This window comes from Bombyx mori, chromosome 26 (genome assembly GCF_030269925.1).
Source record: "Bombyx mori chromosome 26, ASM3026992v2".
In the NCBI taxonomy this organism is placed as follows: Eukaryota; Metazoa; Arthropoda; class Insecta; order Lepidoptera; family Bombycidae; genus Bombyx; species Bombyx mori.
This window is the reverse complement of record NC_085132.1, coordinates 5,277,524-5,565,881: the sequence shown is the minus strand read 5'-3', so window position 1 is coordinate 5,565,881 and position 288,358 is coordinate 5,277,524. Positions and strand designations below refer to the sequence as shown.

The 288,358-nt window shown below is 37.6% G+C and overlaps 16 protein-coding genes, 3 long non-coding RNA genes and 1 other non-coding gene across 35 annotated transcripts; 10 read left to right on the top strand and 10 right to left on the bottom strand.

The window, feature by feature from the left end:
- Window positions 1-21,049: 21,049 nt before the first annotated feature.
- LOC134201483 (uncharacterized) lies at window positions 21,050-22,135 on the top strand. The gene is made up of 2 exons (XR_009976805.1): window positions 21,050-21,275; window positions 21,487-22,135. It is a non-coding gene; the product is annotated as an uncharacterized LOC134201483 (long non-coding RNA).
- Window positions 22,136-32,426: 10,291 nt separating this feature from the next.
- Window positions 32,427-33,162, bottom strand: LOC134201459 (uncharacterized). Its single transcript, XR_009976769.1, has 2 exons — window positions 33,023-33,162; window positions 32,427-32,719 (listed from the first exon to the last, which is right to left on the bottom strand). It is a non-coding gene; the product is annotated as an uncharacterized LOC134201459 (long non-coding RNA).
- An 18,266-nt stretch (window positions 33,163-51,428) lies between these two features.
- Window positions 51,429-54,027, bottom strand: LOC101737668 (cell growth-regulating nucleolar protein). 2 transcript variants are annotated; one of them, XM_004921814.5, is made up of 3 exons: window positions 53,879-54,027; window positions 53,555-53,738; window positions 51,429-52,712 (listed from the first exon to the last, which is right to left on the bottom strand). In XM_004921814.5, exons 2-3 carry the CDS (start codon window positions 53,680-53,682, stop codon window positions 51,596-51,598), a joined length of 1,245 nt encoding a protein of 414 aa, XP_004921871.1. In that variant the 5' UTR covers window positions 53,683-53,738; window positions 53,879-54,027; the 3' UTR covers window positions 51,429-51,595. The 2 variants fall into 2 exon arrangements, with proteins under 2 accessions (XP_004921871.1, XP_004921870.1); XM_004921813.5 differs by having other exon boundaries at window positions 53,819-53,974.
- Window positions 54,028-56,166: 2,139 nt separating this feature from the next.
- On the top strand, window positions 56,167-73,669 carry LOC101741531 (transferrin 2). The gene is made up of 15 exons (XM_004927569.3): window positions 56,167-57,000; window positions 57,160-57,356; window positions 58,642-58,764; window positions 59,385-59,546; window positions 59,951-60,084; window positions 60,807-61,118; window positions 61,625-61,831; window positions 62,835-62,943; window positions 63,625-63,807; window positions 67,150-67,320; window positions 67,917-68,086; window positions 68,526-68,669; window positions 69,284-69,471; window positions 71,774-71,933; window positions 73,031-73,669. Exons 1-15 carry the CDS (start codon window positions 56,958-56,960, stop codon window positions 73,296-73,298), a joined length of 2,571 nt encoding a protein of 856 aa, XP_004927626.1. The 5' UTR covers window positions 56,167-56,957; the 3' UTR covers window positions 73,299-73,669.
- Window positions 73,400-75,906, bottom strand: Tert (telomerase reverse transcriptase). Its single transcript, NM_001044201.1, is given in 1 exon segment — window positions 73,400-75,906. A coding segment is annotated over 1 exon segment (2,112 nt). The 5' UTR covers window positions 75,776-75,906; the 3' UTR covers window positions 73,400-73,663.
- Window positions 75,907-91,103: 15,197 nt separating this feature from the next.
- Window positions 91,104-95,581, top strand: LOC101741390 (glycerate kinase). The gene is made up of 2 exons (XM_038020651.2): window positions 91,104-93,436; window positions 94,466-95,581. Exon 1 carries the CDS (start codon window positions 91,546-91,548, stop codon window positions 93,001-93,003), a length of 1,458 nt encoding a protein of 485 aa, XP_037876579.1. The 5' UTR covers window positions 91,104-91,545; the 3' UTR covers window positions 93,004-93,436; window positions 94,466-95,581.
- On the bottom strand, window positions 95,432-98,167 carry LOC101741249 (uncharacterized). Its single transcript, XM_021348940.3, has 4 exons — window positions 97,324-98,167; window positions 97,131-97,242; window positions 96,660-96,773; window positions 95,432-95,958 (listed from the first exon to the last, which is right to left on the bottom strand). The coding sequence occupies exons 1-4, from the start codon at window positions 97,419-97,421 to the stop codon at window positions 95,542-95,544; spliced, it is 741 nt and encodes a 246-aa protein (XP_021204615.2). The 5' UTR covers window positions 97,422-98,167; the 3' UTR covers window positions 95,432-95,541.
- Window positions 98,168-98,355: 188 nt separating this feature from the next.
- LOC101741108 (DNA replication licensing factor Mcm6) lies at window positions 98,356-111,543 on the top strand. Of its 5 annotated transcripts, none has more exons than XM_062676316.1 (15): window positions 98,356-98,497; window positions 99,835-99,936; window positions 100,110-100,533; window positions 100,656-100,847; window positions 100,977-101,149; window positions 101,628-101,751; window positions 101,986-102,124; window positions 102,511-102,668; window positions 103,201-103,353; window positions 103,843-104,148; window positions 105,166-105,347; window positions 106,560-106,675; window positions 107,864-107,989; window positions 108,945-109,090; window positions 111,387-111,543. In XM_062676316.1, exons 2-15 carry the CDS (start codon window positions 99,845-99,847, stop codon window positions 111,504-111,506), a joined length of 2,451 nt encoding a protein of 816 aa, XP_062532300.1. In that variant the 5' UTR covers window positions 98,356-98,497; window positions 99,835-99,844; the 3' UTR covers window positions 111,507-111,543. The 5 variants fall into 5 exon arrangements, with proteins under 5 accessions (XP_062532300.1, XP_037876574.1, XP_037876572.1 ...); XM_038020646.2 differs by lacking the exon at window positions 98,356-98,497 and adding an exon at window positions 99,497-99,563; XM_038020644.2 differs by lacking the exon at window positions 98,356-98,497 and adding an exon at window positions 99,529-99,700.
- An 842-nt stretch (window positions 111,544-112,385) lies between these two features.
- Window positions 112,386-127,808, bottom strand: LOC101740968 (DNA mismatch repair protein Mlh1). 4 transcript variants are annotated; one of them, XM_038020640.2, is made up of 11 exons: window positions 127,587-127,808; window positions 119,100-119,268; window positions 118,656-118,719; window positions 118,111-118,310; window positions 116,996-117,266; window positions 116,569-116,725; window positions 116,359-116,442; window positions 114,600-115,281; window positions 113,399-113,541; window positions 113,158-113,283; window positions 112,386-112,728 (listed from the first exon to the last, which is right to left on the bottom strand). In XM_038020640.2, the coding sequence occupies exons 2-11, from the start codon at window positions 119,210-119,212 to the stop codon at window positions 112,427-112,429; spliced, it is 2,142 nt and encodes a 713-aa protein (XP_037876568.1). In that variant the 5' UTR covers window positions 119,213-119,268; window positions 127,587-127,808; the 3' UTR covers window positions 112,386-112,426. The 4 variants fall into 4 exon arrangements, with proteins under 4 accessions (XP_037876568.1, XP_062532301.1, XP_062532302.1 ...); XM_062676317.1 differs by lacking the exon at window positions 127,587-127,808 and adding an exon at window positions 119,420-119,441; XM_062676318.1 differs by lacking the exon at window positions 127,587-127,808 and having other exon boundaries at window positions 119,100-119,435.
- On the top strand, window positions 119,832-123,525 carry LOC105841785 (snRNA-activating protein complex subunit 4). Its single transcript, XM_038020639.2, has one exon. The coding sequence runs from the start codon at window positions 119,969-119,971 to the stop codon at window positions 122,312-122,314; it is 2,346 nt and encodes a 781-aa protein (XP_037876567.1). The 5' UTR covers window positions 119,832-119,968; the 3' UTR covers window positions 122,315-123,525.
- LOC105841786 (zinc finger protein 616) lies at window positions 123,777-142,209 on the top strand. Its single transcript, XM_038020638.2, has 13 exons — window positions 123,777-126,343; window positions 126,516-126,650; window positions 126,814-127,404; window positions 127,915-128,048; window positions 128,876-129,218; window positions 130,517-130,650; window positions 131,920-131,994; window positions 132,691-132,820; window positions 133,652-133,788; window positions 135,196-135,322; window positions 136,427-136,540; window positions 137,592-137,705; window positions 138,009-142,209. Exons 1-13 carry the CDS (start codon window positions 126,236-126,238, stop codon window positions 138,267-138,269), a joined length of 2,403 nt encoding a protein of 800 aa, XP_037876566.1. The 5' UTR covers window positions 123,777-126,235; the 3' UTR covers window positions 138,270-142,209.
- A 1,286-nt stretch (window positions 142,210-143,495) lies between these two features.
- Window positions 143,496-162,651, bottom strand: LOC101736404 (sideroflexin-1-3). Its single transcript, XM_004927197.4, has 9 exons — window positions 162,415-162,651; window positions 157,123-157,290; window positions 155,515-155,669; window positions 154,449-154,566; window positions 152,512-152,587; window positions 148,145-148,230; window positions 146,992-147,119; window positions 146,319-146,503; window positions 143,496-145,743 (listed from the first exon to the last, which is right to left on the bottom strand). The coding sequence occupies exons 2-9, from the start codon at window positions 157,275-157,277 to the stop codon at window positions 145,684-145,686; spliced, it is 963 nt and encodes a 320-aa protein (XP_004927254.1). The 5' UTR covers window positions 157,278-157,290; window positions 162,415-162,651; the 3' UTR covers window positions 143,496-145,683.
- Window positions 162,652-165,200: 2,549 nt separating this feature from the next.
- Window positions 165,201-175,077, top strand: LOC101736806 (isocitrate dehydrogenase [NAD] subunit beta, mitochondrial). 2 transcript variants are annotated; one of them, XM_038020577.2, is made up of 9 exons: window positions 165,201-165,539; window positions 166,018-166,074; window positions 168,332-168,430; window positions 168,749-168,865; window positions 169,314-169,521; window positions 170,744-170,907; window positions 171,953-172,162; window positions 173,181-173,317; window positions 174,098-175,077. In XM_038020577.2, exons 1-9 carry the CDS (start codon window positions 165,498-165,500, stop codon window positions 174,189-174,191), a joined length of 1,128 nt encoding a protein of 375 aa, XP_037876505.1. In that variant the 5' UTR covers window positions 165,201-165,497; the 3' UTR covers window positions 174,192-175,077. The 2 variants fall into 2 exon arrangements, with proteins under 2 accessions (XP_037876505.1, XP_037876504.1); XM_038020576.2 differs by having other exon boundaries at window positions 165,240-165,539; window positions 166,018-166,101.
- LOC101736273 (uncharacterized) lies at window positions 175,070-179,406 on the bottom strand. The gene is made up of 5 exons (XM_004927196.4): window positions 179,048-179,406; window positions 177,610-177,757; window positions 176,617-176,724; window positions 175,820-175,939; window positions 175,070-175,317 (listed from the first exon to the last, which is right to left on the bottom strand). Exons 1-5 carry the CDS (start codon window positions 179,248-179,250, stop codon window positions 175,225-175,227), a joined length of 672 nt encoding a protein of 223 aa, XP_004927253.1. The 5' UTR covers window positions 179,251-179,406; the 3' UTR covers window positions 175,070-175,224.
- Window positions 179,407-180,052: 646 nt separating this feature from the next.
- LOC101736665 (ileal sodium/bile acid cotransporter) lies at window positions 180,053-220,836 on the bottom strand. Of its 3 annotated transcripts, none has more exons than XM_062676320.1 (10): window positions 220,501-220,836; window positions 198,720-198,898; window positions 195,041-195,184; window positions 193,593-193,726; window positions 191,165-191,284; window positions 190,242-190,416; window positions 189,087-189,349; window positions 187,019-187,205; window positions 186,508-186,583; window positions 180,053-182,281 (listed from the first exon to the last, which is right to left on the bottom strand). In XM_062676320.1, exons 2-10 carry the CDS (start codon window positions 198,880-198,882, stop codon window positions 182,164-182,166), a joined length of 1,380 nt encoding a protein of 459 aa, XP_062532304.1. In that variant the 5' UTR covers window positions 198,883-198,898; window positions 220,501-220,836; the 3' UTR covers window positions 180,053-182,163. The 3 variants fall into 3 exon arrangements, with proteins under 3 accessions (XP_062532304.1, XP_062532305.1, XP_062532303.1); XM_062676321.1 differs by lacking the exon at window positions 220,501-220,836 and adding an exon at window positions 218,000-218,088; XM_062676319.1 differs by lacking the exon at window positions 220,501-220,836 and adding an exon at window positions 201,476-201,631.
- Window positions 220,837-229,560: 8,724 nt separating this feature from the next.
- Window positions 229,561-258,634, top strand: LOC101736006 (E3 ubiquitin-protein ligase MARCHF5). The gene is made up of 4 exons (XM_004927194.5): window positions 229,561-229,970; window positions 237,659-237,904; window positions 254,467-254,657; window positions 255,659-258,634. The coding sequence occupies exons 1-4, from the start codon at window positions 229,800-229,802 to the stop codon at window positions 256,017-256,019; spliced, it is 969 nt and encodes a 322-aa protein (XP_004927251.1). The 5' UTR covers window positions 229,561-229,799; the 3' UTR covers window positions 256,020-258,634.
- Window positions 258,635-260,337: 1,703 nt separating this feature from the next.
- Window positions 260,338-266,960, top strand: LOC101735880 (uncharacterized). Of its 2 annotated transcripts, none has more exons than XM_012691278.4 (3): window positions 260,338-260,654; window positions 263,484-263,743; window positions 264,847-266,960. In XM_012691278.4, exons 2-3 carry the CDS (start codon window positions 263,549-263,551, stop codon window positions 265,087-265,089), a joined length of 438 nt encoding a protein of 145 aa, XP_012546732.1. In that variant the 5' UTR covers window positions 260,338-260,654; window positions 263,484-263,548; the 3' UTR covers window positions 265,090-266,960. The 2 variants fall into 2 exon arrangements, with proteins under 2 accessions (XP_012546732.1, XP_037876608.1); XM_038020680.2 differs by having other exon boundaries at window positions 260,375-260,654; window positions 263,474-263,743.
- Window positions 266,961-268,591: 1,631 nt separating this feature from the next.
- On the bottom strand, window positions 268,592-278,284 carry LOC101735747 (general transcription factor IIH subunit 3). 4 transcript variants are annotated; one of them, XM_004927192.5, is made up of 9 exons: window positions 277,793-278,284; window positions 277,160-277,340; window positions 276,477-276,575; window positions 275,448-275,544; window positions 274,271-274,387; window positions 272,716-272,844; window positions 271,048-271,183; window positions 269,719-269,755; window positions 268,592-269,159 (listed from the first exon to the last, which is right to left on the bottom strand). In XM_004927192.5, the coding sequence occupies exons 1-9, from the start codon at window positions 277,806-277,808 to the stop codon at window positions 269,099-269,101; spliced, it is 873 nt and encodes a 290-aa protein (XP_004927249.1). In that variant the 5' UTR covers window positions 277,809-278,284; the 3' UTR covers window positions 268,592-269,098. The 4 variants fall into 4 exon arrangements, with proteins under 4 accessions (XP_004927249.1, XP_062532309.1, XP_062532307.1 ...); XM_062676325.1 differs by lacking the exon at window positions 272,716-272,844 and having other exon boundaries at window positions 277,793-277,973; XM_062676323.1 differs by lacking the exons at window positions 268,592-269,159; window positions 269,719-269,755 and having other exon boundaries at window positions 270,726-271,183; window positions 277,793-277,973.
- Window positions 276,277-276,395, top strand: LOC119630650 (5S ribosomal RNA). The gene has a single exon (XR_005246374.1). It is a non-coding gene; the product is annotated as a 5S ribosomal RNA (ribosomal RNA).
- A 4,859-nt stretch (window positions 278,285-283,143) lies between the features above and the next one.
- On the bottom strand, window positions 283,144-284,083 carry LOC134201496 (uncharacterized). Its single transcript, XR_009976836.1, has 2 exons — window positions 283,768-284,083; window positions 283,144-283,452 (listed from the first exon to the last, which is right to left on the bottom strand). It is a non-coding gene; the product is annotated as an uncharacterized LOC134201496 (long non-coding RNA).
- Window positions 284,084-288,358: the final 4,275 nt, after the last annotated feature.

Sequence of the window (288,358 nt, the reverse complement as noted above, 5' to 3'; positions counted from 1 at the left end):
ACATCCTTATCCGAACACCTTAAATAAATCTACGAGAACCGCCGAGAACTCTACGAGAACCGCCAAAAATTCTACGAGAACCCTACGATACCCTCCGAGAACCCTACGATACCCTCCGAGAACCCTACGATACCCTCCGAGAACCCTACGATACCCTCCGAGAACCCTACGATCAAAGTGCATTAATAGTCTCAAACTTACATAGTTACAAGTAACGCAAGTTTGACAGATGCGCTACTCAGAGAAACTTTTTATTCCTGCAGGTCAATGAGAATCAAAGAAAAACCTACGAGAATCAACGAGGCCGGTGCAGAGCGCGCACCGCCTGTCAGTATGGCCGTGTCGGCGCAAATATGACTATTTACCTACTGATCATCAACTAATTACTCTGTGATAAGAAATTGATGTTAAACAGTCCCTTTTATTGTGATTTCAATACTTTAAAATCTTGTAAACACGCCCACGTGTTTAATACTTGTAAACACGCTGACGTGTACGAAGTCCTATAAATACGGCCGTGCTGTCTAGCGTTTAGTCCCATTACCACTTCCGAGGTCAAGGAGGCGATCGATAGCCTACAACCACGGAAAGCTCCCGGCTCCGACGGCATCCGCAACCGCGCGCTTAAATTGTTACCAGCCCAACTGATAACGATGTTGGCCACCATATTAAATGCTGCTATGACGAACTGCATCTTTCCCGCGGCGTGGAAAGAAGCGGACGTTATCGGCATACACAAGCCGGGCAAACCGAAGAACGAAACCGCGAGTTACCGCCCCATCAGTCTCCTCCCGGCGATAGGCAAACTATACGAACGGCTCCTTCGTAAACGCCTCTGGGACTTCGTATCCGCGAACAAAATTCTGATAGACGAGCAGTTTGGATTCCGCGCCAGACACTCGTGCGTCCATCAAGTGCACCGCCTCACGGAGCACATCTTACTAGGGCTGAACAGGCGGAAACCCATTCCGACAGGAGCCCTCTTCTTCGATATAGCGAAGGCGTTCGACAAAGTCTGGCACAACGGTTTGATATACAAACTGTATAACATGGGAGTGCCAGACAGACTCGTGCTCATCATACGAGACTACTTGTCGAACCGTTCGTTCCGATATCGAGTCGAGGGAACGCGTTCCCGGCCCCGTCACGTCACAGCCGGAGTCCCGCAAGGCTCCGCCCTCTCCCCGTTACTATTCAGTTTGTATATCAACGATATACCCCGGTCTCCGGAGACCCATCTGGCGCTCTTCGCCGATGACACCGCCATCTACTACTCGTGTAGGAAGAAGGCGTTGCTTCATCGACGACTTCAGACCGCAGCTACCACCATGGGACAGTGGTTCCGGAAGTGGCGCATCGACATTAACCCCACGAAAAGCACAGCGGTGCTCTTCAAAAGGGGTCGCCCTCCGAACACCACGCTGAGCATCCCTCTCCCGACTAGGCGCGTCAACACCCCCGCCCCCGCCGTTCGCCCAATCACGATGTACGACCAGCCCATACCGTGGGCCCCGAAGGTCAAATATTTAGGCGTCACCCTCGACAGTAGGATGACATTCCGCCCCCACATCAAGACGGTACGCGATCGTGCCGCCTTCATCCTAGGACGTCTCTACCCGATGATATGTAGGCGAAGTAAAATGTCCCTTAGAAATAAGGTGACACTCTACAAAACTTGCATACGCCCCGTCATGACCTATGCAAGTGTAGTGTTCGCTCACGCGGCCCGCATACACTTAAAATCCTTTCAAATTATTCAATCCCGTTTTTGCAGGATAGCCGTCGGAGCCCCGTGGTTCGTCAGGAACGTCGACCTCCATGACGACCTGGACTTAGAGTCCATCAGTAAGTATCTGCAGTCGGCGTCCATGCGCCACTTCGATAAAGCGGCACGACACGAGAACCCTCTCATCGTGGCCGCCGGTAACTACATTCCCGATCCTGCGGACAGAATGGAAAGCAGTCGACGTCGCCCTAAACACGTCATCTCGGATCCTCCTGATCCACTAACGGTGCTTTTAGGTACTTCAAGCACCGGTCACCGTTCTCGTCGAACCCGTCGCTTGCGACGAAGGGCTCGACGAGTAAATTAACTCTCAGACACAGCCCACTGAGTTTCTCGCCGGATCTTCTCAGTGGGTCGCGTTTCCGATCCGGTGGTAGATTCTGCGAAGCACGACTCTTGCTAGGGTTCGTGTTAGCAACATCGTCAGGTTTGAGCCCCGTGAGCTCACCTACTAAAGTTAAGGCTACGCTGAAATAGCCGCTAGGGCTATCAGCTTAGGTAGGAAAAAAAAAAAAAAAAAAAAAAAGCGTTTAGTCATTCGTGTCCGAGCCGTAGCACAGTACGGATCTCTCTGTAACGTTGTTATGCTTCTCGTGCAATATACGCAGTTCTCGTGAAGTTTTGTTTTGGAAGCCCAAACATGAGTCATCGTCGAGAACTTAATGACCGTGACGTCAGCAATGGTGACGTCACACTGTTTAAAAACATTCCTTCAGCGTTTCTCCTCCGTCATATCTATTATAATGGTGGCAGCGGCTTGGGTATTCCCCTGGCATTGCTCACGTCCATCAGCGACGGTAACCACTCACGATCAGGTGGGCAGTGTGCTCGTATGCCTTCTTTTCTTCTTTCTGGTCGTTCCTTCAATGCTGAGGATCGTGACTGTATGTCAATCTTCTTCACTCGGTCCGGTTCTGCGCCATATGTACCGCTCCCTGTATCTGGCCTCCAGTCACCTCCTTGAGTTGGTTCACCCATCTAGCTCTAGCGCTCTTTGCCTACAAGGGCAAAAACATTCGTTCACACAAAACAAGTTAATTGAGAAGAAAGACTCAACGGTCAATTCCAGTTCTATAAATTAAATACTATATGAGGGCTTATCTAAATGGGGAAATTTAAAAAAAGGTCTCTATTTCAATATAATTAGAAGCCTTCCAACAGCGAACACAAACAGAAGTTCGTTTCCCACAAATTTAATGCGGCGGTCGACATCATATTTTTGAAATTAATAAACCCAGGTAACCGCCTAAAATACTTTCAATTTACCTAAAATCGGTTTAAGCTCGACCCTTCGTCCCAAAAAAATGTAATACCTTCCACAAAAGGATATGCAAAACATTTCAGCCCTCGTATTTAGGGATACTTTTTATGGAGGTAGGTAATAATGGTTCACAGTAAATAAGGGCGTTCGATTTACGATAGCGGGCAAATTACAAGCAGTCGATCGCGGGGCACGGAAAACGGTAATCAAACCGGCACTCCGTCCTATTGGAGTGGATTAAGAAATGAGTGGCAGCGATTTATCAAGTAAGACTAAAACAGTGAATTTCAATTACGAATTAATACTTATTAATTATATTAAGCACTATTCGAGACCCCAAGTTCCAGTAGTATCACCCAAAACGGACTACAAAATGGGTAGACAAATTTGCCTGCCTCTAACAAGCTCCCGTGATAATGGCGCTGCAAACTATGCCGCAATATCGGCGTCTCATTAAAATTAGGAATGTATCCGACCTGGCAGGCTGGTTTTGACCCGGCGGAATATCCCGGAATACCAGCGACATCGCTCGGGCGACCTGACAGGCCACTGTACCATTGAGACCGGTGTCGTTGGTCATCGACGATCGTCTTGACAACCCATCAGGCATCCTCGGGGTGTCGTCGCGAGACTGGTTTGGTGTTAATCGCGGGAGCCCCCTACTCTGACCGGGCTCTGATCTCGGTCGGAGATCAGACGGCGGGTGAGAGAGTGTAAGAGGAGTCGTTTGTTGCGATAGGGCCTTAAATATCCTTGGGCCCGCGGTCTACTCCCAACATCTGCAGACCGTCAAGCCCCACATGTCCCGTGTGCCCCCTAGCCGCGGATAATAGTAAAAAAGGTATTGTAGCTAGAAGCGTTCAACAGCACTGAGAGTGGATCCGTCAGGGCATTCTTAAGCCTATGAAGGTAACTAACTACCCCTTGGTCATCATCGACACCGTTCAAGACCGTTACGATAATTGGGCATTACTTGCCGATGTTACTGTGTAGAATTGCTGTTCCGAAGTATCATTACAAAGCTGGCTTCTAATACTTGCTAATCAGTGGACACTAGACCATAGAGAACCATTTCTACTATATCTTAATGAATAAACAGAGATTTCCACGCTGTTAGCTACAACCTGAACCATACTATATATCTGAATGCAGTTCGCTGTCTGCAATGCGGGGAATTATGGCCTTCGGTCATAGTAAAATGCTAACAGCATGCCAACCCGTACCGTATCCACGATGCAATCTAAATACATAAACATAAACTTCCTACCAAAATAACTAGTGAGCTCTTTAGCAATTTCGAACCTAAAACGGAAGTTATATCCGTTTACTGCACACAATTTACTGAATTGAAATTTTTGACCTCATACTTTAAGCTAGATACGTTGTGAAGTCTATAGGGTCTGGTAGCTAGCTACTTAATATTCTGACTGATGTAATTGGTCCACAAAAAAAACGATAAAAAAAATATCGAATTATATTATTATTAGTGAATTTGACAGAAAATGTGAAAACCATTTACGTCGCAATAAATAAAAATATGACGATTATTATTTGATGAGGAAAGAGAGGTTAATTTAAAAAAAATTAACAATTAAACATAATATATCTACTACTGTTGACAGTTTATTATACCCCTAAGTTCTACTGTTCCATCTATCTATATTACAATTACAATAAATAATAACAATGCTTTTTAAATAGCATACAAAATTACGGATAGCTTTGACCCCGCTACGTACCTATCAACTTATGCAATCACAATTAGACAATGAAAATTTAATATTAAAACAACAATAAAACAAGACCACGCTATATTAAACAAAACATTAATAAAATCAAAACCTTAACTGTCCCCTTCACACTCATAAGCTAGTCCGCGTGAGAGAGAGATGGGCAGACCTTTCATGATGCGCATGCAGTGTGACGTCACGCCACGCGCTTATTCACAAACACTACACAAGCGCAACGTGTGAATGTGTGAATGTGTGCATAACGTGCGAATGTAGGCGGAGTGAGAGGTAGAAGGTTTTTTTCGTTACGGAATTTCATGATTTCGGGCTCAAGGCCCGCAATAAAATCTATACAATAGCTTAAAAACAATTTAACTGTTTTTTAATTGTTAATTAATAAACTACTACTAATTGAATAAGAACTGTCTGATGAACTCATCTTTGTTTAATACTTCACTATTAAATTTTATTGTCTTTTGTTTATTTCACTTTTACACTAAACACAATATTGCAAATTACCCGAGCACAACAATGGCGGAGAATTTTAGGTGCGTGAGAGCAGACGTAGACACTAACGCGCATGCGCACTTGTGCCCAGGGAGAAAAAGTTACACTTTCTTCCCTGTACAGCGGGACGAAAACCGAACTTTCGGCGTGGGTAGGAGAAAAAAAATTTTAAAGGGTTTTGAGAGTAGTAATGAAACTAAGCTAACTTATTCGTAAGAATTTGATAATAATATTATATTATATCTAATAATGGTGTAATTATGGGCTTCACTATTTATTTAAATACCGGATAAGTCTTCTGTCGATCTACCGCCTCACAGTAATAATAATCCAAATGTAGTTACTAAATATATTCAGTAATAAAAATATGTATATGTGTAATGAAATGACGCAACTCTGCGAAATGACTCAGCAATCGGTTGAAAGCCACAGAAACAATTATTGACGTAATGGAAAAAAATTAAATCACATCTCAATAGCGCACCGTCTGTCTGTATATAACTCCGTTACGTTCTTTATCTCGTTACCAATCTCAACTCGAGGGGTGAATTCTACGACTCCCAAAATCGACGGATGTAATTGAGAGATCGAGTCAGAAGCTGCGCGAACACAAATTTAATTTATTAAATACAAATTGCCTCGTATTAGATTCTGTTATTTATTTTTTTGGGTTAAAATATGTATTCAAGTTTATTTTTGTTCGTTCCGCGTTTTTTTTTTTTGTTTTTTTTTTATAGAACGAGCTAACGATCACACAACTTTGGGGTCAGTTCAGCAGAGACCATAGACAACAATGTGAAAGCAGCCATCTACCTTGAGATATGAGGTCTAAGCATCAACTGCATTGTATAAGTGCTCTGCTGCTTTTCAAATGAAAATTGTACGAAACCAATCTGTGGGCATTTGAGTTTTTACCACGGCAACACCTGTCGCGATTTCACGGTACCTTCGCGACTTGACATCTGTCACTTTTGTTTGCTTCTCGAACGGGACGGTACCCTCATTTGTGACGGTCTACGCTACGGCTTGCATTATCACTAATCCCTATCCATTCCTGCTCTAAGCCCTTCTCCCTAAGTGATACGGCGTGAGTCGACGAGGTCATCAATTCCGGTGAGTTGTTAGACAACATTTTGTTAAAATAGTACATACAGCGCCGGATCGCGGCACATGTTCGATGGGCACCTCGTGCTGGTTTCCGGAGCCCTAGGCTGCACGAGGGGGCTGGGTTCGGATCGACCAGAAATGAATGGCAGCTACAACGAGCAGAAAACGAAAATTTGTAAAAACCTAACTGCGAACGACCCAAAAATTGAATCAAGGTCCGAAATCGCCAAGAACTCGAGAGATAAATAGAAAGTTTCATAGCGGGTAGGTACGTTTTAATACGCACTCAAACAACCACCAAAGTCTAATGGAAGCCACTGAATTTTAATCCTGCGCCCACCGACACTCTTATTGCGAAAAGTTTCGATCGTCCGCCTATTTCTCGTGAACGGATCCTGAATTTAAGCCAGACGCATTTAAAAACTTTTGTATTTTAATCTTTACATTAATTCCATTCGTTTCTAAAGATGGAATGAACGGGGCTTTGAACAGTGTTTAGGTTTTTTTTTATTGCCTAGATGGGTGGACGGGCTCACAGTCCACCTAGTGTTAAGTGGTTACTGGAGCCCATAGACATCTACAACATAAATGCGCCACCCACCGTGAGATATAAGTTCTAAGGTCTCAGTATAGTTACAACAGCTAACCCGTCCTTCAAACTGAAACGCATTACCGCTTCACGGAAGAAATAGGCAGGATGGTGGTACCTACCCGTTGTGAGTCCAACACGTCTTACCACCAGTGAACTTAAACCAACATCCAACACCAACCACTGAAACATTCTTGACCACGGTATATATACAGTATGAAGGAAACTTCTAAATAAAAATAGTAAAAGCATAAAACAAGTAACGGAGAGCAAGAAGCTGGAGTTATCAAAAATATTGCTCAGTGAGAATTAATCTACAATATTGTGTATATGCAGGTACTACGATACCGTCTTGAATAATATAAATAGTTGTGTCGAACACAAAATATCAATAATAACCTAACATTACAAAAAAATAAACCAACTTCAACAAAATTAAATGAGAATTCCATCAATGTATCCAAAGTATTTAATAAATATTCATTATTGAGAATAACTCAGAAACTACTATTCCGATATTAATAAATAGGACCACATGAAAAGCACCCGTTTAAAATTGAAGAAAAAAGTTATCAAAATCGGTTCGCCTAGAAAAAAGTTCTGAGGTAACATAACACATAACAAAAATGCAATCGAAGGTTCTCAAAGTTTTTTTTTAAGTTAAAAAAAAACAGGTAAGCAAAACCTATGCATCTACACATTTTATACATAACTAGAGGTCCCGCAGTAGTCGAAATTCGGCTATAATTAATTGAAATTGTAATTTTGTACACTATTATGATTGTATTTTATACTTCTATAATCACAAATTTCGCCAAGACTACACTATAAAAAATATTAACAAAGACAAACAATATTTAATCTATTCTCAATTTGACAACAGACGTCAAGAACAAAAGTTTGACAATAAATAGTATTAAATAGTATGCATGCGTGTGTGCGTCAAATACATGATATGTAGTGTGTGTAATGTTTTCTTTATTGATTTAATGTATATTTTATGCATTATTTTAAAAAAATATTATTGTGCATTGCATTAGCATTGTGCACTTCTTCTCTATATTCTCTATAAGTGTGGAAAATTTCATACTCCTCGTTCCACGCAATTTTCGTAAAAAGGGATACAAAGTTTTTGCTTCACGTATTAATATATAGATATAGTAAAACCCTTTTTACTATATTATGTATAGGTGTCCGATCCGACGCCCGTCATTAGCATCCCTAATTTGAATCGTAATCTTTAACGTCTGCATCTTGTACGAATACAAATTATTTCAAGTACACTTTCAACATTTTACTTCAACGTGTACATTTACAATTTAAGAACAAAACCACTTAAGGGCTTACACGTCAGTATTCTAGGTAAAATAAATATTTTGTCAGCGCGGTAAAATCTGTTAACGATTCATATTCTCATCACTAAGAGCATGTGGTCAAAAATTGTACTGTCCTGTCCCTAGGAGCAATTTCAGAGAGGCCACACACTTTCGCTTACTATCGATAATCTGATCACTGAAGAAGCTCTCCTCGATTTGAGAACGAGGTGCCACCCCTGAAACAATTCCTCGTAATAATCCCGAAATACAAATGACACTCCAACCCTACTATGTCAATACCCTCGTACCGAGTCTTAGAGAGTACACTCGTGGAATATGCCATTCGCATCTAATTTGAACAGCAATTATAATAATTGTTATAACTGTTCACGAGGTTTCAAAATAATGCACAGATACCCTTCGGAACAACCCTGTATAATATACAATATCTATGTATGTATTGTAGTAAGAAGACGAGCGAAACTTCAGTATCCCAAGTATTTATAAAGCATAATAGCAATAGTTACAAAATTTATACATATATATTTTATTGCTTAGATTTAGATGGTTAGATGCGTAGAGCGTAAATGCCGCCACCCACCTTGAGATATGAGCTCTAAGGTCTCACCGTAATTACAACGGCTGCCCCACCCTTCAAAAAAAAACTTTCATTGTCATTAAATTAATTCTAAAATTTGGAATATTTTACAGTTTTCGTGATCACTGGCGACACGGACGAGATTAATCGGTAAAAATAGTTTTAATTATGCCTAGAACTCGCAAAACTAGTTATAAGCCTACTCAGGCCTTTTCGATATAAATAAATGAATCTGTATTGTTGTTTTACTTACTAATTACTAACTTAATAAATAAATAAATAATAACTTAAATTTAAGCCAAGTTTCAATTAAGTATGTATTCCGTTCGGCGTTCGGTGTGGTTTTCAAAACAGCTTGTCTCTCGACAAAGGCCTCCTCTAAAGATTGCCAATATTCTCTATTTTTGTGCCTTTTCAACATAAATACAAATATACTATTAACATTTCAATATTTTTAGTATACTAGTGTTAACAATGTTACGCGCTGGGGTTCGGGATAAATAAACGTTCCACCAAAATACAGCTTAAAACTGTATTAGAACACTTAAAACACTTCACAAATACTTTAAAATTCTCAATTTGCTTCTTCCGCTTCGCTTCAGGTGATCCATCCGCTGTTTCGCTTCGAGTAGTTCTGATTACTAACTGACTGCGTGCCAACTCTGCAACGCTTTTATGATCGAGACGAAATCCCTAAAATCGTCGAAAATATTCCATAAAAGTCTAGTATTGTGTGTTTCCGCTATCTGACAATAGATGGCGTTTTACTTCTCGAGCGTTCTAGATGCTACTAAATCCTTCGATATTCGTTCGACTATGGAGCGATAGATGGCGTCACTGTTACTGGCGTAACATCAATATTAACATTAAAAGACGTATTTATTTATAAAAGAGGTAGTCTTCCATAAATAAACACCCCAAAGCACTAGATAATATTTTCGGGAAGAGAGTAAGTAAACAAAATTAAGTTTCGCAAGTTCGATGCCAAATTGACGGGATCAAGTCACAATATCAATTTGGCGGGAATCTCTCGAGGGTTAGTTACTCTGGTTTGGCATCACTCAATTTCCACCGTAGCAATCCGATCTGCCTTCGCTCTACGGATAAGTAAGGCTTATCTAACTGACTTTATTAAATTGGTTTGTGCTTTTTAAATTCAATTTCCGAACAAAGGATCGGGTCACTTGGCCCTAACCGGCTACTTTTCCTATAGAAATACCAATTGGGAAGATGCAACTGCAAACCCATTTAATTTTTGTTAGGCAAGTACTACTAGTCGGTATTATTATTACTATACTATGGCACTAGCTATTACTGCTACATAGATACTACTATGGTAAGTATACAAACCGATCAGAATTTCCATCGTGCCATGGTTTATAAATACATGAATATATTTAAATCATAATAAAAACCGCTAGAAAAAATGCCTTCTATCTGTCACAGCACGTTGTAATACTACTTACCAATCCTATAAATCATAATATAATCACCTAATTGCTTCACGGCAGAAATAGGCCGGATACGTACAAACTAGCTCACAGTATTACCACCAACAAGCTGTATTTTAGATCGAAACTAGGTAGTTAGGAATAATAATTAGGCGGTGGCTTATTATCACGGCTTATTCACGGCTTATTATTTCTAATTTATGTGTATTATCTATGGCATTACTGTAACCGCGAAAGTACCGAAATCATTAAACACATAAACGAAACTTTAATTTATTCAACCAGATAAACAAACACGGAAAAGACTATAAAGATTTTTAACGAAAAAAAATACAGAAAATGGCGGATGTATTTCAACGTAAATGCGACCGTAATTATATCTACAATTTGCGTATTGAAAAATAAATCATAATTTTACAATTACTTTTTATTGTTTAGATGGGAGGACGAGCTTATAACCTACCTAGTGTTAAGTGGTAACTGGAGCCCATAGACATCTACAACGTAAATGCGCCACCCACCTTGAAATATAAGTTCTAAGGTCTCAGTATAGTTACAACGGCTGCCCCACCCTTCAAACCGAAACGCATTACTGCTTCACGGCACAAATAGGCAGGGTGGTGGTACCTACCCGTGCGGACTCACAAGATGTCATACCACCAGTAAAAATTAAGACGAAAGTCGAATTTTAAAACGATAGGTACCGAAATTGGTTGGTTTAAAAACTTTTTTATGAAGATATCAACACGAACGGCTCTGTTGAATAGCGTAGCGTCTCTAATCGATTAATCTGAAGTTTCATCGGTAACGACCGCATTGAAGAAAGTGAACGAAAACAAAGACTTTCCTTTTTATCTCTTCAGTCGAGAATAAACAGATTCAGCGGAACTCATTAAAAGTTTTTTACCATAGTTACCTACCTCTACTTTACGAAGAAAACGCTTGCTTGTTTGGCGATCGGAATAATATTCCGATGGTACTTAAATAATAAAATCTCTTTTTAGTTATTTTAAAAACGTACATATTTATGTTGAAATGAACTCGATAGAATTAAATGGAAATATAAAATGATTGTGTATGTCGAAGAAGCCACAATTATTAACACCATCGTCAGACATCGTAGGGGCGAATAGGGTGATCGAGCTAAGAGAAATATTGAGTGCACTGATCACGTTTGCTCTCTTAAAACAATTTAGAAATCTTCTGTTGACGTTAGCAAACGAAAACGAATGACAGTTCTTAGGACGGAGGCACCGCTCTTCAAGAAGGCTGGTTGGTAAGTGTGATGGCGTCTACGCACCTCCATCGGCTAGGCTCTATCGTAGCACGAAGTTAGCCGAGTTCCGACGATACGCAATCGTGCTGCCATCTCTCGAAAATCGTGCTGCGTTTCGTTTAGCTACCAAACTAATGACCGTCTCCGACATATATGTAAATTCATGTTTTTTGCCCGCACAGAGCGATTCGGCGATAAAGATAATAAATAATAACGATGATCCTTCGTAATTGATTGAGATTGATATTATGTGGCAACAGTAACAAACATACAGCCCACTCCGTCTGGAACTAGCTGAAATAGTTAGGTTACCAGCAAATAGGTAAGAAAAAAAAAGATATAGCTCACCTGATCATACAAATTGTCGTTAATGTACCTCAACTACGGCTCGAGCAAAACCAGTTTTTTAGGACTCACAGCTTACAAACCAAATCCCTTATCAAAATTTAACACTAATATATGTACGCAAAATATTTAGATACGTCAAAGTTATAAAGGCTAAACCTCCTAAGAGCCTAACTTAATTAAGCTCTCGACAGGTCCATGAATAATTTGCTGATCCCAACCGCGCGTGATCTATCTACCGATAGATAAGTAACAGAGATCGAAACACACAACTCAATATATTATTATAAGTACATATAATTTTGTATGTATTATCGTTAAGCTTAAATCTTCTAGATCGGGGTATGTGTTTATAACTCGCCTAATATCCAGTGATTATGGAAAGCTTTTTCATTGTCATTGTCTATAGATGATCCTCATGGTGAGTAGTTATTTTCGCATATAGACATCAGCAATGCTAAGTGCATAGCAAAACCAGTGCTTTCTGCTGACGATTCTCCTCACAAATCTCTTTATAGATTATCAAAGCGTACTCCTTCTTGTCGTGGCCGCCGGTAATTACGTACCCGATCCTGTGGACCGAATGGTAAACAGTCGACGTCGCCCTAAACACGTCATTACGGAACCTCCCGATCCGTCAACGGTGCTTTTAGGTACCTCAAGCACCGATCACCGTCCTCGCCGAACCTGTCGCTTGCGACGAAGGGCTCGACGACTAAATTAATCCATAGACAAAGTCCATTGAGTTTCTCGCCGGATCTTCTTAGTGGGTCGCGTTTCCGATCCGGTGGTAGATTCTGCGAAGCACTGCTCTTGCTAGGACCTGTGTTAGCAACACTCCCGGTTTAAGCCCCGTGAGCCCACCTACACGTCAAGGAGAAGCTGAAATAGCCTCTCAAGGCTATCAGAATAAGTAGGAAAAAAAAGTAGACAGGTTAAGTATAAATTTTTAATGTCTTGTGTGGTGACTGACACATTTTCCAAGTGATAGAGCTCTATCTACGGGGATTTATATCACTTATTAAATTATTATTATTTTGCCTTCGAAGACGCACGTACATCTTGTCCTTTTACTAGTGAGCAATCAGCGTCGATCATGGATGGCAACAATGCAAGGTTAGCCAAGCCGCTGCCTACCATGATAATATCTCTTTAAATTTTATTAGTAGAAAGACAAGTTATTCGCTCAAGAAACACCGTGGAAGAAAGTTCATTCCTGACGTGACAATAAAAAATCCGACAGCGAACTGCGAATGAGTGCCTTAATTTTGGGTTAAAAGGATGTACTTACACTGCTTTGGAGACGGTGGTAAAAAATGGTGACAGGATTATCTCAATCAATTCTTCAAACTAGAAATACATAAGACTATCGTCTTTTATACCGTTATCGTAACCGTATCTGTTATCGCATATGGATTTTGAAAAAATTGTTCAAATTGTTTTAAAGACTCGATCTAAATTATTCAAAAACCCATTTAACAATTCTCCACATAAACACGATTCTCAATTACAGGTACTTTATTCCAAAAAAAATTTATGAAAAGAAAACTTTATTGGATGTATTTAAGAAGTGTATATTAAAGTAATAATCTAATCGATGAAAAAACAACATATTTAAAGCATAGATATTTAGTTATTCATTTTAGAAAAAGCTAAATGAATTTTATATTTTGTAGCAGCACCGAATGATGATATAAAGTATTAAAAATTCACATGTTTTAAGCGATGAGGGTGTCAGAATAACTTACGATCAAAAACAAGAGCTTAAGCCTCGGTGGCTTCACGCAAAGTTCCCAATTTACAATGTAAATTTTCCACGTCTTGTTTGTTAAGATTGAAAATTTCCTCATAAATTCCTCTTACAACAGAAATTTCCAAGAGCTGCCCTTAGGTACCTTTTGTTATTGATAATTATTTTAAATTAAAATTATTAAAAGTAACATTAGTAATAGAAATAGCATTAAAAATAACATTTTACAAATTATAAGACATACTTATGTAGGTATACTAATTGCGATTATTTTAATCTTAATAGAACAAATCACAGTGTGAAGTTTTTTACGAATTCATTAAAAGGGGTTTGAGAAAAAATAGGTTTGATCAGAACATTGAAACGGTTTTAGATTTTTTATTTTTATTTATTGCCCTTGTAGATATAGAGACACCAGACAAAACTGTTGAACTGGGATGTGCAAGCTCATAATACACTAGTAAGTCATACTATGAACCAGTATCAACTAGTATATTTCCGCCGCGAAAGAATCATGCGTTACTGTTTTATGAGTTGCACAGCCGTGAAACAATCTAAGTGAAAATTTACGTCTGTACGATAATGATTAGCTTAATATCGCGTCAATTGGTATTCAACGGCTTGGCCCTGCCCTTGGCATTGCTGAAATCTATGGGCGACGGTAACCACTCACCGTCAGGTGGGCCGTATGCTCATCTGCCTATAAGGGCAATAAAAATAAAAATAAATTAAATCCGTGAGTTCAACAGATTCTTTTTAAGAAGGCTGAAAAGCGTACAATCCGAATCTGGCATATGAGACGGTAGTATTCGCGCGTGTCAATTCTTCATACATTACGTGCTGGGTTCAAATAAAATTGTTCTATCGCGATGTTTAATGGCATAGCAAAATGAATCACCAGCTCTTACCCGTAGCCATTATTAGGAACAGCTTCGGAATCACGTGAACATTGCCACGAACTTCAAAACATCAGAAAGCATCCTAACTTCTATTGTAAAAACGGCTACGATATTTCACATACTGGGATGCTGTATAACATTGTTGCAGCGAACCGGTATCATCTTGCAACACGCCCGATACACAACATATCATATATTTTACTACCTGATTCGCAAGTAGCAAAGGAGTTTCCAATCTTGAACAATTGAATTTTCTCATTTGAAAGATCCGAAGAAAAACTCACTCGTTATATAGTAATGGATTCCAATTTGTTATATGGATCGTCTACGACTGGTGCGCTTCATAGATTATTTTGCGTGTAGACTTGACGATCGATCTACGTTCACACCAGTGAATGTCAGTTTGATATTTTGTTCAGTTTCCGTGAATCGTGGATACAATTCAAACTGGCTAGCTAGCGGTAGGCAGCGGCTTAGCTAGCGGTAGGCAGCGACTTGGCCAGCGGTAGGCAGTGGCTTGGCTAGCGGTAGGCAGCGGCTTGAGTAGCGGTAGGCAGCGGCTTGGCTAGCGGTAGGCAGCGGCTTGAGTAGCGGTAGGCAGCGGCTTGGCTAGCGGTAGGCAGCGGCTTGGCTGAGCGGTAGGCAGCGGCTTGGCTGAGCGGTAGGCAGCGGCTACTCACCATCAGGTGGGCCGTATGCTCGTCTGCCTACAAGGGCAATAAAAAAACATATAGCTCCACGGCTTAATCTTGCAATTAGCTATTTCATATACTTTACAGTTTTATTTATTTATTTATTTATTTATTTATTACACTTCATGTAAAATTTACATTGGCGGACTTAATGCCTAAGGCATTCTCTACCAGTCAACCAAAGGTAGTGCAGAGTAAATAGTGGTAGGTGCAATGAAATTTATATTAGGTAACGAATACATACAAAAAAAGTATATCTACATATATACAAAATCACATATACATACATACATACATACATACATATATACACACATACATACATATAATAGTTTATACAGTATTAAAAGGAATATATTAATAAATTTCCTTAACAAATAACTTCATCAAGTTCATGACGATTCCGCTAACTTTTCCAACAGCATTCGCCGAACCCTTAACTTGAACGTGCAGCGGTTAGTAATAGTCCTGATCTCGAGAGGAAGCGCATTCCATAGCAGAACAGATTGCACGACGAAAGAGTTACGAACATAACTAGAACTATGTGTGGGACAACGAATTAATAGGCTATTGAGAGAACGTAGGGCCCGCTCATGGCTGGAGTGAAGATATTGAAAATAGGAAGTAAGATAGGAAGGAGGTTCGGGAGACATAAGTAAGGAATGAAGAGTCGTCAATGCACGTAAATTACGACGCTGGCGAATCGGTAGAAGTTTGAGCTGAGCACGATAGGAAGATATATGATCATATTTACGAAGATTAAAAATAAATCGAATGCAGTTATTAAGAAGACGATCAAGTTTATTAAGAAGGTCTGCATTCAGGTCAAAATAACACACATCACCATAATCAATTATAGGGAAGATCAAGGCTTGTACTAGCATAGTCTTGGTCGCTGATGGTAGGAAATTCTTGAGGCGATACAGAGCACGAAGAATTCCAGAGGTTCTTTGTCCAACGTAAGATACTTGAGCTTTCCAGTCGAGTGTGGAGTCTATATAAAGGCCTAGGTTCTTAACCACGGTACTTAGGGGAATTGCTGTACCATTATAGAATATAGGTGGGAGTGACATAGTAGTTAAGCGTTGGATCATACGAGGACTGCCCACAATAATGGCTTGGCATTTCGTTGGATTCACAGTTAAGCCAAACTTAGTTGACCAACTGCATATGTAGTCTAGATCCTTATTTAGCTGGTTTATTGCCTGAGAAATAGACTCCACAGTCGTCTGTCTATAAAGCTGCAAGTCATCAGCATACAGATGATACGCACACTGAAGATTATGTGTTAAGAAATTTATAAAAATAGAAAATAATAATGGAGACAAAATACCGCCCTGGGGCACGCCAGAGTTGACACTACACCAACTTGAAGAGGTGTCATCAATACGAGTACACTGCTGGCGTCCCCGAAGATATGATGAAAACCATTCCAGTGCTGTAGGAGAGATCATAATATAGGACAAAATAGATAGGAGGATATCGTGATTGACGGCATTGAACGCATTTGAAAAATCAATTAGTACCAGTACTGTGACTTTAGTGTCTTGCATACCTGTCCTAATGTCGCCAACCACTTTAAGGAGAGCGGAAACGGTGGAGTGACCTGGTCGGAAGCCAGACTGGTAAGGGCTCAATAGGTTGTTCCGGAAAATAAACTGCGACAATTGTTTGTGTACGCAGGCCTCGATCACCTTGGATAGAAAGGGAAGAATAGATATGGGCCTGAAGTGATTTGGAAGGGAAGGGTTAGGAATTTTAGGTAAAGGAAGAACATAAGCCTTACGCCACAATGAAGGAAAAGAGCCTGATGATAGAGAAAAATTTGTGATGTGCCATATAGCTGGCATAAGATGATCCAGGATTGTGACGATCATACGGCGACTTATATTGTCACAACCCACGGCGTTCGATTTTATGGACAGGATAATATTTTTGATCTCATCCACAGTAACCGAAGAAAATTCAAAGGAGTCAACATTAAGTCGAGACAAACCATTCAGGTAGTTCAAGGTGCGACATTTCGTTTGATTATTTAGTGGTGTAGCAGAGGAGAAATGAAAGTTGATGTCATTCAAACTTGTCGTCGCCTGAAAATCAAAGTGACGCCGTCTGCCAATACCCAGAGTTCCAAGGAATTTCCAAATATCGGCAGGCGAAGCGGAATTTATGTTTTCTAGAATGTGGCGTCGTTTAGCGTTACGTATCATCTGATTGCACCGGTTCCTCGACACTTTAAATTTAGTCCAGTTATCATTACACCGATTCCTCCTAAATTTTCGAAAAGCCCGATCCCGGCGCCTCATAGCCATCCGAATACCTTCAGTCATCCAAGGAGCTGGTGGGCGTTTCAGTTTAATTTTTCTGATAGGCGCATGAGTGTTGTAAAGCCCAAGGACAACCTCATTGAATATGTGAACCTTTTCATCTACCGAGGGTGAAGATATTAGTTGGTCCCAGTCCACTTTAGAAGCGTCTTTGCATAGATTTTCCTTATTCATACGACCAAAACTACGCATGGACAAAACCCTGGGCTGTGGTTTAGGAGGTTTAATCGTATAGGATAAAAATATGAGGTCGTGATGGGAAAAACCAGGAGCAGGATATTGACCGTGAGTGGGCACAGAGGTAGGAGTGGAGGTCAGCATTAGGTCTAGCCAAGTATCATCGCCATTAATGTTGTGGTGAGTAGCCTGTAGAGGCAAGACATGAAGACCAGTAGACCTAATGATTTCCTGAAGTTTACGGGAACGAGAGGATAAAGGAGCTATGAAGTTGGTGTTGAAATCACCCATGATAATGTGATGTGAATAATCTGACCCTAAAGATTCCAGAATCGGCTCGAGACTGGAGAAGTAGTCGACGTTGGGGGGACAGTATACGACACCGAGAACAATTTTTGCTCCCTTCATAGAAATTTCAAGAAAGAGATATTCCACAAGTGTAGAAGAATCAGCAGACGAGCAAGCTATTGTTTTATAAGAAATGTTACTGCGGAGATATATAGCAACGCCGCCCCCTCGGGCGTCGATACGATCATTCCGTATTAAAGTAAAGCCATCGAGAGGGTAGATAGCAGAAGGTAAATGAGGCTTAAGCCAACTCTCAGAAATCAAGACAGCATGAACGTTAGTGTTAGTGAAAGTAATGAATAAGTCATTGTAGTGACTTGGTATACTTTGAGCATTAATGTGACATACATTTAAAAGGCAGTCAGATGATTTATCAAACGTCTGCCGTATATAGTCTCCAAGGGAATCGGGAAGTGAACAATAACTATCGTTATCAGATGACAGCATAGAATCATTAGCAGAAAGAAACGAATCATCAATACATTCCATTGTATACAAATTAAATATAACAGAATAATATAACTATAACTATACTATTACAATAAAATAAATAAATAAATATATAAAATAAGCTAAAATAAATATAACTATACTACCATAAAATAAAAATAAGGATTAAGTTTAAAAGTAATGCACGCGCAATGTCTCTGCACCACCCGCCAGCTGATATACACAGGATGATGATACAAAACAAAACAAAAAAATTACAATACCTTATAAAACAGAAACAGAAAATAAAGAATATTAATAACGAAAAACATAATACAGGCCATAATTTACAATAAAAAAAAAAACCAATTAATTAGAATAATGAAGAACAAATCTCCACAACAATATTCTGATTAAAACTTCAAAAAAGTAAACTACAAGGCAAATTTTATCTGTGAACGCAGTCAATTAAAACAGTCTGTCAAGTGTCAAATTTACAGAATTAATTATTTTAACAAGACTACCCACAAACACATTAACATTTGCCAATGACAATATTATACTCCGTGATGCCACTAATCTACCCACGAAACATATCAACATCAACAATACGTGAATAAAAGTGAAAGTGAAAAATAATAAATCCAATGATAAACATTTAAATCATCAAATCATAAATTGTGAAATGAAAATAATGATATACATACGTTGTGAAGTCATAAGACTAAATATATTAGTGAAAGTCGAATAATCTTAAGTAATTAAAGTGAAAAAAAAAAAACAAAAACACAAACACAGGCCACTAGGTCTTCCGCAATTTCGAGTTCACAGTGATAGCCGGTGCCGCCTTAGAGACGCTGCCCTTAGCTGATGTTGGCTTACCATCCACAATAGGATATTTAACTGCGAGGTCGCTAAACTCATCCATAGTGGTCAATCTGTGACGATTTCCATCCGCAGCCTTGATAATAATGACCCCGTCTTGCGTCCAACATTGACGCACACCAAAATACTGACGGCTCTTGCCGAACACCGCCTGTCGAGATTTTGTAAGGAATTCCTTGATGGACACAGGAGAACCTTTAAGTTTGGACTTCGTCCTCCAAATCGACATCCGTGTATCTAAGCATTTCAATCTGACCAGGATTGGGCGGTGATGATCCTTATTAGTAGCTCCTATACGGTGACACACATTGAAGTCAGCAGCAGAGGTATTCAGAAGCATTTTTTTATGCAAAATATCCAAGATGGCAGCGGTGCAGTCTTCGTTTTGAACTTCAGGGACTCCCAGAAAGATGAGGTTTTTTCGACGATGTCTGGTCTCGATCGCATCAACCAGTCGAGTGCACTCACCAATCTGCTGTCGAAGAAGTTTCAACATAGAGAATATAAGTTCCCGGAATGTTCGGAATTCCTCCGCAACCTTGGAGACTGTATCCTTCGCAGGCCCTCCAGCATGAAGCTGTGCCTCAAGATCGGCCATTCTTTTCGTGAAGCACTCTTCCAAGTTTCTTTGAGCAACCTCAATCGCAGATAATTGCGACATAGTTATGTTTCTGTTTCAAGGGGTGCTGGCAGGTGGTATTTTTATTGGCTTAAATCATGTAAATATTGCCAAAATGCATATATATACTTAATGACACACAAAAGGATCACAAAATCTTTATAATGTAAATAAAATGAATTAATTTTAATTTTCAAACTTAAAGCACTAGTTTCACTTTTGACACCTACCCCCAAAGTTTTCGTGGTCACAAACGAAAAAGATTCGAATATTGTGGTATTTAGTGAAATACTCAGTTGTTGCCGATTACGTTTCTTTACACAAAGAAAACGCGATGCACTGTAAATGGATCCGAAGACTTTCTGACGTTAGCGTGCGGAGCAGCCTCTATTCCCTTAGATCGCCCTGTAACTATCACCGGGAGGAGACTGCCTCCTCACAGGGGCCGGAGCTGGACAAACGCCCACTTCCGATCCCCGGCTCTTCGGCGGCGGCACGTTGTCGAGAGGGAAGAAGAGCTCTCCTTCTCCCGTTACGCCGCCTCCTTCTGCAAGATGGTGGATTCGCAGAAGTCTAGCATCGCCTGCCAGGACTCGTCGCTGCCGAGCATCGTAGCCACGACGGTCGGAAGCGACAACTTTCACGGAGCAGTACACGAGAGTGTGCTCCGCCGTGTCCTGCATGACCTGTCCTAACTTAATAACTTATTATAAATAAATTAAATAGAGCGGTAAGCTGTCTACCGAATTTTGTAATATGTCGACTACTTAGTTAATCTGTGACCGTGTTAAATGGTAACAACTAAAGTACTATATTGTATCAGTAAGCTAGTAAGCCCTCGGTTATTGACAACGCAAATTCAGATATAATTCAAATACTCTATGGTTTGACTCCGATTGCTCATCTTTATGGTCTAAATAGCTCTGACAACCAATATTTGACGGTCTAGATATAATTTTAAATAAATTATTCCCTGAGTACCTATCTATTTCCAAAGTGATATTCCAGCTTTATTAAATTTAATTGAAACTATTTTAAGACTGTATGGAATGCACTTAGGCAGTTAAGAAGCGGAAATAATCCGATATTCATATTCGAATAATTAATCGTTCGTTCTGCCGATAACTTATCTACAAAACGTACTGAATTACTGACGATTCACGCAGTTCGGTTCGGATAAAAGGTAATTCGTTTACTTCTTTGTTCATTTAAACACGTTTTTCACGGTTTGCGAGACAATTCCATTTTAGATTGATTGCTTTAACACCGAACGCGATAAAGACGCTTTAATTAAAAAACTTAAAATGTAATTGGATTAACGAGAACTCATTGTACTTTCCTTTGAGTTATTTAGAAATTTAATGTAATAGTTTTTTTTTTAATTGTCCTTGTAGACAGACACGACCCACTTGATGCTGAGTGGCTACCAGTGGCCAAGAACGTCAGCCACTCTAGAAAGAAGCTCGGCCAAACCTGCTGCTCATCGCTAACGAGAATTTAATTAAAAATAAATTCATAGCGCGTACATTGATAACTTTAGACTAAAACGACGTGCAACTGAAAATTCCTCTTACTAGAGAAACTAAATTACCGTGCAAAATTATAAATATTGTGGAGCTTATAAATTCACTGGTGGTAGGACCTCTTCTGAGTCCGCACGGGTAGGTACCACCACCCCGCCTATTTCTGTCGTGAAGCAGTAATGCGTTTCGTTTTGAAGGGTGGGGTAGCCTTTGTAACTATACGGAGACCTTAGAACTTATATCTCAAGGTGGGTGGCGCATTTACATTGTAGATGTCTATGGGCTCCAGTAACCTCTTAACACCAGGTGGGCTGTGAGCTCGTCCACCCATCCAAGCAATAAAAAAATAAAAAAATAAAATTATCTACTTTAAAAAAAAAACGATTTGGATTCGTATCTAGTTGTTGTCTTTGTGTATTAGGAATTTTAAATCTCGTCTGCAAGTTGTTGATACAAAAATATATTATTCAAAAAATGTTTAATAGAAAACCAAATATAATTCAGGATGCTTAGTTTGAAATGCTATCATGGATATCCGATCTCTTAATGCGAATATAATGGAGCGCAGACTTCTCTTTAATCAATACCATGTTTAATGTTAATTATCACTGCAATTCAATTATAGAAACAGCTTCAAATCGATTCACCATAAAGCGAATACGTCCTACCATTAGATATAATCTTCTTACGCCAACTCCAATTTTTCTGAAATATCTGACATATATATTTTTCGCACGTAAGCTTTGGGTTCCACGCGCCGCTGTGAATTGAATTTATCGGCAATTCTATTTCGATTGTTAACATACGAATTGTTATGAATGATTGAGGGACAGATTTAATTTAGCCGTTTTAATCTTTCGAAATTTTCAATGTTTTAAATCATAAAAAATCCTTTCGTTTTTTAAGTTTAACGATCCAGCCATAGCTTTAAAGGCTACGCCTCGCTTGTGCGAGGGTTATGAGGGATAAACTATGACTCTCAAGAACTCCATTAGCCAATAAAAGCAAATACGTAAATCATGTTTCTACAGCACTATATCAAGACTGTGCAGGCAACATGACGCGCGTTACGCAGATCGTGAAGGAACAACAAAAAAGAATAAAAAAAGTATAGTAATAAACAAAGTATAGTATTACAGTTACTCTATAATTATTAAAGAACTATCAGTTCTAGTTAGAAGTCAAAAAGTATAATTTAATTTGCGCCTTTACATTAAGACAGTTCCGACACCAAAGTTACCGAGTTTCGAAGTAATAACTACAAGCCTATTCGAGTAACATTTGTTCGTAGACAGTCGAGGAGTTTGCGTTATTGTCTCAACACGCTAACTCATGTAAGAATGCGTGCTGACAATTCTTGTCATTTAGATATTATGATCATTTCATATAAAATGAAATATTTTCCATTCTGAGAATTTACCGGTAGGTTCTAAGGTTCGAGATTCGTAAATATATGACAACAATTTTATCGTTGACTCTAGTATATATATTACATAATAAAACGATCGTTAATGATCATTTTTTTCCTATCTACTCTGGTAGCCTTGAGAGGCTATGCCAGCGTAACCTAACGTGTAGGTGAGCTCTCGGGTCTCTAACCTGGGAGCGCTGCTAACACTAGCCCTAGTAAGAGCAGTGCTTCGCAGAATCTACCACCGGATCGGAAACGCGACCCACTGAGAAGAGAGCGAGAAACTTGGTGGTCTGTGTTAGTTTACTCGCCGAACCCTTTGTCGTAAGCGACGAATTCGACGAGAACTGTGACCGGTGCTTGAGGTAAAAAACAACAAAAAACACCTCGGTACTCATATCAAAATCACAACAAAATGTACTATATACTGTATTTAACTTCTACTTAAACAGATCTCTGAAAATGTAAGAAACAATAAATGGGACGTGAGTTCAGCTGTGGATGATTTTACTGAATTAAACAAACCGCAAACCTTTGAAACGTGCTTCACTGTGACTGTCATATATGTGAAGAACCAAACTGCTGTCAGAACCATAGATCTACGGCTATCCGACTATCTAACTGAATGGTTAATACGCAATACAGACCACACGAACGCACTAAACACATCCACATAGAGCGCTAGATAATCACTTATGTAATGTTTTGTTAATAGACTGAAAAATAAACAATAAAATTCTCAACTTCTAATACAAAAGTTACAAATGAAAGAATCCATTATGATCTTGCCATAAGAAAAGTCAAAGATGAAGTGATCCATAGAGCTAAAGCCTACTGTGTAAGATTGGAAGCCCATGCGAATAACCTTGCTACGCATTTTATGGACAACCAAATGACTACAAGAAGAAGAAGAGTGCCTCAAGATCTATTAGATCTACTGTAGATTAATTGATATGGACATGTCAATGGATATTGTACATGGACCGCCTAAGACATTATTTTTCCTAAAACTACGGTAGAATGTCTTGAGACATCTTAGGCACAGTATAAAATTAATAAACTTAAAATAAAAAAAATCTAATACAATTTAAGCTTCTACTAAAAGGAACCAGGTCAATTATTTGTCGTTAAAATGACACATGTGGAAGGTCGGTCACAATACATCTATGTCGAGCCAAAAGAGGAGTAACTTGAAACTTTTTAAATGTTCTGACGTTCAATTTCGTTGGTTGAGTAGGACCGAAATGTGTTTACAGAGGGCCCTTACGCATTGTGGTCGTCACTTAGGATCCTTTGATAAAGTAAAACGATATTCTGCTCCAAGACTTTTATATGTTTATTTTAAGAAGGTATTTATTGGTTATAAATACCTCGTTTGTGGTGATTTATATAAACGATTTTTTTTATTGCTTAGATGGGTGGACGAGGTCACAGCCCACCTGGTGTTAAGTGGTCACTGGAGCGTACAGACATCTACAACGTAAACATATTTAATAAACCCACCTTGACATTTATTTATTTATTTTATTTATTTATTTAATCAACAATGTTTTAACAGCATTTAACTAGACACAGGGTACAGAGGATGTTTTCACAAACATGAGCCAATTAAAGAAACACATTATGTTTCCAAAAAATGTTAACATGATTAATGAACACAGGTAGTCCAACTAAGGTAAAGGTAAGGCAGTTAAATAGGTAGATAAATTTTGTCGAATGATAACTTGACATATAAGTTCTAAAGTCTCAATTATAGTTACAACGGCCGCCCCATCCTTCAAACAGAAACGCATTACTGCTTCACAGCAGAAATAGGCAAGGTGGTGGTACCTACCCGTGCGGACTCACAAGAGGTCCTACCACCAGTAATTATGCAAATTATAATTGTTATTACGTGGTTATAACTGAAATCCTATACTGCAAACTGGATTATACGACTCGAATAATAATTAATTATTGTGGGTATGGTTTTTATTACGCAATAATTTCTGTTTTTTTTTTCATAAAATAAGTGCCTGTCTGCGGATTTCGAACATTGTTTCATCTCTTTGTACTTCGGGTGTCTCATCCTACTAACTAAAAGGACTGAAACTGCAATTTTTTTATGTCTCTCCATACAGTATTGACTTTTCGTCGATAAACTGAAAAAGGTCGCTCTTTTTTGGTAAAAAATTGCCTGATTTCCGTCCACGCGTTGAGGGTGGGGCATATCGGAGTTGAACTGACTAAACCCCTTCAGTAGGTCAACTATTGGCATCCGAGCTAGGCTGCGACAGTCTGAGGGGAAAGTTACACGCTTAGCACGGCTGCCGTGTCTCCCCGCCGGGGCAACCCAGCTGGAGTAAGGGCGGTTATCAACTCTACGATCACCGTGCTTCTCGGCTGGCAGCGAGTAATGCATGCTACGACTGAATTCAGAAACTTAACTGTTGCATGAAAATACGTACCAACTGATGCGATACGGTAATACGACTTTTTACTGGTGGTAGGACCTCTTGTGAGTCCGGACGGGTAGGTAGACCACCGCCTTGCCTATTTCTACCGTGAAGCAGTAATGCGTTTCGGTTTGAAGGGCGGGGCAGCCGTTGTAACTATACTGAGACCTTAGAACTTATATCTCAAGGTGGGTGACGCATTTACATTGTAGATGCCAATGGGCTCCAGTAACCACTTAACATCAGGTGGGCTGTGAGCTCGTTCACCCATTTAAGCAATAAAAAAAAAATTTTAAAAAAATACGAATAAAGTTTTCCTAGTGGACCGAAACGCCACAATGAAAAATGTATTCTATGTATTTTCATGAAAACATTCGTACAAATTCTGATTAATTCAAACTTTGACGTACACTAATTCAGAGACTGAACAAAAATACGTAAAAGTTTCAAACTTTGATGGATGAGTTCGGAAAAATCGCTTACGCTGTATATTTTAGTCGTAAGCCTTTTCGGAAAAGTACCATAAGTTGTTCTATATAGTTCACATTTTCTTTTTATACTTCACTTGAGTAAAGATTTATTATCATTCGCATATGGTCATTTTTTCTAATACTTTTGAGGGGCAGCTCATGGTTCGTGTATATTAAACGCTTACTGTAGCCCATAGACATCATGTAATCATTATCATCACGTGAAAGTCACCTTAAGAGATGGGGTCAAATGGTATTTTCTTCGATTTTCGCGAAACGATGACTTTTTTTTTCCACAGGAGAAAATCCCAGGATCCCATCCGCGCGGCGGGTGGGGTATGTGGGAGTTGAACCTCACTAAAAACTCCTGTCGCTCACAACCTGCGCCCTACCCTGGACCGGGCCGGAGCCCAGTCAGGGTTATTGAGACGACGGGACAGGGCTTACGCAGAGCATATTACATCCATCCCGCCGTCCCCCACCCGCCGCTGGCGCCACGACCACCGGTTCTCTCGGTCGACGGGCTGGGATCCCGCCTTGGTGACGCCGCGCTGCACCTTCCCTCGCAGTCGGGGGCCCGGCTGCCTATTACGAGCAGGGTGTAAAGCACGCCGCCCCACGCCTGGGTCCCTCCTCCCATAAAGCGGGTGGAGCCCGAAGCTCTTAGGGGGCCGGGTCACAGATGGTATCAGTCCCGACCCCCGAGACTTAGACATAAAACTAATTCTACAGCTTGATGGTGTATACGATGACAGTGCTTACGCTCGGGCCTGTGTCTGCACTGCATTCCAATAGCAGAAATTATTAAATCACTGATTCTGAACATAGGTTTCTTTTATAAATTTACAGTGTGTGATTGGAAGCAATTTCCTTTTCGTCCATAGCTAAAACCCAAATTTTGCTTTAAAAAACGTATAACTAAAATTTATTTATGTACTACCACTTGTCTAAAATATTTTCGAATTCGGAATTGAGAATTCTTAAGTTGTTTGAGACAAAAAGCATTTGTGGTGTCGTGGGACACCGGATAGGAACGAAGTTCCTTATTATAAAAATATTAATTTTATGTTCTATTCGAGCTATAAAGAAAATAATTATTCGAGTATACATTTTTTATTATGATTTTTTTATTGTTAAAAATAAAATAAAACTACTTTACAAAATTATTAACTTTATTTTATTCACAATGATTTATAAAAAATATATAATAATAATATACAGGCCAGGGGCAGAGCCAAGCCGCTGCCTACTGCTTAATACTCTCCACAAGCCTCGTTTGAAGAAGGACATGTCATAGCGCTCGGGAAACACCGTGGAGGGGAGCTCATTCCATAGCCGGATGGTACGTGGCAAAAAAGATCTCTGGAAACGCACTGTGGATGACCGCAGTGGCTCCAGGTAGTATGGATGAACTCTACTCCGGTATCGGGCGGTGCGATGGTAAAAACGAGATGCCGGTATCATCTCGAACAATTCCTCAGAGCACCATTATTACATAAATAATAAAAATCTTACGTTACGGACGTTTTTTCCCGGTTAGGGTACCCCTCCGCATCGTCCCATAAGGAACTTCGTTCCAATAAGCAAGGCATTTCATAAACTATACGTACATAACAAACGTTTGTAGTTCACGTAAAAACATTGTAATAAAAGTAAATTAGAACCAGGAAATGAGCGCGTACGAACGTTTGACAGTGCAATAAAATTCAAAGAAACCGAATTGGATTACCGAGGCTGAGTTTACGAGTGCCGCGGAATCCGTTCCCTCATTAACGTTTATTGACGGCAAACTACATTAATCTTTGTGAATATTGAGCAACGCACGCTTCGTCGAAGCCTATAGATAAAGAGATGATCGTTCCACATTCAACGAACTCGAGCTAGGATTATTTCCTCGTATCCAATGTACTGAAAAGGCATAATCAGAAACAAACACGTATGCCTACTGGTGGTAGGACCTCTTGTGAGACCGCGCGGGTAGGCACCACCGCCCTACCTATTTCTGTCGTGAAGCAGTAATGCGTTTCGGTTTGAAGGGTGGGGCAGCCGTTGTAACTGTACTTGAGACCTTAGAACTTATATCCCAAGGTAGGTGGCGCATTTACAGTGTTGATGTCTATGGACTCCAGTAAACACTTAACACCAGGTGGGCTGTGAGCTCGTCTACCCATCTAAGCAATAAAAATAAATAAATAAAAGCCTAGATTCCAAATGACAATTATCAAAAATACTCTGGCTGGAACCGTGAATTCTGCCTTCAAACATAAAAAGCTTGTAAGGGTTGTTTTTTGTTGCTTATGAATCGCTTGAACGAGCTCATCGCGGTCTACTAGGCGTTTAGGGTTTACCGGAACTCATAAACATCAACAAATGTCAGCCATCACCCATTTCAGAGGAGATTGTGGCGCCTTCCCATGCGGGCAATGTACCCTACTACCAATAATTACGTAATCTATGATTTTGGCGATTAATTCATTATTGATTTTGATTACAACATCGTTATCAAAAAAAAATGTGTGCAATTCACACGTGGTAGAAGTGAAACCTTCCAAAATTAAAATACAATTATCCTAAACGTCTTAAGTATATGTAAAATTTTGTCATTAGTAAATAATTGTAAGGTAGCGCCCTCTGTGAATTGATATTTTAATTTCACGTATAATCCGAAATTAAAATTCACTACAAGAGCTTTCATACACACGTTAGTATTAAAAAATCTCACAGATGGCGCTGTATTAAATAGTATGTATATTTCTGTCTCATTCTTTGCTGGCTTCATCCTACACATTTTTGTATTTGTGTCTCTTACCTGTCGTTTTTTCCGTTGCATCCGGTTTGAAATCACAACGATTCTAAAGAAGTTTTCACTTCAAAAATCGGTTGTCTATAAAGTCGGCTTACTGATGATATTTGAACGTCACAACGTCATAAGAAAATACTGGTGGAATGGTTTCATTTTTCAAAAGAAAATTTTAATTTTATTTGTTTGATAGATATTTTGTATGGACAATTGACACCACATTCACTTTTCACTGAACTTCATACTTGACGAAAACATGTAAATGTATTATTGTATAGCAGCTGTCCACGCGGAAGCATCGCTCACTCAAGTAGGAGAGAGACAGATGTCGAACGCTGCCGAACGCGGAGGCCGATTGTGCCTCTTTGTCGCTCGTTGCGCGCTCTCGCTTGCACTTCTAGCCTTAAATGGAACGCCTCCGAGCGAGGTAACGCCGCATGAGTCATGTTTTTTCGTGCGTGCAGCCGGCTCCATCGAATTATAAGACGTTGTCACGTCAAAAAAGCAATGAGTTTTATGGCTCATGAATATCGCCAATTTCAGGATTACGGTTAAGCCCATAATCTATATCGCAGCGCGTCGCAAATACATCATAAGATTAAGTCGTTACATGCTCTTCGATATCGATTTATGAATACATTATTCCCGCAGTTCAAATAAGCACGTGATTTCCCAAGCGACGGCGTATTAATATACAAATTTCAACACATGGTAAATTGTTAGTGTTATTGTGAAAGATTCATAGGAAATATGAAAATAAATTGCACATTTTTAAGTAATAAGTGTATTTATCTATGGTGCACGTCAATCTCGATGTATCTTGATGTGATATATACTTGTAAAAATAATAGTTTAAAAAACTAACAAAATACGCTTTTATACAACTAAAAAATAGAAAAGAAATTTTAATAAATTTGAATTAAAAATAATGTAGAAAAGAGTTATTTATTTAAAAAAAAGCTTGGGTTTACATTATTATATCTTACTATTACTTATTTTTCATTTTTTAGTTGAATTTCCATTTTTTCTATTATTTTTTTCAATTTTTTTGATTAATGTTGAATTGTCATCGGTCCTTAAAAGGTATACCAAATTTCGAGTTAATCCCACGTTTTCAAGGGGGTCAAAATCATGTTCAAAGATTCCGTTACATACTAACATACATACATATAAAGCTAATAAAAGCGTATTAAAAACATTATGAAGAAGATATTTTAAGGTAGACATCGCATTGATTGTGAGCAGTTAAATATATGGAGATCCTTAACCATAGCTTTTCGTCGTGATTGCCTAAAAGATAAGACGTCTCGTGCATTCGTATCTAGCGATGGAACGGTGTTCGAATCCCGCCGGCATGTACAAATTTTTCTAATAAAATAGGTACTTAACTAATGTTCACGATCGACTTCCACGGTGAAGGAATAACATTCGTATAATAAAAATAAAACCCGCAAAAAATAGAATTTGCTTATTTACTGGTGGTATGACGTCTTGTGAGTCCGCAGGGGTAGGTACCACCACCCTGCCTATTTCTGCCGTGAAGCAGTAATGCGTGAAGAGTGGGGCAGCCGTTGTATTGTAAAAACTAAGACCTTAGAACTCATATCTCAAGATGGATGGCGGCATTTACGTTGTAGATGTTTATGGGCTCCGGTAACCACTTAACACCAGGTGGGCTATGAGCTCATCCACCCATTTGAGCTATAAAAATATTAAAAAACTGCTAGAGCCAAAAAACACAGTTTAAACATTTCAATATTTTTCAACAGTCGCTTTAGGTATTTTTAAAATATTATCACAGTGTTATCGGACCTACTGTAAATGGAATTTCAATGGAATACCCCCGGGATCACAAAACGAAGCCTAAAAACTGTTATCCGACATCCAAGCGCGCCGTTCGCAGGGTGACCAAAATTCACAATGCTGTTTTAATTATTGAGGTTTAAAAGATAACTTTTAAAAAACTTTGAATGAAACTCTGAAAAGTATATAAATAAGTAATTTGTTATTATAAAACTAGCTAATTTTAAAAGATTCAGAAAACCTTTCACTTCTGCAGGATCAACTTCCTCGAATATACAGTCGCACGAAGTTAAATATAATCTTGACGTTTATCTACTAAATACGAAAAACTACGACCTTCATAATTGTTTCCATTTTTCTTGAAACGTTCATTATGATGATAAAAATGATTTTTACTGTAAAAACAGACGACGCACGGGTCACTAGAACGGATAGCCCACACCGATGCCTACATACACTACAAATTAGATGCCTTTGCCCATCTTGAGTTATTTGTTGAGAAGTACTCTAGGCTTCTGCCTTTTCAACGAAATCAAAATGACGGAGGCTCCCAATCTGACAGTATTTTATTTATTTGTATTATCTCAGAACTATTTTCTAAGTGAACTGATTGTGATAAGTAGTTTTTTTATTTGAAAACTCATGTTTCTGATGCTTTTATCAGGATCTAACTAATACTTTTGAGTTATCCTTGGTAATGCATATTTAGTTAACCTCGATTTCATTATGAACATCCTTGTTTTATTTGGTTGAAATTGGTTTTATTTTTTATGTATTAGTATGAATTTTAACGTTTAGTTGTATTTGTGCTAACCTTTAAAAGAGAAAATAAATAAAATATTATTATTATTAGCATTTCTTTTTGTTAAATTTTTATATTATTGTCGGTAGTATCCATATCATACCATGAGGGCTCACAATATGCCCTAATACCAATAATATGCATAAATAGTCTAAGACACCGATCCAGAAGGATTACAAAATTGTAAGCATACATCTATACCTTACAACAATACCTTACAACTTTTTAAGCTATTGCATAGTTTTTATCGGGGGCCTTGAGCGCGGCGACCGAATCATGAAATTTCGTAACGAAAAATTGTGCTTGTGTAGTGTTTGTGAATAAGCGCGTGGCGTGACATCACACTGCATGCGCATCATGAAAAGTCTGCCCATCTCTCTCTCGCGCGGTCTAGCTTATGAGTGTGAAGGGGACAGTTAAGGTTTTGCTTTTATTAATGTTTAATATAGCATGGTCTTGTTTTATTATTGTTTTAATATTAAATTATCATTTTTTAATTATTATTATAATTGCATAAGTTGATAAAAAATGCTATGCAATAGCTTTACGGCGGCAGTTCCCGAGTGCCACACTTTTTTTTTATTACTTAGATGGGTGGAAGAGCTCACAGCCCACCTGGTGTTAAGTGGTTACTGGAACCCATAGACATACACTGTAAATGCGCCACTCACCTTGAGACATAAGTTCTAAGGTCTCAAGTATAGTTACAACGGCTAGCCCACCCTTCAAACCGAAACGCATTATTGCTTCATGGCAGAAATAGGCAGAGTGGTGGCACCTACTCGTGCGGACACACAAGAGGTCCTACCACCAGTAAAAAATACATATACATCACATTAACTATATCTTCTATACAAAAACCTTCTTATACTTTTGGTAAATTAAAATATATTTTTCGACGATTATCGTGTTCGATAAATACGTGACGTGTCCATCGACTTTGTACCTCGTGGTCACCCTACATGAAGCCTGTGGTACAAAGCATGTCAAACGCCAGCGTTCGTTTGACGTCGTGAAAACACAATGCAGTCAAGCGTTTCATTTGTACTAGGTGTTTAAGGATAAAAACATTTAAATAATTATAGAAAAATTCAATTATGTTATTTTAATAAAATTTCCGGTCGAATAAACAAAGCTAATGATTTTTCCAATTGGCTTTGGATCGAACCACGGCGTTTTCAGATAAAGCGTTTCCTTTTTCAATAACGTTTGAAAAGAGTCTTCAGCGGTCAGTTACTTGACTGTACTCTTGAGATTGTTGATTCACCGCCTAAGAAGATAAGCATATCGTCATCTCAAATTTAATGTCCAAAATAGAGTTAAGAAAGTCTGTATTTCTGAATATATTTTTTTCTTTTTCAGCTCTGAACAAAATGTGTCCCCCTGAAACAAGATGGTCTTAAGACAATTGTGATACGTATGAATATCTTATAACAGTTATAAAAGTTTGAATTTCAAAATCACAGTACGCATTTTAAGGGAAAATAAGATTACACAAAAATACAACAATTTAATACATATACTAGTAGACATAGTTTTTATAAAGCTGCGTTCATTATAGACTTGTTTTTCATTGCATTATCTAGGTTTAAGGACGAAATGAGTGTTTAAAAGATTAATGGGACTTTATGTATTGTTAAAATATAAAACATCTCCTCCACTAAATGTTAAGCTCGTTATACTCACGCATGGAACTCGGACACTTGAATAGCAAAATTTTGTCACTCAAAAAATAAATAATAGTTTAAAAAAACTAACAAAATCCCCTTTTATAGAAAATCCAACTAAATAATAGAAAATAAATTTTAATAAATTTGAATTAAAAATAGTGTAAGAAATAATGATTTTATTGTAAAAAAAGCGTGGGGTGCATGGTATAAGTAGTTATAAATATTTTATGAACAGATATGAGTAGAAGGGTTATTTTGATAATATCCTGAAAAGCACCCCGCGCTTTTTTACAATAAAATCATTTTTTCTTACACTATGTTTAATTCAAATTTATTAAAATTTATTTTCTATTTTTTAGTTGGATTTTCTATAAAAGCGTATTTTGTTAGTTTTTTAAACTATTACTTATTTTTAATTTTCTAGTTCAATTGCATTTTTTTTAATTTTTTTTTGTATTGAATTGTCATCGGTCCTTAATAAGTATACCAAATTTCGAGTTAATCCGACATTTTGAAGGGGGTCAAAATCATTTTCAAAGATTCCGTTACAAACATACATACGTCTGAAGCGAATAAAAGCGTATTAAAAAGAAATGTAGCCGATCCATATCAGGATTTACGTACTAAAATCACGCATGCTTTTAGATATACCGCGGGTGCTAGTTAATGGGAATGTGGAATCCACAAATGCCAGGCCCGAATTAAAACTATAACCTTTTTGCCAAGCTAAATTTGACTTTAAGCTTTATTCCTCAGGCTCAATTTACATTAACCTCTTCAAGGACATTGGCACATATGTGTACGTGTTTTTAAAGTTTCTAAATAGTTAATTCTGCACTAAATAGCCACATATTATGTGTAATTAACTTTTTTTTAAATGTAGATAATAATATTTGTTGTTTTTTTACTTATTGAATTGTTTTCGTTATAAAAAGAAAAAATCGCAATAAAGAATTCAAAAAAATTGGTGTTGTTTTGCACTTTAAAAAAATCATGCCTAAAGAGGTTAAAGAAGTGCGCATCATAAATGACGAAGCATATTATGATATTATGCTTTCGGGTTGGTCTATTAAATTATTGTTGGAAACGATGTACCTACGAAAAAAATTAAGTTGCTTAGTATCGATGTGAGCCATCTAAAATCTAAATCCTTTATTTTGGTTTTACGTTAAGCGATCCACAGAATCTATTGGTAACTAAGCCAAATACAATTCAAACAAAACATTCGAATAGTAGGCAACTAATAAATGTGTGACCATATAAAAAAGAAAACTGTTAACTTTTAGCGCCAATTCATTTTGAATCACTACTTCGAATTTCGAATTTAACATGGCATATTTTTTTTTCTTCTTCCTCTTTTGGCAATGTCGTTTACTTTTTGCCAATGACGTAACATCGCATCTTGTATATTCATCCAAATTCAAACGTATAAAATACCGACCAAATTTCCTGATATTATGCCATCTGTGTAATTTATTAGCTACATTAATATTCTTGACATTATCTACCTTTACGAATTGAGGTTCCTTTTAAAATCTCAATTGTTTTTAGCCTTGATAACATTTATTTTCTTGAATTTCGTTTACCTGGTGAGAAGTAGGTCGATGCTGACAGGCCGATCAAATATTAAACGCTGAGGAGGAAAATGTGAAGAACAAAATAATGTATCTTTCACACAAGTGCGTATGAAATAAGCAAGCCGAGTGTGACTGTTGTTTTTTTTTATTCTATGTAACTTTGGAATGAAATAAGCTCTAAGCATTATTCTTTCAAACACAAAGAACGCTTAGCGTGTGTTCAGGCATGACCCTTACGGCTAAAATGCGTGACTTAATCCTATAAAACAATTCCTAAAAATAAATACATGATAACCTCAAATCGCGCCATCACGTAACCTGGAACTGAAAATAAAATACGCAATGTTTGCAATACCGAAATGATAAACCTAAAAACGCATTTGAGAAATCATAATTGTAATTTATGTTTTTTTTAAATAAAATACTAAATGCGAGAAAGCAAACTTGTTTTTTTAGAATGCTTTAATTAATTAATTCTTTATCAAACTTTGAGATAAGAAATAGGTGCATTGATTCAAATGTTATTAATAACAAACAAAACAAAAATTCAACCTTTTCACCGTGTGTTTGATGTTTGAAGAAAGAACATCTCTGTCACTAGGCTTATATCTTCTAAATTCCACCTCTACGCAGACGATCTCCAGCTATATCGCCACTTCTCGGAGCCTGAAGTTGAATCGGCTATTGCTGCGATGAACAGTGATCTGAAGTCTATCAGTGAATGGGCAAAAGCCTACGGTCTGCACATTAATCCGGGAAAATCACAGGCTATCATTATAGGGGGTAAACAATTGCGCAGTAGACTCAGCGATCCTATACTCCCCCCAATTTATTTGGATGGGGCTCAAATAACTCTAACCGATTCAGTTAAAAACCTGGGTGTTATTGTAGATCGACATCTTTCGTGGAGTTCTCACGTTGCTGAGATTAGTAGGAAGGTGCACTTTGCCTTGCACTCGTTGAGATGTCTGCAGGGCTTCTTACCTCAGCATACAAAAATATCTCTCGTCCAAGCTCTCATTCTACCCATAATTGATTACGCCGATGCCTGCTACTTGGATGCCACTGAGGAGCTCTCAAACAAGCTTGAGAGGATGCAAAATCTATGTATCCGTTTTATATACAATCTCAGAAAATTCGATCATGTTTCTCATTTTCGCAAAGAACTTAAATGGCTCCCTATACGCCTTCGTAGGAATACTCGAATATTATGTCTCCTATTCAATATCCTACATAAGCCCACTTCTCCCTTATATTTACGTGAGCGATTCTCTTTCATTCGTTCTCCTGATGCTCCCTGCAGGTCCAACCAACGTTCTGTTTTGTTATTCCCTTCCCACAAAACCAATTTCTATTCTCACTCCTTTACTGTGCACGCGGTCAGACTGTGGAATTCGTTGCCGGCTGACATCCGAGTTTGCAAGTCTGTTTCCGTTTTTAAATACAAGGTCAAACAATTTTATCTATCATCAACCGAATGATCATGGTTATATACTCTTCGCATATACGAGTGTTACTGTGTTACTTATAATATTTGCTATGTGTATGTGCTATAATTCTCATGTTGTATTTGTTATTTTAGTTATGTGTTCTACACACACTTATCACTTTTTATTATTATTCTCATTATCCTCTCGCAGGTCTGCTGGAAGAGATTTCTCAAAGAAATAAGCAGTGCCTTTGTACATAATTTTCCTATTACTCTGTACTGTGTCTTGTTTTCTGTGTGTACATAAATAAATAAATAAATAAATAAAATAACATCAGATTTAATCACATAATGATTTAATACGTACTAGAGGTCCCGCAGTAGTCGGAATTCGACTATAACTAATTGGAATTGTAAGTTTGTACAATATTATGATTGTATTTTATACTTCTATAATCACAAATTTCGCCAAGACTACACTATAAAAAATATTAACAAAGACAAACAATATTTAATCTAAGTATTCTCAATTTGACAACAGACGTTAAGAACAAAAGTTTGACAATAATAGTAATTAATAGTATGCATGCGTGTGTGCGTCAAATACATGGTATGTAATGTGTGTAATGTTTTCTTTATTGAAATAATTTATCTTTTATTCATTATTTAAAAAAAATATTAGCATTGTGCACTTCTTCTCTATATTCTCTAGAAGTGTGGAAAATTTCATACTCCACCGTCCGCGCAATTTTCGTAAAAAGGGATACAAAGTTTTTGCTTTACGTATTAATTTAATACGTATGACACTGACTTGATTCTAAACCTATAAAATCCAGCACTTCTTATAAATTCAATATTATTATTCCTGTTTTATTAAATTACCGCACGAACACCCGCTGAAAGCAAAACATTTTATTTTTTAAAACCGTCAAAAGATTCCAAAGCTGCGGACAGTTGATAACTGGCTAACGCGCGAACAATACACGTCGTTCGAACAAAGAATTTTCGCAAATGAAATGAGTTTCGTAATAAAAAGGATTAAACTTTACTTTTCCGCTTCGTTTGCGACACGTTTTGTTTCGACCGCATTATAATCGAATTTTTATCTAATTTTCAGGCTGTGAATGTGCAGAAATGAGCTTCCGTATTCTTTTACTATTAACCTAACAAATATTTTATTATATAAGTCACAAAAAAACATATTTAAGTTATATTTGTTACTAGCGACCCGCCCTCGCTTCACTTCGGAAACATTAAATTTTATTATTGATGGCTGAGTACCGCAATGTTACCCGCGATTATTGTAGTACCGCGGGTGATGCCGCGGGGCGAAACTAGTCTTAAAAAAAGTAGCCTAAGCTACTCCTTATATCATCAGCTACCTACCAGCGAAAGTCTCGTCAAAATCCGATTTTACCGATTTTGCCGGCTAATCTCTGGATTAGCCGGAACAAACAGACAGACAGACAAAAATTTTAAAAAATGTTATTTTAGTGTATGTACCGTATATCATATTCATATGCATGTAATAAAAAGCGGTTATTTCAATATTACAAACAGAAACTCCAATTTTATTTATATGTATAGATTGGGATGCTGAAGTTCATTTGTAAGAATTTCACGTGAAAACAACCCAAAACTTAACAAAAACAGTTTGTTTACAATATGATAGGAAAACAACGTATGATATAGAAGAATTTGGAAAGTGCTATAAAATAAATTTTCCTGGTTACGCTACCTTCGTCTCGTAAAAACACTTCAGTCATTCAAGAATCTCCCCACTCAACTTATAATATCTTATTCCTATACTAAATAAAGTCTGTAAAAAGTGAACGACCTACTAGATCGTTTTATATAGGAGGAACATACTAGAAGTTTTCGCATTTCGAATAGACTAGTGGTGAAGCTAGCATAGCCCTCGAGATTTTTGGCTATAATTGGAAAAAAAAAGATTAAAGCGCGTTATTGATTTTCAATGTTATTGAAAAAAAAATTAATAGATGAAGAATCGTTAACAATGTGTCTTAAAGTTTAAGGGAATAAAAAAATTCGGCTTTCTTGTCGTATACATACACCTACTTCTTGTTGTATACATACCTACACCAACCAAATCTTTTAAAGTGCATGTGGATAAGATCGTGAGTTTCCCATTTCAAAATGCGTATAAGTCGGTTAAAAAGCTACAGCATTTTTGGAATCCATATCATAACAGTTTGGAAGAAGCCCTAGACACGTCCTTACGGATCCATCAGATCCAATAACCTTTGCATTAGATGCCTTCAGCTCTAATACTAGGGGCAGGCTTAGGGACCCCGGTAACCGTACTCGTCGAACTCGACAAAGAGGTCGACGTGCAACCTAACCCATGCATCAGCCCGCTGAGTTTCTCGCCGGATCTTCTCAGCGGGTCGCGATTCCGATCCGGTAGTAGATTCATTCGCGAAACAATTGCTCTTGAGTTGTTAGGTCTCCTTCGGAGGCGCTCGGGCAGTTGTTAGCAAATCCCGCCCCTCTTGGCTGAGCCTTTGCTCGCCCACCTGTCCTGGTGAAACTGGAAAGGCCTTCGGGCCACCAGTAAATTCTCAACATTAAAAAAAAAAAAAAAAAAAAAAATGTTTGGAAGAAACATCGTAAATTCATACATACTACTATACATTTTTACGACGCGATAACTTAAGTTCGAGTGCAGATTCCAATATCTGTAGAAGACAACTTTATTCTTATAAAGGTTCTACTCGTATGTGTTATTAAATTTAACAAAATATATGTAGGTATATTCGATTCTGAACTTAACCTAAATTAGTTTAGAAATATTTTTCAAACGAGACGTTTCTAATTTAGTAAATAAAAAAGTAAGTGCTATTAAATTAGTGCTTAATTTATTAATATTATTATTCCAACTAGAAAACATAAGTCTTCCGTAAAAGTGAAGGATTTTCTCAGTTTTTACAAACTCGCATGTCGTAAAATATTATGATATCGTTGCGCTTGATTCTTATGTTAAATTACAATTTAAGTCTACAATTTGTCCAAATTATTAAAGCTCACCTGCGTATTGTTTGTGATTTGTGTTAGTAAACACAAAAATATACAATTAAATCTTTTTTAAATAACGTTATCAGTAAATAGTCGATCATAAATGGTTAATTTTCCAGTCCCGCTAATTAGATCAGGAAAAATAGGTCTCAGAAAATCAAAATTTCCTCATTTATTTTCAATTATAGCAAAACGAGGGGCTTACATTTGGTCAAATTCCACTTAAATACCTACTTTTTAACCCACCTAAAATGAGGCATTCTCAAACAGCCAAGTACGGTACCAAAAATTGGCTCATTTAGTTAATACCCTCTAAGTGAAGTAATCCAAAATTCGTAATACAAGCCGTTAAAACATCCAAGATGGCGTACGCATTTGAACATGGCAACATTCTGTCGTTGAGGTTGTTAGCATTAAAAACTAACAAAGTAGATAACGGAACGGGAATATCTGAGCTTAGCGATCTCCAACGTTTACTGCCTGAGTGCTGGCTCGACAGAGTAAGCCTGTGTTCACATTACTGGGAATTAACTTCAATTCACACTTTTATTATGAGGGTTCAATCACTATTTGTTAAGGGATATTTACTGTAGTCGTTAAACTTAGCGTATTCAGCGATATTTCTAAACAATATACCAACTAAAAAAGGAAATAAAACAAATTTTTATCCTAATTAAACATTGCTTGATTGAGACAGTCTGATAATCGAATCGTCTATTCCATCGACCAAGCGGATGATCGATTCTAAATCTGGAACGACTTGTATTATATAATACATATTATATGTAGTGAGTACTAATTGTCACTGTTAGCTTAATTACGAATTTGAAAGTAAATCTGATGCTCGTATTTTTACGTACATTTTTACGTAACATGTTATGATCCTCTGAAACACAATAAAAGAATCTTGGGAGATTCATTACAGTGCCGAATCGTAAGTGACAAGAATTATATATGGAAATTTACTGAAAAACGCAGCGTATCCGGAAGGCGCAATCTTTGGCCGGAACGCCTGTTTAAAGCACGCACGATTAAGGAACACTAATTTATTAAATAAAGCATAATACAAAAAAATCTGATCAATGTGTCCACATCTTAGCGGCACACCATAAACTCGATTTACATCAAGCTGCCTACAAAATATTTCAAGGAATATTAGCTATTACTCGTATAATTTGACGTCGGGTGAAGTTTCATTACAGCGCAGCGCTTCCGGCTGCTTGTCCATAGATACTTTACAAGATCTCAACAAGTTGCGTCTGTTCATTGTAATATATTTACAAATTAATACGTGAATCAAAAACTTTGTACCCCTTTTTACGAAAATTGCGCGGACGGAGAAGTATGAAATTTCCCACACTTATAGAGAATATAGAGAAGGAGTGCACAGTGCTAATATTTTTTGAAAATAATGCATAAAAGATACATTAAATCAATAAAGAAAACATTAGACACACTACATACCATGTATTTGACGCACACACGCATTCATACTATTTATTGTCAAGCTTTTGTTCTTGACGTCTGTTGTCAAATTGAGAATAGATTAAATATTATTTGTCTTTATTAATATTTTTTATAGTGTAGTCTTGGCGAAATTTGCGATTATAGAAGTATAAAATACAATCATAATAGTGTAAAAACTTACAATTCCAATTAATTATAGTCGAATTTCGACTACTGCGGGACCACTAGTATTTACAAATACGTAAATGACGATAACGCTGCGAAGTTACCTACGTAAGCCCACAGTAACGTCTTTTAATTTTATATTTCTCCCGTTTTTTTGCTGACCTAATAATTTTACTGTCGATTCCCACCTATGAATTAATAAAACGTGGATGCATCAATGACACGGCAGAGCAAATACTAGAGGTCTGCTTTTTTTTTTCCTACCTAAGCTGGTAGCCTAGAGAGGCTATTCCAGCGCAACCGTAACTAGTAGGTGAGCTCACGGGGCTCAAACCTGACGACGATGCTAACACGAACCCTAGCAAGAGTCGTGATTCGCAGAATCTGCCACCGGATCGGAAACGCGACCCACTGAGAAGATCCGGCGAGAAACTCAATGGGCTGTGTCTGAGGGTTGGCGGTCTGCCACGTCGTGACAAACAACTGGACATTTATGAGTATAGTAGGTTCAGATGGAGGCAGGAGAAGAGATTATTAGGTCTCTCCTCAGTCCCCGCTAAGTTTTTTTTTTATTGTCTTTGTAGGCAGACGAGCATACGGCCTGCCTGATGGTGAGTGGTTACCGTCGCCCATGGACTTCAGCAATGCCAGGGGCAGAGCCAAGCCGCTGCCTACCGCTTAATACTCTCCACAAGCCTCGTTTGAAGAAGGACATGTCATAGCGCTCGGGAAACACCGTGGAGGGGATCTCATTCCATAGCCGGATGGTACGAGGTAAGTATTTCAAGTCTAATCTGATTCTGACCTAACGGGGTATCTCGAAGATCTGAGTTTACGACGCTAGACAGAATATGAGGTGACTTATTTGACATTTAGAAAAGGAGCTTATGTCAATTCCGTAGCAGATTACACGTCATCTCGGATCCTCCCGATCCACTAACGATGCTTTTAGGGACCCCAAGCACCGGTCATCATTCTCGTCAAACCCGTCACTTGCGCTGAAGGGCTCGGCGAGTAAATTAACCCACAGGACACAGCCCACTGAGTTTCTCGTCGGATTTTATCAGTGGGTCGCGTTTCCAATCCGGTGATAGATTCTGCGAAGCACGGCTCTTGCTAGAGTTCGTGCTAGCAACATCGTGAGGTTTGAACCCCGTAAGCTCATCTACTAGTCCGGAACGCTGACATGGTCTCTCTAGACCATCAACTTAAGTAGGGAAAAAAAAGCATAATTACACAGGATGGCAGGATACTGCATACTCAAAATTGCACCGCGATTAAAGTGATATAAAAATTATACACGCGACCTTGACTAACAAGTTTTTTGTACTACTTGTCTATCATTTATTCGTAATAGTTGATTCTTTACCTTATTTACTGACTCTACTCGTTATTGTTGAATATCGATACTCTTTGGTTCCTTCGATCGTCGAAGCATGTTCAAAAGGTTATTGGAAATTTATAATGTCGCTCACAATGTCACAATCGTAATATTAATACAATTCAAAGTAGACGGCGACCCAGACAGAATAATTGAGCGCCCATTTGCTATACCTACATCAGAATAGGTACCTTAATGACAAAATATATTCACTAAGCTCCTTAAGAATCTTACAATTCCAAACAAATACAAGTATTAAAAGGCTTTGGGCTGAAGAATTGAAATTAATTCTAAAACAAAGATCTCGCTCAGAATCTAATTCATTTCGATTGGTAGAAATTAATCTCCGAATTTGTCTTTCACAAATGCGTAAATTGTGGTGAACGAATCCCTAAAACAAATTAGAGATTTCGACTTGCCTCACTTGATTTGTTTATTGTTTTAATAAAGCAACTTAATAAAATAGCGTAGTAATTGCGTAGTAATTTCTATTATTATAAACTGAATAGTAACTTTAAGTAGTTACCGGAGCCATTAGACAACATGACAATTAAACTAACCTTCTTGACACGTGGGATCGTTGTGTCGATTGTAGTAGGTACTTAACCCCTCAAACCAGAATGTATAGTTATTTCGCGGTAAAATTAGGCAGCAATCAACCTGACAAGCTCATATGCCCTATCAATAAATTCCCGTTCCTGTGCTATACTTTGAGAAAAAGCAGCAGACCTTTTCTATCATTAAATCGCTTTTTACAATGCCCAGGACAAGACATGTTATAATGCTAATTTAGGCCAAAACTCTAAGTGAATATAGAAATTTTAAAGAACATACATGGATGCGGCTTTCTTGTGCTAATAATAAATTAGGCGAACGAACAATGATTTCGAAAAATACTAACCAACAATTCAGCAATAAATTTAAATTTGCCAATAAGAAAGATCAAAGAAATTAAACATACCACTTGTTGAGAAAATCATTCAATGACTTCAATCAATATTAAGTATTTCACTTTTATTTAGTCAAGTTTTGATACCAGGAGAATACATCATACTATTAGATTAAGATTTCAGTGAAAAATATGATTTTATTTCCATTTTCGTTTTCACGATGAATAATAAACATTCAGCTTAATTTATTTATAAGTCGGCGTAATGTACAGTTCATTTACATTTTAGAAGTGTTATTAAATTTAGCCCATTAAATCCCCAATAACATTATGAGTAAAAAATCTTGAAAGGCCAAAAAAAGGACTACATATAATCTTTTATTGCTTAGAATCATATCTATGGGTTGGTCGTCAATTCCAGGATTTGAAAGTCCCCGAAAAGGCATTATTTTTAAGCCGAACTGCGGTTCGTTGATTAATTGTAAACGATATGTCTCTCCCATCGTTAAAGGAGATATTGAAAACTGATTTTTTCGTATTTACATCAGAGTGTAAGAATCAGAGTATTTCTAGCACCCTCGGTAGGAAAATAAAAAGAACACAGCATTCATATTTTATCGCAAATTTTACTTACCTTACATCAGGGCTGTCCAAACTACATACCTTTGCAGGCTAAGAACCCTTACAAACAAATTAAATAAATAATTAACCGGTCACCGTCCTCGTCGAACCCGTCGCTTGCGACGAAGGGCTAGACGAGCAAACTAACCCATAGACACAGCCCACTAAATTTCTCACCGGATCTTCTCAGTGGGTCGCGTTTCCGATCCGGTGGTAGATTCTGCGAAGCACTGCTCTTGCTAGGGTCAGTGTTAGCAACTCTCCAGTTGAGCCCCGTGAGCTCACCTACAAACGTTAGGGTGAAGCTGAAATAGCCTCTCAAGGCTATCAGCATAGGTAGGAAAAAAAAAAAAAGTTAAAACTACAGCCCCCTCCAATACTAGATGACGATCGTGACCACTCTGTCATGAGTGACACGATTGAGAAGAAAACTACTACAAATACAACTAAGCACTATTTCAATGTAAATACATACTTTTATTGCAGTTTTATAATAAAAACACACAGTAAGTAGACTGAAAACTTTGCGTAAGATACTTTGTTGCCTTTGAAATAATCCAAACCACTTATAAGAATTCGTATGTTTAATATCTATATTAAGTCAAATACTTAAAACAAGCAGTTGGCAGCGGCTGGCTCTGCTCCTGGCATTGCTGAAGTCCATGGGCGACGGTAACCACTTACCACTAGACAAAGGCCTTCTCTAAAGTTCATCAGAATGACAGAACTTGCGTTACGAATTTTATGATTTTTCTCAGGACGTTTCTTTTTTGACTTCACCCGCACGGTCCTTCAACACGGAGATCTCGTAGGAATTTCGGCTCAACAAAAAAAAAACATCCACATTAAGCCTTCTAGTGTGCGATTACCCCTCAAGATTTGGCCCTAGTGGATATTTGTTTTTTTTTTATTGCCTTTGTAGGCAGACGAGCGTACGGCCCACCTGGTGTTAAGCGGTTACCGGAGCCCATAGGCATCTACAGCGTAAACGCCGCCACCCACCTCGAGAAATGGGTTTTAAGGTCTCAGTTATTACACATTATTACATTAATAATTTATACTGGATAGTTTAATAATATAAATTAATAAAATGCAAAATTTTACTAACTAACTTAAACCTTTTAACTCAAAACTTAGCGCACATATGTAGATATTTCTAAATCAAAACATAGGTTTTGTTGTCTCTTAAAGCATTATCATAAATTACTTTTCTGTCGTTTCCCAGTTATACTGCACACGTAGTATTTATTGGATTCCAACTCGTTCTCATCGAGTAATCCGATTTATATGGTAACTCCAGGATTTTTCATGACGACGTAAGAAGATTACGTACAAATCCTAAGCGAGTTGAGTTCATATTTTTTCTTGAAGTTAAATATGTACTTGATTATAGAAAATATTAATTAATCGAATTCCATATAATTATGTAACTATCATTAATCAACGAGTCAACGTGCTAATAAAATCATCAATAGCGAACACGTATACCGAATTTATCTATTAATATCTATACTAATACTAATCTATATATATAAAAATGAATTGCTGCTCGTTAGTCTCGCTAAAACTCGAGAACGGCTGGACCGATTTTGCTAATTTTGGTCTTGAATTATTTGTGGAAGTCCAGAGAAGGTTTAAAAGGTAGATAAATATGAAAATGCTTGGAATTAAATAAATATAACAATTTTGTTTTTCCTTTGATGTGTCCCCCGTCGGTCTTTTATTTATCGATTGAGGCACTACGAAGTCTGCCGGGTCAGCTAGTTACTAACAATATTATATAGCTGAAGAGTTTGTTTGTTTGAATGCAATAATCTCAGGAGCTGCTGGTCCGTTTTGAAAATTCTTTCATTGTTAGATAGCTCATTTATTGAGGAAGGCTATAGGCTATATAACATTACGGTAAGACCAATACAAGTGAAGCACCGATAACGGCCGTCTGGTGTAGTGGTAAGTGACATGGTCACTACACAAGGGGGTCGCGGGGGTCGAATCCCGCCAAGGGAAGATATTTGTATGATAAATATAAATGTCTTTCCAGGGTTATGGGTGTATATTAAATATATGTATGTGTATAATAAAAATATTATATTTATTTCCGTTATCTGGTACTTGTAACACAAGTTCTTTACGAACTTAGCACGGGACTAGTTAACGTGGCGTTATTGTTAGTAAAAAAAAAAAAAGAATGTTTTAAAATAGGTGTTTAAATACCTCCTTAAAATTCTATAATTCAAAAATATTTTCTTCTTCTTCTTTTTTTATCACTGGGATCCCCTCCACTTTCTACGTAAATGAAGAGGGGGTAAAATTTAGCGTTATGCCAAAGTAACTATTCCACGCGAACGGAGTCGCGGGCAAAAGCTAGTAATGTAATATTTTGCAATCGATTAAAACAAATTTGTTTGATATTTCCTTCGTATTTTGCGAGTAGTGGACATAATTAAATGTACTTTGACGGTATAATCTCTAGTTTTTATTCTCATTATCGTTTCGTAGTTTACAATTTTCGTGGTCATGGACAATAGTGTTTTTACTACCGTCTATCTTTTTATATATAGTAATTCTTAGAAATTATTAGATACACTAAAAAAGCGAGATTGATATTTCAATAATAATTTATTAATTTTATATAATAATAATATTTATTGCTTTTCACACAGATTTGGATCAAAACAGGTAAATAAATAAAAGAAAAAAATATGTAAAAGGCAAAAGGTATGTATTTATGCGGCTCAGCTGATAATATTCAAAGTGGATGCATCGAAAAGCGTCGATTTTCTGTCAACCCCGCGCCCCTTTGGTCTATGACAGGATTTAAGGCTAGATACGTATGCACAGATTTACAACGTGGTAATATAATCTACAATAAAAATTAAGAAGAAATTTTTAAATTTACTTCATGTACGTCATGATTATTAAAACTTAAATATATCTTTAAAAAGCATTCAAAACTAAATGTTATCGAGAAGTCTGTACAAAACTTTGCTTATCCTTCTGCTCTGGAAAATGGAAGTATCTATTTGTTTTATCTTTAAACAGCGAAAGAAGTTCTTATTTTGCCCAGAAATATTACACGAGACAGCAAAATATTACGTTTTCTAAAAGCGTTTGGGTTGGTTAAAACCTCATAAAGGGTGAATCGCGTTGGCGGGCCCATGTGCACAAAAGGCGATACGAGCCCTCAAAATCCTCAAAGGGATTCGGCTATACTTGATATATTTTAACTGGCCCAGTTGTAAACTTATTTCATTCGCTGATAATTTTTTACTTAATCGATTTCTAGGCTTCATTTTGACGTTTAGTTATACCGCCTATAAAAGTACCTAGTGATGTCTGTGGTTAGCTGTTTTTTTTTAATTCTTGTATATCGAAAAATTTATGAAATCGTCGTTCTCGTCCTATCTATTTGTAAATCTGAGTCGCAAACGTATTCTTAGGTAGGTTTTTAGGTTAGGTTAAATGCTTTAAAGCGTTAACGCATAACAATTTAATATTTAAATGATGGCCACCAAAGGGTTCAGTAATGCGAACTGAGTTAGCTAATTTTCCCTGATTTCTTGACTTGTACACGTTGTTGAAATCCTAGGCAAAACCAGGATGATTTCCGTGTGCGATTGTGTTCGTTATATGAGTTATATCACTTATGTAAGACCAAATAGGGAAAAATGTTTTTTTTTTTATAAAAACATGAACAAAAATGTTTTTTTTTTATAAAAACATTATTGACATTCATTTTAAAGCGATTAATAATTCCCCTGGGCTATTGCGAGTGGTAAACATAATTAAAACTTTTTTTATAGTTTAATCACGGTCGTCTGTGACCACGAAAATCGTATTATTCGAAACGCCGCAAATAATATAAAGAGAATAAAAAACGCAAGACTAAACCGTAAAAAGTAGTTTTATCTCTATAAGTGTGTACCTATTGTAATATCTCGTTCACACCCCAAAGCATCTCGCGAAGCCTCAGAAACCGAATTTTTTTTTTTATGTTTGACAAATATCCCACACCAGATTAAGAGATTAGATTCTATTTAGTAATTTCCGTAGGGATAATATGAAATTTGCAATTTATCACACTGAATAACACAACATTATTAAAAGAGACCACAATTTCAGTTTGTTTAGATGTATACCCATATCGTAATTCCTAATGAGCACTCATTCATGGTTGTACGAGGTTTAGGCACGTTCATAATATGAACGTCATGTTGCGCGTTTTATAGGACATTGCTAGTGACAGCGTAATACCTACATACTCGTTTGCGTCACGCTAGAAAGCGTTGCCAACATTGTGATGTACCGCCGTTAACAAGCCCGTATAGCGACTAACAACCTTAATATTATTCTGAGAACTACTAACGCTATATTGCGACGAAAATTTAATAGTAACATTCTACAGATAATGCAATACATAACGACAATTCATTTTGTATTTCCACTTGAAAACTTTTTAACGCTTTCAACGGTTCTTGAATATGATTTGTTTTTGTTTTGGATATTAAGCATACATCGTATGCAATACCGTCTTTACCATAAGGGCACATGGGGCCCGTGCCCAGGGCCCCCATTCTCAGGGGGCCCCGAAAGACCGTCAATTTCTCTCACACGTTTATTCTCAAAACATTTTTGTCGGGCACATTGCACTTTTTTCAGAAATCAGTAATCAGAAGGTATTTACAAGGAATATACCATGCCTATAATAGAAGATTTTACTCAACAGAAATCCCGAAAAAAACCATTATCGAAATCGTAACCAAAAAACATGAATATCATTAATGACATATTATATCATACTGTATTTGATTACCTATAATAAATGGTCATACTCAGTAAAAAAATGTTATTATATTTCGCTTTTTTTACTTTCCAAAAGGGCCTCAAATTCTTGTGTGCCCAAGGGCCCCATCCTAGTTTAAGACGTCCCTGATCGTATGTGTAAGAACCAAGAGCGAACCTGTACGCCAAATTTCAACATCAAAAGCAAGTCTGATTCTGGTTTTAACTCTAGAGTGTAATTTTAGATAGGTAAGTCATGTATATAAATATTGTCCCAAAAATTATCGCGATAGCTATCTATGGGCATAACACTTAAAGTTCGATTACAATTTAAAAAGATCAAATCCTGCCTGCCTATATTTTATCGGGAACCGAATCCACACTCCGCGACACATTAGTAAATTACTAACTAGACCAACTGAATAAAAACAATTTAATCAGAGACTTTAACAATCCCTACTAATGTATTCTGTCAAGCTTAGGCAAGGGCTTACAGAACTAAATATTTTGTTGGTCCGCTTTTAAAGGGTTTATTATTCCAGGTTGATGTTCAACCAAAGTATGAAAAAAATCTGAAATTAGACCTTTCTCCATAAAGAATTGAACCTTCTTGAAAAATTCGCAAAACTACATTATTTAAAGGACGTATTTTCAGTCCGTGTATGTCATTTTCACTAACACACTATATGTTTTCCATCTCTCAGTATCATGAATAAATTTTTTGTAGCGTGTTTGACACACGAATAGACAAGCAAACGGCCTGAGCGACCCCTATTCGGCTTCCATTTTTTGTCATTTTGCTTAGGAACCACATTAGTGGCTTTCAATAATTCTGAACTTTAACAGTGAATTGACAAAATTAGCAGAGCATAGGTACAACCTTAAAAAAACGTTGTGAGCCATAGAAATGGTTCCATTAGATATGAAGACTTGTGAATGGTTGATTGATGATGTTTCCGACGTAAATGGTTGACTTTCAATAGGCTTTTGTGTTGGGTCACTGAACTCGATTTTACGAAAAGGCATTCAAGCATTCAGATTGATTTTTCTACCGGTACCAAAGCGGTCAAATCAAGAATAACTTTAATTGTTTAAAATTTAACATGACACTGGCTTTTTATTTAGTTACCGACCTAAAGGTTGTCTTTTTAGAAGATACCTTAATGTCTAGTTTTTAAGTAATTTTATGCGTATTTTCAGTGTATAATAAGTCATATTCGTTGGTAGCCTAAGAGGCAATTCCAGCTACGCCCGGAGGGTTGAGCCCTGAGAGAAATTGCTAACACTAGCCCTAGCAGTGATTCGCAGAATCTACCACCGAATCGAATTCGCGACCCACTGAAAACAACCGGCGAGAAACTCAGTGAGCTGTGTCAATGAAATAAGTCATCGTGGCCTAACAGTTACGACGCCTGGTTTAGTAGTCATATCGAGCGATGCAACTACGCCGGGGCTCAAATCCCACGGGAAAGTACTATATTTTCTAAGAAAATGCCGCATGTTCACAAACTTCTTCCACGATATAAAAATAATAGTGTAATTAAAAAAAAAAACCGTAAATTATTATATTGCATTTTTTTATTGCTTAGATCACAGCCCACCTGGTGTTAAGTGGTTACCGGAGCTCATAGACAACTACAACGTAAATGCGCCACTCACCTTGAGATATAAGTTCTAAGGTCTCAAGTATACTTACAACGGCTGCCACACCCTTCAAACCGAAACGCATTACTGCTTCACGGCAGAATTATGCAGGGTGGTGGTACCTTCCCGCGCGGACTCACAAGTGGTCCTACCACCAGTAATTACGCAAATTACAATTTTGCGTTTTGATTTTTATTACACGATGTTTTCCTTTGCCGTGGAAATCAATCGTGAACATTTGCTGAGTAGGTACGTATTTCATTAGAAAAACTGGTACCTGCCTGAGATTCGAACACCGGTGCATCGCTCAACACGTCTTATCTTCTAGGCCACGACGACTTCAAATGTGGTAAAATTAACTGTCCAATTGTCCAGTCTAATCGCTGGTAGCCTAAGGGACTATTTCAATTGCTTTCGGCCTCGGTTTTCTACCACAGCCGAGACCGCATGGGATTGAAATTACGCTCTATATAGCAACTATAGTTGGACACGGGAACGGTCGGTACTCATTGATTCCGACATTGATATTTCTCAATCGGTGATAGTGGTCTAAAAGTGGCAATATCAAATCCCAGGGGAGAATCAATTTTCATGTTATTAGATTGTAGGTACAACGACGAAAGGAACATCTTCCACCGAGCGGGTGATATTGCTCGGTAGACCGACGATCCGAACGTTGTTGTTCGGAACTAGTACATATGCAAACTTATCTTGAAAATGTCGTAAGCGAGATTCAGGCATTTGTCAAATATCTTGTGTTGTGCGATGGCTACCGCCACAAGACAATTAGTACATGTTTACGAATGAATTATTTAATTTAATATTTAAAAAAAAAAAACATATTTAAATAAAAAAAAAAGACTTGTCCGCTGAGTTTCTTGCCAATTCTTCTCAGGACGGAGGCTAGTTTTTGTGAATTGGCGGTAGTTCTTTTGACGTTCAACAAGTATTTACTTTCATTTATGTTGAATAAAAAAAATTTGATTTGATTTGATTGATTCGAATTCCAAAATAAAGGAGTAACATCGAGAAAGAGCAAATCGTGGTAAAATATAATTTGAGTACCTAATTACTCGTTAGAGTAGGGTAGGTAGGTACTGCCACCCTGCCTATAATCAGTAATGGATTCCAGTTGAAGGGTAGGTAAGAATATTGTATAGTGAACAATTGACTCTAGATCTTAGTGGGTGCGGCATTCGCGTTGTGATGTCTGCTGACTCCGGAAACCACTTAACGTCAAATGAGCCGTAGGTTTGTATAGGTACCAGTCTATAATAAAATTACAAATGTTACGACGCCGCGAGACGGGCTTGGATCAATGTCGAATTGTGCGATTGACCTACTAAGATATGGTTCTTCGTGTGCCTATGGATTATGGCAAACACCTTCACCGTTTAAATAAATATAATGAAGTTGGTGGGTGTAAATGACTTTTAAATAAATATCCACAATTTTATTACATTTTTAGGTTATATAATGTTTTTACTTTATGTCTTAGGATTAAGAGGAAAGTTATAAATACACAAAAAAGAACACATGGGAAACAGGTCTTTAGAAATTGTAAAATTTTCTTTCATGTTTCAAATCCATATAAAAATTCATTCAATGAGCAATACCCTATTTTTGTCAACCCTCACATTAGGAGCACTCTTCAGTTTTTTTATAAATTTATCAGCAATTCTATCATCAATCTCTTGGCCAGTAGCTTCACTATATTCAGCTAATACTTTCTTCTGAAGCCTTTTAAATGGGACTTCATTATCTTTCTTCTGCAAAACTGACATAATAACTGCGTGCCAGTTAAATTTGCCATTGTTCTCAGCATTAACCTCTTCGATTCTGGCAACATTCTGATCGTGGAGACACAAACTTGCATCTTCTTTTGCTTCCTCATCCTTCTTCTTCTTCTTTTTGGTTTTTTCTGCTGGCACTTTAGTTTCAATGTTATCAGCGACAACTTCAACAGCCGGCACTCCGTTCAAACTATTAACTGTATCTTGACGTTTACGTTTCTTCTGCTTTTTAGTCTCCGTTGCCTCTACTGTGTCACCATTCTGTGATTCAGTCCTGTTCTTCTTTTTCTTACCTTTTTTTCCTTCATTTTCAATCTCATCCTCAACTGGGGGAGCTTCAGCACTATGCAATTCTGCTTCATACTTCTGACGTTTCTTCTCTTCTTTGCGTTGTTTTTTGGACAGCTTTTTTAGATCACCAACATCATTACCATTAGGATTTTCAACATTTTTTACATCAGCATCATCATTCTGAGAGTTATTTTCTTTATTCTGCTCATCATTTTCTTTATTCTGTTCACCATTTTCTTTATTCTGTTCCCCATTTTCTTTATTAACTTCACCATTGGTAATATTGCCTTTATTTAGATTCTGAGTTACGTTTGATAAATCTGTAAGCTTTACAGAAATAAATTCCCAAGCTTGGTCAATGTCTTTTGGATTAGTTTTATGTCCACAGACATTTTTGACAAAATTAATAAACTTAGGCTTCTTTCGTGGTGTATTGTTATGCTTGCTTATTGTCTCAATAATCCTACGTACATTTTGAGGTGCACTTTTTTGCTCATCTAAAACTGACTGCAACATCTCCACCCAAGCATTTTGTTTTTTCTCACCCTTTTTCTCCTTAGCTGTGAAACCTTTTCCAGAGTATCTTTCTTCTTCAGTAATGCACTTGATATGCGATTCATAATCTTTTCCTCTGTAATAATGTAATGAAATAAAAACACAATTTAAAAATTCACACAGTTTAAAAAATAGAATATTATTAATGCCTTTTCATAAATAAACTAATCACTTCAATCAAAATGGTTTTTCATTAGCATAGCACCAGTAATTAAAACATTTCATTACCATGACACTACAAATTATAAGTCTGCAAGGGTTACTAGCATTCTGCCAAGTTCTGTCTATTTTGGACATCCATTACACAGTACAAATGGGACTTTGACCTCATGTCTGACATTTGTGGCAGTTATGTTCTATACGGACTCCAGTAATTGTTTAGAACAATGTAGCCTCACCCTAAAGTTAATTTTGGTATTGCCTTTTATTATAATCTCTTTTTGGCTGTGGGGACCGAATTGATGCGCCAAGAATGCTAAACAGCTCATAGCAGTTTGCCACAAGAATGCCTAGTTGTCAACAGTCATTGGCAAACAATAACTCTCGTCTGTCATCTCAGTAGGTCATGCGGACCTACTGAGTTTCCCTAGCTAGACTAAAACCAGTCGCACTTCATTATGCTCTCGGTCCAAAAACTGAGGATTGATGCACTAGGCTCACAATGATTGCACTGCATGCCTTTTATTTTTCTTTCAGGCCGGGTGTCGAAACTCATACGATGTCTCCGCGCCTACGGGGACGCTGGGTATGTGGGACTTGACGATCTGCAGATGCTGGAAGCAGATCACAGGCCCAAGGATATTTGCATGCCTGGCCTGGCCCAACCTAAACTAACTAGAAAGTATCATATTATTGCTAGCTTATTATTTCGGAGCTATAATTAAAGTATTGATATCCAATCAAGACCGAAATACTCACAGAAAATCTTTGAAACAGTCCATACATGACAAATTTGGATTTTTATTCCTACATTTAGTGAGATAATGCTTTTCCACTTTGGGCTTCTGAACAGACTCCCCACAATGACTGCATGTAAAAACAACCATTTCTTGTAAAACACGTGTGAATTGGGGCTATTTGTTTTGAATGCAAAATGTATAACCTGAAAATCGATATTGATATATTTGAAACTGTCGTCTTTTACTTTTATTGTAAATTGAAATGTACAAAGATTTGAAGAACCTTAAATTTAAAAATGATCAGTATTTTATTTTCACTCGTGTATGTAGTTTTATGGATTACCGTTTTATATTTTTGTAAACTTTTATGTGTCAAACTATTTTTTGTGTAGCAAATAGCAATTGGCAACAAAATACATTTTCTATTTTTTCAGTATGGCAATAGTGTCGAATTTTTGCCAATCCCTTCATTCCATTACTTCAAACATGATAGTGAATATTAGTGAAAGATGAGGCGGAATGAAACTGATGTAATAGAAATTGTAATCTATTGTAATCCAATTTAGTGAAATAACATCACAGTAAATTGGCGAGAATTCAATGAAACTTTAGAGGGCTTTTTAGATGATGAACACGACAAGCGACGTCCCCGACTTGCTTCATTTTCCCACACTTGTGCACTTTCACAAATAAAGGATTCTAAACGGTTAACAAGCCTTCAATATAACATGTTCAAAGCTGAAGAAATACTAAACAAATTTCAATTTCCACATCTTCATTTTTTCACGTTCCCACAAAGCCATAATACATACTATGTATGTGCATGCACAGTGCACTTAGTCGGCAATCGACATTATTATTGAATCCCTTGGACTGGCTTAAGGACTGATGCCCATACAAAACAATGGAACAAAGACAGACACCACACGGCAGCATACTGTGATATGAAAAATAAAGTGAAATTGGTTTTGGAGTGAAATTTAATAAAAAATGTAATGATAAAAGAGGAGAAAAGACAGTACCAGCAGGTGTTGGATGAGATGAAATGAAATAACATCTCAGCGAAATGGTGGGGATTTCACAAATGCTACAATTATAATAAACGGAGCGAATCCCCTTCTACCATATGAAAAATGAATGACAAGAAGTAGATCAGAGAAGATTAAGACAACAGACAACTTCCGACCACACGATACATGTCACAATAATTGAATACAGTATTAATTATTGTGGCATTAGCATGAAGCCCATTAGCAGAAATATTAACCCACTTAAATGAGTAAATTTGACAATTAAAAAATATCAGTACAATTTACTGTACCCTTTGAAGTAAAGTAATACCTATTAAACGAGTTAAATAATGTTTGATTAACTTCTGAAGATAGCAATGTTTGATAAAAAAAATTAAGAATGAAATACTAAGATGGATGATGAACGAAAACTGTTGATTTAAGCTGTTGTACAGAGTACATTGAAGAACAATTAAAAGGCCTCTAAGCTTATTTATCAAATGTTTTATCTGTGCTCTAATGCCGGCCACTGACATGCGCGCAAATATTCGTACATTGTACGAATGCATGCGCGCAAATATTCGTACATTGTACGAATGTTTGCGCGCATGTGAAGGGCCGTCAAACATTCATTCGCAAACCTAGCGGCTGTGCAAATGGGTTCGTATACTCAATTTGCGAACCCGTTTGCGCTTCCTCCTACACTTGTTTACGAATGTCTCACGAATTTCTCCTCCTTTTTAATTCGTCAATAGAACATTGAAAAGAAAAAGAGTTTTGAATTCTTTCCCAAACATCATTAACAGCCATGCTGTTTTATGGGATTTCTTTTGATGAAGATACGCTACACAGTAGACGTCACGAACTATGAAAATGGCGATACGTCCGTTACCTTCGCAATCGTCGGCGCAACTGGGCAAGCGAATGTGTGGGAGACTACGCGAAGGTTCGAGGTTCGCGCGCTTTGATGTCTGTTAAAAAATCGACACAGCTTGAAAAACCACGAATGCAGCGAAAACTTTGCATAATGATTCGCAAATGTCGTCCTACACTTGCGGGTTTGCGTATTCGTGCGCATGTGAGTGACCGGTGTAAGCGATCTGACTGAGATTATATTAAACTACCCACGGAAATAAACAACATTCTCAAGTTTTGGTATGGGAACCAGATCAACAATGTGCGATGGGCTGGGGCTTTGTCTCTTCCGTATAGGTTGGAGTGCGGGGTGAGACAAGGGGGATTGAGCTCGCCTACGCTCTTCAACCTGTATATGAACGAGCTGATCGGCGAACTCAGTAGGACCAGGATTGGTTGTTTCATAGACGGGGTGTGCGTAAACAACATCAGCTACGCAGACGATATGGTGCTGCTGAGCGCGTCTATCTGTGGCCTAAGGCAACTTGTTTCTTTGTGTGAGGGATACGCCAAATCACACGGTTTGGTGTACAACTGTAAAAAGTCGGAGATCATGGTCTTTGAGACCAGGGGTGGGATGCATGATAAAATACCTCACGTAGTACTCAACGGAACGCCATTGACAAGAGTTTATAAATTTAAATATCTCTGCCATGTGTTGACCCCTGATCTCAAAGATGATGAAGATATTGAACGAGAGCGGAGAGCGTTGTCGGTTAGAGCAAACATGATAGCTCGCAGGTTTGCACGGTGTTCACTTAAAGTCAAGGTCACCCTCTTTAAGGCCTACTGTACTAACTTTTACACGTGTAGCTTGTGGGCTGGATATACTCAAAGATCGTACAACGCTCTCCGTGTTCAATATAATAACGCGTTTAGGGTGCTGGTGGTGCTGCCCCGCTTTTGTAGCGCATCAGGGATGTTTGCAGACGCGCACATAGATTGTTTTTACGCTACCATGCGTAAGAGGTGTGCATCTCTGGTAAGCAGAGTGAGGGCCAGCTCCAACAGTATCCTGAGCATGATCGCAAGCAGGCTGGGCTGTGTATACATGGGTCGCTGTGGTGTCATCTCCCATGGGATGTTACGACAGTAATTCATTGTGATGTAAATATAACTACTAACATAGGTCTAAGTCTTATTAACAATTTATATGAATCATGGTTACTTGCAATAAAAACATTATTATTATTATTATTATATTTTATCTCACATTAACTCATTTCATTTCGTGCCATCCCATGTTTCATAATAATAAACTTTATTTCATTTCACTTCATATTACCATTTTTTATAAAAATAAGAATATAAATTAAAATAAGACTTGACCTAAAGGTTACCAGGGCAAAAAATAGTTTAAAAAAAGTTTAATGTTTGGGTGTGTCTAAATATTTGCAAACACATTTAATAACCGAAATTAAATTCGGAAATAAATATGTTTAGAGTGAAACTTGAACTTGATATTATGTAAAGTAACAATCTGGTACAGAGAATACAATGGCAGCTATTTTTTCATTTACAATTTTATGTTTTATTACCGGTAAGTTTGTACTGCAACCGCACCTTTACGCTTATTTATGATTTAGTGTAATCAACTAGATATAAACTGTTGGAAAAAAAAAAGATTCTTCATAATAAAAGAAATCGAAAATTTTATTCAATCGAATTCAATTCAATTCATTAGTTTATAACGTTTCAGCTCAAACTTCAGCTAACTACTTTGGCAGCGAAAATGTTAACAAAATAGGAAGCATCCAAAGGAAAGAAGGTCAAGATCTAATAACATGGTGCACTATATCAGCATTGGAACAAAAAAAATGTGAAAAACTTATGAAGAGTTCTTTGCAGGATAAAGGACTTTTTGGGAATGATTATATTGAGTTGCAGTGTAAAAAGGTATGAAATTAATTCAATTTTATTTCACGATTGATTAAGTGATAGTGAAGCAAGCTAGAATTTTTTTATACAATAATATAGTTCTTCTATACTGTTATTGCTACTCTTATCTCTAGTAGAAGTTGTAGTGGGAAAAAACTTTTTTAACTCCTAGTTGTAATTTAAAATTGACTCTGTAGTTTGTGCAGCTTCTTACAATTACTTATATGGTGACATAAACAAATGTAAATTTATACTGTTCTTGTTATAAAAATCAGTTATTCTTTATTTAGTACAATCTTCTTATGAATCAACAGTTAAACTAAATATTGGTAGGGAATTAATGGTTGCTCAAGAAGAATAAGTACTTGTACACTTGTAAATTGCTGAAAAACATCATAGAATATATCTGAGTTGTAAGCATAGGCTAGTGAGGCCTTCAGTAGCATTATGGCATGTTCTAGAGAATTGGCAGTATGCTGAGTATGCATGTATAATGATTCTAGGTTAAATTCCACCTCACACGCACTGTATGACAATAATTCACCATGGCCACACTATTTTAGTGTAATAGAATCCTACTTGAAGCAAATAATTATAAAATTAATCTAATCATAAAACTACACATTTTCTAAGTTATGATAGATATTTACAAAAAATTGAAAAAATGACACGGAACCTTACATATCAGAGTACACTACTGCATAGCTATGGCTGCAACTCAGTTTAAAGAAGTCGTCGTGGCCTAAAGGATAAGACGTCCGGTGCATTCGAATGTAGTGATGCACCGGTGTTCGAATCCCGCAGGCGGTACCGATTTTTCTAATGAAATACGTACTCAACAAATGTTCACGATTGACTTCCACGGTGAAGGAATAACATAGTGTAATAAAAACCAAACCCGCAAAATTAAAATGTGCGTAATCACTGGTGGTAGGACTTCTTGTGAGTTCGCACGGGTAGGTACCACCACCCCGCCTATTTCCGCCGTGAAGCAGTAATGCGTTTCGGTTCGAAGGGTGGGGTAGCCTTTGTAACTATACTGAGACCTTAGAACTTATATCTCGAGGTGGGTGGCGCATTTACGTTGTAGATATCTATGGGCTCCAGTAACCACTTAACACCAGGTGGGCTGTGAGCTCGTCCATCCATCTAAGCAATAAAAAAAAAAAAGTTTTTATGCTTTGCACTCAACAAATGATGTTTGTTTGTTAGCACTTTATTTGATGAGCAAAAGTAACCTGTATAGTTCAAAGGGTAATTTTCAAGTTATAACAAAGTTTCTCTTACTTTAAAAATGCAACAGGCATTCGACATTGAAGAGTGTATGAAATGGCTAGAACAAGAAGAGGCTACACTGCTTGGCTTAGATGCAGGAGAAGTGTATGTTGCTGGCAGATATCATTCTCTTGTGCCCATATTACAAGAGGTAAGTTGGAGAGTTAAATCTTTCTTAATATTAAAACCAAAATATTTAAATATCATCTGCAATATTCTTCATATGAGTAAATGGAATAGAATATTTTTGAAAACTTGATAAACAATCTCATGGCCTACCTGTTAGTGCAGAGGTCATAGACAAATAATATCGAATATTATCAGTTTCATTACTTCGAATTATATAGTTCTATACAGTTTGTCCCACAAAGGGTCATACCAAAAATGATATAGTGTTCTATTAGAATAGGTGTGTAGATGGAAAAAAAGTTTCCAAAAAGTAAGTAATATGTACAAAACAAAAAAAATATTCTTCTACCAACCCTTTTCTGATGTTGTATGCATCTCGTTCTGATGCTTAATACCAAATGAACAGAACAACTATTTTTTTATGTAATAATTATTATTTTTGTTGTATGAATTCAAGACTATTATAGAACATTTCAAACAATTCGTAAATTAGTTTTTGTATGAATTTACTAATTACAACTAAGATTTTTTTTACATTTTAACGTAATCTACATTGTTCAAACAGAACACGTTAAAAATAGCCATGTTTCGCTTTTTAGCACACCTTGTACATTAATTAACTTACTTATTTTTTTACTGCAGTTAGATGGGCGTGGAGAACCGTACCAATATTCTGTTGCTGTAGTTCGTAAAGGAGGACTACCAAATATTCAGCCGGGGTATGGTCTTCAGGCCATGCGAGGAGCAAAAGCCTGCTTTCCCAGTGTCGGTTCATTGGCAGGATGGGTAATGCCGATACATGTAGTAAGTAGCGTTTTTTTTACTGAAAGATTTAACTAGCCTTTTTTTTACCTACCTATTCGCTGCTAGCCTAACTGGCAACGCGCTGACAGGCAGGTCAGCTCAGGGGCTCAACCTGAGAGAATTTTTCAACACTAGCCCTAGCAAGAGCAGTGATTCGCAGCATCTACCATCAGATCGGAGTCGCGACCCACTGAGAAGATCCGGTGAGAAACCCAGTGGGTTTTGCTTATGGGTCAATTCGCTCGTTGTTATGGACGAGTTCGAAATATATTTTATAAGCATAGATGACAGAAGACCTCTATACATTGAGCTGTATCTTAATGAGTTTAATTTGAATCAACCTAAACTAAATTGCCAAAATTAATATTGTACTTAAAATATTATACATCTAATAAACTTCACAGTTAATGCAAGAAGGTGGACTGAAGGTCACTGATTGCAACAATCACGTCAAATCAGCAACCGAATACTTTGGAGAATCTTGCGCGCCAAACTCATTAAAGGACCTCTATAACCCGATTGGGGATAATTCCGATAAGTAAGTGGTTTATTTTTATAAGCGGTACATTAAAAGCAGAAGCATAAGTCTGATCTACATTTTAGTTAGTTTTTTTTTTCTTTTACAAATCTCCCCCCCATTGATTTAGACTTAAAATTTTACATTGGTTAATTTATTTATTATTTTAAAATTTGTGTGTTTAAAATGGATAGATATCACAGTGGAAATAATTTATCTATATAAAAGTGGTGCTGGTGACAGTAATTTTTATCTTTTGAACCATTGGTCGAATTAAACTGACAACTTTATTATATTGTACTAGCGACCCGCCCTCGCTTCGCTTCGGAAACATTAAAACACACATGAAACCAAAAAAAAATTATTTAAAAAAAATTAAAAAAAGTAGCCTATGTTCATCAGGGACAATGTCAGCTTCTAATGGAAAAAGAATTTTTCAAATCGGTCCAGTACTTTCTATTCCTATTCGAAACAAACAAACAAACAAATCTTTCCTCTTTATAATATTAGTATAGATACCTAAATGCTTTACAAACTTTGAATGCTGTAGGGGCTGCCAGGAGATTGTTGGGATCATCATTTTTTAGTCCATGTCACTGCTCATAACACACCACTCTGTCCCTATCTAAAGCTCGCCCAAACTTATCTCTCTACGGAAGGAAACGTAAAAAAAAAACGTTTGCGTATCGCTTTTCTAGACCAATAAAAGTGTATTTCTGATCATTATAATTTTATTTTCGCAGGCTATGCAAACTATGCTATGGCGGTGCCGGTATTCGATGCACACTAGCCGACCCGTTCGCCGGATATGAGGGAGCCTTGAAATGTCTCGTAGCTAACAACTCTGGGGATATTGCCTTCGTACGTGACACCACTATACAGCACGCCCTGCTCTCTCATAAGATACTTGGCGGCATAACCGAGGATCAGTTCGAGTTGATATGCCGAGACGGATCCCGGAGGCCGGTCACGGAGTGGGAACATTGTAACTGGGGCAAAGTTCCCGCTGATGCTATCGTTACAACGAGCGCTGCCACTCCTGAACAGAAGAGAAGGTGCTTTAACTCATTTAATAGTTACATAATATTAGGAATGCTATTTCTATGTTTAGGAGATCAGGACCTGGAGTATGAAATACAGAAAAAGGCTAGAAATGCCTTCTAATAAGCTTGCCACGCAACTAACCACACTGGACCTAATAAATAGGCTTAAAAGGCGACAAATCCTAAGTCGATAGACACGATTGACCAAGTGGAGCAGTCTCGATGGAGATTTTGCTCTGACCGCCTAACAGCTTTCAACACATCTGCTCATAGTCTAGCTGACTGATTGCAAGAAAAAGAAGAAAAAAAATCCTAGTAATGTATTTATTGTAAAAAATATATGTTTAGGTACAATTTGTCGGTTCTCTGATAATATGTTAGTGATATTCATGACTAAAAACAGTTAATATGTTTGAATTTCTATATAATTTTATTCGATGCATACGGAAGTTTTGATTTGTGTGCGACCCGCAGTGACCTTTAAAAGTGTTAATCTGTTATGAAAACTTTTTTCCCAGGTATCAAAACTTCCTACAGCGCATCGTCCAACTGTACGGGGAGCCGAACCGATTCAACAAAATGTACAACGCCACGGTGTACCAGCCGAAGGACAAATTCGGGAATATTCTATCGTCATCTACGGAACCAAACAGATTTTCATACGATAATTATAATTTTAACAAGGATCGATATTACGATAACAGAGAAACCGAGAGCGATATTCGGTAAATAAATTACTTTTTAATATATCATTCAGATCGAGAGGTTATGTGAGTCGACTATTATCAAAGCCGGCAATGTGACTTTTGAACAATTATTGGTAAATCAGAAAAACGAATTATTGACTTTGTATTCCATTGGCAGTCACAAAACTCTTCTGAACGACATCTTAGATAAATAACAGGTTAAGTTAACCTTTATTTAATGCAGGTTTTGAACCGTATTCTTTGAAGGAGACGATTAACTTCAAATCAATCTGTATTGACATATCAATAATTTTTTTTTGTCCAAATGCACAGATTGCCACCTTTGATAATAGACGACTCATGTTATAGGCGAATTTTAAATGTAAGTTCGATCGGGCACAACTTCCATAAATGCCTTTAGATTTCGAATACGCTGTCAGAGAATAACACAATACATGGCAATAATTTTTTTTTAGTTTTAGTTGGAATTTGGTATTTTTTTTTATTGCTTAGATGAGTGGACGAGCTCACAGCCCACCTGGTGTTAAGTGGTTACTGGAGCCCATAGACATCTACAACCTTGAGATATAAGTTCTAAGGTCTCATGTTTTAGTTACAACGGCTACCCCACCCTTCAAACCGAAACGCATTACTGCTTCACGGCAGAAATAGGCAGGGCGGTGGTACCCACCCGCGCGGACTCACCAGAGGTCCTACCACCAGTATAATCTATCCTGTTTACTTAAGTTGTAAATCATTATTATGTTCCTGACAGACTCTATACAGTACAATTGACACTTAGACGTCATGTGTCAAGGTGCACAATAACCACCGAACACCAACTGCACCATTCATCTAACACCATCTGATCAGACCAAAATTAGTCCTTAAAGTACCTATCACCTTTGTAACACATAACAATAATACATACCGGCTTAATGATAGGACCACAGTTATTCCAGTCCGAGTTGGATAGTCCACTTCGTGCCTCAATGGGTAGCATTCATTGCCCAAGTAGTAAAGCTAAATTATTAATTAACAGGGTCAGCACATTGCCTCCATACCAACAGCGGACCGATGACACAGGAAGACCTATTGAATTACCATTTCAATTGTTCTCGTCGAATGAGACAACCGACTTACTACTACAGGTATTAATCGATACTAGCATAGTCTCTCTGGCAAGAAACGCAAGAAGCAAAGTTATATGAACGGATTTTACATAAATCCTATCCAGAATAGTCTTTTCAAACAAAATAACAGCGGCTTGGCGCTGCTCGTGGCCTTGCTGACGTCGATGAGCGACGGTAACCATTAGCCATCAGGTGAGCTGTATGCTCGCCTGCCTACAAAAGCTATAAAATACTTCAAAGCGACACTAAAAAGTGACAAAACACGTATAGGATTCATTATCTGATAGAATAAGATTAGAATACTTCTTAAGGTTTCACTTTTACAGGAACTACATATATATATTTATTTTGTATTACTTAGATGGGTGGACGAGCTCACGGCCCACCTGTTGTTAAGTGGTTTCCGGAGCCCAGAGACTTGAGTTCTAGAATCAAAAAATTTTTAGTACAATGGCTGCCCCACCCTTCAAACCGAAAACTGCTTCACGGCAGAAATGGGCAGAGCGGTGGTACTTACCCGAGTGGGTACAAGACGTCCTACTACCGATTCAAATTCAATGGAATGCATGAAAAGAGACAAACATATACACTTATAGGATTTAGCTTGCGATAGAATGAGATACTTATAATAATAAATCGCGTAGACCTGCGCTGCAGACATATTTTCTTTCTTCTTCCTAAAAAAGCCTTTCCTTGCAGGACTCAACGATAAACTTCATAATATTGTCGGAGAGCGAACAGGCAGCTAAACACATATTGAACAACAAGTATGTTGGCGACCAGGCCGAGAAGGCGGTTATGGGCATTAGAGATTGCCCGGTGAAACGCGCAGCCCTATGTGTGACTAGTGACCCAGAAATGGACAAATGCGTAAAGATGAGGGTAAGAAGTTTTTTTTTTATTCCTCCGTTTGTCCACGGTATCTTTTCGTAGTGCCTGACCCAATTAAATAAGTGGTCCATGCCACCCATGATCGAACACATGTGGTCGTGATCCTCAGCAGCGAGGGGACGATGAAGAAAAAAAAAGGGAAGATCTATACAAAACACAACTGGGTATGGTATTAGCGTGTATAGAAATACGACCGCGCTATACTCAACACAAAAACCAATCAACCCATCACTAAAAGCGTAGACGACTTACGATTAAACTTGTAGAAATAAAGTACCGTACAATGGGGTAAATAGGGACAAAATCGACCTTCAGATTGAATTTTAAAATAGTTCCAATTAAATAGTCACTGCTCAACCAAAGAAATAAGTTGAGTCTTGAACGTACCTAGGTGATAAAAACCGTTACATTATTTTAATTATTCATTTTAAAGAAATGATCGGTAAAATAATGGCCGTCCCAATTTACCTAGCGTCCGGGGTAAATTGACACGGTTAAGGGTTAAATTGGGATATTTGTAAGGGTTGTCAACTCGCAGTACTGCGATATATAGGTAGGTGCCATATAATTATTTATATGGACCGAAATGATGAATACAATCCATAATTTAAGCACAATACACAACATAGTGTAAATTAAGTTGGTTTCTATTCCGAAGCGATGTGACGTGAATGATAATCAACAATACAATGATCAAAAAAAGTATGTGCATGTTATATTTTAGAAAATTATTATTTAATTTCCTTAAAAATCACAACTCTGAAACAAAATCATAAAATAGAATAAAAAATAGAAAACAAAAGGACTGGAAATGCATTAATACAATTTTATTTAATCAACATTTTCAAAATGATCTTTGGGCAAGAGTAAGATATCAGGTGAATAAGATAAAAAAACAGCTTTATCTGATTACTGCCAATAATAACAAAAATAAAAGAAATTCTTTCTAAGCTAAATAACTAAACTCAATTAATTCACTCACTCATAATTGGATATCTCGGATTTTTAATTAATGTTACATTTAAAATCTGAGGCCTGATTTTATTTGTGTGTGTTCGTTGTGAATGTTAACAAAATCATGATTCGACGCGTGAATAGATTCTGAAATAACAAAAGTTTTGATTCGTTTGAGTTCTTTTAACTTTTAATTTTTTTATTGCTATAAAGAACATACGACCGTGCAGATATTACAAGGTAAATGTCGCGAAAAAAGTAATTATATATATACTTTTCTTTTACCTATAATACTTACATAAACTAACTGATAAACACATTAATCTTCTTTACATCACGCAATTAAGTGATAGTATAGGCTAAAAAATCTATTATAAGATATCAGTGACAACCCTAACAAGCCATCCCTATTTTGTCTTTTGGCGTTCCAATTTTGTGTTTTCTCGTCCCTAATTTTTCCAGTCTTGTTCCAAATTACCCTACATACGTCCCAATTTTCCCCAAAAAGAAAGGAAAAAATATACATTTTTTATTTTGTCGAAATATTGTATTTAAAATAAGAATATTGCAACTTACCGTTTGTTGTGGTATTTCCAGGTGTATTAAAAACTTATATAAACTGTGATCTTATTGAAAAAACAACGATAATATTACTTTTTTTAAAAGTTATTTAAGCTGTTTTAAAACGCACTTTTCAACCACTATTTTAAATTTAATTTGACGAATTTTTGGGACCAACTAAACTCATGTTTAGTACTTCCATAGTTAACTTGGTTTTTCTTCTATACATTGATAAACATTACCTTAAAGAAAATTAGGTAGATTCCGTGCTACAAGTACTTTGAGAATCTTCCGCAGGTTTGTCCCAATTTACCCCAGAATCCCAATTTACCCCATGTCATGGTACAACTAATCTGGAAACACTTCAGTCATCACTAGTCCCCAACTTTTTGGCGGGAACGCGAGGAGTGAAGTGGTGTGATTTGTTTTATTTTGTCTATTTAGTGTTTCTTCAGGTTTAAATGTGTAATAACGGTGGTTTATTAACTGTTAATTATCCGTGAAAGTGCAGAAATGTGGAAAAATGAAACAAAGTCGCTGGACGTAACTTCTCGGATTACGAGTCTACTCCAAAAAGTCCACTGAAAAATCTCAATAAATGACCACCATTTGACTTTTTGTTAATAAACGAAAATTATAATATATTTTAGAAAATAAAGAACAGTTTAAAAAAAAAATAAAAAATTACTGAGCTTATATTATTTCATCCCATATCATCTCATCTCACTTCATTTAATTTCATCTCAGCTGATTAATTTGGGTATCGTTCGTTTTATATTATTCATAAACTGTAAATAATTAAAACCAGCTAATTATAAAAATCTTATTACTCGAAGCTGGCTAACGCACAAACCGTGCCGGAGCCGTAAATGACCACCATTTTACTGAGATTATATTTCATCCCATATCATCTCATCTCATTTCATTGAATTTCATCTCACTTGTTTAATTAATCATCTTCATTTCGTTTCACTCCATATTCTCTTTTTTTCATAAAAATAACATTAAAAATTAAAATAAGACATCATTTAAAGGTCTTAGTTACCAGGTCATGTGGCGGTAGCCATCATACAACGCAAGATATTTGACAGATGCCTGAAACTCGCTTACGACCTTTTCAAGAAAAGCTTGCACATATACAATTTCCGAACAACATTCGGAGTAGCCCACTGAGTTTCGCGCCGGATCTTCTCAGTGGGTCGCGTTTCCGATCAGGTGGTAGATTCTGCGAAGCACGGCTCTTGCTAGGAATCGTGTTAGCAACGTCATCAGGTTTGAGCCCCGTGAGCTCACCTACTATTTAAAGCGACGCTGATATAGCCTCTTAAGGCTATCAGCTTAGGTAGGAAAAAAAAGGGTGCGTGTACTTACGTACGCGCGTAAGAAGTTATACTTTTTTTTTTTTTTTTTAATAATTGAATAATTAACAATAAATATTTAACGTTAATAATTTAATAATATTTAGTATGAATTATATTAAGTAATAATTTTGTCATTTATATTACTAAAAAATGAATGCTAATAACACTTTTTTTTACGAGTGTACATGTGCGAAAGTTCACCTGCGGCTATGTTCAGACTCGCCAAGTTACGTCGGTCGTATTGTAATGAGCGATTTAGTGGGCAACTTCATTTCTGTCAATTTTGAGACACGGTGCGTGCGCATCGTAAAATTTCACTCTCATCAATTTTTCATAACGGGCCTAAAGAAGTATAAATTAAAAAAAAAAAAAAACATCGTTCGGACCCTCGGTCTAATCTAAGATCCTCCCTTTGTCGTTTAAGCATCCCCAAAGTCATAAAATCACTTGTCGGCAGAGAGCGCTGAAGGCGGCGTCGCTGTCCCCCGAGCTGAGCTGCTGGCGCGCACACAGCTCGCGGCACTGCGCGCGCGCCATCGCCGCCGGCTCCTGCGACTTCGCGCTGTTCGACGCCGGCGACATGCTGCACGCCGCGCAGCACGACCGCCTCGTGCCCTTCATGCAAGAGGTAACCGCCGCCGACTACTCGGAACGGAGCAGATTCGTGACGTCATGCTCCCTATGTCGCGAACCAGGCCTTTCATAAGTTGCTGAAGTCCATGGGCGACGGTAATCACTCACCATCAGGTGGGCCGTATGATCGTCTGCCTACATGGGCAATAAAAAAAAATAAAAAAACGAGACTTAACCGACCTCTATGTCTCAATGTGAATGGCGGAGTACCGATACCTACCATACAGCAGAAGGATCGAGATATGTCGTGTAATCGCGCTGACGACATAATAAGACGCTCAAAATAAGATTGCGTATGTATACAAGTTCCGAACAATAACATTCGGATTTTCGTTCTACCGAAAAAATTCACCCTCGCGGTGAAAGCACTTTAACGTTTCCTCACCGACCATCATTCTCCTGTCTTTCTCCCAGTCACCTGGGGTCGGCGCAACATGCTTTCTCCTTCCATACTCCTCTATCATATACCATTTCTTCGCTCACTCCCCTCTTACACATATCGTCTTTCACGTAGTACATTCGTTCTTAGGTCTACCTCTGTCTCTACCGTATCCTCATCGATGTATTCAATAAATAAAGGAATGATAACAGGTATACTCAAGCGGCGATAGCTGGTACTACGCGGTGGCCGTCGCCAAAGAACAGGACCCGGATACGGATCTGACGTATCTGCGCGCCAAGAACACGTGCCACACCGGCATAGGCATGGCCGCCGGCTGGCTATATCCGCTGGCTTATCTGCTGTCTAACGGATGGATCAGGTAAAAAGAAAAAAATATTTTTCACGTCACGTAACATATTATAGTTAGGTATTGAATTACAAGGTCTACACTACTAACGTTTCCCAAATAAAACCTGGTTTAAGCTGAACCAGCAAAATAATATACCAGGTTTTCTTTTTTAATAATAATAATCTTACATAGTATTTTGAAAAAATTGTATATTTAATATCTTTTTTTATATAAATATAGATTATAATAATAACAATTGGGGAAGATCACACACTGTCATCTGTCCCCAAACTAAAATTCCCCCTGCCATGAGAACTAGAGAAAGTAATATCTTTATTAGCTTCACTTGGATGATTTCCTATATAAGGTTTTATACCTAATTTATTTATTTTGTATTTGTGATAGCCTATTAAAACTCGGCATTTCTAATTTTCTAAACTGTACTTATTAAAATAAAATTCGCGATCAGGCCGTACGGTTGCAACGGGGCCCACGCAGCAGCCGAGTACTGGACCAAGTCCTGCGCACCCGGAGCGTTGAGCTCTGAATACGTGGACTCGGGCAGCTTGCCTTACGACAACCTCTGTCACTTATGTCATGGTGCCTCTTTCAGGTAAGCAAAAAGTTAAGTTATATCTGGGTTCTTCGCTAGGAAAACCCAGGGCCTACCTCTGAGTACTTCGCTGAAACCTCGTCTAGAGGACTTGTCATAGAGCACACGACGTGTCTGTAGTCAGTTAAATGGTTATAGAGTAATTATATAACTATAATGTCTCTAATTCTGGCAAAAGTGTTACAAAAATGCATAATCCTGCTGGAACTATGCAGTGTTTGATTCAAAAATGCGCAAAGTATTATTCGACAATATGCGATGTTCGACAAAATAGGCTTCTTTTTTAATTAAGACTAGCTGACCCGGCAGACTTCGTAGTGCCTCAAACGATAAATAAAAGACCTAAACTTTTGTATAAAATAAACATAAAACAAACAAAAGGAATCCGTCAGAATATTTTTATTTAATTCCGAGCATTTTCATATTTATCTACCTTTTAAACATTCTCTGAAATTCCACAAATAATTCAAGACCAAAATCATCCAAATCGGTCCAGCCGTTCTCGAGTTTTAGCGAAACTAACGAACAGCAATTCATTTTTATATATATATAGATAGAAGATAGATAATCTATTGATGAGTTATAAATGAGCTATGGGCTTTATTTTGGTTCAGACGTTGTCGGCGCGACGCGAGCGAGCAGTACTTCGGTCACGTGGGCGCGGTGCGGTGCATGGTGGAGGGGGGCGGGGACGTGGCCTTCGTCCGCCACACCGCGCCCGCAGAGGTGTCCGCCGGACGACGCCGCGAGTTCTGGGCGCGCGACCTCTTGCCCGACGACCTGCAGCTTCTATGTCCAGACGGTACGGCAGATATACTACTGACAATAGCATGCGAGGACCCCGGGGCGTTACAATTGAGACTTTTTTTTTATTGCTTAGATGGGTCAACGAGCTCACAGCCCACCTGGTGTTAACGTAAATGCGCCACCCACCCTAGTTCTAAGGTCTCAAGTATAGTTACAACGGCTGCCCCACCCTTCGGACCGAAACGCATTACTGCTTCACGGCAGAAAGAGGCGGGGTGGTGGTACCTACCCGCGCGGACTCACAAGAGGTCCTATCAGCAGTAAAATGACTTGAAGCCCATTGCCCACTTTGCATTGTATTTGTTTATCAGAGTCCATAGACATCAACCGTAACTGAGTTGAAACGATTATGGGCGGTATCGTGTCCTCATCATACAATTTGGTACCGGATAGTTGCTATCGAGGGTCGCGGCTGTAGTGCTGAAAGGTTTCGGTTACCCTCCTTATAATGAGTGGGGGGGGGGGTGGAGCAACTGGATGACGGATGACTGCACTCCCTGACCTAGGCAATTTCTGACCCAGCGAAGCACGGAATAGATAAATAAGGTTGGAAAGGCCTTTGCTCTAATTTTGTATTAGAACCAGTGTCGCCGCTTCATCCCCACTATTTTAATTTCTACACATACACACACTGTGATTACAAGTATTTCGCACACAACAAAAACACCCACACATAAATCTCAGGACAGATATTCGTTCGCAAACTAGCACAAAACACCCGTAGGCCTACACACTCACACACGCAAAAAGGCAATAAAAATGTTCATACACGCTAGTGCTTGATAAAATCGATATTCTTTATCGATAAATTATCTGATGAATGAATGGAGAAAATGAAACATGAAATAAATATTGAAAAAAAAAACTATTTTACTTTTATTAATTACAAATAGTCACTGTCGCTGGAATAAAACGTATTTGTTAAGCAGTTGGCGCTTGCTATTAATTGCGAATGAATTTTTCAAAACTAAGTGTATTCTGATTTTTTTTATGATAAAATCATTTTCAGTAAAATGTTTAGAGTAAATAGTACTCGTCTTTGTCTCCAGTTTCCTCTACCTGTCACGTCAATCCATTGTTCCCTGGCGTTAGGTTCTTTAGGAAACCTAAAATTTTTAATTTACTGCATAAGTCAAATAGCATTTTACTTAGATTTTAATACATCTTAGACAATATAGTAAATACCCGTAAATTAGAGGTCTTCATGTCACATGTCCCTTTATATTATACCTTCACTTTAATTCAATGATAATAATTCAATAATAATAATACATATTTATTTTACTCAAAATACGTCTCACTAAGAATATACTAGGTATCATTAATTAAATATAAAATAATGCAAAAATTATCCATGTCAAATGTAAATATAGTCGAGAATTCTGTCGATGATTTTACCACATGGTCACCTCACTATCGACAAACTGCACGGCCAATCAGGGCAAAGGCCGAAATTTCAAAGATTGAAGTGTAGAGAACGCAATGCATGTAGTACATTGGAAGCTGACTTGGTCATTGCGTTCATTGGGCGAGTACACATCGCGCAATGTATGCTATTTATAACTTGCTGCAATAATATTGTTAATGTTTGGAATTTCATAATGCTCAGTATATTTTTATGTTTTAGACAAATAATATTGTAATTAAATGGTAATTTCGACTTACCGATCGAAAGATATACCTCCTCGCTCTATACTTGAGGTCTGATTTTTTGTTTTACAAGTTATAATTGCACAACACGGCACTATAAAGCGGAGATCTGTTCGCCAAGTAGTCCGAAGCGCACTAAACGCGGTGAATGAAAGAATCGGTCGAGTTATGTTTGTTCTATCATAACTGTGGCACGCTTGCCCCGCCTACATTACCATTCCAACCTTATTTATCTATTCCGTGCAGCGAAGTATTCAACTGTCTCGAACGCATGTTGTTAATCGGCCTACCGCCAACGCGTAGGCGAAGTCAGGCGATTTCCTCTCGACCAAAAAAAAACTTCAAAATCCCAACGCATACATAAAAAGGGCGATGAAACATTCCATCCTATACAAGCTAACAAAACGCTCTCCCGTCAGTTATTACGCTGACTTATGACATGTACTAAACTGGATTTTTTTATATTGATATTGCTTAAAAAGAAGTTGGAGTTTGTTTAAAAAAAATTGTGTCAAATGAAATAACCGGCATAATCGCAAAATTGCATAACTAAATATGATTCAGTATCAATGGGACGATTAATAAAACAAAAATATAATAAGCTTTATTCTTTAAAATTACAAACATGAAATTATAATCTTACTCAGGCACCCGCGCCAAAATGCACGAGTACAGACACTGTAACCTCGGCAAGGTCCCAGGATCGGTCCTGATGGGGCGGGCGAATCATACAGAACTCGACGCTTTTTCGAATTTAATGGTATACGCTCTACAATTCTACGGGGCTGTCACTTCTGATGAATTCAGGTAAACATTAAATAGTGTGTTCAGTTTGTACATAACTTGTAAATGCATAGTGTAAACAGCAATATTTTTCTTGAAAATATCTCGATGCCTCCAATGAACACTACTCTATAGTCGGATTTTTTATTAGACGAAGTAAACTGACGTTTACTGTGTTGTCAGTTTTTAATGAAATAAAAATAGTGTTGTGACAAAGTGAACGATTGAAAAAACTCCTGAATTAATGAAATTGCCTCGATTGTCTAGTGAATAGTCAGTGTGCCAAACTGCCGATATCGGGCACGGGGTTCGAATTTTAGCCGTGCTTTGTACATACCAACGAGTTTTCGACGAAACATTATGTTCCTATGGTATCTACCTGTACTGAATACCGAGTGTTTTAAACATTAAGAAAAACATTGCGAGGAAGCTTGTAAGACTGTCCTATTTCCAATGCATCATATAGTTGAAACTATAGATGTATAAAATATAACAATTATAGGTACATAGGTAATGAAAATAAAAAAAACTGATTGTAGTTACATACTACTAGTAACATATTATTATATTGGATCACTTTAATACAATTTTATTGTAAAATATAAATAATATTCTTTTATAGTTTGAAATTAATGATTAACTCTTCACACTCATTGTTCATTTATGTGATTGAACGAGAACTGAACGCATCACTATTACTTTAAATATAGCAACATTATTTCACAAAGTGACATTAGCTACTGTCAGCTGGCTTCGTCTAATTAAAAATCCGACTATAACTCAAAATTTTGAAATTTTCGATTTTACGCAAAGCGCTTCACTATTTTAAAAGTATTACAAATCATTATTGATGGGGTTCGAAGCAAGAGTAAATCAGCTAGTTACACAAAAAAAAACCATAAATATATCTGCAATAATAAAGATTTTATCAACTTTTTTCGTTTAAACGCTCCTCCTGTAAACCTAAGAATTTGGAGTTAGTGTCGTGTTCATTGGAGGCATCAATCGGCTTTCATCAAAATCTATATGTAGTTATGAATTACGAAAATAATTTATCGACTCATTTACACTAAATCCTTTTTTGTTTTTGTTTTTGTAAGTCCTTGTTTTTTCCTCCACAGTTTCAGCATGTTCTACTCTCAGCCTCCTTATTCCGATCTGATATTCAGTGATGTCGCAGTACGTCTGAAGCCACTGCCACATAATACACGCTCAGCAGAGATAATTGCTGGCCCGGCTCTGTTACGTGCGGCACGCATTGTGTCATGCGACGCACCTCAAGCCTCATACTACGTGGCTCCAGACCCCGAGTTCTTATCGCACGCTAATAAGAATCATATGGGGCATTTTCTAGCTATAGTTATATTTATTGTTGCACTTTTAAGATAATATTAGGTTCAAAGTTGCTTTGCTGGTAAATTATTTGCCTTGTAATAATGTGTAGGTTTTTGTACTAGTAAAACTCAGACATAATATTAAGTGAAAGTGCATTTAAAAAGCTGCTAGTGATTTTTATTTTGTACCATTCCATATATTCCAGTGAAAAACATCACAAATAAAACTGAAGGATTTCTTCAAAATTCAATATTCAGAAATAATAGAATATCCAATTTACTTTGTAAAACGTAATATTAATTAGTTTAAGACAAATGTGATTTTTAAACTTTATTCCGTCCAAATATGTGTACTGTACTTTGTGTTTATGCAATTAACTTTATTTTTTATGGGTATTACAAAATAATGTTTCTTAAACACTAGAACTTTTTTTTATTATAAACTTCAAATCCATATGGTAATCTATCCATTTTCTTCACAATAGCTCGTAAGTCTGAACGCCTACATATTTCTTTGATAGCATGATTTTGAACATCTCCATTGCTGCTTATAAAACGAGCATGTTCCCGCCATTTCCCAAACAAACAGTTTGATTTAGCTAATTCAATTTTTATTAATGGTATTAAATTGGAACATTTCCATGTTTTTTGGGCATTGTAATATAAAGCAAGCCATGACAAATACCGAAAATGATTTATACAATACACAAATTCAATCAGTTTTGGTTTAGCCATCATTAAATTTTCTAAGATTGCATTAGTGATTCTGACGGTGACCCTCTTTTTGTACAAAGGCAAGTAATTTTTCATATCTTTTTCACAGCATGCTATAGCCAATATTGTACAAAATTTATTACCAGAAAAACAAAAGGTAGTGAATACATGTTTCCAAATTAATTCTTCACTGTTGTATTGCAAATTAAATAAGTGACTACTTATTTGAATGCCTGACTGACCAATTCTGTTCTCAATGAATTTACTAATGTTCTCAACAGCACTTGTGAAGTTTATTTTGTAACATATCTGTCCATAGAAAATACTATTAACTCTACTGACCTCTAAAGTAACTGTGTTATAACTGTAACCTATGAAAGTAATATCTTCTGAATACCGTATGCTTGGATGCTGAAAGTTAACAGCAGTTTTACTATAGTTTACATTTCTGTAATTTGAAATTTTTGACAAAAATGCTATGGCATCATCAAAACAGTCTGTTATATATAAATAGTCATCCACAACCCTAAAAAACATTTTTATTTTCCGGTTATCAACTTTCAGATGTTCAGTCAAATACTTTTTGTCCATATATGAATAATACAGTTCTGATAAAGCTGGTGAGTATTTATACCCCTGTACTAAGCCTTCTTTCCATCTAAATATTGTAGAACCAAATCGCACAAGCAACGGTTTTCTTAATTCAGCTACTAAATTTCTAAATTGCTCTGACACTCTTTTCTTTAAAACCATATTGCTTTCTGTTTTATGATAATTCAAATAGTTTTCATGCAGAATTTTCATCATTTTATCGGTATTTATAGAGCCAAAAGCATCACTCAAATCAGTCTTAATAAAATATAGCTTAGGTTTATTTAACTCTAACCACTTTGAGTGCAATTTTGGATATGCAGTTTCAATTTTGTGTTGTTGGTTTCCAGTGAGTAGTTTTAGAAGTTGAAGCTTCTCTTTTATTCTATATTTTTGTCTCTTGTTTAACTCATCATTTCTGTATTTTACAATGGGTCTACAATCATAATTTGGTTTCAAAACTAGATGTAATTTGGGAACTTCTTTTATCAATTTCTTTAAATCCAGTCTTTTCGCAATGGGAAGGTTTCGTTTTATTTTTTTTCCTAAACAATAAGGTTCAAATTTTTCCATTACATTACTGAACAACATCTTTGAAATTTTCTTATCACAGAAACTTTGCCACTGACTTTTCCAGAAGTAAATAAGTTTGTTTTCATCTGAATCTAATTTACATGTTGTTACATAAAAAGTTAAACATATTATGGAAGGTAAAATTGCTGTTAATAACCATAACAAAATTTTATGCAGAATAGTATATGATATGTTTCTCCAAGGCAAAATGTCGAAATCCCATGTTTTCAAATATTTTTCGGGTAGTAAATGTTGCATTTTCATACTAAAAATTATGTCGTGTACCATACATCGAAATAACTTTTTATTTTCATAATTTCCAAAGAAATTAAATGGTACGATATCACAAAGAGCTTGATAAGAACATTTAAAAATAAATTCTTTATCGACTTCTTCTAAACCGACTTTTTGAGTCAGCTGATTAAAATACTGTGTAAAATCTTCTTTGCATTTGCTTTTTAGATTAGATTTCATTAGTGAAAAGATTTGAATGAGTTCCTTTGTTAAGCTAGAAATCGACGTTTCACTTTTCAACAAATATAAACAAAAAGTGGAATCGTCATAACTGAAAACTTTTGATTTCAAAACATTGTCAAACGACCGCAGATTGTATTTGTCCACAAAGTATTTTGAAAAACAAATGGGGGTATTCATATTTCGATAAATTCACTATTGTTCGAGGAAAGAACTATCTATAGATAGACTAAAAACCATAGATTACATATTACACTTATTAAATTGTTAATTTTTTATACGATTGCAGTTAAACATACACCATATTTACCTATGGCAGTTTCCCCATCACTGGCCAGCCTTTTATATTATATTTAAATTTTTTTTTATGACAAATCTATACTAATATTATAAAGAGGAAAGATTTGTTTGTTTGTTTGTTTCGAATAGGCTCCGAAACTACTGGACCGATTTGAAAAATTCTTTTTCCATTAGAAGCCGACATTGTCCCTGATGAACATAGGCTACTTTTTTTATTCTTTTTTTTATTTTTATTCTTTGGTTTCATGTGTGTTTTAATGTTTCCGAAGCAAAGCGAGGGCGGGTCGCTAGTGATAATATAAAGTGAAATGAAATGAAGTTGATTTAATATGAAACATGGTATGAAATAAAATGAGATGAGATGAGATGATATGGGATGAATATAATCTCAGTAAAATGGTAGTTATTTACTGAGACTTTTTCAGTGGAGTTCTAGGAGGATCCCGAAAAGCTACGTTCAACGGCTTTGTTTCATTTTCCCACATTTGTGCACTTTCAGAGATACTAAACAGTTAATAAACCACCGTTATTACACATTTAATTCTGCTCGAAATACCCAAATCAAACAGTATCTTCTCGTCTGCTATTAACTGGTTTGATAGTTACCTTCGGGGGCGCTCGCAATGTGTCCGTCTTGACGAGACTTACTCGGACTGGCAGAACGTCAGTGCGGGCGCTCCCCAAGGTGGTGTTCTTTTTCCTCTTCTGTTTTCAGTGTTTATAAACTGTCACTAGGCTTATCTTATATCTTCGAAATTCCACTTCTACGCAGACGATCTCCAGCTATATCGCGTCTTCTCGGAGCCTGACGTTGAATCGGCTATTCCTGCGATGAACAGTGACCTGAAGTCTATCAGTGAATGGGCAAAAACCTATGGTCTGCACATTAATCCGGGAAAATCACAGGCTGTCATTATAGGGGGTAAATAATCGCGCAGTAGACTCAGCGATCCTATACTCCCCCCAATTTATTTGGATGGGACTCAAATAACTCTAACCGATTCAGTTAAAACCTGGGTGTTATTGTAGATCGACATCTTTCGTGAAGTTCTCACGTTGCTGAGATTAGTAGGAATGTGCACTTCGCCTTGCACTCGTTGAGATGTCTGCAGGGCTTCTTACCCCAGCATACAAAAATATCTCTCGTCCAAGCTCTCATTCTACCCATAATTGATTACGCCGGTGTCTGCTACTTGGATGCCACTGAGGAGCTCTCAAATAAACTTGAGAAGTTACAAATTCTGTGTATCCGTTTTATATACAATCTCAGAAAATTCGATCATGTTTCTCATTTTCGCAAAGAACTTAAATGGCTCCCTATACGCCTTCGTAGGAATACTCGAATATTATGTATCCTATTCAATATCCTGCATAAGCTCACTTCTCCCTTATATTTACGTGAGCGATTCTCTTTCATTCGCCCTCCTGATGCTCCCTACAGATCCAACCAACATTCTGTCTTGTTATTCCCATCCCACAAAATCAATTTCAATTCTCACTCCTTTACTGTACACGCGGTCAGACTGTGGAATTCATTGCCGGCTGACATTTGAGTTTGCAAGTCTGTTTCTGTTTTTAAATACGAGGTCAAACAATTCTATCTCTCATCATCCGAATGATCATTGTTCTATACTCTTTGTATATACTGTGTTACTTATAATATTTTGTATTCAAGTTTAACAATATTTGATATGTGTATGTACATTACTATAATTCTCATATTGTATTTGTTATTTTAGCTGTTCTACACACACTCATCACTTTTAATTATTATTCTCATAATCCTCTCGCAGGTCTGCTGGAAGAGATTTCTTAAAGAAATAAGCAGTGCCTTTGTACACTCCTATTACTCTATACTATGTCTTCTTTTTTGTGTGTACATAAATAAATAAATAAATAAATTTAAACCTGAAGAAACACTAAATAGGCAAAATAAAACAAATCACACAACTTCACTCCTCGCGTTCCCGCCAAAAATTGAAATTATATACATACTAGCTTTTGCTCGCGACTTTGTCCGCGTGGAATAGTTCACAAATAATGCTTTATTTTAGAAAAAAATTGGTTAGCATAAAAAACGTTATAGTGAGCCAACCTTAACATATAGACATATGCTGGCGCGAACTTTTTTTTAGATCTTTTAAAGAGGAACAATTCTGTCATACATTATTTTAGCGAAACTTTAACCGTTTTTACAGCGCACGCAGCGGAAGCTCTCAAAAGGGAAAAAAACCCGATTTTGAAACATTCTTTATTGGTACATTTATTTTTTATTGCCCTTGTAGGCAGACGAGCATACGGCCCACCTGATGGTGAGTGGTTACCGTCGCCCATGGACTTCAGCAATGCCAGGGCAGAGCCAAGCCGCTGCCTACCGCTGTATTAGTTTTAGCGTGATGTTATATAGTCTATAGCCTTCCTCAACAAATGGGCTATCCAACACTGAAATATTTTTTCAAACCGGACCAGTAGTTCCTGTGATTAGCGCGTTCAAAAAAACAAACTCTTCACCTTTATAATATTAGTATAGACTAGCGACTCGCCCTCGCTTCGCTTCGGAAACATTAAGTTTTATTAGTGAATTGATAGCTGAGACCCGCGATCTTACCCGCGGTTATTGTTGTACCGCGGGTGAAGCCGCGGGGCGAAGCTAGTCTAAAAAAAGTAACCTAAGTTACTCCTTATATCATCAGCTACCTATCAGTGAAAGTCCCGTCAAAATCGGTCGGATGTTCCAGAGATTAGCCGGAACAAACAGACAGACAGGCTGACAGGCAAAAATTGTAAAAAATGTTATTTTGGTGTATGTACCGTATATATATTCATATGCTTGTAGTAAAAAGCGGTTATTTCAGACACTCCAATTTTATTTATATGCATAGAGTATTGAATAAACACCAAAGTTTAATATAAATAAACACCATAGTCACCACAGATTAGTAACATAAAAAGAGTAAAGTAATATGGCTAGATAACGATTTACTTAGAAACCAGACAGAGGCCGTTTTCCAATTACAGCACTAGAGCGCATTAACCATTACTTAATGGTAGTTTTCCAATTACAGAGCATAATGCGACTCAGTGACGCACAATGCCGAATTATGCTGAAGGTTAGTTGAGCATTATGCCGCATAATGCGCTCTTGTGCTGTAATTGGAAAACGGCCAGAGATACTGAATCTATAAAAAAAAAAAACCATCCATGTAATGGTCTTGACGTGTAAATTTAATTCGTTATGTTATGTTATGCTGCGATTAGTTTTCTTCGTTTTTTATTATTCATAAATTGTAAATAATTAAAACGGCAAATTATAAAAATCTTATTACTTGACGCTGGCTAATGCACAAACCGTGCCGTAGCCAAAAAATAAAGAAGAGGTAGAAGAGGACATATCTTATCATTAGAGAAGAAAAGTTGCCTGTTGTATAGATTAAACACGTTTGAAGAGAGAGGCGGGAACCTTCAAAAAATTTGGGACGGAACTTGAGAAGAGGGCCAATTAAAAAATTCATATCCTTTTTAATTAATTTAATTTGATATTCTGTAGATATTGTAGCATATTTTAGTTTATAACTGTATATATGTTTAGTTTATAATTGTATATTTTAGTACTTTAGCGTAGATAGTATGGAGTTGGAGGCGGGAACGGATCCCCCGGATCCGAATATTACTGAGGAGACAACTGATACGACTAACTCAAGGTTTAGCCAACCAATATTTTTCTGTGATGAGTTCGACCTTTCCAACGTATCTGAATTTGTCAACGTTAAATCGAAGAAATCCCAAAAAAAGAAACAACTTGTTAATTCTTTTAAACCAAAGATCTCGGACAAACAACTTTCGTTGCGCCCGCTGCAGCAGGCTTTGGCGGGAAATCTTGCAAATAACGTAAATAAGCTTATAGTGCCTCCTCGCCAAATTGTACAGACCTCACCAGAGCCTACTTCAGCGAGTCCTTCTATGACACCATCTGAGACCCCAATGGCTGACTCTGTTTACAGAAAAAAATACACTGAACAGGATCCTGGTCCATATATGGTCCATGTTACTTTAATCTCAGATTCTAATAGTACTACATCACTGCACCCACTTAAATTTGGAAATTTTCTAAAGAAAAGCAATCTTGGTAATATCTTACAGGATGGAATTAAACGAGTAGGTCGTAATCGCCTGGCAATAACTTTTAAAACACATAGTGATGCCAATATTTTCATATCCAACATGTCTATGAATCCATTGTATAATGTAGTGATTCCTACATATAATATATGTAAAATGGGTTTGATAAAGGGTATCCCTCAGGAGTGGACTCATGAGGACATTGTAGACAATCTGCAAATCCCAGAAGGCTATGGACAAATTATCAAATCCCGTAGATTAAACAGGAAGTCTGTCAACTCAGATGGAACTTCATGGATTCCTACTCAAACTGTGGTCTTGACTTTTGACGGACAGTCTCTTCCCTCTAGAGTGTATTCCTTTTTTTCAAGTATTCCAGTTGAACAGTATATTTATCCAACGGTACAATGTTTCAATTGTTGTCGCTTTGGACACACTCGTGTTCAATGCAGGAGCAAACCTAGATGTAATAAATGTGCTGGAGAGCACAGCGGACTGGCTTGTAATACTGAGACTTTTTCTTGTGTTAACTGTAGAGGTGAACATATGGCTACAAACAAATCTTGCCCTGAGTTTAGTAGACAAACAAATATTAAAAAACATATGTCTCAAAACCCCATTTCATACCAAGAAGCCTCTAAATTGTTTCCTATTGTAAAGAAATCATATTCGCAAATAACATCATCTATTCCACTATCTGCCCAAAGTTTAAATGATGTAGATAGTTCAAATTCTGTCTCTTACAAAAAAACTGTTATAAAGAAGCCTAAACAGGCATCTATTTTAAATAAGGGTTATGACAAATCAGAATATAAATCATTGATCCGCAGCATTTCATTTGATGAGTCTCAAGGTAAAGTAGGTTCCGCTTTGCAATCCAACAAAGAAAAGGATACACAGTTGCCATCTTCTGACACACTAAATAAATTGTTATCCACACTTATAAATATTATTGCTAATTCAGAACTACCAGAACACGTTGCTCTTTCACTTATAAATAATATTTCACTATCAATTTTCAATATTTTTAAATATGGACAGAGTCCTCCAGTGGAACTGTAAAAGCATAGTTCCTAAAAAACATGAAATTATATCTTTAATTAATTCACATAATATTTTTTTACTAGCCATATCAGAAACTTGGTTAGTTCCAGGTTCCACTTTCCGTATGGCCGGTTTTAATATTCTCAGACATGATAGACATGATGGGTATGGTGGCACAGCCCTTTTAATTCGTAATAATCACAGATTTTCTTCTTTGCCAATCCCAGCTTTTAACTCGGATATTTTACAAGCAGTGGCTGCCCGAGTAGGTGAGGTAACATATCTATCTATGTACATTTCAGAAAAGGATTTATCTGTTCTGCCTATACTAGACAAAATCATTCAATCATTACCCAAACCAATAGTAGTTCTAGGGGATTTCAACGCTCACCACTTCTTATGGGGAGCACCCAACGATGATGGCATGGGAAATGGCTTAATGGAGATAATAAATGATCATAATCTTTGTGTTCTGAATGATGGGTCCCCCACTCGTCGCCCAGTTCCGGGTCAAGCCCCAAGTTATGTTGATATAACACTTAGTTCAGCCAGTTTGTCTTCACTGTTAAACTGGGAATGTTTAACGCTGTCCTGTGGCAGTGATCATTATCCCTTATTAATTTCCTTGCCCTCTGGTAAAACAGGCACTTTTAATCCACTACCGCCGTTATTTAAGTTCAGATTAAATAACTATGATTGGGAACTGTTTAGTCAAGAAGTCGAATCGAAAATTATGTCTTTTCCAAGTTTATCTACTCTTGATGATTTTAACAACATAAACAAGGCGTATGATAACCTTATTACGGCATACTTCTTCTTCTGTTTGATTTTGGCTCGCGCGGCTTGCGCATTTGCCACAAAGCAAAATAAAAGCTTGGGAACTACGTAATAAAAAATAAAAATAATTTTTTTTTTTTTTTTGAACGGATTCGCAAGGGAGAGATTAGGACAGTTAGAGATATGAAGATACATATATAAATAAGATTAAATTAAATATGTACATCATTAGATAATATAAATAAAGACAATAAACTGTATACATTAGGAGAATTCATAGATAAAAGACACATAATGGAAGTAGGAAATGGAATACGTAATGAAATCAAATTTAAATAGAAAGAAGAGCAATCATTTAGAGAGCAAGAAAAGAAAATGTGATTAACGTCACAAACTTCAGCACCGCAATCACAGGCTGGATTATCAACAATTTTGAATTTAAAAAGATGGGCTGGAGTGGAAACATGTCCCAATCGCATGCGAATGAGACATGTTGTTACACGTTTAGCGAAATGAATTTTGAAAAACCACGGCTTTGAAGGTATTGTGGGTTGAATAGTACTATAAGATTTCCCTTTTGACTGGCTTGATTCAGTCCAGCTACTCTGCCAACTAGAATGAAGGAAATCTTGAGACAAGTTCACCAAATCACATGTATAATTTTTAAAAGGGAAAACATCCCCACAAGTTATAGCTTCCTTGGCCAAGGTATCAGCTATTTCATTACCTTTAATTCCACAATGACTTGGAATCCAAGCAAAGCTGATCTTTAAATTGAGATTCATGCACTGAAAAATTATATTTCTTATTTCTAGAATTACGGGATTCGAATTACGAGATTTAAATGGGAATCTCATTAAAGCCTGCAGAGCGCTCTTAGAATCAGAAAAAACTATTGTTTGGTTCAATTTAGCTAGTAAAATGTATTCTACAGCTTTTAATAAACCCACACATTCACCCGTAAATACAGATGTTTCTTTAGGGAACTTCACTTTTTGAACAATCTTGTATTGGGGATGATATACACCGATACCAACACAACTGTTTTTTATTTTAGATGCATCGGTGAAAATAGAATGATATCCTTGCCAGTTTTCGTTCACAAGGGATTTGAATTCAGAATTAGATTGATGACGATTTGAACTAAGAAAATTTAAATTAACATTCGGATTCAAAATTAAAGAGTCATAACTAAAACAAAATAGAGGAAGATAATTAGAACAGTGGGTAGGAGACTCTAATGATAAGAATTTTCTATAGCTTACTACAAGACGGGGAGGCTGCTTATGTTTCCAATATGGAGATGTGTTTATATGTTCACAAAGATAATTCAACTTTGATCTCAATGGGTGATTAGAAAATTGAAACGAACGGAATAGATATCTATCCGATAAATATTGTCTGCGTAAATACAGAGGCGGGTCATTACATTCTACTTGTAAAGCATTTATGGGGCTTGACTTCATAGCACCGCATACAATTCTTAAAGATTTTGACTGCATTAAATCAAGTTTTTTAAAGGCAGAAATATTGCCAGGCTCTAAAATAAAAGTACCGTAATCAAGAACACTCCTAATCAATGCATTGTAAAGTAGCTTTAGACAAAATGGGTGAGCACCCCACCAAACGCCCGAAAGACAACGCAAAATATTCAAGCTGCGTTCACATTTCGAAACTACGTAATTACAATGAGGAATGCCTGTGAGTTTTGAGTCCAAAACAACACCAAGAAATTTTACTTCTTTTTTTACAGGGATTTTAAGGTTCTCATAAAAAACATTAGGTTCTGCTGGACGTCGCATTCGACTAAAAAGAACAACACTACTTTTGGACGCAGACAAATCCAAACCATTACTATCCAGCCATTTTTTTAAAAGGCACAAATTAGATGTTATAGCTACACTAGCTTCTTGTACTGACTGACTGGCATTATATAAAAGTAAATCATCAGCATATTGCAAAACACTTATACTACCATTAAAAGAAGATTCCAAGTCATGGGTATAAATATTGTAGAGAATAGGACTCAATACTGAGCCTTGAGGAAGGCCCTTAGTCAAGACCCTAGAAACTACAGAGTTATCATCGACCGTTAAAGATAAAGATCTATCAAGGAGTAAATTAATGATAATATTAATAAGTAACGGAGGTGTTTTAATGGTAAGCAACTTATGTTTAAGTACAGAAATTACAACATTGTCATATGCTGACTGTATATCTAAAAAAGCAGAAAGTATTGATTTATTTTCGCTAAAAGCAAGTCTAATATCCGTAGTAAATATACTGATACCATCAAGCGCACTCTTCCCTCGCCTAAAGCCATATTGACTTTCAGCCAATAAGCAATTACTTTCGACAAAAAATTCAAGTCGATTTTTTACTAAATGTTCAATTATTTTCAATAAAACTGATGAAAGAGCAATTGGGCGATAGGATAGTGCGTTATCAGACGGTTTATTCGATTTTAAAATTGGAATAATTATTTGTTCTTTCCAAAACATTGGAACAGAACCAGAAACCATAATATGATTAATAATGTCTAAAAAATAAGTTTTCGCATTATCAGTCAAATTTGAGAGAAAAGAATAAGGAATACCGTCCGGCCCCGGAGCTGAGTCCCGAACAACCGAGAGAACACCCTGCAGCTCGTTAAAGGAGAAAAGAGAATTCAATTCTGAGTAATCTGATATTGGAAGAGGAATGTTGTGAAATTGTACTGAAGGAGGAGATAACTTACTTAAAAACTCATTTGCTATAGTGTAAGGAAGTACAGTAGATTTAGATTCTTTGTAAAGCGATCTAAACCTATGGATTTTCTGCCAAACAGCACTAGGCTGGATATCAGGCGAAATTTCAGAACAAAACTTTCTCCAGCTGTCAAACTTTTTTTTCTTAAAAAGTTTACGGGTCTCAGTGATAGATTTTGAGAGTAAATCGAAATTTTCAGAACTAGTATATGCTAAATAATTCATTTCAGCTTCCTTTCTACTTTTAATGGCCTCAGAACATTCATTGTCCCACCAAGGTGGGGAGGGGATTTTACCCTTAGAGACCCTCTTAACTGGAAATGATTCATCCGCTGCTTCAATCAATATTTTAGTGAAGCTGTCAGCAGAACAGTAATCAGACTGCACCTGATTAATTTTCATATCTACATTTTGTTTAAATACATCCCAGTCGTTGTTTCTGATACTATATTTCATTCGAGGTTTTTGAGTATTCGTATTAATATTTTTAAAAGGCAAATTTATTATAATAGGGTAATGATCACTACCAAGCGTCGACGAGAAGGTAGACCAGTTAAGAGAGGAAGCTAAATTAGCCGAACAAATAGACAGATCTAGAACATTTGAACTCGCTCTAGAACGTGTGGTGGGAGACCCAGAATTCAAAACACATAAATTATGGTAATCAATAATTTCCAGTAATTCACTGCCATAGTAATTATTAGATGGGCTGCCCCAAGACATGTGACTGCAGTTGAAGTCACCCATTAGGAGGAAAGGTTGAGGTAGATGAGAGAGAATAGAAGAAACTTCATGAAGAGTAGCTAAGGAAGGGTGAGGGATGTATATAGAAGCATAACAGATATTATTAACTTTAACTGCAGTAATAGAAAAAGAATCACTATGTAAAGGGATAGAAATTATTGAAAAAGGAAGATGAGACTTAATGAGTATGCCAACACCAGCATACCCATCTGACCTGTCTTCTCTTACAATAGAGAAGCCAGGAATTTTAAATGGAAAACCTGGCTTAAGCCAGGTTTCTTGAAGACAAACAATGATGGGATCTAATTTATTTATCAAATAAATTAGATCAGGTTTTTTGCTGACAACGCTCCGGCAATTCCAATGAACCACCTTGGCCATGGTTGTTAATAATACTATTTAGAATATCAAAAATAGGGGCAACGTTGGACGGTGAAGAAGACGAAGAAGATGTAAAATTGTTAAACTGTGATAGTAATTTTATCAGTAAAGTAATAATATCTGCTATAGATTGAGTATTCTTTTCGGGATCCAAAGCACATCCATTAGAGGGCTCTGGTGGATTGTAATCTCTTATTAAGGATTCATGTGACTTTCTATCGTATCCTTTTGTGACTCTATTAGAAGGAGATTTTGGCTTTATGAAGACAGTTTTTTTATATGATGTTAGTGGTGACGATTGATTGGGAAGGTTGTAAGAAGAATCAATCAGATTCTTTTTCAAAGTAGAAGGAGACGATACTACAGAAGAATAAGATCGATTGATAGGTGGATGTAATTTTGCAGATTCAGCATATGAAATCGAACTTTTGGCCATGGATTCTTTAATAGAGCGTTGTCTTGCATGTTCGGGGCAGCTCTTACTTATAGCTGTATGTGAGATTGATGAACAGTGTAAGCACTGAATCAAATCATCATCAACAGTACATGAATCTCCAGAGTGTTCCTGTCCACACTTAAAGCAGCGTGGCTTAGATCTACACTGGCTCTTAATATGACCATACCGGCAACAATTGTAACATTGTATGGTTGGGTAAATATATAAATCTACAGGCAATGCTGTATAGCACATATATATTCTAGTTGGTAAAATTTGTCCATCAAATGTAATGACCACCGTCTCTGTATCATTAAACACGGTATTACCATCTATAGTTTTTTTAACTTTTAATCTTCTAGTTTTTAAAATTCTACCACACCCTATTGGAACAGAAACATTTTCGATAATTTGCTCTGGGCTTAAATCAATAGGAATCCCTCTTACAATTCCCATTCGAGTGATGTTAAAAGTAGGTATAAGAGCTTTATATTTGTTAGCTGGTAATATAGAATTTTGGATAAAATTGTTGGCATCTGAATGGTTATTAAAAGCTAGAGAAAGTCTGTTTCTGCCAATTTTTTTTAAACTACCGTTGACTATATTTTGGAAGCTATTGTGTTTTAAAAATCTACCAAAAATTACAGGATGTAAACTTACATTGTCATTTGGAGAACTTATGATCTTACTAATGTGGACAACAAAGGGAGCTGCGTCAGAAGGTAAGTATAAACGATTAACATTATCTGAATTAGGTGTAACTGCGGCGTTGGAGTCAGATACAGTATGTGAAGATGGGGAAGAAGGAATATTATGTGGAACCGACTCAGTAACATTAGATTCACAAGAACAATCTGTGCCATGATCTAAATTTTTGTTGTTCCTCTTCCTTTTTTTATTGCAGTGTCTGCAAGTCTTAGGCGTATTTCTTTTACGTCTCAAAATCGACGTGCTATTTGACCCATCAGTATCCATACTGGAGTCATATGAAATAGTTACATGATGTGCGACCGCAGGGGGAGAACCCCCCGGGTCTTCAGGTTCATTCATGTACAGTAAAAGTAAAAAAAAAACTTACCCTATAAAAATATATATATAAACAAAAACTAAAATCTAAATATAAATAAAAGTATTTACAGCTTAAACAAACTTTCCTAATCTATTTACACAAAAATTATCAAATTATATTAAAACAAGAAAAAAAAGACACCCGCCACGATCGAAGTTCCCTCGCCAAAAAAACTACGGCATACTTAGCAGCTGCAGATAAACATATCCCCAAAAAGAATGTTGCCCATAAGAAAATATCTTCTCCCCCATGGTGGGACAAAGAATGTACAGAAGCTGTCAATAAAAGAAATGATGCAGAAAAACTTAATAAGCAATGTTTGACCATGCATAGTTATTTATTTTATAAAAATGTTGAAGCGGCCACTAAAAGGCTTCTTCGGAAAAAGAAAAAAGAGGGATGGAAAAGATTTTGTTCCAAGCTTTCGCCTGATTCGCCATCCTCCCTAATCTGGAAAAATATAAGAATGTTTAGATCTTCTTTTATAGCCCCATCTAGAAATTATACATCGCAAGAATGGATTAATCCTTTTTTGGACAATATCGCACCCACTATGGTTCCTAAGTTTGACCAATTGCCTTATACATACTCTTATATATCAGATAACTCTAATATTAAGAACTTAGCGTGTTCATTTTCTTTGCCGGAACTTCAATTAGTTTTGAACCGGTTATCAGACTCCACTCCAGGATGTGATGGTATTCCTTACTCTTTCTTAATTAATTCAAAACCTATAACCCTATCATATTTACTGAATTTAATTAATTCTATAATAGACACTGGTATAATACCTTCTTCCTGGAAACATCAAATTATAATACCTATATTAAAGCCTAACAAAGATTCAAATAATCCTTTATCTTATAGACCTGTAGCGTTATCATCTGTTTTGGTAAAATTAGCAGAACATTTAATTAAACAAAGATTTGAGTGGTACGTAGAACATAACAATCTTTTGCCTTGCTCTCAATATGGGTTCAGAAGAGGTAAAGGTGTGTCCGATAGCCATGCCATTTTTGCAACAGACATTTTTTTGTCTTTTTCGAAATCTGAATCGGTTGTAGGAGCCTTTTTAGATATTCAAAGCGCGTATGATAATGTAAACTTAATTAAATTAAAAGAAAAAATGTCGGATTTAAAATTACCATTAAAATTTATTGATTTCATTTTTAATTTATATACTGGAAGGACTATTTCTTTACATATACCTGGTTTTGAGGATAAAATAAGAAAAGTTTGGAAAGGTATCCCTCAGGGTTCTGTTCTAAGTCCTCTATTATATGACATTTATACTTTCGATCTCCATTTAAGTGTTGATCCTTCCTGTTCCATCTTACAATATGCAGATGATGTCTTAGTTTACTCTGCTAACCGTGATATTAAAATAGCAGCGGAAACTCTTAACGATTCATTAAACAAGTTATCATCCTGGCTCTCTGCCCAAAATCTTTCGTTATCTAAATCTAAAAGTCTCATAGTTGTTTTTACGCGGAAAAGAAAAGTTCCCACCGTAAATATTTTTGTTGATGGAGAACGAATACCAGTGGTTAAAGAGGCGAAATTTCTTGGTCGCATTTTTGATTCTAGTATGAACGGTAACGCTCATATCAACGACATTGTAAGAAAATGTGAGAAAAACATAAATATTATGAGAGCTGTAAGTGGCGTTTGGTGGGGGTCTCATCCTGGTGTACTTAGGTTAATGTATAATGCTTTGGTACGTAGTATATTAGACTTTGGCTCCATAACTTTTTGTCTTGAAAACAAACAACCTCTACATAAATTAGATTTATTACAACATAAAAGTCTCAGGATCGTTATTGGAGCCATGAATAGTACTCCAATAAATGCTTTACAAATAGAATGCTCTGAACCGCCGCTATCTTTGCGTAGACAATACCTTTCTGATAGATTTATATTTAAAATTCAACAATATCATGGACACCCCTTAATTTTGAAACTACAAAATCTTTGTGAAGTTATTAATGGACGAAATGCTTTCTGGCGTAACCGGAAAATCCCTTACTTAGTTTCTAGCTATAGAAGATTTTTAGAACTATGTTGTTCAATTCATAAATTTCAATGCCACTCAACTTTTTCATATGATTACGAGACTTTAATGTTTGTACCCGATATCAAGTTATCAATAGATATCCAAAAAGGATCAAGCTCGGCAAACTCAAAATTAGCCTCCTTTATTAAAAACTTAGAACCTAAATCGGAGGATTTCTATACTGACGCGTCTAAATCCGTTTCCTCGGATGAAAAAAGCGTAGGAGCTGCTTTCTTAAGACTCTCGTCAGGTCATTTTCGTCTTTATAAATATCCACATCTTTCTTCAAACTTTGTTGGAGAAGGCATGGCTGTCCTTGAATGTGTCAAATATATAATTTGCAATAAAATAGAGAATTCATATATATTTTCTGATTCATTGAGCTTTCTTCAGTCTCTTTTATCAAATCCATTTAAAAAGAAACCTCCTTGTCCGCTTTCTCTTGAGGTAAAACTTAAATTAAAAGAATGTCATGATTCAAATTTACGAGTCACATTAGCATGGATTCCTGGCCATTCGGGCATCCAAGGAAATGAATTGGTAGATTATTTAGCTGCTATGGCCGCAAGGCAGGGTAATACATATATTGACAAAGTGTATACTCAAGACCTACTAGAAAAGCCTCGGGAGTATCTTTTAAAAGATTGGAACTCCGAGTGGGAAAAGTCTTGTTTATCAAAAGGTGGACGATATCGTCGTCTTCATATCAAAATTAATTTAAAACCTTGGTTTTCTAAGTTTAATTTCCCAAAAAAAGTAACATCTACCATATCGAGATTAAGATTTGGCCATTGTAGTTTACCCAGTCATTTATCGAGAATTGGTGTCGTTGACTCAGATGCTTGTGAACATTGCAATACCAATGGAAACATCGAACATACATTATTTGAATGTGTCAAATACAAATCCAAACCACTTTATGAATTCCTTATAAAATTTCGTGCTCCTCTCCCTTGTGACTCCTACACTATACTTTCCTTTGTTGATTTCAAATATACTAAAGCTCTTATTTCTTTTCTAACCTTCCATAATATTTTATTATAATATCTTTTCTTCTTTACATTACTATATTTTACTATATGTATATATTGCCCTAGTTCCTCCTATACCGCCTATTTCTAAAGTCCCTGCTCCTATCCCTCTACACTGGAATATCATGGCAACTTGACATTTCAAGATGAAGTTACTATGTCGCCTTTGGCTGACTCGACTCTGGCTAAAATAAGCTTCCGAATGAAGTTTGATCGCCATATTGAAGAAAAAAAAAAAAAAAAAAATCTTATCATTAATTATCTATGTTAATTATTGATAAGATAATTGCTGTCTTGACGTACAAACTAGTGATGCGCAAAATGTATCACTGAGCTGAAAAGATAGATACATATAATTTCGCTATAAAGATATATCACTCATTTAGCTCACTAGCTCAGTAATCCAATTCAATTGATTAGTCCCTCAATCAATTCATTTCTTCGTCTAGACCATTTAGGTCAGTATACAAATATCACTCACTTTGTATTGGAATATCTACAATGGTCAGTTCAGTTTGTAACTGTCAGGGCCTATATATGCACTTACTAATACACAACATTGTTTATTTACACTGTAATAATTACAACATTCAGCTTACCATAAAACTAAACACATTAAGAAACTTGTTTAAATGTATATTTTTTTATATAGCATCGCATTATTCGTAATATTAACTTCGGAAATTAATGGCTACCTTTTGATGTAAGAATAAAGCAAATATAAATTTAGTTTTAAAAATTCGTGAGTTATGTTAAGCTTTGCTCCTATAAAAATAATGTACATTTTTCCTTGAATAACCCAAACGTCGAAACGAAATTAGCGTGAAGTGAACGGTCGTTCTCGTCAGCCGGCCACACAATGCATTTATCTCACTCATTCATTTTTCTTTCATTCGCTCATCAATTCACGATACATGTCATGAGAAAAATGAGCTAGTGATCTAGTGAGCTAGAACCATCGAATTAATAAGTACAACAATACAGTAGTTAAAATACTAACTATGGCTAGAACTGAGTTACTGATACATTCGGAGCTAGTGTGAGCTAGTGACACATTCTGTCAGTGTTAGTGATATATATTTTTTATGTCACTCACTCAGGAACTACACATCTTTAGTACATACCTACCCTAGTATAAACTTTAGTTTGTCAGTTTAAAAAGTTTGTTTATGTACTTAGACCGTCTTTAATGGGCGATAACTGATAAGAAGGTTTAGTACTGATAGTGTTTTATATCTATAGTCTAAAAATGTGCAAATTATTCATAAACGATTTAATACAAATTTTCAAAAGCAGTGTATCAGCTGTTTTACCTGAAAATTTAATTAGAAGTTCATTGAAATATAATCCAACCAATGAGCATCTAAATATTTTAGGAAAAACTTATAATTTATTGGGAAAAAATGTTTATCTTGTTGGAACAGGCAAAGCCGTACAGAACATGTCCAGAGAAGTAGAAAATATTTTACAATCTAAAATTAAATATGGTATCATAAGCATTCCTATGGGAAGTTTGGACGTATTTAACAAATCAAGAAACGTTGAGTATTTTGAAGGAGCTAAAGATAATTTACCTGACAATAGTGCACAAAACACTGCATTGAAAATAAAGAATCTCATTACACAATTAAACAAAGATGATCTATTACTAGTACTTATTTCAGGAGGTGGTTCAGCATTACTGCCTTTGCCAAAATCACCAATAACTTTAGAAGAAAAAATTGGACTTGTAAAGAAGTTGGCTAATTCTGGTGCTGATATTAAAGAATTAAATACTGTTAGGAAAGTAATATCAGATTTAAAAGGAGGCCAACTGGCAGTAAAGGCACAACCTGCTCAAGTTGTCTCACTAATCCTTTCTGATATTGTTGGTGACCCTTTAGATCTTATAGCAAGTGGTCCTACTGTACAGAATACTGATGGAGCTAATAAAGCAGTTGATGTTTTAAAAAAATACAATTTAATAGATGCACTACCTAAATCAGTGCAAACATTACTTGAAAATAATGGAGATAATTTAGTATTTCCAACAAATAATACATCAAATTACATAATTGGTTCAAACAAAATAAGCACTAAAGCTGCAGTTGTACAGTGTATAGAACTTAATTACCTACCATTAGTACTATCAAATAAAGTTACTGGAAATGTACAAGATGTAGCAAACAAATATAGTAAACTAGTGACCGTAATTTGTAAATATTTGAGGCAAAATTTGGAAATTGATGAATTAAAATCAAACATAAAAAAACTGGAAATATCTGGAACAGATTTAAAAGTTTTGAATGAAATAAAAATAAGTAACAAGAAACCGTTATGTCTTATACTTGGAGGAGAGATAACTGTAGCAGTAAAAGGAACGGGTAAGGGTGGTAGAAATCAACAACTGGCTTTGGAATTTTCTAAATATCTACACAAAGTCAAAGATCAATTGAATGACTTTGATATATTTATACTGAGTGCTGGAACTGATGGAATAGATGGCCCAACTGATGCAGCAGGGGCGATAGGATATTTGAATCTCATTTCAGAATCTACAGCTGATGGTTTAGATGTGGATAAATATTTGGCCAATAATGATACCTACAATTTCTTTAAATTATTTAAAAATGACCATTTACATGTATTTACTGGTCACACCAATACTAATGTTATGGACATACATCTAATTATTATTAAGAGGAAATTGTTGAAAGTTAACGTTTAAAGTCATATCTTCCAATCTGTTCATAGGTGGTTATCATTCTCCTTTAAAATCAGAACAGTTTATCAAAGTCTTTTATGGTTTTACAACTCTTTCATCAGGGGATTTTGTTTGTGAACAGGGTTGTGACAGGCTATGCATTAGTTAGAATACAGGTTATACCTGCACCCAAAATAAATTTTATAACAAATAACATGTTTATTTAAACAAGATGTCTCATTGCAAATTATAGTTTGACCCCATCGATATATTACCACTAGATCCCGCGTAAAGGCGTCAAAAGTAACCAAACAAAACAGTGCTTAGATTCATATTAAGCACTGTTTTGCCGTCAGTGTCACGCCGACCGTCGAGTGGAACGATCCTAAAATGCGCTGTAAAAAGATGTAAAAAACACGCTTATAAAGAGAAGACAACATGAAATTTAGTATTTTTGGTAAGTTTTATAATTTTTGAAGTGAAACTTCCTTATCGGCGTTGGAAAAAAATTTACCGTCACATTTTTCGGTTACGCGTCACTTTTTTCCGTTACGCGCCATCTGTTTTGTATTCATGTCTATGATAATAAAATCCTTTTGTTTAAACTTTATCTAATTTAACTTTTTTGTATTCATGTCTATGATAATAAAATCCTTTTGTTTAAACTTTATCTAATTTAACTTTATTTAACCAATTTCTAGAAAGTTGCATGTAGATCATTTTTCGAAAAATAAGGCCATAAACAAGTTTCACTTCTTACGTGTGTACACTAGTACACGCACACATTTTTTTTATTAACAGATAGTGATAAATATTTGAAATAAATCAGTTATTCTTACCAAATCAGTACTTCAAGAAATTAAATCCTATTATTTTGCTTCGCAGTTATTTCTTTCACACACATAATAACGGTTACATGCAAGACAAGGATGAAATAGGGCTATTTCAGAACAAGTGTAGTGGAGTCACATAATTTTTTATTTTTTTATTATTTTTTATTGCTTAGATGGGTGGACGAGCTCACAGCCCACCTGGAGCTAAGTGGTTATACTGGAGCCCATAGACATCTACAGCGTATTTACGCTGCCATTTGCGCATTTGCGCCACCCACCTTGTGACATAAGTTCTAAGGTCTCAGGTATAGTTACAACGGCTGCCCCAGCCTTCAAACCGAAATGCATTACTGCTTCACGGCAGAAATAGGTGGGGTGGTGATACCTACTCGTGCGGACCCACAAGAGGTCCTACAACCAGTAATTACGCAAATTATTTTGCGGGTTTGATTTTTATTACACGATGTTATTCGTTCACCGTGGAAGTCAATTGTGAACATTTGTTAAGTACGTATTTCATTAGAAAAATTGGTACTCGCCTGGGATTCGAACACCCCGTGTATCGCTAGATCAGATACGAATGCAACAGACGTCTGTACAATGGACGGCGAAGTGAAATCTGTAAACTGGAATTTGTTTTTACATTTTTACAGATTTAATAACAGAGTAATAAAAGAAAAAAGAAGCAACAATTATTTCAAACCTAATTGCTCCAGTGTGGTTTGTGCAGACCATTTTACCGAATCTGACATGTATTTAATAAATAAAACAATTTCATGGGGATTATGTTGTTGTGATTTAAAAAGCTCTTATCTATTTTCCCCACCGATGTGCAAGGTACAATATAGCTAACTCAGGTATAATTATCTATAGTTATACAATATTTGTTGTTAATCATATGGAATTAAATTGAAAAAATTGAATGAATATGAATTAAAAAAACATAATAAAAAATAAATTACTCAAAATATTCTTACAAAAAAAGTATAAAGTGCGACTCCGTAATACTCTGTTCGGAGCAGTAAAGTCTTAATATCGTAAGTTTAAAAGGGCGTAAGTAAAATGCTATGCGTGTAAATTTTTGCTTTATTTTTAAGGGGATAAGTTTAAATTTGGAATAAAAGTTATTGTAAAAACTATCTTTTTCTGTCATTCATGGCGTAAAGTCGTAAGTGAATGTTAAAATAATCTAAACTGCACTTTATTACTTGGGGAAAAGGCATAGTTTAGGTTACAATTATTATATTATACATCGTTTTTCTCCACTTGATGGTGTAGTCAGATCAGTTAGTCGATGCCATTTTTGTGTTTGGTTTTTGTATGTGATGCGTTATCTAGTGGTAATATATCGATGTTTGACCCAATCAAAATAATAATATATGTACATATATTTATGGGTAAAATTATATGACGGAAAACTTAAAAATTGAAAAGGTAAATGTATGTAAGGGGTAATGTAATAATGGTAAAAATACAAGAGCAAATACATATTAAACATATTAAAAGGAAAAAATAATTTGCCTCATGTATTTCCATAACTGACAACAACTGATGGACCTCCATACTTCTGTGAGACCACTTCGTTGTATGTCAGGTGCTTTTTTTTAGTAACATATCAGTTTTCAATCATTGTCCTTTTATTGTCAAGAATTATTGACACTTAATTTTCCAGCGCTTATCTTCCAACAATATTAATTTAAATTTTTATAAGTATTGTTTATATATTACACTATAAAGATGGTTTTAGAAATAGATTTAATTTACTATTATGTTGTTTTTGTTTTTCCTCCTTCAGTTTAGCAGCAGCCAGAACAGCCATTTTACACAGACCTGCATACTTGTCCTTCCTCTTTTTATTATTGTTTATTATTTTTGGTGGTTCTTTCACTTGACTTGCGAGTGTATTATTTTTATTGTTTAATTTAAAAACTTCTATTGTGTTTGAGTAAATATTGATATTTTGAGATATTCTATCGTTTACTTGTTTAGTGGGTTTTGCTTTATTTGATCCTATTTCTTTTTTCTCTATACTACGATTGTTGATACTATTTTTCATGTTGTTCTCCATGATAGCCTTTGGTTTAATTCTATCAGGTTTAAGGATTTGTGTTTTAACACTTTTCTTGCAAAACATGCATATCTTTTCCTGAAAAAACAAAAGCAAATATTTGTACCAGAATTTATCCTTTAAATAAAAACATAGTGTGTTTTATTGTTTATATTAGCAAAATGAAATGTTATTATTTATTTTCTCTTTTATCTTGATTAGCAAAATTCATTGTAGTATCTCACTGTTTTTTTATTTCACAACTTAATATGATACACTTGCCTTCAAATAATATTAGGTGAAAATAAAGTAAAAGTCACTTGATCCTATGTAGAACTACACAAAAATATTAGAACCCTTATTGCATATAGTTCCATATATTAACAAGTATCAATTATTTTAGAATCAAAAGTCTATAGAGTCTATACACTAATAATATAAACCCAATTTAAACCCAACAACTGGCTTGCTATATGAAAATTAGATCATTATCATTATATATAGTGTACACTACCAACATACTTATACCATATACTACAAGAAATGAAGCTGCATTTCTGCATGATCGTAATAAAGTGGATTTGATAAACTAATACAATTAATCAGGCACTTATGCAAGCCTAGCATATATAATTATATCAAATTCTAGCTTTTTACAAAGTTCAGAAAATTCTGAAAATTAATGTACTTTTTATGATGTACAGAACATAAGACTCACTTTGATCTCTAAAACGAAGAATGTAATGTTTGAAGAATAAACGTGAACTTACTTACAAATATTATATTTTTGTTAAACTTACCATTTCATTCATTTGCAGCAAAGAGTTTTGTGCTTGTGTTTTCCCCTTTTTAGTTCTATCCTTTAAATGTTTTCTTCGTTTCCTCTGCCTTTTACTCAGTTTTATTGGATTAAGCTGTAATAAAATCACATGGTAGTTTAGTTTACACATGTGCTGTGAAGCAGTAATGCGTTTCGGTTTGAAGGGTGGGTCAGCTGTTGTAACTATACTGAGACCTTAAAACTTATATCTGAAGGTGGATAGTGCATTTACGTTGTAGATGTCTACGGGCTCCAGTATCCACTTAACACCAGGTGGGCTGTGAGCTCGTCCACCCATCTAAGCAATAAAAAAAAATGTTTTCTTGTCTTTTCTTCATATCTATTTTTGGGAATTACAAACAAACACAAAGACAAAAAAGGTAGTCATAGTGGTCATTGGCATGGAAAAAACTACTTTGTTAAATGTACTGCAAATTATTGAAATATCTACTTTGATATTAGTTCCTTTTTTCCATTCTAGGCAGCAGTGCGGGCATCTTGCAGCTGTTGAGAAATGTTTATCTGGTAGTCCATAACCTTTAGTTACTTCTTTACATTTCATTCTGAAATAGATAGTTTTTTTTTTTTAATATCCAGATAACTCGATACAATATATAAATGTGACAAACATTTTTGTTACATACAAATAATAACTTTTCAACACATTTTGAAGATTGTTGGATATATTTGATGGTAAGGAAGACGCTATTTTATATAGAAAGGCTATTTTTGTTTCTGTCATTTTCAATGATTAGTGCACTTAAAAACAACTTTATTGGGAAGTTGTCTTACTAATTACTACATATTATGAAACTTCATAACTTTCTCAAACGCTAATCAGTGGAGCGATTTTTTTTAATGGATTTTATGACCTGGTAAAAAAGACCTTTAAGTCATGTCTTATTTTAATTTATATTCTTATTTCTATGAAAAATGATAAAATGGAGTGAAATGAAATGAAGATGATTAATTTGAGACATTAATCAACTGGGATGAAATTAAATGAAATGAGATGATATGGAATGAAATATAATCGCAGTAAAATGGTGGTCATTTACTGAGATTTCTCAGTGGACTTTTTGGAGGGTATTGTCCATGGTTATAACCACTCTCACTCGTTTCCGCCAAACTTTTATAATCTAGATGTTTCAAATATTCATAAAGGTAGCTTTCCAATTACAGCGCATAATGCGACTCAATAGCACACAATGCTGAATTATGCTGAATCTTAATTGGAACGTAAAATAGTTTTCAAATGCATCAGCAGAGTGCGATAAGTTCAATGTTGAAAAAAAATATTCATGGAGTTGGCAACCTCATTAATATATAAATAATGTAGTAAACAATAATAATTGGTTGAAAACTATTTACGGTTATTTTAAGTAATTTGGATTTTTATTATTTCATTAACATTTTTTTACATTTTGAGTATTTTTTTTAAATGAGTTCTATGAAAATTATATACTTTTTAAGTGAATCATCCATACTTATATTTTTTTTAGCACAGTTTCAATTAACTTTGATTATTTCCAAGAAACTACGACGAAACGAAAGCCTTACAAAATTTTTCAACAATAAATAATATTACTAACGATAATATAAACAAAATTTCGATCAATTCCAACTTAAAGAAAAAACACTTGTCAATTTTCTGTCACTGAGTCGGTATCGATTGCGAGTATCACGCGAGAGCAGTACTTTTGAGAGTGCTCGATTGTGCGAAGCGTTGCTGTAGTAGGAACATTCGACGTTGAGCATTATGCCGCATAATGCGCTCTAGTGCTGTAATTGGAAAACAGGGAAAATAAACAACTTTAGGTTCGTTACATAATTCTAACGGATTCGTTAAATAATTCTTTCCGCTTTCAGTTTTCACTGACAGATCAAGTGCTACATTATAATTTTTAACATGCATTTCATATTTTATTGAAGCATGTACATATCTTACTTATTAGTTTTTACGACTGAATAAGAGTTTTGGGGTTTTACCTGTCCAACTGGATCGGCAAGTTTTGATAAAATCTACAGAACAGTAGGGTGAGCACGAACAGCTCTCGAAAAACTAATCGTATAGTTATTGAAAAAAATGCCAAGGAGTCAAACAGTGCCCCAAGCGTATCTATAAGTGTTGGAGTTTGAATATATAAGATTATCTCCATGTATGTAAGCGATGGTAGGCAACACTTGACACATGTAAGGTCACAGATTTCAAATATTGGAATGCTTATTTAAATGTTTAAAACAAATAATTTGTCTTCTCGTCAGTGAAGACAATGACTTCTCATCTAGACACGGACAGAGTAACATCTTAGAGTTGTATCAAAATAAAATATTATAATGGTGTAATAGTGTACAAAGTATTTGCAATATAATTAAATTAACCATGAAGCAGAGTGTTTTTAAATAGCCTCTCTCCTCCAGAACCTAGTCCCCTTAAATTTAACCGTCCAACAATAAAAACTAATTGTGCTAGTCCGAAAGATTTTAGACACTTCATATGGTCATGTTATTTAATAATGAAACTTATGCACATAATCGAGAGTACCGTACCAGCTTTATTTTGACGTAAGGAAAATTCTTCCGATATTTAAAATTGCATTTGGAACATTCTTGTCTTGAACTACTTACTTAATTATGTAAGCATTTCTTCATATTTAGTGTATTATTATTGTTCCACCGCAGTCACTGTTTTTCTTTTCAATGTAAATACTTTATAATATCTGACAAAGAGAAGAAAATAATGTAGTGTAGTACTGCTTTGTCTTTGCCTATTCTTTATGAATAGATAAATTTTTATTGTTTTTGAAGGGACAATTTTACAACGTTTTCCCGCCCTCGGGACCCTCTTGTCAGTCTGACGTTCAATCTGTCATAGTTCAAATTGGTACGCTTGTACACATGTTTGAATTTTTATCGGTTCTCGTTTTCAAAATATTTTCTTTTTAAAGTTTTATTAAACAAAATCAACTAATAATATTGAAGTAATTGAGCTCTGTCCATAGAAACGATTAGCCCATCTAAGTGAGAATCATTACAGAACACGTGTAACCGGTTACTTGTTTATTGTCATTGTTTTAAAGTTGCAGATTGCAGAATCGTTTAACAAACTTTGCAAATTAACTCACCCTTAAGCTCTGGTGTTACATATTATTCAGGTCGTGAACCATGGATGTAGCTGACACATATGCCACACAGAGTCAAGTAAAAGATGAAGTGGGAATTCGATGCCAAAAGCTTTTTCAAGACTTCTTAGAAGAGTATGTTTGATTTTAAAAATCAAGTTTGTTATAATACTAAGTTATTTGTTTTTTTATTTACCATATTATGAATAAATGCTTTTCTTCCATATTTTCATTAGTTGGCAAACAGACTTCTTGATATAAATTTAAAACCGCTTCAGCAAATAATTAACAAAAAAAAATATTTACAGATTTAAGGAAGATAACGAAATCAAATATGAGAAACATGCTAAGGAACTATTGAAACCAGAGCTCAGTACCCTTGAAGTTAGTTTTGATGATGTTGAAAAGTACAACCAGAATCTTGCTACCACAATAATTGAAGAGTATTATAGGATATATCCATTTCTAAACAGAGCCATTTTGAATTACATACTCAGTCTTGCGGAAACTGGAATGAAAAAAGATCTACAAGATAAAGAATGCTATGTTTCATTTGTTGATGTACCAACAAGACACAAAGTAAGGGAGTTAACCACAGCAAAGATTGGTACTCTCATAAGGATCTCTGGGCAGATTGTAAGGACACATCCAGTTCACCCTGAATTAGTTCAGGGCACATTTGTGTGCTTAGATTGTCAAACAGTTATTAAAAATGTAGAGCAACAGTTTAAGGTAAGATTTTTTAATTAATTGATTTTATTAATTCTTTAGAGAAATACAGTAACTTAATAAAATTAAATGGAATTAATTAAAATAAATAATAAATTAATTAACAAATATTATTTTATCCTCAGTACACAATTCCAACAATCTGCCGTAATCCTGTATGTGCTAATAGAAGGCGTTTTATGCTGGACGCAGACAAGAGCGTTTTTGTTGACTTCCAAAAGATACGAATCCAGGAAACCCAAGCTGAATTGCCCCGTGGTTGCATACCCAGATCTCTTGAAGTGATATTGAGGGCTGAAGCTGTTGAATCTGTGCAGGTGAATTTAAAAGAAACATGATATGGACAAGACCTGAACTTCCCAATTTCTCGATATTTGTAAAGCCAAAAATATCAAACTAAGATTAATCAATCTAAATTGAAACTAAAAGTATAATTTGTTTTTTAGGCTGGTGACCGTTATGATTTTACAGGAACACTGATTGTAGTGCCTGATGTGGGAGCCTTGTCAATGCCAGGCTCCAGGGCTGAGATTACAACCAGGACTAAATTAGCAAATGAAGGTCAAATGGAAGGCATAAAGGGACTCAAGGCTCTTGGAGTGCGAGAACTGCATTATAAGTGAGGATCTGTTTGCTTCTTTTTATGTGAGGGATTTTATTATAATAAGCCAAATATAGGTAGGCTGCTGGTAGCAGAGCAAATATTCAATATGTACAGGTATGTACAAGGACTATGTTATTGTCTAATTCTACAGTGAGTAGTGTAATTTTTAGCTTGAAAAGTGGAGCAACTTCAACTGAAAGTTTGAAATTTTTACAAAGACATGTGGCATTTTTAAAAGACATATTTTCAAAGCTTGACAGCTGCTTGGCTCTGCCAGGGCTTTTCTGAAGTCCATGGGTAATGGACTTCAGAAATCACTCACCATCAGGCTGTATGCCTAGAAGGGCAATAAAAAATAAATAATTAAATAAACTAAATTATGGCTTTAACATTCTGTAAATATAGTGAATCAGTTTCTGAAAATATACAATATGTACAATTACAGTTATTCAAGAAATGGTATATTTACCTTAGTTATAAACTTACTTCACAGAACAGCATTTTTAGCATGCAGTGTACAAGCTGTTTCTAGAAGGTTTGGTACTGCAGAGTTGCCTACACATGACCTAACAACTGAAGACATGAGGAAACAAATGACTGACAAAGAATGGGACAAGGTAAGGGATTTTTATAGATGAATTGTATGATTTCCAGTATTTTATTCATTTTTTATTGCTTTGCATTGACAGATAGTAAGCTTAACGCACACTTGATATTATCTGGTTACTTCAACCTACAGACATCACAACATAAAATGTACGTTCTTGTTTAATCTATGCTTTTAAATTTTAAAAAGTTTCAAATTTTATCTTATTACTGTATTTGTTAAATATTGATTTATTTATTTATAGGTTTATGAAATGTCTCGAGATCGCAATTTATATAATAATTTAATCACGAGCTTGTTTCCAAGCATTCATGGAAATAATGAGGTGAAGCGAGGCGTCCTATTGATGTTGTTTGGAGGGGTCGCCAAAACTACTATTGAAGGTACAAATACCTTCATCTATACTACCTATAAACCTCTATATCAGTATATCAGTAATTACACCACGAATTATTAAAGTGCATGTGGATAGTGAAGTCTAAAGTTGCTCAAAAGAATCTTAGAACTATATAAAAGTTTTGAGAGATATAAACCTCATTTTATGCATTACTCAACAATGAGTAAGTAGTAACAGCTACCTTTAAGAAGAATATAATGTTAACTTCTATAATTTTTCTTACAGTATTAGCACTATTTAAATTAATCATATTTGGTATCACACTATTTTAATTATAATATAAACTGACAAGGTAATTAAAAAATATACAACTATTGTGAGTAGTATAGCTTAAGCCTATATTCTAAGCAGTATAGATGTTCTTATTTCTAGGAACAACACTTCGAGGCGACATAAACGTGTGCATCGTAGGAGACCCGAGTACAGCCAAGTCCCAGTTACTGAAGCAAGTCAGTGAGATCACACCCCGAGCCGTGTACACTAGCGGAAAGGCTTCCTCTGCTGCTGGTCTCACTGCAGCTGTTGTTAGGGTATGTTAAATAATTCTTAAATCTCCACCTTTAAATCATAATGTGCAATAGATTTTATTTCTCAAATACTAAATGAAATGAATACCATCATATTCTTTCAGTCACTATGTAGTGATTAAACCAATGACAATTTTTGTAAAATCTAAACTGTATACATATAAAATAAGGAAGAAGTAAATGTAATGTAGTATAGTATTTAATAGAAACTGAACATACAGTTACGTCAGAATGAGTAATGTATGTATTGTGATACATACCTTAATATTGTCTTAATTAAAGAATTAAAATTTTATTTAGTATATGGATAAAAAAATATTATTTATCCTGAGCCTCTGCTCGTAAAATTATTAAAGTGTAATTTTTTAACTGCTTGGGGTTACGTTTGGCGCCAAAACTTCAATGATCAATTTAAATATTTTATACATAACTTCAACATTTAAAAAAACATTTTCTCCACTAATCTTGGACTTTTATAATATCTCCAGAATGGAAAAAAAGGATTGGTATTTATATTTAAATTTATTGTTACAAGGACGAAGAATCCTTCGATTTCGTGATCGAAGCAGGCGCTTTAATGTTAGCTGACAACGGTGTGTGCTGTATTGACGAGTTCGACAAGATGGATCCTGGTGATCAAGTTGCAATACACGAGGCCATGGAACAACAAACAATTTCCTTGGCTAAGGTTTCTATTATTATTTATTATTTTAATTTAAAGATATAAATTAGACATGTAACACTTACCAGGGACCATAATCATAAATCGAGTGCCATTGTCCAAATTTAGACATGGTTTTGAAGTCAAAACTGCATTTTAGTTCTACCCTTCAGTCTGGGACTCTTGATTTCGTACAGAAATAATCAGTTGTGGTTAGAATATAAACGGAATAATTTTTAAAGTATGTAGTTTTATGTACCCAGTGTAGCTTGTGAGGTAATCTCATCCTATCCTATCATCATCAGTCTATAGCAATCGACTGCTGGACATAGGACTCTCCAATTGCACGCCATTGAGCGCTATCTTCAGCTCCAGCTTTTGCCAGCTACCCTGCATAGATCGTCACTCCAACGAGCCTGAGTAAAAATAAAATAAATACCTAAAAGGTGATATACGTGGTCGTACACCCTAGTGTTGTTCAAATGAGAAAATTAAAAAGTTTAATTATATTTTCAGGCCGGAGTGAGGGCTACCCTAAATGCACGTACGTCGATACTTGCTGCCGCAAATCCTATTGGCGGACGATACGATCGAGCTAAATCCTTACAACAAAACGTCGCACTGAGCCCCCCCATTATGTCACGTTTCGATTTGTTCTTCATATTGATAGACGAGAGCAGTGAAATGGTTGATTACGCAATAGCAAGGAAAATTGTCGATCTGCACTGCAATAAAGAGGAGAGCTATGATTGTGTTTACTCAAGGGACGACCTGCTCAGGTACATTGCGTTCGCGAGGTCATTCAAGCCCGTCATTACCGAGGTGAGTTATACAACTTCATTTTTTTTTTATTGTTTAGGTGGGTGGACGAGCTCACAGCCCACCTGGTGTTAAGAAGTGGTTACTGGAGCCCATAGACATCCACAACGTAAATGCGCCACCCATCTTGAGATATAAGTTTTAAAGTCTCAAGTATAGTTAAGTTAGATATTGATTAGTCTATTCATGTCGGGTGCTTCAACAGTGTGGCCTTGCCCATCGTTTCTGCACCCTCCTCCTCCTCCTCCTCCTCCTCCTTCTCCTCCTCCTCCTCCTTCTCCTCCTCCTCCTCCTCCTCCTTCTCCTCCTCCTCCTCCTCCTTTTCCTCCTCCTTACGTCGGTTTCCTCATTACTGAGAGTCGTGGTCATGGCCTTGAAACAGTTTAAATGTTTCTCTGTCCATTATCTGCACCCAGTTAATTTAAATGTTGGCTTAATATTTTTGTTATATCATAAAAAACCTAACCATTAAATGAGTTAATCAACATAAATTATAATATAATATGCTAAAGTATAGTTTTTAAAATAGGTAACTAGATTTTGTGTGAAAACAACAGAATGTTGTTCATTTATAAAGTCTGGCCTTGGTATAGAAATTTTACACTTTGTCTTTTTTTTTTCTACCTATGCTGATTCTCCTTGATGTGTAGGTGAGCTCACGGGGCTCAGACCGGAAGTAATGCGAACACTGACCCTAGCAAAAGCAGTGCTTCGTAGAATCTACCACCGGATCGGAAACGCGACCCACTGAGAAAATCCGGCGAGAAACTCAGTGGGCTGTGTCTGAGGGTAGTAGATTCTGCGAATTACGGCTCTTGCTAGGGTTCGTGTTAGCAACGACGTCAGGTTTGAGCTCCGTGAGCTCACCTACTAGTTAAGGTTACGCTGATATAGCCTCTCAAGGCTCTCAGCCAAGGTAGAAAAAAAAACTGTGAAGATCCGGCGAGAAACTCAGTTATGGCTTTGTGTCATGTGTAATGTAGTGGCAGTTTTTGTTAAAACGAAACATGTATTGTTTAGGAGGCAGGCAAGTTACTGGTGGAGTACTACGCGTTGCTGCGGGGCCGTGAGGGGGGCGCGGGGGGCGGCGCGTGGCGCATCACGGTGCGCCAGCTCGAGTCCATGGTGCGGCTCGCCGAGGGCGTCGCCAAGATGCACTGCAGCGGACACGTCACGCCCGCGCACGTGCACGAGGCCTACCGGTACGGTCTGCAGGGGACACTGCCTTTTCTTTTGTTTTTTGTTTTTGCTGAGTTGGGTGGACGTGCTCACAGCCCACCTGGTGTTAAGGTGTTACTGGAGCCCATAGACATCTACAACGTAAATGCGCCACCCACCTTGAGATATAAGTTCTAAGGTCTCAAGTATAGTTACAACGGCTGCCCCACCCTTCAAACCGAAACGCATTACTGCTTCACTGCTGCGAAGATGTTTGACAAATGCCTGAATCTCGCTTACATTTTCAAGATCAGCTTGTACAAGTTACGAACAACATTGGGACCGTCGGTCTACCGAGCAATATCATCCGCTTGGTTCAAGATCTTCCCTCTGTGGTATCACCCTACACTAGCATCAACTATTCGATGTTTTTAATTGAACTTCAATTAAGTTTACTCTATACAAATGGCTGAAGAAAATTTTTTGTAATGATATTTTTTCCAAATTTTAAACATTAAATGGCTCTCCTGTGAAGTCGCAAAAATGCCGCTTAAACCATATAAACTTTCCCGTCGATATATAAGATACTACTAAGAACTATTATATAATGCATCTGTGCTTAATTATTTTTTCTTTGTCCTTATCGCACCACACGGATTCGGCGCAACGTGTCCTCTTTTTTCATCCCTGCACGCACACATTTCCCTCGCATTTCCTCTTTACACGATCCATCTAAGTGTTTTTAGAACGCCCGCTCTGTGCCTAAATTTTGTGACTTATATACTATTTTTTAAAAGATTTTATGACCCGGTAATTAAGGCCTTTAGGTCAAGTCTTATTTTAATTTATATTCTTATTTTTACGAAAAAGATAATGGAGTGAAATGAAATGAAATGAAGTGAAATGAAGATGATTAATTTGAGACATTAATGAACTGGGATTAAATTAAATGAAATGAGATGAGATGATATGGGATGAAATAAATGATATGGGATCTCAGTAAAATGGTGGTCATTTACTGAGATTTTTTCAGTGAACTTTTTGGAGGATCTTGAGAAGTTACGTCCAGCAGCTCTGTTTCATTTTCCTACATTTGTACACTTTAACAGATATTAAACAGTTAATAAACCACCGTTATTACACACTTAAACCTGAAGAAACACCAAATATACAAAATAAAACAAATCACACCACTTTACTCCTCGCGTTCCCGCCAAAAAGTCTCACTTATATACTATAAAATATTTTTCACACAGATTACTAAATAAATCCATTATTCGCGTGGAGCAGCCCGATATACATTTGGACGAGGATGAACCTCAATGCGAGCCGAGCATGGATGTGGATCAAGACGAACCTAATGGCACTGCAGGTAATTAAATATTTCAATTAAACATATATACTAATTTGTTGATAGACCACATCATTCTTGGAACCAAGACTTTGACCTAACATGGTGGACAAAAGCATTCCAATTTAGATATTTAAGCGATAAGTCTGGAATCAATTCAAAAAAACTGTTTACCTAAACACAGTCTAAAATCTAGGTCTACAATACGAAAATTAAGTATATAGGTACAAGATTTTTATTTAATATTTTATTGCTTAGTTGGGTGAATGAGTTCACGGCCCACCTGATGTCAAGTGGTCAGCGGAGCCCATAGACATCTACAACGTAAATGCGCCACCCACCTTGAGATATAAGTTCTAAGGTCTCAGTATAGTTACAACGGCTGCCCGACCCTTCAAATTGAAACGCATTACTGTTTCACCGTAGAAATAGGCAGGGCGGTGGCACCTACCCGCGCGGACTCACGAGAGGTCCTACCAACAGTAATTACGCAAATTATAATTTTACGGGTTTGATTTTTATTACACGATGTTATTCCTTCACCGTGGAAGTAAATCGTGAACATTCGTTAAGTACGTATTTCATTAAACAAATCGGTACCCACCTGCGGGATTCGAATGTACCGGACATCTTATCCTTTAGGCCACGACGACGTTCTGTTGCATCCATGCGAATGATATTCAAGGGTAATGAAGACATCTGTAATGATGCAAACGATATAGTATAACTATATTTTCTCAGAAAAACAATAGCAGTTGCGTTAAGAAAAAATAATATTGCCATCCCAAATATAACTGTCGAAAGGTACTCATTCCGAAAAATTGTAATGTCCATTAAAAATAAAACTGTAATAAACTAGTGTCAAGAATTGTTCATTGAACATAATATTTGTTAAATAAAATTGAATATGCAATTTCGAAAAGGGCACATCTCTGGAAATGTAAAATGTTCAGGAAATGAAAAAGACTGATTATTTTCTAAAGCAGTGTAAATTTAAAATATTAACTTTTGAGATATATTTTAGTGTTAATTAGCAATTAAAAATTACTGGAATTATTATAAAATGGGTGTAGGTAAGCCTCAAAACTACATGTATATGAAAAAACGTATTTGACAAAATAACCGAAATTGCATATTCAATTAATCGATTCTTGTGTTTTTCTTCTAACCGATTCATATTACACACATTTCATTAACATTCGATTTCAGAAACTCCCAGCAATGGTGATTCGGCGCCTAAAAAGAAACTGGCGCTTTCATTCGAAGAATACAAAAGCCTCAGTAATATGCTGGTCGTGTACATGAGGAAGGAAGAGGCTGAAGCGGAGACGAGAGGTCCAAATTATATAATATTAATAATATATAATATAGTAATATAATATTATATTCATATATAATATATAACTAACACGACTCTGGAATACACACACAGAAACCATCGCCATAGTAATAGGCGCAACAGGCGTAGTGGCAAAAAGTATACATAGATACATAAACAAACTGGAAGCAAATATAAACATACAAATAATGCAAAAACAAGCAGCCATACACGCATGCACAATAATAAGTAAAGTTTTGGGTAATACAGTTTTCATAAATTCAAGGGAGTCTGAACCTCCTCTTCCCTGAAGGTTTCAGGGCGGGAGCTAGGAACTAAACCGAGTCCAGAACTCGAAAGAAAACTCATTAATAATATAATATTAATAATAGTTAATAGTAATACACAAAGGTTTAGTTCGATCGAGTCCCATCTAATTTGTACATGCAAGATGTTTGTATTGGGTTTGGGTATACTCGTTTTCGTTTCTTATTTTTGTTTTCACAACACAGAAAAAGATCTTTGCTTCTTGTAGAGTCATGTAATGTAATTATTCTTAAAAATAATTTGAACACAACGCATACATTTTATACAGTGCAGAACAGCACTGTATTTGTCGAGTTCAAGTCTAAGGATTGAGGCCGGACACTCTGTTTTTTTTTTATTGCTTAGATGGGTGGACGAGCTCACAGCCCACCTGGTGTTAAGTGGTTACTGGAGCCCATAGACATCCACAACGTAAATGCGCCACCCACCTTGAGATATAAGTTCTAAGGTCTCTTGTATAGTTACAAGGGCTGCCCCACCCTTCAAACTGAAACGCATTACTGCTTCACGGCAGAAATAGGCAGGGTGGTGGTACCCACCCGCGCGGACTCACAAGAGGTCCGACCACCAATAAACCAGTGAAATATCTTGGTCTTGATACATTTTATTACCATTTAACTAATCTCAGTGTAACTTATATTTCAGACGAGGAGAGCTCCGGTATGCACAAGTCTGCCGTAGTGAGCTGGTACCTAGAACAGCTGGTGGCACAAGGACAAATCGAAAGCGAAGACGAGTTACTTGAACGAAAGACACTAGTTGAGAAAGTCATTGATAGACTTATGTACCATGTAAGTGTCTTTTGTGTTTGTGTGTGTGTTTTTAAGCTATTGCATAGCTTTTACCGTGGCAGTTCCCGAGTGCCACACGTTCTTTTTTTATATTATACTATGTTAATTTAAAAATGTACCCTTAATTATCCATTGATTATATTTATACCTAGTCAGGTCATAAATTCTGTCACATGTTTAATGTAAAATAATTGAAACAAGTTTATTCATTATGTAACCATTCATATACCAAAATGAACTTAACAAAACATAGATTCTTATGACACTAAGGTTTATTCAAAATGACCTCCGTGATTTTGAATACAGGCCTTCAATCTGCGCGGCCAGTCGTCTATCGCAGCACGAACGAGGTCCATGTCAATATCGGCGGCTGCCTTAATCAAGGATGTCTTGAGTGACTCCAAATTGGGATGAGGCTTTGAGCACGCCTTTTCCTCCAAGTGTTGCCATATCTTGTAATCTAACGGATTCAAATCTGTACTGGAGGAGGGCCAGTCTTCGTGCCGGATGAAGTCGATTTCACGCGCCGCCAGCCAGTCTTGTGTGCTCTTCGCTCTATGAGCTGGCGCTGAATCTTGTTGGAATATCCAGTGCCTGTTTATTGAACATGGTATGAGAAACAGGTTCCACAAGGTTCGTCAGGACTGTATTTTGATACACAACTGCATTCGTTTTTACAACTTTCTCACAAAAATGTACCTCTGTTAAGCCCCAATAAGAAACTCCCAACCATACCATGAGCGAGGATGGAAAATGACCTCGTTGGACACGCGGAATACGGTTGCTCGCTTCTTCACTACTGTGTGCGTACACCTTATCATTTTGTTTGTTGTAGCTCTCTTCTACGGTAAACATTTTTTCATCCGAAAAAAGAATTTCCCGATATTTTTTTCCCGCGTACCGCTTCAACAAAGAGCGGCATCTCTTCAGTCTCAGGTCCATTAGACGAGCATTCAAATGATGTCCTGTTTTTCTTCGATATGCCCGAAGCCCTAAGTCTTCATTTAACACCCTTTTCACCGTGGTTCTGCTTAACCCCATCTGAAGGGCCAACAGTTTCTGCTTACGTTTGGGATTTCTTTGAATTCGCGGTTTCACAGCTTTTATCACTGCTGGAGTCCTAACAGACCGAGGGCGACTTCTTGACCTGTCATCTACACTAGAGTCTTCATTGTATCGTTTGATGGTACGATAAATGAATCTTTTGGTTATATTAAAATTTTTCAGTATGTTAAAAATTTGAATTGGCGCGTAACCGCAACGATGCAACGCAATAACTGCAACACGGTCTTCTTTAAGCGTCCACTCCATATTTAAAAATGAGTAAAATTCTACAAGTATACATTTTTATTTTCATGAACAATTCGAAATTCGAATTCAATAAACTTTTTTGTGGCCAGCATTCTAAAAGAAAAGTTTTTACTGTGTGACAATACTTATGACCTGACTAGTTATATACGTATTTTTTTTTTGTATAAAATAGTAATGTTGTCAGTATATAAATTTTTTTTATTGCCTTTGTAGGCAGACGAGCATACGGCCCACCTGATGGTAAGTGGTCACCTTTGCTCATGGTCGTCAGCAATGACAGGGGCAGAGCCAAGTCGCTGCCTACAGGTCTACGCTGTCTATAGAATCGTATACTTAGTCTACTACTGCATTAAAATATGTTGTTACATAATAGATAGGTACTATTGTTACACGGTCATAATCCATGGGTGATACGGTCCTAGCTATTATTTTGACCTTAAAGCAATTGGAAGCTTAAGCAATTAGTTTCAATGTATTATACATAACTGTGATAGTTAAAAGAGATTTCCTTAAATAATTAATATAAATGTAGTTGTTATAAATAGACACAAGTAAAAATACAAAAAACGACAAATAAATATCTGTAGCTTAAAAAAGTAAAAGTAAAAAGTAAAGTTTAGAAAAAAAACTAGTCTCGTTCTTATGATCTAGAATTATGTAAACGATCTTGATGGATAGAAGGAATGTATTTCCAATGTAATTGAGATATTGACCTCGTGTCAATGTGATCAGCGGTCGTAAGCTAATCTGCCCGGCGACGTCACAACACCTAAGGGGTGACCATTTATATATAGGCTTGTGAAAAGTATTAAACGGTAGGCAGTGGCTTGGCTCTGCCCCTGGCGTTGCTGAAGTCCATGGGCGACGGTATCCACCCGCCATCAGGTGGGCCGTATGCTCGTCTGCCTACAAGGGCAATAACAGATAAAATAAATAAATAAAACACTCAAGTATTTACACTATTGTTTTCTTTTATTTATTTCAGGATCAAGTAATAATACCTTTATCAACGACCGGACTCAGAGGAACTCAGAAGTCGTCGGAACAAGACATAGAAGACGATCCGTTATTAGTCGTGCATCCAAATTATGTTGTCGACGCGTAATTCCTAAGCTCAATATAGTTTAAAAAAAAAAACGAAATCCACCTTTTTTTTCTCCTACCTAAGCTGTGAGCCTTGAGAGGCTATATCAGCGTAACCTTAACTAGTAGGTGAGCTCACGGGGCTCAAACCTGACGACGTTGCTAACACGAACTCTAGCAAGAGCCGTGCTTCGCAGAATCTACCACCGGATCGGAAACGCGACCCAATGAGAAGATCCGGCGAGAAATTCAGTGGGCTGTGTCTGAGGGTTAATCCACCCTTTTTCTTTCGTCACAGCAAATGATATCAAAGTCAGAAATGTTTTGTATATTGAGTGCCTAAAAGGGGAACGCGCGTCTGATTCAACGCAGCCAGGTAGAGCGGTGGAACTCTTAAGAAACCCTACCGTCAGTTCGTGAGTTCTTAATGCTCATAAACTAAGTGATAATTTATTGACATGATCATGAGTTTCTTTGTCAGTTAGAAAAATTTAATTAAATAGATATGATTGCGAATATAGTCCGCCTCGGTGTTTTTTTTATTAGCCGTGTAGGCAGACGAGCATACGGGCCACCTTGAAGGGTGGGGCAGCTGTTGTAACTATACTGAGACCTTAGAACTGATATCTCAACGTGGGTGGCGCATTTACGTTGTAGATGTCTATAGGCTCCAGTAACCACTTAACACCAGGTGGGCTGTGAGCTCGTCCAACCATCTAAGCAATAAATAAAAAACTTGATGGTAAGTGGTTACCGTCGCTCATATACCAATGGCAGGGACAGAGCCAAGCGGCTGTCTACCGATGAAAATACAAATAATATTTCACTTCTAAACTATGATCTTGGTGACTCGATATCTCGTTCTGATAATATATTGATTTTTAAAAATAAAACACAAACCTCACCAAAAACACAAACGCATTCTTCATTCGACATAATACATCAACAACGTTCAAAAACCTTATACAAATCATTTAAACTAGCTATTTGCAGTATAGCTCCATTACTTATAAAGCTACTTGGCGGTAGGAAATATTTTCTTATAGCAGGGAATATCACGTGCTCTTGTCTCCTGTGCTCCGACGACACGCTCTCGACATTAGGGTCCGGATTAGGTTGAGCATAAAACTTGGCCGTCTGTCTGCAGAAAGTCTCAAAGCACTCCTTTTCAGAATCCCAATTGACTTCGGTAACGAGACGGACTAAATACGTCGGTAAAGCACCCACGAACGGAGCGTGACCATCTGGAATATCAATCTTTACTAATCATATTATTGTTGACAAAAATACTGGTTTTTACTGGTGGTAGGACCTCTTGTGAGTCCGCGCGGGTGGGTACCACCACCCTGCCTATTTCTGCCGTGAAGCAGTAATGCGTTTCGGTTTGAAGGGTGGGGCAGCCGTTGTAACTATACTTGAGACCTTAGTACTTATATCTCAAGGTGGGTGGCGCATTTACGTTGTGGATGTCTATGGGCTCTAGCGACTACTTAACACCAGGTGGGCTATGAGCTCGTCCACCCATCTAAGCAATACAAAAAATGGTCCATACCGGACTCTTCAGGTTATGCATATTTATAAGAGCCACGCAATTGAAAATAAATATCTAGAATGGTGGGATGTTATGTTGAACACTGACGCTCCCTAATTATATTATTAAAAAAAATATATACCCAAAAGTAATGGTAGGGCCAATAATTCTCCTTCTCCATTTACTTCCAGAGAAAAGTATTCGTAGAGCATTGCGCGTTTGCTCAACAATAGTTGGGTCATATGTTGAGCCATTTCTCCTGTATCTCCTGAGAAAATAAAAAAAATGTTTATTTATTACATATTACTCTGGTACAACCTTACTCTGTATATTTCGTTAATAATTACGAGAGAAACTTTAAAATATCTTCAGGGTTTTTTTACCGAGCTCAGAATCCTGTTCGGAGTTTTGAGTGCTCCCGTTCAGACCAAGAACAAATAATTCTTCCAATGGCAATGGATTCGACAGTTTGATGAAACCGAAGTTTTGAAAATCGTATAGTAATGTCTCGTAAAACAATTCCTCCCTGAAAAAAACACATTTTAAGCTATTGCATAGCTTTTATCGCGGGCTTTGAATCAAGAAATTCCGTAACGAAAATAAAACCTAGCACCCCCCACTCCGCCTACCATGTAGCTGTGTAGTGTTTGTGAATAAGCGCGCGGCGTGACGTCGCGCTGCATGCGCATCATGAAAAGTCTGCCCATCTCTCTCTCGCGCGGTCTAGCTTATGAGTGTGAAGGAGACAGTTCATGTTTTGCTTTTGTTAATGTTTATAAAATTAAATATAGCATGGTCTAATTTTATTATTGTTTTAACATTAAATTATTATTAAGTAATTATAATTGCATAAGTTGATAAAAAATGCAATACAATAGCTTTACCGCGGCAGTCACCGAGTGCCACACGTGTTTTTTTATTTTATGTTATACATAACATTAAAAGTAGCACAGACCCTTTTTGGAAGCGGCTAAATATCTGCGCTCGCAACGCTCTTTATATACTGAGATTTTTGATTATTTTTCCTAAATCATCTATTGTATTTGCGGTGTACCTGATTTTTCTAACTTTCTCTACACCTATATTAATGATGTCAGTATATCATGAGACTGCAACAGGTTGGTCTGAGGGGCGGGACCGTTTTCCAAATGTAACTAAAACTTCAACGTATTGTCTCAAGGTGAAAGGCATTCACTTTAATGTTTGTGAGTACAGATGAACAATCAAAAGATCCGTAAGTTGACTAAAAGCAATGTCCGTTCTCGTTAAATATGACCGTTGTACCTGTGTAAATTTTATATGCAATTTTCTTTAACACCGTTCTGATTTGAAACTCAAAGAAAGAAAAAAAGATAGTAAAAAGGGATAAATACATACAGTTAGACGATTTGTCTATGAGAAGAATGAGATAGAATATTTCTGAATGGTTCACTTTTACCATGTGTGAGCGGCAAACGTTTTTATTTTATCATTCTTAAAAACGGAAGGAACTACACTATTTTGTGGACCTTTAAAATTATATCTTAATTTAATCGTGTATTGTAAATACAGTTTTCATTTTGATAGAACAAATAAATAACTCACGTCAATCTTGTCGTATCACAAAGATACAGTTTCGTAGAGTGCTGTATTAATGACTTGTGACAATCTATACAGGCTATGAATATTAAATTAGCCAAGATTTCCCTTAGATTTGAGTTACAATTGTTCTCCACTTCTAATCTGAGCTGTTTTACGCTGGTCAGTTTCGTTTCTATCCTCTGGTATTGAAACGTTCTAGTCTTGAAGGAATCTTTAGGGTCTACGTACGTAATGTTGGCTTGGCCCGCCTCAGTATACTGTTTCCATTTCTCTTGTACTTTATTATCTTCTGCTGGCTCTTTTACTATAGAATTGTTCAAGTCTTGTTCACTAGGTATTTTCTGTTGTTGATCTACATCATTTACTACGTCACTCGCATTATCTCCAGTCGGTTGATTCGTTTTATTTGGTTCAAGTTCAAAGAACTTGTCGATCTTCTGGACGTTAGGGTTGACGCGTACCATGTGTGCGGCGGAAGTTTTTGCCGCGTCCGTGGGCTTGTCCGCGACGTCCCTGGGCTGGGCGGCGCCGGGGAGGCGGGCCTGCGTGTACAGCACGCGCGTGGAGCTACAGCCCAAGAGTTTCGTTTCGATGCACGTCTTGATCTTCTCGACGATTTGCTCCTCGTAAAGAAACTGAACTTCGTGTTTCGTTGGATGAACGTTGACGTCCACGTTTTTCGGATCTGAAACGAACGGTGGTTCATCACATCAACGGAAGTTCCTTATGGGACGATGCGGATAGCCGGGAAAAAACGTCCGTAACGTAAGATTTTTATTAGTATTGCACACAACGTACGACTTAACTTTGTAATTCTTCTATTTTCTAATATTAAAAAAAAAAGGCATACCCGCTGAGTTTCTTGCCAGTTCTTCTCAGGACAGAGTCTAGTTTTTGTGATTTGGCGATAGTTTCTTTTTGACGTTCAACAAGTATGTACTTTCATTTATGTTGAATAAAATGTTTGATTTGATTTAATAACGTACAAAAAATAACATATATTTTTATCATTCATTGACCACGATCTCAGAGCGTTCGTTTGCGCAATACACTAACTCTTATGCAAACAGCCGTGAATGAAGTGTACCACAATAAGTTCGCACGTTACCGAATGACCGTGGGTTGTTGCGAAATCTCCAGTTTTATTTTCTTTATACCTCGAATAGAACTTAAAATTAATATTTCTATAATAAGACTTCGTTACTATCCGGTGTCCCACGACACCACACATCTTTTTTTTTCCTTTTTTCCCTGCCTATGCTGATAGCCTGGAGAGGCTATTTCAGCTTCTCCCTAACGTGTGTAGGTGAGCTCACGGGGCTCAAACATGGAGTGTTATTAACACTGGCCCTAGCAAGAGCCGTGCTTCGCAGAATCTACCAGCGGATCGGGAACGCGACTCACTGAGAAAATCCGGCGCGAAACTCAGTGGGCTGTGTCTGTGGGTTAATTTACTCGTCGAGCCCTTCGTCGTAAGCGACGGGTTCACCGAGGACGGTAACCGATGCTTGAGGTATCTAAGAGCACCGTTAATGGATTCGCAATGACGTGTTTAGGACGACGTCGACTATTTACCTTTCGGTCCACAGGATTGGGTATGGGTGGTTTATAATCAAACTGTTACTTGAATATACTTTAAGTACATTATTTTTAGAACTCATTTATATTCTATATATAGGATATGTATTGAATTTGATATATAGCATATTAATAAATATGTATAGTGAACTACACAACATATCAATTCCGTAATTCGACTTACCTAATTCAATGCTCAAGTATACAAATGCGTGTGAGTTTTTTGGTAAATATGTTGAGTAAACAGAATCCACGGCTTTTCTTATTGCTAAAAGAAAATTTAAATATTATTTTAATACATAGACTCTAATCTTGAGTCAGTCTGAGAACTAGGGTACAGTGAATGTCACTACACCAACAAGTCAAGAATCTATTTGATAGTGTACCCACTCACCCTGTGAATCCACAAGCCTATGATTGATGAACAGGAGCAGTATCCCTTTCTTATTGGAATAATTAACGTTTGTAATGTATCCATGTATCGACAGCTTCAAGTTTGCATCCAAAATTTCAACCTCTATCAGCTCTCTTGCTATTGTGTTACCATAAATCTAAACAAACAAAAACACTCATCAAAGTGGCCCATTTTTATAGTATTATCTTCATGATATAATAAACTGTGTTCACTTGTATGATATATGTAAAATAAAATAGTAAGAATATAGCAGATTTAACTTCGAATCACGTTACATTTACTGAAATTTTTATCGTTAATTATCATTTTACATTCATATTGTTCTTTCATACTATTACTTAATACTGTTCCATAAGCAAATCAGATTTGAGAAGAAACTTTCAAACTCCTGGATTAGTGTACTTACAATTCTAACATTTTCTATGACAGATGATTTCATCGCTGTTTTCAAGTCAGTATTCTCACTGAATTTTTTCAAAGTAAATCCAACTTGACTATTATGTATAGCATATCCTCCGACCACTTCCATTAAACGCGTGTATTCTTCTGTAGGACTACGCAATGCCCCTTTACGTGCCACAACGTTATAAAATAAATCTTCAACGGTTATCTGAGTGCCGTTGTTGCCAGCACAAGCTTTTATGGGGCCTTTCAGTTTTCCATTTTCATATGAGGCTCTGGAAACAGTTTTAACTTATTCATTTTTTAAGTTAGTCTTTGTGTCAATGACGTTTCATTGAATAATTTGTGTATAGAACATCATGTTTTATAATGCATTGGAACAGTAGTGATTTATAGTCTGTATGTTTTTAAGTAATTACCAGAGCATGCAGCCAACACAATGTGAATGCCATCTCCCACCTTGGCATGAGGTTGAAGTCTCAATCATATTTTAAAACAGCGGCCATGACCTTCAGTTAGAAAGAGAAAGGTAGGATGGTTGTAGTTATCAGTGTAGGGTAACATGCTCTAAGACTGTCTTTCAACACAATGTGGATGCCATCTTCCACCTTGGCATGAGGTTGAAGTCTCAATCACATTGTATAACAACAGCCATGACCTTCAGTCAGAAAGAGAAAGGTAGGATGGTTGTAGTTATCAGTGTAGGGTAACATGCTCTAAGGCTGTCTTTCTTCAAATTTCGAGAAGTTAGCAGAAGGTATATACCCTTCAATAGATAATGGCTTAGCTGTGACTTTGGCATTGCTGACTTCTATGAAGTAACTACCGCCATTAGGAATGCTATATGCGTCGTTTGACAACAATGTAAATAAAATAGTAAAAAGAAGTAACAGCTAGTGGGGCATGTAATATAATAATATATTCTGGGGTATTATTGGGGTACAAATTCATTTACATTTCAATTATAAGAAAAATAAAGTTATTTAAGATTTTTTGTTTATTTGCTTTTTGTATTATTTTATGTTTATTTATGGCCTTTTTTTAATGTTTGTCTTCGGGACCAACTTCAGAAACCTTTAGAGAAATTACTACTAATTATAAAGTTCATAAATTTCATACTTGTAAGCACATTTGTCTTGTGCAGTTTTTGTCAATATTGTAAGGTGTGCAATATGACTGATACTCGCGAGAGCCTCTCCACGAAATCCGTAGGTACTGATTTCTTGTAAGTCCTCATATTTTCTGAGTTTAGATGTTGTGAATCTCTCACATACGATATCTAAGTCTTCATTTCTTATACCTGTCCCATTGTCCTGTATCTGGATTTTTTTTAATTATTAAAAATAACTCTCCTGCTTACGACCTTATAATTTACTTTATTTAATGCAACTACAACAACTACATGAAATGCATACAAAGTTACCATTGAGTATCAAGGCTAAGTATAAAAAAATAAATGTCATCAAACTCATACAAAAGTTTTGAGCTATCACTGCTAATGAGGATTCGGTAAACAAGAATGAGAGTTCTCATTGTGTTTGAAACATTATTTTATGTTTCTTTTGTAGACTTTTAAATTAAAAGTGTATTTTAATAGTGTTATGCATAAAGTAACAAACACAACAGGTCTTGAATTTGAAAATAAGCTTGGCACAACTACTGACCTGTAAGAACTTCAAACCACCAGACTTCACTGTAATAATGATGTTAGTTGATTTGGCATCCAAGCTGAAACCATATTTCATGTAATATCAGTTTAATGGGTAATTTGAAGTTGTTTCAAAAATTTTCCAGATTGTGCACGGTAGGCAGTGGCTTGTTTACGGTAGGCAGCGGCTTGGCTCTGTCTCTTGCTGAAGTCCATGGGCGACGGTAACCACTCACCATCAGGTGGGCTGTATACTCGTCTGCCTATACTGGCAATAAAAATATAAAAAAATAATGATTGATGATGAAAAAAATATTGATTAAAGAGGCCTATGTTCAGCAGTGAACAGCTTTACTCTGAGGTGATGATGATGATATGCGCTTTTACTAATTTAATATATAACAAACTTAATATGATTAAATAACAAAGTTTTTGATAAAATAATTTCTAATCTATCTACCTGTTTTCTATAAGTTCTTTTAATGCATTAGCTGGTCTTTGCACTATTTCACCAGCAGCAATACGGTTCACAACTTCTTCACTCAGTTTTCGAATTATTCCTGGCTCATTCATTTATAAGGCTGAAATTTATTAAATTTAGGCTAAACTTTCCTTTTTGGTCCGTCGATCTGGAAGTTCACAATATTTTTGTAGTTATTACTCATAAATAAAAAGCTTTTTGCAAAATTTCAAATTTTTACATTCGAACAAATAATTAAAAAATAAAAAAAAACCGAAAATAAAAAAAGGGGGCCAAATTCAGTGAGCCATGTACAGTACTGTCATTGAAGTTTTTAGCGGGAACGCGAGGAGTGAAGTTGTGTGATTTGTTTTATTGTGTCTATTTAGTGTTTCTTCAGGTTTAAATGTGTAATAACGGTAGTTTTTTAACTGTTTAATATCTGTGAAAGTGCATAAATATGGAAAAATCAAACAAAGCCACTGGACGTAACTTCTCGGGATCCTCCAAAAAGTCAACTGAAAAAATCTCAGTAAATCACCACCATTGTACTAAGATTATAATATTTCATCCCATATCATCTCATCTCTTTTCATTTAATTTCATCCCAGTTGATAAATGTCTCATTTAGTCATCCTCATTTCATGTCTTTTCACTCCATATTATCATTTTTTATAAAAATAAGAATTAAATAAAAATAAGACATGACTTAAAGATCTAGTTACCAGGACATAAAAAAATATACTGTCAAGTGTCAATAATTGTACGTACCCTACATATTTGGTTTTTGGTGTTGTTTTTATATTTTAATAAGCTAGTTGCAATCGTCTAATTATCAAGCCAAACAAGTGCTAATAGTGTAAGCCAAAATGTTACAAGATAGCGATGAAGACGATTTGAATGACTTAAATCAACTCAATGCAGTTTTAGAAGCTGACAAGCAAATAATCAATGAAGAAACGGTATCAGATTCCTGCTCAACAACCACCAATGCAGCATTGCACAGTAAAGTATCTGAAGAATTATCTTTGATAGATACAGCACTGACTCTCAATAAACTCACTGATGAAAAGTTAAGAAAACTTGAGAACCTACTGATTGAACGATTGCAAGATTGTAAAAAAAAAAAACTTGCAGATTTAAGAGATGTCAGACCTACCAATTACCGGCAGGCTTGTTTTCGCTATCACTACTGTGCAAAGCCTTATTTTAAAGATAAATATAACTTTGCGGCACCTAGCAATGAGGATACAATCCTTATGCTGCAATCAAACATGTTTGACTTTTCACAAATCGTCGCAGTAACCGGCTGGACCCTCCGAGACAAAAGTCAATTTCTTGCTGAACTTCATAAAATGTCTCAGACGATCAGAAAAAATGAACTTCATGAAAAAATTAGTGTTCTACGTAGAGCAAGAAAAACAAAAGATAAGAAGGAAATTGATAAAGAAATTGCAAAACTCAGCAAGGAGCTATATGATGTTAAGAAGAAACCACTTTCAGAATTGGCTCTAGACATAGATGAGGATTATGATTGGGATGTTCTAGCCAACAAGTTGAACCGTAGACATACAGCACAAGAATACCAGGCACTGTGGAAGCTATTCTTTCATCCCAGCATTAACAAGAAGACATGGACTAAAGCTGAACATTTATCTCTACAGAGTATCTCCAGTGCTCATAAGTTCCAGGATTGGGATACAATTGCCAAAGAACTCAATACTGGGAGAACAGGCTACCAGTGTTTTGTTTATTTTAGAACAAATATGGTAAATTCATTCAATGGAAGAAAATGGACTGAGGAAGAAGAAGAGTACTTAAGAAGATTGATTGACTATTACAGAGAAGACACTTATATTCCATGGGGCAGAGTTGCAGCAGCAATGGAAAATAGAACCAAAATACAAATATATAACAAATATACAAGGCTTGTTGGTAATAGAAAAGGTAGATTTTTGCCTGAAGAAGATGCAGTCATTTTAAATTATGCAAACAAGTTTGGAACAAATTTTCGGAAAATGTTGACATACTTGCCGGGACGTTCCATGGTTCAAATTAGAAACCGCTATCGTGTACTAAGTAAAAGATGTACCTCCACAGTGTGGACAGAAGAAGAAGATAAAATGCTCATACAGCTCATGGCAAACCAAGATGGAAATGTAAATTTTTCAAGTGTATCTACTCATTTTCCGGGAAAAGACAGGGAAAATCTTAGAAGTAGATACATTACATTATTAAAATGGATGAGAAAGCACCCTAATGTTGATATTAAACATGCTCCACGTAGAGGAGCAAGACGTCTCACTCATGGTGAAGCATCAGCTGATTTAAACAAAGCACTTGAGGATTTAAAAAATCGCATGGAAAATGAAGTTAAAACAAAAAAAAGCAAAAGGATGACAAGAGAATCATCAGAAAGAGATATAGAAAAAGCTATAATTGCAAGTCTTGTCAATGAATTACTAGTGGAAAGAGACATGAAACTTACCGAACAATATGAGAAAGATTTGGACATAATTGATGTTGATGAAAGACCACCATCTCTGAATGTAACAAATTTAAACAAAATTTTGACTCTTCTAAATGCAAGTATAAATAAAACCAGTTTTCAACACAGCAGCTATGCCACGACTTATCCAGAATTACTTTCAAACACACAAGTAAATTTGACACAGGTTAAGTCATATTCTAGAAAGAATATATCCCCAAATAATCTTGATTGTACAACAGAAATTTGGGGAAATAATGCTCTTGGCCCAGTAAAACATGTCTTGCCTCCACATTATGCAACAATAACTGGGTGCAGATCCCTAATAGCCTACGCTTGTACTAAAACTTCACAAACAGAAATAGATGTAAACATTAATCATGTAATGAAACGTAATACATTTTTGAGAGATCAATTTAATCTACTTATAGATCGTTTCAATACATTATTTCTTTGGCCAATGTTATTGTCTAATGAAAGTCCATATATACCTAATCTCACAGTACCTGGTACCTCCAAAGAAACACAAAAGCGGACTTATATGAAAAATCAGACACCATCAGATATACCAGCATATCATGTTCCATACAAAATCAGATCCAAAAATCGTGACAATGAGATTAATAAAATAAATGAAATAGATTTGAAAGATAAATTCTTAAAAGATGATGTGACAATCAAAGAACAGTTTACAGAATGCGGACTGATGGAAATTGATGATGAGTGATTTAGTAGTAGATTTTAATTTAATAATGTAAAATCAGATAATATGTATGTAATTTAATACACAACAATGTGTATTTAATTCAAGTAACTAGTTTACAACACAATACAAGTGACTGAACAGACAAGTGAAAAACTATTAAATTAAAAAGGCGATTAGCGACATAATGCCGCTCTGAACTGTGTACTTCAGTTTCACCTGCATTCAAATTAGAATTTGGGCCTAAGAGTAAAAGCTGTCTTGATCTGAATTATTCTAAGTAAATAAGTTATTTAATGCAGAATTCATAATTAGCAGAGTTAGCTCATAAATAATAATGAAATACATATTATACAAAGCCATATTTGAAATTTTACCGATTGTGTGCTGAAAATAACGTTGCTGGTTAAATTAAGTATGGAAATTATAGGGTTACGTAATATATGTCGAAATTCACAAGAGGCTCAGTGGTGTAAATAAACATATTAGTAGAAAACATTGTGCTCTAACACACAACTATTTTCATTTTTAACAACTTCTACATTCTTTCAATGTAGCAATTGGCTTCATATGGTGGTCTTACATATTTATAATACATATATTAAAAATGTAATTCAGCACAAGGAATGAAAGAATGAAGTGAATTGATTTAATCAAGTTATTTACAATAATATTTCATAAGTTTATTAACCTACTACAAGGAATTGATTGCATTCATTGAGATTCATGTTATTAAGCATTGGTTTTTTCGTAATCCTTGATTACTAATGCTGTCAACTTTTAGCCAGGTGTGTAAATGACATATTATGAACATTCCCGTCGTTAATACCGACTACTAATACGTCGTTAATACTTAGTACTACAATCTAATCTAGTGTTCGGGTAACTCCGCACGTTGGATTGGCACAATTTGAATTGTATTTCAATTGAATAATTTCTGTGTTTAATTCACTTTCTGTAGAGAGTCCGAAAATCTGCAAGTGAAATGTTTACGCATTGTCACTTTATCCATTTTTATCAATTAAGAATGGTTTATGTGTATAATTAGGTCAATTATAAGATATTCTTAAAACCGTTGTCAAATATATCATTGTATTAATCCCTATACCTATTTCTAAATCCGCCTCTGTGACAGAATCTAATACGGAAAAATTGTCTTTGTACGCCCCTGCACTGTTATTTTTAACTATAACTGTTATATATAGTTATTTAATGTACTGTTCAGTTATTTTGTTCTCGTTGTATTTTTTTTCTATTCTATCAGCCCACAGACGTCCACTGCTGGACATAGGCCTCTCCCAAGCCTCGCTACAAAGATCGGTCCTGCGCTGCTTGCATCCAGCGGATCGTCATGAACCTCAATAGGTCGTCGGTCCATCTTATGGGAGGTCTAAACACACTACGCCTTCCGGCACGCGATCTCCACTCAAGAACCTATGGCACATAATGTCAAATAATATAATAGCCGCGAAGGGTATTGATTTTGCAACTAAATAGTCACCGTTTGCTCAAGATCGAGGAACAACGTTTAAGCGTTTATGACAGTGACTGTGTTTGTGAATGGATAAATTGTTTCTGTAATAAAATTGTCATATTTCTCAATTTACAATTTCGTACATTCACATTTTTTTTTTTATTGCTTAGATGGGTGGATGAGCTCACAGTCCACCTGATGTTAAGTGTTTACTGAGCCCATAGACATCTACAACGTAAATGCGCCACCCACCTTGAGATATAAGTTCTAAGATATCAGTATAGTTACAACGGCTGCCCCACCCTTCAAACCGAAACGCATTACTGTTTCACAGCAGAAAATAGGCGGGGCGGTGGTACCTACCCGCGCGGACTCCCTCCGAGAGGTCCTACCACCAGTAATTACGCTAATTATAATTTTGCGGGTTTGATTTTTATTACACGTTGTTATTCCTTCACCATGGAAGTCAATCGTGAACATTTGTTAAGTACGTATTTCATTAGAAAAATTGGTACCCGCCTGCAGGATTCGAACACCGGTGCATCGCTAGATCCGAATCTGCACCAGACGTCTTATCCTTTAGGCCACGACGTTGGCCATATTGTGTGACCCAAGGGTACAATAATAATGAATATGGCAATTTTGCATATTGTCGACCCCGATTAATGGAATAGTGGAATATTCATGATTTTTTTCCGTCCTTTACTTGTTTTATCCCTACCTATACTGATAGCCTTGAGAGGCTATTTCAGTTAAGCCCTAACTAGTTGCTAACACTGGCCCTAGCAAGAGCAGTGCTTCGCAGAATCTACCACCGGATCGGAAACGCGACCCAATGAGAAGATCCGGCGAGAAACTCAGTGAGCTGTGTCTGCGGGTTAATTCGCTCGTCGAGCCCTTCGAGCGGCGGGTTCGACGAGGACGGTGATCGGTGCTTGTGGTACCTAAAACACCGTTAATGGATCGGGAGGATCCATAATGACGTGAGTCCTTTACAATTGACAGTTCCTACAATAGAACACTTAGAACGTTTTACACAAACGTTTTTGATTTCTGTACAATACAATTTTTTAAGTATTATTTGCCACCTTCAAAACTGCCGCTAGTGCTTCGCAGAATCTACCACCGGATCGGAAACGCGACCCACTGAGAACATCCGGCGAGAAACTCAGTGGGCTGTCTGTGGGTTAATTGACTCGTCGAGCCCTTCGTCGCAAGCGACGGATTCGACGAGAACCATAAAGGGGGCTTGAGATACCTAAAAGCACCGTTAGTGGATCGGGAGGATCCGAAATGACGTATTTTGGACAACGTCTACTGTTTACCATTCGGTCCGCAGGATCGGAAATGTAGTTACCGGCGGCCACGATGAGAGGGTTCTCGTGTCGTGCCGCTTTCGCGAAATAGCGCACTGATGCTGACTGTAGATTCTGATACTTACTGATGGACTCTAGGTCCATGTCATCGTGGAGGTCCACGTTTCGGATGTACCATGGGGTGTGTCGTGTCTGTTGTGCGACAATAGTCACTCGTATTTATACCTAGTAAAAAGTGGCGGTCGCTTAGTTACTTATGAATACCGTCTTAAACAATTGTTTACACGGGTTGGGCTTATCATAGTCAACCAACTATGTGAATATTAAGGAGACAGTTAACTTTAATTAATCTTAGTTAACTAAATGCAATGTTGCGCCGATATATATATTGAAGTAATCTTCTAATTTTATTTTGAAGTAATCTTTATAAACAATTTTATTATATTTTTGTAAAGCAAGCAACATGCTATAGGCATCGCTGTATAAGTTCTTTGGCTTTTTTAATGGAGAGATCAAATAAAAATTGCAAAAAAAAACCGTGACTCCAAAATCATGAATGTCATAGGCACTGACCTAATACCTACTGTCACTTGCACTATCTACACTTACTTATACTTCAGTGATCTCCAGGACTTTTTGGCGGAAACGCGAGGAGTGAAGTTGTGTGATTTGTTTTATTTTGTCTATTTAGTGTTTCTTCGGGTTTAAATGTGTAATAATGGTGGTTTATTAACTGTTTAATATCTGTGAAAGTGCACAAATGTGGGAAAATGAAACAAAGCCGCTGGACTAACTTCTCGGGATCCTCCAAAAAGTCCACTGAAAAAATCTTAGTAAATGACCACCATTTTACTGAGATTATATTTCATCTCATATCATCTCATTTAATTTCATCCCAGTTGATTAATGTCTCAAATTAATCATCTTCATTTCATTTCACTCCATAATATCATTTATCATAAAAATATAATTATACATTAAAATAAGACATGACTTAAAGGTCTCAGTTACCAGGTCATAAAATCCCTTAAAAAAAAAAGTGATCTCCATACAATGTTTTGTCTATGCTGTCAATAGCAAAAAAAGTACAATGTAAATACGGATAAATTGTTTGGCATTACTAAATAAATTAAAAATTAAAGATAACATGCTAAAATGTTGGATTTAAAGGCCTGTTTTGTATGCTTTAGTGTTGAAACAAAGTTAATTAATTTGGATCGAGAGAAAGTGAGAAAAGATTTTAACTTGATTTCCGGTCTTCAGGTAAGTTTAAATGATTAATTAAACAAATTATTAAATAGTAAATATAGGATTAAAATATATTGGTGTAATGGATTTTTTGTTCTTATTAATTTACATAAACGTAACACAACTTATTATTATTATTATCCCTTAAAATAAACTGTTCTCAGCACAGTGTATTATAACGTTTCAGACTAAGCCTGGTGAAGGCCTTCCAGAATACTTGTGTGTGTATTGTTTGGCCTTTGTAAAACGCTCAATTAAGTTCCGAGAAAAATGTAAGAGAGCTCATTTTGCTTTACAAGAAATTCTGCAAAACTGTAAAGAGGTAATAGTTTTTTTGTTATTTTAAATTTTTTTCTATGTATTTTCTTGTAATTAATTTAGGAAATAGCACAGACCACTGCCTAGTGTTTAGTAGTTGTTGGATAGTATATTTGAAAAAAATATGGCTGTTTTTGTTATTTCATCTCACAATCCTAACTTTACAGATAAAAACATATCACTTAACATCATTTGATGGAAAACGTCTGGGCATTGGACCCCAGCTATCCTATGTGGACCTAGACAAAACTCACTATGAACAAACAAAATTTCAATGGGTGAAACATAATCGGATCATTACAACTACAGGTGACATAATCCCAGTAGCTCACTGCAGTACACTGGCAAACCAAGACATATTTTTTGAAATAGAAGTAAAGAATAATGAATTATCTGAGAAAGTCAAAACAGAAGTTGTAGAAGAGCAATTTGTGAAAAGTTTTACAAAAAATGAAACATATGAAGACACAAATCTAGATGCCGGAGCTGATGATGATTATTATGACACAGAAGTTCAGAATGACAGTGATGGCCAGGAGACATTATTTCCTGTTATGTCTTGTGACATTAATAAGGATGAAAATGACAAGGCCGATGAGGAATACGCAAATGTATATCCTATATCAGTGAAAGAAGCAAAAGCAGCATTAGAGGTTCATAGGTTGTATAGCAGTAATGGGAAGCATATGTGTTCAATTTGTAGTAAAAGACATAACAGTGCCGAACGTCACAAAATACATTTGAGGATGCATGATAAGGTATAATGAATAAATAATAATTCTACTAGCTATCTACATTACACACACTATTATTTAATTTAAAAGGTTCATATTATGATTTCCCCATGAGGCAACATTGATGGGGCGAGTCATTAAATTCCATTGGTAAAACAAAAAACGCACCAGAAATGTAGACAGATTTTTCTGTTCCAAAATCATACCTTCAGTCTTCAGTGGTGATTGTCATGCATGCAACAGCTGCTAAACGTCAGGCACTCATTAAATTTGAAAATCTTTGAAAGAATCCGTTATATAATGGCATGAGCAATAATATTGTTTAAAATAATTTAAGCATAGTTATTCTGTTCCTGAGTAATATTAAACTATTGAAAATATTAAAGAATTGGACACATATGAACATAAAATTATTCCAACTCATAGTAAAGATGACTGCTTGGATGGAAATTTTCTTAAATTTGAATTATGTTAATGTCTCTATAATTTATTTGCTTTTAAATATTTTTTTAAAGTGTAATAATATATTTACAGCACATTAGCGGCAAATATCATTGCAAAATATGTAATTATTATTACAAAACGGAATTTCTTCTACAGTCACACATGACTGAGAAACACATGTACAAATATGTTTGTACTAAATGTAAGGAGGTCAATTTTGATAGGTATGTGATAAAATTATGATTATTTTATACATTTCCTTTTTCTAACAATAAACTTACTAGAAATGTATGTCTGTCTATGTGATAAAAAGAAAAGCATCGGGTTTAATTTTACTATTAAATGAGGAATGCCATTTCTAAATTTTGTTTCTCCAAGCAGATCTTTGGGAAGGCTAAAAAGATCCTGATGAGAGTTTCTTTGAGAATAATATAGAGTATTTGTATCATAATAAAAAGCTTCAAAAAGAGAAAAATATGCATGTTGAATGAATTGATTACAAGCACACAAAAATTAAAATTTTCTCCTACCTCGATACTTCGGTTTTCGTCCCGCTGTAGAGGGAAGAAAGTGTAACTTTTCCTCCCGCTGTGCAGGGAAGAAAGTGTAACTCTTTCTCCCTGGGTACAAGTGCGCATGTGCGTTAGTGTCTACGTCTGCTCTCACGCACCTAAAATTCTTGGCCATTGTTGTGCTCGGGTAATTTGCAATATTGTATTTAGTGTAAAAGTGAATTAAACAAAAGGCAATAAAATTTAATAGTGAAGTATTAAACAAAGATGAGTTCATCAGACAGTTCTTATTCAATTAGTAGTAGTTTATTTAACAATTAAAAAACAGTTAAATAGTTTTTTTTATGAGTACGGAGGAACTTTCGGCCTGGTAGGAGAAAAAATAGTATGTGCACCGCTGCAATGTACTATAATTTATAGCTATAACAATTTGTTCTCTTTTTGAAATTGTCTACAGTAACATGCTGATATTTTCCAAAATGTATATATTTATTACCCCAACACTTCTATCAACTGATTACATTTCTCTGAAATTTTAGAGCTTCAGCAAAACAGCATTTCATATGGACTCACATGCAGAAAGGACACAAAAAAGATGATACTTGGTACAAAAACAGACCGACGTGGCTTAGTTCCAGAGGAGGCAAACGGATTAAAGGCTCAAAACACAGCAAAACTCCTGTGACTACCAGTAGAAAATTCTCAAAGCTTCCGGAAGACTTCCTAGTTTATTCTCCCATAAGTCATTTAGAACAATACCAGCTAGTACAGGACAGAAAAAAGACAAATAACTATTTGGATTCACTTTTCAAATGCGAACTGTGTTATAGAGGCTTTAGGGAATCCACTACATATGAAAAGCATATGAAGAAACATGATCCGGTATGTCTTTATTCTTTTTATATACTTAATTTAAAGATGAAAATAATAATTTCTTAAATTTTCATAAATCAAGTTCATAATTTCATTCTTTAATTAAGATGAAATTTCATGTAAATTATGTTATCTCTGAAGGTATGCACATAAGTACCTTTTACGTACTTGTATAATGATGGAACTAATGTCTAAAATAAACAAACTATTTGCATGAAATTGAGTTTACTATATTAGTTTAAGAACATTTAAATATCAGGGTCTCAAGCAAACATGGAATAACAAACTCACATTTATGTGTTATTTACATATGGCACGGGACATATTAAATGGAACCCATACTCATGAAGTCGTCGTGGCCTAAATGATAAGACGTCCGGTGCATTCGTATGTAGCGATGCACCGGTGTTCGAATCCCGCAGGCGGGTATCAATTTTTCTAATGAAATACGTACTTAACAAATGTTCACGATTGACTTCCACGGTGAAGGAATAACATCGTTCAATAAAAATCAAACCCGCAAAATTATAATTGGCGTAATTACTGGTGGTAGGACCTCTTGTGAGTCCGCACGGGTAGGTACCACCGCCCCGCCTATTTCTGCCGTGAAGCAGTAATGCGTTTCGGTTTGAAGGGTGGGACAGCTGTTGTGACTATACTGAGACCTTAGAACTATATCTGGCGTATTTACGTTGTAGATGTCTATGGGCTCCAGTAACCACTTAACACCAGGTGGGCTGTGAGCTCGTCCACACATCTAAGCAATAAAATATATATATATTGTTTAAGACTCCATTAAATTTTTGGACTCTTCGATAATTCAGTCGAAACCGCTTTCGATTGTAGAATTTACCTAGTACAAGCTCTATTAAACCTTACCGTAGTTAATATATACTGTAATTTTCATCTAAGTGCACTATCACAACCCTATGTTATTTGAACTCATAGGGATGAAAGTTATACATTTCATTGAATTTAAAAATTCATTAAAAACCAACTAACAGTTAACTAATATGACAACAATGATCAAGTTTTGGAGAGTATTAAGCGGTAGGCAGCGGCTTGGCTCTGCCCTTGGCATTGCTGAAGTCCATGGGCGACGGTAACCACTCACCATCAGGTGGGCCGTATGCTCGTCTGCCTAAGGCAAAGGCAATAAAAAAAAAGTTTTTAGAGGAAATGCAATATTTAATTATAGTGTTTATATATATTATACCGATGTATATAGCTGTTTATTTAGATATTTGTACTTTTTTGGTTTGAAATTTTTTAAATGTGCATAAAATAATATGACTGTTTCTTTACAGACCGTATCTGGTAATGTTCAATGTGATATGTGCAAACTGTATTTCTTGAATCAAAGGAAACTCTACAAGCATATGAGTTGTACGCATCTATTCAAGTATTCATGTCGTTTGTGCAGTTTCGTATGCGTCAATAGGTAAATATTTTCTTCATTCGGATGTATTTAAATATCCTTCATTTAATAACGCATTACAGAAATGTCATTGTCGTAATTTACCTTAATATGGTCTCGAATGAAATTTAGGGCGCAAAAAAAATATATGCGAGCTGTTTTCTGTACATTGCCTGGTTGAATATTATCATCGTGTCATGGATATAATTAAAATAATTTAAGAAATCATCCCAATCTAGAGAATTTCATCCTCGTGTAATTCTAAAGAAGGGATTGTGTGTACATAATTAAATCTAATTTGAAGATGTAAGTAATCTCACGTTTTTGTTGTCATTATAATATTTAAGACGGTTCGAATAATTTAAAGTTTTCGTGGTCACGGACGTCTCAGTGTGCTTAGTGTGAGTTTTTTAACGTTCTCGATAGCGTAAAAGTTAGCTCATATTTGTATCGAATGGGATTGTTTGCGTACGTTCGCCGCTAGGGGCGCTGTTCCAACTCCATACAAAATTGGGTTAACTTTTACGCTATCGAGAACGTTATAAAACTCGCACTAAGCACGTAAGCGTCGTTCATTGACATTTGAATATTGGGCCAGTTAGAAACGTTAACACTAGATTAAATCGTAAAAGGAGTTTTGATTTGACATACAATGCTGGCTGCAAAATACGAACGAACTTCGCACGGCGAACATATCGACACGAATGTTACAGTGTCTGTTACCGAGCAAAAGTAGATACAAGTTTTTGGGTTAATTTTGCTCATAGAACATACTATGAGCGTAATATATCGCACCTTTAGATGTGGAGTGGCTTAACTAAAATTTTTAAGACAATTAGTTTTATACTTTGAACGATTTATAAACATGTATTTTATCAGTTTATAAAATAATATTTTTGTCTAGTAAAGGACAAAGTACACTTACCGTATCTTTTAAATCAAGCGCATATTTTAAACTTTAAGGTATGCGCCTTAAGGCTTGAAAGATTAAAATCGAAATTGAAAAACTATAATTCTTCAATTACATTTTGGGCGTTTAAAAAAAAAAAAATTTTTTTTATATTAAGTCACTTCAATTCTAAAAGTGCGATTTATGGTCTTTGAAAATTAATTTGAAAGATAGATACATTTAAAAGACATTTGCAAAATGCTAATAACTTCCATAGTAAACAGCAAACACGTGGCCAGTGTACCTACACAATAATTGAACTACTAGGTATTGCTAACGTTATAAGAACATCGTCTACAACAATCCGTAGCCTGTAAATAATTAACTAAAAAATACTTTTCCAGGGGTCAAGCGCATGCGCATTACAGATGGCACAAAAATGTAACGTACCCCTGTCCGCACTGTGATAAAGTATTCAAGTAAGTATATATTTTTTTAAATATTCCGTTGGAGTTAATTAGAGGAAGAGGTAGACCTCAAAAAAAATCAATGGATCGCTTGAAAGACGATAATATGTGTAAGAGGGGAGTGAGCCAAGAAATTGTATATGATAGGGGAGTATGAAAGGAGAACACACCAATTGACTGGGAGAAGGGCAGGAGAATGACGATGCCGTTAGAGTCAATAGTATAGAAAAATTGTAAATAAAATTTCTATTTTTTATTGATTACATTATACATTGGCGAACTTAATATCTCTTATATTCTGTACCAGTCAAGCGCGTCAGGGCGACGCAGAGAAAGTTATGGTCGTTGCATATTCTAAGTAAATTGAACAACTGTACACATATAAATGTGAAAAGATCGGTACTTTTTGGTTAATTCACACTGACACGTTAGTTTTAGTTATAATAAGAAAAATGAAAATGATGATTGACATGACACGATATTAAGTGTTTTTTTATGATTTTGATGTTAAACTAAATATTCACTAGATTTCGCCCTACCATCCCACACAAATATAGACAGCTTTCAATATAGAAATAGGCTGGCGCACGTATTGTGGTAATTTTCTTTTTTGGTTCATCGATTAGGAATTTCTACAAATACACCTTTGCCATTTATGTAGATCTGTCCTCGAAGCCACTGAAGCGCTTTATTTGAATTTGTTCACAGAAAAATATCAACGCAGCTAACACACATACGACTGAAACACCCTTCGAACAACATCTGCAATCTGTGCGGGCACAGCTTCGTCGGTGAGAACGGACTGTACTGTCACAAGCAGATCGCGCACTCAGTAGAGGTAACTGTAATATCGAAGTGTAAACTTCTCTACGAGTAATGCCATTTGTAACTCGACTAAATGGAAATGACAAATAAAAAATGACACGTTTGGGGTTGTCCACATAACGGGCCTTGGGGAAAACCCCTCTATCGGGGCTGAAGATCCCTACCACTCAGGACAGGAGTGAACCGATGCTGGGAGGACTGGAGAGTAGGTTTGTATGCGTGTCCGGTCGCAATTTACATATATAGATACATAGATATAATACGATGGCTTGGTCTTATGACGCCCGAGGACGGAGCACCCCGGCGCCGACTGTTGTTCTCGTGCCGGGCCAATTTGTGGATCTAAACCATTCAGGGCGCCACCCAAATGCATACAAAAAAATTCATTCAAATCGGTCCAGCCACTTAGGAGTTCAGTGACATACAGAAGACATATATATTATACTGTATGTCGGGGACTTCACGCCAGAAATAGGCGGGGTGGGTGGTACCTACCCGTGTGAGATCGTGAGATGCCTTACCACTAGTAATCATATTCAGAGATCTTCGCCAAGTACTTTCTGGTTTCTATTTTTATTTTTTTTTATTGCCCTTGTAGGCAGACGAGCATATGGCCCACCTGATGGTGAGTGGTTACCGTCGCCCATGGACTTCAGCAATACCAGGAGCAGAGCCAAGCCGCTGCCTACCGGATTAAATTTCCTTAGATGGGATTTCCCGAGGTCAGAGGAGAACACTTCGTGGACTGCGAAGGGTATTGGTAAAGCCGTGAAGGAGGTCCGAGAGGTCGCGTCAAACAATTTCCAACAACTGATTGTAGGTGGATAATGTGGTGTCATTCCAGGAGAGGGAACTGAGTCAGTCTGTGTCTGTGAACCCTTCGGACTCCATGTACTGTGCCGCCTGCGGGATACAGTTCCTCAACGAGGAAGCGTTCAACACGCATCTGGGCAGCTCCAATAAACACGCCACCGTCAATGAGTAACTACATTTATCGTATAATAAGCTTTATCATTACTACTTAAGGTAGAAATTTGTGTGTCAATTTCATTGTTAATGAACAGTACATTTATCGTATAATAAGCTTTTTATCATTAGTGCTTAAGATAGAAATTTGAGTGTCAACTTAATTGTTGATAAACCGATTGGTATGGCTCACTACCATCATATTTATTTCTGCTGCAAGTCATTAATCTGTTTTGCCGTCTATTAATTGAGAATACTACCTTATGTCTCAAGATGGCGTGTTAAAATAAAAACAAAGCACCGTGGTGCACGTGAATGAAGTGAAACTTCTTTTTCGTTATGTAGTATTGTGGTTTTCTTCATTTTTCATCCTTAAATCAGATTGCTCTTGTAATATGGAACGCTGTGTATTAAGAGATGCGATGTCTTGAACATTTAGATATATTTTAAATTATAGATAAACACACATTTTTTTAAATACTTCATTAAAATATTGGACGCTACTCGTTGCTAACGCTCGCGCTGGCCTCTACCTAACAGGTATACTACGCGCATGCGCTCGAGTGCCTCGCATTCACTCTCGCTCTGTCTCTTTCTTTCTATTCCAAGTAGGCATGGTCGTTGCGCAACGTAAATGGTTATTGAAACTATCTATAGACAAAATAGCGGTTAGCTAGTTTCGCCGTACTACAATAACCTGCTAACATCTACTACTCAATCACGTCACCGATCACGAACACAAATCACACAACGTTCGGCAATATTCGTTTTACTTCGTACCGCTCGGTCGGCAGCTATCGCGACACGCAGCGCAAACATCGGTTCGATCGAAATAGACAATCATCATTTTGTCTCTTTCACGCACACGACTGAGATGCATTTGACCTTTGACTTTAGCCCTTAAAGCCCTTAAAATAAGATTTATAAAATTAAATTATGAGTGCAAGTTGAAGTCGAATTTTGTGGCCTTGAACCAGTTATTCACGAATCGCGTGCTTAGCGACAAAATGTATTAAAGACTCGGCGCTAAGTTTTAAGTTTAATTGCCAAATTGAATAGTTAAAAATATAAAGTGTATAGTTGTTTAATATAGATTATCCTTAAAGATAAATTACAAATAAAGTCGTAATTACTGAAATATTAATCGCGACGCTAGCTCATTCGTGTGCACATTAGTTTACTGCTAAACAAAACCCGCTATTGCTCGCTAATGAAATAGCGCGTTTCAAAAGCCGCTATTGACATTCGATAGCTAGTTTCGTTTCGCTAACCGAAAATGCCGCTACAACCCACCGCTAATTCCAAGGCAGCGTTGACGCAACCTTGTCGGAAGTCACATTAGAAGTTTCACTTCAACAATTTTACAGATGATTAAACTGTAGTGATGTTGTGTTGCGGTATGTAGTGGATTTGTACTTCCAGGTCGATACTGATGAAGCGCAAGCCGGGCGCGGCGCGGGGCGGGGGGCGCGGGCGGCCGGCGCGCACGCACGCGCTCGCCTCGCACATCGTCAACAACGGGCTCACCACCTCCACCAACTGTGAAGTCGTACGTACCGGGACGCAGGATCCAACCCACCTTTATATCAAATAGACGCTGTACGAATGACATAAGACCGAAACTATAGATAATCCAAAGCCATTTTTTTTATATTGCTTAGATAGGTGGACGAGCTCACAGCCCACCTGGTGTTAAGTGGTTACTGGAGGCCATACACATCTACAATGTTGTGAGTCCGCACGGGAAGGTACCACCACCCCGCCTATTTCTGCCGTGAAGCAGTAATGCGTTTCGGTTTGAAGGGTGGGGTAGCCGTTGTATATACTATACTGAGACCTTAAAACTTATATCTCAAGGTGGGTGGCGCATTTACGTTTTAGATGTCTATGGGCTCCAGTAACCACTTAACACCAGGTGAGCTCGTCCACCCATCTAAGCAATAGAAAAAAAAAGCTTATCTTGAAAATGTCGTAAGCGACATTCAGTCATCTGTCAAATATCTTGCGTAATTAAAACTACTTTCACGTTTCGATGTCTCGTTTCGAATACATTGGAGGGTCCGTGGTCACGCAACGGCGGGGTTAATGAAATAATAATAATAATAATAGCGAAAAATACGACAGTAAATCGAATAGTTTTTTAGGACGCTTAAATAAAAGCGGCTCTAAATAAAATAATAAAATGTTTATTTTATGTAAAAATGTACAATCTATTTTCTTAGGGCTGGGATCATGGCCTCCTGGATTTTTTAGCTGCGCATGCGCGTGACGGAACCAAAGATTTCGCCACACCTTCAATTATGAATACTAGTCATTAAAACCGAAGGGTTATAAGTGAGTCGACTATTATCAAAGCCGGCAATGTGATTTTTGGACAATTATTGGTAAATCAGAAAAACGAATTATTGACTTTGTATTCCATTGGCAGTCACAAAACTCTTCTGAACGACATCTTAGATAAATAACAGGTTAACTATTAACCTTTATTTAATGCAGGTTTTGAACCGTATTCTTTGAAGGAGACGATTATATTCAAATCAATCTGTATTGACATATCAATAATTTTTTTTTGTCCAATTGCACAGATTGCCACCTTTGATAATAGACGACTCAAGTAACGTAAATATGTTAATGACAAAACGTATCGTTTCAGTGCGGCAAGTTCCTGTCGAACGACGTGCAGGCGCGCAAGCATTACGAGACCGAGCACCCCGGCACCGAGTACCTCAAGCGGTACATGTGCGACGTGTGCGGACACACCACGCGGGTGAGTGGCGGGATGGGGGGGGGAACGAGAGGGGAGGGTTTAGAGGGGAAGAGAGAGGGGGAGGTGATAGAGAGTTTTTAGTTGTTAAATTTTAAAAGAATAATAAAAATAGCTAACCTGGAATAGAATTTGATATTTACAAAACTGAATTTGATGTTTGTAAACTGAAGTTGAAGTTAAAAACCATAATAATATTGTGCGTTTTTTTTTCCTACTGCTGGATAGCCTTGAGAGGCTATTTCAGCTTCACCCTAACGTGTGTAGGTGAGCTCACGGTGCTCAAACCGGAGTGATGCTAACATTGGCCCTAGCAAGGGCAGTGCTTCGCGGAATCTACCACCGGATCGGAAACGCGACCCACTGAGAAGATCCGGCGAGAAACTCAGTGGGCTGTGTTTGTGGGTTAATTCGCTCGTCGTGCCCTTCGTCGCAAGCGACGGGCTCGATGAGGACGGTGTGGTATAGTGCACGCGGAAGCGCTAGTCACCTCCTGAGGTATGTGAGCGGCAGGGCGGGCGAGGTAGACAAATGTCAAGCTAACTCAGTCTGCCGTCGACCACCGCGGCGGTTACATGATTCAGTTGTTCTTGCCAGTTTGTTCTCGTTTTTACCATCGCACCGCCCGCCACCGGAGTAGAGTTCATCCATACTACCTGGAGCCACTGCGGTCATCCACAGTGCGTTTCCAGAGATCTTTTTTGCCACGTACCATCCGGCTATGGAATGAGCTCCCCTCCACGGTGTTTCCCGAGCGCTATGACATGTCCTTCTTCAAACGAGGCTTGTGAAGAGTATTAAGCGGTAGGCAGCGGCTTGGCTCTGCCCCTGGCATTGCTGAAGTCCATGGGCGACGGTAACCACTCACCATCAGGTGGGCCGTATGCCCGTCTGCCTACAAAGGCAATAAAAAAAAAAAGAACATACACGAGATAAAATATCCTAAGATGGGTCCACCAATGTAAAATGTAATAAAATAATGTAATAAATAAATATAATGCACCGTTAATGGATCGAGAGTTGTGCGTTAATGAATGTTGTGCGAATGTTCCAGCAATACGCGAACCTGATGGTCCACATGCGGACGCACACGAATGAGAAGCCGTACGAGTGTCCGCAGTGCGACCGGAGGTTCAGCATGCCCAGCAACCGAGACAGGCACATAGCGGTTAGTATCATTTGTAACCTTATACACAAGTATATAATGCTTATTTTAACAAAAGAGCCAAAAGGTCTCATTTAAAAAAAAAATCTTAGATGGGTGGACGAGCTCACAGCCCACCTGGTGTTAAAGTGGTTACCGCCATCTATTCCTATCTGCAGCTGAGTGCAGAGCATCGTACACTGTGGTATCAAGGGCTGCACGAATCTAGTCCGTCCAAGGGGTCGGGTTCCTGCCTCTTGGTCGCTTGCCCTCGACCTTTCCAGTGACCACCAATACCTCCAAGTTGTCAAATATTATTATGGTCAGGTCCACACCGGCGAGAAGCGTTACCAGTGTCACCACTGCAACAGACGGTTCACGCAGAGCAACGCGGTGAAGCTTCACATCCAGACCGTTCACCTGAAGATCCCCTACGCGCCCTGGGACAAGAAGAACCGGAAGCGGCGCAAAGACGTGGAGCCTGCCCCCGCGCCCCCCGCGCTGCCCTGCCCCCCGCCGCAACACAAGGTGCTGCTGGAGGCGCAGGGAGACTACCTCAACGCCTACATCACGTACAACGATGTGTGATGTTATCTATCTATATATGTATGAAGTCGTCGTGGCCTAAAAGATAAGACATCCGGTGCATTCGTATCTAGCGATGCACCGGTGTTCGAATCCCGCAGGCGGGTACCAATTTTTCTAATGAAATACATACTCGACAAATGCTCACGATTGATTTCCACGTTGAAGGAGTAACATCGTGTAATAAAAATCAAACCTGCAAAATTATAATTTGCGTAATTCCTGGTGGTAGGACCTCTTGTGAGTCCGCGCGGGTAGGTACCACCACCCGCCTATTTCTGCCGTGAAGCAGTAATGCGTTTTGGTTTAAAGGGCGGGGCAACCGTTGTAACTATACTTAAAACTGATACCTCAAGGTTGGTGGCGCATTTACGTCGTAGATGTCTATGGGCTCCAGTAACCGCTTAACACCAGGTGAGCTGTGAGCTCGTCCACCCATCTGAGCAAAAAAAAAATTGCTTTCCACCATCCGATCACAGACCCCAAAGGATAACTCGGTGGCCCAATCTGAAGATCTGAAAATTTCATGGTAATCGATGAAGCTGCTTCTATAGGAAACATACATACACAGATCGACTTTTATATGTACTTATAGATAAATATATATCGTCTGGTAAAATGATATTTGGTTTAAGCGATATTTCGCTTAATACGCGATTTTTACTAAAGTAAGGCCAACGAGACGAGATAAAAAATGTAAACAAAGTTTCAGGAGTAAAAAACATTTTTATTTAAATAAATTATTACAAAGTTCGAATTTTAATCGCTGTCATCTGTACTAGACAAAGATGATTCGTCGGAAGAGTCCGAGTCAGCTGTGTTTATGATAAAACTATCTATTGTATTATCAATCATGTTGTCAATATTGCTATAAAAATTGTCCTCGACTTTTATAACATGATCCACGCATGATAACGCAATCCAAACAGGAATGAACTTGTTCACAAAATGGCGGACCAAATGTTGACAACTGCGGTAGTCAGTGCTTTCCTGTACCACGAAACACACAACGACAGCTGTTGTCGACCAACTGACGCCATAACTGCGCGTACGAGTGATAAGGACAGAGATAATAATCCCTCGCTATCGCAATGTAACTCAGTAACGGTCCGCTTGTTTACGTTTATTATCTCGTCTGGTTGGCCTAAGTTTAGGTGCATTTTATTTGGTATTAACGGTTTGCGCTTAGAACTTCAATGAAGTATACTCCTTTCAAATAGCTAAAGAAGTTTTTTTATCGAAATTTTAAACTTTAAATGACTCTCCTGTAAAGTTGCAAAATATGTCGCTTAAACTAAATAACTTTTCACCCCCTCAAATTATGTTTGTCGTCTATGCGTTTGTCAACTGTTCGATTGTAAAGAAACTTGTATAGTTTTAGTTCGCGCTCCGAGTTTCCGTCATAGTACCAACAACGTGCGACAGGTGGCGCGATTAGTTTAAGGAAAAAGAAATTGTGTTATTCATACAATTTGCTGCATCTTATCAGTTGAGTGTGATCGATCTACTCTAGTGAACATAAAATATTAGGCTGTATGGTATATGCACCTTCGCCTTTTCAGTTGGAAAAATAAAAACTACTACTACTACTCTACTCTAGTGTGTTATATTGTAAAATGCGGCGCTTCGATTGAAGAGGCAGTCGCTAGTGAATTGTGTACTAGTTTGAACCATTTCGAAACTAGATGCTTTTCATTGAGATATATGATCCAAAAGTCATGTTCGTAGTGAGGTCTGAAAGTTAACTGATGGTTAGCTGCGCATTTAATACTCAATGCAACCCCCTCAATGCAGCTCCCTCTCCGGTCAGTCCTAAGATGGGTGGATGAGCTCACGGCCCACCTGTTGTAAAGTGGTAACCGGAGCCACAGACATCGACAACGTATATGCCGCAACCCACTTTCAGACATGAGCTGTAAGTGTCCGTTTTTTAGTACAATGGCTGCCCAACCCTTCAAACCAAAAGGCATTACTGCTTCACGGCAGAAATATAGCAAAGGCATAAAGCATTCTAAATGAAAATCAGTTTAATGTCTTTTTTAAGAAATAATCTTTATTCGTGTTTTAATCCTTATAACAAAAGCGAAGAATATATTAAGTAAAAACTCTCGCGCTCTGATCAGGATGTAAAGTGATTGTTCCTGAGACTAAGGAATAAAGTGAACAATATTCATAACTCATATAAAATGAACAATATTCATGTAAATAATTTATGCATTACCTACTTTTTTTTTTAAAGTTCAATAGTAGCAGGGTGTAGTGTGAGCCCACACGGGCGAGTACCCCTGTCTAGCCCGTTTCTGCTGCAAAGCAATGCGGTGTAAGGACTGACCTTGACTCAAGATCGATGGTGGCACTCACGTTGTGCCCCGGTAACCATTTGACATCGCTTGTCCATGGCTTTGACTACTCATATATATACTCATACTCATACATACATATAATAACTTTAAAAGAAATTGTAGGCAATTATTCATTTTTTCGCGTTAAGAATCATTTCAGTCGCTGTCTCGTTCAAACGACTTCAATAAAGTGACTGAACTAAGCCTATAATTCAAGGTAATAAATCACTGAAGAAATCGAACGGGAATTTTAAATCATATGTACTATTTGTTTTTTTTAAAGGAATTTTATGACCTGGTAACTAAGACCTTTAGGTCAAATTTACTATTTGTATTAACTTAACTCGACAGATTATACACGATTGCGTTCCAGAGAAAATGAAAATATGTAAAACACGTTTTAAAAGTACTGACGTTGATCTAGCTAGAACAGCCCCTTAAGCTATCAGCAAATAGACAGGGAAAAATTGTCGTTGGTCGATCTGATTTTTTAAAACGATTACTAGTTGAGTGATTGGCTTTAAATATAGAAAATTTAAGTAAAGCAATACTAAAGTGTATTCGCATGTAACGTTATGTACATAATGAATTTTAGTCCTAAAATATAATAGTTATAATCTTTTTTGATTGAAATGTTTGTGTTATGTATATATTTTTAAATGAGCAGTAAATATAAAGAAACAGATAATAAATTTAGAGATTCATACAAATTGCAATTTAGAAAAAGTGTAATCAACCAGCAAACGAACAGTAATAATAAAACAACCCGAAAAGTTATTGAAACATTATATTTGTTAAAAACGGATAATTTTTTAATTTAAATAACAACAATAAAATATACTAATGTTATTTTTTACCTCAGAAAATAAAGACACCATTCAACTGAAGCTGTGTATTTGTCTATGGTTATTTCGTACATTTGGCCCCAAATGACGTCACGTTTAATGAAATTATGTTCAGCTGAGTTCGGTTTAGTTTACCGCAATTTGAAATAATTCAGGTTAAGTGTTACACGTGTAGTAAAACATGATTAGGATGACTAAGTTATTACAAATTACAAAATTTTCATAATAAGTAGAGGAAGAACTTAATGTTACACCTGAGATTAACAGTTTTTTTAAACACAATAGTTCGAACTTCGGAATTGGTTTTACATTATTTAACTATGTATGTGTTTTATATAATGGCATCGGATAAGTACTACTATATCATATTTTTAATTTATGGTAATTTAAAATAGAAGTGTAAAAATAAATTTAAGATAATAATATAGTCCAATACAAATGTTACTTATGTAAATGTATGAATGAATGAATGCGTACTAAAGTTATCGATTAAAAGAAAATGTGTAAATAGTTTATATATATATGTATATATTTATAATATTATCAAGAAAATACTAAAGTGATAATTTTCATTACTGAATACCGTGTAAATATTGGCAGTAATTTTATTCGGTATTTTTTGTTGTTCGAAATTATCATACAATCAAAGAAAACTAAATATGTATATATAAAAAAAAGACAAAATTTATGACAATAACAATTTCATGTACACGTACTTATGTCTTATAACGAATTATTAAAACTATCCCAGTTTAAGGTGTATAATTTATAAAGTATAACGATGTCAGCACGATATAGCACCAATAAAATATATTTCATTGGTGCTATATCGACTGACAGCTTTTTGGAAAAATTCGTGGTTTTTTTTGAAGTGAAAACTTCTTTAGAATCGTTGTGATTTCAAACCGGATGCAACGGAAAAAACGACAGGTAAGAGACACATATACAAAAATGTGTAGGATGAAGCCAGCAAAGAATGAGACAGAAATATACATACTATTTAATACAGCGCCATCTGTGAGATTTTTTAATACTAACGTGTGTATGAAAGCTCTTGTAGTGAATGTTAATTTAGGATTATACGTGAAATTAAAATATCAATTCACAGATGGCGCTACCTTACAATTATTTACTAATGACAAAATTTTACATATACTTAAGACGTTTAGGATAATTGTATTTTAATTTTGGAAGGTTTCACTTCTACCACGTGTGAATTGCACACATTTTGTTTTTTTTTTTTTTTGTTGCTTCGCTGTCGTGGTTTCCCGGCGACGTCTCTGTCGCTTCGCCCGCATGCATGCCCCTCCAAGACCTACGAATAAAGTAGATAGGGATGTGTGCGTTATAGTCTTTTAAAATAGAATACTTCTACGGGCAATAGGTAAAATTATATAAATATAAGTTTGCACGAACAACCCTATTCTATAAAGCATTCATTTTCCATGTGGGGAACCACACATACATGAATTTGAACAGAATCGATTTTTACTAACGAAACATCCGGTCTAAATAAAAAGAAAATTCCAGATTCACAATATTGATAAACTAAGACAAATAGATCCTTGTGATTGTAAGACTTGAGTCGTCTTGAAATCTGTTCGCGGTATTTACGACGTTTTGAAATTGGATACGTATATAAAATATTTTTAATTCAATATTCGGTAAAACTAGAACGTTAAAAGAAGAGATATTTCAATTTCAGTTTTACCATAACCACCCACACACACACACACACCCAAAACATATATGTATTTATTTTAATTATTTGTACACTTTTACAAATGAGTAATTTACTTTACAATCTCAATTACGCATTTCGTTGAAATAAATGTTCCAAAATATTGGCCAATTAAAATATATGTTTAATTATTTGTATTTATACTGACTGTAACATTGTGTTTTTTTATGTTAATCTCATAATAGGGCTTTCGATTCTTTGGTCGAATAGCTAGTTTTACTTTAATGGCGTTTATTTAATAAAATATTTTATTTTCAAACTAGTTTTTTGTTTTCATCTCAGGACAAAGAAAAAACATAAATGAACTTTGAAACTAGTTTATTTCATACCACGTTTTCAGCACTAATTCTGAAGCATTAAATGCTTTACGAGCTAAATATACGCACAACATATTTATATTAAAAAGTATTACGAACAATAATTATTGTCTTCCAAATGTGCCGCCATTTTGTTTATAACTAGGTAAAGAAACAAAAAACTATAACGCAACAAGCACTCATATTATATTTTAATACATCATTCTTCAAAACAATCTAATCAAGAAAATGTTAACGTAATTTGAAAGGTTTGATTTACATAGATTATTTATCTATATATACTAAAATAAATCTTGGAATGAGAAACTTCGTTCTTGCCAAATGTGAAATTTATAACATTTATTGATTTAGCTTAAACAACCATTTTTCAGATCAATTTACATCATCACAACCGAATACACACATTTATTGAGCATAACTTCAATTAAAAACTTCGAAAATCCTTATTATATACCCTGGTGCCTATTGCTTAACAGATTTACTACAGGGTAATACAGTATTGCAGAAAGTATTCTTACTAATGTTGTAAAAAAAGTTAAAGTTCAAAAACCTTATCGCCAAAGAAAATCTATGCGGTTTTCGAAATATGTATGACATATACAAAAATTTTTGTTTGCTTATATAACATAATTATAATTTAACTTATATACAAAAAAGAGGAAAAGTGAGGAGATTATTCAAAAATAAATTCAAATAAAAAGGAATGTTTGTAAAATGCGACTAAATGCTTCAAAAACAAATAAAATAATCTAAATTACGGTATGTTACCATTTCATGATGTATTGTGAACCGAATAAGTTTATTAAGAAAGTTTATTTAAAGCTTTGTGTCAAATGTAATTTTTCAGTCATATTTCCAGATTACCTCGCTTTCTAACACATTACGCCCTAACTTTTTGCACCGGTATTTGCTAAAATTGTTTCTTCTCAAAATTAAATTTAATGTAAACAAGAAAGGAACATGTCCACTTAATAATTTTTTATATATTTTTCAACATTATCATTCATTGGTTAATGTCAAATCTAAAAACAATATGGCGAATGTGGGCGTTCAGCCTATTTCGCGAAATATATTATACATTTAATTGTAATTACTAAAATTCATTATTATCGCTCTTGACTTGTTGAGACAAAGCTTTTATGCAGACCACCTATTTCAATTTCATGAGAATTCCACCAATTTTAGGGGTCTACATACGTAGTCACCTTGATTTGAATTTTTAGGGACACGTCAAAAGGGTTTAGCAATTGTTTGCTTGCTGAGTCATTACCCGTCTAAGGGGTTGGTTCTACTGAGCGGTTTTAATGGTTCATAAAGGATGGTCGAAGATTACCGACATTTTAGGTTCTTTAAGTAATCAGCATAGCCCAGATTCGCTCAACTAGGGATAGGCAAGGATTCTGAGGACACAGAATTTTTAGAATTGATTCGCGGTGCTATTTTCGCTGACAACCCTAAACTGCTGATAAACGAATTTATAGCTTATTTATCGCAAAAATGATTGTCAGCGATAATAGTAAATGGTCGCGCAATCTGACAACAAGACGGCGAAATGGGATGCGTGGGGCGGTGCCAAACCCGAACGTATTAATAAAGTTAGCCAGTGATACATATGAAACTAAAAGCATTCTGATTGTGCTTAAACCAGATTGCTGAGTTTCACCGATTGTAAGCTACAACTGAGCTTGGTTCTCTTTTGTTCGAATCGTCCCCACCTTATTCATAGGTGCTTATACTCGTATTATTACAGAACTGTTTCAAATTTGTCTCTATCAAAACTAGCTATCAGTAGAGATTTCTGAACTTTTATCCAAGCGAATGTTACTCCGCAGTGTTTGTTCTTGGAAAATGTGGCTCCAAGTCGACATCCGCGTACAGTATATGGTAGCAAATATTCATAGTAATAGCAGTGAGAGGGTTTACGTTTTTAGGACCAACGAAGGCGAGTATACCACCGTGATTGCTCAACATCGCTCAAGGTCATCGACAAATGTCACTAAAACTACTTCCCGTAAGTACAAGACCTCTAGATTTATACAGTTTCAGCGGATCACAACCAATCACCAGATGAATGCTCTTCGCTACAAAATTGATCTCGTCGTCTTTTTAATCGAGACAAACTTATTCGGTACATTATGAAATGACGTCACTTATTTTAAGCCCCATTATGGTTTAGAGTCCCTTATTGTAATACAACTCCTTGACTTGAGGGTGTTTCTTCTTTACGATTTCCTGAAAAACGTAATACAACCAATAAATATGGCACTAATTGTAGTCTACTAAAATACATAATATATCAAATCCTCTTTTTTTGTTATTGCTTAGATGGGTGGACGAGCTCACAGCCCACCTGGTGTTAAGTGGTTACTGGAGCCCATAGACATCTACAACGTAAATGCGCCACCCACCTTGAGATATATATAAGTTCTAAGATTTCAGTATAGTTACAACGGCTGCCCCGCCCTTCAAACCAAAACGCATTACTGCTTCACGGCAGAAATAGGCAGGGTGGTGGTAACTACCCGCGCGGACTCACAGGAGGTCCAACCACCAGTAATTACGGAAATTACAATTTTGTGGGTTTGATATTTATTACACTATGTTATTCCTTCACCGGTTGCAGTCAATCGTGAACATTTGTTGAATACGTATTTCATTAGAAAAATTGGTACCCGCCGGCTGGATTCGAACACCGGTGCATCGCTTAACACGAATGCACCGGAAGTCTTATCCTTTAGGCCACGACGACTTCAAAACTTCGACTACCTCTTGCAAAGGTAACACGGCATAGTGAAGTTTCCACTGACCTTCAGATCGGCTTCGAGACTGTCGACAGCTATGGCGGCGGTCTGACTGAAGAGGGCGCAGCAGAGCGGCGTCGCGAACGTGACGCACAGCCCCACCAGCGACAGCTGGAACGGCACCACCAGCAGGGGCCAGCGGCAGAACATGCCGCGACGTGTGGCGTAGTTCGTGATCATTGGCGTCAAGGCTGGAGATTTGAATGTGCAACTTGGTCTAAGAATTAATTTCCAGACGAATAATCCATTGAAAGTTCTGAGTCACGTTTTTTTGCTAAAATTGGGTCGACTCCTACGACCTTGAGACATGAGGTCATACTCTTAGATTGTGTAATGGCTGTTCCATAACTGTTTCGCGACAGAAGTAGGCAGAGCGGTACTTATCTGTACAGTGCTAGTAACAGTGAGGTGAGTTGAATTGCAGGAGTCGAGTCCAACCACAGCGCGTTTACACAATTCTCTTTCGCCTATTACCTAACTATCCAACTTCAAACTTGATTCGAAGCTCTTTAAAAAAACAGTAGGCAGCGTCTTGGCTCTGCCCCTGCCATTGCTGAAGTCCGTGGGCGACGGTAACCGCTCACCATCAGGTGGGGCGTATGCTCCTCTGCCTACAAGGGTAACAAAAAGTCTTAAACAATTAAAAAGTCTTAGTAGAGGTTGTGATGTTTGTACTCACTCATTCCCGGTACGGCCATGAGTACCCTAGAGATGCAGACTAAAGCGATGCCGCTCCGCGCGGCGGTCTTAGACTCGCCGACGCGTTCGCCGTCCGCCGTGAACACCGGCGTGCCGTTCGCTATCTCACTGAAAGCATCGACGGATGTAACGGTAGCTTCGAGTGCTCGACAGCAGTGTACTTAGTACAAGTTTTTAACGTGACAACGTCTTATAATTCGATGGAGCCGGCTGCACGCACGAAAAAACATGACTCATGCGGCGTTAACTCGCTCTGAGGCGTTCCATTTAAGGCTTGAAGTGCAAGCGAGAGCGTGCAACGAGCGACAAAGAGGCACAATTGGCCTCCGCGTTCGGCAGCGTTCGACATCTGTCTCTCTCCTACTTGAGTGAGCGATGCATCCGCGTGGACAGCTGCTATACAATAATACATTTACATGTTTTCGTCAAGTATGAAGTTCAGTGAAAAGTGAATGTGGTGTCAATTGTCCATACAAAATATCTATCTATCTATTCCATCAGTATTTTCTTATGACGTTCTCACGTTCAACTATCGTCAGTAAACCGACTTTACAGACAACCGATTTTTTAACGTTCTCGATAACGTAAAAGTTAGCTCATATTTGTATGGAATGGGATCGTTTGCCTACGTTTGCCGCTAGGGGCGCTGTTCCAACTGCATACAAAATTGGGTTAACTTTTACGCTATCGAGAACGTTATAAAACTCGCACTAAGCACACAGATATAAGGAAAACTATCTTAATTAAAACATGTCGATACCGTGATTCAAGTTTTTCGGATTTTCTTTAAGACGGCTACCGTTACAAATGAACATTCGAAATTTGAATTTGTTGCGAATTAAACAATATTCTATTCTTAAATTTGAATTATAATATTCTGACAAGTGAAAAATTAACACAAAAAAAATATGTATTGGTCTAATCTCATCTACTGTACTGCATTGTCCAAATTCGATTTCCAAGATATTAAGGAGGGTAGATATAAAGAACAGACTTCTCGTGTATGAAAAAAGAGTCCATTGAAGAAATGATCAGTTAGGGTGGCGCCACCGTAGCAAGTGACGTTAAACATTAAGGTTTGTCTAAATTTGTCTGACAAACTAACTTAAAGAAATATTGATTCGTGTACGTACTTGCTCCTCATCATGGGAATATTGATGAAATTAGCTCCGCAGACGGCCGCGAATGGAACCAAACGGGCGTAGATCGGTTTCATGTTCTGTGAACGTATGAAGATTAATGAAATACTATTAAAAGTAGCGGTAGGCAGCGGCTTGGCTCTGCCCCTGGCATTGCTGAAGTCCATGGGCGACGGTAACCACTCACCGGTGGGCCGTGTGCTCGTCTGCCTACAAGGAAAAAAAAAAGTATTAAATGATCTTTATAGCTGCAACGAAAGGTGCGTACACAGTAAAATAATTATAAAGTCATTCAATAGTCACAGTTTTCTGTCGGTAGTGAATACGGTGAGCTCGCTTGGGTAGGTAAAACCACTCTACTGGTTTATGCCTCTGAAATGATGCGTTCTGATTCGAACAATGAGGCAACTATGTCTACGTCTAAAGTCTATGGTCTTCGCGGACCTTATTATAAGCACCGTTGTCGAAATTCCTTTTTTCCGGTCATCGTTCTAGTCGAACCCGTCGCTTGCGATGAAGGGCTCGACGAGTAAATTAACCCTTAGACACAGCCCACTGAGTTTCTCGCTGGATCTTGTCAGTGGGTCGCGTTTCCGATCCGGTGGTAGATTCTGCGAAGCACGGCTCTTGCTAGGGTTCGTGTTAGCAACGTCGTCAGGTTTGAGCCCCGTGAGCTCACCGACTAGTTAAGGTTCCGCTGATATAGCCTCTCAAGGCTATCAGCATAGGTAGGGGCAAAAAAAACCTTTTTTACCCCAATTGTCATTGATAAGTTTCAATCTAGTTTCTACTGGTCTGTATCGGAACAAAGGTAATGTTAGTCAGGTGTATTACTGACACAAAAGATTACAGGGATGTTGCAGGTAATTGTTTGACTTGTTCCTAAAGATTTCGATGTGACTCAAACTATGTATTAAAATATTCTGTCAAATTTTTCAGTCATTATGCCAGGTGATATCTAACATTTCATTCGTGTCACATGTTTTTAAAAGTACAAGGTAGGTACCTACTCTATGTTTGTTCAACAAGGTTTCCAACATAAAAAACAACGCGCACTTTAAGATAAGATGTGTGATAAAATTAACAAGAATCTGCATAAAATGTGATGTAAAATGTGAATTGCCCCAGATACGTGAAAATTGTTTGTGGATTTTCATCCACACAATGAGTAAAATTTGCAATTTGAATTTGAGCAATTTGAATGTGATTTTCAATTTGTTTAAGCTTAAAACTTTATCTGATACTTCTTTAGAATTTTTTTCGTACAAATCGATTGATAAACACGATTGTATTGATGGATGTATTGCTAGCCAAGATAAGGTAACCGCCGCGAAGAAACCACACCTTCGTGTCTCAAGGGTTGAGACAGCCGTTTAAGTATTTATTTAAGACTTAGACCTCACGTTTCAAATTAGCGGCATTCAAATTCTGATATCTATGGCTTCCAGTATCCAACACAAGGTGATGGTACCCAGTTCACGTCATCTCGGATCCTCCCGATCCACTAACGGTGCTTTTAGGTACTTCAAGCACCGGTCACCGTTCTCGACTCGAGGCGAGGGCTCGACGAGTAAATTAACTCCCAGACACAGCCCACTGAGTTTCTCGCCGGATCTTCTCAGTGGGTCGCGTTTCCGATCCGGTGGTAGATTCTGCGAAGCACGGCTCTTGCTAGGGTTCGTGTTAGCATCGTCATCAGGTTTGAGCCCTGTGAGCTCACCTACTAGCCACGGTTACGCTGAAACAGCCTCTAAAGGCTATCAGATTAGGTAGGAAAAAAAAAAGGTACCCAATAAAGTTGTTATTTGCGGAAAAAAACCGTTGTAGTTGTCACAATCAATCATTTTCGAATCCCTGAATAATTAGTAAGTAAATAGAGGTGTTCTATTTTCATTGAACAAACATAGCGCGTAATTTCCTCCGCGCTTGCCTGGGGGCAGTGGCTCTGACGTCACCAGAGATAATCTTTCATTCTCGTATATTTGCGATGTCATTACGAGCCGGGTGATAAGTGAGCATTCATGGTTCATTGTTGATGACAAACAAACGCTCATGAACACGATCTCATTATGGTTATTTGTAAGTCACACCCTGATTTTACTTTGTCAGGATTGCATTTAGTCAATGTGGTTGTTGAAAGCAATATGGCATTTTGCAATGCGTAGGTATGTGGAAATTTAACACAAGGAGGCTTGATGTCCATATGTAGCATGATGATTGGATATGCTGTGTCGACCCCACATAATGAAGTCGTCGTGGCCTAAAGGTTAAGACGTCCGGTGCATTCGTATCTAGCGATGCACGGGTGTTCGAATCCCGCAGGCGGGTATCAATTTTTGTAATGAAATACGTATTTAACAAATTTTAATGTTCACCGTTGACTTCCACGGTGAAGGAATAACATCGCGTACCTACCTAGTAAAATCAATCACGTAATTAATGGTGGTAGGACGTCTTCTGACTCCGCAAGGATAGGTACCACCACCCTATTTCTGCCGTGAAGCAAGTAGTAATGCGTTTCGGTTTGAAGGGTGGGGCAGTCGTTGTAACTATACTGAGACCTTAGAACTTATATCCCAAGGTCGGTGATGGCATTTACGTTGTAGATGTCTATGGGCTCCGGTAACCACTTAACATCAGGTGCGCCGTGAGCTCATTTACCTACCTAAGCAATAAAAAATGTGAGTTAAGTAAAAGCATGGAAGATTGTTTTTAAAGTACCGTGCAATATTAAAACTACTTTTAACTGTAAAACACTCATACACGATCGACCGATCGATGACAAGAAATGGTGAAATATTGTTAGTTACGGTGCGTGCAATGGAAAAAGCCTTTATTTAAATTCAACTTTAGGATTGTTATATTTTAAGTCATTATTGCATTAAAAATTTGTCTACGTTTTTCGGAACATACTTCGTTTTTATTATAATTAATTAAAAAGAAAAACTGATAAAGCAATTTAAATTACTAATTGGAAAAGTTAATTCATTATGGAGTTTACAACAACAGGCCACAGATAATCGTTCTCAAAAACATTCCACACAGAAAAAATATTAGGAAATTCATTCTAGTAAACAATTCGACACACCTTCCTTACGTGAGATATTTACTCGAGAATTCACAAATTCACGAAAAATATGACTGATAACGTTGATAACGCCATACCATTTGTCACGATTACATTACAACAATATTATCGCTTTCTTGTGTGTGCGTCTTGATCATTCAAACATTGATAAAAAAAGATTCCCTTTTAATTGTTTTAATTTACGGATTTTTTTTTGTCCTTTATTCAGTAAACTAGATTAATGCTTTTTTTTATTTTTTTTATTGCTCGGATGGGTTGACGCGCTCACAGCCCACCTGGTGTTAAGTGGCTACTGGAGCCCATGGGCATCTACAACGTAAATGCGCCACCCACCTTGAGATATAAGTTCTAAGATCTCAGTATAGTTACAACGGCTGCCCCGCCCTTCAAACCGAAACGCATTACTGCTTCACGGCAGAAATACGCAGGGCGGTGGTACCTACCCGCACGGACTCACAAGAGGTCCTACCACCAGTAACTGTACAAGAGGTCCTACCACCAGTTAATTTGACGGAATTTGACGGAAAAACAGAGTAATTTGACGGAAATTGTGCTTAAAGCACTGTTTTTTTTTCCTACCTAAGCTGATAGCCTTGAGAGGCTATATCAGCGTAACCTTAACTAGTAGGTGAGCTCACGGGGCTCAAGCCGGAGTGTTGCTAACACTGACCCTAGCAAGAGCAGTGCTTCGCAGAATCTACCACCGGATCGGAAACGCGACTGAGAAGATCAGGCGAGAAACTCAGTGGGCTATGTCTGTGGGTTAAAAGCACTGTTCAGATCCAGATATAGGTAGTAAAGGGTTCTTATTACTTTTTTTTTGTTGCCCTTGTAGGCAGACGAGCATACGGCCCACCTAATGGTGAGTAGTTACCATCGCCCATGGACTTCAGCAATGCCAGGAGCAGAGCCAAGCCGCTGCCTACCGTACATTAAATGATTTGAATATGCTGCAATTTTAATGGAGGAATTTTCTCAGTTGAAGCCTTCATTTCCATGCTTTTAGGTGCTTCAAACAACGGTCACTGTCCTCGTCGAGCTCATTGACTATGATGAAGAGTTCGACGTTTGAACTAAAGTCTTGAATTTGCATTAAGTACGTGCGCGACAAATAGATGAATAACTCGATAACTCAATATCACGCCGACCGATTTCGATGATTATTGTTTTTAGTGCATATTAATTTGTTTTGGAATATCTTTTTTTTTCTATTTGAAGTCAGTTATTGTTAAAGCATACCTATTTACAATAATTATATAAGTTACATACATACCTTAACTTTGCTATTAAGATACAAAGCTGTACCGAGAGCGCCTCCGCAGGCAGCGCAATATGAAGCCAATAGACGTCTAAAAACAACAAACTATCATTTGTCGTTGGAACCGAGAGTCTGGTGCTTGGAAATTGCCTGGTTCTAGGAGTTGGGAAGTGAGCTCAAATTAATAATTATTCCGCCCTTTAAACTAGACCCGCACGATTGCCCTACCACCAGTAAATACACAAGAAAATTCGCGGATTTTATTCTTACGACCCGGTGTTATCTAAGCATAACAAACCATTATTTGTCGTTGGAATAGTGTTTGGAAATTGCCTGGTCCTTGGACTTGAGAAGTGAGCTCAAATCAATAATTATTCCGCCCTCTAAACTAGACCCGCACGATTGCCCTACCACCACTAAATACACAAGAAAATTCGCGGATTTGATTCTTACGACCCGGTGTTATTTAGACCCAAGTTTAGTACGTATTTATTTGAGCAACGGTATAGGCATTAGTTTACTTTAGTGTTAGGCTAAGAACGCATTGCAATCTTTGCGTAATAAGACCATTAATTAAACATTAGCTTGATAAAGTTCGCACGTAGACTATTCGAAAGGTCCCAAACGTACCAAGTAAGGTCCCAAGTAAACGTACCGAGTTTTACTGGTGGTACGACCTCTTACGAGTCAGTGCGGGCAGGTACCACCACCCTGCCTATTTCTGCCGTGAAGCAGTAATGCGTTTCGGTTTGAAGGGTGGGGCAGCCGTTGTAACTATACTGAGACCTTAGAACTGATATCTCAAGGTGTGTGGCGTATTTACGTTGTAGATGTCTGTGGGCTCCAGTAACCACTTAACGACAGGGGGGCTGTGAGCTCATCCACCCATCTAAGCAATAATTTTTTTTTAAAAAATCTTGTATGTCAATGTAGGGATTCATCGGAGAAGAAGTGTTAGTATTCTCTGCTTATTATACCACAGTACTGAAAACATCAACCGGCATTTACTGGTAGTAGGGCGTATTGTAGACCACTATTGTACTACCACCCTGCCCAATTTGTGCCGCGAAGTATTCGAGTTTTAAGTATCGGCGAGTTTTTGATAATACAATTTTCGACTTCGAACCCATATCTAAAGGCAATAAAGGCGGGTATTCGCATTGTCAATAATAAAGGATCATTTGCATTTTAGCTCTGAATCCAGCTAATTAATGTTCTACTTAATATAATTTTCTAAAATTCAACAGAAGACAAAATCACAAACAATCTGTACTATGGCCCAAGGTTGGAGCCAATGATTGATAGTAATTTAGTTCATCAATTGCTGTTTGCTATTTTCAAGGAATAAATACTTACGTGATTTATGTACGTGAACAGAAAATGTTACGCACAAGTTAGTAGTTCTTATCATTCGACTTATCATTTTATTTTGGGACATTGTTTAATTGGCATTTTTTTTAAACATTACATTTTTTTTGTTGGTAATGTAGGCTGTAGTATTATTTTATTGTGGAGCCAGAGTTTGATTCGAAATTTATAGCTTTATTATGTTATCAGTATTTTCTTTCAAAATATCGATTTTCGCATACCTACCATAAATGTTCCTCGTACCTAAATAGCGTGTCACCATCAAACATATTATTATAAAACCCTTTTCATTTAAAACAAAATACCGGAGGGTAGTAGTCAATTTACAAACAAAAAAAACTACTATACTAGCGACCCACCCTCGCTTCGCTTCGGAAACTAATTTATTATTGATTTCTCCACTAATTAATGGATGTTATTATACATATAAACCTTCCTCTTCAATCACTCTATCTATTAAAAAAAGCCGCATCAATATCCGTTGCGTAGTTTTAAAGATTTAAGCATACATAGGGACAGACAGATATAGGGACAGAGAAAGCGACTTTGTTTTATACTGTGTAGTGATTTAGCGTGTAACTCACGATGTACTTATAGGTGCATCTCCTGATCGATTCGTGTAGTTCACGACAGCGTTGAAGGTCTGATTCACCCATTGCCAGAAAACCGTGGCCGGCGTTGTCTTGTAGAACGTTATCATACCTAAAAACCATTTAAAATTGACATTACATTCAATCGTTTTATGTATTGTAAATGAAACAAATTCTTAGATTTGTTTACTAGATAAGTTTTTATCATGAAGTTCAAGGTAAAGCGGTCGTAATCGTACGTTAGACGCGTGATATATTTTAATGTTACATATTGGTAAACGTTGCTTCATATCTCCGAGTCTACGGTAGGAAAACTTGCGGCCTATATATCTTCGTTATTGGTTACCGTCGCTAATGGACAGCAGCAATAGCAGGAACAAGTTGCTGCCTAACGCTGACTATTAATATTCACAATCTACAGCAGCAAAATAACATTTTTCTAACACCTTGTAGAAATAGTATTTCAGATTTTTATAGTCATATACGCCTTAATCAAATGGCCCCACGTCATCTCGGATCCTCCCGATCCACTAACGGTGCTTTTAGGTACCTCAAGCACCGGTCATCGTTCTCGTCAAACACGTCGTTTGCGACGAAGGGCTTGGCGAGTAAATTAACCCATAGGACACAGCCCATTGAGCTTCTCGCCGGATCTTCTCAGTGGGTCGCGTTTCTGATGCTAGATTCTGCGAACCACTGCTGTTTGCTAGGGTTAGTGTTAGCAACGTCGTCAAGTTTGAGCCCCGTGAGCTCACCTACTAGTTAAGGTTACGCTAATGTGGTCTTTCTAGACCATCAGCTTAGGTAGGAAAAATAAAGTTTCTTCATATCCGAATCTACGGTAGGAAAACATGTATCCTATATATTCATTAGCGATTACCTTCGCTAATGGACAGCAGCAATGCCATAAGCAGAGCCGAGGTGCTACTCACCACTGAGCAATAATATCCACAATCTACAGCAGCAAAACAACTTTGCCTTATTTTTCCGATTTCTATAGTTATATACACCTACATCAAATTGTCGGAACTTTGCTTTGAGCGTCACTAGATACACTTACATCCCGTAATGATAGTGTTCATGGGAGCCTGTGCCGCCATGCGTCCGAGCACGAACATTTTCTCTCCCGTGTCTGGATGGAAGGCGCTGTCGTACAAATATTTAGTACTCCATAACTTCTCTTCATCGTATCCGGGCGGCATACGACGTGTTTTTCTGAGACGAAAAAGTATTACCCGTTAGGGATGGGTCACAGATATTGCGATATTTTTTTTTTTATTGCCCTTGTAGGCAGACGAGCATACGGCTCACCTGATGGTGAGTGGTTACCGTCGCCCATGGACTTCAGCAATGCCAGGGGCAGAGCCAAAACGTTTCCTACCGGACATTAAATGATTTGAATATGCTGCAATTTTAATGGAGGAATTTTCCACAAGCCTCGTTTGAAGAAGGACAAGACATAGCACTCGGGAAACACTGTGGAGGGGAGCTCATTCCAAAGCCGGATCGTACGTGGCAAAGCCTAAATCTATTGCGTTTACTGGTAAACGTGTTCAGGGTTGAAACATGAGGTCGTAGTTTCAATTGTATATTAAACTATTTTATAACTATAGATGTATCTTCATGTGTATATGTGTGTATTATACGGAGATTAAAAAATTTTTTTTTTTCTCGGAACCAAGATCGAAAATTTTGTTTAGATGCCAAAATAGGCCTCTGAAAATAGGACCACATCACACTTTTGACCACATCACACTTTTGGATTTCCCATAATTGTTTTGATTTTTGAAACTAATGAACCATAAATTGCTCTGCAATTTGATTAAATGATTAAATGAATGATTTATTTATTTCAGACTAGCTGACCCGGCAGACTTCGTAGTGCCTCAATCGATAAATAAAAGACATAAGGAATCCGTCCGATGACGGACACATCAAAGGACAACTGTTATTTTTAATTAATTCCGAGCATTTTCATATTTATATACCTTTTAAACCTTCTCTGGATTTCCACAAATAATTCAAGGCCAAAATCAGCCAAATCGGTTCAGCCGTTCTCGAGTTTTAGCGAGACTAACGAACATCAATTCATTTTTATATATATAGATAGAAGATAGATAACAACAAGTTATGTGTCCATAGCAACATTGAAATATACTTAAATATACCAAAACAAATAAAATAAAAAATAATTATCAGTTGAAAACATTTAAATATTCCATTCCAATGATACGTACTTTGAATCAACCGTTATTGTTATTATTTTTATTTAGTCCGCAAGTGAACCATGGTACAATAGTTCTAGTACCGACAGTCATAACGGTCTGTAGTCAGTTATAACAGCCTTCAGGATGCTGTAAGGGCTGACCCGGACCTGGCGAATCAGGGATGTGCACCTTTTCCGCATGGTCGTATAGAAACAATCGACTCGTGCATCGGCGAAGATCCCCCAACCCATCCCCGAGCCCCAACAACGCCCTGAACGCATTATTGTATTGAACGCGTAAGGCGCTGTACGGATTTTGAGTATAGAACACCCACAGGCTGCTAGTATAGAAGGACGTACAAAACGTTCTAAATAGAGTAACATATGAACAACATCTTATCATTTTAAAAAATTCAACAAAAAGTTTTGTTGACGAGTACCTAAATGTTGGATTTTTTTTACCTGAATTCAGCAACGATCCTCTGTGCCTCGTCGAGTTCCGCATCCGAAGCCAACACGTTGAGAGGGTTGGTCAGTTGCAGGAAGTGCTTGGCTCTACCCGAATACGTGCTCTGATCGTATCGAGGTTTGTCCAGATCTATTTGTGGGCTGCCCATGGCTCTTTGGTACCTTACAAAATGTACAATATTAGTAAACATACGATGTTGAATAGTTTTATTTTTTTATTTTTTTAGTTAAACGGCTGCCCCACTCTTCAAACCGAAACGCATTACTGCTTCACGGCAGAAAATAGGCTGGGTGGTGGTACCTTCCGTGCCGTCTCACAAGAGGCCTACGCAAATTATACTGTTTGCGGGTTTGATTTTTATTACACGATGTTATTCCTTCGCCGTGGAAGTGAATCGTGAATATTTGTTTAGTACGTATTTCATTAGCTCAATTTGCTCGTCGAGCTCTTCGTCGCAAGCGAAGGGTTCCACGAGGACGGTGACCGGTACTTGTGGTACCTGAAAGCACCGTTAATGGATCAGGAGGATCCGTAATGACGTGTTTAGGGTGACGTCGACTGTTTACCTTTCGGTCTACAGGATCGGGTATGTGCCATTCACTCTCGATCTGTCTCTTTATATTCCATCGTAGCATTAAACGATTAACGCAACCTCGTCGGAAGTCGCATTAGAAGTTTTACTTCAAAAATAAATACAGTAAGGCTTGTCGTTTAAATACCTATTTATGGATGCATATTTAAAACTAGTTATATTCAACTAGTTATTTTCGAAGTCGTCGTGGCCTGAAGGATAAGACGTCCGGTGCATTCGTATCTAGCGGTGCAACGGTGTTCGAATTTTACCAATTTTTTTAATGAAATACGTACTTAACAAATGTTCACAATTGACTATTTGAGCCGTGAAGCAGTAATGCGTTTCGGTTTGAAGGGTGGGGCAGTCGTTGTAACTATACTGAGACCTTAGAACTTATATCTCAAGGTGGTTGGCGCATTTACGTTGTAAATGTCTATGGGCTCCAGTAACCACTTAACATCAGGTGGGCTGTGAGCTCGTCCATCCACCTAAGCAATAAAAAAAAAAACCCACTTAACACCAGGTGGGCTGTGGGCTCGTCCACCCATCTAAGCAATAAAAAAATTTAACTCTATTGGATCCATGACTGCCCATGGCTAGCAGTGAAAGCATTATGTCTGACGAATTGAAACTCATCTAAAAGACTGCGGTTCATTTTATTACTGCCATTATCAATTCATTCAAAAATGTCGATAGCGAGACTCAGAAAGCTATATTTTTAAGCCTAGTCTTAGACGACTTGTTATTACAAAGACGAGGTTTCTTTACATTATCACGTGTTTATTTCGCTTGTTTGATGAAAGATATTTTAATGTTAAATTCAACATGATTCCGACAGGGCTTATCGTTGATTCGTTCTCAAGCGTTTCCAAGGTTTTTTTTTTGAGTAATTTATGATAACCGACTATGATTAATTGACCGCTTCCTTAGCTATGATTGACAGGATTACTTTATAAAATATTGTTGTACGGATCTGGAATAGATTGATAGTTTAAGGGCTTTAAGTAAAAGAATCTTGATACGTTGCTACCTGATGGTCACGATACCTGACTGTACCTATCTGTTTTTGAAAATAAAATAAAATGTCTAATGTACCTCTGCCTAAGTTTTGAATGTGGTTTTTAATGATGCTGTGTGACTGAAGATCTTGCTAGCTAGCATTAAGATATGTTCCATTTTACATCATTTACAGATTTATTTTTTACCAGCCGTTTACCAGCTGTTACCCGCGACTTCGCCCGCATAATCAAGGAAAAATGTTAGAGAAGTTTTAAATGGGAATGAGATATTTTTTTTGGGTATAAAAGTTTGCCTATGTACCATTGTTTCGATTTAACGTAAAAGAAGGACAAACAAACACTTTCAGATTTATAATATTTAAAAATTATAATGTACGAATTACATATGGAGTAATAGAAGTATGGATTTATTCCTGTTGGTAAGGCGCATTATAAGCTCGCCTGTGGGTAACCTGTCCTGCCTATTTCTATCACAAAGCAGTTATCGGTTTGAAGTTTGAAGAGAGCCGTTGCACCAATGCACTTAGATCTTCAAGACGGCACAAACTGTTGCAGTTACTTATAGCTTGCACGTCTATCTAACGTCCAATGCTGTGATTGTTAACAAGAGATTCGGAAGTTGAAATATAATTGGAAAAATTCCGGAGGTTACATTAATAAATGAGATGCCGTAAAATAATACCTCAGACGGTGGATGAAAGTAACCTACAACTTCAATACTTAGTAATTCCATCATAAAAGTCATCTAACATGGAACCGAGATAAAGATATACCTAAATAGTACAATTTATCAAATAAAATTTGTCCTTCAACTCGTACTGTACAGATTTAAGTCCGCAAATACGATAAATTAACAATAATCGAATTATGATAATAGTGGTCGCTATCAATGTCAATGACATACAACTCATTATGTTTTACGTCATTGAGATGTAGAACAGAAATAAGAGTTTTATTGTTGGAGCTGTAGACCAGGGCATCACAGCGCGAATGCGACATGACGACAATAAGTAATTGAGTTGGAGAGCGGAATCGGAAAATTCGGTGCCTAATTAAAAATACTTTTACGAAAATCACAAAAACTCCTCGTCCGTGACCACGAAATTTGTAAAGTATACGAAAAGTCCGAAATAATATTATGACAATAAAATGTGTTTTAATTTCACTTAAGACTCGACGAAAATCGGAGAAAATCTATCTATATATATATAAAAATGGAATGCTGTTCGTTTGTCTCGCTAAAACTCGAGAACGGCTGCACCGATTTGGCCTTGGAATTTTGGTCTTGAATTATTTGTGGAAATCCAGAGAAGGTTTAAAAGGTAGATAAATATGAAAATGCTCGGAATTAAATAAAAATAACAATTTTGTTTTCCCTTTGATGTGTCCCCCATCGAACGGATTCCTTTTGTTTGTTTTAAGTTTATTTTATAAAAAAGTTTAGGTCTTTTATTTATCGGTTGAGGCACTAAGAAGTGTACCGGGTCAACTAGTACTAAATACAATACTACTCATACGGTACGGTACGGTCGTAAAAAAAATTTGAAGCACGTACGTATTATATAGATATACTTATCAGTAGCTTTTAATCTAAGGTTTTTGAATGTTTACGTACATATTAAGGGATTAGAATTTGAATTAAATCCAATTTAGCCTTAAATGACGACTGGAATCTCGTTCGTAAGTTCGTGTATTATAAAGTAATCTTCACAATTATGTTACGTTCAAATGTATACGTGCTGTATTTAAGAATATAAACGGTTACGATATCCAGTAAAGACACGTATCTATCAAAATTCTGAATATTCTAATTAATTATGCTAATAAATCCCATGTTTGAATACAATGCGTATTTGTGATTGATTATGAATTATTTATTTCAAGTAATGATATTGTTCATATTGCCAGTAACTCGCGTTTCAATTTGAAGAATGAGACGGTCGTTTTGCTTCGATGTCATTTCCCCGCAACGGGTGGAACCATTAATGTTGAAACGACTTCGTGGTTGTGTGAATGTCTATTTAATAACAGACCGAACCGTGAGGTCTTTCGATGGTAACAAACAAAAAAAAACAAATGAATATTAGTTTTTCACACCACAGTATAGCTGTGTATTCTAAGTAGGTTTTGTATCATAGAATGATGAATGAAAAATGAGTGTTAAAAGGAAAGAAAAAATACATTTTTATCGTAATTTCATTATTTAGGAAATTATAGTTGTAGAAGGTATCTTCTTCTTCTTCTCAGTCGTGTCACTCTTGACAGAGTGGTCGTGATCGTCATGTAGTGTTGGAAGGGGTAGACTTGATGCGTCTCACGATGTCGCGCCATCTCTCCCTGCTCGAGGCCATTCTACTGCACTCATTTAGGGGACCTCCCACTGCAGTTTTAATTTGGTCGGTCCACCGCATTGGTGGCCTCCCGCGCGGTCTTGTACCATCAACGCTTCCCTGTACAACGAGGCGTTCTATGGACCGGCCATCTCGTCGTGAAACGTGTCCGAAGAAATTCACCATTCGAGACTGTACTATACCAAATAGACGCTGCTTGATGCCGAGTTCCTGAAGTATCGAGACATTTGTACGAAAGTCGGTCCACGAAACTCCAAGCATTCTTCTCCAGCACCACATTTCCAGAGCGTCTATTTTCTTCCTTTCCACGTCTCGCACGGTCCACGTCTCAGCAGCGTATAGAAATATAGAGAATATTAGTGTTCTAACGAGCCTGATCTTTGTGGTTTTGGTTATGTTTCTATTTCTCCATACTTTCCTCAGCCCGTCCATCGCCGACCTCGTGAAGGTATAGGACCTATAGTTTAATTCAGAACTATCGGTTGCAAGCCGAATTCTGTCGTACTTGAATCCCAAGTCTAAATAAACTTATTCAATTGAAGTTTTATTCTTTACTTTACGGCGAAAAAATGTGTATACGGCCCATTAAATAGATCTACGGCACTAATCGGTCATGGTCATTGTCTATAGCTAAATTCGATATATAAATTATAATTTAATTTAAATATATAATTTTTCGGAATTCAGTCTGTCTTCTCGCTCTATTTACATATAGATAATTAAAATGATAAAGAATAAATTTGTACTAAATATATTACTCAATGGTCGAAACGAAAAATGACCGTATTAAAGATTATTTAATAGAATTTTAATTTCCAATGTAAAAACTTTGGTTTGCTGTTTAAAGTAATAAAAATGGTAGGTACGTTCTTAAAAAACTGTAAGAGGCAACGAAAAAGTTTTATTATTTATAAAAATCAAAACTTTTGTATCACAATTTGTATGTAATCACTATACCTAATTTTAATATATTTTTTCCGAAACCGTGTCCAGTTTTCTAGGTTTAGCCAAGCATTATTTTATTGATTAGAATTTCTTACTTAAATGATTATTTCTCAACAAACAGGTCACTGATAACGTTATAAATATTGACCTCATCGTCTTATCAAATTATTAATATTTCGGTCTCATACATTCACTCGCTCGGTTGAATTACGATCACGTAATACCCATCGACTAAAATCAATAATTTCAACAAAAATTATGATCTAGGCTTCTGACCCAATTATTATTTATTAAAAAAGTTATTAATCTAATAATGACAACAAAGAAAACGAATTTTCATAGAATACAATGCGATTAACATTACATATATTATCGGATTATAATTAAATTACTTACCTTTCTGTTTATAATGCTATGAAAGAAAATAGTCCCGAAAATCCTGACGCATTTAGTATGAATTACTATTAAATTTGTTTCATTACCGGAATTTTATAGTAGTTTGTTAAAATAAATAAATTTTTAACGCAACCCAAGTTCAAATGTTGCGCCGCGACAGACGTTTGATAGGTACTTTGAAAATCACATGTGACGTGAAAATCAATCCGACTTCTATGTTATTGCCATTTTTTGTCGAATGTGGCGCTAGCGTGACGATTTTTCTGAAATGTCTTTCCTTTATCAAGTTTTCATGTGTGGCAAAGGTTTGTGGATCTTAAGGGAGGTATTCATTGTAAAAATTAACGCTTGATTTTTTAGATTTTGTTGCTGGCAATCTTGTATTACTGATATAGTTTTTTTTTCCTACCTAAGTTTATGCCCTTGAGAGGCCATTTCAGCGTAACCCTAACAAGTAGGTGAACTCACGGGGCTCAAGCCTGGCGACGTTCCTAACACTAACCCTAGCAAGAGCAGTGCTTCGTAGAGTCTACCACCGGATTGGAAACGCGACCCACTGAGAAGTTCCGGTGAGAAACTCAGTGGACTGCGTCTGTGGGTTAATTTACTCGCCGAGCCCTTCGTCACAAGCAACGGGTTCGACGAGAACGATGACCGGACTGCTTCTAGAGACCTTCGTTATCTACGTTTCTACTTTTTCTTTGAAACAAGAAAATATGAAAGGATCTCCCTTCGAGAGCACTTCTCGAACCTGATGGAAATCCTCCACTAAACGCTGTGCTCGACTGCTAAAAAGGGCAAAAAGAGAAAACACACTTAAGTAAATACTGCTGTTGCAATATGTTTAGGTGCAACTCCAATTTCTTATTTTTTTACGTCCAAGATATTTTAATTTAAAAGTATACCTTGTAATAAATGTTCGTCGAATCTTTGTGATGGAGTCGCAGCATTACCTATAGGTACTTTTCTAAAACGATTCTTTTTACGATTTATTTTTGCGAAAAATAGATTTTGATTCTTTATCTAATTTAACAAAATTATTTCATTCCCTAAAGTGGCTATTGAACTTTTTTTTTTTTTTTTTATTGCCCTTGTAGGCAGACGAGCATACGGCCCACCTGATGGTGAGTGGTTACCGTTGCCCATGGACTTCAGCAATGCCAGGGGCAGAGCCAAGCCCGTTTTTAAAGGGATACAGCATGATTTGTACCTATATACATTTTCTTCATAGGTACCGTACGGTACCGTACCAAAAGCATTATTTTGACATTTTGAACTTTTTAAAGCTATCACTTTTTTAAAGGTATTTTATGACCTGGTAACTGAGACTTTTAAGTTATGTCTTATTTTAATTTATATTCTTATTTTTATGAAAAATGATAATATGGAGTGAAATGTAATGAAGATGATTCATTTAAGACATTAACCAACTGGGATGAAATGAGATGATATGGGATGAAATATAATGTCAGTAAAATGGTGGTCATTTACTGAGATTTTTTCAGTGGACTTTTTGGAGGATCCCGAGAAGTTACGTCCAGCGGCTTTGTTTCATTTTCCCACATTTGAGCACTTTCACAGATATTAAGCAGCTAATAAACCACCCTTAATACACATTTAAACCTGAAAAAACACTAAATAGACAAAATAAAACAAATCACGCAACTTCACTTCTCGTGTTCCCGCCAAAAAGTCCAAGCTGTCACTGAATGTAGATAGGTATTAGAAGAAGTCCAGTAAATCAGTACCGGTAAAATGGGGCGATTAGGGATTGACAGGCGAATCGGGAAAAAACCGGGAAAATCTTTCGACGCTCAATATAAGTTATAAATTCGTTGCAAAATCTTCCATTTTTTGTAGTTTAATAGTAGAATGTTGAAAGTTCACAAAACAACTCTGAATATGTATAATAATAGCTGCTAACTTATAAAAAATCGCGTTTCAAATTAACTTCCTGTGGTGGTAATTATTTTAGTGCTAGAAACTTTGCTCTCTTTTATTTATTTGATAATAATAGAAGACGACTATGATTTATAAACGTTATTTAGTGTTTGAACCAGCATATATATTAAAGGTAAGTCTCAGTTGTTATTGGTTTTAATGTATTTGATTAAATAAAAATACATGTAAAAATCTGTTGTTTTTGGGGATATTGGGGACGTCTTAGGTACAAATAACAACGAAAAAGGGGTCAATTGGGATGAGAATACGTGAAATGGAAACGACCTAAGTATAAATAGGTACAGGTTTGTAGGGTTGTCTATGCAGTTATAACAATATTTTTTAAATTTGTTGGTAAAAATCTGGTTTATTCGAAGCGAAATTGGGAATAAGTCTTTATTTGAAATAGATAAGCAATTTAATATATGTAAGTCGATTTTGCAGAGACATGTAACAAGATCAATGAAATCTCAAGGTGGACAAAAATGTCTAAGTAATACATAATAAAATATTTAATATTTGTTCAGAGTGGGGGTATTCATCTGATTAATCCATGGAATAACCGACACACCTAATCTCTTAACCCAGATAGAAATATCAGCACTGTCGATTGCACCTATAATTGAGGTGATGTCTGCCATGTACTTTTATCAGTTTTTCAATTTTTTTTTATTGATGATCACTTTCTTGGTGCAACTAAATAAATAAATAAATTAAAACTATATATAAAAATAAAAGTAGTGCCAGCCCTAGCAAATTTCTCATTTCGTCCCAATTAACCGCAATTTTCGGGTAAATAGGGATTGCACCTATTTTTGCATTTTTTGCTTAAACTGGAATGCTAGTTGCATAATTTTAAATTAGACAACAAAGATGGCCCCAAGACTCAATCATTTTGATCCTGATATAGCAATATATACATCAACAACTACCTTAAAATTGCTCATAAAGTTGGAATTTGTCCCTAAACGCCCCATTTTACGGTATGTCAATTTGAAGGTTACCAGTAAAGTAACCAATATATTAATCTGTGAGGGTAGTGTATAATCTATGAGGTTACCTTTGCTTGCTAGGAAAGGAGCTCCATAAATAATTTATTAGAAAATATATATATTTAACAAACGTTTTTATCAAATTCAAACATGTCCTTTCTTAGCAGGAATATTTTTCGAGCTGTTATGCAGGTATTGTTGATTTAAAACTGCTAATTATAACTCGAAAATAGTGCTCAAATGTTTCGTAACACTACTGCCGTGTAGTCCTGAAAATGTATTTTTACATGAAGTATTTACGCCGCCTTAAATGAAATTTATTATTAAATTACGTTTATAATTAAATTTCATAAAATAATAAGGATTACGCAGGTTAATATGTCATTGGTTTTACCTCACGTGATTAATTGTTATAATTAAATTTCATAAAATAATAAGGATTATGCAGGATAATATTTCATTGGTTTTACCTCACGTGATTAATTGAGCTTAAAAATATGTTAAGTGTGCAATTGGAATTCATTATTAATGATAAAAATCCATAGAATAAGTATACCTTGAGCTAACTGGCTATGGAATAAAAAGTAAATGAAATGCTATGCAAAAATATAATGATTTTGTAAGGTTTGATATACATTCCGATACAGTAAATAAATAAATAAATTTACAGGGATCTCAACATGTTGGAAAGGGTGTACACACAAGTTCGGTAACAACGGAGAAAAATGTATGTTATGCACCATTTGGAGCCCTGGTGAGAATACTAACTGTGCACTAATAGCAAGTATCCCTGATCAATTCCAACAATGAAACAATTTTTTTTTGCATTATATGATATTCTTACACATACAAAATTAATTACTACGCAAGTTTATAATCTTTTATAAGGAAATATTTTTTTATTCGTTATGAATTAAAAATTTCAAATAAAATTAAACGTAATTCTGTCAATTTCATAGTCCAGAATTATCAATTCTAAACAAATTTTAATTTTGAGCAATATCAGGGTCTACATGTCATCTCCAGGAGTTGATGTAAGCATTTTGTTGTGCTTATGCATGTAATTGTCTGTGTATATTATATCTATAAAATAATTTAACCATTCTATTCTTATAAACGCCATTATATTTTAATGGCTACTTACTACAATTTCTAGTTTCAATGAGCTCTCAATATTTTGGTGCTATCGCAAAATCCACGATTCAGTTTGCTAGAAAAAAATGCATTCTAAAATGTCTTGAAAAAACTATATTGTAAGCATATATTGTCACAGTTTCATTGAGTCAATGTGGTAATACTTAAAAACTAGATAGAAAGATAGACAAATACATATATGAAACTCTTAAAGAACTACACACAATCTTCATTTTTCTACTTGTGATAAGGTGCTTACAACATTATTGAAATATTAGGATCTCATTGAAACTTGAAGTCTTCATAAGACTTGGTTAAAAATGATGTTTATAATGTAGATAACTGTGAAATTTTAAAACAATTAATTATATTCTACATTGTATTTGGGGGGAAAGAATTTAAAAAAAATCACATGTTGCACACAAATTCCACTTTAATTAGTAGAATATGGCCTTTACGAGAAAAAAATCAAACATGAATAGGATGGTCCACTAAAATATTTAGCATGAGAGATATTGACTGTACTTTAAAATTTACTATGAAAATATTGTGTGAAATGAATTCTGTTGTCGCATGTTATTGCAAGCTCAATGCAACATTTGTGATGTCCATAAGCATTATTTAACTTGTAACTGTTTTTATAGCTATTTTCAACAAAGTCCAAATAGGTGAGTATCTTGTATGAAACATATTATTTTGGATGTAAAAGTATTGTTAAAAGTCAACTATTTATTAGTTTTGGAAATGAATCAAAATTAATGTTAATTTAAACAAAGAATTAGATAAAGGTTGAAGAAAAACTTTGTTGAGGTGACAAGGTTAGGAAGACTAAAAGTCGATTACTAAAATTAGATGTCTCATTAAAATGCTTTACTGTCTGCAATTTTCATTGTCTCCGTTACCCTCATCATATACTTGTTTACTGCTGAGCATAGGCTTAAAATTTGCGATATTTAGATTGGTCATCAGCATATTTTCTATATTTTGGTAGATTTGTTGGGGAGTTCTTGCTTCATATGGTTATGGATGTTGTATGCATTATGGATGTTATGGATATTGGTAGTTCATCAGCTCAAGGTCTCTTAGCAAGTTATTTAAAAACTAGTTCTATACAGAACAATATGAGACAAGAGAACTACAGAGTCTTGTATTATATTAAATTTGTATTTTTTCTTAATTAATCCGATATGGTTTACATCTTGCTGAAACTTAAACGCATATGAAAATAAAGGCAAAATTATGATGTATTAAATAAACAAAAGTAACATCTTAAAAACAAAACAATGTCGAGCACACTAAAATTATCCTAATATCTTGTTATAAAATGTATTATTCATAAATTTTTATTTACTTATTAAACATAAAATCTGTTTATGTTTTATTAGTCTAGAATAGGTTCATCATTCATCATCTTAGGTCAATAGTGTGTTTGTTATCCTATTGATAAGATTGTTATTTATGTAAATCACATATCACACTATATCATTACACATGGTACAAGACATTATGTAAGAAGAAGGAATAGAACAAACAAGGCTGATAGTAACAAAAGAAATAGTTTTTAAAAATTAAATACATTATCATTAAAGTTGATGAAATGTTGTAGCAGAGTAAATTAATTAAATTTCAACACAATCTTCAAGTTTCAGAAATTTTGTCAGTTGTTTATATTTCAAATTATCCAAGGACCCTAAAGGCTGCATTTTGTCATAAAGGCATTATTTATATCTGGATATATATAATGTAAAAAGCGTAAAGACCAAGGGAGCGAACAATATCGAAAAATAGAAATAAATTAATGTCCAATTAATATATAAATCAAAAATACTAATTAACATCAAATGTTTTAGCAACCGAGGGCAACAAAGGAAGGTCGTATCAAATGCACCTTGATTCCTGGGGACGGTGTAGGTCCTGAGCTTGTCTACGCTGTACAAGAAGTTTTCAAGGTAATTTCGTAATGTTAAATCCCAACTTTGAAACATGAGTTAAGTTATAAAATATACATAGTCGTTTTTTTTTTATTGCCTTATAGGTACACAATCATACGGCCCACCTGATGCCATAGCTGCCATAGCTGCATACCGTTTTAGTTGGTTAACAAAGCCCACGGACATTAACACATGGTTTTCAGTTAGTTTGTCTTATTTGGCTGTAGTAAAAGAATTTAAAAATTATTGACACATCATATTGTCTCAACTAACTATTGCAATAACATATTATCTATCTTTAATCTTGTATCTACAGATATATGTATATGTCCACAGGCGGCCAGCATTCCAGTGGACTTTGAATCCTTTTTCTTTTCTGAAGTGAATCCAACACTTAGTGCACCACTCGAAGACGTCGTAAACTCTATCGCTGTTAACAAGATTTGTATCAAGGTAGCTCAGTTAATATTGGACTTAAAGACTGATTTGTTGCTTTTTATTTAATTAATAACTATAAGACTTTGATTATTAATTACGAGTACCATTAAGAATTCAGTTAATATTGACGCAATGGGTGTTTATTTTTCTGGCCCTAAATGTTTTATTTCTTGCTTAAATGGGTGGATGAGCTCACAGTCCACCTGGTGTGAAGTGGTTACTTACTAAGCCCATAGACATCAACAATGTAAATGCACCACCCACCTTAAGATAAAAGTTCTAAGCTCTCAAGTATCGTTACAATATATGACCTATTGAAGTTTTTTTTTCTCAATTATGATTTGCATTGTTACAATCGAATCCATGTTGTTATGGATGTGTATTAATTAACCTATGTTCAATTATACATTTACTAGACTTATGGATCTGGAATGTTACTGTTGATTGAAATCTTTCACTACAGGGTATCTTAGCCACTCCTGACTTCTCTCACACTGGCGAGCTACAGACCCTAAACATGAAGCTCCGTAATGCCCTGGATCTTTACGCTAACGTGGTGCACGTGAAGTCATTGCCCAACGTGAAGTGCAGGCACCAGGACGTGGACTGCATCATCATCAGAGAACAGACCGAAGGAGAGTACTCAGCTTTGGAACATGAATCCGTTCCCGGTTGGTAACAAATATATTAAGAACTAGCGGTCCGCTCCGGCTGCGCTCAGGTTTTTAAGAAAATTTTCAACAATATTTGACGATGTTTTATTTTTTTTAAATAAAAGAACACTTATTGCGGCATAACTACAACACGACACTTTCTGTAAATATTAATGTGTTCTACAAAGTCGTAGTACATTATTTTATTCTATCATCAATAGTTTTCGCAGGGCACGCGATGTAAAGAATAATTTAGGCAATTTTTACACCTAGGGTTACATTATTGGAGTTTTAGTAAGGATCCCTAATTTTTTTCAAAAAATATTATATCCTATGTCACTCGGGAATAGTGTAGCTTCCAAATAGTGAAAATTTTTTTCAAATAGTTTCAGTAGTTTCGGAGCCTATTCAATACAAACAAACAAACAAACAAACAAACAAACAAATCTTTCCTCTTTATAATATTAGTGTATAGATTAAATGAAATACTCAAAAGCACTATCCCATTTGCTTCTGGCCTCATCTTCTATTAGTAAAATTAGACTTAGAAACATCATTAAACAATACATTTATGAGGAATGTTTTTAAACTACTATAGATATTAAACTTTTATAAACCCGATTTTTTTTAAATTAACTGTGTATGTATAAAATTTGTTTTGGTTAAATCTAAGGATTAGAATTTTTTATGTGGAATTAATATTACTAGTGGTCCCTCTGTAGTTGAAATTCGACTATAATTAATTGAAATTTGAAGATTGGACATTATTATGGTCCTATTGTCATAGACTATTATAGTTCTATAATCACAGATTTCGCCCAGGCTACACTGTAGACAAATAATATTAAAGACAAACAATATTAATCTATTCTCAATTTGACCACAGACTTTCAACAATAACAAAAGCTTGACAATAAGCAAAGAGTATAATATGTGTGTGTATGTGTTGTGTCAAATACACGGTAGTGTGTGTGATTTTTTTACTTTATTGATTTAATTAATTTTTTATGCATTATTTAAAAAAATATCAGTATTCTGTACTCCTTCTCTATATTCTCTATAAGTGTGACAAATTTTATACTCCTCCGTCCGCGCATTTTTTGTAAAAAGGGGTACAAAGTTTCTGCTTCACGTATTAATATATAGATATAAACTTACTCACATAGTTTGTCAGTTAGGATTCCTTTTCAATGTAAAATAGACATCCTTGATTAGAATGTGTTTTTATGTTGCCAACTAGGCGTGGTGGAGTGTTTGAAGATCATCACCGCAGCGAAATCCGAGCGTATCGCGAAATTCGCTTTCGACTACGCCGTGAAGATGGGCCGCAAGAAGGTCACGGCTGTCCACAAGGCCAACATCATGAAGCTGGGCGACGGACTGTTCCTACGCAGCTGCGAGGAGGTAACTCTCGGCTGCTTCCTGGTCAACCAAATCAGCAAGCAGTACAGGATCTTACAGACTTCATATATATATTTTTTTATTGCTTAGATGGGTGGACGAGCTCACAGCCCACAGTGTAGTGTAGTTACAACGCTGACCCGCCCGTCAAACCGAAACGCATTACTGCTTAACGGCAGATATAGGCGGGGCGGTGGTACCTACCCGTGCGGACTCACAAGAGGTCCTAACATCAGTAATTACGCAAATTATAATTTTGCGGGTTTGATTTTTATTACACGATTTTATCCCTTCACCGTGGAAGTCAATCGTGAACATTCGTTAAGTACGTATTTCATTAGAAAAATTGGTACCCACCTGCGGGATTCGAACATCGATGCATCGTTCAACACAAATGCACCGGACGTCTTACCTTTTAGGCCACGACGACGGTGAAGGTGTTTGTATATTTTTTGAAGTGAAACTTCTAATGCGGCACATAGCAAGGTTGCATTAAATGATCAACGCAATCATACTAGAAAGAGACAGAGCGAGAGTGAATCCGTGCCACTCGAACGCATGCGCGTAGTATACTTGTTACAGGCTAGCGCGAGCGGTTAGCAACGGGTAGCGTCCAATAAAGATGAGAATGAAGAAAATCACAATACTACACATCGTTTTTCGATTTCGAAGTTTAACTTCATTCACGTGCACCAAGTTGCACGCGCACCGTTTTTTTAAATCAATCAATGGGTACAAGCTAATGAGACTTAAACAAGAAGACACTGTTGTTTTTTTTATCACCTTTGTAAGATGTCGCTGGTGCATTAATTTGCGGCCGATAGTATTTTTTTTTCTATTGCCCTTATAGACAGACGAGCACACGGCCCACCTGATGGTGAGTGGTTACCGTCGCCCATGGACTTCAGCAATGCCAGGGGCAGAGCCAAGCCGCTGACTACCGCAAAAGCGTTTTTGGAATAGCTGTAATGACAGACTTAGTAGGCGCGCGTGAAACGGAAGTATCTTTAGTATTTCGTGTTCGTAAAATTGTATCTTTTTTTTTCAGATGGCCAAATTGTACCCTCGCATCCAGTTCGAGAAGATGATCGTGGACAACTGCACGATGCAGATGGTGTCCAACCCGAACCAGTTCGACGTGATGGTGACTCCGAACCTGTACGGGAACATCGTGGACAACCTGGCCAGCGGGCTGGTGGGCGGCGCCGGCGTGGTCGCGGGGGCCTCCTACAGCGCTGACTGCGCGGTCTTCGAACAGGTACTTAGCTTCTTCTATTTTTTTTTATTGCCTTTGTAGACAGACGAGCATACGGTCCACCGGATGGTGAGTGGTCACCGTCGCTTATAGACGTCAGCAATGCCAAGGGCAGAGTCAAGCCGCTGCCTACCATTAAGTACTCTCCGCAAGCCTCGTTTGAAGAAGGACGTGTCATAGCGCTCAGAAAATACCGTTGAGAGGAGTTCATCCTTTTGTCAATTTAGATTTTTACCAGTGATATATTTATTAGGCGAATTTTGAGTCCTCGCGGATGGGACAGCCGTTATCTGATATAATTCAGACCTTATATTTTAATATAAGGTCTGAAAAGGAAAGTTGCAAGTCGACTTACCCAATTAAATTAGTGCGAAAAAAAATTATGACGTATTATCGAGCTAAGGTCAAAACTGAATATTTCGGTTACGACCGCATTTCACAACCCCTTTACAATCGCAACTTGAATCGAAATCGATCTAGTTTCGTTTTATGTTATTGTCTTTATCTATGTCTATATCTCTACAATTCTATTTGGTACCCTCTATTTTATTCTGGAAAGCAGGTATAAGCATAGTCCTAAACACGGTCCTATTCACAATAATTTATCGCAGATTTATAAGCCCGTTATATGAGAATTCATTTTTTTTTGTTCTGTCATGAATAAAATTCGTCAAGGTCCGATGACTCGTTTAGAAAGAAGACCATTAATTACACGTTTCATTCACCATTACTTCAATTCAGATTCAGACATATTTCCGGTCACCGTCCTCGCTTACGACGAAGGGCTCGACGAGTAAATTAACCCACAGACACAGCCCACTGAGTTTCCGATCCGGTGGTAGATTCTGCTTTTGCTAGGGTCAGTGTTAGCATCGCTTCCGGTTTGAGCCCCGTGAGCTCACCTTCTAGTTCGTTATTAGAATAGGTAGGAAAAAAAGAGATTTTTTTCGCTTATCACATGACCATTATTAACTCCTTTATTCAATCTCCAAAAGGAATAACGTTAGTATTTATGAAACAGGGAGCAAGACACATCTTCTCCGGCGCCGTGGGCAAGAACATCGCGAACCCGACCGCCATGCTGCTCTGCTCCGCCAATCTCCTGGCGCACGTCAACCTGCCGCAGTACTCGAAGATGATCAAGAACGCCATCAATAAGTACGTATTTACCCAAAAAATACCGGACAAGTTTTATTTTGAAGATCTACAAATAATAATAATTAATAATAATAATAAGACGGAGTCTCGGGTATTGCTGGTGGATATCACCATTCCCTACGACGAGAACCTGTGCGCGCCGAGGCAAATAAAGAGACCAAATATCTGGACCTGCCGCACGAGGTGACCGACATGTGGAGGGTGTTATCTACAGAAATAATCCCGGTACTTTTATCGGTGAATGGTTTGGTCCCTAAAAGCCTCTCAAAACATCTCGAGAGGCTTGGTCTCAAGAAAAAGTCGGTGCTGGCCCAAGCCGCAAAAGGCAGTCTTGTTGGACAATGCCCGTATAGTTAGCCGGTTTCTCACACAATAGTCCCTAACGCTCCGGCCAATTGTTGCCCACCTCGCCGGAGTGTGTCCTGCCGTCTTCTCAGGCGAGGCAGTGTTCAATACACAATAATAATAACAATATAGCGTAAGCTCTCAAAAAGGAAAAATAGCCCGATTTTGAAACATTATTTTTATTGGTGGTCCTATTGGTCTTAGCGTGACCAACAGGATATAGCCTATAGCCTTCCTCAACAAATGAGCTATCTGACACTGAAAGAATTTTTCAAATCGGCCCAGCAGTTCCTGAGATTAGCGCGTTCAAACAAACAAACAATGCGCCACCCACTTTGAGATACAAGTTCTAAGAAATCTATTTTAATTTAAATTGTGCTAATAAAAAGCTAAACTATTTCAATGTTATTACTTTATAATGTTTTTGTTTTACAGAGTTCTGAAAGACGCCAAAGTGCGAACAAAAGATCTTGGCGGTCAGTCCACCACCAAAGACTTCACAAACGCGGTCATTCACAGCCTCTCCTAAAAGTTGTCTGGAAAATTATTTTAGTCTCTTTTGACACTCGCGCGTGTCGCTACTAACATAAAAATGTTGTGTAACATTGATAGAAGAAAATTATTAAATTTTTATTTTTGTTTTAGTAGAAAAATCATATTTGAACGAACTAACAATCTACATCGTGCGTTCTAATGTTGTAAAATAAATTAATCAAATGTTAAGTTGTTTTAAGTAATAATCTCTACTCGAGGTCCCGCAATAGTCGAAATTCGACTAAAATTAATTGGAAGTGTAAGTTTGTACTCTATTATGATTGTATTTTATACTTCTATAATCACAAATTTCGCCAAGACTACGCAATAAAAAAAATTAACAAGGACAAACCATATTCTATTCTCAATTTGACAACAGACGTCAAGAACAAAAGTTTGACAATAAATAGTATGCATGCGTGTGTGCGTCAAATACACGGTATGTAGTGTGTATAATGTTTTCTTTATTGATTTAATGTATCTTTTATGCATTATTTTAAAAAAATATTGGCATCGTGCACTTCTTCTCTATACTCTCTATAAGTGTGGAAAATTTCATACTCCTCCGTCAGCGCAATTTTCGTAAAAAGGGATACAAAGTTTTTGCTTCACGTATTAATATATAGATTATTCATAAAAAGTTCTATACATTTATTTGTGTTAATAGCGACATCTAGCGAAGATTTATGTATCAATTGGACTAAATTGAGCGCCATTTAAAGAATTATTTCTACTTAAAATATTGATCTGGTGTATAGGTTACAAATTTAATAAATAGTAACCAATTCAATTCAGTATTTCTCAATTTATTTATTTTAATATATTATATAAAAATTAGTTACCGATGTAAATAATGAAAATAAAACAGTTAAATTGTTAAATGGTATTTTTATTTATTCAGATTTGAATGTTGTTGGTGAATTTATTAAATGGAAACAAAGTTGAATTTTATTATATTTCTCCTAAGCTTTTCTTGTAGTAGTTTTGCTAGTTTGGGATTATTATTGTAGTTGCTTAGGGTGCGTGCTTTAGTCGAAAGCTCCCGGCTGCGGTACAACTCTCGCAACGGCCAACTTCTTAACCCTGTCTGATATGACGTACTTCAGTGCTTTTGGTGCCACCTGAAATAATCGTTATATTAATTATTGTTAGTTAGTTTCCTACCTACTCAAGTAATTTTCTCACAGCATCATATTAAGACACAATAGAGGCATCTTTGTCGTATGGATGAATTATTTAGATTATAATCAAATCTTGATGAGCAAAATAAATAAATAAATGAAAAAAAAAAAAATTTTCTATGACATTCCTTTCGTCGAACGAGGCTTGTGGAGAGAACCTACCTAATGGTAGGCAGCGGGTTGGCTCTGCCATTGTTGACGCCCATAAGCGACGGTAACCACTCACCATCAGATGGGCCGTATGCTCGTCTGCCTCAAAGGCAATAAAAAAAAATAATCATATAAAGTGTTTGATCTATCATTTCAAATTACTACAAGGAAGAACTTATCGCGTTCTCTTATTAAGATATCGTTAATATTAGTATTCGTGATTTGTGCCTTGTGTTTTATAAACAAATGATTATTTAGCATACTCTAAAATTTTATGAAACTGGTATCATACCTTCTCAGGGTTTCTGTACCACGTCTCCTGTGAAAGTCTCTTGTAAATCTTGAACATTGGTCTCGACGATATCTGCATGAGCCTTGGTAGTAATGCTTCCAATGGTTTACTTTGACCTCTCTATAATTCAAATTCATCCATTAATAAGAATGAAATCCAATCGACTTAAAAAAAACGGTTTTTTTACTTCTCAGATTGAGTAATACAATGGTAATGGTATTACAAAGGTATTTGAGGTCAATATTTTATAGGAAACCAGAATTGGCCCATCGAGCTTATGTCCCACTTCTCTTAAGCGGTTACAGAGCCCACAGTCAACAAAACGTAAAAGCAAATATACATCCTTTAAGATGGAAGGCTTCAAGGATTTTTTCGCGATCAACCGGCACGACGGTGATGCCTTTAATAGTCTAGAAGAAATCCGGAAAACGGCTATTATAAGATAAGCATGCATGGATAAACAAGTCCCGAACAACTGCCGAATTGTTGGTCTACCAGGTACTGGTAGGACCTCTTGTGAGTCCGCACGGGTATGTACCACCGCCCTGCCTATTTCTGTCGTGAAGCAGTAATGCGTTTCGGCTTGAAGGGCGGGGCAGCCGTTGTAACTACATTGAGACCTTAGAACTTATGTCTCAAGGTGGGTGGCGCATTTACGTTGTAGATGTCTATGGGCTTCAGTAACCACTTAACACCAGGTGGGCTGTGAGCTCGTCCACCCATCTAACAAAAAAAAACACGCATTCTTGTCGTTTTTTCCTTTAAAAACGAACTATAGATTTAACGTGATCACGCACTTTAGCTGGAGGTGGCCTAAAGTCACGTTTCGGTCCGGCTATCTGACTGATGTAATCCATGTGTTTCTTCCATTCGCTTTCGGTCCAACCTTTCTTCTTTTTGACGTCCTACGAAGTTTGTTATTATTAGTTTTCATAGCGATTATTGTATTCGATGTTTTGGCCAATTGAACTCAAATCAGGATCGCTAACTAACAGTTTTGTGTTGTAATTTAAATGGGCATACGGTATATTTCATTCTACCATTTATTGAGTTTCAGATTCATGTGTAATAGGTAAATTGTCTCGTGCTCACATCGTTACAAGTCAGTTCTGTTCGAAATTTGAAACTTAGATAAATGTAGGTTTAAAATTGATTTTTGTCTATTCACAAAGGGTTATACTATTATACTACATCGTTGATAATCAGACGTAACTAGTTGCTGGTTAATATTTAGTAGGTATGTTTCGATCAAATCAGTTCAAAAACATAAAGAGCATTTTACAATGGCAAAAGTCGTCGTCAAGAAGTCGGCAAGAAGTCGTCGTGGCCTAAAGGATAAGACGTCCGGTGCATTCGTATCTAGCGATGCACCGGTGTTCGAATCCAGCAGGCAGGTACCAATTTTTCTAATGAAATACGTACTCAACAAATGTTCACGATTGACTTCCACGGTGAAGGAACAGCATCGTGTAATAAAAATCAAACCCGCAAAATTATAATTTACGTAATTACTGGTGGTAGGACCTCTTGTGAGTCCGCACGGGTAGGTACCACCGCCCCGCCTATTTCTGCCGTGAAGCGGTAATGCGTTTCGGTTTGAAGGGTGGGGCAGCCGTTGTGACTATACTGAGACCTTATTAGAACTTATATCTCAAGGTGTGTGGCGCATTTACGTTGTAGATGTCTATGGGCTCCAGTAACCACTTAACTCAGGTGGGCTGTGAGCTCGTCCACACACCTAAGCAATAAAAAAAATATGTATGGATTTCTCGTTTAGAATAAAATAGTACCTTAGTGTCTTGTTTCTTAAGATCGATTACACAGTTGGCGAGCTTCGAGTAGCACGTCGCATTCGCTGCCTCAATCATTCGATCTATACGCTCCAAGCGTTCCTCGTTAAACCTCTGCTTGTAGGTCTTTTTTAATATTAGGAATCGTCTAGAACAGTGGCGGGCAAACATTTTTAATAGCGGGCCACAAAGTTTAAGAACTTTTAGCGAAGGGCCAGAATTATAGAAAAAAATGAATTTTGTATTAAAGCTTTTTAATAAACAAAATACGTTTTATTATTACGCCTTGTTAGGCATGTGAGACGGGAGGCGTGTGATAGATAGGTGAAAATAATGGTTTTTTTTTTCCAATAAATAAACTAACACCTGTGACAGACTGCCGAGATAATTATAATGATGGCAAGTTAATTATGAGATAATGAAAGCTCAAAACACTCCTGACGAATTGGAGCTTTCAATTATAAACGTCAGATTTTATTTTACGCGCCAAAATGCTGACTAGAATATTTAGGATGGATAGACTCTCGGCGGGCCGGATTAATTACTTCCGCGGGCCGTACTTTGCCCGTCACTAGTCTAGTATGTTAAATATCAATCTAAGCGACTGAGAAAAATCACGCTCGATCATCCGGCTCCAAATTAGGATGCGTCCCAGATTTACTTATACACCAGATATATTATTGATTTCTCCACTATTTAATGGATGTTATTTATACATATAAACCTTCCTCTTCAATCACTCTATTTATTAAAAAAAACCGCATCAAAATCCGTTGCGTAGTTTTAAAGATTTAAGCATCATAGGGATATAGTTTGAAGTCGTCGTGGCCTTAGGGATAAGACGTCCGGTGCATTCGTGTTGAGCGATGTTCGAATCCCGGGCGGGTACCAACTTTTCTAATGAAATACGTACTCAAGAAATGTTTACGATCGACCCGTGGAAGGAATAACATCGTGTAATAAAAGTGAAACCAGCAAAATTATAATTTGCGTAATAACTGGTGGTAGGACTTCTTGCGAGTCCGCGCGGGTAGGTACCACCGCCCTGCCATTTCTGCCGTGAAGCAGTAATGCGTTTCGGTTTGAAGGGTGGAGTAGCCGTTGTAACTATACTGAGATCTTAGAACTTATATCTCAAGGTGGGTGGCGCATTTACGTTGTAGATGTCCATGGGCTCCACTAACCACTTAACACCAGGTGGGCTGTGAGCTCGTCCACCCATCATCATCATCATCATCAACAGCCCACAGTCGTCCACTGCTGGACATAGGCCTCTCCCAATCTACACCACTCAGCCCGGTCTGCGGCTCTCCTCATTCACTTCTTGCCGGCCACCGTGCGGAGGTCATCGCACCATCTAAGCAATACAAAAAAAATATATAGATTGACGGACAGAGAAAACGAATTTGTTTTATACTATGTAGTGATGAATACTAACCGCAAATAAGGCCAGGACACATCGTGCACTCGATCAGAGAGTTGACTGTTTAATGCCGACTTCCTTATCCCCCTCGGGGTATAAGCCGGCATTCCTTCGCCGGTATCGATAATGTACTTCCTAGGGACACTCAGTATGTTCAAACGTTTAGCTATCTTATACGGGAAGGTGTTGGTTGGCGGATCGAATTTTGGTTTACCCATTTCTGTGGTGAAGTCGGCTGTTCTGAGAGTTATAAAGGGCGGTGGATGGTGAAAGTATATTGAATTACATGTTGATTTTTATTTTTATATTGGGGTTAAAGTTTCGTCATTTTGTAGGTACGGCTTTTGACAATTACTTGTCGTGATAGTATTTTGACAGTGTCGTTAGTTAAATCACGAAGGATATATCAGTTCAGATTATGATTAACCTTTTTTGACCGACGTACTAATGTGTAGATATTATTAAATGATTGCAGACAAAACAGTGCCATTCTCCTGTGTTTGCCAACTGAGTTTCTTGGTTTTTTTTTCTCATAACTATTAAAGCTTTTTTTTTCACATTTACAGAAAAGGGTCAGCACGAAGACAAAATGTAACATATTAAATGAATCTAAACCTTAAAGATTCCGTGCATACGGTTGAATTTTGATCTTTTTGATTTCGTAAATTAAATACTTTTAAACTTAATAAGAATTCTCTTCAATTATTGCCTGCTCTTATTGAGTGTTACAGGATACAGTGAGATCATTTTTGCTACCAATCAGAGGGACACTTTGTGATTACTGTAAATAATAATTAAAACTTTTTCACCGTTTCATTTGGGGTTACCGGGTTTTTTATTATCATATTATTTCCGATTTTTCAAATAATTTACAGTTTCGGTGGTCACGGACGACTCGCTTATCATACGAAATAATATAATGACAGTAAAAAACGTGAAATCAAACCGCAGTTTTAATTAGGCCAATGACATACGAAATCCGATGAAACTATGCACTATGATGTAAATAAAACAAAAAAAAACTAAATAAAAATGTTTGTATTTCTTATAACAAAATCGTTATCATTCATAACTTAAATACTGATATGATCAGACAAACATTTTCATAACACACCGCCCGCGCTAGTTTCACATCTGTTCCACCTATAAAACCAGTCATGTGAACACTGAACCATCTCAACAAGACAGTATATTAACATAAGCCATTATTGATAATTATTTATCGTTTCAACATTGAACTCTTATTTATATTAATTTAGTAGATATTTCTGTGATTGGCAACATTTTTCGGTAACAAATCCGCAATGCAAGATGTAAAAAGTAACGCAATATTATTATTGGTTTTTAAATAAATAAAAAATATGTAAACGTTACACAATGTAGATATTGCAATACTTACTGATCAAGTCTGAGAATTATTTGTATGTTCAATGTTTTTAACGACAGACAATGTTGCGTTTTTCTTAAATGAAAAGTAAAAAAATTAGCATATATATATATATATATAAAATATAGAAATCAAACTAATGTCAAACACACGTAACAAAGTGTACATAATTCTAAAAGCCCAATAACCCGAAATTGTATTCAAATAAAAATGTAACGACAAAAATTTTATAGGTGAACGTTTTTTTTTTAATTTCAACAAAAATAAATAACATATTTATGTTTAAAATTTCGAATAAAGATCTCTAGGATTTCGTTTATTTTGGATCTTATTATTTATTGTATGTGGCGCCAAAACATATGAAGGCCCATACAATATAATTTATTTGTATTTTTTAAGGCAGGAATTTCATTCTTCAATAATATTACACAATACTATAATTTGCGAAATAATGTAATAGTGAACGATTAATATTGATGTTTGCATGGTAAATTAAGAAAAACTTGAGTTTTTTAAATATTTTTATATTGAATTTCACTGTTTAAAATATTTTTTCTTAGACTTAAGAACTATTGCTTTTTCTGTTCACAATAGTGTTCATTGTCATGTTGATTTTACATATTTTGCGTTGTAATAGTATTGTGTAATGTTATTACAGATCTACGACCTAGCATGAACACTTTATTCAACCAGTCCAAATATAATGGACTTACAATAGAATCGTCAAAAATCTTATCTTATTCACACTAAAAGTGTTTGCTTCAAAAAGTTTTTCGACGCTTATAATAAACTTGTAGAAATAAGTGCAATAAAAAAGCGAACGGTACAAATAAATAAAAAAAACAATTCAACGACAAGATCTGCTTGTAAAAAAACACTATTACATAAAAAATATTTTCATTCGAATCTGCAAAAAAATAAAATATATGGCAACACTCTCTAATTGATATGTCATTACGGGTGGCACTATGGAATTTAAATTTATTGAAAAAAAAAAAACACCAGCAATGTATGTACACGAATTGGTATTTTACTTATTAAAATACCATACGTAAGTGACGTAAAAAAAGTTATAAAAAATTAGGTTCAACTAACATAATTGAAAATTGTAATAATATTTTTGGCGCGGTTTAATCTAGTCTTATTCCAAGCCATGTTTTCAAATTCAGTTGTCAATGGACAATAAAAAAGTCAATCATTTTGGAAATGATTAGAAACCATTCCAAAACAGTATGATTAGGTCTTGCCGCGTTTTCATGTCAGCTAGGATTGCACACAGAATTACCTTATTAACAAATATTTTCATCAATTATCATCTGAGACTCGTAGATAGGACTAGAATACTTTTACGACAATAGCGCCAATTTGTGGATTCCGTAAAATAATGGAAAGGTTAGAAATTGTAAGATGGATTAAACCGTATAACTTATACTTTAATTCATCGCACAGTCATGAGAATCCATTTTTTTTTTATATTAGCTCCAGGTCAGTATTTTAAAAATAATGTTTTTTTTCAAAGATCAAATAAATTTTATCCTTCAAGCAAATCATAATGTGAAACAGTTGAATTATTAATGAAACTATTTTTTCTCTCTATCTAGTTGTCATCATAACGTTTAACGTTTAATAACAATAAGTTTATTATTGGCTGTCTGATCAAGAACGTTAGTCTTGTATGATTATTAAAAAAAAAACAGATCTTGCGTATTATTGTTGCGTGATGTTCGAATTATATCAAACTATACTATTTTGTTCCGAGTGCATCAACGGTTGCGATGACGGCGACTCCCGGCTCTGGCGTCTCTGAAGTGGGGGTGTTGGCTTCTTCGACAATTTTCTGGTGCTTTTGTCGGTTGACAATACTGGAATTGCCATGTAGAAATATTAAAACGTTGACATTCAGAAAAACGATAAGCTTAGGTACATTAATGATCTCATGTAAAACTATAGATCAAGGCCGGATCGATATTTTTGAATAATCAACTTTTTTTTTTAATAATCAAATAAAAATAAATATACCATAAATATACCAGAGGTTTAATTTTTAATTGAAAACATCATTCATAAAGACTGTGTTTATATTTTAAATTGATTATAAGATAAGAAAAAAAAAAATGGTTATCTTTTTATTTTGCCACAGATCCAAAGGCCTATACGAATCGAAAATAAAGATGTTAGTAATAATTTAAACAATTTTGTTTACGTATGTACATTTAAATTTTATGGCATTGTCTATTGTTTTTCTATTACTACTGATATTTTGTTATTATACATGCACGACATTCGTTATTAAATTATTATCTGTAATAAAAACCCAACCACCATACTGTTGACCACGTTTTAACCGAAAGCCCCAAAGACCCTGACACAGATAAGCGTTATGTATTTTAATAATTAATTTTCTTGGTTGATTATGATGCCAACGCGACCAATTACACAATTTTGAACAAGACATCGCATGAACATAATATGAACTATATGATTTGTATTTTATAATGGAAATTATAGCTAAAATATCCCGATATTTTGCATCAAAATATGCCAAGAGCATTTTGTGTTTTAGTAACGCATTTCATATCCAGACAATTTATATACAAATCGATTCACATTTCATTTTTATTTTTACATCCAACGAGCACACAAAGGATCCTTTAGTATTGACCGGTTGATAGAGCGCAATGGACATCGAATTGAAAGATAATATTGAGTATCAATTTGGTAAAACATAATAATGTTAATTTTTGATACTAATGTTCATCGTCTATGAGAACAGATGAGTGGTTGCTATGCTCTTAGCATTTCTAATGAGCATGAGCAACAGTAAGCTACCGGATAGGCAACTTTAAATATTTAAAGTACATTGCGCTTCGGACGAACAAAGTGAAGATATAATTTCCAATTATACTATTGGCATTAATTACTAATACATTTGAATTTCATCGTCTCACTAGTTGAGCGATTAATGACCGGACTTCTAAAACACGGGATCTCCGTTATATTCCCGGTCAGTGTTCATCGTGAAAAAAATCATACACTTATTATTGACTTGTACAAGTTACTGGTAATTTCAACACAAAATTTCTACTTAAAAATTGTTGAGTATCCAATATAAGTTTATAATATATTCCTAAAAATTCGTAGGTTTTTTTGTGTGATGAAAATGAAATTCAGTTTAATACGTCAGAACTAATGTAACGTCCGTTTTCACTAATGAAATTTTAAATTAAATGTACATTAAGGATTTAAATATATCACGTTGACTGCTATATAGATCACCGGTGCCCTACGCGGCGCACTGAATAAATTATGTCGATTTCTGTTACTAAGATGCCTCGATTGCCTCCTTTTGTTTATTAATGTAGGTTTTAGTCTTTTAGGTCTTTTAAAAATACGATTCATTCTTAGTATCTGCGGATTCGTTATTATAAGATTATACTAGATATTTCGGCGTCTTAGTAAGTAGTGTGGCAGTGGCGTAGCGATCTTATCTCGCATCTGGGACACAAAGGCACAATACCTGTTTGATCCTCAATTCGAAAAAAAAAACATAATATTAAATGTAAAATATACTCGCAAATTAATAAATAAACAAAGTAAAATAAATAAAGTCATAGGCACAAGATAGGCTTTAAATTTTAGACACAAAATGTACTTGAGAAAACAAGACTAGATTTAGAAATTAACAGAGAGAGATGAAGATGAATAGGAATGATAGAATATAGAATTAGTTCAAAAGATACCTATTATTTATTTTACATATTTATGAATAAACCCAGTTTTAAAATAATAAAAAGTTTGATGTAGACCAGGGGTGAGCAACCTTTTTAATCAATGGGCCAATTGAAATTTAATTTTTTTTTTGGTGGAGCCGCAGATAACTTAGCTGTTATTAATAATTTACGAAACTTTATTTCTTTATTAAAAATAAACAAGAAAAGAACAGGAAAACGAATTGATAGGAGAAAGTTGATAAATTCAATTTTATCTCATCCTTGATTTAGACTATTTATGTTCCTTTTTTTTTCTTTTTATTTACGAATTAACATTTATTATATATAACAATGGCACTAAATTCGAAAATGTACTTTCCAGAAATCATTTTTTTTTCGCCACGGTAACTGGTCCCGTGCTAAGTTCGTAAAGAACCTGTGTTACAGGTACCAGATGACGGAAATAAATGTAAGATTCTTATTATACACATACATAATATATATTTACCCCCTTGTGCAATGACCATGTCACTTACCACTACACCAGACGGCCGTTAAAATTATAATAAAAGTAGCGGCCGGTAGGCATGATGCCCCCCGCCCCCCAACCCCCCTGTTAAGACACTGAGCACCGGTGACCTATTTCAGCGTGTTAATATCTAATATATACATCACATTGTCAAAGTTACGGCGTTGCAAGCGTATACGTGACGTTGTGTGTCTTTGAAGTCGGAAACCGCCACCTCTACGTTACAGAGTGATAGACACGCATTGAACATACCTCCCGCACTGACTCGACATAACGTTATGCGAACGATGTCGGTGACGTGTTTATTATGAAAACAGAAAGAAAAAAAAACACATTCATTTTTATAACATTCCCATGTAACGTAACGAACGAATCCTTCGTCGGTGAGCGATCGAGGAAGCGGTGGCCATCTTGATACATGAGTCGTCTATTATCAAAGGTGGCAATCTGTGTATTTGGACAAAAAAATGTTATTGATATAGCGATACAGATTGATTTGAATATAATCGTCTCCTTCAAAGAATACGATTCAAAACCTGCACTAAATAAAGGTTAATACTTAACCTGTTATTTATCTAAGATGTCGTTCAGAAGAGTTTTATGACTGCCAATGGAATACAAAGTCAATAATTCGTTTTTCTGATTTACCAATAATTGTCCAAAAGTCACATTGCCGGCTTTGATAATAGTCGACTCACATGTCCATTTTTTGTGTTTTGTCAAGTTCACAAACAAAATTAGCTCTTATTGGTCTCATCATAAAGTACAATTTCGAAACTGTATTTGCATTCGAAAAATTCTTGTTTTGATTGATTATGAATGATTTAAAATTTTTGGCTTCGTAATTTGACAGAACACAAAAAGCATTTTCCTCTATGATAGTCCTGTCAAAAACGATCACACTCAAAAACAAAAAGACATTCACACAATTATTACCGTTATTATAATCATATTATTATACAAAATGATTATTCACCGATAAACTTAGATAATTTGCTTAACGGTGACTTTAATTACAACCTTTTTTGTTTTCAAGCTTAGATAATCTACACAACTACTGAAGCGCCTCTAGTGGACATTTAAAGAACTAAACATTTCGAAGAATCCCACTGTGATTAAAATCAAATCAAACGAGCTTTTGTTGTGCGGCAGAAATAGGCAGGAGTTTGGCACGCATTATAGTTAAAAAAACTCCGTCAGATTAAGTTCTAGAGTGACGAATCTAAGATAATGTGACTGCTGACCAATTTCTAGTGTGGTCGATATTTCCCGGTATTATAAATAGCGGCTAAATTAAAAAATAGAATCGCTTTACGAAAAATGGTTCGCATAATTGAGGCCGTCAGCGCAAAAGTGGCCTAAGCTTACCATAGTTAACATGGAGATAATGATGTTCAAATTTACCTATACAATAACTTCGTAGGCAAAAAAATACGCTCTAAAATGATGTTTACAAAGGCATCTATTATCTATAGATGAAACTAGGGATAGGCCGATTTTGCGTCAAAATTTATTATGTTTTAAATAAATTGCAATACTTAAGCACGAATATGAATTGTGGGTTAGGTCACGTTTGCGCTGACGGCCTCAATTATTAAATTATGTTAATTTATTATTGTTTCAACTATCGTTAATCTCAGTGTACGATAAGAAGTTATCAATTTTGATTGCAATACTTTTTATGGTAACGAATTAAAATAAATAAGAACTTATTGTAATCTATATCTAATCTATAACGATTTAAATTACTAAAAGTCGGTAATCTTTACATTTTAAATTGTATCAAATATCGAATTTAATCAAAATTATTTTTTACGATATTAGAATTATTGTGTTTTTGTATACTAACCAAGCCTTGATCTTCTGGTATATAAAGATCGCGATCATAGGGAAGGGCGTCATGATAGCTGCCGAGACTGGGACGACTGGAAACCGAGAAAAAAAATGCGAAATGTATTTCCGGTCCAAAACAAAAAGCATCTGTTTAAATTTGAATTCGAATTTCGAAGGATGGAACGTGAGAATTTGAACAGCATATATACCGTTTTTTTCCTTACCTATTCTAGTGACCTCAAGAGGTCATACTAGATGCACGGGACGAGTAGGTGAGCTCACAGGGCTCTAACCTGTGGACATTGCTAACTCATGCTAGAGAGTAGTGCTTCACAGAATCTACCACCGGATCGGAAACGCAACCCACTGAGAAGATCCGGCGAGAAACTCAGTGGGCTGTGTCTGGGAGTTAATTTACTCGTCGAGCCCTTCGTCGCAAGCGACGGATTCGACGGGAACGATGACCGGTGCTTGTGGTTCCTAAAAGTACCGTTAGTGGATCGAGAGGATACGTGATGACGTCATACCAGTAGTGAGATCAGCTTCGGGTTGCCCGAGCGCGTATCTGAGCAGGAAGATCGCTATCCCGGTGTTCTGGATGCCGGTCTCTATGGAGATGGCCAGGGCGTCCTCGTGCGGCTGCCTCATCAGACGCGCCGCCAGGTAGCCGAAACAGTAACCCAACCACGGCATGCCCATACCCGCTACCACGATCTGTAATTTTGTAATCATATATTTTATTTATTACAATTTCTGTGTTTGTATATATATATGTATTGGCGAGCGAAATGCCGGACGCATTGTTCACTAAGCAACCAAAGGTGATGCAGAAAATTAATTTAAGGTGCACTAGCGGACCCGGCAGACTTCGTAGTGCCTCAATCGATAAATAAAAGACCTAAACTTTTGTATAAAATAAACTTAAAACAAACAAAAGGAATCCGTCCGACGGGGGACACATCAAAGGAAAAACAAAATTATTATTTTTATTTAATTCCGAGCATTTTCATATTTATCTACCTTTTAAACCTTCTCTGGATTTCCACAAATAAATTCAAGACCAGAATTAACCAAATCGGTCCAGCCGTTCTCGAGTTTTAGCGAGACTAACGAACAGCAATTCATTTTTATATATATAGATTTGGTTAGCATAAAAAACATTATAGTGAGCCAACCTTAACATATAGACATATGCTGTGACGGACTTTTTTTTAGATTTCTTAAAGAGGAACAATTCTGTCATACATTATTTTAGTGAAACTTTAACCGTTTCTGCAGCGCACGCTCTCAAAAGGTAAAAATAACCCCGAATTTGAAACATTCTTTATGGGTGCTCCGCTTGTATGGGTCTTAGCGTGATGTTATATAGCCTTCCTCAATAAATGGGCTATCTAACACTTCAAATCGGACCAGTAGTTCCTGAGATTAGCGCGTTCAAACAAACAAACACGACAGCTTTATAATATTAGTATAGATGTGTATTGGAGGGCGTAATGCCGGGCGCATTGTTTACGAAGCAACCAAAGGTGATGTAGGAAAGTAATTTAAGTGTGTAATTTAAGTGCATTGATAAATAAATCGAACATAAGTAAGTAATCGAAGTCGTCGTGGCCTAAAAGATAAGACGTCCGGAGCATTCGTGTTGAAGCGATGCACCGGTGTTCGAATCCCGCAGGTGGGTACCAATTTTTCTAACGAAATACGTACTCAACAAATATTCACGATTGACTTTCACGGTGAAGGAATAACATCGTGTAATAAAAGTGAAACCCGCAAAATTATAATTTGCGTAATTACTGGTGGTAGGACCTCTTGTAAGTCCGCGCGGGTAGGTACCATCACCCCGCCTATTTCTCCCGTGAAGCAGTAATGCGTTTCGGTTTGAAGGGTGGGGCAGCCCTTGTAACTAACTGCACTGAGACCTTACAACTTATATCTCAAGGTGGGTGGCGCATTTACATAGTAGATGTCTATGGGCTCCAGTAACCACTTAACACCAGATGGGCTGTGAGCTCGTCCAACCATCAAAAGCAATAAAAAAAAAAAACATAATTAAGTATGAAAAACTTTTTTTTTTATTATTGCCCTTGTAGGCAGACGAGCATACGGCCCATCTGATGGTGAGTGGTTATCGTTGCGATAATCCCATTCTCACGGATCGCCTGGGACCTCTGGGTCTGCGGAGGAGCTTCGGTTCCCTCTGTACCGTATGTTCCATGGGAAGTGTTCTGAGGAATTATTTGATATGATTCCATCATCTCGTTTTTACCATCGCACCGCCCGCCACCGGAGTACAGTTCACCCATACTACCTGGAGCCACTGCAGTCATCCACAGTGCGTTTCCAAAGATCTATTTTGCCACGTACCATCCGGCTATGGAATGAGCTTCCACGGTGTTTCCCGAGCGCTATGACATGTCCTTCTTCAAACGAGGCGTGTGGAGAGTATTAAGCAGTAGGCAGCGTTTTGACCCTGCCCTTGGCATTACTGAAATCCATGGGCGACAGTAATCATTCACCATCAGGCGGGCCGTATGCTCGTCTGCCTTCAAAGGACAAAAAAAAAAACAAAATAGAAATGTCAGACGAACTAACCTCCCAAGTGAACAGCTGGAAGATGTACAGGTTGGTAACGATCGCGAATATGATGATGAACAGCAGTAGAGTAGTCGAAAATCCCTTGAGGATCCGGACCATGAAACCCGCGAATTTTGGGGTCAGCTTCTGCATGCTTAGCCCGATGCCGAGCGGCACCACCAGCCCCACCACGAAGTAAGCGATGCGCGCGTACGGCACCACGATCTTGGCGTTGTGGAACACCACTTGACCCAGGGAGAACAACCACGCGGGCATAAAACCTGCGGAAAACCAAAACAAAAAATTAATAGAAAAAAAGAAACAAAATTAATAGTTTTTACTGGTGTTAGGACCTCTTGTGACTCCGGACGGGTAGGTACCACCGCTTTGCCTATTTCTACCGTGAAGCAGTAACGCGTTTCGGTTTGAAGGGCGGGGCAGCCGTTGTAACTATACTGAGATCTTAGAACTTATATCTCAAGGTGGGTGGCGCATTTACGTTGTAGATGTCTATGGGCTTCAGTAACCACTTAACATCAGATGAGCTGTGCGTACCCGCGCGGACTCACAAGAGGTCCTAGCACCAGTAATTACGGAAATTATAATTTTACAGGTTTGACTGCTAACACTAGCCTTAACAAGAGCAGTGCTTCGCGGTATGTACTAACGGATCAGTATCGCGACCCACTGAGAAGATCCGGCGAGAAACTCAGTATGCCGTACAAATAAATACGACTATTTTGAATGTATGTATCGAGTAAATAGTACTTATGTATATAGGTACTAAGTACTCGTCTGTGGCGTAATAAAAATAGCTGTTTCGTATTCATTAAAATGCAATTCTTAATGTTTACATATAAACAATAAAACGAGTACATGCTCACTATTGTCTCATATCACTACATAGTATAAAACAAAGTCGCTTTCTCTGTCCCTATATCCCTATGTATGCTTAAATCTTTAAAACTACGCAACGGATTTTGATGCGGTTTTTTTTAATAGATACAGTGATTGAAGAGGAAGGTTTATATGTATAATAACATCCATTAAATAGTGGAGAAATCAATAATAAATTACACTTTCCAAAGTGAAGGGAGGGCGGGTCTATGCAATAAAAAAAAAAAGTTCTCTCTTCTAAGAAATAAAAAATTACAAAAAATTAATAACACTTACCAAATGAGCAAATAGTAGATATGGTCGTCATGGCGAGGGACAGGTTGAGGTTACCGCCGAGGATGAAGGTCCAGACGTTGGAGGCGCCGCCCCCGGGGGCTACGCCCGTGAAGAACATCCCGAGACGCATCGCGGGAGAGTTCGGGAATATCACGTAGCCCAGACCGAAGGAACTCTGACAAGTCAAGATGGCAGCAATACAATGACGTTGTAATATCTATCTATATATCGACGCTTGAAAGGCAAACGTGACTATATAAGCGAGAATAACTGCTTTATACATAAACTAGCGACTCGCCCTCGCTTCGCTTCGGAAACTGTAATTTATTATTGATTTCTCCACTATATAATGGATGTTATTATATATATAAACCTTCCTCTTTAATCACTCTATCTATTAAAAAAACCGCATCAAAATCCGTTGTGTAGTTTTAAAGATTTGAGCATACATAGGGACAGATATAAGGACAGAGAAAGCGACTTTGTTTTATACTATGTACTGATGATAGGCAATAACCATATTCGATGCGCAAAAAAAATACATTTCTAGGTCTATTAAAATCATTTCAATCCTACAGCTAGATTCATTAAAATAGATTTTTTTTCAGGTATTTCAACTTTAAATTAGTCTACTGTAAAGCTCACGCATTGTCGCTTAGTCACGTTTGCCTTTCAAGCGTCGATATGTACATTAAAACTAATTTTTTTTAATTTTTTTATTTTGATTTTTTATTTGATTAACTATTTTTCTTATCTACCTTATTGAACTTGATATGATAATAACAATAAACGTTTTGAGTTAGAATACTTTTAAAATAAAACTAAATATTATTTATATGTATACATATAAACTACATGTTTTGGTACTGTGTCTTTGAATTTATCTAGAGATATAAAATATTTTACTATTAAATGTAACTCACGAGTGGCATAAAAAGGAATTGTCCGACCATTCCTATGGCGGGTCCGATCGGTCGCTTGATGACGTCACGCACCGTCGGCCAGTGCATCGCACATCCGAAATTGATAAAGATTAAAGCTATCTGTAACATGAAAATGTATGCATTCATTCAGTAATAGTTATAACTAGTCAGGTCATAAGTATTGTCACACAGTAAAAACTTTTCTTTTAGAATGCTGGCCACAAAAAAGTTTATTGAATTCGAATTTCGAATTGTTCATGAAAATAAAAATGTATACTTTTAGAATTTTACTCATTTTTAAATATGGAGTGGACGCTTAAAGAAGACCGTGTTGCAGTTATTGCGTTGCATCGTTGCGGTTACGCGCCAATTCAAATTTTTAACATACTGAAAAATTTGAATATACCCAAAAGATTCGTTTATCGTACCACCAAACGATACAATGAAGACTGACTCTAGTGTAGATGACAGGTCAAGAAGTGGTCGCCCTCGGTCTGTTAGGACTCCAGCAGTGATAAAAGCTGTGAAGGCGCGAATTCAAAGAAATCCCAAACGTAAGCAGAAACTGTTGGCCCTTCAGATGGGGTTAAGCAGAACCACGGTGAAAAGGGTGTTAAATGAAGACTTAGGGCTTCGGGCATATCGAAGAAAAACAGGACATCGTTTGAATGCTCGTCTAATGGACCTGAGACTGAAGAGATGCCGCGCTTTGTTGAAGCGGTACGCGGGAAAAAAATATCGGGAAATTATTTTTTCGGATGAAAAAATTTTTACCGTAGAAGAGAGCTACAACAAACAAAATGATAATGTGTACGCACACAGTAGTGAAGAAGCGAGCAACCGTATTCCGCGTGTCCAACGAGGTCATTTTCCATCCTCGCTCATGGTATGGTTGGGAGTTTCTTATTGGGGCCTAACAGAGGTACATTTTTGTGAGAAAGGTGTAAAAACGAATGCAGTTGTGTATCAAAATACAGTCCTGACGAACCTTGTGGAACCTGTTTCTCATACCATGGTCAATAACAGGCACTGGGTATTCCAACAAGATTCGGCGCCAGCTCATAGAGCGAAGAGCACACAAGACTGGCTGGCGGCGCGTGAAGTCGACTTCATCCGGCACGAAGACTGGCCCTCCTCCAGTCCTGATTTGAATCCGTTAGATTACAAGATATGGCAACACTTGGAGGAAAAGGCGTGCTCAAAGCCTCATCCCAATTTGGAGTCACTCAAGACATCCTTGATTAAGGCAGCCGCCGATATTGACATGGACCTCGTTCGTGCTGCGATAGACGACTGGCCGCGCAGATTGAAGGCCTTTATTCAAAATCACGGAGGTCATTTTGACTAAACTTTAGTGTCATAAGAATCTGTGTTTTGTTAAGTTCATTTTGGTATATGAATGGTTACATAATGAATAAACTTGTTTCAATTATTTTACATTAAACATGTGACAGAATTTATGACCTGACTAGGTACATTTAAAAAACCGTTTACACGCTTTTAAGGTCTATTGCCCTAAGCACGTTATTTCGGATCCTCCCAATCCATGAACGGTACCTCAAGCACCGGTCGCCATTCTCGCCGAACCCGTCGCTTACGACGAAGGGCTCGACGAGTAAATTAACCCTCAGACACAGCCCACTGAGTTTCTCGCCGGATCTTCTCAGTGGGTCGCGTTTCCGATCCGGTGGTAGACTCTGCGAAGCACTGCTCTTGCTAGGGGCAGTGTTAGCATCACTCCTTTACTGGTGGTAGATACTCTTGTGAGTCCGCACGGGTAGGTACCACCACCCTGCCTATTTCTGCCGTGAAGCAGTAATGCGTTTCGGTTTGAAGGGTAGGGCAGCCATTGTAACTATACTGAGATCTTAGAACTTATATCTCAAGGTGGGTGGCGCATTTACGTTGTAGATGTCTATGGGCTCCAGTATCCACTTAACACCAGGTGGGCTGTGAGCTCGTCCGTCCATCTAAGCAATAAAAATATATATAAAAAAAACCGGTTTGAGCCCTGTGAGCTCACCTACTAGTTAAGGTTACGCTGAAATAGCCTCTCGAGGCTATCAGCTTAGTTAAGAAAAAAAAACATTTTTTAATACCTCAAGGTAGACTCTGCAAAAAAATAGAGTTCTTTGTCATATGAAGGCCGTAATTTCAATTACCTTTAGTGTTGGAAAGAGATTTAGGGGTCAGTTCGCTCGTCGAGCCCTTCGTCGCAAGCGACGGGTTCGACGAGGACGGTGACCGGTGAGTTAAGACCGTATGCGTCTTTGCGAAGACTGCTCCTATGCATTGTCTATGTCTAAGATTTACGATTAAAGTACTCAAAGTTTAAGTATAATTTCCTTCAGCCACACGTCTCGCGTCGTGATTCATGGTAGCTTACACACCAGAAGTGGTCGTACCCGTTGACATAAGCAATACTTACGAACACAGCAACGCTGGTGGTGAATATCGTGTCTATGACCCGTTCGACCCTCGTGATCACCACGGGCACCGTACCGTTGGTGACGGAAAACGTATCGGCGTCCCTTTTTACTTCCAGTACCAAGTTTGTCCTACCTGAAAAGCGTATGCGTCTTTACACTTACGGACAAAATAATCGGATCGCACTAGATAAATGAAAAAGAAAAAATAATCAATCTTTCAATTGTTCTTCCGGGAAACTGTATCACGATACAAAATTACTTCTCTATTTACTATCTTATGCCATAACAAAAACATGCTATAGGATCACATTCGCTAGCGATTAAAAAACAAAAAGTTTTTAAAAAAATACATAAATTATATTCTAGTCAATTTAAAATACACGATTGTTTGCTAATTTTTCATGTACATTTATAATTTTATTTCCATATTGTCTTCGAGACTTAATTAACAGAAATCGCGCAAATAAGAAGCAGCTGTCTCAATATCATTGTTGATAGTAAAAATACTCTATAAAGTTTGGCTTTTGTTTCGGACAAGGAAGTGTCGAGTAGTAATTATTTCAAGTCCTCTAATTGTTTCGTAAAATAATTAAATTTATATACGCATGTAATAAAGCCGGTGACGTCTTCAAAAGTAGAACATTTTTTATAAATAAGTAATGAAGAGTTTACTCAGAGATAGCATGTATATTGTTTTATATTGGATCTACTAACGGTTCGATGGAGCATTCTTGGTGGCATTTGAGTTGCTTAAAAAAATTGTATTTTAATAAAATTAAGCATCTCCAAGCAAAGAAGGGTCTTTGCTTTCGATCACAGCCTACTGAAGGAACTGTAATGTAACGTGATTTTTTCTATATGATTTTGTTTTGAAATGTATTTGTTGATTGGACTGATCAGAAAAGCACTACTCTCGACACCACAGTCCACGATTCTCTGCACTTGGCGGCAGATAAGAACAAATGGCCTAGAGTGATCCACAATAAACTCTAGTTGCGAGGAGGTGGTCACGACCCTCAGCATTGAGGAAACCGAAGCGAAGAGGACGAGCTAAACTCGGCCCAAATGGCTGACCTATCTTTGACTCGATCGCTACCAAGCTTTACAAGAAAACCCAAACTGAACATTTCCTAGAAAAATAATCGAAACAGGGCCGGGCGTTTCGGACTCTATACGGAACATAATAAGTACATACATTGACTTCTCTGCCGTTCTAATATTATACTGGTGGTAGAACCTCTTGAGAGTTCGCACGGGTAGGTACCACCACCCTGCCTATTTCTGCCGTGAAGCAGTAATGCGTTTCTACTATAACTATACATAAGATCTTAGAACTTATATCTCAAGGTGGGTGGCGTATTTACTTGTGTCTATGGGCTCCAGTAACCAGTCAATACCAGGTGGGCTGTGAGCTCGTCCACCCATCTAAGGAAAAAAAAGCACTCACCTATAAAATTTCCATTAACGCGTATCTTGCCCTTCCACGTGCTGTCGTGTTTTTCGTAAAGGTTCGACGAGTTCCATTCGGCCCAGGCCAGTTGCTCATTTTGCGAACTGATTTTGAACGCGTCATTTAACTCCAAGCCCGAACCTGTATCAATTTAATATGAGGATTGATATTCAAATTTTGAATACTATTACTATTTAGCAAGAGTTTTGCATGTCATCTCTCTCTTTCTCTCTTTTAGTCAGCGCATAGTCGTCCACTGAATACCTGCCTCGGCAAAGCCTCGCCACCAAAGCCGGTCCTGTGAGACATGCAACAGGTCGTCGGACCACCTTGTGGAGCCCTACCCACGCTATGACTTTCAATATGGCGGTCACCAGTCGAGAATTTTTAGCTCATGAGTTTAAGATCCTTAATGACCAGCTATTGTTAAACTATTGCTTACAGATACTACCACGCAAATGCTTTCGCACGCCACTTTAGATAAAATACTCGGTTGGATTGCTGATAACGGCTGTTTACAACTTCAAATAAGAAGCTTATTTCTCAAGCGTAGCTAACATAAAAATTATTAATAGATAAAAAAAAAATATTGTAAAAAAAAAGCGTGTTAATCCGAAGGCCAAAATTTGAGTTAATCCGACGTTTTCAAAGAGTTTAAAATCAAGGTCAAATATTCCATATTAACATATGTACATACATATGTACTAACATACGTATGAAGCTAATAAAAGCGTTATTATAAAGAAGAGATCATGAATGTCAATTTATACCTACTACATTTTACGGCCAGTGTCGAAATACACAAACATTCACAATTTAAGATACCAAGCAACTCGATTTGAAAATGAGTATATTTCAGTACGTTCGTATTTTGAATAAATTAGGGAACCAAACTGATGTATTGTACGATTCGGATACAATGTACTTTATACCTTAAACTTGATAATATAAAGTCGATTTTGCTTTATTAATAATTTGACAAACACATTTATATGCCTGCATATTTCCGTCGATGCATTCTCACATGTTACATCCGTGACGCTATGTAGCAATATTCAAGTACAAACGTACAAAATTACATACAGCAGTAACCTTCGGTTTTTTTCTGATAGAAGCTCTTTCTGGAAGCCGAAAGAACAATGTAATTCTTTAACAGAACATAGGTTAATTGATAAAGCGATATCTATACTAATATTATAAAGAGGAAAGATTTGTTTGTTTGTTTGTTTCGAATAGGCTCCGAAACTAATGGACCGATTTGAAAAATTCTTTTTCCATTAGAAGCCGACATTGTCCCTGATGAACATAGGCTACTTTTTTTTATTTTTATTTTATTTTATATATTTGGTTTCATGTGTGTTTTAATGTTTCCGAAGCGAAGCGAGGGCGGGTCGCTAGTTCATTAATAAATATAGATTCTGTGTGTTCCCATCTGTTTTGGGTCACTCAGGATAACGGGATTCGTGCGTTATATGTATCTATTTTTTTATTATTGTGTTTATACGTAGTTAAGATATCACGACAAAAAAATAATAATGAAACGGTTAAATCTTTCGAGATTTTTTTTTTAATATTTTCATCTCAGACTTGGGTTACAAGGCTGTTAAGTCGATTTGTGCGCTGTTAAAATATCATTACGACCAAATTAAAATATACGATCTAGCCATTATGTAATCTTCTTTAATTCTACTAGATTTAAATAGTCTCGCATCTTTTTTTTACACTAGTATGTATACGTGCTGCTAAATTAAAATATGTAACAGTAAATATGTTTCTTTGGTTTTTTTTGGTGGACCTACTATAGAGTCGTCTTATTCTAACTTCAATGTATTCTTTTTTTCTTTTTTTTATTGCTTAGTTGGGTGGACGAGCTCACAGCCCACCTGGTGTTAAGTGGTTACTGGAGCCCATAGACATCTACAACGTAGACGCGCCACCCACCTTGAGATACAAGTTCTAAGGTCTCAGTATAGTTACAACGGCTGCCCCACCCTTCAAACCGAAACGCATTACTGCTTCACGGCAGAAATAGGCAGGGAAGTGGTACCTATCCGCGCGAACTCACAAGTGGTCCTACCACCAGTAATTACGCAAATTATAATTTTGCGGGTTTGATTTTTATTACACGATGTTATTCCTTCACCGTGGAAGTCAATCGTGAACATTTGTTGAGTATGTATTTCATTAGAAAAATTGGTACCCGCCTGCGGGATTCGAACACCGTTGCATCGCTTCAACACGAATGCACCGGACGTCTTATCCTTTAGGCCACGACGACTTTTCCCATAGACTTTTGATATATTCGTACAATCATTAAAATGACTTTACGGTTTAATCGAGTCTCGCGTTTTTTATTGTCATTATTTTATTTTACGAATACTTGTACGGTTTTTTGTGACCACTAAAACTGTGAACTATAAAAGTTTGACGGTTTAAATTATGTGTTGTTACTCACGAAAACTGAAGATAACGTTACATTCAACTAAACAGTTGTTTGATGATAATTTGTATTTAGCCCCCTGGGTTTAGGAATCACTAGACTTTCTTTGAGAACGATTCCCATCCGAGATTTGTATATAACGTGGAGTACGTTCGATGTGTGCCTTACAATTGCGAAAGTCTATGTGATCTTAAATTCATCCGACCGCGACGGGTAAGGCAAAGCCGCCATCGCCCGAAACATGTCTTGTCGGATCCCCCGGATTCACTCTCGGTGCTTTTAGGCCTCTCAAACACCGGTCGCCGTCCTCGCCGAACTGGTCGATTACGATGAAGAGTTCGACGAGCAAACTAACCCATAAACACAGCCCACTGAGTTTTTCGTCGGATCTTCTCAGTGGATCACGATTCCGCATTGTATATCTTCGGTCGCTCAACGTGCATCGACATTTTAGTTCGAACTACAGTTACTTATACAAATGTTTTCGGTCGCTTAGAATTTATGAGTCAATTACGCAACGAGCTCAGTGAAATGCTATAGGGGATTGGTGTTGCCAATTTTAGTTCGCTAAATTATCGGAACTTTTTTTTTAAACTAAGGCGTCGAGGAAAGTGCCTTTGTTATTTTAGTGGTTCGGTGGTGGATTCTACGAAGCACTGCCCTTGCTAGGGCTAGTGTTAGAAAGTTCTCTCAGGTTGAGCCCCTGAGCTCACCTACCACCCGTCCGGGCGTAGCTGGAATAGCTTCTTAAGCTACAAGCGAATAGGTAGGAAGAATTGAAGTCATCGTGGCCTAAAGGATAAGACGTCCGGTGCACTCGTATGAAGCGATGCACCGGTGTTCGAATCCCGCAGGCGGGCACCAATTTTTCTAATGAAATACGTACTCAACAAATGTTCTCGATTGACTTCCACGGTGAAGGAATAACATCGTGTAATAAAAATCAAACCCGCAAAATTATAAATTGCGTAATCACTGGTGGTAGGACCTCTTGGGAGTCCGCACGGGTAGGTACCACCACCCCGCCTATTTCCGCAGTGAAGCAGTAATGCGTTTCGGTTCGAAGGGTGGGGTAGCCGTTGTAACTATACTAAGACCTTAGAACTTATATCTCGAGGTGGGTGGCGCATTTACGTTGTAAATGTCTATGGGCTCCAGTGACCACTTAACATCAGGTGGGCTGTGAGCTCGTCCATCCATCTAAGCAATAAAAAAAAAAAAAGAAAACAAACTCACCTTCAATAGATACATCGACGTATTTGTATTCTTCCATTTTGACGATTATACTTGGAGGCGAGAAGACCGCCGTTAGTCTGGGCACATTCTGGCATATCACCCACAACGGACACAACGCCAGTACGTACAAGACGATCAGGTGTAATGGCCAAATCGGACACATTTTCTATATCATTTATCTGAAAAGAAAAAAGAGAAGTTATAGACTTCATTTTTAATTTTAAAAACTAACCAGTGTTTGATATTTCAGCGCTTGAGTTAGTTAAAAGCACTTAGCCATGGAATATTTCTTCTATCGCTTCTAAAGTATTCTTGGTGCTTAATTTTTAAGATTATTCTTGGTTATGGTGCGTCCTTTTGGCCCAATGTGTCAACTAAGTTTACAGAAACCTTTTGAAAACCCTTGCTGGTAAGGCGTATTGAAAGTCCACATGTACGTACTCAACAAGGCCGTCTCAAAAACTGGCTTTTAAACCAGAGCCACAGATTACGAAACAAGTACACCCAAATTCAAATATTAACGATAATATTGACCAATGTCCATTAATTAGTTCCACCAATGATCAGACCGACAAAAACTCAAATAATTATATATCGATTTACAATTTATGACTAGCATATGTTTATATTTTTTTATTTATTGCCCTTGTTAATTCGTTTCCAAATGATTCTTGTCCACCTGATGGTCGCCTGGAAGAGATCGCTCTTAGCGATAAGACCGCCAATTGTACTTTTTTGTATTTAATGTATCGCACTGTTTATTTGTTTTTTGGTGTACAATAAATACTCTCTCTCTCTCTCTCTCTCTCTCTCTCTTGTAAGCAGACGAGCATATGGCCCACCTCACGGTGAGTGGTTTCCGTCGTCCATGGACTTCAGCAATGCCAGGGGCAGAGCCAAGTGCTACCTACCCTATCGTACCGTAAATATCTACAGCAGTTTCGTTTGCAAACATTTTTAGGCATTCCCCGTTTCAAATTGATACATTTTCTTTTTGCATTTTTTAGAAGAAACAAAAACCTTTAGTTTTCTGGCCACTTGTTCGCGAAACCGAAAATTTACAAACTCGTGAAAACACTAAAATTATGTTTAAGGTAAAGAGGTAAAACATTAATGCGGTTTATCGTCTCAATTTAGTTTGCATTTCATATAATATTGAAGTACGAAAAACCCCAGCTTCCTTATTAATCTACGTTCATTATTAAGAGGTTTATTAACATGTCTAATTTTAAGTATCCTTTTCGCAGTTTTATCTTTCAGCGATGATATATATTAGCAGACAAATATATTTATAATTTTTAAAGATCGGTCTGCTCATCCACTCATCTACTCGTAGTACAATAATAAAGAGCATTTGGCAGGCCTATAGACATTACAATGTATCTACGGCACCAAATTTGAGACATGTAATCTATATATATATATAAATGAAATGCTGTTCGTTAGTCTCGCTAAAACTCGAAAATGGCTGGACCGATTTGGCTAATTTTGGTCTTGAATTATTTGTGGAGGTCCAGAGAAGGTTTAAAAGGGAGATAAATATGATAATAATCGGAATTAAATAAAAATAATAATTTTGTTTTTCCTTTGATGTGTCCCCCGTCGGACAGATTGCTTTTGTTTGTTTTAAGTTTATTTTATACAAAAGTTTAGGTATTTTATTTATCGATTGAGGCACTACGAAGTCTGCCGGGTCAGCTAGGTATATAATAGTTTCTTTATTTCGGGGCGTCAACCTTTAAATACGAACTGTTGCGTGGCAGTATTAGGCAGGATGGTGGTTAACAACCCGATCGGACTCACGGTATGTCATTTTTATACGAATTTGTACCGGATTCTTTATAATTCCACAATGTTTTCTTTCATCGTGGAGGCGTTTACGAACGCTGCTTACGCCTTCCAAAGAATGTTTCTTTTTCCCTACGTAAGTAAGGAAAAGTCCCTAGGTAAGCTCACGGGCTCAACCTGAGAGAATTTGCTAACACTACCCCTAGCAAGAGCTTCGTAGAATCTACCACCGGATCGGAATCGCGACTCACTGAGAAGATCCGACGAGAAACTCAGTGGGAAGAATATGTACCCCTACATAGTCGCATCACTGAATGCGAGTACACAAGTCATTTTGACTAAGGATTCTACACGGAATTCATTTCAAACACAGACTGCTATGATCCACAACACACTACTTAATAAACATTTAAAATGCAACGTGCAAAGTTTATTTTAGTCCATTCATGACTTTTTTTATTTATTGCCTAGATGTGTAGACGAGCTCACAGCCCAGTTAAGTGGTTACTGGAACCCATAGACATCTACAACGTAAATGCGCCACACACCTTGAGATATAAGTTCTAAGATCTCAGTATAGTTACAACGGTTTTCACCTTTCAAACCCCCACCTTTCAAACCGAAACGCATTACTGCTTCACGGCAGAAATAGGGAGTTTTAATTAAGTTGAATCATGAATTTAATAATTGTTTTTTAACAGATTTTCTAAGCCATGTAACATTATCTAATGTTGACATTAAAATAACATATGATGCTTGAAATTCAAATTAAGGTTATGTCGAGTCACATGACTCAAGGAAATACCGTTTCTGCGAAACTGGTTTAAAGGATTTGACATTCAAATACGGGGCATCAAGGAGTCTTTGAACTCTGTAAGGCCAAAAATAAGAATCTCCTCATTAATGTCACTCTAAATTCAATTCACACACAGTATATAACGTTCAAAATTATCGTAATTATGTTTTACCGAATTATTTCACACAATTTTCCTGGAAACACTTCACGATTGACTTAATTTAAATATAGTTGTTGTTATTCAACTCCGAACATTTCGCAAGCGTGTTCGTTGGACCGCGACTGAATGACAAGTGAATGTTGTCTCGATAAAGGTATATACGTCAGACCCAGTCCGCCAAAGTAAGCACGCGTGTTTAAATTTTATCTTTTTTTATCAAACATATTTTTTTAGATACATAAACATAATAGATATATTTATGTGGAGAATTTATATACTTATAATATTACAGAGACGTATATACAGTATGACGTTGAAATGTTACGGTTTTAATTAAACCAAAATGTTAAGGTATACGTTTTCTCTTTAGTATCATTACCGAAACATATGATGTAATAACGAGTACATACCAAAGATACACCCTGTATATAAACGTTATTCCGGTACTTAGGTTTATTATACATATTTAAGCTGATAGCAAATTTAACCCTTTGACTGCCATGTAGGTCACCGGTGCCCTACGCGGCGCACTCAAGTAATTGTGCCGATTTCTGTAACTAAGCGCTTGGATTGCCTAACTTTTTCTTCTTTTGTTTATTGATGTATGTTTTAGTCTTTTAGGTCTCTTAGAAATAGATTCATTGTCAGTATCTTTGGATTCGTCTTTCCCAGAGTCTGCTAGATATTCCGGAGCTTTGATAAGAAGAACGAAGAGAGAAATCGACATAGTAACTTCAGTGCGCCACGTAGGGCACCGGTGACCTACATGGCAGTGAACGTGTTAATAGGACCTTGGTATTATCGCTTTCCAATGTGTTTAGTGCGAGTTTTTTAACGTTCTCGATAGCGTAAAAGTTAACTCGTAAGGCGTTGAAACAGCGGCTCTAGCCGCAAACGTAGGCAAACGTTTCAACTCCATACAAATTGGAATTGACTTTTACGCTATTGAGAATTTTAAAACACGCCCATTACGCACATAGATACCCCCGTGACCACTAATCATGTCGATAATTGGATAAAAATTCATAATTTTATCTTATGCTATTACCGAAATGCCATTGTACCAAAACAAATATAATACCCGTGTGTTCGGTCACGTATAGATAACGAATGATAAGAGTGTTTAATGCATAATTAATCCCTATCACTCATTGGGAAAATCTGTTATATTTTACAAGGAATATAGACTAGTGCGTAGTCAATTAATAGAAAATAATTCTGCTAAACGATTTCAATATCTTACAAATCTTTCCAATATTACGCGATTTGATTAAAGAATAATTTCAATGTGGATATTAGAATTTTTTTAATGTCTTTTATTTATTTATTTAGTTGCTAACACATTCAGTGGCCCATCTTATCTTAACAAGTTACATGTTAGAATGTATATATTGCTGTCCATATATGGACAACATTGAAGTTTTAACTGAATTAATACCTCACATGGGCACAAATCGCAGCTTTTAACAACATAGCGGGCGCAAGAGTTAACGTGCTTCAGATGGTACAGTTCGAAACATAAGGCTTCAAAAGTAATGTATTATGTTAGATTTGGGCTGAAAGGTACACTAATCAAAGGATTTATTATTATTTATGGTACGGTGTATTGTAAACGCAAGGGTATGTATACCCTATTTCTACCCTACTCTACACTACACTACTTTTCTACCCATTTTCCGCGATAATGTGTATAAAGACTAGACCAGACCCATTGTGCAATCGTTATTATGCAAAGCAGTCATCGGCTTCGCATCTCGGGGCGTCTTAACGGTACCCACGATATGGTAAAAAAACTTTCATCCTACCATCTCTTACGAAATCGCTTTATAGATATTCTAGACACGTATCGTTGTTCCTTAAATGGCTTTCATTACGTATAGGACAGTAACAAAACGACCTTGACTTGGAAAACGTGAATCGTGTAGCTGAATAGTGTATACCTATCCTAATCTTAACGTCAGCATGAGATTTAAATTTTACGAATCCAATGTTATGATGATATCGTTTTAACAAAGCAGTTTACATTGTATATCTTCTATTGCTCAACGTGCATCGACGTTTTAGTTCGGACTATAGTTATATATTATACTAGCGACCCGCCCTCGCTTCGCTTCGGAAACATTAAAACACACATGAAACCAAAAAAATAAAATAAATAAAAATTAAAAAAAAGTAGCCTATGTTCATCAGGGACAATGTCGGCTTCTAATGGAAAAAGAATTTTTCAAATCGGTCCAGTAGTTTCGGAGCCTATTCGAAACAAACAAACAAATCTTTCCTCTTTATAATATATATATAATTTTATAAATATTATAAAATTATATATATATATATATATATATATATATATATATTATAGTATAGAGTATAGACAAATGTTTTCGGTCGCTTAGAATGTATGAGTCAATTACGCAATGAGCTCAGTGAAATGCTATAGGGGATTGGTGTTGCCAATTTTAGTTCGCTAAATTATCGGAACTTTTTTTTTTTAAACTAAGGCGTCGGAGAAAATACCTTTGTTATTTTAGTGGTATTGGCATTATAATACATTTACGAGATACACAATTAATACATAATATGTTCATACAGCGTCATATCATGAACATCATAGAACATCGCTAATCCAACTAGTACTCCCTTACAAAGAACAATACTTTTTAGAAAATTGGTCATAAAATATAAGTTTTTCGTCCAGATTATTTCAGATGCTCTCTCCAAAAATGAATTTCATTAATACAGATATGTTCTGAAAATCTGACAACACCACAATAGACTTGCGATACATTTTTGTACTCGTTGCCAACTGGCAAGGTCGGTGCACTGCAACTTTGTATTTATAGTGTTTGTATATACAATACTTTATGCATGTTATTTTATAGAACATAAACAAATTTTTGAAAAAGGAAATAAAAACATTTTATGCACAATTACTGCGCATTTTTTTATTTATTGCTGAGATGGTTGGACGAGCTCGCGGTGTCAACTCACGGACGGTGTTAAGTGGTTACTGAAGCCCATAGACAACTACAACATAAATGCCGCCACCCACTTTAAGATATGAGTTCTAAGGTCTCAGTATAGTTACAACAGCATTCATGAAACTATTGGGGAAACAAAATAGTTCGACAAAATTTATCTGTGAAAGTCAGTTAAAACATTTTGACTATAAATGTACGTCTATTGGCTAAAGCGAAATATGCCTTGCATGGTAAAAAATATATCTCTCTTTTATGTACTTTAAAATATTACCATACAATGTATAGTTTTCTGTTTGATAATCGATGTAGGTATCTACATATTAAGAAAAGGTCCACTCAGAACATAGAAGGCCAAGCGACGATATCTGTTTAAAAAACTGCAAATCATCTAAACCAATAACATTGAAACTGTAGTTAATATCGATTCCGTCGAGATAGGAGTGAATGAAGAGAAGAATGGTGACTACGAAACCGAATTAATTCGTAACCTTAAAGCATTTTAGTTTTAGCAAATGCATACGTGTAAATAATGACATTAAAATACACACTGTAGTTGCAGGATGTAATTATTAGAGTCTACTCTTTTATTCGTAAATGTGTAAATGTGTTCTTGGCGGAACTTTTTTTTCGGAACAGGGCTGCGCGCATTCTTTGTGAGTCTTAACGGTCCGTAGATTTTGCGAGGGGATCGCGGGCTCAAGGATGTTTCTAGGGCTCTACCACAAGACTCCCATTGCGCTCTCTTATCGGAAGTCCGATCTCCGCCCGAGATCATAACCCGGGTAGAGCATGGGTGTTCCCGCGGTCAACAATACAACCAAACTCGCGGTCCCACCCCGAGGATGCTTACGGGTCACCTGACTTAATAGACAACATGAATATCGGCACTATCTTGAGACATCCAAGTCTCAACTGTATTCTGTAATGGCTGTCCCTTCAAGACTGCTTAGGAACAGAAGTAGACACAAGACTACAACTAGATAGTAGTTTTTATATTTGCTTTATTATTATAATCGATAAAACAGATAATATTAACCTATTTAATTATACTAGACTTCCTATCGGATCCGCCCGATCCACTTTCAGTGCGCAGTTCAGGCGCTCATGCTCAAAGCACTGGTTAGTGTTCTTGTTAAACTTGTCGAATGTGACGAAGATTTCCACTTGCAACCTAACCTAAAGACACAACCCACTGAGCTTCTCGCAAGAACTTCTCAGTGGGTCGCGATTCCGTATCCGTGGTAGATTCAGTGAAACACTACTCTTGCTAGGGCTAGTGTTAGAAAATTTTACGAAACACTACTCTTGCTAGGGCTAGTGTTAGAAAATTCTTTAAGGTTGAGCCCGGTGAGCCCGGGGAAGCTGGAATAGCCCACAAGGCTGCTAGCGAATACGTGAAAAATAAATACAGTGAAAATATTTTATAGCAATGGTTCATCAAAACACTTTAACGCGCAATACTTTAACGAATAAATCCTGTCATTTAATTCATTAATTTCAAGGTAAAATAATCAACGGAAAACATTCATTAGCAGTAAATCGATATATAATTGGAACGATATCGTGTTGGATAATAGACAAAGTAAACGAAAATGGCCGATATCCGACGACGGTTATTTACTTTTGTTTGAAGTTTATCTTTCATCCTTTCGACTGAAATACAGTGACCTGATTCCGTTTAAAGCATAGACCTATATACTTCAGTGGTTTAAAGTAATTGAAATTGTTCTTGACAAAAGCAGTGTCATTTGTCATCCTTTTGACTACAATAGTTTAAGGTATTTAAGCTGCTATTAAGGGAAGGCGTAATTAACGTTTGACTCGAGCTTGACTCTATTTAAAAGATCGATACGGTTGATACTGACTATGGTTTCAATATCAACAAAAATAAGACAAAGCAGATAATAACAACAAGGAAATCGGAAACATATTGTGTTATCTACCATACATAAAAGTCGCTGTGTGTATGTTCGTTCCCTAAAACTCCGAAACAATTGTACCAATTTCGATAAAATCTTCAGAAAATCTTCCGATTGGCTTATCGGATGATTTGGTAGGGATCGGATCAAAGATCGGTCAGCAAAGCGGGCCAAGTTTGACTGGTTTCTACACATGTTTAAAACAATTCATTATCGATACTTTTTTGTGGTAGCGAAACTGTTATCGCATGTTAACTTGAACATTTCCGATAATTACCATTTAATAATTGTTATCTTGGGTGATTAAATTTTTTTGGGAAATCGACTTGTTTGTATTTCTTGCCAATTTATAAAATTCATTTAAGAGTTACGTTTAAGGACCCATTTACTTGTTAGCACTCAACATACGATGTTAATAGCATTGGTGATGAATTTCGACTATGATCCTACCATAAATAATAAATCAATTTATACAATTTTGCGAATTTCATTTTATTATACGATAACTTTTGCCCGCGACTTCGTCGGCGTGGAATAGTTCACAAATAATGCTTTATTTAAGAACAAATTTGGTTAGCATAAAAACGTTATAGTGAGCCAACCTTAACATATAGACATATGCTGTCACGGACTTTTTTTAGATCTTTTAAAGGGGAACAATTCTGTCATACATTATTTTAGCGAAACTTTAACCGTTTCTGCAGCGCACACAGCGGAAGCTCTCAAAAGGGAAAAAACCCCGACTTTGCAACATTCTTTATTGGTACTCCGCTTGTATTAGTCTTAGCGTTATGTTATATAGCCTATAGCCTTCCTCAATAAACGGGCTATCTAACACTGAAAGATTTTTTCAAATCGGACCAGTAGTTCCCGAGATTACCGCGTTCAAACAAACAAACTCTTCAGCTTTATAATAAAAAACATGAATATTATTAGTATGTCGGCTCACGTCAGGGATGGCTGAGCGGTAGGTTCCGTCATCGCTCGTATTCGATTGAACTCAGTTTAGTCAATAAAACTTTTCAATAATAATTATTGAAACTCAACACACACAACTTTCACAATGACAGGGTAAACCGACAGTTTCGTTGCACATACCGACAGACCGACTGACTGACTGACTGACTGACAGAGACTCACTGACTGAGACGGACGGAATTACTGTCTGACACGGAATGCCACGACTCTGTCCACGTACCGCCATTTTATACTGTGGCGTTACGGAGTCTACCCTTCATTTTGTGATATTTATCAAAACAACATTTCATCATTTAAAATAATAATCAAAACCACCGTCTTAATATTACTAAAAGTCGTTATCCACGACAACTAAAAGTCGTTATCCACGACACGGCCATTCTGACACGTCACACGTCCCTGTGTGACGCTCCTGCAAGGAAAACAACCTTCTGCAATATCTAACAGGTTTCGTCTCGGCCACTCCTGATTCATTCACGATTGAGGATTGGGATTCGTTTCATTACAAACCATAACGTTAGCTTTCAACAAGATCTTTAACTGACTATGTTAACCTGTGTGAGTAGATAACTTAATTACCCAACTATTAGTGATACACTATACAACTGAAAAATTTCATTAATGCTCAATAAGCATTAGAAACCCGAGTTATTACAAAACAACTCAATCTGAGCAGTATTTCATCAGTATTATGTATCAACCACAAACTATCGTTACAATTACTTCCATCTAGTGAGAGTAACTCATGCCACCTATATCGAGTGACGATAACCCAATTCAAGTGCCACCTCCATCGAGTAGCTCTTGACTATTTATTGCCTCCATCCGGCAAATAAGTGGGACCGGTACCCAACTTCAACACAAAACACTAATGCCTCCATCCGGCACGCAAGTGGAACTTTCATCCAGTACCCACTTCAACCATAAAACACATCGCAATGCCTCCATCCGGCAATAAAACGAACATATCACCTAAATCGAGCGAGGTGTTCAATTACCAGTCATAAATAACACTGAATACTGTTCTTTACTAATCACACAAAATAGGACAGCAAAATCCTTACTTTAATCAGTCAGTTGTATCGTGGTCATTTGATCCTACATCTTCTACATCACTAGTGTCAACAAAATCGTATAGAACGCTCCTGGCCTGGCTGCCAGCCCAGCTAGTAACATTGCCACCCACATTATCATTAAAACAAATGATAAAACCAATACACATCACTTCACAATATAGAGTCAAGGTCATTAGTAGACCAACACAACAATAGTCTCCATTGAGACCCAGATCTCCGCTGTACCAATCGATGGAGATACTCTCACCTCACTGATCAGTCTCGTCAGTAGCACTACTTAGAGGCAACCTTATGTAATCATAGGTTTTATTACCAGTTAAAGCAATCTGTCTTCATTTCAACAAAATTCAACATCGAATTTTACTAAATTTCCAATGTTCTGGTCTCGTCAAAGTTAATCTCTTACTTTCAGTATCATTTTAAGTAAAAACCTTTTGGGATATGGCACGCGAACTATAAAGAATTCGTTTTTTTTTTTTTTTTTTTTTTTTTTTTTTTTTCCGTTGCATCCGGTTTGAAATCACAACGATTCTAAAGAAGTTTTCACTTCAAAAGATGTACGGCTTCTAGCACTTCTTGTCAAGAACAATTCCATGAGCTCATCGCGAGCTTGGTCATCAATAACGCAAGTCTGGACTTCGAATAAGGACACTAGATTTAAGAGTTCTATTTCGCTGAATGCTCAATCTCACAGAACCGATTAAAACAACTATCAGGTAGTACATTACATACAATAGGTAAGCAATAAACCATCGCATAGGATTTGTTCCGTACAGTTTTGAGTCAAAACAACAGAAACCTTTTATGAGAACCATCGTATAAAATTGCTGAATTATGAAGCTACTACTAATAGATTTCTTGACAAGAGAGCATTCGGCACCAGAATCCAAATAAAAATAATACGACTCACCAGATTGTTCTTGTTTACCAAAAATACCGATATTACGCAGCTACCGGCACGTCGCTCCGCTCGGCCGGTGAATAGTTGACCCATCGAGCGCCGACAGACGGCGCTTGCGTTCCATATCTCGTATTGGCTGCAGCAATCACGTGTTGATTGCGACACGGCCTTCCTGGCTGTACACGTCCTCGTGTGATGGTTAACCTACAATCAAGAACATCCACGAGAACACTTGTTCCGCTCCATCACTCCTGACTACACTTTACGACTTATCGGAAAATTTAAAGTCATCAAAGCTTTAAACCGTTTTAATACCATTTTAACCAAATCAAACAATAGGGTATACAAAGTTCACTATTCAGCAGCCAGAGCACGTACCACAGTCGTTCATCAAACTTCAAATTTACTCTGTACAAATCAGGCATAGCTTACAGGAACTCAGATCAAAGAAAACTTCCGAGTAAAAATATCTAACGCCACGGCTCTCCAGCCGACCAGCAATCGCAATTGCCCTCATGATGCGCATCCACAGCGTGGATCGCCCGTGTGCATCACCCGCTGACTACACACGATAGTCTTTACAGACCCCGACCTCCGCCAGAGCCAAACGCGCACCGCGCACCCACGGACTACTTGAGTTGCCTCAAGAGACACCGATTTCTACCGGGCTACGACTACGTAATAGCTACTGGTACGGTCGAACACAATACGGCCGATAGACTATCCTTACTCGAGTTTTCACCACAATTTAAGCTTGCTCTTCATCATCATTTACATCAACCTCGACTGGTATGTGTCATGCTGGCATTTTTCTTAGCCTATCATGTGGGTATTTGTAAGTACGATTTGAATTTAAAGCTTTCAATGTGTAACGGTCACCATCCAATACTTCAACTACTTTAAACGGCCCTTTAAACTTCGTATCTAATTTCGTTTGATTACGCTCTTCGTTTTAATGTGTGGACGAGCTCACAGCCCACCTTGTGTTAAGTGGTTACTGGAACCCATAGACATCCACAGCGTAAACGCACCACACACCTTGAGATAGAAGTTCTAAGGTCTCAGTATAGTTACAACCGCTGCCCCACCCTTCAAACCGAAATACACCACTGCTTCACGGCAGAAATAGGCAGGGTGATGGTACCCGTGCGGTCGATGGCACTATACGGAGCACCCGTCTGGTGCCACGTCCTTACCCACGAGAACGTCGCCGCGCTGCGACGCCGGCAGCGCGCGATCGCAGTCAGAGTCATTCAAGGATACCTCACAGTCTCCTACGAGGCGGCGCGCCCTAGCGCAAGTGCAGCCGGAGCGCGGGGGCTCCAATCTCGGCAGTCCGTGCTGGAGGCGTGGTCTCGTCGTTTGGCGGACCCGTCGGCCGGCCTCCGTACCGTCGAGGCCCGGTTCTCGCGGACTGGGTGGGCCGCGACCGCGGAAGTCTCACCTCCGGCTACCTGTGCAGACTCACAAGACATTTTACCACCATGCAAACTTCTTACCGCAACAAATCTTACCAGCCACCACGCAAACTACAATTTTACGGGTTCCACCTCTCCTACACGATGTTACTCCCACACTGAGGAAGCCAACCGCGAACACTTGTCAAGCACGCACAAGCACGCACTTCACCGGAAAAACATGCATCCGCCAGCGGAACCCGAACACCGCCGCATCGCCAGACACGAACGCACCGGACGTCTTATCTTACAGGTCACGACGACTTCAGATGTGTCAATTTTTCTTCCCCACGGAAACTTGCTTGCTTTCTTGTTTGCTTGCTTGCTGGAGCCCGAAGTCATCGAACGTGTAATGTTATTGGTATTGAATCTAGTAGATTCTAAAATTTCAGCGACAATTCACAATCTCATGTCCTGGTTTTACTGCACTAGTGCCATGTAACTCTAGCAGAAGTCAGCCGCTTAAAATAATTCTTGTCGGAACTACCCACTCGTCATGACAGATCCATTATTGCGATCGAAGTTTCACTTGAGATTTGCACTTGCCTTAATTTCTTGCAATAGCTTGTTACGTGTTGTATTTCCGCTAGTAAATGCCATGTGATGAAGTCGACAGTCAAACTGGGCAACATGAGCCAGAACGTAAGATGTGACGATTTCTTCGTGGCTCAGATCTTCCATCGAGGTAACAGAGACGTTATTACACGACTTACGTATGCTGCATTCACGCTCTTGTGGCGTACCACTACTAGTATTCTGATCTGCATCATGTTTTTTTTTGCTGTACTTCGAACACGTTCAAACACGTCACGCCAGTGAGAGTAGAGTCCTGATCTCACTTCTGATGTCGGCTCACGTCAGGGATGGCTGAGCGGTAGGTTCCGTCATCGCTCGTATTCGATTGAACTCAGTTTAGTCAATAAAACTTTTCAATAATAATTATTGAAACTCAACACACACAACTTTCACAATGACAGGGTAAACCGACAGTTTCGTTGCACATACCGACAGACCGACTGACTGACTGACTGACTGACAGAGACTCACTGACTGAGACGGACGGAATTACTGTCTGACACGGAATGCCACGACTCTGTCCACGTACCGCCATTTTATACTGTGGCGTTACGGAGTCTACCCTTCATTTTGTGATATTTATCAAAACAACATTTCATCATTTAAAATAATAATCAAAACCACCGTCTTAATATTACTAAAAGTCGTTATCCACGACAAGTATATATGTTTTTAGATCGTTAATGCCTTGTATATATGAAACCAGGTAACCAGCTAGCTCCTAGTATACCGAGCTTCTAGCTGGAATGCTTAAATCCTAAGGAGTTTCATGAAACTGTATTTTATTGTATTTAACGAGGCAGTTAATAACAAACGTTTTTAAAACTTGCCAGAGACAATACTGGGTCATCACAATTGTAACTTTTTAGTTAACGTGATAGGGATATTAGTTTTTTTTTATTGCTCTTGTAGGCAGACGAGCATACTGTCCACCTGATGGAGAGTGGTTACCGTCCGTCATCTAAATGACTTCGTACTTTTTTATTGCCACTATACGAGGGCGGCACTGAAATTTTCGGGAATTAACGAAGTGACACAACATTACTATTTAAAAATGTATTTATTGCTTTTCGAAGTATTCTCTGCGAAATTTGACACATTTTTCCATACGATGGAACCAATCATTGAAGCAACCATTCCATTCGGAAGTTGGGGTCTCCAAAATGGCCGTTTTGTAGGCGTCCACAGCTTCTTCAGGTGATGAAAATCTCTGTCCACGCAATTTATTCTTTATTTTAGGGAAAGTATAGAAATCATTAGGGCTTAGGTCGGGGCTGTACGGCGGATGGTCTAATAATTCTATGTTTTCTTGCTCTAAAAACTCTTTTGTTCTGTGCGCGGTGTGAGAACTCGCATTGTCGTAATGGAGGATGATGCGGCGGTTGCAGTTCTCTTTACGGAGTTCAGAAACGACCTGTGGCAAACAAATGCTAGCATACCATTCTGCATTAACCGTTCTTTGTCCCTCAAGAGGAATAGTCGTAACATGGCCGGTTTTGGAGACAAACGTGGCCACCATTTTTTTTGCAACACTCCGTGAACGAACAATTTTTGTTGGCTTTAACTCATTTTCGAACACCCAAACTCGTGACTGGTTTTTTGTTTCAGGTTCGTACGCGTATATCCAGGATTCGTCACCTGATACAATGTTGTATACAGCATTTGAGGATCCTGCGTGGAATCTTTCGAGAGTTCTGACGCACCAAGTAACGCGAGCCGCTTTTTGCTCTTCACAGAGCGAATGCGGTGTCCATCGGGAAAACAACTTTTTTACACCTAATTGTTCATGCAAGATTATTTGTATTTGACTCATGCCAATGTCTAAAGTTGCCTGAATTTCGCGATATGTCAAATGTCGATCTTCCTCAATCAGCTTACGCACAGCATCAACGTTTTCTTGGGTGACTGCAGTTTTTGGACGACCTTGACGGGGATCATCACTGAGCCTGACACGTCCACGTTGAAACTCAGCAAACCAGCGATAAATTGTGGTTTTGGATGGGGCTTCATCACCAAATGCAGAAATCATCCGGTCAACACACTGTTTTTGTGTTAAACCACTTCGAAAGTCATAATAAATCATCGCTCTTGAATTTTCTCGAGTCAATTCTATTTTCTCAACGACTAAACAAGTTTGACAAAACCTCGTGACAAGACCGAGAATCTTTTTTTAAATAAATAAATGGTATTCGATTTTTAAAACCAAGGAGTTTTCAAATAAAAAGATTTTAATATGACAGGAACAGTGGAAATATTCCATTCCCGATACTTTTAGTGCAGCCTAGTAGGTAGAAGAGCATATTTGACACAAAATGGTGAGTGGCTATAGCCAAGCCGCGGTCTAATTAATAATTAAGTCTTTAAGCTTCTCTCACTGCCAGTAGAAGAAAAACCCGGTCCATATGTACTGGTTCATGAACTACTTAGACAAGAATGTGAAAGTTTTGTACTTTTGAACTTTAAATCCAACATACCGACTTCAATACTTATTTTTTACTTTTCTATACATTATTATTCGTGTTTTTGCATATTGTTTGTATTCGTATATAGTTTCTGTTTAATGTTTAAGCTGAAACGATTTTAAAATAACAAAATACACATTTTTCAGATATAAGATAGAACACAATGCACTCTGTATTATGTAGGTTAATTAGAATGGCCCTTACACATCACGTTACATTTAATAGACATTGAAGTGAAGGAATAATATCGTGTAATAAAAATCAAACCCGCGAAATTATAATCTGCTTAAATACTGGTGGTCTTGTGTACCACCACCCTGCCTATTTCTGCCACGTAGCAGTAATGCGTTTCGGTTTGAAAGGCGGGGCAGCCGTTGTACTGTAAAAATTAGACTTACAACTCATGTCTGAAGGTAGGTGGCGGCATTTACATTGTAGGTGTCTATGGGCTCCGGTATCCCCTTAACACCAGGTCGATCGTGAGCTCATCCATCCTCCGAGCCAATAAATAAAATCTATATTTACATCTATATTTACTTAATTTGTTTTCAAAACGTTATGTGAATTTTTTTTAAGTTCTAAAGATGGGGAGCATTTCATAAATTCTTATTAAATGTTTGGTTTGTTTTACTAAAATATTATCTAGAAGTTCTAGAACTATGATAAGTTTCAAATTACAAAACTATGGATGAACTGTTTCTTTCAAAATTATTTCGAATTTATTTCAAATTGACATTCAAGTGTCTAAAAATAACACATCGATATATTTTGCACGTCATGGTGATGCCGTAATAACCATTTGTAATTCAATTTGGTCACATATCCGTACAACGAAAAACATTAATTAATAATTTAAAAGGTACCACTACCCTGTCTATTTTGGCCGTGAAGCATTAATGCGTTTCGGCTTGAAGGGTGGGACAGCCGTTGTAACTATACTGAGACCTTAGAGCTCATATTTCAAGGTGGGTGGCGACACTTAGGGTCGCCGCACACGAGCCACACGCTACAGCCACAAACACGAAAACCTAGAGGTGGCTAGAAAGGTAGCTGAAGCGCGCGACACTTATGGCCGGTGGTCGGTGGCTGCTACTTTTTGGAACCTTTTTTTTTCCTACCTATGCTGATAACCTTGAAAGGCTATTTCAGCTTCGCCCTAACATGTAGGTGAGCTCACGGGGCTCAAACCGGAGTGTTGCTAGCACTGGCCCTAGCAAGAGCAGTGCTTCGCAGAATCTACCACTGGTTCGGAAACGCGACCCACTGAGAAGATCCAACGAGAAACTCAGTGGGCTGTGTCTATGGGTTAATTCGCTCGTCGAGCCCTTCGTCGCAAGCGACGGGTTCGACGAGGACGGCGACCGGATTTTGAAACCCGTGCGCGCAGTATCATAATGGACTCTGATAATTCTATATCCATACTTTAATTTCAATCAACAACAGCCTACATGCGTGGATTGCCTTGCACAGATTAAATGAGGTGAGGGAGAGAGGGGTGGGGGGAATCGCACGATTGGCGTGTGGCGGCGTTTTGTATCTGCGCTTAGTGGCCGGTCGGACCACAAGAAGCGAGCAACGATGATTTGTAGCGTGTGGCGGCCACTGGCGTTATCCTTGTACAGCGAATCCATATAAAATGTATGAAAATTACAGGAAATCTACTGGTGGCAGCGTTTTGTGGTTGTGGCCGGTGGCCCGTGTGCGGCGATCCTTAACGTTGTAGATGTCTATAGGATCCAGTAACCATTTATCACCAGGTGGGCTGTAAGCTCGTCCACCCATCTAAGCCATAAATAAATAAAAACATCAACCGTGAAAACCGCGGTATGAGCACTTCAAATAATTTTGTTATACTATTTGATAATTAATACATATATGTATCAATTATAATAAAATTGTTACATTTTGATGATCGCAGTGTCAGTGAACAGACGACCTTTAAACTAACGATGTCATATAGTTACAATAACAAGGACGCATACGAAGTGACAATTCGAGGTGCGATTACAAGTTATATTATATGTGTAATATGTAGTAAGTACATATATATGTATGTACGTAAGTAGTTTTAGGAATTTTAAGCCATACTCAAGCGGAAAATAGTTTTGCAAAAGGATATTACTAAAAGTAGATTATCTGTATTTATTGCATTAGAAAAAAATCATTATCAAAAATAAATACTTTTTTGTGAAACACTATATAAACTCGTTTGCTTCTTTTTTTTTTTAAGCCTATGCTGATAGCCTTGAGAGGCTTCAGCTTCACACTAACGTTTGTAGGTGAGCTCGCGGGGCTCAACCGGAGAGTTGCTAACACTGACCCTAGTAGGAGCAGTGCTTCGCAGAATCTACCACCGGATCGGAAACGCGGTTAGTTCGCTCGTCGAGCCCTTCGTCGCAAACGACGGGTTCGACGAGGACGGTGACCGGCTCGTTTGCCTTGAAATATGTAGATCAAAAATCATAAGCGTTATATTAGTTCTGCGTGCAAGCACAATTTAAATAGTCCAATTATATAGTGTTATATTAAATTACGCTATGATTTAAGTTTGTTAAAAACTGTTCATCCTACGTATCTCAAGATAAATAGGTTAACCTGATAATTCGACTTTCATTGCAGATGTCATATTTTAATCGGTATTAGGTACGTATAATTTTGATCCTTTGAGCGCGAACCGTCGTTACATCGACTCTCTTTTAAAGCATATAAAGTGCGGAGCGTCGGAATCCCAACTATTTGCGCAGTTTGATTATAGGTATTAGGTATCGTCCTCTATTGACGTGTCTCAGCGTGTGCATGTATTTAATAACGTTTTTAATAAGTTATTAACATTTGAAGCTGTCAGCGCAAAAGTGGTCTAATCCACATTTTTTATATTCAAGCTTATATGTATATTGGAATTTATTTAAAATATAATAAATTTTGATGCAAAGGTAACAGATACCTTTGTAAACATTATTTTTGCGCGTATTGTTTTTTTTTGCCTACTCAAATTCAAATTCATGAAAATTCAAACCTAATTGCCTCCATACTAGCTATGGTAAGTTTAGGCCACTTTTGCGCTGATGGCCTCATTTATAAATAGTCATTTAAAATTATTGAAATTCTTTAGCAAAGTAACTTCTGCAAAATATTTAAAAATAAGCTCAACACTGAAAGATAACAAAAAGGTTGTGGGATTTGAACAAAAGGCAGAGTTGTATCGCTTGATACAAGTGCATAAGGCGTCTTATCCTTTATGCTACGACGTCACAATCTGTATCTTGTTATCCTTGACAAACACATGTATCTTGTTATTATGAATAGATTGTAAGTTTGTTGCCCTGTCGCAATCAATAAAGTAACTTTCCGAAACTTAAGTAACCCATAACCAATAAAGCAAAAAATATAGTTAAATTTTCGGCAAAATTTTATCTTAGAAGAACAGTAACTACTTATTTTATAGGCACTTAATTTAATTCCATGTTTTTCATAGGTAAGAGAAATATTGCTGACACTGACAAGATGAATTGTATGTATTGTACGAGCAACCACTTTCTATGACAGATTATGATCGTGACGGATTTGAAGGAAACATTTTTCTACTTGAGGTTTCGAAACTTATGGTCATATATTTAGGATACTAATTGGAATAACATCAAAACAACAGTATCATGCGAACACATTTTTGTTTGAGCACACTTTTTCCACAATGGCTGTTCCAATTTGATTGTGGTTCTCAGTTTTCTGCGAAATTTTTGCGAAAATTGCATTAATTCTAATTCGTTTGTAAGATTTTTTATGTTAGTCTTAAAATCTGTCTATGAATAAAATTCTAAGAGAACTTCTTTAAAGAAATTGATACCATTTAATAAGTTGTTTACAAAACAATCAGTGTTTAATTTGATGAGTTGAAATTTCACAGTCGTAATCCCAAACTGATCTGATCATGGAAGTCTTGAACGCGCCCTCCGCGAAGATCGTTATTACAAAACCAAATTGCGTATAAACTTTCGGAGAAATCATAAGTTTGCACAAGCGAATTAAAACATAGATGGATATAAAATAGCCTTAAGTATTGGAAGTTGCAACACAGAACTGGATCCTCGTTGGATAACGCGCCCGGTTTGTGAAAGACACATAACACCGAACGATGTGAAAGTTCATCAAGTGCTCGATTGACGAATATCAAACTAAAATTTAAACTTACTTTTTATACACTTCACAATTTATCTTGCAACTTTTAATTGAGCTAACGAATTCAACAAACGCACTTCCAAGGCGATGGGAATGTCAGCACTGAGAAAAACAAATTGAGAAACCGTAATAAGCCGCTGTGTGCTGTAACCAAGTCTTTCGCAACTTGAACGGGATATTCCAAATAAGGTGTTTTTTATCTAATTCCAGTTGCGACGATTGATGACAGTTTTAGTTTATATAATTTTGTGATTAACTTTGAAGTAAAACTTGAGTTATAATATATTTAATGCAAATTTTTCGATTGAGAATCGTTCAAATCATGGGAGTTTGGAAGAGGTGTAAAGGAAGTCCAATCTTTTTTTAAAGAAAAAAAAGAAAATTCAACAAAACGTACGCCAATTAGTAGCCGGGTGGTAACATACGGGTTAACTTGCTGTAGTTGCTTGTGGAAACTTAGTATGTAATCGAATGTCAAATTTTTTCTTTACGTCCACGCTAACCTTATCCCACTGTATTGTATGGCGTATCGTCCATCCAACCTTCATCAAAATCTATGACTTTAATATGTTCCCGTTCTGTAACGGGATGCCAAGTGGTATCTGTATACCACTTGGCATTTTCGTATCAGTTTCTAATAGGCAATACCATCGACATACGTAAGGCGACGCGTCAATAGCTCAACAAATTATTTTCTTTTTTAAACGTAGAATATTTCAACAGCAAGCAATCAACGAAAACTTTTTAAATCAAACCTATAAATCAGTTAAAATAGACAGTCTACAGCGAGACAGACTCCAGTATTCACTAACGTGTGGTTATTCTTATTATATTATTACGAAGCTCATAACAAACATTCGCGGTACAATATCGGCGTCACGTCAGAGCATCCCCTCTCGGAGCGTTCAAGGCTACAGTCACGTAGGTACTTCGCTGGATCGAAAGTGATCAAACTCGAGGCTATTTATGCCTAATGAAATATATGGGATTGAATATTGAATTGAAGTCGACGTGGCCTAAAGGATAAGACGTCCGGTGCATTCGTATCTAGCGATGCAAACACGCGGGATGAGATGTCCTACTTTTTTCCCGCGGCGCACTTACTATTTTTTCTCCTACCAGGCCGAAAATTCGTGGAGTACCGAGCCGGGGTCCAGGGGCGAAGCCCTGGCCGGGGTTAGGGGGAGGAGCCCCCCCATACTCATAAAAAAACAATTGAACTGTTTTTTTATTTTTAAATAAACTACTACTAATTGAATAAGAACTGCCTGATGAACTCATCTTTGTTTAATACTTCACTATTATATTTTATTGCCTTTTGTTTATTTCACTTTTACACTAAACACAATATTGCAAATTACCTGAGCTCAACAATGGCAGAAAATTTTAGGTGCGTGAGAGCAGACGTAGACACTAACGTGCATGCGGCTTTGTCAGTACCCAGGGAGAAAAAGTTACACTTTCTTCCCTGTACAGCGGGAGGAAAAGTTAAGACTTTCTTCCCCGTACAGCGGGAGGAAAACCGAACTTTCGGCATAGGTGGGAGAAAAAATTAATTGTTAATTCAGATCACAGCCAGCTTAAGTTTGTATTTTTGGTTTTTAAACTAAATTATAATATTTATTTTCTATTAAATCTCCAGATTGTCAACAAAGCACTTGTATGAATATATTTTTATTTCACAGTAGCAATAACTTGCAACCAGTTTTCTCTCATTTTGTATGTATATTCACTTCTTAGTATGTGCAAAATGTGTTATATAATGTACCATGGCTAAATGGACCAAAGGTTTTTTAGTTTTGTCACTATTGTCGCCTTACAAATAAAATTACTTGTGATACATTAAAGCCTTACAAAAGACCCTAAAATAAAAGTGCGAATTTTGATTGGGTGTTATTATGATGACATATATATATATAATCGTTTTAGCAGGAAGAAGGGTTTTATCATTCATTTTACAAATGAACCAAAAGCAGTTCAATAGTTAATTTTCATCAAGAATTCTGTAAATCCAGAGCAGTAATGAAGGAAAAATGAGAGATTTTTCAGATATTTCTATACTTTATTTACAGACTAGTTTCATATTACTTATGACACTAGTTCAAGGACTGCCATAAGTTTTTTACTGGGATAGATATCTAAAGTCATATATGTTAAGAAATGTTTAGCAAATTGTGTTAGTGGTCCCCTTTCTGATATACAATGGACATAGCACACTCTTGATGAATCCATTGATGTTTATAGGTTGTATTAGTAGAAGGTTGATCTGATAACTGTAATATCTAATGGTACCTGTACTGATTAGCTTAAGCTTTGAAATACATTAAAAATATTAAAACATTGCAACCACGTTACATAAAGGGAAGAGAAAAATTTTGTTTCAAGGTTTTAATTTTCTTCGAAGACGTGTATCCTCTTTTGTTGTTATTGTATGGTTAATTTCTGATTTAGACTTCAAGAAACTTTTATTTTTCAATAAATTTATTTTTAATAAATTATGCAACAAAAACTTACGTTTATATTAAAACGGCATTAATTTGTAGGAAAGTCCAAGGTTTCACGGTTTTATTCCGATCATAAAATACGTAGTTTAAATACAAGTTTTTAGTTGTACAACTTATTTTATTGTGTGACTTGTGAATCTACAATATTATAAGTTAAGTATCTACCTACTACCTACGTTTTATTCCAATGATCATCTATAATATATTAATTTACTCTTTGATGGTATTGTATGTCAAACTTAAGACCTTTTTGGCGGGAACGCGAGGAATGAAGTTGTGTGATTTGTTTTATTTTGTCCATGTAGTGTTTCTTCAGGCTTAAATGTGTAATAACGGTGGTTTATTAACTATTTAATTGCTGTTTATAAATGAAACAAAGCCGCTGGAGGTAACTTCTCGGGATCCTCCAAAAAGTCCATTGAAATATTTCAGTAAATGACCACCATTTTCTTGAGATTATATTTCATTCCATATCATCTCATCTAATTTCATTTAATTTCATCCCAGTTGATTAATATCTCAAATTAATCATCTTCATTTTATTTCATTTCACTTCATATTATAATTTTTCATAAAAATAAGAATATAAATTTAAAATAAGATATGCCTAAATCTTAGTTACCAGGTCTTAAAATCCCTTTAAAAAATCAAACTTTTTTTTTTAAGGGATTTTATGACCTGGTAACTGAGACCTTTAAGTCATGTCTTATTTTAATTTATAGTCATATTTTTATGAAAAATGATATTATGAAGTGAAATGAAATGAAGATGATTAATTTGAGACATTAATCAACTGGGATGAAATTAAATGAAATGAAATGAGATGATACGGGATGAAATATAATCTCAGTAAAATGGTGGTCATTTACTAAGATTTTTTCAGTGGACTTTTTGGAGGACCCCGAGAAGTTACGTCCAGCGGCTTTATTTCATTTTCCCACATTTGTGCACTTTCACAGACATTAAACAGTTAATAAACCATCATTATTACACATTTAAACCCGAAGAAACACTAAATAGACAAAATAAAACAAATCACACAACTTCACTCCTCGCGCTCCCGCCAAAAAGTCCCCAAAATCAAACTTATCAAAGATTATACACAGACTACTTTTTTACACTACAGCTGGGCTCACTGAATTTGGCCCCTCTTTTTTTGATTATCGGATTTTTTATTTTTTATTGTTTGTTCGTCGTTTGTTCGTTAATGTTCGAATGTAAAAATTGTTTGTCTTTTATTTATTTATAATTAATTAAACAAATGATCACCCTTAAGTTGGCTCCTTTTACTGGATATCTATCTTTACTTTTATTGCTCAGATTAATTAATTTTGATCAATTATCGTTTGTTCGAAGACTGTTGGTGATTGCTCGATCATAAAAACAATTAAATTCTCTATCCTATGATTTGCAAGCGAAGTAAATTTTCCCTTCGAAATAAGGTCTCCCTACGAAACTTGCATACGCCCCGCATACGCTCACGCGTCCTGCATCAACTTGAAACCCCTTCAAGTCATTCAATCCCATTTTGGCAGGATAGCCGTCGGAGCACCATGGTTCCTAAGGAAAGTGGATCTCCATGATGACCTAAAGCTTGACTCAGTAAGTATCTGCAGTCGGCATAATTGCGCCACTTTGAAAACGCGGCATGACATGAAAACCCTCTTGTCGTGGCCGCTGGGAATTACATACCCGATCCTGTGGACCGAATGGTAAACAGTCGACGTCGCCCTAAACACGTAATTACGGATCCTCCCAATCTATTAACGGTGCTTTTAGGTACCTCAACCACCGGTCACCGTCCTCGCCGAACCTGTCGCTTGCGACGAAGGGCTCGACGAGTAGATTAACCTATGGACACAGCCCACTGAGTTTCTCGCCGGATCTTCTCAGTGGGTCGCGTTTCCGATCCAGTGGTAGATTCTGCGAAGCACTGCTCTTGCTAGGGCCAGTGTTAGCAACACCCCGGTTTGAGCCCCGTGAGCTCACCTACACGTCAAGGAGAAACTGAAATAGCCTGTCAAGGCTATCAGCATAGGTAGGAAAAAAAATGAATCCGCTTGTGATTTGATTGTCACTGTCACATTTTTTTCCAGTGTCATTTGTCTCCATAGAGTTAGTTGTAGGTACTTATTAACTCCATGTTTGTCTCAATCTCGCATTCTAGTGTCATTGTGTTATTCGTATGTATTATTTATGGTATTATTCACAGCGTGACCAGATTTAGCAGATTTCTTCTTTTTTGGTAGATTTTGAGATACTGGCAACAGAATTTAGTATGTAAAAATTATTTCTGGCCTTTTCATTTTTCATTATTAATATTATTATTTTGTAATTGTATTTTTTGACTTGTTTTTTAGTTTATTGCAAATATTGTTACCTATTTAAAAAAAAAAGATAATATTTGAGAAAAAACAAAAAAAAAGCTCGCTGAGTTTGTTTCGCCGGTTCTTTTCAGGACTGTGGCTTTTTTTGGAACCGGTGGTACAGTTAACATTGTTATTTATATTTTGACATTCAACAAGTGTGTTATACTGACATCTAAGTTGAAATAAATGATTTTGAATTTGAATTTGAATTATTTGGTATATTTTAGTATAATTCAGGCTTTTCAGTTATTCTAGTACTTTTTTGGCATTATGGATAAATTTGGAGTATTCCTCCTTTCATCGAATGGATTGTAACTATTTAATTTTCATTCTTTTCGTTACCATTCGTGCCGTGAGCATAGTGTGATAGACTAATGAGAATTCCTTCATTGAGAATTTTTATAATCGAGCTTAAAATGAAACATAATACACAAAGATATCGCGATGTCCCATTCATCAAGATATCCTTGTAGTTGCAACAGAAAACATACAAATTGTTGACAAAGAATATAGGGAATTAAAATTAGATGTTTCCGTGTCTAATTTATTGTCAACATCTAGTTCGACGTCTGAAACTTTTATGGTGGATAAATTTTGGAGTGAAGTCAGCCAAATTAGAGATGCGAATAGCAAGCCAGGGTATGGCAATTTGTCCCGATTTGTGAAGCAAATGACGATGCTACCTTTGTCAAACGCCAAAGTAGAAAGAATCATTTCTAATATAAATAGGATTAAAAATCAAGATCGAAATTGATTTAATAATAAGAATGTTGCTGCAATAATGCATGGAAAAGAGGGGCTACGACAGTTGGAAGGAGGATGTCGCACATTTGATCCTGATAGAAGTGTTATCAAGTTAATTAATTATATGAAAATGTTACCCAACTTAGAGACGAAGAATTTTAAGTTTAAGTTTAATTTTTTTTTATATTTTTTTTTAGAATTTAATTTAAAAAAATAACATTGTTCTCTTGAATTAATGGTGGTTTCTTTGTTATTTTTATTATTTTATCAAGGAAAAATTCATTTTTTTACGTTGTAACACGACAGCAAAAAAAGTATTATAGATTTTTAGTATTTCTCGTTCTCTTTTGGTAGAATTCAGTAGATTTTAACCTCCACAAGCAGTATATTCGTCAAATAAAATCTGGTCACACTTGTTATTTGTCAAATGTAAGTAAAAGCAAGAAAAGCGCGGGAAACGTTCGAACTTGGCGGGCGCGGTTTTTAAATTTTTTTCAAATTAAATTGTAGATTTATTGTAATTAGTAATCAGAATAGTTCTAAGTTGTGAATTTTAGATTAGTGTTATTCCTATATTTATTATTTATCTTTTCTACGTAGGGTAAGTTTTTTCTGAATACTTTTATGAACGAGCCGCCAGACCCAGGGGGCACAGTGCCCCCTGTGGGAGCATTTGTTACAATTTCTAACGAATCTGGAATGGATTCCGACTGTTCGTCGGTATCCAAACGAAAATTAAAACGAAATTATCTTCATAGGATATGCAAGCAATGTAATAAGAGGAAAAGGAAACATAATAATGATGCATTAAAAAACACTGATTGTCATTGTAATGATGAGTTTATAAAGGTCCCCATGAATAATTTACCATCTTCTACTCCCGATAACGTAAATTCTCCTTCCCACGCTCCCACACAAATAGGCAGGACTAATTATGATTGCAATGATCGTGGCCCTTACATTGTGCATGTTCATAAAATACAGTCTGCGGAAGACGACGGCACCAATCTGCATCCTATTGTGTTCGGCAGGTTTTTAAAAAAAAATTCTTTTAAAAAAATTGTAAATGGCAGTTTGAAAAGGATAGGAAGAAACAAAATGTCTCTTTCTTTTCATAATTATTTAGACGCCAACAGCTTTCTCCAGTCAAATTGTTTATCTGAAAATAAGTTAAAAGCATATATACCCACCTTTAATATTACTAGAATGGGATTAGTAAGGGGAGTTCCAACTGAGTGGTCTCCCGAAGATATAAAGGAAAATACTAATATGCCTATGGGATGTGGTGATATAATTAAAGTCAGACGTTTAAATTATAAGGTAATTGTAAATAATGAACCAACTTGGAAACCTTCTCAAACAGTTGTATTGACATTTGACGGCCAAGTATTACCTAAACGTGTTTTTATGTGTTTTAACTCTTTACCTGTACAACTATATACTTACCCAACTATACAGTGCTATAACTGTTGTCATTTTGGCCACACAAAAACAAAATGCAGGTCCAAACCAAGATGCTATAAATGTGGACAAGGTCACACCGGTGATAGCTGTAATATTGAGGAAGATCAGGGCTCTTGCTGCTTATGTTCTGGGCTACATTTTGCGTCAAGCAAAAAATGCCCAGAATATTTTAGGCAAAAAGAAATAAAAACTACCATGGCTGAAAACAACCTATCATACATGGAAGCATCAAAACTTCACCCAATAATAAATAAAACATATGCTGATGTCTTAACATCCATTCCGAATAAAACTTTACAAACAGACAATACTATTGTACCCGGCTCACCCCCATCACGCATATTATCGTATAAAAAAACTGTTGTTTCTAAACCACGAACCCCACCTAAACCTAATAAAGGTTATGACAGTGAAGCTCACAATTCAATTGTAAAGGATTACAACATGCCCGCACCCTCTAATGGTTGTGTATTACAAACCTCACCCAATGCTGACAAACGGAGTGAACAGAACTTAATAGACTTAATTACAACTTTAATTAAATTGTTATCTCAATCAAATTTAACCATACCGACCAACGCTGCTACTTTATTCAACCCCAACAATAATAATAATAGTCATAATGGACAGGATAGTTCAATGGAACTGCAGAAGTATCATAAGTAAAAAACATGAACTTGTACATATTGTAAATACTTTTAAACCTTTTATTCTTTCTTTATCTGAAACCTGGCTTAAGCCGAATTATACATTTAAAATCCCTGGCTATTCCTGTTTAAGGAATGACAGGGCTGATGGGTATGGCGGTGTGTGCCTTCTTGTCAGAAACTCTCACCTTATATCTCCTCTTCCTCTTCCTTCACACAGTGATGATTTTTCTATCATTGCTGCTATTGTTAATAATATTTGTTATGTTTCCGTTTATATTCCACATCCTTCTTTAAGAGTCTTTAGTGAAATTAGAAATATAATTTCACTTCTTCCTCATCCTTTCATGATTTTGGGTGATTTTAACTCTCATCACACATCTTGGGGTAGTTCCTTTTCTAATTGTTATGGACATGAATTGTTGGATATTTTAGACTCATATGATCTGTGTATCTTAAATACGGGATCCCCTACCCGGCTCACTAAGCCTGATGAAGCAATCAGTGCTATAGACCTGTCTATTTGTACTTCTAATTTAGCGTCTTTATTATCTTGGTCTACTTTGTCATCCACATTCAATAGTGATCACTATCCCATTGTTATTTCCTTTCCCTATAATAAACAAAATGAAGCATTAACATCAAAGCCGCGATTAAAACATAAAATCATTGATTCTCATTGGGACAAATATACTACATTAGTAGAAGAAACATTTCTTCAAGATACAAATACTTGTGATACGGACTATTTTAAATCTGTTTTATTACAAGCTGCTGATACTGTTTTTCCTAAGCGAAAGCCGCGCCATAATAAATTGTCATCACCACCATGGTGGGATGAAGAATGCACTAATGCTATATCTAGGCGGAGACTTGCTGAGAGGAACTATCGCATTAACATGTCATTGGAGAATTATGATGCACTGTTGAAGATAATGAAAGAGACAAGGAAGTTGTTTAAGAAAAAGAAGTTTGAGGGTTGGAGGAATTTTTGCAGTTCCTTGTCTCCTGAAACACATTCGTCAGTTCTTTGGCGAAACATCAAGAGATTTAGAACCGCTATAAATCCTTCGAGTGCGCTTCTCCTTCCTATTGTATTAGCCGATCAATTCCTCGACCGTTTGGCTCCTGCTTCTGTACCACACCAAGATTTAATTATCCGTTCCCTACCCGTTAAAACCAATAGCTTTTCTTCTTTAAATCTTCCTATTACTATGATCGAGCTGAAAGGAGTGCTAAACCACGTAAAGGACAGTGCTCCTGGGGAAGACGGGATACCATATTCCTTTTTATCACACATTGGTGAAAATGGCTTAGGTCACTTTTTAAATTTAATAAACAAAGTAGTTTTGTCAGGTGACATTCCTTTATCTTGGCGAAGGCAAATAGTGCTGCCCTTTTTGAAACCAAATAAAACACAGTCTAATGTTGAGTCTTTTCGCCCAATAGTTTTATCATCGGTAATTACTAAAGTAGTTGAACATGTTATTAAAAATCGTCTTGAATGGTTCATTGAGAATAGTGAGCATCTCTCTCAGACACAGTTTGGTTTTAGAAAGGGGAAAAGTGTGGCAGATAGCTTGGGGATTTTTACTACTGATATACGTAATGCATTTTTAGACAAAAAATCCACAGTCGCTGCTTTCTTGGATATTAATTCTGCATACGATAACATTTTACTCCCCATTCTTAAACAAAAGCTGAATAATTTAAATGTCCCACACCTTTTAACTAACTTTATTTTTAATCTTCTTTCCGAGAGACAAATTATTCTGGACGTTGGAGTCCCGTATACACCAAGTAGATTGGTCTGGAAGGGGTTGCCGCAAGGTTCTGTACTAAGCCCTTTACTGTACAACATATATACACACGACTTAGAAAGGTCTGTTGGTGACAATGTTAGTATCCTACAGTATGCGGACGACTTGGTCATATACGCCTCTGATAAATCTGTGACAAATGCTTGTGAGCATATTTCTTCATCTTTATCTTCTTTAAAAACTTGGATGGATACTAATGGCCTAGATTTATCTCCGTCAAAGAGTAGCTGCGTTATTTTTACCAAATCTCGAAATCCTCCCACACCTACTATTACTTATGATAATACACCTTTACCAAGCAAAAATCAAGTAAAGTTTTTAGGGGTTGTACTTGATGCAAAACTAACAGGTCTAGCCCATTGTGAGCTTGTAGTTTCAAAATGTGAACGGAATTTGAATATGCTCAGATGCCTACGTGGTGTCTGGTGGGGTGCTCATCCAGCTACTATGAAGTTGGTTTACAACGCCGCTATTAGAAGTATTTTAGATTTTGGTACTTTCTTTTTGGATCCTGGGAATGTGACAGGTTTTAAGAAATTGGACCTGATTCATTCTAAGGCATTAAGACTCATTACAGGTGCAATGAAATCCACACCCGTTAATGCACTTCAAATAGAATGTTGCGATCCCCCTTTAAGATTTAGACGCCAGTATCTCTCTGACAGATTTATTTTCCGAATTGTTCAATTTTATAATCATCCTTTACCTTCCAAACTTGAATTATTGTCAGAGAAATTGTCTTCTACTAATAAGCCCTTTCCATGCCTAGTAAAAAGTTTTCAGAAATATAAATCGTTACAAGCTCCTACACATTCCTTTAGAGTCCTTCCTTTATTTAAAACTTCATATGATTCTCTTCTTTTCTCTCCTACTATTTGTTTTTCTCTCAACATAGATAGGTCCGATTGTAATGTAAACACTACTTTTAACCATATTGTAAATACTAAATGGCCAAATTGGCATTACATATATACTGATGCATCCAAACATCCCACAGGGTGTGTTGGAGTAGGTGTATTTCATAACCAATATAATATAGTCCAAAAAATAAAATTACCACCAGAAACATCTATATTTACGGGAGAATGCTTCGGTCTTCTGAAAGCAATAGAATATGTTATAATTTTTAAACTCAATAAAAGTGTTATATTTACAGATTCACTTAGTTCTTTACAAAGCTTAGAAAAATTTTCCTTAAAACTGAATCCTTTCTTCCACATAACATTTGAATGTAAGAGAAAGTTGTTGCATTGCCAATTAAACAACTACACAGTCACTTTCTGCTGGATACCTAGCCACTGTGGCATCATAGGAAATGTGAGAGCTGACAGTTTGGCAAACGAGGCAACTGTGAGTGGCGATTTATACCCATACACGATTTTCGGACACGACCTGAATGCTTTACCTAGCATATATCTCCGTGATACATGGGATTTGAGCTGGAGAGAGAGCAGTCAGGTCAAGGGTCGCTTCCTCTACGCTATACAACCTTTAATCCCAAGAAAACCATGGTTTGCCAAACTATGTTTTAATAAAACTGCCACTTCGTCTTTAATCCGCATGCGTCTTGGACATATTTGCCTTCCGGTACATCTGCATAAACTTGGCATAGTATCTAGTGCTGCCTGTGAATGTGGTGAGAGTTACTGCGATATGAATCATGTTTTCTTTTCCTGTCCTTTATATGACCACTCTTTCCTATATGAATCTCTAATATCTCTCTCTATTCCTCTTCCTTCTAACATTTACTTACTTCTTAGAGATAATAGACCCTGTGTATATAGTGCATTAAATAAATTTATTATAAATAACAAGATTAAATTGTAGTTTAATATTATTTGTTTTCTTTTGTTATATATATTTTTTAGATATGAAATTATTCTGATTTGTTTTTGTATAATTCCCGGTATGATTTAATTATTTTAATTCGCGTTATATGTTTCCCTCGCTTTGTTGACAAAATGTAAAATACTTGACACTGGCCAAATGCACGAATGGTGCCGAGCCAAAATTAAGAAGAAGAAGAAGTAAAAGCAATAGGTATGTACCTACCTACCTACTTAATGAAATCAAAATGATTTTCAATTTCAAAACCTTGCGAAACAGCTGTTGAACTGTGATAATAAAAAGGATATTTCCGAATATTATAAAAATAAGTCTACTACATTTCATTATATTCGTCGTTGCCTGAGATTGGCTACGCACCTTTCTTTAAAAAGAAAACTGCAAAAATATTGTTGTTGTGGTGGAACGGTGTAGAACATAATGTCGGGTGAATCTAATGAGTGTCATGGAACCAGCGTTAGTAGTTCACAAGCTTTGCAGCCAGCTGAAGATGAAAATGCCAAGTCTTGTTGGGTCTGCTTCGCTACAGAGGCAGACGATAAACTCGCGGCGTGGGTACAACCGTGTAAATGTATCGGAACAACAAAATGGGTAAGTAAGTTCAAAGAACAGTAGTTGGCCATGTAATTGTGTTTATTTCCTGGAAAAAATGTCCAAAAGTATTGGAAAACAAAATCTGTTATGAAGTTTTAAATGAAAAATATCTAATTGTGATTTTTCTATCATATTTTTATTACACATTATGGGAATTATTTCTTTTTTTTATTGATTGTTAATAATTGTTTCCATGGAAGAAGTCTTATCATGTAAATATTGTAATTATGTATGCCTTTAATTTTTATCACTAACAGTTATTATTGACTCTTGTTCCATATTTACAATTTGATTGTTTATCAATTCAAAATTATTTTGAAAAGTTATGAAGATGGTTATTTATCACAATTTGAATTGACTATTTACAAATTAAAAATAAAAATTCTGTTTTCAATAAACTCAATTTATTTCCATTACAACATTTTGCGAGTGTTGGCCATCTCCTCAATAAATACAAGTTTCAATGGATCTTCTCAGTGGGTCACGATTCCAATGCAGTGGTCGATTCTGCAAAGCACTGCTCTTGCTAGGGTTAGTGTTAGCAACATTGTCAGGTTTCAGCTCACCAACTAATCCGGCGAATCTAGTATAACCCCTGGAGGATACTAGAATTGGTAGGAAAAAGTCTTTCCTCCCTCGGGGGACATAATATAATATTGTGGAATATTATTAATTTGGTATTATTTAATTGAAATATTTCATAATGATTTTTTTTTATAGTACCTAATACCAACAAAAAGTAACCTATTGGAATTTGCATTTTTCTGTTTTGTTATTGGACTTTTGCTAGCTCTGCAATTCAGTACATCTATTCTGTAACAGCTGTTTATTGTCATTATTATTATTACTACATTGCATCTTCACAATTTTTTTTTTTTTTATTGCTTAGATGAGTGGACGAGCTCACAGCCCACCTGGTGTTAAGTGGTTACTGGAGCCCATAGACATCTACAACGTAGATGCGCCACCCACCTTGAGATATAAGTTCTAAAGTCTCAGTATAGTTACAACGGCTGCCCCACCCTTCAAACCGAAACGCATTACTGCTTCACGGCAGAAATGTCCAGGGCGGTGGTACCTACCCGCGCGGACTTACAAGTGGTCCTACCACCAGTAAAGAGAACAAAAAAGAGTACAAAACCTATTACAAGTACTACATACCACACACTCAGACACAAACAAGACAAAGCATTTGCCTAAAACATTTACAAAATTTAATTAATCACATTGTTATGTAAATAAATCAGAATCGAAAACACTAATTTGAAACAATTGTATTTCATTGTTATTTTATGAATACTAGAGGTCCTGCAGTAGTCAAAATTCGACTATACTTAATTGGAATTGTAAGTTTTTACACTATTATGATTGTATTTTATACTTCTATAATCACAAATTTCGCCAAGGCTACACTATAAAAAAAATATTAATAAAGACAAACAATATTTAATCTATTCTCAATTTGACAACAGACGTCAAGGACAAAAGCTTGACAATAAATAGTTTGCATGCGTGTGTGCGTCAAATACATGGTATGTAATGTGTGTGTAATGTTTTCTTTATTGATTTAATGTATCTTTTATGCATTATTTAAAAAAAATATTAGCATTGTGCAGTTCTTCTCTATATTCTCTATAAGTGTGGAAAATTTCATACTGCTTCATCCTCGCAATTTTCGTAAAAAGGGATACAAAGTTTTTGCTTAACGTAATATATAGATCATGTTGAAAACAACTACTTTAAAATAAACATGTTAGTTGAATTAGGCATTAAAAAAATCTTATAATTAATTATATTTAAAATCAGGTCATGAAAAGATTTTTAACAAACCATTAATGAAAATATGTTTTTGGAACAAAGTAGTTTTATGTTTCACAAGAACAAAAATCTTACAGGTGTAAATAACTCATACACTCAGGTCAGTTTATTGCTCTTTCAAGGTTATCACAATGACTGAGATGAATCATTTGTCAGCTATCATTATCAATCATTATTTTTTGTATTAAAAAGAGAAAATTTTGTTATTCAATATGCTGTTTAAACAATTATTAAAAATAATTAGAATTAAGATTACGGTTTAATATGCCATTTATATTATTTGTGATTTTTCAAATATGTACTTCACAGATTTTGTGCTCATGGATGTATGGTAATGTTGATATTAATACTTTTGTCTTGACGTTAAAATCTCTCTTAAGATTTTTAATTTTTTTTTAATGCTTAGATGGGTGGACGAGCTCACGGCCCACCTGGTGTTAAGTGGTTACCAGAGCCCATAGACATCTACAACGTAAATGCCGCCACACACCTTGAGACTTGAGATGTAAGATCTCACTTTTAACAGTATATTATAAATCATGTATGTATTTCTTTTTAAATTGTAATTAGAATGTAGTTTTTTTTTTATAAAGATCCAAATTAAAAATGTTTAATCGTTTTAGCTGTATTTTTTAATTTTCTTCCTCTGTTCATGTAACACTTTCTATGTCGATTAAGTACTTACGTTCAACTGTTCTTCAACTGTTTTTAATAATCAAATATAAAATTATTTTGAAAAAGTTCCAGTTTTGATAAAATGCACATTTTTAACGAAATCTAACTAATTTGATTTTTAATTTGGATACTTAAGATATTGAGAAAATCATTGTTTTCATCATATTATATTGTCACATTTCTTAAGGTTCCATAACTAAATTTCTTGTCAGTCATAGGTTAACTACAAATCTGTGGTCTTAAAATGACATAAAAAAAAACTTCAGTGTTGGTAGTGGAATGATAATATGGGATGAGATAGATTTGGGGGTTGATTGCTTCCCGCTTCCGTAGGTTTAACCCGCGATTCCCTACAAGTAACCCCTGGGTGGTGCAAAACGGGAGCCGAATACATAATCGGTGGTAGGACTTGTCCGACTGGCTGGCGACCACCCTCCAACTAGAGTCCGCCGCCAAATAGCCTAGCTGTGTTCCGGCGTGTGGGTTGGAGAGCCAGTGTTATTCCTACCCTTTCCTCTTCCTTGTTGGGGGTGAATCTTGGCGATACCTGGAACATGCGGAGCAGACGTGCGTGTGAGCTCGCGGGACGTGATTGTTTGACGGGGGTATAGGGAGACCCAGTGAAACGGTGTTCGCCGCCGCCCGCCGGTCAGTTGGGGACCTGAACCCGGGTGTCACTACTAAACTCCGCCCCGGGAAGCTGTCCCGCCAACCGGTGTAAAATCCTGTCGTGCGGTCGTCGTGCCGGAGTCGGAGACCGGAGTGGATCCCGGCGATCGCACGCAGGGTGGACTGGGGGCCCTTCCATGCCCTGCGTCAGTCGCTCACGCAACCCGTGGTCGAGCACGTACTGTGCTCCGCGCTTTATTCAGGTATTGTCACGATTTCGCCTCGAACATCCTACCCCGCCCAATCCCACTCTCCAAATAAAAAAAATAAAAAAAAATGAAAGTTCGAAAAAGGAAAAGGGTTTTGTCGGCGACTCCCCATTCCACATTTAATGTGGATTTCAGCAATGTAAGGGGTCTACATAGCAACTTCGACGCCGTACACCACCATCTTGAGACGGCGCAGCCTGCCCTTCTTTTTCTGACGGAGACGCAGATATCTGCTCCGGATGATACTTCGTACCTTGAATACCCCGGCTACGTATTGGAGCACAACTTCCTGCGTAAAGCCGGGGTGTGTGTATTCGTCCGGGCTGATGTCTGTTGTCGCCGTCTACGAAGCCTCGAACAACGGGACCTGTCCCTTTTGTGGCTGCGCGTAGATCACGGGGGCTGTACCCGAGTCTACGCGTGCCTGTACAGGTCCCACAGCAGTGATGCAGGTTCAGCTCTGATAGAGCATGTGCAAGAGGGGACTAACCGCGTGCTTGAGCAGTACCCATCTGCGGAGGTGGTGGTTCTTGGAGACTTTAACGCTCATCACCAAGAGTGGTTGGGGTCCAGAACCACTGACCTCCCGGGTCGGACTGTCTACGATTTCGCCTTGGCCTACGGCCTCTCCCAGCTGGTGACACAGCCCACCCGTGTCCCAGATATTGAGGGGCACGAGCCTTCTCTGTTGGACCTTCTGCTGACCACCGATCCAGCCGGATACAGTGTGGTGGTCGACGCTCCACTTGGATCGTCTGATCACTGCCTTATCCGTGCTGCCACACCACTCTCTCGTCCTAGTCGTCGAACGACGACCAGGTATCGAAGAGTTTGGCAGTATTTGTCAGCAGATTGGGATGGATTGCGTGAGTTTTACGCATCCTACCCATGGGGGCGGTTCTGCTTTTCCTCTGCTGATCCTGACGTCTGTGCGGACCGTCTTAAAGACGTGGTGCTCCAGGGGATGGAATTGTTTATTCCCTCCTCTGAAGTGCCCGTTGGGGGTCGCAGCAGACCCTGGTATAACAATGCCAGCAGGGATGCTGCACACCTCAAGCGGTCTGCATACGTTGCATGGGATGATGCTAGGAGACGTCGGGATCCTAACATCTCAGAGGAAAGGCGGAAATATAACGCCGCTTCCAGGTCCTACAAGAAGGTTATTGCCAGGGCGAAATCGGAGCACGTTGCTAGAATTGGCGAGCGACTGAAGAGCTATCCCTCTGGGAGCCGTGCTTTTTGGTCGCTCGCCAAAGCTGCAGAAGGTAACTTTTGCAGGTCTAGTCTCCCACCACTACGCAAGTCCGATGACAGTCTGGCCCATAGTGCGAAAGAGAAGGCTGACCTTGTGGTCAAACTCTTCGCCTCGAACTCGACTGTGGACGACGGGGGTGCCACACCACCGAACATCCTCCGGTGTGATAGTTCCCTGCCGGAGATCTGCTTTACACAGTGTGCAGTCAGGCGGGAACTCCGACTCCTGGACGTCCATAAGTCGAGCGGGCCAGACGGCATCCCTGCAGTGGTTCTGAAAACGTGCGCCCCTGAGCTGACGCCTGCGCTAACGCGTTTGTATCGCCTCTCTTATTGCGCTAACAGGGTTCCGTCTTCATGGAAGACTGCCCACGTCCACCCTATCCCCAAGAAGGGTGACCGGTCGGACCCATCGAGCTACAGGCCTATCGCGATAACTTCCTTGCTTTCCAAGGTGATGGAGCGAATAATTAATATACAACTCCTGAAGTATCTGGAGGATCGCCAGCTGATCAGTGACCGACAGTACGGTTTCCGTCACGGTCGCTCAGCTGGCGATCTTCTTGTATACCTTACTCACAGGTGGGCTGAAGCCTTGGAGAGCAAGGGCGAGGCTCTTGCTGTGAGCCTTGATATTGCGAAGGCCTTCGACAGGGTCTGGCATAGGGCACTTCTGTCGAAGCTACCATCTTACGGAATCCCCGAGGGTCTCTGCAAGTGGATCGCTAACTTTTTGGATGGGCGAAGCATCACGGTCGTTGTAGACGGTGACTGTTCTGATACCATGACCATTAACGCTGGCGTTCCACAAGGTTCGGTGCTCTCCCCCACGCTTTTCATCCTGTATATCAATGACATGCTGTCTATTGATGGCATGCATTGCTATGCGGATGACAGCACGGGGGATGCGCGATATATCGGCCATCAGAGTCTCTCTCGGAGCGTGGTGCAAGAGAGACGATCAAAACTTGTGTCTGAAGTGGAGAACTCTCTGGGGCGAGTCTCCAAATGGGGTGAATTGAACTTGGTTCAATTCAACCCGTTAAAGACACAAGTTTGCGCGTTCACTGCGAAGAAGGACCCCTTTGTCATGGCGCCGCAATTCCAAGGAGTATCCCTGCAACCTTCCGAGAGTATTGGGATACTTGGGGTCGACATTTCGAGCGATGTCCAGTTTCGGAGTCATTTGGAAGGCAAAGCCAAGTTGGCGTCCAAAATGCTGGGAGTCCTCAACAGAGCGAAGCGGTACTTCACGCCTGGACAAAGGCTTTTGCTTTATAAAGCACAAGTCCGGCCTCGCGTGGAGTACTGCTCCCATCTCTGGGCCGGGGCTCCCAAATACCAGCTTCTTCCATTTGACTCCATACAGAGGAGGGCCGTTCGGATTGTCGATAATCCCGGTCTCACGGATCGTTTGGAACCTCTGGGTCTGCGGAGGGACTTCGGTTCCCTCTATATTTTGTACCGTATGTTCCATGGGGAGTGCTCTGAGGAATTGTTCGAGATGATACCGGCATCTCGTTTTTACCATCGCACCGCCCGCCACCGGAGTAGAGTTCATCCATACTACCTGGAGCCACTGCGGTCATCCACAGTGCGTTTCCAGAGGTCTTTTTTGCCACGTACCATCCGGCTATGGAATGAGCTCCCCTCCATGGTGTTTCCCGAGCGCTATGACATGTCCTTCTTCAAACGAGGCTTGTGGAGAGTATTAAGCGGTAGGCAGCGGCTTGGCTCTGCCCCTGGCATTGCTGAAGTCCATGGGCGACGGTAACCACTCACCATCAGGTGGGCCGTATGCTCGTCTGCCTACAAGGGCAATAAAAAAAAAAAAAAAAAAAAAAGATACACTACTCTGATCATCACAGGCGTAGTTTATGTTCACATGAAAAAAGACTCGTCTTTCGTAAAGGGGTCATCAAAACGGTAGTCAGGCGATATAACTAAATTAATAAAACCCTGTTTTTTGCCATTTGCCCACAGAATGCTAAAACAGCATCTATTTTATAAAATAACAATTAGATATAATCTTACAAGACTTGTTTTTTATTAACAGTGAATTGTTTTATTATTGTCTAAGTTGTGGCCTCAGAGGAAAGACTTCCAGTGCATATTGTATCGAGCGATGCCACTGTACCGGTGTTCGAATCCCGCAGGCGGTTGCCAATTTTTCAAATAAAATACGTACTTAATGAATTCACGAATGACTTCTATGTTGAATGATTCCCGTAAAAATTATAATTTGTGTCATTACTGGTGGTACGTTTCATAAGACCACACGAGTAAGTACCACCGCCGTGAAGCAGTAATGCGCTGTACTGTAAAACTGACAGCTAGAAGATTTTTATTTTTTTATTGCTTAGATAAGTGGACGAGCTCACAGCACACCTGGTGTTAAGTGGTAACTGGAGCCCATAAACATTCACAACGTAAATGCGCCACCCACCTTGAGATACAAGTTCTAACGTCTCAAGTATAGTTACAACGGCTGCCCCACCCTTCAAACCGAAACGCATTACTGCTTCACGGCAGAAATAGGCAGGGTGGTGGTACCGACCCGCGCGGACTCACAAGAGGTCCTAGCACCAGTAATTACGCAAATTATAGTTTTGCGGGTTTTATTTTTATTACACGATGTTGTTCCTTCACCGTGGAAGTCAATCGTGAACATTAGTCGAGTACGTATTTCATTAGAAAAATTGGTACCCGCCTGAGATTCGAATACCGTTGCATCGCTCAACACGAATGCATCGGACTTCTAAGAATTCGTGTCTCAAGTTGGACGGCGGCATTTGCGTTGCTGATGTCTATAGGATAGATTAGAATCAATAAAAAAAAATATGACAGCATTTTTCAGGTGATAGCACTAATCTGTATATAAGCATAATATGGTTAAAAATCATCTAATAATTGACCAGTTCTTTAGAACTTGTTAATACGAGATAGAAATTGGTTTTCTTTTGTTTGGCCTATGACGTAATTAAAATTTTACATTTTTTTCAATGATTGGAAGTTTTCATTTGTCCACAAAATCTGTTAACTTGTTATTTTTTTTTGTAGGTTCATCAGTCATGTCTCCAAAGATGGGTCGATGAGAAGCAGCGGGGCAACATCACACGCAAGGTTCTCTGCCCTCAGTGTAAAGCGGAATACATTGTCGTGTTTCCGTCCATGGGTGCCTTCGTAGCCATGCTCGATGCTATGGAAGAGATCACCCACAAGATATGTCCATTTATTGCTGGTGGAGTGCTACTTGGCTCCATATATTGGATTGCCATTACATACGGAGCGGTCACTGTCATGCAGGTATGTTCACGTAAGATTTTTTTATACGATATATCTATACTAATATATAAATCTACAGTGGTTTTTACGGATGTTCCGTTATAACTACTGAACCATGCATCCGATTGATTTGAAACTTGGTATCAATGTAGAAAATACATTTACTTAATGGATAGGCTAATATTTATATGAGTGTTGGACTCCCTAATAATAATGACAATAAAATTAAATGATAATGTTAATTTTAAATGCCCAGCGAAGCGGGCGAGTACTGCTATTCATATATACGTATTTGTATGTAAGTAAGGTACACGCCGCCAAACACCCTAGAACACAGTGCGTGACCAGACATATTTTTTGGTTATGTGCTTTCGAGCTTTTGACTGAACTCCGCTCCTACGGTATTTCCTGGGGTTGACAACATGTTTTCTTTCAAACAAGGTTTCTCAGCGGTAAGCGCTAGCTTAACTGTGCCCTTTTCATTGCTGCTTTTCATGAGCGAAGGTAACCACTCACCATCAGGTGAATCAAGTGCTCGTTTACTAATCGCTGTGATTAGAAGAAAATAATGAAATTTCTAAATCAGAACGCGAGAAACAAAAACGACAGACATACTAAAATGTAATTAATAGTGATAATTAACAGATAGATTGTGGTCTCCTCATAACGTCCGGACAAAAAAAAAATCGGTTTATACAATAGCTCGTGATATGTTTTATATATATAAAATATTTCGATCATCGCTTATCATTTTCGTGGTTGTCTCTTATCTTGTTCTTTGGTAATATCGAAATTATACCGAAATAATTGGCACATCGAAATTCAGTACTTACAAGGGCGGCACTGAAAATTTCAGTGACACAGTTGAAGTGACAAAACATTACTATTTAAAAATGTATTTATTGCTTTTCGAAGTATTCTCCGCGAAATTTGACACATTTTTCCATACGATGGAACCAATCATTGAAGCAACCATTCCATTCGGAAGTTGGGGTCTCCAAAATGGCCGTTTTGTAGGCGTCCACAGCTTCTTCAGGTGATGAAAATCTGTGTCCACGCAATTTATTCTTTATTTTAGGGAAAGTATAGAAATCTTTAGGGCCTAGGTCGGGGCTATACGGCGGATGGTCTAATAATTCTATGTTTTCTTGCTCTAAAAACTCTTTTGTTCTGTGCGCGGTGTGAGAACTCGCATTGTCGTGATGGAGGATGATGCGGCGGTTGCAGTTCTCTTTACGGAGTTCAGAAACGACCTGTGGCAAACAAATGCTAGCATACCATTCTGCATTAACCGTTCTTTGTCCCTCAAGAGGAATAGTCAGTCGTAACATGGCTGGTTTTGGAAACAAACGTGGCCACCATTTTTTTGCAACACTCCGTGAACGAACAATTTTTGTTGGCTTTAACTCATTTTCGAACACCCAAACTCGTGACTGGTTTTTTGTTTCGGGTTCGTACGCGTATATTCAGGATTCGTCACCTGATACAATGTTGTATACAGCATTTGAGGATCCTGCGTGGAATCTTTCGAGAGTTCTGACGCACCAAGTAACGCGAGCCGCTTTTTGCTCTTCACAGAGCGAATGCGGTATCCATCGGGAAAACAACTTTTTTACACCTAAGTAATTGTTCATGCAAGATTATTTGTATTTGACTCATGCCAATGTCTAAAGTTGCCTGAATTTCGCGGTATGTCACATGTCGATCTTCCTCAATCAGCTTACGCACAGCATCAACGTTTTCTTGGGTGACTGTAGTTTTTGGACGACCTTGACGGGGATCATCACTGAGCTTGACACGTCCACGTTGAAACTCAGCAAACCAGCGATAAATTGTGGTTTTGGATGGGGCTTCATCACCAAATGCAGAAATCATCCGGTCAACACACTGTTTTTGTGTTAAACCACTTCGAAAGTCATAATAAATCATCGCTCTTGAATTTTCTCGAGTCAATTCCATTTTCTCAACGACTAAACAAGTTTGACAAAACCTCGTGACAAGACCGAGAATCTTTTTTAAAATAAATAAATGGTATTCGATTTTTAAAACCAAGGAGTTTTCAATTAAAAAGATTTTAATATAACAGGAACAGTGGAAATATTCCATTCCCGATACTTTTAGTGCAGCCTAGTATGTCACGGTTAGTCGTTATAATAATCTTAAAATGTTATTAAATCCCAAACATGTTATCAATCGATTTTTTAAGTAAGTATACGTTTAGGAGTGTAGATGATTGTCAGTAGAGAGTAGAGTAGTCGAGTACACGCGGATCTGTGCCATTGTCCTATTTCAGCCGCCATCAATAAATCGAGAAGTAAAACAGCAATTGTTGCAAGAACATCGAATTATCGATTTTATGTTTCGAATAATTCTAGTGTTCTCTCAAATAATCGAAATTCGCTTTCCTTGGAAAGTTGGAAAGGCTCTACTGATAATAAGCCCGATTACAAGTAAATAAGCGAATTACAGTTTTTGTCTGCAAAAGCTACTCACTAAGTGATGTCCCTGCACTCTCAATCGAGCGTCCGTGAGAGCTTTGTAGCGGAAGCGTCTGTGGCAGATTTGCAACCAAACTCGCGGTATCGGTGGCAATAATTGCTTATAAACAAAAAAAGGTTCAATTCCAGTCGTGAAATGTTCATAGCGTTTTATTGGTGTTCATGTTTATGGAGCCAATTCTATCACATATAATATACCACGGATTATAAAAGGTCTACTTGATGTAATATTATTATCTATATGAAAATCTTGACAATACATTTTAGAATTTTTTTACCTTCGTTCAAGGATAACTTAGTTTAGGCCGTAAATTTTTTTTTATTGCCCTTGTAGGCAGACGAGCATACGGCCCACCTGATGGTGAGTGGTTACCGTCGCCCATGGACTTCAGCAATGCCAGGGGTAGAGCCAAGCCGCTGCCTACCGCTTAATATTCTCCACAAGCCTCGTTTGAAGGAGGACATGTCATAGCGCTCGGGAAACACCGTGGAGGGGAGCTCATTCCATAGCCGGATGGTACGTGGCAAAAAATACCTCTGGAAACACACTGTGGATAACCGCATTGGCTCCAGGTAGTATGGATGAACTCTACTCCGGTGGCGGGCGGTGCGATGGTAAAAACGAGATGCCGGTATCATCTCGAACAATTCTTCAAATAGTGAAACCACTAAAAAATATCTTTTAAATTTTTTTTTTGTATTCAAAGACGAATGGGACACGATAACGTAAGTTCACAAGTATGCGAACCCATTAAAATTCGAACTCATACGAATAGAGTTTAAATAAAAATTCAAGGTCTGTTATTTATTGTAGGCTACTATTGATATATTTAAATGATGTTTGATCTCTTTATGGAATGTAAGTGTTGCGTTTGTTACTGATATTGGCTACGTGATGTGATTTATAGAACGAATAATTGAGTCGACTATTATCAAAGGCGGCAATCTGACTTTTGGACAATGATTGGTAAATCAGAAAAACGAATTATTGACTTTGTATTCCATCGGCAGTCACAAAACTCTTCGGAACGACATCTTAGATAAATAACAGGTTAACTATTAACCTTTATTTAATGCAGGTTTTGAACCGTATTCTTTGAAGGAGACGATTATATTCAAATCAATCTGTATTGACATATCAATAAAAAAAATTTGTCCAAATGCACAGATTGCCACCTTTGATAATAGACGACTCAATTAACAAGGGTCAATTAGTATTCAGAATACATATATTGCCAGAAAATTTTGAACGTTTTTCAATTTTCTTCATCAAAGTGATACCTTTTGTTTATGTAGATGGAAAAAAATATACGGCTAATTAATTCATTGACTTGTTCGAAAGAACCATCAAACGATAAGTAGATTTGGTGAATAGAGTAACAACTAGTATTGTTCTCTTCATTGTTCATGACGGCTTATGGTCCACAATCGTAAGAGATAACACGAATAGTTATGGAAATCCATTATTTCATCATTGGGTGGTTTAAGGGTAAATAATACTTAGCATTCTATTTATACTATTAGCAGAGATTCCTATAATGTTAGGCGATTTTCAATTTCTTCTAGCCTAGCTTCTTTTTTCTAGCCACCGATAGACCATGTTGCAAGCTCGCAAGAATTGAAACTAACGCACAGGTCGGCTTGCCTAAAGGTAGGATGGTCATTATACTAATGCTCCGGTCACCGTCCTCGCCGAACCCGTCGCTTGTGACGAAGGGCTCGACGAGTAAATTAACCCATAGACATAACTCACTGAGTTTCTAGCCAGATCTTCTCAGTGGGTCGCGTTTCCGATCCGGTGGTAGATTCTACGAAGCACTGCTCTTGCTAGGGCCAGTGTTAGCAACATTCCCGGTTTGAGCCCCGTGAGCTCACCTACACTTCATGGAGAAGCTGAAATATCCTCTAAAGGCTATCAGCATAGGTAGGAAAAAAATGAATGTAGCAGTGTTTGTTCAAGTTATAACACCAACGCTGAGCTTCGTTTGCCATTTAAAAACAAGTCGGTTTACCGCAAACTTAAATTATTTAAAGGAAGCGAAAACTCCCTCCCATATGACACAAGATAACCCTTGACATATTATTATTACTTTTGCGGTTTAATTTCGCGTTTAATTTTTATTGTCATTAGATTATATCTAAAACTGTACAATTTTCTTGGTTACAGACGACTAAGGTTTTTGTTATTCGTCGTCATTTGAATATTGTGTTAATTACCGTCTAATTAAAAGAAACTGCGACATTGAATATTAACAATAGTTGTAATTATGTCTACTACTCGGGAAAACCAAAGAAGATACTTTGAGAAGCTTTTAGTAACTCAAGATCTGACTCAGCCAATTTACCTACAGAAATAATTCACTGAATAACGTTAAATCCTTTTACAACAATGTCCATGGCTCAGGTTGACCGACTTTACGGTGATTTCAATGTTGACTATTTAATTAACATACCGACACCTATAGCGGTAAAGATTGTTGTTTGAACGTGGTAAATATTTCGGATATAGACCAGTCCGTTATAGCTGTTTAGCACTTTTTTTGGGGCAATATATTCTCGTGACTCGTTTTAGCTTTATTGCACGAAACACTTTTACTGGTGGTAGGACCTCTTGTGAGTCCGCACGGGTAGGTACCACCACCCAGCTGCCTATTTCTGCCGTGAAGCAGTACTGCGTTTTGGGTTTGAAGGGTGGGGCAGCCGTTGTAACTATACTGAGACCTTAGAACTCTTATCTCAAGATGGGTGGCGGCATTTACGTTGTAGATGTCTATGGGCTCGAGTAACCACTTAACACCAGGTGGAAAAAAATAATAAAAAACTCATGAAGGCATTTGTTATTAAATTAGATGTTTTATGTCTCTACCTATTTGTCGGTAGGTCTCGGGATCAATTTAGAGAATGGATAACGCTAACCTAGCTAAAGCAGTGCTTCTACCACCGGATCTGAATCGTAACCCACTGAGAAGATCCGGCGAGAAACTCAGTGGGTTGTATCTATTAGATCTAAGTTTCAATTGAGTTAGAATAATTTAGGTATGTATATGCCGTCCTTGTTCAAACAATTGACTTTTTGGATATATTATAACAATAGCTAAGGCAGTGTTCTTTGCTGTTACATTTGGCTATACATACCGAAATTCAGGTAAATCCGAGAATATGTTATCCATTTTTTATTTTATTGTTTATTGTATTCAGAAATAACAGTTTAATTAAACATGAGTTTTCTTAAAGAATAGCAAAGGAGGTTGGGTTATAGAATATGTAAAAATGTATGTATGTATCAAATTTTATCGAATAGTAGGTGAGGATTTTGATAAGGCGAGGATTTTCACGTACTTTATATTGGTTTGATTTATGAAGAAGAATAAATTATATAGTATAGGTATCTTTTATCAAAATTTGCATTCATTTTTGTTATCTGGCCCAATAAAAATAGAATATTAATCAAACAATTAGTACAGGTAGGTTACGTATCGTTCGAATTTACGGTTTCGATAAGAAAAGTTTGACGTAATGGGATATCTACGGATTTGCTTTAAAAAAAAAATCAGGATTTGCATACCGAATTTTTGTAAATTTGTTTTATTAAGTTGTTTATTGTTCTAATTTTTTTTTGTATTATCATTTGACATGATTGTTAATTGAATTTATAGATTAACTAGCTTTTTCCCGCGACTCCGTCCGCGTGGATTAGTTACTTTGGCATAACCCTAAATTTTACCGCCACTTCATTTACGTAGAAAGTGAAAATATTTTTGAATTATAGAGCTATTTAAACCCCTATTTTGAAACATTCTTTATTGGTGCTCCACTTGTATTGGCCTTACCGTGACGTTATATAGCCTATAGCCTTCCTCAATAAATGGGCTATCTAACTGAAAGAATTTTTCAAATCAGTCCAGTTCCTGAGATTCCCCACCGAACGTGGTCTCGCCTTGTCGCGGCGGTGGGGCTTAAGCGTGCACCCCGATACCGTGGAGCAGCGTTGTCTGCACAGGGGTGCCGTGAACAAAGAAGACTGCACACCGTGTTCCCGTTTCCCACCTTTGCTGGACAAAGTGTGTGTGAAGCGGGAGAGGGCTCCCTTCTGGAGCCCTCTTGGATGCTAGGCCATGTCCCCGGCAGCTCTTTGGCTGCTAAAGGGGAAGGCCCTCCAGAGGAGGGTACCGGTACGCCGGCGTGGCCACACCGTGGTCGGACGTGTGGGTCTGTCAGTAATGGTAGACCCCACGTGGATGAGAAGTGAACCGGAGGGCACTCCCTTCCGGTCGCTGGTTGCCATGTCCCCGGCTGCCTCTTGGCGGCTACAGGGGAAGGCCCCCCAAAGGGGGGTACCGGTTTACCGGCGTGGCTTCGAAGAAGCACACCGCAATCCCTACCGAGTAGGGGACGGGGGCTGCTGCCTAGCAGGGGCCGTGAGGATGCGAACCTCTATAAAAAATGCCCCAATCCCAAGTTTTTGACACCTGACGATGGGATGAATGGCTGGAGGGAGTCTAGTCCCAAGGGTTGTCCCATACCGTAATCCCCACTTGGTGGGGGGCGGGGGCCGCTGCCTAGTAGGGGCCGCGAGGATGCAAACCTCTATAAAAAATGCCCTAATCCTAAGCCTGTGACGTGCCCGGTGATGGGATGAGTGGCTGGAGGGTGTCCAGTCGTGAGGGCCGTCCCAGGGGACCGACCCCTGGTTAAATAATAAAGGAATAAATAAATGATGGCAGACTTAACGGAAAAATTACCCCAGGAGGGTACCACTCTAGGTGGAGAATCCCTCCGTGCTTCCACCTCGGTGGGAGCATGCTGCCCCACGTATTCTGGGGGGGGCAAAGCATGCCACGATGAAGGGGGCTGTGCGACGGGCAGCGGAAAACCCGTCGAACTGAGGTGTGCCAGCGCTGGCTCGACGCGCTCTGCGCTCGTCAGCGACTGCGAGGCGGCTGGCCCGAAAGGGAAAGTCAGGCGGAAGAGGAAATCGAGGGGAGTTTCTTCCCGCGAAGGGAAGGGGGGGCTAACGTCGTCCTCTGACACGGATGCCCCACCGGAGAAAGTGGTGGTAGTCTCCGATTCGGCCTCTGCCGCGGAGGAGATGCCGCCCCCTAAAGGGAGACCCGCTCGGGGGAAGGGCGCACCGTCACCGGCGCCGTCATCGGCGTCGATGTCTGTCGCCTCGCTGGACGGGCGGACGACGGAAGAGGAGGAGGGCGGTCTTCGGGACCCTGCCTTGGTCATAGGCAGGGCCATGAAGACCGTCAAGTCGTATGCGGCGACCAGTGCCAAAACCAAAGCTGCTGGCCGCAGGCTACGGGAAGTCGTCTCGCGAGTCTCGAAGGTTCTGCCTTCGGTTGCTTCCGCCAATGACCAGGTGGTGCAGCTGATGGCGGAGAATTTGAGGCTCCGAGCACAGCTACAGGCGCAGCAGCGGCCCGATGGCAAGGTTGCTGCTACCAAGCGGGTAGCCGCGACGAGGTCGTCGCCCGCGTTGCCACGTGCCGCTGGGTCGCGGACTCCTCCGGCATCTGTGCCGGCGGTGTCGCCGCTGGTCTCCGGGGTCCCTCGGGGTCCCTGTCCCTCAGCGGCGGCTGGCGACCCGTGGCCCGTGCTGCCACCATCGCGCGCGGTACAGCGGCATTCGCGTCTCCCGTCGCCGCGGTCTAGGGAGGCGACGGCCGTCGAGCGGCAGCAGGGATCCGCGGGGCCACGGATCGTGGGCCTGCCGGAACCGAATTGCTACAGCCTGGACGAGATTATCGATCGCACCGTCCAGGCTGTAATGGAAAGGCTGGGTGGCGGGCTGGCGGCTCTCGAAGCGAAACGTATTGTCGCTAGTGACGCTGAACGGCCTGCGTCTACACATGCCGCGGTGTCGGGTGCTGCAGTGACCCGCTCCACCCCCGTACAGGCTCCAGCCACTAGGGCGGGCCCGGGACGAGACAGAGCCAAGCGGGGGGGCGGCGCTAACGCGAAGTGCACATCGCAAGCGCCTCAACCCCGTCCGCTGCCCCCGCCCCCGTCTAACATGGACGAGGGGTGGAATGTGGTGGCCCGGCGGGGTGCCAAGAGGGCCGTACCGACAGCTCCCCAAGTGGGTGGAGCACCGGCCACTGCGGCGTCTCAGGCTGCTCCCCAACAGGGTCGAGCGCCTGTGGCCGCCAACAAGAAAAAGAAGACGAAGAAGAAGTCGTCGCGCGCGCCGCGGTCGGCGGCAGTGGTCTTAACGCTGCTGCCGGCCGCCGAGGCCAAGGGCGTGTCATACGGAGATGTAGTCTCCCGGGCGCGCGCGGCTATTGATCTGGACGAGATCGGGGCGGGGGAGGGCCTCCGCTGTAGGCTGACGGCGAATGGGGCCAAGCTGCTGGAGTGTCCCGGTGCCGATAGTTCCGGCATCGCGGAGCGTCTGGCGGCGAAGCTCCGTACGGTTCTGCCTGAGGAGGAGGTTCGAGTGCACAGGCCGGTCAAAATGGCTGAATTGAGAGTGACCGGCCTGGACGACTGCACCACTAAGGATGAGGTGGCGGCGGCTATTGCCGCCCGGGGCAACTGCGCCCTGGAGAATATAACCGTAGGCGAGCTGCGCCTCGGTTATACCGGGGCTGGCTCTGTTTGGGTGCGTTGCCCGGTAGAGGCGGCCACCTCCTTGGCTGCTCCTCCGCCCGGGAGACCGTCGGGGGAACCGGGCAGGTTGCGCGTGGGCTGGATAGCGGCCCGCGTGCGCCTTCTCGAACCACGCGCCTGGCGGTGCCTCAGATGCTTCAGCACTGGGCACTGCCTTGCTAAATGCGCGAGTGCCGTTGACCGCAGCGGATTGTGCTTTCGCTGTGGTCAGCCGGGACACAAGGCGGCCGTGTGCTCGGCTGCGCCGCACTGCTTATTATGTGCGGCGGCCGGGCGCAAGGCTGACCACCGGGCCGGGGGCAAGGCCTGCCCTCCGGCCAGCAAGAATGCTGAACGAAATCGGCGCCGCCAAGCTAAGCGGCGTCAAAAGAAGCGGTTGGCCGGGGGAGCACCGGCCGGCACTTTGTCCCCCGCTGAGGCGTTCGCGCCCGATAGCGGGGGCAATGGAGTAGGGGAGGGAGCGATGGATGTGGTTCAGTCTTAATGGATCACACCTATCGCTTCCTGCAGGGAAACTTGAACCACTCCGCTGGGGCTCAGGACATGTTGCTCCAGACCATGGCGGAGTGGTCAATTGACGTGGCTGTGGTCGCCGAGCCATACTTCGTTCCCCCAGCGGATGACTGTTGGTTTGGGGACGTTGATGGCTTGGCGGCCATACATATCAGAAGAACCGCGATGGTCCCCCCCCTGGCGATGGTGACCAGGGGCCCCGGGATCGTCGCGGTACAGTTAGAAAATATCGTCGTGATCGGGGTGTACTTTTCTCCGAATCGGCCTACCGTCGAGTTCGAGCGGTTCCTGGACGGGCTAGAGGTGATCGCTCGTCACCTCGCTCCCCGTTCAGTGATACTGGCGGGGGACTTCAATGCGAAGTCTGTCGCTTGGGGTTCCCCATTCACGGACGCTCGTGGTAGGCTGCTGGAGGAGTGGGCGGTCGCGGTCGGTCTCTGTATCGTTAATAGGGGCTCGATCGCGACTTGCGTGCGGTGGACGGGCGAGTCTATCGTGGACTTGACGTTCGCGAGCTCGCCCGTCGCGCGGCGCATCCTCGGCTGGAGAGTGGTGGTGGGGGCGGAATCGTTGTCCGATCACCGGTATATCCGGTACGATCTTTCTGCCCCTGCGCCGACGCCGGCTGCAGGTGCCCGCGGGGTTGACCCCCCGCAGAGTGCATCCCGGTCATTCCCTAGGTGGGCACTGAAGCTCCTGAACAGGGAGCTCCTGGTGGAGGCCTCTATGGTGGCGGCGTGGGCGCCCAAGCGCCCACAACCTGTCGATGTGGAAACCGAGGCCGAATGGTTCCGGGGCGCGATGCACCGCATATGTGATGCCTCGATGCCCCGGGTCGGCTCTCGGCACTCTGGACGGCGACAGTCGCCCTGGTGGTCGCCCGAAATTGCAAGACTGCGTGCGGTCTCCATTCGGGCGAGCCGCCGGTGCACTAGACACCGCCGTCGCCGCCGCCTGCGGCGCGACGAGCCCGTCGCGTTCGCGGAGGAGGAAGCTCGGCTGCACCGCGAATATCGCGCTGCGAAGGACGCCCTGCGGCTGGCCATCAGGCGGGCCAAGGAGCAGAACATGGAGAGACTCTTGGAGGCGCTCGAAGCGGATCCGTGGGGGAGCCCATACAAATTGGTACGCGGCAAGTTGCGCCCGTGGGCCCCCTCTATGACTGAGCGTCTCCAGCCCCAGCAGCTGCGGGACATCGTTTCGGCGTTGTTCCCGCAGGAGCGGGAGGGTTTTGTCCCTCCCGCTATGGGCGGGCCGTCTGACACCGTCGACGGCCAAGCTCCTGCTGAGGTGCCTCGTATTACCGAGGCAGAGCTCCGGGTGGCCGTTGTCAAGATGACTGCGAAAGACACGGCCCCCGGCCCGGACGGAGTCCACGGCCGGGTATTGGCCTTGGCCCTCGGTGCCCTGGGGGACCGGCTCCTTGAGCTATATAATGGCTGCTTGGAGTCGGGACGGTTTCCGTCGCTCTGGCGGACGGGTAGACTTGTGTTGTTGAGGAAGGAGGGGCGCCCGGTGGATACAGCCGCCGGATATCGTCCTATCGTGCTGCTGGACGAGGCGGGAAAATTGCTGGAACGTATTCTGGCTGCCCGCATCGTTCGGCACCTGGTCGGGGTGGGGCCTGACCTGTCGGCGGAGCAGTACGGCTTCCGGGAGGGCCGTTCGACCGTGGATGCAATTCTTCGCGTGCGGTCCCTCTCGGACGAGGCCGTTTCTCGGGGTGGGGTGGCGCTGGCGGTGTCTCTTGACATCGCCAACGCATTTAACACTCTGCCCTGGACCGTGATAGGGGGGGCACTGGAGAGGCATGGAGTGCCCCTCTACCTCCGCCGGCTGGTTGGGTCCTATTTGGGGGCCAGGTCGGTCGTATGTACCGGGTACGGTGGGACCCTTCATCGTTTTCCGGTCGTGCGTGGTGTTCCGCAGGGGTCGGTTCTCGGCCCCCTCTTGTGGAATATCGGGTACGACTGGGTGCTGAGGGGCGCCCTCCTCCCGGGCCTCCGCGTTATTTGTTACGCGGACGACACGTTGGTCGTGGCCCGGGGGGATGATTTTAGGGAGTCTGCCCGTCTCGCCACAGCGGGAGTGGCCCTCGTCGTCGGAAGGATAAGGAGGCTGGGTCTCGACGTGGCGCTCAATAAATCCGAGGCTCTGTGGTTTCACGGGCCGCGGAGGGCGCCACCCGTTGACACCCACATCGTGGTTGGAGGCGTCCGGATAGGGGTCGGGGTGCAGTTGAAGTACCTCGGCCTCGTGTTGGACAGCCGGTGGGCCTTTCGTGCTCACTTTGCGGAGCTGGTCCCCCGATTGATGGGGACGGCCGGTTCTTTGAGCCGGCTGCTCCCGAATATTGGGGGACCGGATCAGGTTGTGCGCCGTCTCTACGCGGGGGTGGTGCGATCGATGGCCCTGTACGGTGCACCTGTGTGGGCTGAGCCGCGCAACCGGGCCACTATGGCTCGGTTCCTGCGCCGGCCGCAGCGCACCGTTGCCATCAGGGTCATCCGCGGATATCGCACCGTCTCCTTCGAGGCGGCGTGTGTTTTGGCGGGGACGCCGCCATGGGAGCTGGAGGCGGAGTCGCTCGCTGCCGACTATCGGTGGCGCAGCGAGCTTCGTGCTCGGGGCGTGGCGCGTGTCCCCGAGAGTGAGCTGCGGGCGCGGAAGGCCCATTCTCGGCGGTCCGTGCTCGAGTCGTGGTCGAGGCGATTGGCCAACCCCACGTGGGGGCTACGGACCGTCGAGGCGGTTTACCCGGTCTTTGATGACTGGGTGAATCGTGGCGAGGGACGTCTCACCTTTCGTCTGGTGCAGGTGCTGACCGGGCACGGATGCTTCGGGAAGTACCTGCGCCGGATAGGGGCTGAGCCGACGACGAGGTGTCACCATTGTGGACACGACCTGGACACGGCGGAGCATACGCTCGCTGTCTGCCCCGCTTGGGAGGTGCAGCGCCGTGTCCTGGTCGCAAAGATAGGACCTGACTTGTCGCTGCCTGGCGTCGTGGCGTCGATGCTTGGCAGCGATGAGTCATGGAAGGCTATGCTCGACTTCTGCGAGTGCACCATCTCGCAGAAGGAGGCGGCGGGGCGAGTGAGGGAAAGCTCTCCTCACTACGCAGAAACCCGCCGCCGCCGAGCAGGGGGTCGGGACCGGGGTCGTATCCGTGACCTGGCCCCCTAAGAGCTAGGGGTCCCACCCGTTTTGTGCGGGGAGGGACCCAGACGAGGGGTGGCGTGCTCTGCACGCTCACCCGCAATAGGAAGCCGGGTGATGGTAGACCGCGTTCCCCCGACCGCTCTGGGGGAAGGTGTAACGCGGCGCCATCAAAGCGGGCTCTCGGCCCGCTGAACGAGGGAACCGGTGGTCGTTTCGCTGGCGGCCACCGGTCCGGCGTCCGTGGGACGGTGGGATGGATGTAATGTGCTCTGCGTCAACCCTGTCCCGCCGTTTCAATAGCCCCGACTGGGCTCTGGCCCGGTCCGAGGTAGGGCGCCGGTTGTGAGCGGCAGGAGTTTTTAGTGAGGTTCAACTCCCACATACCCCACCTGCCGCGCGGGTGGGGATCCGGCGATTTTCTCCTGTGGAAAAAAAAAAAAAAAAAGTTCCTGAGATTAGCGCGTTCAAACAAACATTAGCTTTATAATATTAGTATAGATAATATCAATCCATATACTTTTACTTAATACTTTGTCATCGCCACTAATATTTGAGCTTCAGTATAGTCACTCACTAGGTCGGGGAAAGTATGCCGTGATTTCGTGACCACGAAAACTGTTTAGCTTCCCTTCGTTTGCCGCCAGAGGCGTTGTTCCAACTTCATACAAAGGACAATGCCCATTTTCTTATGGCGTTTGGGCCCCTAAAAAAAGTTGTCGGGTCATGATGGTTTTAACTTAATTTGATAGACCAAGAAGTATCGTTTCATATTCAGAAAACGATTTTTATATTCTCACCCAGGTTTAAGAGAAATCAGATTTTTTCTGCAGCTAAAATTAAGTTGTTAATGGTTTTCTTCGAAATCAATAATCGCTCTCATCATTATTTACACTATTAAATAAGCTAATTGTGGTTAATGTTGCTAGAAATAAGCCCTTACGTACATTTTATTATTATTATATCCTCATCATAATAATAAAATGAAATGAAAATCCGGAAGCCGGCAAGGATATTGTTGTTGTTGTTTTTAAATTCGCCAATAAGCAGGCAAAGAGCGTAGCCTATACAGCCTAGTCTGTCATAGTTATATTTTTTTTTTTTTCAATAAAAAGCTGGTGTATCTCTTTTTATTACTTTTTGGGAGTTTTGACGTCAACTCGATGAATAGCACATTGAGTGAGCGTGAATTTCCGCAGACCTTATAACTTGAAAAAAAAAAACAGTCACTGCTATGTTAGCCACAGTTTTATTCCAATGGCTTTAATACACTAAACAACACCCACTTTATATACTATAACATCACAATAAACTATTAAAAAAACATTAAAATAAAACTTCAAGTGACGCTTCACTCGGGTTGCTGCCGAAAGCCATTGGCCTGCCGGCCATCTCAATGACCGGTAGGCCATTGAGATTTTTACTAATGGAATCAATAATATCTAAAAATATTAAATTAATTCATGGTTTTAACTAATAATTATTATTACAATATATAAATATTGAATTGAACAAAAACAAACTATAAAGTCTGTGAAGTATAACCATTAGCAATTTTTTTTAATTTGTTGTTCAAGTCACAGACAACTCTTTCGTTTGGCAGCTTAAAGGTTTACTATAAGGCTTTTTGGGCTAAGCCCTTTGCCTATTGGCGAATTTAAAAACTATGGCACCCAGTTTTGGGATGTTATCAAATAAGTTTTTTTTTTTTTGTAAAACAATGCCAGGTTGAAAGAAATGTTGATACATAAACTAAACAACGTGAAAAAATAAGGCATAGTTTTTCAAGTACAAATAGTTTTGACATAAAGTTGGCCCACTTTTGGTCATTGTCCTTTGGGTTAACTTTTACGCGTTCGAGAAGTTAAAAAATTCGCACTAAGCACACTGCGGTAAATTAAAGCATAAAGAGTTGAATATTGTTCACGACTCAGAAAAGCTGATTAATTTTTTTAATATTAAATTGGCCACGAATGACTAGTTATGTGACGTATCTGACGTTAATTTTATTCGATGTGTATAACGCAGCTTATTATGAATGGATGACAAAAAAGAAGCTAAAAAGAAAATAAGCTACATTGTTACATCGTAGTCCGGAAAAACAAGCACGTAATAAATTTAAACTTAATAAATGTATTTACGTAATAAAAGGTAGTTGCTCTAGAAGATACTGTCGAATTTCGTCAAATTGACACAAAAGATTATATTTGATCATGTCTCGGGGTGTGTGGCGATATTTACGTTGTAGACGGTCTTTGGTAACCACTTAACACCAGGTGCGCTGTGAGCTAGATCATCCATTAAAGCAACAATTTAAAAAATATGTACAAAGTTTCATCATAATCGCATGAATGGTAAACCACGGTACGTATCTAGGACAAACATATAAAAAAAAAAATGTTTACATATTATGGTTCTGTGAAAACGCGTATATTGATCAAGACTAACCAGTATTTACCAGTAAATCTTGGTATTTACCATCGCGAATTGGTAAATGTAACGATACAAAAGAATCGAGATTGTTTTGGTTCTTTTACCATCCGATTATACTTTATATTAGGTTTTGTCAGAGACGAATGGTGTATATTCGCTGTCAGTCAAATCCTAATACTATTTTCATTTGGTATTTTAATTTATTAGCTACTAGTCATTTTTAAATACTTCTAATTGTGTAATCCATTAAAAGGTTGTAAAGTTTTATTGGGTTTTTTAGATCAGCAAATGTGTTAATCTATGATGTCCATAGTAAAGTAAATGCCATCAAGCGTACTGTGGCATAAGATGGAAATTTCATTTGCATTGAAATAATAGCGACTTTCTTTTCATGAAATCGAAAAGCATGATTAAATGCTTGGCGATGGAAATAAGCTGGAAAATTATAATATAGGATCAGCAATCGAAAAATTTACCATATTTTAAAAATATACTGCGTGTTAGGAGACCGCTTCCGAAAACGAAGACAGACGATACTACTAATGACAATTTTGATGAAGGGACAAAAAAAAGTCGATCCTAATTTAAAAAAAAAAACATATTTTTAAAACATTTTTTATTAGCATTATTTACGTTCCACCATGTTAGTACAGCTAAATGAAACGATAGTTTCATAAAAACCTTACTTTACTTTAAAAAAAAACCAGCAATGAAACACAAAATCAAAAACAACTGATGCTCGGATCAACGAACGCCCGGGCGCGGCGCTGATACCACGCTCCCCAAAATTTACTTTGTTTACTATCGTCTGTCTTCGTTTTCGGAAGCGGTCTCCTAACACCTAGTATATACCACTAACGCCGACTCCACACGTTGGCCTCAACATAGGCCCCAACGCCACTCGCCCAACGTGTGGATTTAGAAAATAGCATTGGCCCCAACGTTGGTGCGATCATTGGTAGTTGGTTGTCAAGTGTCGGTTTTATCAAAGGAATCTGTGCCAACGTTCGCGCTCCGTCCACATGTGTGACATGTTGGCGCTTTGCTTAGTCCTGTTGCAACGCGCGTCGAGTTTGCATGTCGCGATGTCATCCACCATCTCTTTTGACGTGGGTTTTTCTTGTTTTTCAATAACAAATATAAATTATACGCACTCGGTACTGTAAAAGCGGTTAGAGCAATTTCAATTTCGGTATCGCACAATTTCACGTTGGCTCTGACGGAAAGGAACTAGTATAACAGCCAACGTCTGGACACTTCACCAGTTTAACCCCTCAACGTTGGTAGCAACGTTGGGGCCAACGTGTGGAGCCGGTGTAACACATGACACACAGTTTATCTAACTTTAAAAGTTACCCATTCCAGGTAGTAGGCCATCGCGAAGGTCTCGAGATGATGGAGTCGGCGGACCCCTTGGTTTTACTCGTGCTACTGCCCACGATCCCAGTGACCCTCATCAGTGCGAAGATGTATAACTGGGAGGATTCCGTTCTCCTGTTCCTCAGGAAGTACTGCGCTAAGATACCTGTCTTGGCTTATATTCTGCCTTTCGGAAAGTGAGTATATGAACTATCGGTGTGCTCATAGGTGTAGATGTCGTATGGGAAGGGTTTATCTTCGGCACCTGTTGACTGCGTTGTTGGTTACTTGTGATTGTGACCAGAGAAGCTTTTTTTTCTATAAGACTAAATAGTTCATCTTTATTATTGTTCTAAGGGGTCCGATTACGGTGCAACATACAATATAACACGACTAATAAGCATAGCTTAGCTAAGCGTACCTTAGTTTGGAGCATTCATGAAGCAGCTGCCCTTGAGTTGTTAGGTCTCCTTTGGAGGCGCTAGGGCGGCTGTTAGATAATCCCATCCCAACTAGCTGAGCCCTTGCTAACCGACCTGTCTTGGTGAAACTGGAAAGGCCTCCGGGCCACCGGTAATCCGTTCTTAAAAAACCTTAGTTTGGTGTTACTCATCAATTAGGGTGTGTTTCGTATTAACCCATAGACACAGCCTACTGGGTTTCTCACCGGATCTTCTCAGTGGGTCGCGTTTCCGATCCGGTGGTAGATTCTGCGAAGCACTGCTTTTGCTAGGGTTGTGTTAGCAACCTCCGGTTTGAGCGCCGAGAGCTCACCTACACGCTGGCGTGAAGCTAAAATAGCCTCTCAAGCCTATCAGCCAGAAAAAAATAGTGTGTTTCGAGAAAACTTTCCTGATTCTGCTGCATTAGAATTTGCCAAATTAGTTAACCGTCATTCGACGTTTTTTTTTTGCTTAGATGGGTGGACGAGCTCACAGCCCACCTGGTGTTAAGTGGTTACTGGAGCCCATAGACATTCACAACGTAAATGCGCCACCCACCTTGAGATATAAGTTCTAAGGTCTCAAGTATAGTTACAACGGCTGCCTCACCCTTCAAACCGAAACGCATTACTGCTTCACGGCAGAAATAGGCAGGGTGGTGGTACCCACCCGCGCGGATTAGAGGTCCTACCACCAGGAAAATTAGTTTAAAATATAAATAACAGAGTTGAAAATACAAATTTCTCTCATTGCAGCGTAGACAATGATCGCGCTATAGTGGCCGGTCAGACGACGCCACAGAACCCAAACGCGAGCCATCTATCCCCGACAAGGATATTCTGTTCGGCTCTGTTGCTACCAACGATATCGACGATCATAGGAAAGATATTCTTCCGTTCGATACAGAATAACCTCCACAGAACAATGCTCGGAGGCCTGACTTATATCACGTTGAAAGGGGCCTTGAAAATATATCACAAACAAATGCTGTACGTGAGGCATTCCAGTAGAAAGATATTGGATTACACGGAATCTAATTTGAAATTATACAGGAATTCGACAACCCTAGCGACCGATGCCGTTTCCAGTAGGGACGACAGCGAACAAGTCGTTTGAAACTAAACTAGTCGCGTAATGGAATTCAATTATAATATTTTTGTTCGTTTTTTTTGTTTTCAGAATATATTATTATGTAAAAAATCGATTTTATTAATCGTTATCAAGTATTGTTTGATGAAATATAAATTTGGGGTGTATAGAAAAAAAAAATTCAAAATTCCCAAATTTTATTATTTGAAATCGTTATGTAATTAATATGTTCTGAATATATGTGTGTATAAAAATACGACTTACAGCTTAAGATTTGTACGTAATTGTTTGTATATATTAAAAATGTTAGGTCGTTGTCTTTAATTTGGTAATTATAAAATGCGATAATTTTTATTAAAAATAACTTTGGATAATCGTTTAATGATTTTATTTTTAAATCCAATTAGTTTTTTCATGGTTAATTTTAAAGTACATTTCGTAATAAGGGGCGTACTGTAGTAAAAATAATCGGATGACATGAATCAATAGGTATACAAAAATGGACCAGTACTGAGGATTTCTTAGTAAAATTGTTTCAGAGTTGTTTTTTCTGCGATTTACATAGTATAAGAAAACTCATCGACAACATCGACTGAGCGAGGCTAGCACGTGCATTTTTCTTCGCATATTTCTTACTGGCGACGTTTTGGATAAGAACATCCAATAATTCATGAAAGAATACATTAAAGAAAAAAATCTAGCATATTCACCTAAAGCTTACAAGCCATTTTAACATTGCATCGCGCCCGTTTAAATTAAAAATATAGTCAGTCAGAATTTGATGTCAATTTGTAGTCTTGAACATGTACTACACGTTGGATCAAAACTTCAAAGTACATTCAGTTAACCAATTCATCAGTTGGAATAAATTTTAATTCAAAAACATTATTTCTAAATTTATTTGCCTTTAAAAACGACATTACTATTTCGAAGTTTAAGTAATATTCATTCTTTAAATATTTATAAATTGATGTCTTTAAGAATATTAAATTGATGGAAAATCCGCTTTTGCTCAAATTTCCATGACAGTTTAGTTAAATAAATAATGCTGAACTAAAAAAATATGTCTTTATAATGTCTATGTGCCAAAAGTTGCTTTTTTGAACGATAAAAATTGGTAACTTGTAAAAAATTATAGAACAGGCAACACCGACGTTGTACTATGCAGAGATGCGAGCATAGACCATAAAATTTTAGTATTAGTTATTATTCTTACTTATGTAATAAAATTTACAGCGGAAGTTATTGTACGCAATAATGTTTTTATGAAACATTATAATATATACATAGTGTACATAGTAAAGATATTTAAAAAAAAAACTTCTAAAATGAGACGCATTAAAAAATTCGAGTCAAATAGTGGGTATTAATAATTGATGAATAAGTTCAATAATGATACCAGTGAAACCGTCTCCTAGAATTTAAGAGACAAAAAATTACACCTGTTATTTATCTACATTTAAAATTTCCAAAACGCATTTCCAATATCTTTGCCCAAAATACACGTGCCCTACGAGCTGATTTTCACGGGAATCTGCGGATTCTGGTAGATAATAATTATCACATCGTATCAGTATTATTGATAAATACGGCACTAGCGAAGGATACATCTCCGTAGATTGCGGACTGCTCATCATTGTTTTTTAAACCGAGCTTGGAATTAAATAATATTTGGGTTAAAAATAAGGCTATTAATACAAACATCATTCAGATTTCGCAGACTTTTTTATGTAAAATCAATTTGGCCCTAGAATATCTTGCCGCACAGCCTTGAATAACCACTGTTATTTTTAAATTGTCTATTATTCAGTTACTATTGTTAATGGTTGAAGTAATATGATTGTATGTACTGTAAAACTGTAAATCTAATCTTTGTTTATATTTTCCAGTTTTTTTTTAGACTTTGTTCTATTTTTCTGTAATACATGTTACCTAAATACATTAATTGTTTAAACTAAGTTAACGATGAACGAAATTAAATCAATAATTGTATAGTAGATAAATAATTGTATAAAATAATGGGAGTGCCTTTAAATGTGAAGTATAAAATAATAAAAATGTAAAAAAATTCTTGTATATAATAATATACATGAAAAAAATAAATTAAATGTTTATCTATTATGAAGGTGTATTCGTTAATTAGTATCGCCATAGACTAATAAGTGTTTATTTAATCTGCAAGATTTATTGTATTCTTGCCAGTGCACAAAATTTACTGCAAAGGCTTATCTTTTTAGCGTCATTGGTTAAATTCATATTTACTAACATTATTTTATGTTGAAATAACTATTAACAATTTAGTTATTCGTTTTTTTTTTAATCTGTTCTGGAATTAAGTAACGTAAAAGTACCAAATTATACTTGGTTTAATAAAAAAAGCGGCTTTAACTAGCGTTTAATTTTGAAATTGTAATGTACATAACAATCAGAGAGTGGTCAAAACACGAACCGGGATTTAAAAAAAAAGATACCAGTTAAATAATTTTTAATAATGAAGCAGCCAGCCTGTGTTTTTTGTTTTAATTTACTAGTCTTTTTGTAATGTTGAAATAAACATTGTGTTTAGTTTTGTTTGTATAAAACAAAATACTTTACGCAGCGCATTGTACGTTGAAGGTTATTAAAATATTTTTTATAGTCTCGCTGTGTTGTTTTATTGGGCCGTGTGCCCAGGGCATCAAATCTTTAAAAAAAAAGTTGTGTACCGTGTGCGATCTAGAACTGTCTTTCTAATATTGTAGCTAATAACGTATTTGTCAAATCAAATCAAATCAAATTTTTTTATTCAACATACATGAAAGTACATACTTGTTGAACGTCAAAAAGAACTACCGCCAATTAAAAAAACTAGCCTCCGTCCTGAGAAGACCTGGCAAGAGACTCAGCGGGCATGTCTTTTTTTTAATAGTTTTTTTTTTATATATAAAAATAGTTTTAAATAAATAATGATATAAACGAACCAATGACATATCAAGGGTATAATCTATGATAATAACTCTTAATGACTTCGTTTTTCTGTATGGAGAGTGGAGTAAGAAGCACCATCTTGTACAGGGGGTACAAGTTTAAAAAGTGTCCATCTGTAAACATCAAATTATTGTTGGAAGACTCACCGAAATGGCGCTAGTGTAGGAGGTGGAAATGATATGAACATAGCAGTTTTAAATAGAGTGATGTGCGCTGGGTTGAAGTGAAGTGTGGTAGTCGATGGCGCTGTTTTAAATAAATCTTTCCACTTGATACTATGGCGATAACTTAATTTTCTCCCTTTCAGCGGACACTTTTTAATACACTGATCCTTATTTCTATTCTTCATATTTTACTGGTAGTTGCTCTCTGGGTTTTGATTTCGGTTCCCTTACGAGGTTTATTATTACTAAAACATATACGGTGTTCGGGACTCTGGGTTTTTCTATGTATTTATTATTATTGCTCAGATGCGTGAACAAGCTCACAGAACAGAGACCGTAATTACATAGCCGATCCAGTGGACCGAATGGTAAACAGTCGACGTCGCCCTAAACACGTCATTACGGATCCTCCCGATCCATTAATGGTGCTTTTAGGTACCACAAGCACCGGTCACCGTCCTCTCCGAACCCATGGCTTGCGACGAAGGGCCTGATGAGTAAATCAATCCACAGACACAGTCCACTGAGTTTCTCGCCGGATCTTCTCAGTGGGTCGCGACTCCGATCCGGTGGTAGATTCTGCGAAGCACTGCTCTTACTAGGATTAGCAAATTCTCTCAGTTTTTTTTTATTTATTGCTTAGATGGGTGGACGAGCTCACAGCCCACCTGGTGTTAAGTGGTTACTGGAGCCCATAGAAATCTACAACGTAAATGCGCCACACACCTTGAGATATAAGTTCTAAGGTCTCAGTATAGTTACAACGGCTGCCCTACCCTTCAAACCGAAATGCATTACTGCTTCACGGCAGAAATAGACAGGATGGTGGGACCTACCCGTGCGGGCTCACATGAGGTCCTACCACCAGTATATGAGGTTGAGCCCGTAAGCTTACCTAACCGTCCTCGAAACTCAGTAGGCTGTGTCAATGGGTTAGTTCGCTCGAGGAGCGCATAACCGTGTGTACTGATTAGTTTAGCTGGAAAGTTTGAACTAAGAGTAAGCTATTTTATTAATATTATACTATTATAAATCATGATGTTTTCTTATTCGAAGGGCAGCAATGTTTTAGCGAAACGAAATAAACTTTTTTTTATCGATGAACGAAAACCACGATTTAGAACGGTGCGCTTTCAATATCTCATTACTGCATTAACTCGACCCATTAACGATAAAATTATGTTATTATCGTTTTCTTATCAATAGATTATATGTATCGTATATAATGTATCTTATCTACAGATGAAATTACTGTAAAATGTGTTTAGTCGGTGCATTGTGTTTCAAATGGTTCAAACGTCGTTCGATTGAATTATAAACATTCTTATCGGCCGTTTTCTGAGCATTGTGTTCGGATTTCTAGTGTTTGCGTTAAAGTCAATTAAGTTATGTATTCGTGTTAAGAGTGCTGGATATAAAATTCATTTAACATTGGCATTAATTAATTTCAAAGTATATAATAGTTAATACATAATAGTAATGGTTTCTGTTGTTGCATGACTCGTCTATCACAACCAAATTATGAGACACGGTAATGAATTACTGTTTACGTTTTAAAATTTTAAAGAATGAATTATTGTTTTACCATAACATAGTTAAGATGCAAGAGATAAATTTGTAATGTTAATTTATCAATGAAGTAATAGTTTTTTACTGGTGGTAGGAGTCCTTGTGAGTCCAAACGGCTAGGTACCACCACCCTGCCTATTTCTGCCGTGAAGCATTGATGCGTTTCGGTTTGAAAGGTGGGGCAGTTGTTGTACTATAAAAATGGAGACCTTAGAACTAATGTTTCAAGCCGGGGCGGCGTTTAGGTTGTAAATGTCTATGGGCTCTGGTAACTACTTAACACCACCCATTTAAGCAATAGAAAAGTTCAGTTTTTGCAAAAAGTTCTGCTACCAATCTAGAATATCCTTTTGCAAGTATATATGTACATATGTACATATTGATACACGAGTAGTCTATCGTCCATCCGATGAAATGTAGGTAATTACCGTTGCTTAGGTACATTGACAACGCCATGGGCATTAGCCAAAAACAAAAAATGGCGCCTTGCTTCGATTGTACTAGCGCTCTACGAATTCAAGCTCTGTCTCATTTGAATGTCCGGGATCAACCGATGAAGGAGGTTTAATTCGAGCTCAACATGCTATTCTACTGTAAGGTTCCCGCCGAATTAAGCCTTTTTTCGTGTATGGCACCTAACCTCATACATGGTCTCTAGGGTACACGGGAGGTATGTGGGACTTGACAGTCTGCAGAAATTGGGTGTAGACTGCAGTGGCAAGGACGGGCGGACCGCAAGGATGGTTTTGGGCCCTATCCACCATATAACTGTCCTTGTACTCTCTTTTCCGACGTCCGATCTCCGCCCAGGGTCAGAACGCGGTCAGAGTATGGGGTTCCCCCGTTAAACACTACAACCAGACTTGCGACGTCACCCCTAGGACGTCCGATCGACGTATCATCGAGGCGATAGTCGACGACTCTACATTGCCCGTCTTGATATGGCAGCCAGTCAGGCCACCATAGACGGTGCCGCTAAAGTCCCGGAATACCTCGCTGGACCGAAACTAGCTGGCCGGGTTGGAACGCATTGCACCACCAACCGGTTGCTCTGTAGGAGTTCCATAGAACTGTTATTGCATAGCGGGCCGCCCGGCCTTACCCCGCAAGGTCACCCCGTAACTTTCACTGTGGGGGAGGTCACCTCCTACAGGGGCTGGAAAAGGGCTTTCACCCGGATCGGTGCGGAGAGGGATGTCCTCTCACTCTTTCGTTCCGCCTCCAGCGAGATGGTGGATTCGCTGAAGTCGGGCATAGGTTTCGACTGGCTCGGCCGCGACGAATCGGTGCACAGAAGGATGAACTCTCCCTCTTTCATTCCGCCACCTCCTTCTGCGAGATGGCGGATTCGCTGAAGTCGGGCATCGCCTTCCAGCAATCGTTGCTGTCGAGAATCGTAGCCACGACCGTTGGCAGCGACAAGTCCGGTCCTATTTGTGAGACGAAGACACGGCATTGACCTAACCACGCGGTGCAGTGCGTTCAGCCGTGTCCTTGTCGCAGCCACACTGGTGGCACACCATCGTCGATTCCCTTCGGGCGACGCGGTGCGGGTATCGACCGAAACATTAAGGCCGATCAGCATTTGCTTCAACCTGAAGGTGAGACGCCTTCCTTGTATAGTGCCATGGACCGCACCACGCTCACGTCAAAGCGGCGCACCATCGTGTCAGGCCCTCGACGTTTGACAAGAGCTGCCTCAAAAAGCCAACCGTCCTCATCAGTCGGGGGCCTAGCTTTCCGGAGGCCGAGGTACCGTAACTCGGAAACCCTGACCCCGACTCGGACTCCTCCGGTCACCAAGTGGGCTCCAGTCATGTGAAAAGGTATGACTGTGATTTCTCCAGCACCACCTCGAATCTTAATCTTGGGATCTTATCGAGGATCTGGCGAATTCGGTCTACCACAAAAAACTAGTGCGCTCTGCTTCTAGATAAAACTAGAGCACTCTGTTTCAGGGTTTTATCAACAAGACATGAAATGTTATTTCCCGTATAATCACTACCTGCAATAAATACTAACGATTTGCAATTTGAAACGTAGCTACATCGAAATATGATAACTATTATACTTTTATGAAAAGATATAAAAACTACCTTTTCAGGACGTATCTTGCTTTGATAATAAAAAAAAAAGAATAGTGTAATCAGTAACTAACCGTAGGAAATTGTTGATATGAACTGATACGACATATAAATTATGTTTATATGACCTTGCTTTGTTACTGCCTAGACAGTTAGTTACGTGGTCGCTCGACATGGCTTGTCTTACATTTCAAGCCAGAACGGCGATCAGTTCATGTCCACTTCCTCCACTTCTTGCCGGCAGCGTTTCATAAAGCGTCATTTTGTTAAGTTTTTATTTATTTATTGCTTAGATGGGTGGACGAGTTCACAGCCCACCTGGTGTTAAGTGGTTACTGGAGCTCATAGACATCTACAACTTAAATGCGCCACCCATCTTGAGATACAAGTTCTAAGATCTCAGTATAGTTACAAAGGCTGCCCTACCCTTCAGATCGAAACGGGTTACTGCTTCACGGCAGAAATAGGCAGGGCGGTGGTACCTACCCGCGCGGACCAGTAAGAACCACCAGTAGGAAAGTCCCACATTACTTTCTTTTTATTTTGTATAAACTTACATGTCTAAATTTCTCTTTTTTTTCCTCTGTTCACTTTCTACCTATATGTGACTTTAATGGTTATTGTTTGAGAGTTTTTGGAGTTGACAATATTTTTTTGTCGTTTTAAATTTGAATATATACATAATTAATTTTTATAGTAATTTCCAGATGTGATCTTAACTAAATAAATGATGCTTCTAAAGTCTGCAACGAGTACCGTGAGAAAATAAAAAATGGCAAAATTTCTCAAATCGTTCTTTACGCCGAGCGAAAAGCGGAAACACTCTAAGCACGACGGTGAAACGGAAGACGGCAAAACTGATTTCCCGCCATTAGATGAAAGGCGAAAACTGTCTATATCCAGATCTGGACGATTAAAGCAAGCAAACAGAAAGCGGCATTCACTATCTTTGGATCTGTACGGTGAAGTGAGTGTTACTTAAATATTTATATGAAGTAGATTATTTTATTACAAAGCAAGATAATGCTTTGGAAATTGAACAGATAATGACAGGCCGAAATACTAGAATATACTAGTTTTTTTATTTTTATTGCTTAGGTGGGTGGACGAGCTCACAGCCCACCTGATGTTAAGTGGTCACTGGAGCCCATAGACATCTACAACGTAAATGCGCCAACCACCTTGAGATATAAGTTCTAAGGTCTCAGTATAGTTACAACGGCTGCCCCGCCCTTCAAACCGAAACGCATTACTGCTTCACGGCAGAAATAGGCGGGGTGGTGGTACCTGCCCGTGCCGACTCACAAGAGTACCACCAGTAATTACGCAAATTATAATGTTTTCGGGTTTGATTTTTATTACACGATGTTATTCCTTCACCGTGGAAGTCAATCGTGAATATTTGTTAAGTACGTATTTCATTATCAGAATATAAATAGTTTGATTGAATGTATTGGGTATAGATATTTGTTTAAATAATATAACAAGGTACTGTAATGTAATAAGGTACGGAGTTTTTTGTTTTATTGATCCTGTAACGAGAACTGTATCTTATCTGATGATGATTTTTAATGATAAAATTTATCTGTCACGATCGACCTGCTAGCTCAATGTATTTAATTTTTTTTTTTTTAAGAGATTTTATGACCTGGTAACTAAGGCCTTTAAGTCATGTCTTATTTTACTTTATATTCTTAATTTTATGAAAAATGATAATATGGAGTGAAATGAAATGAAGATGATTAATTTGAGACATTAATCAACTGGGATGAAATTTAATGAAATGAGATGATATGGGATGAAATATAATCGCAGTAAAATGGTGGTCATTTACTGAGATTTTTTCAGTGGACTTTTTGGAGGAACCCGAGAAGTTACGTCCAGCAGCTTTGTTTCATTTTCCCACATTTGTGTACTTTCACAGATATTAAACAGTTAATAAACCACCGTTATTACACATTTAAACCTGAAGAAACACTAAATAGACAAAATAAAACAAATCACACAACTGCACTCCTCGCGTTCCCGCCAAAAAGTCCCAATGTATTTAAGCTGCATGTTCTCCCACAGAGTAACCAATGCATCGAGAAACCGAAGTCTAGAGAGTATCACGTGCAGATCGCTTCGTCAGATTTAATCACTGACAAGAATCAGAGACGGAAAAGTGCAGATAGTAACAACTACATTCACACTAAAACAGAACGTTTTCATAAAACGAAAACTCAAGATAACAAGCAGAGTAATGTTAACGACGCGGGAGTATGTCCTGAAACAGAAATTGACAGCGCTTTTGAAATAATTGACAGACCATAAGACTTTGGAATATGGTTTTAATAAGTACCTATACCAAATTTTTTTTTCTTTCTTTAGATGAATGTATGAGCTCACAGCCCACCTGGTGTTACCGGACCCCATAGACATCTACAACGTAAGTGCGCCACCCACCTCGAGATATAAGTTCTAAGGTCTCAGTATAGTTACAACGGCCTTTGAACCGAAACGCATTACTGCTTCACGGCCGAAATAGGCGGGGTGGTGGTACCTACCCGTGCGGACTTCGAAGAGGTCCTACTCTCAGTGATAAATTGCGAGTTAATCCGACGTTTTGAAGGGGGTCAAAATAATGTTCAAATATTCCGTTACATACTAACATACATACGTCTGAAGCTTTTTTTTTTTATTGCTTAGATGGGTGGACGAGCTCACAGTCCACCTGGTGTTAAGTGGTTACTGGAGCCCATAGACACCTACAACGTAAATGCGCCACCCACCTTGAGATATAAGTTCTAAGGTCTTGGTATAGCTAATAAAAGCGTATTAAAATTCGCATACTTAGGTTTAATAATGTATGTAAGAGAAAACGGAAAATTAAGGTTCAATGGTGATATATTTTGAGAACGCAATGGTAGAAATCACTGCCCTGCCTAATTTTACTTCGAACCATCTGCATTGTGTTCTTCTTTGACGGGTGGGATAAATGTTTTTCCTGTGTAATGGAGTCGATAGAGTTTTTTTTTTGTTATTAATTTAATCTCATTTACAAATATTTTTCGTATCAATATAATAAACAATGTTGCAAAAAAGATCAATTCCTGTACAATAATTTTATATCACTGATATCTTGAAAGATTATTTGCTTACTATAAATAGATTAATTTTTATTTCCTTTTCTTTGTAGGTACGTAGTTAATAGTAGCTACGTTCTAAAAACATTAAATATTTTATTAATAATTGAACATTAAAACTTGTTACCAAGAAAGCAATCATTCGGAGCGTTTTATTTATGTTATTAGCCCTTGGCCCTTAGAACGCGAACCGTCGATAGATCGATTCTCTAATAATGTGTTTGATTGTAATGAACGTCTTTTAGTGCGCGCACGAATAACAGTTATAATAAATTAATAAAATTTATAAATAAACATTCGAAGTTATTTTGCTGTGAATTTAGCATTGATGCTTTGATTTTAGCAATTTCTGCCAAATAGGTGAAATTAAGCTCGGCACTAAAAAGGTTCATAATAAAATGATACTTAAGTTAAGCTCTATATTTATATCTAATACTTGATTGTACATGATAATTTAGTACTATTATAATATAACCAGTTAAATCAATGCAATAGTCAACGGAGCAAACAGAAATATGAATATTTTGGTATAAAAAACGTCTATGTATAGACGTCTAGGTCTATGAAGTAGGTATGTAGTTAAAAGATGCAGATAATAGATACAGACGCATTCTCAACAAAAATTAGATATATTGATCGTAAGAGTGCTTTAATTCAAATGTAAAAGTTCGTTAATTCTGATTTGTTAAAATAAAATTGTCGTTACTAACTAATAAAGTTTTACTGGCCTTGATTGTATAATAATTTCAGAGCAAATAAATTTTTCAATGGTAAGCTTGTTGTAAAACATAAAATAATCTTTTTTTTTTCATATTTTTGTTGTATTACATAATATGAAATCATGATAGTAATACTGTAAATAGAAATAAAACAGTAATATAAATTGTAATATATTTATAGTAAATTTTTATATTTTTTAGTATTTGTGTTTAAATAAAGACTGATTGATTGGCACTTTCTTTTCACTACAATTGTCATATACGCAAGAACATTACCTAAGTAACTAAAATTCTGTTTGTAACAAGGCGAAAAAAATAAAAATATTACTTAACATTACAAGTTGTATCTTTTTAATTTCAGATATTATACTGTGATGTCAATGTTTTTATCGACGCCTATCGCTAAACACGTCACTCCTGCCATATTTTATCGGCTACTTCATGTTTTCTTAGTAATGACTTTTTTTTATCATTTATCTGTATCCACATATAGATAGATTTGATATTGTATTAATTAGCTTGGCGGGTGCTTTCATTCAGATACGATCGCATCAACGTTTATTTTTTATTAACAAGTTCCGTTATTGTCAAAAGAAAACAAACATTTTGGTCAGTGTTAAAGTTACTAATAAATGAATCTTAAAGGAATTCAATATGAAGAATCGTCTACAGTAGACTTAAAATGGTCTCTAGCCCATACAGCGCCCATTATTGCCGTAGCGCCCTCTAGTGAGCGCGCGGGCAAAATGGAATAGATACAAATGTAACGGGTTCATTGAAAGTGGTCACCAAGTTTCTCGCCGGATCTTCTCAGTGGGTCGCGTTCCCGATCCGGTGGGGTAGATTCTACGAAGCACTGCTCTTGCTAGGGCCAGTGTTAGAAACTCGAGCAAACTAGATCGGTTACGCTGGCATAGCCTCTCAACGCTACCAGCTTAGGTAGGAAAAAAATTATAAATTGAAAGTGGCAAAGCCAGCTGAATAGACTAATTACTAATGAATCGTATTGCTTAATTTTCCTTTCAATAAATTACTGATGCTTCTATATGTATAGGTATAGATAAATAGATTTCTTCTAGAAATATCTGTGATTTGTTGAAAGGAAAATTTAGGAATACGGTTCAATATTAATTTCCTTAGATTAAATAGGTCTCCGTGGTCTAAACGATAAGACGCCCGGTGCACTGGTATCGAGCGATACGACTATACCGGCGTTCGAATCCCACAAACAGCTACAATTTATTCTAATGAATTATGTACTTGTACTTAGCGCGCGTTTTCACTTCCGACTTCTACGATGGAGCAAGTAGGCAGCGGCTTAGGTCTGCCTCTGGCATTGCTGAAGTCCATGGGCGACGGAAACCACTCACCATCAGGTGGGCCGTATGCTCATCTGTCTACAAGGGCAATAAAAAAAAAGTGATACTTCCATTTCTTTTGTAGGCTACTTGCCCACTGAGTTTCTCGCCGGATCTTCTCAGTGGGTCGCGTTTCCGATCCGGTGGTAGATTCTGCGAAGCGCTGCTCTTGCTAGGGCCAGTGCTAGCAGCACTCCGGTTTGAGCCCCGTGAGCTCATCTACACACGTTGGGGTGAAGCTGAAATAGCCTCTCAAGTCTATCAGCATAGGTAGGGGAAAAAAAAAGTAGGCTACTTTCAAGTTTCATCTATGGACTTTGGTCAACGCTTGGTATCGAGTGGGGCTGCGAGATAGTTTGCCAGTCACCAATTGTTTATTCGCACTTTGTTAACAGTTAATATTGCATTGATTTTCGAAAGTTATAACGACATTTTGGGAGCTTTAACGACAAGGCCCGCAGGCCTTTCCAGTTTCACCAGGATATTTGGGCAATGCTTAGCCAGGAGAGGTGGGATTTGCTAACAGACAGAGAACGTTATTGGTCGGAGCATATATGCCTATATATCTTATATATATGTATGCTTATATATACGCAGGGAAATAAAAGAATCATTATCAGTCGTTGGTTTTATTATGTTTTTTACATGATACATTAATGGTTTACATGTAAATTGAGTAATCGCAATGTGGGAGTGCGCCAACAGTAACAAGCCTGCTTTTTTAATAGTTTTGATGTGATAACGTCTTATAAATATATTAACACCGGCTGCACGCACGAAAAAGTGTCACGTTCCGCCTGAGCGTGCAAGCGAGAACGCGGAACAAGCGATAGAGAGGCACAATTGACTCAAGCGCTGGCTCGTGACACATTTATTTGAACACACAGTTCGAATAGTTCTGCTACTGCTCATGGTCCACCTGACTTTAAGACATCGACATGGACCTCAGGATTGCTTAGCGGCAGAAAGAGGTTGAATTGTAGTATCTCCTCGTGCGGACTTTACAATATGCCGTATCACCAGTAAATACTTAATTTTTATAATATTGCCGGTTCATTTTCACAGTATGGACACATTAGTATTAAGGGCTCACGAATATTAAGAGCAGGTAAAAGTCAATTTAAACTTTCATTTTCTTCTTCTTGGGTTTGATAGGTGGTCCTCCTATTTTGAAGACGGTGCTGTAAAAAAAAAATTATTCGTATATAAACAGATTGCGCAATGTAAGGCATAGCTTTCTTCGAACGATATGTCGCGTAAGATAATGAGTAATTCCGTTGGTTCGATTTATCCGCATATCAGAGTCGGACTTTTTTGGAGATACGTTTTTTATTCAAGGCTGGACGTGCTAATCAAAGAAAATTGTTTTTGTATATTTCCTAGTCATAGGTTCGCACAGGTGAACCTTCTCAAAGACGATACGATAATGACGGACTGCGGCAATATCGGAACCGATGTAATTCCTTATGGTTAATGTGTAGGGTTGCCAATTAAAAAAAAACTGACAGTAAAGCTAACCGTGTCCCGGAAACGGAAGGCGTTCTTAAAATATTTAACAGAATTTTAAAATAAGAACCAGTAGGTACTTAATTTTCGAAATTCTCGCCAAAAGCTTAAAAACTTTCAGACGTGTGCCAGATAGGAGTGACAAACGCTACTTGGATTAACTAAGCTATAAGTTAATTTTATATTTAAAAAATACATATATATAAAAAAAACCCATTAAAAACGTATACTCACTGACACGTTGTACATATCGGGCTGAATTTGCAGAAAACTGAAAACATAACATAATTACAAATATTATTATGTAAAGGATTTTAGTTTTAATTAGTTCAGAGTCCTATGCCATGAGTATATGATCGGTAGTAAGAACGGATAAGAGGGTAGACAGATTTTTCTGCCTCTAACATCCAACCCGTAATATTCAGTCAGCCCGGGATCATGGCATTCATTTATGTGTTCGATGATTAGTGGATTATATTGCGCCTCTTGAGGGTCGCAGCTGGCTGGTCGAGGGTCATAGGGTCGTGGGTTCGATTCCCACATCGGACAAACATTTTGATGAGCAGGCTCTTCGATCAACAATAGTGTTGATCGAAGAGCAGGTTTATTTGCTCTTTGTTTGGGTGTTCATTATCTATATATATATATATATTTCAACGTAGGCATATAAGTACGTTTATTAGCCTCTGGTACCCAGCACACAGAGGATCTTAAATTGGGGCAGTGTGACTGTGCGTTATTTGTTTCCAGTTATTATTATTGAGCGATTTTAAACTACCGTCAACTGAAGCCATGGCCTCGTGACCTGAGAGTTTTTTTCCCTACCTAAGCTGATAACCTTGAGAGGCTATTTCAGCGTAACCTTAACTAGTAGTAGGTGAGCTCACGGGGCTCAAACCGGAGTGATGCTAACACTGACCCTAGCAAGAGCAGTGCTTCACAGAATCTACCACCGGATTGGAAACGCGACCCAATGGAAGATCCGGCGAGAAACTGCGGGCTGTGTCTATGGGTTAATTCGCTTGTCGAGCCCTTCGTCGCAAGCGACTGGTTCGACGAGGACGGTGACCGGCGCTTGTGGTACCTAAAAGCACCGTTAATGGATCGGGAGGATCCGTGATGACGTGTTTTGGGCGACGTCGACTGTTTACCATTCGGTCTACAGCAGCGGTCGGGGAACCGGGGTAAATTACCCCAAATGGGGTAAAATGAAATTGTGGGGGGTAAAAATGAAACTTTTGTGAGTAAAAAGTATATATTGAAGTGAAACTTCTTTAGAATCGTTGTGATTTCAAACTAGATGAAACGAAATGAAAAAATAATATATTTTTTCAAAATTATTATAGGTCTATAATATGAAAGATGCCAAAAAGAAGAGATTTCTTTATTTTTTGTTCTTCGTCATGGGGCAACATCAACTTACACAAAAATATTTTTGGGTAATAATTATAAAGTTCTCCGACTACTGGTCTACAGGATCGGGTATGTAGTTTCCAGCGGCCACGACAAGAGGGTTCTCATGTCGTGCCGCCTTTTCAAAGTGCCTGAGAGTAGTAAACTCACCACTCAAGCAAACCGAGCAGACGTAGCCGATGGTGAGCAGTTCCCTGTGGCAGAAGCAGGCAGCGCGGTAGTCCACGCGGCCCCGCCCCGGCAGTACCAGTTTACTTCTCTCATTGGCTTCCGGCAGGAAAACCCACTGGAACAGCATTGTACTTAACACCTTACCGGTGGTAGGACCTCTTGTGAGTCCGCACGGGTAGGTAGGTGAAGTCGTCGTGGCCTAACGGATAAGACCTGCGTTGCATTCGTGTTGAGCGATGCGCCGGTGTTCGAATCTCAGGTGGGTTCAAATTTTTCTAATGAAATACGTACTCAACAAATGTTCACGATTGACTTCCACGGTGAAGGAATAACATCGTGTAAAAAATAAAAACCCCCAAAATTATAATTTATGTAATTATTGGTGGTAGGACCTCTTGTGAGGCCGCAAAGGTAGGTACCACCAACCCGCCTATTTCTGCCGCGAAGCAGTAATGCGTTTCGGTTCGAAGGGTGGGGCAGCCGTTGTAACTATACTGAGACTTTAGAACTCATATCTCAAGGTCGGTGACGACATTTGCTTTGTAGATGTCTATGGACTCCGGTACCCACCTAACACCAGGTGGGCTGTGAGTTCGTCCACCTATCTAAGCAATAAAAATAAAAGGAAGAGTGAGTAGGAGCAGCACACTAGAGCTCTTTAGAAAAGTTTGACGGCGAAAACGATTTCCGATTTATCGTTTTATTATATATAAAATAAAACCATATCTTCGGTGGATACGGTCGAATTTCGTTCAACAAATAAAAATTCGATTAACATTCTATCTATATATATATATATACAATACCGTCTTTACAATAAGGGCACACGGGGCCCGTGCCCAGGGCCCCCATTCTCAGGGGGCCCCGAAGGACCGACAATTTCTCTCACACATTTATTCTCAAAACATTTTTGTTGGGCACATTACACTTTTTTCACAAATCAGTAATCTTATCAGAATGTATTTATAAGGCATATATTACGCCATTATATCGATGACTGCGCCTATTTCAACTGTACTAATTAATAATATTTCCGAACGCATCCTACCTAATTTACTGAGTACACCATCTAGCGATCAAGATAACGATTTCCGTTATCGTGATCGTAAAACCAAAAAACCAGCAGCATTCTAATATCATTAATGACACATTATATCATACCGTATTTGATTACCTATAATAAATGGTCATACTCAATAAAAAAATGTTATTATAATTCGCTTTTTTTACTTTCCAAAAGGGCCTCAAATTCTTGTGCGCTCAAGGGCCCCAGCCTGATTTAAGACGTCCCTGTATATATATATGATAGAACAAAATGCGAATGAAGGCGTACACGCGATAACAATATCTGATCGTATATCGATTGAGTGCACATTCGTATGTCCGCGGGTTGTAGTATTACCGATCGACCAGTAAGTACTGCAGCCTTAAGAGTACATAATAATAATATAATTATTTTATAATGATATTTAATGAAACTATGTTTTTAGTTATTAGTGAATATGGTCGAATTTCCTTCGACAAGCGTAATAATAAATAAAAATTCGACAAATTGCGAACGAATTCGTACACGCGATAACAATCTCTGATCGTATATCGATTGAGTGCACATTCGTATGTCCAGAGGCTATATCAATATCGACAGACCAGTAAGTACTGCAGCAAGCCCTCCAAGCTCGGTATCTTCAGGTACAGGCCGCCCGTGATGTCGCAACCCTGTTGCAGCAGACTCAAGTGTTTGTCCACAGAGCACACGTCGATCAGGACTTGCTCCTTCTGGAAGTGTCAATCTTAGTGGTTTAAGAAATTTAAGAGCTGAACTGGTAAGTTTGTACTTTAGAACCGCCAGTCGTTGGGGCAGATTTCGTCCAAACTACTTAGAACCGCTGAGGCCATCTATAGTACTGTTACGCCGGTAAGAGTAACGCCATCTATTGCCGAATAGTCGAATAAATATCGAAGGATCTAGTAGCATCTAGAACGCTCGAGAAGTATATAATCGAATCTTTTAGTTGTACTTTGGTGAAATTTTATTTATCCCGAACCCCAGCGCGTAACTGTACGTTTCTTCTGGAATGCTCTAGAATGAATGAATGCTTTGGAATGAAGTCCTCTAGACGGTGTATCTTGAACGTTAAGACATGTCCTTCACGAATCGAGTCTTGTGGAGTTATATATACCTGAGTATAGGCTCAGAAGTAGACAGCGACTTGGTCGTATGACCTTGGCATTGCTGACGCTGATGAGCGATGATAACCACTCACCATTAGAAGAGCCGTAAGCTCGTCTGCCCTCGTTCCGTGGTGGTTATACGGCGACCAAGTTTTAAAGAAGTTATCGGTCAAAATTTTTAAAGCACTTTAAAAAAAACGATGCGCGTGCAACTTGGTGCACGTGAATGAAGTGAAACTTCTTTTTCGATGTGTAGTATTGTGGTCTTCTTAATTTTTCATCCTTAGATCAGATTGCTCTTGTAATACGGAATATTATATAAGAGATGCGACATCTTCAACATTTATATTACATACATATATGTTAAATTATAGATAGAAAAATAAATATATGTATATATTTTTTAAATACTTCATTAAAATATTGGACGCTACTCGTTGCTAACGCTCGCGCTGGCCTGTAACAGGTATACTACGCGCATGCGCTCGAGTGCCGCGCATTCACTCTCGTTCTGTCTCTTTCTTCCACGGTAGCGTTAAATGTTTAACGCAACCTTGTTGGAAGTCGCATTAGAAGTTTCACTTCAACAACAGGTATGTTAGTAGATATTTTGTAGGTGACCTGTCACTTTTTGGCGAGAACGCGAGGAGTGAAGTTGTGTGATTTGTTTTATTTTGTCTATTTAGTGTTTCTTCAGGTTAAATTGTGTAATAACGGTGGTTTATTAACTGTTTAATATCTGTGAAAGTGCACAAATGTCAAAAAAGCCGCTGGACGTAACTTCTCGGGATCCTTCAAAAATATCAGTAAATGACCACCATTTTACTGAGATTATATTTCATCCTATATCATCTCATTTCATTTAATTTCATCCCAGTTGATTAATGTCTCAAATGAATCATCTTTATTTCATTTAATTACACTCCATATTATCATTTTTCATAAATTAAGAATATAAATTAAAATAAGACATGACTTAAAGGTGTTAGTTACCAGGTCACAAAATCCCTTTTAAAAAAAAGTAGCCGACCTGTGCGGTGAAGAACACGTTCATGTAGTTGATGTACTGCGCAGCGGTGTCGGCGCTGCCCGTGACCACGAGGATACGGCTGCTAGTCCTTAAACCCGGAATGGCACTACGTCGAGACTGAAATTAATATACACTAGTGATCCCCCAGTAGTCGAAATTTGACTATAATTAATTGAAATTATAAGTTTGAACATTATTATGGTTCTATTGTCAATTCAGATTTCGCCAAGAATAATATTAAAGACAAACAATAGTGATGTATTCACTATTTGACCACAGACTTTAAATAATAACAAAAGTTTGACACGATAGGTAGCGGCTTGGCTGTTCCCCTGGCATTGCTGAAGTCCATGGGCGACGGTAACCACTCACCATCAGGTGGGCCGTACGCTCGTCTTCCTACTAGGGCAATAAAAGAATAAGCAAAGAGTATATACATAGTGTCCTAGTAAGAATGGATAATCCTGAAACACCCCATAGTAAAGGTATTGGGACTCAAAATAAAAATAAAAAGAATAATGTTTCTTAGATAGTACCCAAATTAAAAAAAAATAAAAATACCAAATTTCATGAATAAAATTTAAGTTCAGATTAACTTTTAGAAAAAAATACACTAGCTACTCATACGATTTTGTACATATTCCTTAGTACAGTCCATGTAGAATATTAAAACACCAAAAAGCCTATGGATTTCATTTATTTGTAGCTGTTGTATAATCTAGAAATTAGATATTTTTTAAATATGTAATTTGAGTACTACCTGAGAATTTTCTTTATTTTTTTTTGTGTCCCCAATAGCTCTACTGTGAGGTGTTTCAGGATTATGCATTCTTTCTGGGATACACTGTATATGTGCGTTGTGTCAAATACATGGTAATGTGTGTAATGTTTTTTTTTTATTGATTTAATGTATTTTTTATGCATAATTTAAAAAAAATATTAACATTCTGCATTTCTTCTCTATATTCTCTTTAAGTGTGGAAAATTGTAACCACAAATAATAATTCAAATTTAGTTATAAAATTAATTCCTTTATTACCTTAGCTTTTCAACTCCGAACATCGATGCATGAGATTTGCGAGTGTTTCCAGATCAGAGACTGTAGGCATTATGTTTTGGATATCTATTGCCTAACTGTCTGCCTGTCTTTGTTAAACTGTCAGAAATGATTACTTACTCTGGCAATAAAACAGAGTCCCAGTGCCAAAGCGCCGGCCAGCAATGATTCTCCGGGTTTCTCTTCTTGTGGTTGACTTTTGATTAAATTGACTAATCTGAAATTTGAATCATAGGCCAATAAGAATAAAGTCTCATGTAGTATTTTCTCCGATTTTCGCCAGCCGAAGACACCAAACACTATTTTTAAGGTTTAATTTAACCTTTATATTTTTGTTTGTGCTTAGACTCAGAGGTCTGCGTCTAAGTAAATCGTAAGGTATTCATAATACGGGAAAAAAAAAAAAAATTATAGAAGCGAGATTTAAAAGTAAAAAAATAGTTATATTAATGTCTTAATTTGTTTGTGAATTAAGAGGAAAAGTCAATAAATTTCAATAATTCAAATATTGATAAATTTGAACAGCGTGTTTTGAATATATTTTTGTCTCATTAATGCCTCATTAACGGAGTGTTTTTCTTGGTACCTTTTGAAAGACTAGAGGAATTTTTAAATAAATAAATGAAAAAGTTTCGATGTACCAATGTTCAGAAACAGAGGGCAATTTTCTACTTGTGTTTTCTATAGTGATCAACTTATGAAGAAAAATAAAATTAGGCACTGTACATACTGCGATACATTAAATATAAAAGTATAAAACGGAAAGAACGAAAATTTGACTATCATTTACATGTGATTTAACTCGCGTTTAATAGAAATTTAAATTATTTGCCTTGGGAATCACTTTTTTTTTCTTATTGTAGGTATAGTCTTTTTCTGTATTATAGATATGAGTTTTAAACGTAATTGTAGTGAATTTAAAGATAACTTTTATTTCATAAACTATATTGCCAACGTCCATACCACGTTGAATACACCGGTTCTCGTCCGATCACCGAAGTCAAGCAACGTCGGGCGTGGTCAGTACTTGGATGGGTGACCGCCTGGGAACACCACGTGATGTTGGCTTTTTGATTTTTTATCTTATATGGAAGTATCTTCAGAGTAAAAAAACAAAAATAAGAAAAATAGTTTCATTTACAAATTTACCTCATTTTGATGGTCTTCTCAACTAATGTAAATAATTCATACTGTCCATCTATTTGTCTTACATCGAGAGGTTTACCAGGACTTGGATACAGGTATTCACTGAAATAAGTGTTAAGTCTCATTTAATTTTGTTTAATATAATTGTATTTAATTGATTTTAGAGGCCCATAGATTAAAATGTTATTCGTATTTGGCTCTTTGTCAATTGAGAGACACTATAAATAAAATCAGAAATTGAATGTTATTTGAATATGTCAATAGCGTGAAATTAATTCGACAATATTTTTTTAGTTTTAGAATATGAGACTATATTCACTTTGACATTAGATTTCAGGATATATATCGTTCACATTCTGATTGTGTGGGCTCTCATAACCTTTTAACATTAGGTAGGTTGTGCAATGTTCTGACCTATCAAGTATATTAAAAATTACTACTATTTTTAGGAAAATTCAATAAAAGGGGGAGGTTAACAATTTTTTTTTTTTGGTGTGTGTTACTTAAAGAAATTTCTAAGCGAACCAATTCAGATGTTTTTGACTCAGTGTTTTTGACTTATCCTGAGTAATGTATATATTCCGTTGACATCAATTACATCGGCAACATTTGAATTTTATTTTATTGAAGTTAGTATTCTTTTGTTTTTCTTTAAAATTATGTTATTTTGAAATTACATTGATTACCTTTTATGAAAATGACAGCCTATTACTGCAAGTTCATTACTAGCTTTCTGCATTAAATGGGAGTTACTAAATGCTACTACAGCATCCAAGACGTTTGTGAGCATTTTGGGGTCCTCTATTATGTATCTTTGATTGGGATTGGTGTCCACTATTACCACAAGGAGACTGCTGTCGGAGGGCACTGAAAAATAAAATTTCTGTAAGTAATTTTAATTCATATCGAAGTTAGCTATTCCAGTTGAGAGATATAGAGATTTTGGTTTAAACATCATACTTTGCCAACCTAAAAACATTGCAAATAGTTCTTTTTATATTTTTTGTTTACCAGTTTATCCTATAGGTTGCCCATGCAGTTACTTTTTTTAATGAACATTAAAGTAATAGTTGTTGTAAATAGTAGCTAAGGAGGGATTAAAGATCGGTTTAAAGTATTTGAAAATAATGGTAGTAAGTGCATTCAAGTTTTGTTTATTTATTAACAGTAAGATCTTGAGACTTGTACGATAAGACCTCCAGTCATTGTGATGCACCATGAAAACGTTTGTCAAGTTTTAGCGAGTAATTATATTTATTTATTTAGTAGATCTTAAAAACTATTGTTTTGTTAGTAAGGTTATGTTTACTATAACTTACCATCGTCGTCTGCCATTGCTAATGATTAAGTCACATGAAGTGAGTACTTTAATTCAAATAGTAATTAAAAGAGCACAATCGATGTTCTAAAAATATCCTGTAAAATATTTAATACCATTTCACCGATTTGTTATTTCTGTGTGACATATTTCGTAATTTGACATTTTGTTGTTCATACATATAGGCAAAGAAAACATAGTCATAAGGCCAAAAGTACTTGCTTTTTTTTGAAATCTGTAATTGATGTTCTGGGAGAACCTCTCATTCACGAAATCGTTTGATCATTGTATTTAGTGTATACACCCAACATTTAATTGATTTTTTTCCTTGTAATATTGTCTTTAATAATAGGTCAAATTATAAGACATTCACACTTCTTGACACATATTCTACGAATAAATAACACATATTGTAACATTAACAGACAAACGCAACAATATTTTTTTGTGCGTAACGCTTTGCAATGTAAAGTTTATTAAGAAGGGAAAGAAGAAGAGATTAATACAAAAAGTATGTAACTGATGCTTAAAAACAGTACACTGTACAAACAAAATACCGTTAAGGATAAATAAATACCGTTAAATTGTTGTGTATGATAGAGTATGTAAGAAATATTAAACAATTCATGTTGTTTTAATTTTTAAGTGCACTGTGAAAATATTAAAGCCATATAAAGTTATTCTTGAAATTCTAGTATATTTTATAATTAGTTAATGTTATAATTTACATGAATGAATAATACAGCTATTTTAGATAAAGACTATGATTGCTTGAATGAAAATGTGTTTTATAGTTATTTTAGTAGGTATCTTTATTGGGGAACTTCCAAGCCTTGTAGCTAAGTGATTGTTACAGACCATAGATATCACACCTTGAATGACGCCATCCACCATAAAGTAAAAATAGAACACAATACTGCTTTATGGTTGGAAATAACCATGGCAGAATCTTTTCTTGACTATCAATACGTTCTATTCCCAGTCATCCAACATAAAAAGTATAGAAATTTAAAAGAGTAGTGGTGTTTTCGCATACTTTAAAGGTCAGCTAATGCAGTCTTCTATCTCAATTAATCTTGCCCTATTAGCATCTTTAATAAACTTTCTTTTCTGTTTGATTGGTGTAAGTGTTAAGCTCATTTAAAAATATAAAAAATGTACTCAAACTCGCCCGAAAACAATATCCAAGAGTCAAATCAAACTGTGGCAAAGGGTTGAAGGGAAGACTAATTTTTATTATATATTTATTATATTATAAATTTTATTATATTTATTTTATATCTTTATTGCTTAGATGTGTGGGCGAGCTCACGGCTCACCTGGTGTTAAGTGGCTACCGGAGCCCAAGACATCTACAACGTAAATGGGGCCACCCATGTCGAGATATGAGTTCAATGGTCTCAGTTTTTAGAGTACAACGGCTGTTCCACCCTACAAACCGAAAACCATTACTACTTCACGGCAGAAATAGGTAGGCCGGTGGTACCTACCCGTGGGGACTCACAAGTTGTCCTACTACCAGTAATTACGCAAATTATAATTTTGCGGGTTTCATTTTTATTACAAGATGTTATTCCTTCAGCGTGGAAGTCAATTACGATAGGTACTTATTTGATTAATAGAATTGGTTGCCTGCGGGATTCGAACACAGATACATCGCTTGATACGATTACACTGGAGACTCCCCGAATCCTGATCACGCAGGAGCCAGTCACCGTCGACGCCCTAGACAAGTCCTTACGGATCCATCAGATCCAATAACCTTTGCATTAGACGCCTTCAGCTCGAACACTAGGAGCAGGCTTAGGGACCTCGGTAACCGTACTCGTCGAACTCGACATAGAGTTCGCCGTGCAACCTAACCCATGAATCAGCTCGCTGAGTTTCTCGCCGGATCTTCTCAGCGGGTCGCGATTCCGATCCGGTAGTAGATTCATTCGCGAAGCAGCTACTCTTGAGCTGTTAGGTCTCCTTCGGAGGCGCTCGGGTAGCTGTTAGCAAATCCCACCTCTCCTGGCTGAGCCTTTGCTCGCCCACGTGTCCTGGTGAAACTGGAAAGGCCTCCGGGTCACCAGTAATCGTTCAATCACATAAAAAAAAAAAAAAAACGATTACACTGGTGTCCCAATTAGGCTACGACGACGATCAGCATACAAAGAATTCTTATACAGAAAATTTAAGCACACTATAACGTGAAATTTAATATTAGATTCGTACACATAGAGCGTTCTAGTTTCAACTAATCATTATTGTGTCCGGTGTAAACAAATGTAATGTCCCACTTAATAAAATTGATTGTAACAAAATCGTGTCCAGACAGGTGTCACGCAATGTCGACCATACATTATTTGTCAAAGCCGCATTCCGAGAGTTCCGCGCGCCGACAAATACATCATTCGTCTACCGCTCATCTATTTTGACTCGTGCTTCGATGTTATCGGAAATACGTTAAGTTTACATTCTTGGAAAATTTAAGCTACAACCTTTTTTTAGAGTTCCGTGGTCAAAGCCCAAAAAAGAAAAAGAAAAATGTACCTAATTGATAAAATTTCATCAAGTCTGTCAGCTAAGCAATAAATAAAAAAGAAGTATTCGAATAGGTATGTACTGTTACGCTGTACAGAAAAATATGAATGGTTCTGAGAGTGGTTTTAATCAACGAAATTGTCGGTGCTATTATAAAATAATGATGGATATTATTATTAAACAAAACCTCCCGTTACAAGTTGAATGAGATTATCCTTTCGTGACTAGGTGATACTTACTTTACAAAACATTCATTCTTCTTATCACCGCCAATGCGAGTATGTTGCTCTTTTTAATTATCGCTCTGCTGGATTACAATCATGAGCGCACGGTCCACTTGGTGTTAAGTGGTTACCAGAGCCCATAGATATCTACAGCGTAAATGCCGCCTTGACACATAAGTTTTGAGGTCTCACTTTTTACAGTAGGTAACCACAGCTGCCCCACCCTTCAAATCGAAATGCATTACTGCTTCGCGGCTGAAATAGGCAGGGTAGTGGTAACTACTCGTACGGGCTCACAAAACGCCGTACCACCAGTTATTATGCAAATTTTATTTTTTGAACAAAGCAATATATTACGTCCGTGAGTATTTGAGCATTCTGGGCATCGATATATTACCGATGATTCTGGGCGCCCGTCGCTATCCAGCACGCAAATTGGTCGGCGCCGCGATCTACTAATAAATTTCGGTCAAATGAAAGATCGTGTGTGTACTTCCTAAAGTTTCGCGTAATTAACGTTCGAAAATTAGAAAATTAACGCTTTTCTAATATCAAAGTTGTTCGCACGAATAGCTGCCATCGGGATTTGAACATTGGTCAGTCGCATCGCTCAATCTGAATACACTGAGCGCTTTATCATTTAGGCAACGAGGACTTTTCGGATCCATAAACTATATTTTATTAAATTTTATATGTAGATATTTACGTAATAGTCGTGTATATTTTTACTTTTTTTTAAATAGGGTAAGTCCGGGGTAGCTGGCCATAGTTTTTTCTAAGGTCTGTCAGAAATCAAATACTATTTTTTTTTTTATTATATTTATTTTTCATTAAACTTTGAAGAATCAACTATGATATTATAAACAAAAAAGTTACAATTTCTAATGAGATCATATTCTTAATTGAAGTTTTTCTTAAATCACAATTGGCCATCTCTCCCGAGGTGTCCGGGTGGGATGGCCATAGTATTAGAGGTAAATTGGCCATAACTTAATTCTAGACTTATAATTACTTTTTGGTCTCATTTTCTATTTTTAAGTCTTGTTTTCTCCTCTTCGCCACATCTGGAGCACGTCGTTTCAAATTCAGTGCAGTGTTCGTGAACCCAATACTGACAGACTGTACATTGAAGCCAGTCTTCAATGAGAAGTGTTTCGTAGTAATTTTCACCACACCCACGACAGTTATCCTTTTCATCTAGCTTTCTTTTCTCATTCTTAACTGACAATATTTTTAATGGAATTTCGTCACTATTCTCAGATAGTCTTCGAATGGCTTTTCTTTTTATACATAGAACAGTTTTTTTTTCCTGCTTTGTTTTGACACATTTTTTTACGTTTTCCTTTTTTTCTGCAGCATTTTTTCTAGTTTTGATGTGTTCTTCCGAAGTCAATAGTGTTCCAACTTGCTTTGCTCGTTTACGCACCTGAATCAGTTTTTGTGGAATAGGTGATATATCCTGTAAAATTCGAGATGGGGTGTAGTCTGGATTCTTACTGAACGAAGCTTCTTTCGGAGTACTCGGGTGAGACATATTAGACATCGTGGCAGTTTTAACGGAGGATTTTGTAGACACGGTTTCAGAGCTATATTTTGTTTCATCTATTATTGGTTCATAAGAACAACCTGGTATCTCATTGTCCACAGCAGATTTACAATGTGAAAGCACTTGTGTAACAGAAGTATTCGTCGAGTCACCTGTAGATTCTTGAAAAAACGCATAATCTGGCACCACTTCTGGGTTAAGAAGATACACTCCAGTCGCTTTAAAACCAGCAATTGCATTTTCCGACGATGCTGCCTTTCCCCAAGCCTTGCTAAGCAAAACTCCGAAAGAAAGTCTCGATATTCGACGTCCTGGGTTGTGGATTAACCAAAGTCTAGACTGTTCATAAAAGTGATGTTTTAGTGGTTTAAAAACAGAACGATCTAAGGGCTGGAGATAATGAGACGTGTGACTAGGCATTGATACCAAAATAATGTCATTCTGAATGGCATATTCCAACATTTCCACAGAATTGGAATGAGTTGAGTGGCCGTCTAACAGAAGGACAACTTTCCCGGCTGGTTTCCTTGGAACAAAGTGTGTTTTTAACCATTCTAAAAATATTTCTGATATTATATATGCTGATTTTTGTGACATGAATAGTTTTGATCCTGGAGGCATTCCGTCTTCAAACTCAGGCTTTTTATTTTTTCCTTTCATGATACAGGCAGGTGGCAAGAACGTGCCTTCTGCATTGCAGCAGGCTATAATGGTTATTGTCTCCCCTTTTTCAGTTGATGTCACTGTGGAAACAGCTTTAGAACCTTTTTGAGCAAGCACGTGCCCCGGACGACTATTTAACTGTAGGCCAGATTCATCCATGTTAAATACGCAGTTAGGAGGTAGCATCTCATTCTCATGGATAAGGACGCTTTCAAGCAATTTAAAATATGCATTAACTTCTGATCTATTCATGCCATTGACTCTAGCCAAAGAAACTCCTTCTGACTTCCTAAGTGCAATATCAGTATTTCTGCTCAAGAACAACTGCAACCAGTCATATCCTGCTTTCTGATTGTCTTTGTTAAATCTATGCTTTAATTTTAACTGTTCGGCAAATTCGTAAGCTATTTTTCTCACATCATCCCTCGTTAAAGGAAAGCCTTTAGCTTACATTGTTTTAATATGAGCAACCAATTTTTTCTCATTTTGTTCTCCGAATAAAGTAGGTGGTCCCATAGGGCCTTTCTTGTCGTCATTCTTCTTTAGCTTTCGTTCTAATGCCTTTCTAGGTATCTGATACTGGAGACTAGCCGCGCGTACGGATAATCCATCATTTTTCACAGCATTAATAGCTGCTTTTAGTGATTCTTCCGACCAATTTCCTCTCACAGCCACTGCCTTTCTCTTGTATTTATTAGGCATCTAAAACAAATAAGAAAATCAATTAATATTTTGCAGAGAACATCATTTCTGTAACATGTCACCATGGCCATCATATACCGACTGCAATTGGCCATCTCTCCTTTTTTTCCGGGAGAGATGGCCACAATAAAAACTAAAACAAGTCATGACACGAAACAAACAATTTTTAGGTTATAACGCAGTACTGTTAGTATACTTCACAGCAAGTACAAATATCACCATAATTTAAAGAAACTTACACTACAATTGCTTAAAATAAAAAACATCAAATAAATATTTACAATAGTCGAAACAAAAAACAAAGGATTTACTTACTTTTTCTTTTTTTTTCGCCAAATGTTTTGTCGCACCGCTGTCCTCACGCACGACGCCCAACGAACTAAATGCGAAACGGTGGCATTTAATGAACCGTACCTTGAAATATTTCGATAGGCCATCTCTCCCATATGGCCATCTACCCCGGACTTACCCTATTTTACACAATCTATTAACTATTTAATAAAGATAATACGATGAAAATGATTGATACAGTAACATTTTGCCAGTTTTTAAATCTAGTAATACTGTAACAAGTTGCGGTATACGAATACAATTTCGAATCGAAAACAAGAAGCCATTATGTTGATGTACTATTCTTACTTAATCAAAAATGGGTGGGTGTCACACGCAAAGCTTTTTAATTTGGACAGTTAGCTTACAGATTTTTCAACAAGGTTAAATAGTCATTGGGCATTCTTAGCGCCAACATACGTAGGTACTTGCTTGTAAAATCGATTTTTATATGAAATCATATGACAACTATAACGCTATTAAAAAATAATACTATTTTAATAAATAGTATTATATTTTTAAGAAGAACTATGCGCATTGACATAAATAGTTTCTTAAAACTCTGTTAAGTTTGCATTGAATAAATACATTGTGATTTTTTTAGATTAGGCCAAGTCTAAGATTCTTTTTTATATGAATTTATTTAGTTTTTGCGTGGATAACGGCACTCCTTTGCCATTTTATCTATAGACGTCCCTGGCAAATAGTATACGTGATGAAATCGACATATTTGTTTGCCATGCTTCTCTAGCCTCACTTAAAATAAATTTAAGTTCCGTGATCCACACCGAGCTGTAGACCAACCACATTTATTTTGATTTCTATAGAACATTAATTTCCCTCTTTTAATTTTTTATTTTTATTGTTTTTTTTTTGTAAGTTTGTATAGGTATGCAGTTTTTTGTTTTCTTTGTCATAATTTAATATTAGTTAACGATATTTTTATCTTAAGCACAAACGCTCTTAAGCAAGATGTGTTCACACCCAAAACGGTGTATTCTATAATGTATTATTTTATGTACCTAAATAAGTTCAATGTTTATGTGTGCAGATTTCATCCAGTTGTGTGAACCTAATAAAAAAAAAGACTTAAATGATTTCTAGGCGTACTGGTGTATAGATTGGTTTTGTCACTGCTTTATGCTGTTCATAAAAGTCAAACAGCATCTTCTATCAGACCTTATGTTCTAACACCTTACGTTCGTTTATTACACGACCTTATGTTCGTGTAATAAAAATCAAACCCGCAAAATCATAATTTGCGTAATTACTGGTGGTAGGACCTCTTGTGAGTCCGCACGGGTAGGTACCACCACCCCCCTATTTCTACCGTGAAGTAGTAATGCGTTTCGGTTTGAAGGGTGGGGCAGCCGTTGTATCTAACTATACTGAGACCTTAGAACTTAATATCTCAAGGTGGGCGGTACATTTACGTTGTAGATGTCTATGGGCTCCAGTAACCACTTAACATCAGGTGGGCTGTGAGCTCGTCCAACCATCCTCCTCCTCGTGTCGTTTCCTCACTGCTGAGGGTCGTGACCATTACATGTCGACAGGACTTTGCTCCTTGTAATGTCCCGCCAGCGCCTCCGATCATTGGCCGTCCAACCATATAAGCAATAAAAAAAAACTAATACCATCGCCTCTCAAATGAAATATAAAAAACACAAACTTTTTTTTTCGGTAAAGTTAATAGTTTCGATTGAGACAGCAACCTAACGTAAGACGGGGAGCTTATTATTGCATCTAAATTGTATTCAACGGTAGACGAGATGACAAACATGTGATATGGCGCCAAACTTATGTCATCTGTCAAAATACATGTTAACAGTAAGAACGTAGATGCGTAGAACGATAACAAACATGAATAACATTATACGATGGATGTGACAGGCTTTACTACCTGTCATTTTACTACATTGTTTATGCGAGGCTAATGATATGCCTCATTTGAATGCCACGGTGGTCTGGCTAGCCAAAAAAATTTGGTTCTTTTTTTTTTAAACTTCAGACTACAACAACGTCAAACGAAATCAGGATATACAGTCTTGTTTTGTTAATCCGGAACTTCGTTTTACAGAACTTGTTTTACATTATTTTGATTTACACATGTAGTAGAATATTGAAAGTATTTTAGCACGCTTTTGTTAGTTCAGTGTGAATTTATGTTTTTTGGTATGTAACGGAACCTTTGAACGTCATTTTCACAGACTTCAAGACGTCTGATTAACAAGAAAATTTGCAAACGCATCAAGAATCGATAACAGTACAATCATTTCAATATATTCACTTTGACCAGTATCATAATGATAAAAAAAAAAAATTAATTGTTAATTCGGTATGCGATTTAAGAGTTTGTTGTTTGTTTCTGAACTGCAAATATTTATTATTGATCATGCGGTAGGCTATGGCGTTATCGTAATAAAATTAAACACAATTCGAAAACTAATCAGTTCGTTAAGTGAATACCGATAGCAATTGAATGTGGTTTTACGAGATTTCGTGCCAAAGGACGGCGACGGTACATTAGCGAACTCTCGAAAATCGAATTGAAAAAAAAAAAAAAAACGCGGGAACGAAATAATTATTCACGTTCCGTTTCGTAATGGAGTCCAGCTACCGTTTCGCTTTAATAGCTCGCTTGTTCTCAGAATTTAATTACACTCTGAGCGCTCCCGGATTAGCTTAGCGCGTTCCGTTTTGTTAATAACCCCTGCAACTAATGAACGATGCTGCATATTAATATTTAAAAAAAACAACATTTTCTCATTTCAATAGACAAAATAAACATAACTGTTTTCTTCCACTTGTCATATCGAGACAAGAAACCAATATCAATATTAATAATTCAATAACGAGGACCGAAAAACAAATTGTCTAACCGCGATAAGACATTGCCCGACAAAAACAAAACATAACTCGATTCAGCCTTAACAAGAACCGGGAGCTCAAAGATGAACACAAAAGAAAAAGATATGTCCGCCGTATTGTTTTTATCATGTTGTCAATATCGCTCGGCCAAATTTTCAATATTGGAATGCCACGATTCGCCAATAAGAACCGGGAAAGAATTGATTTATTGTCCAATTAGCGTCGGTCAGGTGTGCCAACCGCCAAGATAGCATCATTCTGGCCAACCTAACTCGTTGCTACTATTTCTTTTGCTGCATTCGGCTTAAATGGCGTATTGTAATAAAAAAAACCTTTACACCAAGCCTGTGCGGCTACGTTTTCTGGAAGGTGAATTTGAAATTCTGATCGATCGCAGCAAAGATTTGCTAGGGGGAAATCGTTATAAATCAATAAAATTGCAATGATTCTTTTTTCTATGGGGGTGATGTTTATTACTTCCTTCTAAATTAGTAATGAACGTGTTCGGGAAACAAACTATTTTGAGATTTCTGATTTAATTTCTAGCTATTTTCTATCAAAAGTGATATTTGATTGTAGCACGAAAGTTCAATGCTCAGATAAGCTACCTTAAAATATAGACCTCAATCAAAACGTATAACTAAGCCCCGAATGCTTCTGAGTGGTTCTATAAAAAAAAAAAAAAATTTGCACATTTTCAAGCCCACTACATATCTTCGTCCATTCAAATAAAATTTATTTTAACTGAAATGATTTTGACACATTAGATCAGTCGCCCGGCTTACTAGTAATCATTTAAATCGATGGTGAAATAAAATTTTATGAGTATATACTTATTTCAATACAATTCGGATTTCGCTCTTCGGTTTTGAGGTCTATGGCCTTTGATATCTGTTAGCTTCAGGATGATCGTACACTCGTCGGTAAATATAAATAAAAATAGCCCTGAAAATGAATAAATTATTAAAAATATTCAAATTATTCAAAAAAAGAAAAGGCAATAAAGTGATTGAAGTGGTTTTGTCTAATAACAATCGAATTAGTTTACTTACCTACATACTTAACTACGATCAATTTTCATGGTAGGAATGTTCATGATAGAAATATCGAGAATGCTATATACGCCGTGCTTTTTATTTTTATTCAACATAAAAACACTGTTTACCTTAATTTAATTTAAATTTACGAGTTTCTCAATGTTACATAAAGCTAATCGATCTTCATAACGCTTTTAAATATTAAACTGAATATCGATTTTACAGGCAGCTACGTAATAAATCCTCTGCACAATTTAGCGTTGAAGTTATTTGAATAGGCCGGGCGGCGGCGGGTGAATAGTCTGCGGGTAGTCGATAAATTCCGGTAGTATTTGACGGAACGCGGTCAGACCCATCATTGTCATTTGCTATTGAGAGCTCGGCCGGCGCGCACCGATTCATTCGCTTAATGTACCGAGTCCTGACAGAATGAACATATTTATTCTTAGTTGAATCATTGAAAGCAATTTTGATTTTGTGAATTTATTCAATTGCTTGCAAGAAACAAAAAAAAATACAATTTTATAAACATACCTACTGATGACAGTTTCAATTTAAGATTTTCGAGAATTACTAAAGAACACGAGCTGTCGTATTGCAAAAATAATAATATTAAATTAAGCGAAATATCGCCATTGTGGTTTTAAATTTCCGCCTGTATTTTACTG

Bases quoted from the DNA above. Each gene is read 5' to 3' on its own strand.
- LOC101737668 (XM_004921814.5), bottom strand. From the start codon at position 53,682: ATGGTTGTTTTTACATGCAGTCATTGTGGGGAGTCTGTTCAGAAGCCC. The intron at 52,713-53,554 runs GTGAGTATTTCG...ACATTATTACAG, and splicing joins GACTGTTTCAAAGATTTTCT to AGGAAAAGATTATGAATCGC.
- LOC101741531 (XM_004927569.3), top strand. From the start codon at position 56,958: ATGGCAGCTATTTTTTCATTTACAATTTTATGTTTTATTACCG. The intron at 59,547-59,950 runs GTAAGTAGCGTT...TAAACTTCACAG, and splicing joins GGGTAATGCCGATACATGTA to TTAATGCAAGAAGGTGGACT. The intron at 69,472-71,773 runs GTACGGCAGATA...AATCTTACTCAG, and splicing joins GCAGCTTCTATGTCCAGACG to GCACCCGCGCCAAAATGCAC.
- LOC101741390 (XM_038020651.2), top strand. From the start codon at position 91,546: ATGTGCAAATTATTCATAAACGATTTAATACAAATTTTCAAAAGCAGT.
- LOC101741249 (XM_021348940.3), bottom strand. From the start codon at position 97,421: ATGACAGAAACAAAAATAGCCTTTCTATATAAAATAGCGTCTTCCTTA. The intron at 96,774-97,130 runs GTAGATATTTCA...ATTTTATTACAG, and splicing joins AAAAAGGAACTAATATCAAA to CTTAATCCAATAAAACTGAG. The intron at 95,959-96,659 runs GTAAGTTTAACA...TTGTTTTTTCAG, and splicing joins TGCTGCAAATGAATGAAATG to GAAAAGATATGCATGTTTTG.
- LOC101741108 (XM_062676316.1), top strand. From the start codon at position 99,845: ATGGATGTAGCTGACACATATGCCACACAGAGTCAAGTAAAAGATGAA. The intron at 100,848-100,976 runs GTGAATTTAAAA...TTTGTTTTTTAG, and splicing joins AAGCTGTTGAATCTGTGCAG to GCTGGTGACCGTTATGATTT. The intron at 102,669-103,200 runs GTATGTTAAATA...TATTGTTACAAG, and splicing joins TCACTGCAGCTGTTGTTAGG to GACGAAGAATCCTTCGATTT.
- LOC101740968 (XM_038020640.2), bottom strand. From the start codon at position 119,212: ATGAATGAGCCAGGAATAATTCGAAAACTGAGTGAAGAAGTTGTGAAC. The intron at 118,311-118,655 runs GTCAGTAGTTGT...AAAAAAATCCAG, and splicing joins GTGGTTTGAAGTTCTTACAG to ATACAGGACAATGGGACAGG. The intron at 117,267-118,110 runs GTATGAAATTTA...AACTGTTTCCAG, and splicing joins CAAGACAAATGTGCTTACAA to AGCCTCATATGAAAATGGAA.
- LOC105841785 (XM_038020639.2), top strand. From the start codon at position 119,969: ATGTTACAAGATAGCGATGAAGACGATTTGAATGACTTAAATCAACTC.
- LOC105841786 (XM_038020638.2), top strand. From the start codon at position 126,236: ATGTTGGATTTAAAGGCCTGTTTTGTATGCTTTAGTGTTGAAACAAAG. The intron at 127,405-127,914 runs GTATAATGAATA...ATATATTTACAG, and splicing joins ATTTGAGGATGCATGATAAG to CACATTAGCGGCAAATATCA. The intron at 131,995-132,690 runs GTAAGTATATAT...ATTTGTTCACAG, and splicing joins CACTGTGATAAAGTATTCAA to AAAAATATCAACGCAGCTAA.
- LOC101736404 (XM_004927197.4), bottom strand. From the start codon at position 157,277: ATGGGCAGCCCACAAATAGATCTGGACAAACCTCGATACGATCAGAGC. The intron at 155,670-157,122 runs GTAAAAAAAATC...TTTTCGTCTCAG, and splicing joins AGGATCGTTGCTGAATTCAG to AAAAACACGTCGTATGCCGC. The intron at 152,588-154,448 runs GTGAGTTACACG...TGTTGTTTTTAG, and splicing joins GATGCACCTATAAGTACATC to ACGTCTATTGGCTTCATATT.
- LOC101736806 (XM_038020576.2), top strand. From the start codon at position 165,498: ATGTCCTTTCTTAGCAGGAATATTTTTCGAGCTGTTATGCAG. The intron at 166,102-168,331 runs GTGAGAATACTA...CAAATGTTTTAG, and splicing joins ATGCACCATTTGGAGCCCTG to CAACCGAGGGCAACAAAGGA. The intron at 168,866-169,313 runs GTAGCTCAGTTA...CTTTCACTACAG, and splicing joins TTAACAAGATTTGTATCAAG to GGTATCTTAGCCACTCCTGA.
- LOC101736273 (XM_004927196.4), bottom strand. From the start codon at position 179,250: ATGGGTAAACCAAAATTCGATCCGCCAACCAACACCTTCCCGTATAAG. The intron at 175,940-176,616 runs GTGCGTGATCAC...TTTGAATTATAG, and splicing joins TTAGGCCACCTCCAGCTAAA to AGAGGTCAAAGTAAACCATT. The intron at 175,318-175,819 runs GTATGATACCAG...CGATTATTTCAG, and splicing joins GGTACAGAAACCCTGAGAAG to GTGGCACCAAAAGCACTGAA.
- LOC101736665 (XM_062676320.1), bottom strand. From the start codon at position 198,882: ATGTGTCCGATTTGGCCATTACACCTGATCGTCTTGTACGTACTGGCG. The intron at 193,727-195,040 runs GTGAGTGCTTTT...TACGCTTTTCAG, and splicing joins CGTTAATGGAAATTTTATAG to GTAGGACAAACTTGGTACTG. The intron at 182,282-186,507 runs GTTAGTATACAA...TGGCAATTCCAG, and splicing joins TACCAGAAGATCAAGGCTTG to TATTGTCAACCGACAAAAGC.
- LOC101736006 (XM_004927194.5), top strand. From the start codon at position 229,800: ATGTCGGGTGAATCTAATGAGTGTCATGGAACCAGCGTTAGTAGTTCA. The intron at 229,971-237,658 runs GTAAGTAAGTTC...TTTTTTTTGTAG, and splicing joins GTATCGGAACAACAAAATGG to GTTCATCAGTCATGTCTCCA. The intron at 254,658-255,658 runs GTGAGTATATGA...CTCTCATTGCAG, and splicing joins TATATTCTGCCTTTCGGAAA to CGTAGACAATGATCGCGCTA.
- LOC101735880 (XM_012691278.4), top strand. From the start codon at position 263,549: ATGGCAAAATTTCTCAAATCGTTCTTTACGCCGAGCGAAAAGCGGAAA. The intron at 263,744-264,846 runs GTGAGTGTTACT...GTTCTCCCACAG, and splicing joins CTTTGGATCTGTACGGTGAA to AGTAACCAATGCATCGAGAA.
- LOC101735747 (XM_062676323.1), bottom strand. The intron at 275,545-276,476 runs GTAAATTTGTAA...TTCAAATTTCAG, and splicing joins GAGAAGACCATCAAAATGAG to ATTAGTCAATTTAATCAAAA. The intron at 271,184-272,715 runs GTCTGTCGATAT...ATGCTGTTCCAG, and splicing joins GCTTGCTGCAGTACTTACTG to TGGGTTTTCCTGCCGGAAGC.